The sequence below is a fragment of the Semicossyphus pulcher genome, unplaced genomic scaffold (assembly GCF_022749685.1).
Source record: "Semicossyphus pulcher isolate SPU_LCO1_2020_fin unplaced genomic scaffold, fSemPul1.0.p SCAF_24, whole genome shotgun sequence".
Taxonomy (NCBI): domain Eukaryota; kingdom Metazoa; phylum Chordata; class Actinopteri; order Labriformes; family Labridae; genus Semicossyphus; species Semicossyphus pulcher.
In genome coordinates, this window is record NW_027211698.1 from 7,188,861 (window position 1) to 7,477,218 (window position 288,358).

The 288,358-nt window shown below is 41.8% G+C and overlaps 6 protein-coding genes across 12 annotated transcripts; 5 read left to right on the forward strand and 1 right to left on the reverse strand.

Annotated features, from left to right (window-relative positions):
• Positions 1-1,553: 1,553 nt before the first annotated feature.
• On the forward strand, positions 1,554-8,917 carry LOC138603617 (cyclin-T2-like). The gene is made up of 7 exons (XM_069675487.1): positions 1,554-1,735; positions 2,288-2,369; positions 2,454-2,582; positions 4,359-4,419; positions 4,677-4,739; positions 4,834-5,209; positions 8,835-8,917. The coding sequence occupies exons 1-6, from the start codon at positions 1,578-1,580 to the stop codon at positions 5,067-5,069; spliced, it is 729 nt and encodes a 242-aa protein (XP_069531588.1). The 5' UTR covers positions 1,554-1,577; the 3' UTR covers positions 5,070-5,209; positions 8,835-8,917.
• Positions 7,874-12,712, forward strand: LOC138603792 (cyclin-T2-like). Its single transcript, XM_069675702.1, has 4 exons — positions 7,874-7,886; positions 8,744-8,998; positions 10,478-10,548; positions 10,658-12,712. The coding sequence occupies exons 1-4, from the start codon at positions 7,874-7,876 to the stop codon at positions 11,744-11,746; spliced, it is 1,428 nt and encodes a 475-aa protein (XP_069531803.1). The 3' UTR covers positions 11,747-12,712.
• Positions 12,713-31,887: 19,175 nt separating this feature from the next.
• zranb3 (zinc finger, RAN-binding domain containing 3) lies at positions 31,888-142,753 on the reverse strand. The gene is made up of 22 exons (XM_069675317.1): positions 142,653-142,753; positions 140,878-141,080; positions 127,592-127,610; positions 127,140-127,318; positions 119,694-119,925; positions 114,993-115,078; positions 112,691-112,862; positions 104,973-105,107; positions 99,980-100,099; positions 95,294-95,413; positions 92,934-93,113; positions 92,458-92,625; positions 89,691-90,150; positions 80,521-80,838; positions 72,486-72,643; positions 59,856-59,960; positions 56,633-56,775; positions 46,595-46,735; positions 41,436-41,579; positions 39,263-39,455; positions 33,112-33,243; positions 31,888-32,444 (listed from the first exon to the last, which is right to left on the reverse strand). Exons 2-22 carry the CDS (start codon positions 141,021-141,023, stop codon positions 32,346-32,348), a joined length of 3,450 nt encoding a protein of 1,149 aa, XP_069531418.1. The 5' UTR covers positions 141,024-141,080; positions 142,653-142,753; the 3' UTR covers positions 31,888-32,345.
• Positions 142,754-143,036: 283 nt separating this feature from the next.
• r3hdm1 (R3H domain containing 1) lies at positions 143,037-196,946 on the forward strand. Of its 7 annotated transcripts, none has more exons than XM_069675346.1 (27): positions 143,037-143,122; positions 150,629-150,788; positions 156,595-156,793; positions 160,777-160,794; positions 161,270-161,359; positions 165,297-165,420; positions 168,161-168,239; positions 169,300-169,359; positions 169,765-169,905; positions 171,563-171,671; positions 171,837-171,932; positions 173,269-173,294; positions 173,599-173,652; positions 175,351-175,583; positions 178,345-178,611; positions 179,076-179,230; positions 180,223-180,348; positions 181,079-181,447; positions 181,642-181,768; positions 185,199-185,356; positions 185,560-185,693; positions 189,029-189,132; positions 192,069-192,250; positions 192,855-193,011; positions 194,352-194,449; positions 194,659-194,743; positions 195,642-196,946. In XM_069675346.1, the coding sequence occupies exons 3-27, from the start codon at positions 156,635-156,637 to the stop codon at positions 195,911-195,913; spliced, it is 3,423 nt and encodes a 1,140-aa protein (XP_069531447.1). In that variant the 5' UTR covers positions 143,037-143,122; positions 150,629-150,788; positions 156,595-156,634; the 3' UTR covers positions 195,914-196,946. The 7 variants fall into 7 exon arrangements, with proteins under 7 accessions (XP_069531447.1, XP_069531452.1, XP_069531451.1 ...); XM_069675350.1 differs by lacking the exon at positions 143,037-143,122 and adding an exon at positions 145,952-146,604 and having other exon boundaries at positions 194,659-194,730; positions 195,642-195,731; XM_069675347.1 differs by lacking the exon at positions 143,037-143,122 and adding an exon at positions 145,961-146,604 and having other exon boundaries at positions 185,563-185,693.
• A 92-nt stretch (positions 196,947-197,038) lies between these two features.
• On the forward strand, positions 197,039-200,949 carry LOC138603523 (uncharacterized). The gene is made up of 3 exons (XM_069675352.1): positions 197,039-197,603; positions 199,247-199,341; positions 199,425-200,949. The coding sequence occupies exons 1-3, from the start codon at positions 197,405-197,407 to the stop codon at positions 200,724-200,726; spliced, it is 1,596 nt and encodes a 531-aa protein (XP_069531453.1). The 5' UTR covers positions 197,039-197,404; the 3' UTR covers positions 200,727-200,949.
• Positions 200,950-226,119: 25,170 nt separating this feature from the next.
• Positions 226,120-241,552, forward strand: rnd3a (Rho family GTPase 3a). Its single transcript, XM_069675269.1, has 5 exons — positions 226,120-226,394; positions 227,002-227,089; positions 236,421-236,530; positions 238,920-239,054; positions 239,247-241,552. Exons 1-5 carry the CDS (start codon positions 226,245-226,247, stop codon positions 239,493-239,495), a joined length of 732 nt encoding a protein of 243 aa, XP_069531370.1. The 5' UTR covers positions 226,120-226,244; the 3' UTR covers positions 239,496-241,552.
• The last annotated feature ends 46,806 nt before the right edge of the window (positions 241,553-288,358 follow it).

The window sequence follows — 288,358 nt, forward strand, 5'->3', positions numbered from 1 at the left end:
TACATAAGTCTTGACATGCATTGGGGGGGACATACTCACAACAGGTTCCAAATCGCGACGTCGTGCAATATCAACACCTGGACTCTAATTACTAATCCCGAGGGGCTTCACGAGACCTGCGCTCGCGCGCGCTGGGGTGGAACAAAGCTGCCGCCTCTGCTGCGCCGCGCGCTCTGAACTCCACGTCAACGATGAAAACATCTGTCCCATGGGAATCGAACGAGAGGGTGGATGTGTGGACAGACTGGGCCCGTTACTCACCTGTCACGTATGCTACGTATAAATACGCTGAATCAAATTAGAACAATCTGTCCTCTGGAGTAGCAAATGGAGGCTATATTTTCTCCTGTGTGGCCAAATATTTGATCATTCTAATGATTTGACACATTTTTATTCGAGAGAGAAAGTCACATTTATTCAAAATGTAAATACTTAACAGTGTGGGGTGTGGGAAATTATGTTTTGGTCGGAATAATTATCAAACTAGACTGAGAAAAGTTACTGTTTTGGGGTTGCTAAGATACTGAGCTACTTGATAAACAGACTTAAAGGTTATTCTGCTTTTCTACTTTAAATTCATCGCGACAGAATATGGGGTTTACAAATCATAAAATAACCATACACTTTGAGTTTGAGAAGCAATTTACACATGTAGGTGACATATACATTTACTACTATAGACCTTTAGGCCCACATCAACACCAAACACTGCAAACGCATTCAGTTTATTTTATATATTCTTATACAGTAGGCTTATTTGGGTAAACCTACACTATTATCTTTCTTTGTGAGAGCACTTGAAATAAATAAGCTCATTCGGCTTAACTTTTGTCAATGCTCTCTACCTCTATCTAGTGATGAAATGAGAGTAGTGCAGTCCAAATGATGTTTTATTATGTGGCGTCACATAGTAAATGTTTAATGTAGCAATTCACAATATTACCAAAGATTCTTGGCCTGTCTCTAATTTTCATTCTCCAGAGTTTAACAGTAATAATTTTGCGAAAAATGATCTATGTAATTACTACTAGGCCTAGTTGTTTTTTGTTTTCTCTCCCTTTATTTTCATATGTATCTTGTCTTTTTCTTATTTTTATGTCTTTCAAAATTTTTGTACAGTATATATATGTTAATTTTATTATTATTGCTATTGTTACTATTATCTTTTTTGTAATGTCATCTCTTAAAATACTAAGAAAAAAAATGCGAGGCGTCCAAACTACAGTTATGACCCCTAGCGGCAAATCCTGATATTTCAAGTCTATTTGCTAAAGCCAATTTTCTTTGATGAAAAAAAAAAAAAACAGTCTTGTTAGTGGCTAAATGGCCTTAATGCATCAAATTAACGGATACACCTAGATAAATTAATTGCTATGGGGGGAAATGTTATCCTACACAGCGTCAAAAGGGCATAGAATAAAATAGGGCTATTCGCACCACCGACCACTGGTGGCGCTGTTCAGAAAATGTAAGACCGGTTTTCAATCAGATTCGGCTTCTGATTTCGTCCTTCCGGTGCCCCCATAGCCCCACTCCCTCCCGATGCTAACACCGTCGGGCTTGGCTGTGGGAGCGTAATGGCGGTGCACCGGGGACCCTCTACGAAATGGCTCTTCTCCCGGGAGCGGCTCGAAAACACGCCGTCTCGACGCTGCGGAATAGAGGCTGACAGGGAGCTCTCGTACCGACAGCAGGCCGCAAACTTAATCCAAGATATAGGCCAGAGACTCAACGTGTATCCTTTCTGAAACGCAGAGGCTATTGGCCGACAGACTGATTAGCTCGAGTTAGCATTAGCTTGCAAAAGCCGGAATAGAATTGCTTGTTAAAAATTCATATTTTAAGCTTCAAAACGCACCTGAAAACTTAAATCATAGAGTGACGAGTCTTCTGTAACCACAGTGACCATTTATTTTGGCTAACGAGACGCTTGTATTAAGCTAGCTGGAAGTGTTGAGGCCTACTTGCTAGCTTAGCTATTGTTTTGTCTATTTAGGCTGCAGATTCTATTGTTAGCTTTGTGTCTAATGATATATCAGTGATAAACGATTACCCATACAGAGTGTGCTTGCTGTTTAAACATTTCACAATGCTACGTATGGAGTGCTTATCGCAGGAAAAGTTGACGCCACTGACTTGAATCTGCGTTTGGTTTAATCTTACAGGGTGCACGTTTTGCTAGCTTTCCACTCAACGCTAGCTCGATGCTAACGTGCCATGGTTTCTTGTAAAAATCAATTTATTGTGTCGTATGTCTTAATGTATTATGCCTTAACTGCCTTCCCAGCTCTCAACTTATTATTAACACGGCTATAGTATATATGCATAGGTTTTATATGATCCACTCCTTCACAAAATTCCACAGAAATGTAAGTACCACTGCAGTGTTGGCTGAAACCCTACTGATTGGTGTTATGGGACGTGGAAAACTGAGTTATTTTTTTCCTCTACAGATAATTTCACAGACTACGTTGTTCCTGGCAGCTAAAGTTGAGGAGCAGCCCAGGAAGCTGGAACATGTCATTAAAATAGCCCATGCCTGCGTTAACCCACAAGAGCCTGCTCTAGACACTAAGAGCAACGTAAGTAAACTATGACTAAATAGAGGGAGTTTGTTTCCATGAAATGACTGCTCCCATATCAACCTGGGCACACAGTCTTATTTTCTTCCTTGTGTGGACGTCTTGTTAAAATCCATGTGACTCTCCATGATGACAAAAGCTTCCTTATTTTTTTACCTATACTGAATAGTAATGTCTGTGTTGTATGAGACTGACTTTTCATTAACGTTGCTGCTCATTACTATTGTTTACTTCTTATTGCAACTAAGACTGACAGAGCTTTATTCCGTTAATGGTTAATTGTGTTATTATATATTTTCGAAGTGGAAATGCAGCCTTGCTTTTTTTGTCTTATGTTTTATTTTAAATTTGTATCAACAACTTCAGGAGTAATCAAACCAATAATGCAACAGTTCAATCATATTTTATTCTTAGTCAGAGGTCTGACTTACTTTTTAAACATTATGTGTTTAAGCTCAAGTCGCTTCACATCCAGAATGTTCTGTGACGACTCCACCCTGCCACCCAGTTGGTTACTCATCGCAATGAATCAATATCACATCTTTGGTGACTGGGTCAGCCCCGAAAACAAACTCTGTTATCAAAGACTGTTTTCAGAGAATTACATTTACACAAACAATTAACAACTTCTAAAGGGTTTTTTCAAGAGTTAACATTAAAAAGGTTAGCTTTATTTGGTAGTTGGAGCCACCATTTGTTTGTGAGCTTCATTAGCTTCTTCTACAAATTTAGGTTTCTATTAGATCATGGCAGAAAAGACCTTTTGTCAAATGTAAGTCCGGTATCAATTCTACATAGAAATGTAGAATCTGTAGGCAGGGATGTGTATTGTAGGGATGGCAAGTGTTCTGGTTTTCGTTTGTACTATGCATGTATTCCAAGTAGTATTGACCAATCACGTATCAGCATGCTGCAGCATATGCAGGAAAAACAGTCCGTGAGAGCAAAAGCAGGCGGAACGTAATGCTGCATAATGACATCCCGGCTCCCATCAGCGGCCATCTGAAAACAATTCAGCTTCTTATTAATCTTTATAAACAGACATCTGCATGCTAGATCTAAAATTCCCTTGATGCTGTGGCACGAAAGCCATTCAGCTTTTACATTTCCCGACTTCCTTGAACGCATCAGAAATAATCGATCCGCCCTCTGGTCAACAAACGAGCATTTTAAAAGTAGCTTTCTTCTCCTCTTGAGGAAAGACCATTTTACTTTTACGACTCTGCATCATGATGTGGACATTTCGGCAAAGGCACGACTGCGTTTAAAAAGTCAATCACAAGGGATTTAGGCGTTTTCTTTTTCTGTAAACAAAGGCGCACGTGGAAAAGGAAGTCTTGAAAGGAAGTCTTTTAATGCTAACCGCTAGCTACACGTGCATGTTCACTGCTGTCCCCAGAGGCTGTATCGTCGTCAGACTGTAGCCGATAAGATCTGAGATTGCTCCTCGGTTGACAGGACATGGCCACAAATCTGTGTCCAATGCTGGGCTCTAAAATGTTGTACTTAATTGACATTGCAATATAATTCTTGATAGTAGATAGCTGGGTTTGTTCTATTATGCACCGTATTCCCATACATAAGAAAAGAACACACAAAGACTTGATGTCGAGTTTGAAAGGCCCAGAAACAACGTACTCTAATGTTTCTTCTCTTCTGTTTTGTCCACCCTGTTCATGCTTTTATTTTGTAGGAATGCTGATAAGAAGCTGAATCATCAGTTTATAGTAGTTGGTTTGCAGATTTGAAATTGTTCATTGATTTCTCTCTTTTTAGGCATTCCAGCAGCAGGCGCAAGAGCTCGTAGCACTGGAAACGATAGTGCTGCAGACGCTGGGTGAGTCCCGTTAAAGCTTCCCTGCTGCAGACTTTGTGTGTGTGTTGATGCTTAACTGGCTTCTACAGTCAGAAATTTTAGTCGCAGCATTCGAGCACCACATGGGCATGTTGACATTGGAGTTTATATTCCTAAAACATAACAGCCTTCAAGGTTTTTCTTTCACTTCCTGTTTTAAGAAATGCAAACCGCAATATCGCGCTCTGCTTCTGCTTCTTCTGACAACGTGGCTGATCGCATGTGCGTCTGTCTTGCAGGTTTTGAAATAACAGTTGATCATCCACACACAGATGTTGTGAGGTGTTCCCAGCTAGTGCGAGGTAAAAACCTTTTGTGCACGTTTCCATAAACTGTTTGACAAATATTATGCATTAAAGTATGAACTCTAAAACCATCTTTCTCCTTCTTTCACAGCAAGCAAGGATTTGGCACAGACTTCCTATTTCATGGCTACCAACAGGTTATTATCCTGTTCCCATTATTGCACTGTAATGGCACACTATAGCTTCCTGTCCTGCAGGGCCCCCCTTCCTGTGTCCAACGCCCTGTTTGCGCCGGAGTCCTGGGAACCCCCAAAGTGGGGCAGTACCGCTCCGGCTGCTTTGTGCGGTGTATTGTACAAGGGCTCTGTGTTGGCACATAGGGGTTGAATGCACAATGTGGAGTGTAGTGGTGCTGTTTACCTCTCAAGGTTGTTTGGTACGGAGTGCATATGTCTAAAAAAAAAAACTCAAACGGTAGCCTGAATATAGATTGCCACTAAAGATTCTTAAACTTATAGAGTGCTTTGGTAAGTATAGTTTACAGTTCTTTTTTTATTTTTTTGCACATTTTTTTTTTTACCCCAAAAGAGCTAACAATCAAACGCCAAACTATACTGCAAACTGAATTCTTACTCTGTGTAGCTTTTATTTGAGGGCTTCTGTCTTTTAAAGAGGAAAAATGTGGCAGACATGTTTTTTTTTCTTCACTAAACTCCTAATTTTGACAATACTTTTGTTGTATTTCAGACGTATGAGGTGTTTATTTGATTTGTTTTGCAGAGACGCTAGTTTGATATGCAAGTCTGGGGGATTGACGATCCCAGCCGATCATGGTAGACCGGATTTTTCTTAGTGTTCATACACAAAGAATACAAGCAGTCTAGATTAAAGTGTCGTGAACATACAAACATAATTCATGATCATGAAAATGTTTAAAGATGCTGATAAGTATGAGAGATGCAGACAGGTGACAAACTAAAGTAAAAGGTGTCTTTGTAAGGTGTTGGGTGACGACGCTCTGCCGCAGCTTCAGCGCACCTTGGCTTTGATTTTAGAATTACACTGAAGTGAAGTAAGCTGCTCCCTCATTGGTGTTTAGATTATCGTCCTGTCCAACACGATGGCCCAGTAACACGGCGGCTGCAGACGCCATAACACGAATCCTATCATTTTCACACTCAAACCTTTCAGTGACCGAGATCATAATGACTCGTCTTACCAGATGACTTTTTCCGCGTCTCTGTAGAACAGGCACCAGTGACCTTTCACATGTGCGTTCATCTTTGTAATGAGGGGTTTATTCACTGCAAGCCTTCCATGATATCCCTCTCTGAGTAATTGTTGACAGACTGTTCTCGCTGACAGTTAGACCACGTCTTGACATTTTCAGTCACCTGAGGAAGAGTTGCTCTTCTGTTTTTGCACATGTCGCATTAAGGTAATTAATACCCCTTTCCCACCAAGCACGTTGACGTGTTTTTTTCAAGCTGGGGAAGACCCGATTGTCTCTTTTCCCATTGCCAGTGGAGTATACACCTGTCGGTCTCTTCTGCTGCGTCACCGTCTGACGTCATAAACGTGCCGGATGCAGGGTTAGTAAACAGTGAAGATGTTACGGTGGTTAGTTCTTTATTGTATCTCCTACTCGTTCAGTCTATTTATAAAACTCTGCAGCAACAAATGTGGAACGATGTTCGAGCGCTGCTCAGATGGAGGCGGGCGGAATTTGTAGCTGAGGTGACGGAGTCGCAGACGGAGCATAGCATCGCCTGAAAGGGAAAGGATATTAGCGTGTTGACACAGGTTTTTTGTTCCCATCAATGCCGATCGGAGCCGAGGCGATAATTACCCAGGTCTCCTGCAGACTCATTTGACCCGGGTCTGAACCTTTCCCATTAAGCAAAAAAGCCGGGAGTTAGCGGGTTTTTCGACCAGTGGGAAAGCGGCTGAAGTGTGTACAGATTCTGGCCTAATGATCGTAAGGTTGCCATGTTAGCTGACTGTCAACCACAGGTAACTGCACTGGAAAGCATACCCAGCTGTATCATATTATTAACCTCTATACGACCATAGTTTTCAAAAGTAACATCGTGCTGTATTGAAGGTGTTTTGAAACTAGTGATTGAGGCCATAAACTCATTAGAAAAATGTTTAGTGAGGAAATGTATCAACGGAGAAGTAGGGTCATTTCCTGGTAGCATTGCATACGATTTTGCATCCAGTAGAGTCGCTTGTTGACGATCAAGAATGCAGGTTTATGGCAACACTGCATTTTCCCTTTTTGTATTTCTTGTACAATCAAACCCTCTTAAATGTTTATATATAGAGCAGCATCCATACATAAAGCAATTCAAAGTGTAAAACAGAGCATTAAAGCTCCTGTGAGGAGTTTTTTGCTGGTTATGAAACGGACTGAAATATATTTTGGTTACTCTATATGACCTACAAAGGCAAACCAGACCATCTGCAACAAGACTGATTATTTCTATGTAGTTATTTTTAACCTGAAACCACCAGGTGTCACACGAGGCGATTAACTGCACGCTGCCTTTGTTTACATTTTCCAGGGCAAACATGTTAAGTGATGCGTATGACAGTTAAAGAAAGCAGGATGAGGTTGTTTTTTTTTTAAACCACCACTTAAGCATGTTCAGGACAAAATCAGCAAAGATATAAGAGGTACGGCTTTGTCCACAGGGGGCGCCAAAATCAACACAAACTGAAAGTCCCTCGCAGGAGCTTTAAGAAAGAAATGTGACACAAAAACAAAATATTAAGATTTAAGTTCAGGTCTGGTCAGAGCACTAGGGTCGCGTTCTAACACGTAAAGTATTAGAAACGCCTGTTAGAAGTGTTTAACCTTGTAAACATCTCCATGTGGTGTTCTTCATTTGCTACAAGACATATCAGGGATAACATGAGCAGTCATCTCGTCTGCTTTTAAACTGCAGTGTACCAAGGACAGGCTGAACAACACGTTTTTAGACTGGCAGGGTTTGTGATGTCACAAACCTTAGGAGCCAATCCTGTTAATGGACGGGGTGACACTGCATATCATAACGTACTTATGGCAACCGCTTTGGTGATATGCCTCCATGTAATTTTTGCAAACTCACGACTGCGTGTTAACGTTACTACTGCTAATTACTACATTTCAAGCTAGCTACGTTTCAACAAGTTGCTGCTAAACGATGGCAGAGACGGGTTTTGTTTTGGGCTGGGATTTTTAATGAGGGAGAAGGAGGAGATGCGTTGGGAGTAATTAAACGTATCATGACGAAAACAACTTATTTATTATTTCCAGCAGAGTATTTTTGTATGTTTTAAAACATGACTGCAGCTGGTCTTTAAGTTTTAACTTTAACACTTTATTTACCAGAGATCTTTTGATTTTGACACATTGATACAAAACCAGAAGCTACCGAGGCAGCTCGGCCACAAGGCATTACGGTGTTACATTTCATTTCACCATGTAGTCCATCTTTGCTACGGCGTTTACATCTGTTATGTTTTTCCTTTAAGTTGTCACCTGTCTGTATCATTTAGTTCAGATTGTCTAAAACTAGAGCAACCTTAATTTAGCTCACTTGTCTGAGCGAACACAGTACGACTTTTTTTTCCCCATGTCATGATCTGTTAAGTGTCGACACATAAGAGCCAGTTTGCAGTGTAGTTTGGGATTTAGAGTGCAGAGAAAATTAACCTCAGAGAACATAAAGCCTGATCAGTTGTTGGGCTGCCAACACCAGTGTTTCTCACTCTTACAGCTCCCATGTGTCAGTGAGTTCAAATGTGCTGCCGTCACTCAGAAAGCACTTCTACAAGTAACTTTTCTTTTTGTTCGAGGAGATGATTTCACAAATGATTCTTATCGCTCACTAGAAGATTGAGAAACACTGTTTATAATGTTTAAATAAGTTCCCCTTTTACGTCAGAATCACAATAATGCAGACTCTTATATGGAGAACAAACATATATAACAAACATAGATGTTCCAGCTGTGTGAGGTAAGGCGGTGTGTATGTGATGTGGAGATAATCGATGATTGATTGTTCACCCAGCTCGAACTTGTCGACCTACACGTTTATTAGTCGAGAAGCCCTTCAGCTCACGGTCGTTTCTTCCTCTTGTGTTTCTTGTCTTCTCCTGCAGTTTGCACCTCACCACCTTCTGCCTGCAGTATCGGCCCACCGTCGTCGCGTGCGTCTGCATCCATCTGGCCTGCAAGTGGTCCAACTGGGAGATCCCCGTCTCCACAGATGGCAAACACTGGTGGGAGTACGTGGACCGCACCGTGACGTTACAGCTGCTGGACGGTAAGAGCATCCTCCGCTGGCTTATGGAGCAGTAGACGAGGGCTGTTTTAACTTGTACAAATGTACGTTTTTAAATTGGTCTTGCTGCTGAGGAAGTAAAGGGCTGTAACAGGACTCGGCATGTGGCATCAAAGTGCTGTGATATTAAATGGATTACATGAGAGTTAACAGAACAGAGGGCTCTGCATGTGCCCGAGCTTCAGGCTGCAGGCCGCCTCGCTCCAGGCACGAGGGCGACCCGTGAGCTAACTTAAAAATGTAGAGCTTAAATAAACTGAGTTTCTCCAACTATGGTGAAACACTAACGGGTATTTGAAGCATGTTTTTAACACGCGTGTGCCGGGACACATACGCTGCAATGTTATTCAATGCTGCAATCTCCACCAGCCACGTATGCTGTGCGGGAGGCGGCCGTAATATGCCAGTGATTTCCTGCTGCTCCGTTTGTTTTGTGCGTCAGTGACGCGTAGAAAGCCACTGACTGCTATGTAAACACATGCCCACAACTTTTTAAGGATGTGATCTGTTCATTTTGGGTAATTTCAGTTTCCTATTAAAGTTATTGATCGGCTAAATGAGCAGGCAAGATTAATTTGAAAGAGCAATGAATATGTATATTCCCTCTACATCTGGGTATAGTAATACTATTAGTTAATTCTCATTTGACTTCTATCTACACAGACTTTATGCACGATTAAGGAATAAGTCGGTTGCAAAGTTGTCTTCTACTGTTTTTTGGTGTCACTGCCACCCAACATTTATGGCCATGGTTTCGCAACTACCATTGGCTAAATTTGAGACACATCTTCACAGCTGGTGTAGATTGCAGAACAGATGCTGCCGTGATGGTCACGTGTTGTGTACATTCGTCTAACCGCTGGCCAGCCCGCTGCCGGAGTATGTTTTGCTTCTTTAACTACAGTGCGACCCATGAGCGGTGGAAACGCGAGTTTATCAACCACTGCAAAGTATTTGTTGAAATGAAATCCGTAGTTACTGGCTTGTTGTAGCGGCCAAACTAGCATGACGCGAGACTGCGATGGCAATCACTGGTGTCGCATGGTCTTGGGGTTACCCTGACAACCCTAGTGACAGGTGAAATGGCGTCAGTGTAAACGGCAAGCAGGCAACCTCGCCCACCTTCTGCTTCCTCAATGCCGCAACGCCATGTAAAAACACACACTGGGGTGACTTTACAGCGGCAATTGTAAAAAGGGGCTTCTGTCCCTTCTGTTAATAAACAGATGAATCAATAATGGAAATAACAGCAGGTTGCAGGTCTCCAAAATGTGGTTGAAATAAGGCAAAGCTGCAACAGTAACAACTTACATCCTGATTTAACCTGTGGAGAACAAACAATTGTTTAGTTGGAGATGGTGGAGCAATTGATGCTGCTAGTTGCTTCATCACCTGTAGCCAGTATATTGCATTATAAGCCATGATCCTCATAAAGCCACATACCGTCTGTATGGTTTTCAGAGCTCACACACGAGTTCCTTCAGATCCTGGAGAAGACGCCCAGCAGGCTAAAGAGGATACGAAACTGGAGGGTATGTCGTAAATACTAAATATGCTATAACTATACGAGGGCAGGTACGGACATGTAGCATGACAGGACACACACATAGTCAGTGTCTAATGTTGTCTTCTGTGTTTTAGGCCATTCAAGCTGCTAAGAAGCCAAAGACAGACGGCCCATCAGTGGACAGTGCCTTTCAGGGGACGTCCCTCGACAGCCTTCCCGGTGTCACCAACTCCTTCTTCCCCTCCACCTCTGGATCCGACTCTTCAGACATGCCCTCCCTCAACTCCATCACAGCCTCCTACGCCTCCTACGAGCCGCTGAGCGACCCCTCAAAGTCCTGCGGCTACGAACAGTTCTCCGAGCCGCTCAGCCACTCAGACTTCACGCTGGTGAAACACGAACACAAAGCTGCGAGCGGGTCGAGCAGCAAAAACCAGCAGCAGCTCGCGACGAACGCAGCAGCAGCGGCAGCGGCAGCAGCAGCAGCAGCTTTTGCGCGGCCGCAGAAAGTCTTGACTTTGGAAAAGTACCGAGAGAAACACGCGGCGGAGCAAGCGCTGCAGAACGGCGTAAAGGATGAGCCGGGCACAGACATGTACGCGGCTCCTCCTGCGCTCTCGACGCACCACCACAAGAAACGCTCCCAGTCGCAAGCCGGTCAGTCGGGCGAAGGCAGGAGGGAAAAGTCTAAAAAGAATCGGCTGCCTCCTTCTTTTGCCGAGAACGGCTCTGCGACTAGCGAGGAGCTTAAGATGAGAATCAAAGTCTCATCGGAGCGTCACGGAGGCGCCGAGCAGGGCGGGACTCTCACCGGGAAGGAAAAGCACAAAGAGCACAGCGGCCACCGCCACTCGAAACACGCCCACTCGCACGCTTATTCGATTAGCGGGAACGGCAGAGGGACACTAGAGAGCGCCTCGATATCCCTGCGAGCTCCCGGCGTCCACAACGACGGGAGCTCGTCCGGCTCGTCCCGAAAGAGGCCCCACTCCGACGCCGGGAACCACAACCACAACCACCACCACTCGTCCAAGAGCGGCAGGAGCTCCAAAGGCGGCCTCGCCTCGGCCCACTACACGTCGGAGGGCGGCCCGAGGATGATGGAGCACCACGGCCACGACGGAACCAACGGCATGCTGACCTCCAACGGCCAACACACCGACTACAAAGACACTTTCGACATGCTGGACTCTTTACTAAGTGCCCAAGGAATGAACTTGTAACCCTCGGAGAGCGCGGCGTTATCTAGAATAAGGTATTACCATGTTTAATAGAATTTTAAAAAATGAATTTATTTGTCTTAAGTTATGAATTCTGCATCGCCCTCAGTCGTGTCCACACACTGATCACTGACGATCCTCGTGAAGCTGTCGGAAAAATGTACAATTATATGCATAGAGCTGTGTACAACTAGCTTGCAACAAAAACAAACCATGAAGTTTTAAAAGAATGTGGCTGGAAAAAGATTTTAAACGTTCTTTTAACTCCTGATTTTAACGTGCATGTTTTCAGTCACAAAAGGGAAGACATAGCTAGTGTTCGCAGCCGTCGTGACAGTTTACAGACAGTTTTTTTTTTTCTTTTTTTTTGTATGTTATTTCCACTAAAAATCTCAGGTCTTGAACTTTTTTGATATAAGAACGAATCTTCCTCTGTTTGGGTTTTATCACCCGTATCCGTGGAGACGTGTCGCCGACGAAGAGTGGCGGAACTCGTCTCCGTCGTAGGAAACATGGTCTGCTTATTTTTCAAAGAGTGCATCAAATAGTTGAAGAAAAAAAACAATACAAATGTGAGGCCGGCTCCATTTGCTGTCTATTTGCTGTCTATTCGGGACTTCCAAGGCCGCACCTGAACTCAACGTGCAGACTCGCTCAGAGCTACAAACGAAGTTTACGTTACATCTGCTGTGAAAGTGCATTTAAGATATATCGGCTAAAAATTGCAAAACGGCCTTGTGATTGTTTCCGTCAATCGCTATTCAGTATGATTAATGTTATTACTATCAGAAAATACAGATCTCTCAAAGTAAGATTGTGTATATAGGACTGTAGTTCAAACTTAAAACTGTTTGTTTATTGCATCAGTCCAGACCTTCCTCCATTCAGTGTATCATGAGATCTAAAGCAGACTGTATTGATGAACATATCCTCGATTTGTGTATTGGGAGCCCAAATAAAGGTGTAAAAGTGATTTTTTTTCAGTGTTTTCCGATTAAGCGTCTTCCATCACGAGACGCATCGATTTAGTTCTGATGAGGGGAGTCGATTGTTTCTGTCAAGTGATGTTCAACAGAACAAAGCAGAACTTTAAAGCGGTTTACCCACCCGAGGCTTTAAGTCTGGCCAACTCCAAAAGATCAGATTAACTTTGAAGATTGAGAAGAGAATATGTGTTTAAATTTGTGAAGCTGGAATCACAGATGTCTCACAAATATACTTAAAGCCTGCTCCAGAAGGGTTGAATGAATATCACAGTTGTTGCTCTCTTATTATGTCGTTGTTTTAGCTCTACAAAGTTTAAGGCCCACTTCCAACTGCACTGTTGACCTCTCTGAAGCCCTTTAACCGCTGGTCATAAAACCTGCTAACACCCGGCTTTTTTGCGTAGTGGGAAAGGTTCAGACTGGTGTCAAAGACTCTGCAGTAGACCCGGGTAATCATCGTCCCGGCGCCGATCGGCATTGATGTGAACACAAAACCCGAGTCGACACGATAATCTGCGCCCCCTTTCCGGCGCGATGCTATGCTCCGTCCCTAACTTCTGCGACTCCTTGTCACCTCGGCTACAAACTCCGTCCGTCTCCATCCAAGCAGCGCACAAACAAATTTGTTGCCACCCAGTTTGATAAATAGACTGAGTAATAGATACAATAAAGTCCTCACCACCTTCACTGTTTACTAACCCTGTCTCCGGCGCGTTTGTGACGTCAGACGGTGACGCAGCAGAAAAGAGACTGACAGGAGGATACTCCACTGGCAATAGGAAAAGAGACAATCGGCATCTATAAGTGGGTCTTACCAGGTCTGAACATCGTCAACATGGTCATTTCACTGGGAAAGGGGTTCGAGAAAACAGGTGTAAAATATGACATTTAAGGAAACTATACCTGCTAGCGGACACGTGTTTTGTTTAAAACTCTGGCACAAACTAGTAATTGGACGTTTTGTAAATTCTGTCAAATTTTTTCCTTAAAAAGGTCACAAATCAAGTTAAGGAGGGCTGTCACGGTAACCGCATGACCGCAATACTGCAGTTGTGTGACGCCAACCGCGGGGTGGAGGGTGGTCCGTCATCACAGCTGTTCTTTTTTTAATATCATAGACCCAGTAATGTTTCTAGTTACGCGTCCTCTGACGCATAAACATCTAAAGGGACCCAGTAAACTCACGATCCATGCATCAGGGAAGCTCCTCATCTTTGCCGTACAGAATATGAACAACAGACTCGTTTTAAAAATCACAGTAATCAGCAGCGCTCTGACAGCTAGGTTTCTTTTGCCGTTTCAACGCTGTCTCACGACATGCTGGTTTAGCCGCTACAACAACAACTAGCCCGTCACCATTGATTTCATATCAACAACTAAAGACACGAACCTAGTAGTGGTTTATAAACTTTGGTTTTCACTGGTTATGCTGTGTTCACTCAAGTCGTTGATGTTTTACCGTCTGGGCGATGTGCTGTAGTTAAATAAAACATACTGCGGCAGCGTGCTGGGGTGGCGGTTTACCAGCGAACCACAAGGTGGTGTAAGTTTTTCACTACGGTTAGAAAAAATCTGAACTGTGACGCCTAGTTTAAAGAAAAATGCAACAATTTTAATAGATTTATTGTTTTAAGTTACATTTTAAGCAAACATGTAATACTTCAAGTGTCTGGAATAAATGTCTGTTAAAGGAGAAGTTCGGTATTTTTAAACCTGGGCCACAGTAGATGGCCGTAGCCGTAGCCGCGATACACCCGCAATGGCTGCAACATAATCCCCTGGGGAAAATGCGCCCGCTCAAAGTACGTCCACTAAAAGTGCTTGTTTTTGCCCCTGACAGGCTTGGACTGTTACTCCAGGTGTCTGACAATATTACGGAAATGATCCCTACAAAGATCGTCCTTTTTTTTAAAGAGTGAGATCCTTTTTGTGCAACCAGAAACTGACATTAGTTAGTGACGCGTTTTCCATCAGCCAGCACTGGTCGGTCTGCCAGAGAGGGTAGGCGGAGCTAAGCGGCTGCTTTTCCGCTCCCTGTTCAGCCATAGTAGATTACTGTTTACTCGCAAAATAAAGAAAAGATGGATGACTAGAGATACAACTTCAAAAATAAGTGAAAAACAAATTCGCAATCAGATGAAGGCAAACAGTCTAAAAAGGAAAGCGAGCGTCAGCGAGGACAATCAATAACAAAGGGAGCCAAATGTAGACGTTATCTGGGACGTAAGCGCCTGCAGTTGCCTTTTATCGCCATAGGGTGTCGCCAAATAGAACAAAACTAAGAACTTGGAGATTATAACTTTAAAGCCTCGTTACTAGCACTGCCTATAGCTGCAAAATCTTCATGTCTTCATCACTTTCATCACTTTGACACGCCGTTCATCTCTTCTCTTGTAGTTTAATTGTATAATTTCATGTCAGTTTGTTTACAGAGGAAGACTTTGTCAATCAGTTAAAAGCTCTAAAGGTAAAAAACCTTTTCCATTACTTTTATGCATCCTTAAGTTATCTCAATGGTATGTCGGAATTTATCACCTATCAAAAGTCGTCTCCAAAAATGTGTACACGTCTTTTTCATCTTTAGTCTGACATCCATGCGAGGTCCCTTCTGACCGGTCCTGGAACCTTGTTGGTTGTTCAAAAACCTCGACAGGAAGTTGAAAAAAATAACTCCGTCCTTGGTGCAAAAAACTCTTAAGCCCCTAATTCTGGCCTGGAAAGCACATATAGCATTCGAATGTGAAAAAAAAAACTGCCAAATCATGCAGATGGTTTAATCCCAGCCTCATAACAGTGGATTTATTCCCAGCCCTCGCTGCATTTGAAGATAAAACAGTCGTTTGTCGAATGCTGCCAAAGAAAATTCTCATCAAAACGCAAGTCATGGCGGTCATTTCCTACACGCGGTAGATTGATTAATTGATTGTTAGAGGGTACTTTAAATGACCACCATATCAGCTATGCTTAAAACAGCCACATTGGAGCTGTAATGAGAGTAAGCATTGTTAAGTTTGGATTCTGTCTTAATTATTGCACCCTGGAAGAAGACTGTCACCTTCTCTTTTAGACGTTAAAATACCTTGAGGGCATTTCTTCTTTTGTTCTCCCCGCAGGAACAAGCAGGAGAGACTGCTTGACAGCGAAACCTGTCATTTGTTCCCATCAGCAAACCTCGAGGGCTGTTTCAAGCTTCAGGTTGGGATTCTTACACTCTCACGCATGCACGGTGGTGGGTGGAACATAAATCCAGCTCCCTGATAATTAACCAGCACCCTCCGAGCAGACGCAGCGATTTCCACCAAAGTATTACCTTCTAATTTTAGCGTGGAAGACAATGGGGAAATTCAGCGGGAAGGACGTCAGTGAAAACTCAACCATCTGGACATTCTCGCGTACTGGTGGGAGGGTGATGATTTATTTTCAGCAACCTCTCGAAGCCGAATAAGAGACGCCTACTGCTCGAAAATCCGCAGAGAGGAAGAGATATGAGAGGGGCTTTTGTGAGCAACAAATCCCCGAATTAAGAGCCATCTGAAAGGAAAACACCGTCCAAGCTCTAATTACAACTCAAAAGGCAGGAGCATATATAGCAGCGTGTAGGCTCCAGACACAAACGCCATTATTAACATGACTGTTCAGCAGCACAGGCTGCTAATTAAAACTTAATGGATGATTAAGTTAAGTCACTGATGCTTTTTCTGTCATCCATCTGCCAGATGAATGGATGCACAAAGATGACAGCATCATGTGTTTCCCCTTGTATAACAATTAAAGCATCGTCGGCGGCCATGTTTCAAAGAATTGCAGGTAATGATGTACAGCAAAGAATCCCTCTTCATGTCCTCACGTGTCTCCAATCCACTCTGCTTTACCTCCTCATTTCCTCTAGATGGCAGTATTACCTTTGGCCTCCAGCGCCGGCAGCAAACGCAAACATCCAGCATCATCTTCAGAGGAATGTTTTAAAAAAAAGCAAACAAGACGCAGTGTTGAATAACCTTGAAAAAAAGGATGCAGCTTTTTTCATGCCACGAATCCAAGGTGCCTCTCAGCGCACTTTGTGGTTCCTCGCTCGCCACCATCACACACGTGTCAGCGCACACAGCCACAAACTTTGGACCTGATCCATCTAATTAACAGATTCAGATAACTGTCGGACGACGGCGGCGGCGGCTCTGAGGCATTCCAGGAAATGTCACGGCACTTGGTAATTTCGGCACTGGAGCTGATCAAAAGGCCTTCGCAGAGCAGCATACGGTGCACTTACACCCGTATCAGTCTTAATGCAAATGATGCCCATGATATTGTGCAGGAAAGTGGCATAATTATAAGCCATTGAAAGTCCATTGTCATTCCTGTCTGAGAGGTCTCTCTTGAAAAATCAGGAGCTGATGGAAACCCCTCTAAGTACCTGAGATAGAGCCGGAGGGGGAAAATGGCTGGGCCTGCGCTGCCATTATGCCATGGTAGCGCAATTATACCCAATGATTGGCAGGAGCATAAATTAGCCTCTGTCTTCATGGTGAGGTTTACTTTTTCTTTCCAACCAGCGCTCAAGTATTCCTTTTTTTCACATGTGCTTTGGACAGCTGTTCTCTCTGAAAAACAAGACATTATTTCACACTTTTTTTTCTTGTAATTATTCCCTTTACTACCCCGGTTTATTTCTCCGCCCGATGCAAATGCATCCTCTCGCGGCTTGAACACCAGAGATTCATGTTTGCGGTGGGAACCGCAAAGCACCAGCTGTCCTTTAAAAAGAAACAGCTAAAAAAAAAAAACCCCACAGTTGATGTGAAATGTCTTCCTCCCTACTCGTCCCCAATCATCAATAATTCACCGGCTTCGACATTTGAACTAATTATGGTGCACCAATGGCCTATTTGAGCTGGGTCCTGTCAGATGAAAGCTGCGAGGTCCTTCCTGTCAGCGGTGGAGGCAGCAGAATGAAGGGACAGCAGTGTAGGCTGCAGCCATTAAAATGAATGGAAAGCACCTCTAACAATCATACACCTCTGACATACACACACAAACAGCTACTACTGCCTCACACACACACACACACACTATCTACTTCCTCACACACACTCACAGTTGTACCACACGGACACAAACGCACACAAATAAATAAAAAACAAACATGAATTGCTGCCTCATACACACCCACAGTCATACAAATACATACAGACATGCATAAACATGATGTGCTACAGTAGCTAACACACACAAACACACACACAGTGACGTGCCGCCACCTGTGTGGGTTGTTTGGCCTCCTCATCCAGACCTCTCTGGTTTTAATTAGCCTGCTGCTGAAGTGTTTTCCTTTTTATATTCTCTGAAGGGCGATGATAACGGCTACAGCCGAGATGGAGGCTCTCCGCTGGTTTGTTTCATTAGGGAGAGCATAATGACCCTGCAATCACAACACCAAGAAAATACCTACCCTAATAATTATTTCCCTCCTAATGGTTCAGTTTATACTCTCCTATGGCTTCTGTGACTGAACAATTGAAGGGATTTATAATTATAAAAGATCGTTACCGCTTATGACTGTCCACCAAAGCTAAAGCCAGGAAATGTTAGCATAGCTTAGCATAAAGACTCGAAGCATAGGGCAAACAACTAAAATGATTTATAGTTATAAAAGAAGATCATTACCACTCTTATCTCTGTACACCCAATAAAAAGCCGAAGCCAGGAAATGTTAGCCTAGCTTAGCATAAAGACTCGAAGCATAGGGCAAGCAACTGAAGGGGTTTATAATTATAAAAGATCGTTACCGCTCTTATTTCTGTACACCAAATATAAAGCTAAAGCCAGGAAATGTTAGCCTAGCTTAGCATAAAGACTCGAAGCATAGGGCAAGCAACTGAAGGGGTTTATAATTATAAAAGATCGTTACCGCTCTTATCTCTGTACACCAAATAAAAAGCCAAAGCCAGGAAATGTTAGCCTAGCTTAGCATAAAGACTTGAGCGATGGCCAATCAACTGAAGAGATTTATAATTACAGTATAAAAGAAGATTGTTACTACTGTTTGTCTGTAAACCAAATATAAAGCTATAGCCAGGAAATGTTAGCTTAGCTTAGCATAAAAAGTTGAAGCATGAGGCAAACAGCTGGCCTGGCTCTGTCCAAAGTTTGAAAAAAAACTTTGCCGACCAGCACCTCTTAAGCTTAAAAATTCTGATTTTATATCACGCCTGTAGAAAAAAGAGCTTAATCTCTCCCTCACTTGTACTCTTTACGTTAGGCTAAGCGCCTGCCATCTTGATTCATAACTAGCGTACAGACACCAAAGTGATATCTGTCTTTACATCGAACTTCAGCACAAGAAAGCAAATGCCTGCATTTTCGAAAATGTCACTTATCCTGAAAAAAACAAAATAGAGGAAAATTGTTCTTTTCACTGTTGTTGTCTTATATTTGACAGATTGCCAAACTTGATACAAACTGACAGCTTACACTCAAGACAATTTCTTGGGAAAGAGGAATTTGAATTAACCCACCGCATCACGAGAGACCCAAGTATCAGCTGAAATCCAGTGCAATATAAAGAAAGGTATGTAAAATACTCATCTCTTGTCTATACGTGCTGCCATTGTTGTTATTAGTTCTCCGACACACAGCTTGACAATGTTGTTAGCCTCACTTGGGGAGCAGAGTGGCTAATTGTTAGTCCCCTATTACTCACTCACTGGATCGATGAGCGGACAAAACATTTCTTGTCATGATGCCAGACTGCTCCATCAACTCCCAGCCAACTTTTCTTTGGTACAAACAAACTTAAGGAAAAAACTAAATAGATGCGTGGACATGCTGCCAGTGACTGGTTTTAAGCAAGTTTTGCAATTAAGCTAGCTAACTTTACTGTCCTGGTTGAGTGGCATGGTTTTATCATCCAGCACTAGGAAGCTAAAAAAAATACAAAAAACTTTCATCAAGTGACTGTTAGCTACATGTTAGCAACAAAGCTATCAGTAACTAGCTAGCAAAAATTGTGGAACATTTGCTAGCTAAGTGGCCCATTATTTCCTTAAGAGGTTGTTGGAGACTAAATCTAAACAAATTGGTGAATGAATATTTGACTTACATTTCCTAGGTAGGCTACGTACACAGCTACAAATAAATGCTAATGTTTCTTGAGTTTAAAGAGTTAGCTTCCTCAACCAAAGAGCTGTTCAGTAGCAACTAATCACTGACAAGAGGCAAACATCAGCTCAAAGCACAATGACGTTTTTAGTAACCTCATGGAAATATACAAATGATTGAATTTAATTGGTTGTTAAGCGTGTTCTGGAAGAACCTCCATGAGACTAAAGGGTTGTTTTTACCCAGAATACATCACAAATGAAGAGGTAGACTTAATTTAACTAAAAGAGCTTTGGTGTCTATTGGAAATCTGTTTATATGTTCGATCAAAGCCTTAATCAGCTGTCTGTTTTCTTGACCTTCCTGACCTTCTGCTAAATTAATTAGCTTATTTGATTATGCTTTTCTGGAGGCATTGACAGTGAAAATAGCTCGCTACCAAGCTGGTAGAAGTTCTATGACATATTGTACTCGACATGACAGCAGAAGCTATTTGGTTCATCGGGTTTCCGTGGGAGATACAGCAGGGTGTCATCGGCGTAGCAGCGAAACAAAACGTTATGGATTATGCGTCCGAGTGGGAGTATGAGGAGGAGGATGAGTTGGTTATTGAGAAAGCTGAATTGGAAAGGTAGGAGTTGAGGCTTTCCAAAGCTGGATTTGGGTCGACAGAGCATAGAAATCTGGTTTTCTGTGTTCGCAGCGGCAGGGTGAAGCAATGGGGGTGCTGCCAAGGGTTTATTGATATTTTAAGGTGAAGCAGCACAGATGAAAATAGTGACTCTTGTTTCAGTTTGAGGTATGATAATGGTATCTTGCTTTTATAACTACTGCAGTTTCATAAAATATTACACAATAATATAAAACGCTGATACCTGCTGAGCCAGACGAGCCCAGCAGGTATGAAAAGCAGCAAGCAGCATTATACTAAAAAGGGTTGGATTTGTGCCCGTATTAAACACTTTATTGTCCGTCCACCTATGGTGCCTTAATGTGATGTCGAGTATTACAGCACTGACATTAAGATAATGACGTCAACAGATTGATTCGTTGCTGAAACATCTGTAAGCTTCTATTAATATGTCTTCAAAGTAAAAGGTGCGAGTGTGTGAGGCAGTGATTCATGCTTTTGTGTGGGCGTAACAAAGCTAATCCTCTGTGTGTGAAGATGCACCTGCTGCTGGGTAATTCCTCCGGTGTGTGTTTGCGCCCTCTTATTATCTCCGTTTTTCGTTCTTTGTATCGGCGTCTCATTAATCTGACAAAAACTCAATCTCTCATTCCGGCAAACGTTACAGTACATCTTACACAAGATGCTGCATCTTTATTTATTTGCTCTATTTGTCTGATTATATTCGATTGCTGTGTTTACTGGTTGTATCATCTTATTACGCTCTGTCTGCCTCTTTTTCTCTGTAGCTTAAGCACGCAAAGTGATTAAAAATTCATCTGAACTTAGTTTATCTATTAAGAAGACACAGCCATGATGCTGAATGGTATGTGGGGAAATGTATCGCAGTCAAAAATGAATGGGTCAAATAACAGACAGCGCTGTGCGATTATTCGAAACCTAAAGTCCAACATTCAGACTAATCTTAACTGGTAAACTGCCAAGAACATGTTCACATGTTTGCCCCTTATCTACATTTGCATAGTTCATCCGTCTTACCCACTGCCTGTATAAAAAGATGGACGACATGACAGCTCACTTAAAGTGAAGTCAAAACATGTTGCGCGCCCCCTCCTGACTGGCTGCAGCATAGGTCATAAAGCCCGCCTCCTCCATGTTAACAGATGGGACATGAGTCAAAGTATAAAATCAAAATACAAGCCAAATAAATTTTTCTCACACATGGTGTCTGTCATTATAGTTAGTTCTTATCATGCTGATTTATATCCAAGTGTTTTTTCTGACAAGTTTAGTTTTAATTAGTTATTTGATGCCGTAAAAAGGATGATTGACAGCTCTGTTGACAAATGCGGCTCCTGCAGCCGATCTGTTCCCAATTAGCAGAGTAGAGGACGAACGGCGAACTAAAATATCACTTCAGTCATTGAAATTTCTATATCTGTGAACGTCTGCTTCAGACCAGGTACATTTCAATGATAATATTTTTAAATGCCAATTCTTGCTTCCTGCAGTATCTGCCCATGGCATTTACCAAATGGTTAAAGGATAGTTTGGGTTTAGAAGTGGGGTTGAATCAATTGTGAGTGTACTATGTACAGATGATGGTTAGTATGGCCCCTGTCAGGAGGAGCTGGCCGAAGTACTGAAACAGAAGCTAAGCTATGTAGCTCTGCAGACAGGGTCCCGAGAAACGGATATTTTAGCCACTAAAAAGAGTCCTTAAAAAGAAAAAAAAAATAGTTTCAGTGTACACTATATTTTCTAATATTTTCATTGCTTCCCTTTGACATCAGACAGCCCTTTCCTTCTGCACTGTTTTTAACGGTACAACCGATCTGTATTCCTACGCATGCCGTATGTCAGCCGTTTAGGTCAAAAAGTTCCGTGTCCAGAACAACTGAAATCAAACTTCACTTTTCTAAAGATATCACAGTCAGCTTGTGTCTTTCCAGGCTGCTCAAACACAGTGTCCTGCTTACCGTATAGATTACATCGAGTTCTGTTGAGTGATATTGCCTTCCATCACCTTTAAAGCACATGAATCAAGATGTTGTATCTTGTTTGTGTAATTCGCACAGAAAGTGGGGTGTAAAATACACAGTTATCCCCTTTTGCCCACTGGATGATTTGTGAACATGCTAATAACACCAACAGCTACACAACAATGGAATAATTAAAGACATCTGGAGAGTGAGATCCCATAAAAGTTAATTAAATAGCCTGTTAGCTTCAGGTAGGTACCGGTGTTTAAGCTCTTTAAGCTAGTCCTGCAGATTGTCTTTTACTAACAATATATTACTCCACAATTAAGGAACGATACTGTATGTCAAATTTCTAAGGAGCACAGTAAATATTTTACGTAATGTTAACCCTATCTGGCGATATGTTTTGGCTAGGTGCGATGACCTCATCTCGCAGCACAAAGGTGTTAGCACGACTCTCGTGTATCCTGTATCAGCACTGGTTCCTACACGGCCTTTTTACTTCTGGAATCAATAATTGGACACAAAATATTGATCTGGAAATTATTTCATGAATTTAAAAATGATTTCCGTTTAAAAATAGTACTCACAGTGAGAGCTGCGTCCATAGCAACCATTAGCTCTGTAGCCCAAAAATCAGCTAAGCTAGCTGTTTTACTCACTTTACTTACTTTTACAGCATCAAAGTTACCTGACTTGTTTCGGCGAGTGATATGATTACAATTAGTCCTCTATTAGAGCCACATCCCTAACAATGGTCTGTTATCGAGAAATAACAAACCTCGGAATGCTGTAATCGACCAATCAGAATCGAGTATTTAACACAGCCGTGTAATATTATCTCATAACATCCAACATGCAGCTGCTGTCAGACACTGAGCTTGTAAGCACTGGTACCTGTTCATAAATATATCTGCTATGAATCTAGGACATTATGTGTCAAACGTATGAGGTGTCCAATAGTGCAGACTTATATAAACACTGGCACAGCATCCACTCCATTTTTACACTCTCAGGATGAACACGGAGGGCTCTGCCTCGTCCAACTCGCTGAAGAAGCCCTCGCTTCTCCAGGTATATCCGAACACCTCGCTCCTTTCATCCCGGCTGGCAAACATGCACGCTCTCACATAATTAAACAAGATTTATATCATAACATAGAATAATTCTGAGTGGGCTGATGGTGACTGTTGCTATAGCCAACTTTCCCCCCCGTTTTTTTTGCACCAGCCCACTCGCACTGTAATTGAGAAACTGGCATAACTGAATATACAGGAGGAAAAAAAGTGGTGTGGGTGTGAAGATGTCCACGTTTGAGTGGCCAAATGCAACCCACTCAAAGAGCCAATTGTGAGAGTACTTATCAATAAATTAGAATGGACGTTTGTGACACAGGTATGATTGCCTCAGTGTGAAGTCAGATTCACATTTATGATGAAAGATGGATGTCAGATTGGTCGCATTTCACTCGGCTACATTTTTTCATATGCTTGTATTTTTAGCGTTGGTGTGTAGGAACAACTAGAGAATCATTTTCAGACTTTAATGAGAATAATCTAGTCACAATACATTTAAAATATCAAAAGAGAAAGAGGAGGCTGCAGGCTGTCGCCTCACAGCTAGAAGGTTCCTAGTTCCAACCCTGGTCCGGCTGAACAGGGCCTTTCTGGGTTCCCTCCGGGTACTCCGGCGTCCTCCCACAGTCCGAAGACATGCTCGTTAGGTTCATTGGTGACTCGTAGTGTGAGCATGAATGGTTGTCTGTATCTATAGCCCTTTTAAGATCAAATAAGATAAGATAAACCTTTATTCGTCCCACAACGGGGAGATTTACACTGACTACACACTTTTTACACTGCCAGTTCAAGCCGGGATTATGCCCGAGTAGATGCAAATCTGTGGCGAGATTCCATACAGAGTCAATGCAATGATGCGAGGAGATGCGAATTTGCGCGAGTTGAAAAAATGTAAGTTCCTCTGCGAATTTGCGTCACATGGTGTAGCGAACATCGAGATTCTCCTGACGTCGTTGGTAACCATGGAGATAAGCCCCGCTTCCTCTCCTCAATTCCGGAAGAGAAGGGCGAATATTCGCCTGTTATCTAAATCCGGATTTTGATCCGGCGGTCAAACTCAAATATTCGCTTTGCGTTCGGTGCCTCTGTTACGTTTCGTCTTCTATGTAGAACGCACAGAGGCGGAATGGTGGGGCGAAGTCGTTCCGCCTCTGACCTGGCATCGGAGGTAGTAACAGAGGCGAAACGGCGTCTGTGTAGACAGCGGCGCCGGCAGGGCGGAACTGCGCCGTGTGTGTGTATTTGAAGCATGCGTTTTTTTATTCACCTCGCGCATGTTTTGCTCCCGCACCGCTGGAACGCTCTGTAAAAACACACACTGGGGCGGCTTTACGCCTGCGTTGCTTGGTCCAATGTAGAATGACACAGGTGGCACGAGGACGGCGCTTCGTTACGGCTCTGAGGCGGAACTGGCGACCAGTCCAGGGTGTACCCCGCCTCTTCCTCAGGCCCCCTTGTGACCCTGAACAGGTTAAGCGGCATAGATAATGTATGAAAAGAAAGAGGCGAACAACCCTTTCTGTGTGACACCCATATAGACATACCTCTTTGCTAATGATACTGAACGAGGGAGGAAAGGCCTCACTGTGACCTTAATGGCAGCCTAAAATAGACTTGGCTGCTAGTGTGAATTTAACTTTGCAGAATGTGAATAATTGTGTTTGCAGCTCATAAAAAAAAAGGTGTTCCCTTCCTTCCTCATTTGATTGCTCTAATTAGGTAACAATAACCCTCCGCCAACGCTGAACAACTCTCCAACTTACATCCAAAGAAATTTCTACCAACACTTCAGACTCAAGTTAAACTTGTTACTGGCCTTTGTAAAGTTATCCCAAACTTTTGGAATCAAGTGTGTTTTATAATTTCGGCGACGCGGTGATAATCATGTAGTGGCAGGAATCCCAGATCTGGATCGCCAACAAAGGCGAATCAATTGTTGCTGAGTCCAAAGCCAATCTGTCCACAAATATCCACTGAAGGTTGTTCATACGCGTTGGAGAGGATGAAAACATGACCTCTCAGCGCGGCTGTAACGGATCATTTAGTAATCAGGTGAGATATACTATTAAAGCAGCAAACTTGTAGCTCTTTCGTCGACGTATTCGCAACAAGGAGGTGAGCTGGAGTGCATGAGGTTGAGGTTCGCTTCTGGCATCCGTAAAGCACCTTTAATTTGAAAGGGAAAGAGATCAGAAGCGAGGAGTGCGCTATCAGGAGGATTTTTTAAGAGTTTGACACGCCAGGAATTCACAAAATGTTTGACTGGGAACTAAAAAAAGACTGCTTTAGCTGGTGAAATCCAAACATGCTTTGCCAGTTGGAAACAAGGGACCGCAGAGAGGACACGTTGAAAAGTCCCTCGCACATCTTATTTGCCGTGTAGGAGTGCGAGCAAATATCCCAACCTAAAGGAAAGTTTTCAGCTGTGAGGACATTTTGGCGCGGAGCTTCTCAAGTCATCCGCCGCCGCTCGGTCGCTCATTCCGCGCGTTCAAGGCATTATGGGATGCTGTTTCCGACGGAGCAGAGGGCTGATGGAAGACAGTCGCAATCGCCCTCTTCTCATTAGACTCCGGGCTGTGTGTGCTCATTAGGCCGGCAGCAGCGCAGTGGGGATCTATTCTCCTGAGGTGACCAAAGGTGCTTACACAGACCTTCCAAGTCTCAGTAATGATGCCCCAGACCTGTCACTCTTGTCACACGACTGACATGACCTTTTTCTGGCTCATGCGCGTCACCAAAAAAAAAAATCTATTTCGGCCCCAAATTTGAGAATCAGCCCAGTTTTGCATTAAACTTTCAAACATGTTGATCCACTTTTCACAAGACTTTTTTTCATGTGAATTTACCACCGATTTAAGCGATTGTGGCCCAGGTTTTTAATACACGCACAAAAGCCCCGACCTTGCTATTAAGACCTATGAAATGCAGTCATGCTGAGCCGGCGACGGAGCGGCTGAATAGATGTCTGGAAGCAATCTGCGAGAGATGGCTGATCAATGGCCGCAGAATGAAATGGGAGATGAAAAGATGTCTTTTAAGGCTCATGAAAAGGGGAACTTGTCGGAGGGCGGTTTGTTCGGCTTTTCCATTTTTAACCTCAATCATCTGAACACAGCGCACATGAAAGAAGGAGGGAACGGTAATGCTGCAGCCTACTGCGGCTTTCTTCCTCTGATGTCAAGTGTCGCCTGGACTCTGCTGTGAATGTATGAAACATGTTAATACACGGACTGTATGTTTAGTTAATGCGGCACAATGTGTTGAATGTGCACGGGTAATTATGCTGACAGAAACTGTAATGCTAATAAAATATAGATGCGATTACATCAGTGCTAAATTGCATTAGATGCCTTGTAAAGCGACGTGGTCAGATCCAGTCCTCGCAGGGCCCTCTCCAAACAAAGCCTGATTGTAATGGGCCGCATGAAGCGGCAATTTAGCCCCACACGAGCTCCAACATACAAATGAGAGCGAGCTACAGTGAAGACATACATTAATCCTAGCCAGATTGGGGACTGTATGAATTATGCTAAGAACCTTATCTGTTATTTCCCCTGATCTCCTGCTGGGTGAATTGATTGCGTTTTTTGCGTCTTAATCCGCAGCATGCCATGCGTCTTGGGAGACAACCGGGGAGCCATCTTGAATAAATAGAATTTGGACTTGACAAAAGCCGTCTCCAGCTGAGCAATGAGAAAGCATCCTTTTACCCGGCGCGCATCCCCTACCACGCCGAGCGACATTAGGAAATAGCCACGGTTTGTGGGGGAATTGCCGTATTGATTTTCTGTTGCTCGCTTCAGTTGCACTTGGAATATCATTTGCGTGTATGACACTCATAAGGATGGATCAGCTCATTTTGGAAAACTCCTTCTGTGCGTCGGTCCTCAAGAAACACCTCAGCGCAACCAGAGACGTGTTTTAATGAGATTAATTTGATCGCTTATGAGTGATGGTCCTCCACCAATTACCTGGGCCATAATACCGTTTTCCTCCACCCAGGGCGTCGCGCTCTGTCAGGCGGTGCCAGACGTTTGCGAGCACATGCTGCAGCAAGGAATGATTAATCATCTCATCACCATCCTAAGAGATAAAATGACGATAAAGACAAAAGCCTCTCATCGGCTGTGACGGTTTCAAGCCAAGAACTGCTTCCTAAACAGACGACGGGTGCTGCTTTTTAGAATACAAGCTTTTTGGATGTTGTAACACAACGCCGCGGAGGTCTGACTGGAGGTCCATTCCTTTTCTATAATGAGGTTCTGCAGTTCACATTCCACCCAGTGACGGAATATCAGAGGTGCTTTGGCAAGACGGAGACTGTGCCGTTCCTGTTTTTCACTCCTGAAGGAGAGCAGCGGGGTACGGCCTCCCTCGTGTCTATTTCCTTTTCCTTGCTGAAGGGCAGGGAGGGTCACAGACACAGAGGGATCACAGCGGAGAGTGTGGCAGCTAGGAATCAAACCACAGCAGGATTCAGCCACGGATTGGAGAGCCGGCGGCAGCACGCGGCGCGCTGTGCAGGCTTTTATTGGCCCTTTTCCATCACACCTGTCACACAAGATTGGGTTTGTAGAAGCGCTTCCTTCAGCTGAAAAGGCCAAAGTAGATTATGGGGGCAGGCGAGGTTGAAATGGAATAACCGGTGGAATGGCGCCAAATATAACGCCTTGCTGTCTGAATGCAAATCATCATTGAATTATGAATGATTTGTATAGTTTACTGTCAAGTTTTGCCTGGTTGGAACAGCGCTTTTCAAACAAGCGACATATTTTGCCACCAGATCCTACAGGGACACACTCAAAACGACACCAACACTTAGCATTATCCTCCTCATGCATAATGCAATGTCTGTAATTAGTGAAATTCCTATGGAATTAAGTTACAGTGATATTAATCTATTTCTCAATTTGCTGTGGACCCCCATGAGCGCTGTGAAGGGCCCCTGGAGGTCCTCTGACCCACATTGCGAAACACTGATGCAGAGGTAATGTTTGCTCTCAGAATGGTCCCGTCTACCTTTGGATGTTTGGAATAAGACCAGCGATGTGTTCAACTGTCTCTGGTCTGAACCCAGAAATTGTCTAAATATAAACATGAATAAAAACAGTATGTTCCTCAAAAAGGTGGACTCTGTAGTTTTAGCAAATGCTACTTAAACAGGAGGAAATCAAGCGTTTGTTTGGGACTATTTTCAGCTGTGGATGAATACACATTAGCTGCTCAGATGTTCCTCTTACAGATATATATTTGTAAAACTCATCCTGAACTTAGACTATTCATCCAAGTGGGATTTGGATTGACTAGCTATCCCTGCGCATCAGTTACAACTGTTCTTGACCGTTAGCTTGTGTGTTGCAGCGGCTAGCAGAGTGATATCATCTGTCAGTAGCATATTTGGATCTCATTTTTAGTTTTAAAACCGTTTAAAAATCTAATTTAATTTCACTCTTCTCCTTGTTCTGATAAAATCTCTCCACTGTCTTTCTCCCCACACAACTTGTGACTCTTGTCACAGCCAATAGCGTCAGTTGCTTACTTTTCTGTAGCCTTGCTAGCTTGACTAAGTTCAATGAAAGAGAACTTTAACAGTTAATAACCACAGAACACAACTGTCCTTAGGAAATTGATTAACATACATTCATTAACTTGCCACATTGTTCATGCTTTCACCTCTTTTTAGTTTTGCTAAATTAGGATTTGAACAATGCAGATATTTGTAGCTAGCGCCTTTCGAAACAGCAGGAGCAAGCTAATTCTTGTAGCGAGCCAACCTCCATCCAAAATGTGACATTAATGGAGTTGAGTCATGTTTTATATGTATAGCGTTCTTACCACAGAACATTTCCTTACCTTCCATAATGTGCGAATCTGTCAATTAAATTCTAACAGCAAACAGCCGGTGAAAACATGCTAGCAGATTAGCTCGCGAATGGTAGTGCTAGCTTTTCATTGCATTACAGGTCATAGAGGTCCAGTTGAGAGTCTCCCCAGTGTCTCTCAGTTTTTAACAAGCTCCATTTGAGTGACTTTATTACTTTCCCACATTTCAGGTTACATTACGGAGGCTAAAAATAAATTATTTTTGTTTCTTTGTATTTGGGGCGACTGTGGCTCAGTGGTAGATTGAAAGGGGTTCGGTCCTCGGTGTCCTTGGGCAAGACACTGAACCCAAATTGCTCCCAGTGGCATAGCCATTGGGTATGAATGCATGAATCCTGATTGGAAATTGGCACTTAGGTCATTGCCATCAGTGTGTGAATGAGTGCAAATGGGTGAATGTGACATGTAATGTGACAGGGCTCTGAGTGGTTGGACTAGAAAAGCGCTATGCAAGAACAGTACCGGATTGTGTAATTAGAGCCACATCCCTAGCATATAACAATATAGCATATAACCCTATATCCCTTCATAACAACGGTCTGTTATTGAGAAATAACAGCACATCTGGATGCAATGTGAACTGCAGAACCTCATTATAGAAAAGGAATGAACCTCCGTGGTGTTGTGTTACAACATCCAAAAAGCTTGTATTCCAAAAAGCAGCACCCAGCGTCTAATTGAACTCCAAAGGTCTGTTATTGAGAAATAACAGACCTTTGAATGCCGGCATTAACCAATCAGATTCAAGTACTAAACACAGCCACGTAATAAAAATGAATTACGATGTAAACTGTTGTGTGCTGTTCAGTTGACAGAAATTGAGCTCTATGAAATAGAGCAGTGGTTCCCAACCTGGGGTCCGGGCCAAAGATTGCTGGGGGTGCGCCAGGCTTTGTCTGCACTGAGATTGTCAGGATTAGATTTGCACATGTTCATAAAATCATTAAAAAAGCACTTAGTTGATAAAACATAGAATATTACAGAACTTATCCTTAAAATTCTTTAAGATTTTGTATTATCAAGTATCAAGAATGAATTCTATTTGCTTGGATTTTCTTCAGACGGGCCAGTTTTCTGTTCCTTGTCTGTTGTCTTTTCTTTGTCACTGTAGTGTGATTTTCTAACTATATGTCATTATTTCCGCCAGATATTTGCCCGGCTAATTTTGGCCGTGTGACGTTCAGCGAGTGCTGTGTTGCTATGTAACCTGTTGATACGTCTCCGCAGCAGTGGCACCGGAAAAGGCGTTGATTGAAGTTGATGCGGGGAAAAGAAAGTGAGTTGGGTTTTTGCCCTGATGCTGAGTTTAAAGAAGGTGCGGAGGGAGTGAGGTGGGGGGTGTCAGAGAGCAAACATGCAAGCCTCGGCGGCCGTCCGTCTGTGTTTGAGTCCATCTTTATTACTGTCATCACCTGTGGAGGTAATGTTTTTCCTCTGGGCTGATAGGTTGTCCAGCGCAAACAGTGTCACGCGGCTGCTGCGCTGCTCTTTACCCAGAAGCCCCTCTGGGAAGAACATGAGACGTCTTCATCGGGGCGCTGCCTCATTATGGCTCCATCTGACAAACACACACAACTTCCTCTCTCGTCCAATATACACTCCCCCTCTGCCAAACACTTATTTGTGTAACGCACAGAAACACACTCGCTCACACTTTTGCTAGTTTTCTTCCTGCCTCACTTTCTCTCACACGCACGCACATACACCTTTTGGGTGTAATAAAACAGCAGATCAGAGTCATTGGCTGCTGACAGGGACTGACACTGAATCCTGCTGTTGTTGGAAGGCTGCCTGGGAGATGTTCATTACTCACAAAGCTTGTCGGTTTGGACAGGAGAGGAACAACGGTCTTATTAAGTGGAGACCTGGAGCAGCCGTAGGGGAAATACACACACACCCACGCTCGCACCCACATGGGCTCCGAGAAAGTTTCAACTGTGGCTTTAACATCGCGCGCTGATAGGCTGAGAGTAGTTGGGGCTGCCAGAGAAATGTTAAACTTTGCAGCGCCGGGGCGAAATTTGCTGAGCTCGGAGTTTGACACGGCTGACAGACAAATCGTGACATGACGACATCTGCGGAGCCGAGAACGGGTGGCGAAATTCTGCTGTGGAGGAATGTGACGGCCTCGTTTTCACAGGAGCCTGCTGCTATTGATTGGAGTTTCTGATGTCTGTCTGGCTCATTGTATAACTCTCACAAGAACAGATTCAATATTCCCGACATTGCTGAACCTGAAGCCTTGTTTCCATAGTAACTCTGCTCTCCGGCGCTCTAAACATAGCCCTCCTGACTGACTTTAGCCCTGTTCAGATCATCAAGCACAGCTGAAGAGGAGGTATGTGCGTGGACGTGGACAATAATGTTCCTGACTCCAGGCGATGAAACGATTTGCTAGCTTGTCAGAACAACCAACGTCTTGGTGTATTTACAGTCCGGCTGTGTTTAAAGCAGCAGAGGAAAAGAAGACAACGTGAAACAAGATGAAAATAGGTTTTTATTTCACCTGGGAGCGTTCATCCATCTTCCAAAGAGGAAGGCGCAACTTGTTGAGGGCGCCAATGAGGACACTTGGTTGTGTTTCCTGGCGTGGAGTTTTAATCACAAAGGCCCTAATTCATCTCTCACCTGCTACTTTTCACCAACTTTGCAAAATCTTGAAATAGCAGCATCTCTCCAAACAACCTGCTCCAATTCAGCCTCGAGCGAAAGGGGGGCGTCATAAATCAAAACTACCGCACTTGTGACGTTTCGGGGACGCGGCTGAATTAGCATTTGATGCAGTCGCCGCAACAGCTGATGTCACCGCAAGGTTAGGTGGAGGAAGTAAGGAAATCCGGCCTTTCTAATACCTGAGTGTGAATCATGATGCGTCCTCCACGCTGTAAGAAATCGAGCTAACAATTTGATTCAGGAAATTCTACAACCCTCACTAAGCCCTCAATTTCATTTCCTGACGAAGAACCTGCTGATGTCTGACGCAACCTTGGAGGCTGCGGCGCTCTTCCTCATCTGGCTCCGCTCTTTGGCTTGCTGCGCCGTCCTCTGAGGAGAAAAATAGAAACATGATGTAAGAGTTAAATCCGCAGCCTGCGCGGAAGAGAAAAGTGAGATCAATATATTGAGCATCTCTAGATTAAAGTGTCTGAGAGGTGGCATAAACAGCGAGAGGATCCCCTTATCGGAACGCGCAGTTCCTCACATCATGTCAGCGTATGAAGCGTTTCCATCCAAACTGACACCCACTCTGACAAAAACGCTGCCTGCCGTGAAAGTTAAGCACATTTAAGGTTACAATGAGAGCTGTATTTTATTTTGAAACCTCTGCTCTCAAATCAGCCTCGAGAATTGTCTTTGATTATGAAATATTGACTTGAAAATCTCAAGACCGATATATAGCTTTTTGCAACAAATGCTATATATCAATATGTCACACACCACACACAATGTGATGTTATTACAGGCAATATATGGCTCTGTGAGGGATGGTATGACTTTTGATCAATGTGTTTGACCATGTATCACATTACTGCCACCCCATGTGATCCTCAACATGAGTGATGAGGTTTCCTTTTTATGTGGGGATAAAGGAGAGGTCCATCCACTGTGCGCCTTAAATGTTAGACAAATTGCTTTTGCCCCTTAAGCCCTTTGGCTCTAAAGCCGCTGTCGCGGTTGTTACGGGTGCAGCGATGCGGAGGGCGCAACGTACGGCTTTGTGGCAGACGGTGCACAGCGTCTGCAGGTTGTCCAGAGAGCACTGTCCTCCTCCGCCGTAGACCGGCCGGATGTGGTCGACCTGCCAGAAATCGCCTTCGACCGGAGCGCGGATCATCTCGTTCAGCTGGAAACACACAGAATGAAAAAGTGCATCACAGTGACAATCTCTCACTGCTCTTAAAACAAGCTGTTATTGCGCTTCCCACCCAAACCATCCATCTGTGCTAAAGCTAATTATTCTTAACTTATTTGATGTCTCTCTCCTAATACTAAACAGGTTTATCAACAGAAACATTCACATATACAACATATTAAAAAAAATCCCTGAGCAGCAGGGGCACTTCTGCGATGCGCTTCACAATAAAAGAAAATAAAAACAAATAACTCCCATAAGTGCACATGACAGCGAGGCACATAACTGGCAAAAATCTATAAACAGGAAATAATGAAAGAAAAACAAAGAAAACCTCTGATGAAGGTTTCAAATCCTGAGATTCATGTAAGCACCTGTGATATAAACAATAATCGCACCAGTCAATGACGGTGAACTTTGACTTTCTATTATCCGTCACCATTAGAAGCCTCAGGTGCAGCCATTTAAACCGCTAAAATGTTGGTGGCCTACATAATAGGCAGCTTTAGGGGAACTTACAAAGACAGAGAAATTAGGTTAAATAAACCACGGGGAATAACGCTCCTAAAAGTGTTTTCATAGACACTTCTTCTTGATGTCGTAGTTTGTGTTTACTTTGCTCGCTTACATTCTTAAAACCTTGGTGGATACTTTGGTCTCTAGTGATTGGTTAGGGAAAAATTGAATCTCCCTCCCCGTTTGAAATGGTTGAGAGTGGAGGAAGTCTGACTGAAGTTTGTGGCGTTTAAGTAAGGGATAATGCTTTTATTTTTTTCCCTTCTGTAAACAAACCAACCTCAAATTTACCAGACTTCTTTCTGTGGATTGATATGATAACAGTTAGTCCTCATAGAGTCGCATCCCTAGCAGCAGTCTGTTCTTCATAACAACGGTCTGTTATTGAGAAATAACAGACCTCGGAATACTGTAATAACCAATCAGAATCAAGTATTTAACACAGCAGTGTAATAATAATAAATAATATAATAAAAGAAGTAAAAACACATATAATAGTTATATTTATTCAAATATGATACTTTTTATATTTTCTATACATGAAATATAATATTTATACAAAACATGATTACAACTGTGTAATATTGTCTGTTATTGTCGGTTTATACACCTGTTACACATGCTTAAGAGGACAGAGCTTTGACAAAATACTTTTATCATATCTGCTTGTGACTATATTATTGTTTGTTACTACACGGCTGTGTTAAATACTTGATTCTGATTGGTTGACTATGGCATTCCGAGGTCTGCTATTTCTCGATAGCAGACCATTGCTATGAAGAACAGACCGTTGCTAGGGATTCAGCTTTAATCACACAATCCGGAGGACTAACTGTAATTATTTGAATCCGCCGAAAGTCTGGTAAATTTGACGTTGGTGTGTTTACAGAGGGAAAAAAGAAAAGAGACATAACAGCGGAGAGAAAGCAATAAAGGCTAAATGATGCAAAAACTGTAGGCTATGACAGGGAGAGCTACAAAACTGAAGGAGCATCAATACCGTTGCCTTCCTGCGAAAATCATGCATCTCACAAATTTAACTTTTACTACAAAATGCTCCGAGACAACATATTTTTCAGATTACTTTATTTTAAATGACTAAGAGGATTTTTTTCAACACCAGGACAACTTAACCTCTCAGTTTATTTGAGAAGTGTGGAGATGCAGGGTTTTCACTGGACAGCGATGAAAGCCAGATGACACTATTGTGGATTGTCTCTTAGCTGAGCAGCTGCAGTACAAAGGATAACACTTTAGATCACACCTCTTTGTTCTTTCAGTAATCCTCTCAGACCACAAAGCATTGTTTTGTATCAGTTATTTGGTCAAATAATATTTTTAAGTTCAGATTGTTAGGGGCATGAAAACTTCCAGCAAATCAAAGAGCACTCATGTTTGAGGCAAGACAAAGTGTGGGTAGCAGCTACTTACTGTTAACCAGATAACTAAGTGTATATTATAGCATTGTCATATTATTAGTGCCATTTTTATTAAAGTTACAATAGAAATTGCCTATTATGTATAACAAGTAGGGGTGGGACAAAATATTGATACAGCAATATATCGTCGTCCTGACTCGTGCAATAAAGTTATCGATAGGCTGGCGCCAAATATACGGTTCTCTAAGCGGATTTCCCTGCGATTTTGACTCACCGCGTCACTACTTCATGACTCTTCACAGTGGAGCTTATGGCATGCATGAGGGCAACGTGGACAAAAATTAACTAGCCAAAGGAGAAGTTAATCAAATCTCGACATGTATCATTTCTGACTCACACTTGCGATATATCAATTATCACAGAATCGTTGTATCGTGATAGTAGCATTACCGTGGGCCACGTATTGCACCGCATATCATGTATCATAGCGCGTGTTGTGTTGCGTATTGTATCGTGTATTGCACTGCATATCTTATCGCATATTACATCACGCATCGTATCACGCATCATATCGCATATTGCACTGCATATCACATCATGTATCACATTGTGTATCGCATCACGTATCGTATCATGTATCATATTGTGTAATGTATCGCATATCGTATTGCATAATGTATCGTGTAATGTATCGTATAATCTATCGCATAATCTATCGCATATCGTATCACATAATGTATCGCATATCGTATCGCATATCGTATAGCATAATGTATTGCATAATGTATTGCATATCGTATCTCATATCGTATCGCATAATGTATCGCAAAGTGTATCGCATATCGTATCGCATATCGTATTGCATATCGTATCGCATAACGTATCGCATAATGTATCGCATAATGTATCTCAAAGTGTATCGCATATCGTATCGCATATCGTATTGCATATCGTATCGCATAATGTATCGCATAATGTATCGCATATCGTATCGCATAACATATCATATCTTGAGTTACCCTGCGATTCCCACTCTTAATAACAAGTAGTTAAAAAAAATGAAGGTAATAAATGAACAATATTTTTTAAAAAAGGAGACAAAAAAATTTTTTTTGCAGGTTGGCTTGATAAAGGACAAAAATAGTGGTTGATATACTTTTCTGACACTGACTCATAAATGAGCTAACTGTTTCAGCACTAATGTGGTCATGTGGTCCTAAATACTGAGGATGTAAAGAAATCTACAGCTACCATTTCTAGTTCATTAAGTCACTCCAAACGAGTCACACAGGCGAAAATGTGGATAAAACAGAAGGAGATGAGTTGGATTCTGAAGCTTTGAGATGCGCCTGACACATGTCTAACACGTCTGGTATTTCAAATAGAGCTAATGAGCTACTAATTGGACCTTTCTAGGCACTGGAATTAGCCTAAACAAGACTCTCTCTGGTGAAGCAGAGAGGAAACACCGGGACTGAAATGACCTGGAAACTTATACAGTATGCGGTTTGCTGGTGTGCTTCAGACAAAATGTTTTAGTTTATTCTGAAAAGGGAAAAAAAAGGGAAAGACAAAAATAGAAAAAGAAAGGAATACAGACAAAAAGAGAGCAAGCATATGAACAGCGAAAGATGATTGAATGAATTAGAGAGAAAGAAAAGCCTGATGGGAAGAGTTCAGGGCTGAAAATCCATTTTGCTGCTTTGAGAGCTCCTCTGTCGACATTAAGGCGAGCGAGCTGGAATTGATCCCAACAGATTTAAAGAACAGGCCTTCTCACAGGGCCAGAGTTCACGTCTCTCACACACACACACACACTCATACACACACACTCGCACTCTCCAGTCAATTTAACCCGCTTTTGTGCCAAAACCATGCACCTAGCTACACCGGACCCACACCGCTACACACTGACGCACTGCAAAATTCTGCTCACAGGCACAGAAACATCCCCACTCACACCAAAATACCAAAACACACATGCCAAAATTCTGTTCTACACATGCTAGCACACCAAAAGACCCCAAGGTACACACACCAGGAAACACACACACACACACACACACACATACCAGAACCCCCAGTATGAACCAAAGAATGAGCCTATAATCTCGAGGCTCCTCCACTGCTGCGGCGTCTTATCATGTGGCTGAGTTTGTTTCCTCTAAAGCTCGGTGCATCGATCGGCGCTGATGCTGCTGCCGGCGGCGCTGGTAAGGGGGGGGTGATGTGTGTGTGTGTGTGTATGTGTGTGTGTAAGGAGGGGCTGGCTTTGCAGGATAACAGCCAACCAAATCAAACAGGCTTACTGGTCGAGGCCTGGCACTGGGAAAAAAAATCAATGGGCCCAGCAATCCATTTACTGGGAGCTGGCCCCCTGGAGTGCAGATCAACCTGTGTGTGTGTGTGTGTGTGTGTGTGTAGGCGGGTGGGAAGGAGCGTACAGGGGGCCTTTATATTTGCACTTACACAAACACACAGACAAAAAACGCTTTCCCTGTCAGTTATTTAGCTCACTTCAGGAGACTGATGTTATGATGATGTTTGTATTGTTGTTTTTTCAATACTGTAGGTCTATTTAAGTCGCTAACCTACTTAAGTTGCCAGCAGCTTAATTACCTGGCCCTCAAAGCATCAAGTTCCATCAGCCTCAGCAGTGGGATACTTTGTTCAGTGCTATTTATAAATGTTAGCATGCTATCATGCTAAACCAATATTGTGAACATGGTAATTAATAAATCAAGAAAAATTGGTATGTACATTTTTTTGAACATGTTAGCATGCCCTGTGTTATTTAAATCAAAATAGCAGTTGACTTAGTACAACGGAGTATTCAATTTTTACGATAATAAAGTTGTAATTTTATGATAAAGTTGTAATATTATGATAATAAAATCGTAATATTACGGGCATGAAGTTGTCATTTTGTGATAATAAAATTGTAATATTACGGGCATGAAGTTGTCATTTTGTGATAATAAAATTGTAATATTACAAGAATTATGAGAATAAAGTTGTAATTTTACGATAATGAAATTGATATATTACAAGAATAAAGTTGTGATTTTACAAGAATAAAGTTGTAATATTACGATAATAAAGTAATAATATTACGAGAATAAAATTGTAATTTTACGAGAATAAAATTGTAATATTACAAGAATAAAGTCGCGATTTTACGAGAATAAAGTTGTAATATTACGATAATAAAGTAATAATATTACGAGAATAAAGTTGTAATTTTACGATAATAAAATTGTAATATTACAAGAATAAAGTCGCGATTTTACTAGAATAAAGTTGTAATATTAGGATAAAGTTGAAATATTACAAGAATAACGTAATTTTGCAATAATAAAGTTGCAATATTAGAATAAAAAAGTAATAATATTACAAGAATAAAGTTGTAATTTTACAATAATAAAGTCATAATATTACAAGAAATAAAGTTGTAATTTTAAATAATAAAGTCGTAATATTACGACAATAACATTTTAATATAATGAGAATACAGTTGTAATTTTACGATAATATTACGTTATTGTAAAATTCCGTTATTCTTGTACAACTTTATTATAGTAATATTACGACTTTCTTGTGATGATAGTCGTAATATTACAACTTTATTCTCTTAATACTGGGACTTTCTTCTGATAATGTCAGATTTTTTTTTTCTTTAAGATGGCCCTAACAGATTATCGTGACTTCGCTGGTTACTGCTGAAGAAAAATTAATTATTCAAATACACCAATATATCGCCGGTAAACATTTCAGTTTGTCAAATGCTGGCCACATTCCCCGAAAACATTCCCATTCATCTCATCTGTATTTGTTTGAAGTGCAAAACAGGAAATGTTAGCATGCTAACACTCAAAACATTACTTCTGCTAAATATCAGCATGCTAGTATTGTCACTGTGACCATGTTAGCATACTAGCGGTAGCAGTTAGCTTGAAGCACCACTGTGAGTACAATTAGCCTGTTGACCTGACTTGTTGAATTAAGTCTTATTGTTTATTTATCGATATATTTGTTTATTTTTTTATTTGTTTATCTCCATCAGACTTTTATTAAACCATCTGTTTAATCCAAAACAGTGGCCCTCTTCTGCTAACCTGCTTGATGGACAGCTGGGCCAGCCAAGTGCTCTCCAGCATCTCCTTGCGCTGGGAAGGCTGGGCGTCACGGACCTTCAGGAACAGGTCGTGGGCGAGGAGGCCGCAGTGCTGACAGGTGCCCTTCTCCACCTCGAGCACCCGCGAACGCATGTAGGTCTGGCTGGATCGCAACTGGAACTCCTCTTGACACCTATGGGTGGGGAAACCTATGTAAGTCATTTACATTTACTATTTTCATAACCAGCAGAAAGTCGTCTTCTTTTCTGTGTAGTTATGATTCTGCTGAATGAAGCTCAGACATAATTTGCGGGAGCTTTTATTGTGTTACATTTTGGTAACATCCAGGCGCAGAGGAGAAGTACCTCACCTTGACTGAGTGACCTGAATTTGGCACTTGAAAACCACTTGAGGGAAATGAATTTCTGCTTCAAGTGGGCGGAAATAGCAAAGGAATGCACAGATATGACACATTTTTTTCCAGTTAAAAGAATTAATTGATGGTCTTATTCAGAGTGACCATGTGGGTGAGAAGAAAAGGGTGCAGAATCTTTCTCAGGGACTGAATCAGCAGCATTTTTCCTCTTTCTGTCGACATATAATTCACATTGGTGTTAAACTGCAGTAACTATGAATCGATCTTGAAAAATATGTCGGGAAACGATGAGGAGAAGAGCCATTATTCGAGAGAGTTGAAATCTTTTTGGGAGCAGTAACACATTTTGCTCGCAACAAGGTGAAGTCAACATCATACTGTCTCGTTTTTCAGTTTGTTTTGCACTAAAACTCTTAAAGCTCTGAGTATTATTGCAGTTTTTGGGGTGCCAGATGGGAGGGCTTTGGCACAGAACACAATCAGGACTGGAAAGTTTAAGCAATCGCAGCAGACAAACTATTTGAAAGTTATTTGAATATGCTTTTCTTTGATTGTCATCTTATCAAAGGCTGTCTGGGTTGTCCATTTGCAATAAAGTCCACCCGTCTGGTGCTCTGAGCAGGGAACAAGATTTACATGCATCTTACATGCATGTGCGATTTGACAGTCTGCTCCACAATTCAGTTTTGTTTAAATGTTTATGACCTTGAAACCTGACTAAGATAATTCTGCCACAGCCCAGACTGTGTGTGTCACCTGTCTGCAAACATGTAAACATGTAAACATGCATGTGATGCTGCTGCTGTCACAGATCATGTTAGCGGGATGATCGAGACAGGCTTTTAGTTATGCATGGCGGCTTTTCAGTGTGTGTATTCCCTCATTATCAGCGGCACCTTGTCCCTAGCTGGTTAATGCTGTGGATATATATAAGGGCTGGTAACAGAGCTGAGTGTTTACTTTAAGCAGCTACGTCAGCAGCGCATACTCGAGCTGTGTCTCAATCCAGGGGCTGCAGCCTTTGAAGGAGGCGGTCTACGGAGGATGCGCCATTCATAGCCTACAAGCCGAACTGAAATGAGACGGCCTGGTCTACGGATGACTTCCTGTTTGCATCACCAGCTGTTCCCGCCCTTACCCTTGCGTCACCAAACGCCGCTCCAGTCGCCCAGCAACAGGTAGCTAGCGGGCTAACCAGCTAGCATAATCACGTAACTTAACCTATTATTTTAAAGATAATTTGTTTCAAGGGCCCTTTTGTTTTTTAAACAAATGTAATGCTAACTTTTCGATTGAGCTGAAACCGAAAACTTTTACATTTAAAACTTCATTCTTCGGCCGCCATCTCGTTTAAATTGGCGCACAATGAATCTCGGGATACGTTGGGGTGCGAAGGATGCGCACGATGGCCCGGGAAAAGGAGGACGCATTTGTCGGCCGCATCTGAAGGAACCTTCGAATTAGGAGAGCCTTCGACACGACGGCTGTGACCCAATCTGCCTTCAAATACGGCCTTGGAAGGCTGCAGCCCCTGGATTGGGACACAGCTACGGTGTGGGGATGTGTGTGCCAACAGGAAGTAGGATACGGTGAGCTTAAAAGTTATTGTCACCAAGCATGTCGCTCCCCACTCTTTCTACTTTTTCATACGGGTGCCAGAGTCACTGAACCAAGAGTGATAAAAGTAGAAGGGGGTTTTGTTTTGTTAGAGGGAAATAGAGTTAAATGTCCCAAATGCTAGCCCTAAACTATATGCATGTAGCTTCTTAATTGCATGTTTTAAGTGTCATTATATACCTGTGGCTGCAGAACCGAGTGTCCCAGGCTCCACCGGTGGTAGAGCAGGCCTGCTGGCAGGACAGACACAGAGGGACGCCCTCGCTGTCCACTGCCTGCAGGAAGCCGGGCTCCTCCGCTGGCTTTCCTGAATCCTTGTCCTGCCTGCGGAGGCACAGACGGAGAAAGAAATCAATTAAATTGGCTATTGTCTCTTTTTGTTACACATATTTTCAGATGGTATTTCAGAGCAAAAAGACGGCATTGTTAAAGAACAACAGTATATCATTGTTTGCATTCAGAACCTTAATACTATTGACAGATATTCTTAAAGTAAAAGATGTGTTTGCGTGTGAGGTGGTACGGTGGAGATACAGTTTAAGTTGAAGCACTACAAGCAGTCTAAGTGTCAGCTGAAGTTGAAGCACTTAAAGTGTGTGAAGGGTCCATTGAATTACATACAATTATATAAAATGATAGAATATGTTTAAAGGGGCACTTTACATTTTACAAGGAGTGCTACAGAGCTTATGTGAACAGTTATATAATGTGTTCTGTGGCTCGGAGAGAACATTTAAAATCTGAGAGAATAACCCTGATGATGTCATCATGAGGAGAGTTTTTTTTACCTCCAACATTTGACAAAAGAACTGTTATATACCAGAGGAACGGAGCTCGAAAGATGAGGGAATTTAAAAAGCAGGAGAAGTCTTGTGAAAGATGTCATTGGGTTGCATTATGGGAAATGTAGGGTATGATGTTTTTGAAGCTTGACTCATAATATATAAAATAAGTAAGGGATAATGTACAGTGAGCAGGTTGTTATTGTGGAATGGAACAATATGGAAAAATATTTATTATTTGGAAATTATTTTATTGAAAATGATTATATTTCCATTTAAAAATAGTCTAGTTACAGTCACAGTGAGAGCTGCGTCCATAGCAACGGTTAGCTCTGTAGCATTCTTGAAATTAGCTTAGCTAGCTGTCTGCTGTTTTGTCTCTTTTCTTTTTTTCCCTCTGACTTCTTTCGGCGGATTGATATCATTACACTTAGTCCTTCAGATTGTGTAATTAGAGCCGAATCCCTAGCAACGGTCTGTTCTTCATAGCAACGGTCTGTTATCGAGAAATGCGTGCGTAACAGAAACAGAAGTCTCGCTCAAGGAGAAGTCTCGTTCTGAAATCCCGCGGAGAGAATTTCTTTACGTAGAGGACTGCCTGCAAGAATATCTTTCAAAAGCCGTGGCTGAATATTTACCTGATTTCGACGATGAAGATGAGGCATTGAATTCAATGGCCGTCCCTATTTATTTGAGCCAGAGTATACGGACGAAGAGCTCATGGAAATTGAAGAGAGATTCAGCAGGTTTAAATATACCAAACTTCTCCTTTAAAATAAACTTATGAACCTGGGACATTTCAAAATAAAAGCCTGTTTCTTGTTCTAAATTTGTGGTAGCAAAATCCAGTGTGCATGCTCATATTTTACCATTAAGTATATCGCAATGCACAGATAGCCAAAGTGCCTTATGATATGTAAATATGATGAAATGTGAAGCAGATCTAAGGTTGGTCTCTGTATGAACTTTAATGTAAAGCCACAAAATGATGATGAATGCAGCATTCAGAACATTTTCTATGTCAGACGATGAGGCACAAAATGCTGCAAAAGCTGTAAATAAATGTATTAAATCTGTTAGTCTTTAATTCTCTTTTGATTCAGGCAGCTCGGCGGCGGCAGATTTTCCGCCCTTTGTGCACTAAACTTCAAAGAGAAGTTACCTTGACCAGTGTGACACCCGTCTGTAAGCCAACAGCCACATTCAGCGTAGGAATCAGTTCTTTTAGCATCAGCAGAGGAGCACAACATAATTCAGAGTACATTCACTCAATGAAAATATATCTGCTTGCTTTGTGTGCTGCAGATGTAGAGTGGATGGACATATGGCTGGTGTGTGTGTGAAATGTGTACATACTATGTGTATACATGACTGTGATGTATCTACAGATCATTTCAAGTATGTGTACGTGCAAGCCTGTCGTTTTGGCAGAGGACTGTCAGTTTTGGTCTGTTGCCATGTCGTCCCAGCAGGGTGCTAGAGCCACGATGGAGGGGACAGATGGACTAAATTTTCTTTCCCCATGGTTTACAATTCAGAGAGACAGAGAGAGGAACAAAGAGCCAAAGAGATAGAACACTACAGAGAAAGATTTAATCATTGAAATGGAGAAGAGAAAAAAAAAACTCTAAAAAAAGGAACCTTGCTGCTTCAAAGTTGAGAAGATACCAAAAATTGGAAGTACCAAGGGACAAATGCTGTGCCAGCAACATCTAGTGGATGAAAGAGACACAGAAATAGACTTTTTAGACGTGTGCCCAAACTGAATGCGGTGAAAACACGGTACTTTTGGAAAAAATGTAACCTAGAAATACATGTTTTCTAGGAACTCTGAATGTTGAGTGCTTTAGCAAGAGATGCTAACAAGAAATCTGGTATTAACTTATTAAACAATGTATCTTTTATAGCATGATTATACTTTATATTTAGCCTAGAAGTCAATTAATTTGATATATGCATAAAGCAAATCAGCATGTTGGCAGCTAAACATCCCAGCATGAGGGAAGTCTCCAAAAAGTCATACTTCAAACCCCAGAAATCGCACAACATGTCTTCAGCAAACGGCACACAGCCTGCTAGTGTTTACCGCCGAGCTGATCTCTGCTGCTTTATACCAAAGGAAACCAAAGGCACAAGACAGGAGAGAGATCTGACGCTGCTGGGTCCAGCTGTCAGTCCGTGGAGCGGTTGTTCACTGTTAATCAGGAAGATGATTCGGTTTTACGCAGTGGCTTTATATGGAAAGTGAGGCAACCAAAAACCTGACAATTTTATTGGAAGAATAGGGGAAATCGAGCGAGTCCCGGATTCTACATTAATAATATTGAATCAAACATGATTTATGCCACATAGCAGCATTGCTGTTTGCCTCACTCAGGAGCTCAAATTCCTCAACACTTTACCAATTTAAGTGTCTGTAGCACTTTGTATCAATTTACTCATTTTGATCACAATTTCTTGCAGACTTACACACATTTATTTTGGAAAACTTTGGACCATAGACTGTATATATAAAGCTATGTATGTGCTATGAGAGTTAGAAGAGAGGATGGAGTGAGGGAGGGTCAAGAGGTTGGTATTGCTGAGCTTTCAAAGTTATACAGTCTATCAACAAGGCCAGTTAATTAGGTGGCGAATAAGCTAGTTAATGACAGAATTTTCCACAGTATGAGCTTGTATTTGTGTTGTTAGCTGATCAGAGTTATTATTTGACAAAAAAAAAAAAAAACCTGATGTACAATGGACTGCAAAACTTAAACACAGCAAGGAAATTAACACTTCAAAACTGGACAATAGTTTCTGAAGTAAAAATGCTGCTTTTCAATGATGAACCGAAAATGATCACCTTGCTACATGATTTGTTTTATGTTGTAAATTGCTTACTGTTAGCACGTCAGCTAAAGCAATGTTGGTTTTATGTTAGCTATATTCCTTTGCTAAACTACAAGCAAGCTTTTTTAAAATAATTCATCCTGCTACATTATCAAGCAGTTTTTCATGTAGTTAGTATGTTAGCAAGAAAGCAAACTTAGCTTTATGTTAGCTACAGTCCTTGGCTAACTAAAAGCTACCTATTTTTAAAAAAAAAGCCTTTCGCTTGTTTCTTTATCAAGCTGTTTTCATGTAGTTGGTATGTTAGCAAGAGACCAATGTTAGCTTTAGGTTAGCTATAGTATTTGCTAAATTACAAGCTAGCTTTATAAAAAAGACTATTTTGTTACATTATTAAGCTATTTTTCATGTATCTAGCATGTTAGCAAGAGAGCATGTTAGGTCATTTTAGCTATAGTCTTTTGCTAAACAACAAGCTAGCTTTTTAAAAAATCCTGTTACATTATGCTGTTTTTCATGCAGTTAGTATGTAAGCAAGAAAACAATGTCAGCTGTATGTTAGCTATATTCCTTTGCTAAACTACAAGCTAGCTTTAAAAAAAAACCCACTTAAGCTTGTTACATTATCAAGCTGCATTTAATGTAGCTAGTATGTTAGCAAGAGAGCATGCTAGCTTTATATCAGCTATAGTCCTTGGCTAAACCACAAGCTAGCTTTTTTTTAAAAATACTTTAGCTTGTTACTTTATCAAGCTGCATTTCATGTCGCTCGTATGTTAGCAAGAGAGCATGTTAGCTTTATAGTAGCTATAGGCTAGTCCTTGGCTAAACTACAAGCTACCTTTTTTTTAAAGAATTTAGCTTGTTACTTTATCAAGCTGTTTTTCATGTAGCAAGCATGTTTGCAAGTGAGCATGTTAGCTTTATGTTAGCTATAGCCCTTTGCTAAACTACAAGCTACCTGTTAAACAAAACTTTAGCCTGTTACTTTCTCAAGCTGTTTACCATGCAGTTAGTGTCAGCAAGAGAGCAATGTGAGCATTTGCTAAATAATTCTATGTTAAACTCTCAGAGATATTTTGGTAATTCCCCAGGATATAAAAAGCTGTTTGGCATACGAAAGCACAAATCCTGGTTGGCACCTTCAAGACACTATATCGACTACCACAGGCATTTTGTAACACCAGTTGCTGTGTAAAAAAAAAAAGAGTGAAAAAGAGTGTGTGCTTGCCGCAGGTTTCCATAGTGATATTCCCTCCTGGGGTGAGCTGGCCGTTGCATCTCACCCAGTAGATTGTATTATGGTCTATATTTACTGTACTAACACACTCAGCGGGCCTTTGTGCCTCTCCCACAAGGCAAATACAGATCTCCATGGAGACAGCTAAGGGATGAGGAATGAAAATACACCGAATCCCAAAGAGGGAGCCGCGTGATGACACGAATTATCTTCATGTACAGACCATGAAACACCGACTTCAGAAGCCACAAACATGTCTGGACATAATCCTTAAACTACCAGTCGCACCTATATGTTGGTGATGATTTTGCACTGTTATTAATATAGCTACATCTAGAGCTGGTATAGAAATGTGAGAGTGTATACATATTATTTGTGTAAATCTTTAAGCCTTGCAGGTATTATATCAGCTTTTCTAAGACCTGAGGGCAGCTTGACCTCGCCTGCCCCGAACATCCACCCACGTGTCTGTCCCTGTAACCTACCTCTCTGAAGCAGCTGGTGCTAGAGAAGCAGCAGACCTCCTTTTCGTGAAGAAGTTCTCCTTGGTGACCAATCTGACGCTTCCCCCCTCCTGCTGGGCTTTGCTCAGGGAGGCCTGGGCCACCTCGTCTTTACTGAGGTACCTGCGAAAATGGGATAAACGCGGCTGTTATATAACCAGAGAGCTCCATGAAGAGATCTCTTCACATGTAGAGCACGGGGGAGTAGGTGCAAGAAGATAAATTCTCTCTGGACAACATTAGCAGCGGGTAACATGGGAAATTTGATGTTGCTCGAGCAGAACTGTAATCTTAGTCATCTGGTCGAGACTGCGGTTATCCTGGGACTCACCCACAGAAATGTAACACACACCATCACCCACAGAACTGGAAAAGCGCTATAAAACGCCTCAGTGGAATGCCATTTATATATTTCTTTATCAAACTGTACTATAATCAAAAAATTATGGCTCTCGTCGCTTGTTTTCAATTCTACCCGTGTACTTATATTCTGTTTGTCCTCCTCCCCTGTCGAATCCTCTTACTGTTGCTGCTGCAGCAATCTAATTTCCCCACAGGGATCGTCAATCATCTAATCTAATCCATCTACCCCGCCATCGCTTTTTATGGCCCTTGTAATACAGATGCTAAGGTGTGCAAGTCGAATATTGCGCGAAACACTTCATGTCAATCCGGTCAGGATTAAAATGACCCCCGGCATGTCAAGAGTGGACCGGAGAGGAGGAGTTTGGGAGGGGGAAAAAAACTTGTTTGTTCTGGGTGGAAGAAAATTGCTGTGGTCTTGAGGGAAAAGTGACCAATCACGGAATTTTCCCAGGTTACATCAAGACTTTCCACAGAGAGATGATACAACACTATAATGGTCCCCATAGAGCAATTATCCTTTTTTTTCTCCTCTAAAGCCGGTCAAAGGTCAAACTTGACTAAACACGAGCACTGCTGCTGGTAGATTCTCATGATGTCCTATTTTGTGACCTGTTTGCATCACATGTTACGCCATTAAAGGTGCAGCACTTATCTCATTCTTATTGGATGATGGATATTCTTTTAATGATATAAAATCTTCTTCATGAGCCTTAGAAAACACTTCTGTTGAATGAACCTGTAAGAAATGAATTACATTTAAGCAGAGGTGGGAATGACCTACAAGGCGCTGTACTTAAGAAGTGTTCTCTGGTTTCTATACCTTCCTTTAATTATTGTTTTTCTGACACTCTTTTCACTTTTGCCGCCTACATCTTTACAAAAATGTTTACTTTCTACTCCTTACATGTGTTACTTTAGTTTGAATGCTTTTGAGGGGATTGTTTTTAAAGTTGCACCATTGCCTTTCAAGCGTAACTTTCAATCCTAAATGGATGAGGCAATAAAAAAAAGTGCATATCATATATGACAGATGTAACAACCTGAAAAGAAATGAGAGAGGAATAAGAGGCTTCTAGGAAATGTGTGGCTCAGTGGTAGAGTTGGAAGGTTGGTGGTTCGATCACCAGCTCCCTCAGTCTAAGTGTCCTTAGGCAAGACACTGACCTATATACATTGTGGTTCCGCCACAGCAGCGTAACAATGCTCTGCCGTCATGCCACCTCTGCCATTTCACATGAGAGACTGTAAGTAGCGACCACTTTGCGTACTTCCTGTTGTTGTAGCCCAGGTGTCTACTTCGGGAGAAAGACTAGTTTGCCGTAGTCAAACTCGCTAATTAGCTCGCTTCTCCTGTTTGTTATAGACGTGTCATCCGTTGTAAGAGTTACAAAGATACAAATCGTTGCTTAGCGACATTAGATTTTTATCGCTACGGCAACCCCTTGGAATGTTCCACGGGCTCTGTAGCCGTCGCTGCTTAAAGTCCCTACTGGATTTAGCAACACCGCCATAAAGACGCCTAAGTGTCTGTTTGCGTTCCGGTGTTGTGGCAGCAAAACAAGTCAAACAATTGCCCATCGAGGGATTAATAAAGTTGTTTTGAATTTGAATTTGAAGAAGCGCGAGGTGAAAACAAACAGCGCGTGCTTCACCTATACACACCTGTGTTACTACCTCCGACTTCACTCCACCATTCCGCCTTTTTATACATAGAAGACGAACCGTAACAGAGGCGTAACAACCCGCCTTTAACTGGCAGTGTAAAAGGGCCCTGATGACAGCTGGGCACTTTACGTGGCAGCCTCTGCCATCAGTGCATGAATGAGTGAATGTGACATGAAGTGTAAAACCACTTTGAGTTTATTTACCATTTCAATTTGATGTCCATGATCGACAAGGAAGTGAAGCAACATTCAGGGTAGCAAATAAGTTAATCAGTATCTGTCTTTTGTTTTCAGAGGTTAGAATTATTCATGTATAATAGTCCCCTAAATATAACCTTTATATATGACCTTCTTTTTTACACAGGTATCTCTTCTTCGACTTAAGCAAAGAATGTGTGTTCATGACAATCAATGAAACAAATCTGCAATCTGCTGCTGGGTACAGTAAGTATCAGTGAATTCCTTCGGGAGCAGAAAATAAGGTTTCAAATGAGTAAAAAGCAGAATGGCTGCTTTAAATAACGAGTGTGAGTTAAGAGAAGACGGACGGAGAGACGGGAGGCAGCCATTGGGGGGGGGCACGGCTGCTTCACAGACAATCAACTCAGGTGACGAAGCCGTTTACAAATTGTTATGTAGATCGATAATTAATGTTGCATTTTACAAACATTCGGTCTGACAGCTTTGTCAATTCTTGAACTTAGTTTGATAAAACTTTATTGCTGGCAGACAAACAGTGGCGCTGCCAAGTTTGAAATAAAATCAATAGCTGGAGCGGCTCCTGGACGTAGAAGGAAAAAACATTTAATGCTATTTAACGACACGGTTAAAGAGGGCTGTTTTACATTTTCCTGAAAGGTTGTTGATGGCACTTGTACAATGCACAGAAATTAAATAGCTGAAATGTTCACATATATTCTATACATTAAGTCCGTCCATACAAAAATCAATTTGAATATGAATTGGTGATTTAATTAAATAATGCATTTCCATCTTTTCCCCTTATACATAAGGATATAGTAGCCTCCATAAAGCACCCTGCTATTTAAAGAGGAAGGTGTTGCCACTGTTAAACTATGCATTTAGTCTCTCTTCTTCGCCCTGCAGGCTATACAGGGACATTCTTATTCATTTCCACCACCTCCATCTGGACAGAATACTTTCTTCGCGAGGGAGAGGGAACGAAGGTAGAGGAGAGGAGGGAAAAAAAAAATAAAGGAAAGATGGATGACAGGAGGCAGAAAGTGGAGGAGGAAGACACATCAAAGAGGAGAAGTTTGTGTGGAGGCTGAGGGGAGATGAGGAAGAAGGTAAGTCTCCATCAAACACATGAGCTTCCTTTGCTTCAAACGGTCCCAGCGCAGAGGCAGGATGAAACAAGATACCTTACACTAAACTGGAGTCCAACTGCGCTTCTGGGAGAGTGTGGATGTGAGTGTTTGCATGTTTTTATGCAGCTAGATATATGGACAGTAATTCTCCACACTACTGCAGTTCCTTACCTATGCAGACATTTTATTGCATTACAAGTTTTGTCCATGAGTGGCACCATCGAGCAATGTTTGCGCAAGTGGGTCTCTTTATTGTTAAGAGTGTTAGGCGATTCAACTAACAGTTGGTGGCTGCATGCTGCTGTGAACGCCAGGTTTCAGATGGTTTTTTCTACATGCCTCAGCAGGCTTTGGATGGCAGGCCAATCAGAAGTGGGCTTGTAAGGGCGGGGTTTCTTAAAGGGACGGAGCTGACTGAGTCGTTTCAGGCAGAGGCTGTATGAGGGCCTGCACAGAGCACCAGTGTGAGAAAAATGATGAGTTCTTTTAACTGTGAATTATGCTAAGCTACTCCACAGATATCACAGCGACATGAAGCTTGAAATTAGCATTATACCCCCCATTTAAGAATTCCCACAATGCCTTGTGTTTTAAAACAGTGATTGGAAACACAAGAATACTCCACAGAGAACCTTTAAAAGAAAAGTTTGAGTTATTCCAGAAAATTTCGACACCTTCCATGTCTGTGTTGCCAAATAATAAGCTAAAGCTAGCAGCCCCCTAGCAGCAGAGGGAAACAGCTAGCCTGGTTCGGTCCAAAGTAAAAAAAAATCTACCTCCAAGTGCCTTTATCTTGTTTCATATGTTGATATTTAATCTCTTTCAGAGACGGGGCGCTGGTTTAGCTCAACTGGCAGAGCAGGCACCCCATGTACAGAGACTACAGTCCTCAACACACTGACTCCCGTTCTGTGATCAATTGGTGCATATCCCACTCGAGCAGAAAATGCAAAAGCCAAAAAAACAACGACATTGACACAACTACCTTGTCTTTGAATCAAAGTGAGAAGCCAGAGCTAGCAGCTGGCTAACTGACCTTGACATAAGAAGATGAGCTCTGGGAAAAGCTAGCCTTGCTCTAAAGCTGACAAAATCCACCTAACAGCCCCTTTAAAACTTACCATTTAACATGTAGTTACTTATTTATTTAATCTGCATAAAAACCAAAGTGTGAAAACAACAATAACTTTGGAAAATTTGCCAAGTAAGAATCTAAAGCTAAAAGTCAGCTAACTTAGCTCAGTCTTGGAGCTTTGTGAAAAGGCTAGCCTAGCTGAAGCCAAATGTAACAAAATCTACCTTTACGTTTAAAGCTCACAATTTAACCACTTGTATCATCATATCTTTCGGGTCAGAGTTAAACAAAAATATTGGCAACACTGCCATGTCCTTGTGCCAAGTATAATCTTAAACTAGCACACGGCTATATTAGCTTAAATCAGTTGGGATCCTTGGGAAGCAGCTAGGCTTCGTCCAAACGTAACACAATCCACCTACCAACTTAAAACTCATTATTTAATATGTTATATCTTATATAGATATAGATAACATTCTACATGTTTTAAAGCTGAAGTAAATGAACATATTACACAGGTTTTAAAGGTTGCAGCAGCTCTCACAAAGCACAGCAGTTAAATGTTTTTCTTGAGTTATGTGGACATGGTTTTCTGCTGCTAGCCATTTGATTCACAGCTGTAGGAGTGCTGTCTCAGGTCTGTGTTGGCAGCGGGTTGCTGACAGCGTACCTGCAGAGCCGCAGACAGCAGCCCGGGCACTGCCCAGACCGGCCTGCGGTTCAGCTCCGGGGCCAGACCCTGCTCAGCTGTGTGAGATGCAGCTAACGAGCTTATGCTCCAGTCTGGCCCAGGTGTAGCTGCTTTGATTGATTGCTGCTATTCTTCACCGTCCTCGGTGAGACGTGGCTGGTACAAACACAGTCCAGTCAATGTTTGGAGAACGAAATTCCCAGCTGGTTTATTAGATATACACTGCAACGGTCCAATAAGAACAGAGGATGGAACTTTGAGCTAACACTTTATATCAAGGTACACATATTTGCCATTTAATCGTTGCTTATTAGCATGCAAATTGATAGCATCATCATAAAGCATTCAATAATGTATTCTTCTGCAAGACTATATTGTATAACTACTTGGTTATTTACTAAGTGTTCTCCATCTTAATAACCTCCTAATTACTGCTTATTGAAAGGGTCCATGGTGATGGAGAATAATGCATTAATTACTGCTTCAAAATAAGTAAGAGCTAATTTAGAAGCAAATAGTTATTGAATATGTGTATCTTTATACAAAGTGTTATCCAAATTATAATGGTGTATGTTTAACCATTCATCTCATAGTTGTTAGACTTACATTGACATAATCTGTGTAATCTGAGGACTATAAATATGCTGAACGTGAAGCTTAAATCCTTAAGATTTTAGTTCAGGTTGTTTTTGGTGACACTTCTTGACATGCACAGAAAGGCAGACTCCATTAACAACTAAAACTGGAAATTATATAATCCAAATGCATGGCAAAGAAAGTGCTGACCATTAATAGGGCCAAAAATCTGCTCTGATACAATGAATTGTTACTTTAAAGGACACTCTGCTGATTTTGTACATTAAGTGCAGAGTACTTGTTCTACAACGGAGTATTAGGGCCACATTATAGAAAAAAATATGAGATTATGAGAGTAAAGTCACAATAATACTAGAAAAAAGATGTAAGAGAAGTCGTAATATTAAGACAATAAAGTCGTATTATTAGGAGAACAAAGTTGAAATAATACGAGAATTAAGTCGTAAGAGAAATAAGTCGTAATATTAAGACAATAAAGTCGTAGTATAACGAGAATAAAGTGGTAATAATACGAGAAATAAAGTCGTAAGAGAAATAAGTCGTAATATTGTGAAAATAAAGTCGTAAGATAATAAAGTCAATATTTGATGAGAATAAAGTCGTAACTTTAAGCTATTGTTAGCGTAGCTGTTAGTGGTAACATGGAAGCATAGCATACACGTACCTCGCAAGAACATGCGAGATCTCCTCTATAGTAATGCGCAAGCACATTACACAGATTTATATGAAATCCTTTGATATAGGTTACACAAATATGAAATACTGACTCCTTCGGCACATCAGCACCACATTGTTATAATTACCAGGACTCTGAAAAGTGATTTTATTTGAAAATGGCTCGTGATTTTGGTCATTTCAGGAAAAATTACGATTTTTTTCTGGTAACATTACGACTTCCTTTTCGTAAAATTCCGACTTTAGTCTCGTAACATTACAACGTTACTCTCGTAATTTTGTTTTTTTTAATGTGGCTCTAATGCTCCGTCGTATTGTTCAGATTGTGATTACATAATACTGTACATTATATTGTATAATATGGCTGAGGTGGAGCTTTTGTCCAGTCTTGAAAAAATAACCGTGTCTTTTTTTAGTTTCAGCTTGAGACTTTATAAGAAAGAGCCTTTGCTACAAACTGGAGGTGTGGAGTTAAAAAAGGTGTAGGTGTTTATCAAGTAGGGAGTGCCTATAATGAAAGAAGCTATCAAGTTGCATAATGGAAAGTGTAGGATCCAGTTTGTATTTGTGGTGTGACTCATTCCAGGGGCTAAAAGTCAGGAAACTTTGGCGTCTGCTGCTTCGATTTAGACTTTTCTGTTTCTTAAAACTCCCTAAACTTTTTGCAAGTGCAATTCTAAAACGCTGCAGTAATCTTTAGTGTGCAATGTCGATAACAGAAAAAACAAACACTAAGGGAAAATGTTTCTCATTCATTTTCCATCTTTTTTAAAGCTGTTCTACTGTATAATATGTGTGAATTTTTTTTTTAATGACTAGGGCGAAATATCTTTAGTCAATTACATTAAAATAATATTATATGTAGATAAAAAGTATGCAGAAAAGTCCACTGCATTCTCATTCTATTACAATGCTGTATTATAGAAGCAATACACTATTTATAGCCAGTGTTTTCACTAATTAAAGCAATGAGGCGTACTTATGCGGGATGCAAACCGGATTAAAATCCTCTTGACTCCTCTAAAATCACTCTAAATCACCAGGAGTGACTTATGACGGAAATATCCACTGTGTTGGAAACCCTAGGCAAAGTGCATTAAGTTTGAAGTAGTTGAAAACTGAGCGTCTCGGCGCCGGGAAGGTGAGCCGTGATCGCCCCGCTGAGCCCGAGCTGGAGCTTGATTGGTTCTGATTAGTGAATAAATCAAACAGGTATCAAATCAAGCCGGGCCAATTGCCTCCTACTCACACCTTGATTAGGTTCATGCACCCAAACACGTTCCCCGGTTGAGAAACACACTCTCTCTCTCACTTAGACACACACTCACACGAGGCTACCCTGTAATTGGCAAACTCTCCCTGCCTCTACACACGCCAGCTGTAATTAGTGTGCCAGCAACAATGCTTGTTTGTCAAAAAACACACATGTACGCGTACACAGCACACATCCCATCTTCTCTTATGCCTCAGCTGACACCCTTTGATACACCCACACACACATGCACACAAACACTATTCAGCCTTCCATGATGCCTGGGGCAGTTAGTATTTACAAATCTGCTTGTTTCCCTGTGAAATCTCCCACACTGCTTCTCGGTTTCTGACATAATGTGGGGGAACTTATTCATCTCGCTATTTCCACCATTTTGAAATGTACACTAACTGGCTCAACAGGGGCGCTAGGTCAAAGTAGCTGCTCAGTTCAGAGGGAAAGACATGTTTGCTATCGTTACGGGTTCAAAATGTATTTATGAAAGTGGGATTTATTCCCTGACATTTTCAGTATTGTTTGAAAAAGATGGGTCCTCGATTTAAGACAGTGGTAGCCAAAAGCAGTTCTCCCTTTTAGCTAGCTAACCCAAGCCCCAGCCTGCTAGCTTACATACTTGTTTGTGATATCAAACAGTAACTAGAAGAAAATACTATTAAGATAAAGTCTGTCTTTTATGTTTGGCCAAAGTAATTTTATCTTGTGTGACATAGCTGTTGTTACTGGATGTTAAAATTCCCACATTTTGACACAGACAAGCTAACATTAGCCAAAACTCTAATAGCATTCAGGACCAGCTTCCACACGGAATGCTGGGTAATGAATGTGCTAGATGTTTCCTTTTTACACAACAAGTAACTCAAAAAATGTATGCGGGTAATTGCACTGTTAGCCTTGCTTGTTAGCCTTGAAAAAAACACTGGGTTACAACTGTCGTAGCAAGCTAGTTAGCTGGACATGCTAACGACCGCAGCTTACGCAAACACACTGTTTAAGCATTGTCGTGATCTCCCGCTACTATCACAATACTTGGGTGCCGAGGTTGTGACGTAAGTATTGCAACTCTTCAAGCACTGCAATTTGGTATCAGACATTTCTGTTCGCTTTTTAACTAATCCTACACTTTGTAAAAAGTCTTATTTCCAAAGACAATGAGCACATGTCAGTCTGCCTGATCTACACTTAAGGGGGTATTCAATTAGAATTCAAAGAGGTCCTGTAAGAGAAACATTCCTTTAATCCTGATGTGTAACTTAGAGTAGCTTACTAGTCAAATAACAAAAGTAAAATGACATTTCATGTAAATCTAGTATCAGAAATATTAAACCGGAGGGATGGCTTTGTATTGTTGTTCTGAAACATCTTTTAATCATTCTATTTTTTATTCTGTTTCTGCTGTCTATGTTTCTCGCATTGACTGGTAAATGGTAAACAGACTGCACTTATATAGTAGGAGTGGGAAGTGACACGATAGGCGATTCGTGACCCAAGATATATTCAACGATTCTGCGATAATTGATATACCGCAAGACAATCATATAATGATACATCACGATATCTGATTAACTTCTTCTGCGGCCAATTAATTTCCGTTAACGTTGCCCTCATTCATGTCACAAGTGCCACTGCGAGGAGTCATGAAGTAGGACAGGTAAATCTGTTTAGAGCGGCATATATTTGTAAGTTAAAATACCGATATTTGGCGAGTCAGGACGCCGATATATTCACGCTTTTCTAGTCTTCAGAACACTCAAAGCGCTTCATGCCACATTCACCTTTTCACACTCACATTCACACACCAAAGACTCTGCCTTTCGGGAGCAATTACGGTCTCAGTGTCCTGCCCAAGGATATGTAGTTTGTAGCAGTCAGGGATCGAACCACCAACCTTCCAATTGAGAGACGACCACTGAGCCACAGCCGCCCCCAGAATGTGAAATTACTTACCACATCTTACTTATCTAGTTGTGTTTGTTGGAATTCACAGACTCGATTGGCTGAGAGGCATCATGGGAGACGTTTCACAATGCATGAAATGATCCGTGAGTTTCCTGAGATGCTAAAACATTTTAAATAGTTTATAGTCAATTGATTTTTTTCCTTCCCTTACGGTTTAATCCCTCGCTTTTAGTCTTTCTGGTTTTAGAAAGGCTGAAAAAAACACCTCTAACTGACGAGAATCGATCTTACTACAGTACCGCTCTTAAATGTGAGGAAGCTTAATATGCCTGCCCTGATGTTCCGGAGATGGGTTTAGGGAATGGTCAATGACTTCCAGCATAATTATTCACTAAGCTTTTGAAAGTCAAAGCGTTTTTTTCTTTGAGACATATTTCCAGCCAGAATCTGACCTCTTGGTGCTGGAGTGCGGGCGCTGGGCGGCGGCCAGCTGCTGCAGGCCGCGCGAGGGGCTGTGGAAGAGGAGGCCGCTGCGTCGGAGCAGTTTCTGCTTCATGGCCGCCAGGCTGCTCCACTCCTGAACGAACCTCAGGACCTGCAGGAGGAGGGGGGGGGACGGGACATGACACCTCACTTCATATTCAATTTCAAACTGAAATCCGAAACCGCTGGAGCCTTCATCTTCAGCACAAATTGATAGTTTGGATATTGGAGCCTCTTTAAGAGCAGAAACATTTTTTAGTTTTTCAATTTTGAGAATACACTTAAGCTGAAAACAAACAATCCAAACCTGCAAAGTGCACAAACACACAGATACACACGAGGAGACAGTTTTCCAGAGAGCTGAATAAAACCCATCAAACCAAGAGAGAGCTTTCTACGCTTTCAGCCAAGTCAAGGATTCAAAGAAAATCCACTGGCAAAATAACAAATAGCACACCAAAAACCAAGGCCTAATGGGCAATTTACCCACAACATTATACTGGAGGTGTGTTTTTTTTTTCTATAGATGAGACTTACTCTCACCAAAAGATTATTTGTGCGCAGGAAAAAAAGCAGCAGCATTACTCAGGGAGAGTTTTTACACCCGGGCTGGATTCTGCTGATGTTGAAGGAGTTCAACAGTTCAAGTTGCATCGTGCTTCTTCTGAAAGAAATATTACTCACAACTCATTAAAAGTAAATGTTAAACAGGAAGTTGCGACATAAATAAAGAAGCGACACAATGCGACAGGATGAAAAGACATGAATTAGCCTTGATCCGAGGATGCTAATGACCTGACGGGATCGTCTAATTGATTCCATTTAGGGTTGACTGATCTGCAGTAGCATTTTAAGCTGCGTAAGTGTGTAAGTTTGTTTTACACTGATGCTTTTACAAGAATAAATAAAGCTCCTAATGAATAAATAAAGTTCTTTGAATTTGAATTCAAACTGGTTTCTTAACTAAGCGACCCTTACTGGGTGCGACCAGATTTTTGTTACTTGATTTCAGGTTTGGACTTGGTTGAAGTTTCACCTCTAATCCAAACATCTATTAGCATGCTAATGACCTACAGAGGTTTATACACACTCTAATATTTAGTTGGACCGCCTTTAGCTTTGATTACAGCACGCATTCGCCGCTGCATCGTTTTGATAAGCTTATGCAATGTCACATTTATTTCCGTCCAGAGTTGCATTAACTTTTCGCCAAGATCTTCGTACTGATGATGGGAGAGTCGGCCACATCCCAAAGATGCTCAGTGGGGTTAAGGCCAATTCATGATGTCTCGTGCTCCCTGAACCACTCTTTCACAGGTAACGTTGCTGAACCTCGACCTGACCAACTGAAGCAACCCCAGATCATAACACTGCCCCTCATGATGTCATGATGGGTGCGTCACTTCATCCGCCTCTCTTCTTACCCTGATGCGCCTATCACTCTGGAACAGGGTCTATCTGGACTCATCAGACCACATGACCATTGCTCCAGAGTCCAATCTTCATGCTTCCTAGCAAATTAAAGCCTTATCTTCCAGGAGTGGTTTTCTTAAGGCTACTTAAGGTTAGTGGAAATGCTCTTACTTTCACTATTGAACTGTTCTTCTGTTGATTTTTTACATTTCAGAAGTCTGGGTGGCCAATCAGAAGAAAGTCTGCTTTTAGGGGCGGGGTTTCTTAAAGGGACAGAGCTGGCTCTATGAGGGCCTGCACAGAGCACCAGGGTGAGAAAAATAAGGAATTCTTTTTACTGTAAATGATGCTAAGCTACTCCACAGGTATCACGGAGTTAAATATGAAGCTTGAAATTAGCCCTTACCTCTTTAAGTATTGTACTTAAATCATAGCTTTCTACTGTACATTGTTAAGTGTATATGGATGGATTAGTTTTTGTCACTGCCTTGGGATACGCCCACTTTTTAGTCTCAAGTGTTGACAATAGTTGTGTGAGCCCGAGAATATTTTTAGACTTTACTTGGCAGAAGCATTTTCAAGTTTGGGAAGAAAAATGTCCTATATGTGTACCCATAGACGCCATAAAGATTCATTATTGTGCAAAAATACATCAGCAAGGATGCCATCCTGCATCACCTACTATCTATTAATCCGCCGCTAAAAATAGTCCCCAACAGATGCACTATTTAAACCTATTTTAAAAGCATCCTGTAAAAACTACAGCCTTATTTTAATCACATATAGAGTTATAATAAAAGTTGGCTTGTGCAGCCTCTGTTTGGTTGTTCTGAGTGAAGCTGAGTCTACACACCTGCCTCCCCCTCTGAGCCCTGTTGCAGCCCACATTAAACCGCTTGCTTAGTATCGATTTTGATGGACAATTGCGGTGTAACAGGGCGTAAATGATGGGTCAGAGGACGGATGCAACTCACGCCTGCGTTTTACAAACCGACATAAACAACGGGGCAGGTGGGGCGTCTGTCAGCGGCTCGGCTGCTGCCACGGCAGATTGCAGGATTTAATATTAGCTGGTTGGCGTGTGGGGTCGTTTCAGGCGATGATCCGTCTCCTTTAATGACCCTCATAAAACGGTGCGTTCTCTTTTGCTGGTCTCCTCGGCTGCCCAAACTCCCGAACCGCCGCCTCGCTTATTTCCTCTCTGTATCTCCGCCCCCCTCCCTCTTTCCCCCCCTCAGGCCCTGCAGTGGAGGAAGTGGGCGTCCAAATCCACGCTCCCCCTATCTGCTGCTCCTCCTCGTGATCAGCGGTGTCATTACTTTCACATGGCAATAACACGCAGACACACACGTCTTATATCAGTTTATATAGCCTCATCTTTACTGGGTCATTGGAATTGAGGAGATAGACCTTATGTCATATCAAACTAAATGATCTTAATCTAAAATTAAACTCATATTTAAAGCAGCCTGTGGGCTAACTTAATGAAAAATCTTAAACTCCACTCTTGAATTTACGTGGAAGCCATCTTGGAAATTATGTAAAGCCATATGGTTGAATTTACTCGTCTTTAAATCACTCAAAAGAAGGAACATTTTACAAGCTAAAAGTAAACTCCAGTGGAATTCCCCTTTAAGGCGTTTTCACAGTAATGACTCATTAAGTAGGTACGTCTCCCCGGTGTAAACACACATCCGCATGCACACCCACATATTCGCAAATATAAAAGGCGCAAGCAGGAGACGCACACACACACACAGCCTGGCGGGAAGGGCAGACCTGTGTTCGATTTTCCCGGCGCCGGCTGAAGGCCTCGGGCAGGTCGTCCCAGTTGGTTAGTTTGATGTCCAGAGGGACGAAGCTCAAGTTCAGCGGAGTATCGTCCTAACAGATGAGGAGACGGAGAGAGGAAGGAGACAGCTTTAAGCAAAAAGAGCGGTTACTGCTGTTACTACAGCTTCTTATAACACCGTCACTCTTACAAGGTATCATACTTACATTAATGTCACATATGTTTGTCCTTGCTGATAAGGGTTTATTGTGTAGCAGCTGTCCATATCACCCAATATTATAAGCTTTATTTTGAAAATCTGATGGACGTTTCAGCATATTAACATATAATACTGTATAAGTTTAATAAGTAAGGGATAATGTATCAAGAGCCTTTTTTACTCAGTACAGCGCAGTAACAAAGCTCCGTCCTCACGCCACCTTTGTCCTTCTACATTGGACCAAGCAACCCCAGTGTGGGTTTTTAAATAGCGTTCCACTGTTGCGGAAGCAAATCGTGCGTGAGGTGTAAACAAACAGCGCCTGCTTCAAACACACACACTGTGCTGTTCTGTTCCTGCCGGCTCTGCAGTTTACACAGACGCACTTCACATTATCCTGCTTATTACACAACTATTTACTTAAGAAATAAATAATTTGACACAAAATATTAATAATACACTCACAGTTAGAGCTGCATCTCTCTGCTGTTTTTTATTCTTGTGTGTGCATTTCTTCCCTCTGACGACTGATGTCAAATTTGCCGGACTTCTTTCAGCGGATTGATATGATTACAGTTACTCCTCTAGATACTATAATTAAAGCCGCATCCCTAGCAACAGTCTGTTCTTCATAGCAACGGTGGGTTATCGAGAAATAGCAGACCTCAGAATCAGAATCAAGCTAGGTAGTTGCAAGCAGATATAACATCTGTAACAGCTGTTTAAACAGACAATGACAGACAATATTACACAAATGTAATCACATATTTTATATGAATATTATATATAATGTATATAAAGTATCATATTTGATAAAATATAATAATAATATTTAGTTTAACTTTTGACTTTATTATATAAGACAGCTGAAGAGAGACAGGAACTGTGGGGAGGAGAGAAAGGGGGGATGACAGGCACCAAACGATCGGAAGACAGGGAGTCAAACCTGCGTTCGAGGACTGTAGCCTCGGGGTGCGTGCTCTACCAACTGAGCCAAACCAGCACCCCAGATTAAATATAATTAAATATAATATAATATAATAATTAAATATAAGAAATTATAAATATAAGAAATAAATAAGAAATCTAGTAAGACCCTTTTCTTTGTCAAACTATCTTCAACAAGCTCAACATGCCTCTTTAAATTTGAACTCATTTAAATATCATCTTTAAACCCGCTTGTCATTTGTGTATAATATATATTATTTCTGTTAAATCATAATGAGGATTTGTTCATGTAAATAATCTTGTATTACTAGTTATGATCGCAACTATGATACAAATCATTCCTTAACTTGTTCATACTCCAGTAATAAAGGCTTAATAGAGGAGCTATTAAGGTATTATTAACAAATACACCTGAACACGTCCCAGATTATGAACAAGTTATATCTTTTTGCATCTAGAGATATCTAGGCAGGTAGTTAGAGCCTGGTCTTTCTCTGACAATACTTCCTCCATCCTTTTAAAGTTTGTGTGAGTGGAATTTAATTTGAATCCAATTTGTGGGGCTTATTTTAGGGAGAAGTGACATTTACAAAATTAACCAGAAACATCTCTTTCACAGTTTCACCACTGCTCTAGATAATCCGCAGAGCGTGCCGTCAGCAGTTTTTGTAGGGACTACTTTTTTCACCAGAGAGTAGTTCTTAGATATCACACAACCTGGGAAAATAACACTAAAACTATTAGTATGTATCTTCTTGCTTGTCATTATTTAACCATAACAGCAATATCATTTTATTGCTTGTTCTGGGAGTTCACATGAGTAACAGATTAGAACATTAGGAGTGTAAATTGCACCAAGTAATTAAAGTATGTCAGTCAATTAACAGAATCTGCAAAGTTTGGTTTAGTTGGCAGGTTTACTAAACAGGGTCAAGGGACAGAGACAATATCTGACTGAAGTCACTCTCACTCACAAGGCAGAGGCAGATCCATAAACACACCCAGTGGCTCTTTGAAGCAGTAAACGGAGCTCTGGTGCACAGTGGCAGCTCGACACTACACTCAGTCCCTTCATGGTTCTTCGGAGGCTCCTGACTGGCTCCTCGTGTTTTTCCTGCCCAAACAGTTGGTGCGATGTGGGATTCGCTGCTGAGTCACCGGTGTAACCAAAGCAAACAAATACAACCACGCTCGTTTGCTTGCTCGGTTTACTTCCAAGTGAATGACGATGCTGCAGAGTTATTGTTTCACTTGCCTGACGAGAATAAATGTCAGGGCAATATTGTAGTTATATAACTTAGACAGGAGGGGTGCATTGAAAACAAGCCTCACTGATGCTATCAAATAAATGCTACCTTTATGTGTCAGAGAGGGTGGGCGTCGCTCTGTTTTCTCATTTGATGCAACAGAAGAATTTCTGTTTAGGCTTATATTACTTTCTCAGATAGCAGGAGTTAATGTAATGTTAGTGTGAACTAACAGGATGGAGTCAAACAGGCGGAGATAGCTGTGATGTTTGGGTGTTTTTGGGGTGATATCTTATATCAAATTGCTTCATGTTACAGTGTCATATGTGCCCAGCAGAATTGTTTCCTTAAAACAGATACTATGAGAAACTATGAAGGACAGTTAGGTTAAACATTGTTTGAAATGTCTCAAATAATTTGGATGGTTTGCCCAAGCGGCAGCCTCCGGTGTTGACAAATAAAGCCAAAAACTGCAGTTCCTCAAGGGGCCACTTGAGGCTGGAAGAAATAACATTACAGCAGATGAGAAAATGTCCATTTTTACAGCAGAAATAAACATGTTTACAGCCTGGTACAAAAAACGCTTTTGTTATAAATAGCTAATTTTACAGTTCAAGATAACTGTAGGGGGAGTGAATTTTTTTACTTCGACATGTTTGTCTCATTGGAGACTTTTTTTTAGCTTTTTGGTGAGTTAACTTCTAGTATTATGGTATTGATATATTGTTTGCACTAAGTAGCAGGTATACTGTGCTCGCCAAACCTCGCAGTGATGAGACGAGCAGCGAGTCCCCTACGTCTTTAGTTGGATAAATAAACAACTGCAGTCAGTCACCACCACAACAAGAGTCTTAAAAAATTACGAGCTAATGAATTAGCCACAGACTGTTAGCTCCTCTCAAGCATAACCTTCTCTTCCAAATATGGTCACTTCTGGCTTCAGAAAACCAACCAACCTCGAGGCATCATTTACACAGTTGAGAAACCTATAGGTGACATCACGGTGGCTACATCCGTTATTTATACAGTTTTTGCACAAATATTCAAGCTACTAAATTTACACTTTTTTTTAAAGGTTGAAAACTGGTTCATGACCCAACACATGCAAAAGAAACGCCATTGCTTATTTAGTGCTTTTAAGCGCATGTTAGCAAACTTTACTGCTGAACATTATACAAGCTAAACTTCATTGGTTAGCATTTTCAATTTGAGCTTGTTAGCACACTGACTAGCTAGCATGCCTGTATCCATCAATCCATCCATCTAATATCTAAACCATTTGGTGCGAGACGGGGTACACACCCCCAACCTAACGAGCATGTCTTTGGGAACCGGGATTGGAACCAGGAACGTGCTAGCTGTGAGGCAACAGTGCTAACCACCGCACCACCGTGTTAGCTTTCCAACTTCTATATTTCCAACTAAGCCAGCCAACTTTAACACATTTTTTTTGGAACATCTTTAACACAGTGTGACGGACCTGGTTGTTGCTGTTCTTTTTCTGTTACAGAGGCTCGGGCCCGTCCCTTGTGGTCTGCTGTGTCTTGGTGTTCTGTTTGCATAACCTGGCTTCCTGGTTGCTTGAAGAGTCCGCCCACCTGGGATTGCTGACTGGCTGCACCTGGGTGGAGGTGCATGAAAGCGCCTCTGTCTCTCTCTCTCTCCCTCTCTTGACAGCGAAGCTCCTGCCATCCTTTTGATTTGCGGGTTTGAATTAAAACTCTTCTTCGACGCGAGCTCACCGTGCGGACCTACCTTACTTGTTACTGCCTAAACATAACAGATTGCTCATGCATACGAGGATGTGAAAGGTAGATAACAAGGCACTGTCACTATTCCTACATGTGGATTGGAATCCTCTGAGTTTACATGTGAATCTTACAGACAGAACATATGCTGCTATTGCTAATGTATGCTAATATATGCTAATGTAGTAATGTGTTTATAGTAGAATTCTAATACAATACTACAATCAATCTCTTGGTCGTACATGACGGATGACACCGGGATGCTCGTCCCTTATGGAACATGTGAGACAATAGAAGCTGCAGCTATAATTAGCAGCCGGTTTTACAGCAATTAGTTTCACTTTGTATTAAACTACAGGTATTTGCAGCCCAGCAATTAGATTCTTTAATGACTAACTTCCAGGACTTGAATCTAATTACACTCTTCTTCTGTAATCTGGCGATTTTTTTCTCTTTTTTTTATTGGTAGCAATGTTTTTTTTGTGGTAACCAAGGAGCTTGTTAATGATCTCTATTGTTTCCTCCCTTTATTCTAATATATGTACACCACTTGTGACAGTGCGCGTGCATTAGTAGCAGAAATAATGAGGGATGTAGAAGAGTAGGAAAAGGCTGCATACCGGAAGAATGCAGCTCGCTGTGATTATGGGTAATCATGCCGCCGCAGCTTGGAGGTAACTGCATAATCACAGTAAAAAATATCCACAATAAAGAACATTTTCCAGTTATTACTGCTTCATTAGCGCTAACTACTGCCAATCTGAAGCCTTGGGAAGCCACTTTCCCTTATTGTTAGCTTCACTCACACGACAGCGAATGTGTCAGGAACATTTTATCAGAAAGAGAATTTAGGTAGGAGCCAGAGCAACTTGCGAATGGTGGACGGAGAGGACAGACAGGAGACAGATCAGGTTTAAAGGTTAATACCTGCTGGCAGCTGGAACACGGATTGGGAGATACAAATCAACATTAGGAAGTGTTACCTGTGCTGCACACTCGCTGCGCAGAGGCCCATGGATTATAGTAGAATGAATATGATGAGTAAGGGGAATGGTGGAGTTAGTTGTGCATGAGCAGGGATACAGACTCGCTGGATGCGCGTAATAAGAAACCCAGGAATGACAAATATATTAATTCAAATGGGCATCATTCCAAAATGCGACCTAAACTCCTCGTCGAATGCTGGAACAAAGAAAAATCGGCTTACAGTTTCACGCCTGCGCCAATTAGTTAAGTTGCTGCTAAAAGTATATACCCATTCATTTCCCACAGAACCAGCTGTGGTTAAGACAGAGGAGGGATATACTCCGATCAGCTATAACATTATGACCACCTGTAGGTCCCCCTTTGCCACCAAAACAGCCCTGACTCGTCGAGACTCCACTAGACCTCTGAAGGTGTGCTGAGGTATCTGGCGCCAAGACGTTAGCAGCAGATCCTTTAAGTCCTGTGAGTTGCGAGGTGGGGCCTCCATGGATCAGACTAGTTTGTCCAGCACATCCCACAGATGCTCCATTGGATTGAGATCTGGGGAATCTGGAGGCCAAGTCAACACCTTCAACTCGTCGTGATCCGCAACCCATTTCCGAACCATGTTTGCAGTGTGGCAGGGCGCGTTAATCTGCTGAAAGAGGCCACAGCATATAACAATCTGCAACAATGTTTCGGTAGGTTTCAAAGTAGCATCCACATGAACGGCAGGACCCAAGGTTTCCCTTCCTTGGATCACTTTTGGCAGGTACTGACCGCTGCAGACCGGGAACACCCCACAAGAGCTGCAGGTTTGGAGATGCTCTGACCCAGTCGTCCAGCCATCACTTGTCATAGTCGCTCACACCTGTACGCTTGTGGCATTTTTCCTGCTTCCTACTTCGAGGACAAAATGTTCACTTGCTGCCTAACATATCCCACCCACTGATAGGAGCCGTTGTAACGGGATAATCAATGTTATTCACTTAAAAGCAAACCAATGTCTGTCTAAATTATACCAAAGATTCCGCAACACAATCATTTACTAGAGTCAAATAATACAACAGAACGTCTATGTCTGACTCTGCTTCTTTACAGATGAGTAAAGTGAGGCTCCAGTAATTGATATCAGATTTAATTGTTCTCTAAGATGGATAAAAATAAAACAGATTCCTTCCCGGCTTTGCTGAGAGAACCAGACTGATGTAAGAGTAGTGTTCTTAACCTTTGACCTCAAAAATGTAATCCATTAAGTCATTCTTGAGTCAAAGTAAAAGTTCTGCCAAATCTGAAGATCGTGCCCCGAGGTGCTCCTGACGTTGATGCTCAGAAAATTTGGCTGAGAATTGTTTTTTTTTTGGACCCTTTTAGCAAAAAGTCATAATATTTTATCCTCTTATACTTTTGTGTGCAATTGAAAAATGTATTCTATCTGGATGCTCAAGCTAGCTCACTGAAAATATAGTTCAAGAGAGAAATAATGCAGCTGTTAGCATAAAAAACGCTAACAACGCTAAAGAAAGCTAACCCTAGAAATAATAGTGAGTTTGTCAGCGAATCACCTACAGGCTGCAGAGTGTATCAACTTCCTGATTTCTGGCAAGAAAGCGAGTTTTTAACGCAGAACACCCCCTTGCGGTTCGGCGGTTTACTGTCCAAATTAAATTTTATTTTATTTTTAGAATTTGTGCAGAAATATGAAGGCAAAAAATTCATTCTGCACACATATTTTCTAATTTTACTTTAACAATTAAAGTACAAGCGTGACAATGTGATGTTCAAAGCCATCCGTTTGTTCCTCTATCATGTGTCAAAGGCTCTCCAAACACTCGTCAAACTGATCACCTCAGCTTTGATCAATGAGCATGAGAAAACAGCAATAAACACACAGCACGAGTGTCAGCTGTCGTACTTAAAACAGGTCACTCTCCCTCCTTCATTGAGATGTTTAAAGGTGTAATAAGTAGGATTTTCCTAGAAAAATAAAATATAGACTTTTACAAATATAATATAATATAGATCATCACTTAAGGGCCTCTATGCATGTGTGTTGGTGAGTGTGTGTGCAGACCCTTGTGAGACCCTTCCCTCTGCATCTCTTCTGTTGTTTTGCTTTGCACGGGATGTTTTCAGGAGGAGCGCTGTTGTGGTTCCCTGAGCCAATCACAGCGTACAGGTGAGTGTGGGAGTAGTTCAAATTAGCAACTGGGCCGGTTCAGACCGGAGAACGTGGGGAAAGAGCGATGCAGAGTTGGCCTTCTTTCTGTTGGACAGGTAGGTGCCTCAAACCAGGTAGGACAAGCTAACCGGCGGTGAGCATGCTAGCGCAATGGTAACCAGCTGTTACGTGGGCGTGTTTTTGTTGTTGTTGCGCCTCCCACTGGTATGGTTTTAACTCTCGACTTTCCTCGCTTCCTTTTGTAGACTGACTTAATCTGAGCGTCCAATTTGTTCCTTTTTCTTTGGCTTTTCTCTTCTTGTTGAAGTTGTATCTGTCGTCATCGATCTTTTCTTTGTTTGTTCAGCCATAGTAGATTACTGTTTACTCGCAATGCTTACAGAAACAGGAAGTGCAGCCGCTTAGCTCCGCCTATCCTCTCTGGCAGACCAACCACTGCTGGGTGATGGAAAACGCGTCATGAACTGTGCGCCGCTTGTGATTTTTTTCTGCAAATGTCGCCACAGACACACAGTTTGTAATAATACTATATACTGCAAATGCAAAGGCTTTCATCAGCGGGCCATAGGCTCAATCAGCATTGTGTTACCTCATTCGGTGATCGATAGTGACCTTTAAACCTAGAATATCTCAGGCGTTTATCATATATGACAACATACTATTAGCTAAAAAACACACATGGTTGTCATAGCGATAGATTTCAATTTAAGTTTACCACAACATTCATAATGCATGTCCTGTTCTGTTAAACGCCACCTCTCTTCTCCTCCTGCTGCGTACATTAAACCAGCCACCCGTGCAGAGCAGGAGCAGCCTTTAATAAAACAGCTGTTTGACGAACACAAAAACAGACATAAAATTCCTAATACTCTCAATATTTCTCATTCAAACCCCGGTGACAAATCTTCCCCTGATTGTGCACCGAGCGGCCCCCTTGTGTGAATTCCACGCCTGCTCCGGGATTATCCCGATGTGACAGCGTTCAAGCCAAATTCCTACAGTTTATCATTTAAACGACAGCGGGGGACATTTATCTCCACGGCTTATCGCCTCAGCCGCGCGTACACGACACTTGTCTATTGCCATCAGGGTAATATTCCATTGGTGATTCAGTTCAGCGCTTCGGACCTCTCTATGTAAAACCCCCTTGTCTCTTATCTACGTTAGCGGGGAAAGGAATCTGATCCCTCATGAATGAAACAAAAGGGCGTTAAGTGTCACAATCCGATCAATACGGAGGTCTGCTGGCAAGTGGCCCTCAGGAGGAGCGCTATGAATGCACGGGAGTGTAATCAGAGTCAGACTTGGGCTCAGCTACACTTTATCTTAGTTTGCTCAGATGGAGGAGGAACGAGAAAGTTCGCTGACGGAACAATTTGCTTGATTATCTGAATGAAGTTTTAACAGAAAAGCGTCCTGCTGTGTGTTTAAGATGCGACATGATTGGTTGTTTGTTTTTATGTCTTGGTCAGAGAGTGCAGCTTGTTAGGGGCTGTCTACATTTGTATGACTGATCTAACACTGCTGCAGCGCTCCATCTCTGCAACTTTGAGCAATCCAAACTATTTATTTTACACTGTTGGACTGACATATGTCAATTTATTTCCCCCCACTAAATTAACACAGATTAATCTGAGGATAGCTGATAGCTAGCTTGGGCTTCATCTGATTGTATCAAATAATAATCCATTCATTTAGGACAATACGGGGGCAGCTGTGGCTTAAAGGTAGAGTGGGTCGTCCCCCAATTGGAAGGGCGGTGGTTCAATCCCCGGCTCCCCCTGTCTACCTGCCAAAATATCCTTGGGCTGCTGACATGTGAAGCGCTTTGAAAGCTTTACTTATAAAAGTTGGGGGACAACTCTTTTTGCTGGAAACATCATGTGGTTGGGTAAATCTTTGCTAACACTTGATTCCTTCATTTCCCATAATGCAATCCGTCTTCAATAAGTACCTCCCTGCAAATCAATCGGCCAACTACTTTTATATCCAGGTTGTGTACTGGCTTTTTAGAAAATATTTATAGTCTGCTTTACGAGCCAAGACAGCTGTAATGAAATCACTATAGCCGCTTTATCACTGGTCAAAAAACCCGCTAACACACGTTTTTTTTGCTTAGTGGGAAAGGTTACAATTACCCGGCATTCAGACCCGGGTCAAACGACTCTGCAGTAGACCCGGGTAATTATCGCCTCGGCTCCGATCGGCATTGATGGGAACACTAAACCTGTGTCGACACGCTAATCTCTGCCCCCTTTCTGGCGCGATGCTATGACGCTCACAGCCCTCCTCCGTCTAAGCAGCCCTCGAACATCGTTCCAAATGTGTCAGCGCCGAGTTTGATAAATAGACTGAATGAGCAATAGATAAAACAAAGACCTAACCACTGTAACATCTTCACTGGCCTCCATGCTGGTTATTTGTGCGTACTAATTGTTTACTAACCCTGTTTCTGGCACGTTTGTGACGTCGGTCGGTGACGCAGCAGATACAAGACCGAAAGGAGAATACTTCACTGGCAATGGGAAAAGAGAAAATTTGAATTTATTAGCGGGTCTTCCCGGGTCTGGACAAATTCACACACTAATATTGTGCCATGCATTTATGTCCAATGGCTATGCTTTCAGGAGCAATTTGGGGTTCTGTTTCCGAACACCAAACTGCCAACCTTACGTTTGGGGGCGACCCACTCTACCCCTGAGCCACGAAGCTCCAGATCCACAACATACATCTCACGACATGTCAACTGAATTTCATATGTACAATCGGAGGACTGCCTCTTTAAATTTACAGAGAAAAATGAGACATTTGAGCATCAAATATATTGAATGAAATCCTTAGACGACTGCTTCCTGAGTGCTGATAAAAACAGGAGGATTGTGGGTAAAAGAGGCTTGAGGATGGGCTGATTCCTTGTTAAATCATATCTGTAATCCTTTGGTAATTCCTAAACCTTTAATATATATTGAACAAAAGAATATGAATGGATTGAAAGAGATTGTCTTTACCCTTTTATAAAACAGCCTCGATCAATATTAGAGATAATAGAGAGAAAACGTGAAATGTCTGAAACACGCTCTTGTTTATGTGCTGAGGATCTATCTAACGATTTATACTGAGATGCACCTGTAATGACATATTACAGAAGGTTTTTCACGTCTAAGTTAATCACAGTTGGTTTGCCTCGGCATGAAACTCGTAACTGAAGTAATTTGTGGCTCTTTCAATCACCATTAGCTCAGAAAACGTTTCACTCGTAAACTTTGACTTTCTTAATGTCGTCTATAACTGCTTCCTCACATCTGTACTGTTTGCTAATCGGCAATACGTGAAAGAAGCGCAGGTCTCTTACTTTTATGCATGTATTGTTATTTGCAGCTCCATCTTAATAAAGACACCTTGATCTCAATTAGACTTTCGGCTGAAGAAAAGGAATTAATTATGTTTTGTTCACTGTTCAGGCGCATGTGACAGGAACAAGCTGGTAAGGAACAAAACATCAAGTGGATATTACAACTCTACATGCCCTTTCAGTTTAAGCTAGTCTTATTGCCTGGAGACCTGAAGTAAAAAAAATGACATCAGACACTTCAGACTTTCATTAAGAAAGTACGAAGAGCTACTTTTTCCTGACAGTTAAAGCTGTACGGTGTCGGTTTGTACTTTAGTACCTTCAAACTGAACTGAAACAAAATACACAAACCTGTGACACAACATCAGCCATTGTACAAGTGAAAACAGGTGAAAACAAACAAAATATATTTTTAGTTGTGTTAATGTACAGGATATTTTAAAAAGTCTTTGGGGCACTTTCTTTTCTACTTTTGCTAGTAGCCAGTCATGCTAGTTTTGCTAGTAGCCAGTCATGCTAGTTTTGCTAGTAGCCAGTCATGCCAGTTTTACGAATAGACAGGCATGCTAGTGTTTTGCTCATAACCAGTCATGCTAGTTTTACTACTATCCAGTCATGCCAGTTTTACTAGTAGCCAGTCATGCTAGTTTTACTTATAGCCATTCGGACTTGTGCTAACAAAAAGCGTGTAGATTTTGGCATTGTCAATGCTGTCATGCTAGTTTTAGTTTTGCACTTGTTATCTCCTTGTGAAGCAATGTTTACTAAGGAGTAGGGAAGGGTATAAATACTATCCAATGATTTTTGAGCACCAAACGTATAAAAAAAAAAAAAGAAAAGAAAAGCAAGAAAAGTAGCCAGTCATGGTAGTTTTGCTCATAGCCAGTCATGCTAGTTTTGCTAGTAGCCAGTCATGCTACTTTTACTATTAGCCAGTCATGATAGTTTTGCTAATAGTAAGTCATGCTAGTTTCGCTAGTTGTCAGTCATGCTAGATTTGCTAATAGCCAGTCATGCTCGTTTTGTTTATAGCCAGTCATGCTCGTTTTGCTTATAGCCAGTCATGCTCGTTTTGCTAGTTGTCAGTCATGCTCGTTTTGCTAGTTGTCAGTCATGCTAGTTTTGCTCGTAGCCAGTCATGCTAGTTTTGCTCGTAGTCAGTCATGCTCGTTTTGGTTTTGAACTGGTTGTCTCAATGTGATGGAATAATGTTTACTTAAGGAAAAGGGGAAAAAGTAAAAATGTGTTTTTTCTTTTGTAATATATGTTATATATATTATGCTACATATGATGTATATCAGGCCATTAATGACAGGGGCACACAGAACGATGAATATGTTCAATGTAAAGGGGTTTTAAAATCCCTAAACTGTGTGCACTAGAAGGTTCCAGAAGGGACCCGTGTTTAATGGTGTGTTCTGACCATACGCAAATTGAATTTGTCGTGTATGGCAAGATGTAAATTTGTGCCGATGGATACGAATGACAGACAGCGCGAATTACATGATGTGAACAAGCGAAATTCACATCATTCGCGTGTGAAACTTTTTTTTCCTCAAGGGACAAATTCTCCCGATGCTGCGTTACAAAAGCCATTCAGAGTGCAGATTTCCCTGACTTCCTGGAATGCATCAGAAATGATTGTTCAAATTTGAGCAGGATTGTACGTCCACAGTAACAGATGGACTTGATATAAAAGCAATGTTAATCATCTGGAATTATTATCGGTTGCTGTGGTAAAAGTTAAACTTAAACTGGTTTTACCACAGTAACCGATCTGTTATTATAGACTTTAACACACAATTAAAAGTCACACACTTAAAGGTATAACAAAATTCCATCCAATCACCATCCATTGATAATCCTAAGAAAAGGGAAACCTGAAAAATTCATTAGTTAAACATCCCTCCTGTTATGAGCTGAGTGTCAGCACGATCCAAAATGCACAATCAAGCGCTCACACAGAGTGCAATACCTTGGAGTACAGATATATTCGGTCTGTGTACTGGCTGGCGCAGAACTGCAGGCTCGGGTAGATGGGATGGGCGGCGCTGGCTTCTTCTCCATCATTGCCCTCATCATCATCGTCATTTGCATCCGCAGCAGCAGACACACAAACCGCGGCTCCGCCGTCTGCAGGGAGAGAGGAAGAGGCCGGCTAATATCTCACTGAGTTTGTATTATTGACTCGTTATTAGCTTTCACAGCTTTATTGGTGCCTCTGTTTGCTCCTCTGGTGATGCAATGACTAGCAGAGACATTAAACTCCAGCAGCTTTTGAGCCTCATTATACAGAGCACGATATGAGAAGGAATTATACTTGTAGCAGATCATTCAAATGGCATATTAATAAAGAGCGCATGATTGAAAAAACAACCTTATATATAAGATTATTGCTTTCATAGCTTTGGTTATATAATCTGAAATGAGAACATAAGAAATATCTTTGACATTTTCATGTAAATATGACTATAATATGATATAACAAGCAACCTACATGCTCCAAACACAGTCCTGTTATATGTTTCTATACACCAATCCATGGAATTACTGGAAGTTGAAAAGCTGGCATTACTGCAGTGGCGTCTCCCTACAACATCTGCACGTTATAATGCAAGCTGTCCAATGCCATTAATGGCCCTCTCTGAGTGACCTGTAGATGGCCTTTTGTTGTTCATCGCCATGTGATTAAAGAGCGGTAAGATGCTGTGTCACATTCTAATACATATAATGTTACAATGTTGGATGTTCAGACTAAACGTGGGTGAAGTTTCAAATCTGTAGGTAAAAGTATGTTGGAGTAATCCCCAGGTTTCTCAGCTCAGTCTGCAGGCTGCTACGAATGCCAGGTTTCAGACTTTAACATCACAAAGTGCAGCATCAGAGAGCTGGCCAATCAGAGAGCTGGCCAATCAGAAGAAAGTGGGCTTGTAGGGGCGGGGTTTCTTAAAGGGACGGAGCTGACTGAGTCGTTTCAGGCAGAGGCTGTGCGAGGGCCTGCACAGAGCACCAGTGTGAGAAAAATGTGAGTTTTTTTAAGTGTAAATTATGCTAAGCTACTCCACAGGTATCACAGAGTGAAATATGAAGCTTGAAACTAGCATAATACCCCCTCTTTAAGTCTTGCTGAGAGTTAGATGAGCAGATTGATACCATGCTTGTGTATGTAGGCTAAATATGAAACTACAACCAGGAAGTTATAAGCTTAGCTTAGCATAAAGACTTAGCTTAGCATAAAAACTGGAAGCAGGGGAAAAGTTTGACTTATGAAATACTAGAAACGTTTTTATGGGGAGTTACATGTTAACTATTTTTGGTAACCTCAGAGTTAGCTGTGTTAGCTGTTACCAATACCCCCCCTTTAATGAAATGATCATGTATATAACGTTCATTTACTGGCTAGCTAGCATAATCAAGTAATAGCTGCATGTAATCATAACAGAGCAGTTGCATTAGCAAATAGAAAATACGTGATTAATGAATATGCACAAAAAATGTATTTGGTAATGTAACTAGTCTGTGATGATTAAATGCAGCTTTTAGTTGATTAAGCTAACGAGCTAGTAGAATAACTTAACATTACACAGCAGATGGTTTTTCTCCATTATGTAATCAGGCTGTTGTTGTAACAAATGTTTAATATGTAAAATCTAGTTTAGTAGTTCATATAGAGTAACCAGAATAAATTTCAGTCTGTTTCATAACCAACAAAAAAACTCCTCACAGGAGCTTTAATTGAAGAATGATACTTCATTTTAAATCGTCATATAATGTATATGTCATATTCTAAACAAACCTTGGAGCTGAAGGATTGATCCAGCACTAAGACGTTGGGTTACATATTTCAGACTTGAAGCAAAACTGAACTCTTGAAATTTGGCTGCTTGACATTTTAAATGTGTCAAAAAAATCAGCAACATGCCTCGCTAAAATTAATATTCACCAATGTTCAAAAAATATTGGAGGTGTACAAGATAACATGTTCACATTGATATACATGATTTTTCATTTATGGAGTTCAACAAGATTGATACTAATCTCAGGTTGTGCGTTACAGAGAGAAATCAGACCTAAGGTTAGCCTAGCTTAGCATAAGGCTGGGAACATCGCACCATCATCCACAAGTCTTGCGAAATAGGTGGTGCTAGAGGCTTGGCGATGTAGCCATTACTCGCAGGGCTAATTTTCAAACTGCCTATGTCTAAAGATAGCCATGTATAAATTTAGAATTAAGTCCTCCTGTAAGAAAATTCTCCTGCCCCTTAAGCTTAATAGACCATTTAATATCCGACTGGCGGCACCTAAAAGAATGCCTGATCCTAGAGTTGAAATCAAGCTACTTTTCAGTCGGCTTTCTAGGTCGCTACAAGTTAGCAGGCTAATTAGCGCCACCGCTAACAGGGCAAAAACTTGATGACTTTGTCTGTTCCATCAACTGCTGTTACATAACCGTCTGCAAACAACTCTTCTTTGGAGTTTTACTCTGACAGCGAGACAGAGAAAATAGATTGTGTTTCACAGCTAATAAGCTATGATAGCTTTTTCTGTTTTGGTTCTTTCATTCAAGACAGCTCGCTTTTTGTGTAGCAAGTTCACCAAAGTTCAAGCCATCAATTGATGTGATTTTATACAGAATGTTGTTTTAGATGCTAATGTGACAGAGCTATTAAATGTATCATAATATCCTCATAACACACTGTGTTTATTTATGTCATTATTTCAGGCTAAGGGGCGAATCACATCTAAATCATATCTTAATAACAAAAGCTTCATACTCACAGAAATGAAAACACTGGATTGATATTAGTCTCATCTAAATCTTTGATATAATGATATTTCCCGTAAGGCTGAACTATTCGTGATGTGTAATATTGCGCAGCTCCATCACTTCAAAGGAATCTTCCAATTTATTTTTCACAATTTTCACTTAAGAATTTGCTGAACAACAGGATGAAAATCAGCAAGAGAGAGGGGAAGAGAGGGAGAGATAAAATGACAGTCACCGATGGAGAGACACAGAGGAAAAGAAGAGATAGAGCAGGTCATTAAAGTCAGCTATGTAGCTCGCTCATCCTGCCAGCATCCAGCAAGAAAAGGTCAGGCGGTGGAAATGAGACCGCCGCTGCTCAACCACGCTTCATTTAGACAATGACCTATAACACTCTGATAATACTTGCCTTAAATCACTTCGCGTGGCCAGTTGTCTGCCTTGTCTTCGTGTGTGTGCTCAAGAGAATGTATGTGTGTGCGTGTGTTTCCATTTTGGCTTGTTAATGGGAAAAAAAACTGACACAGGCTGATGTCTGTGACAAGAGTGTTTCCATCTAACAAGTGCGGCCGCGACCCTGCACCAGGTGTCTGCCGGTTGTCGGACAGAATCGGCTTTTGTACTGAAACGGCGAGAGGGTTGAGTGACGGAAGAACATGCTGGAACAAAGTCAGACCTCCCATCATGCTTTGAATGTGGGCCAGAATCAAACAATGCTTTGGTTGTCAAATCAGCTCAGTGAGAGTATCGTGACATGATAGAAAGTCATTTTAAAGTCAGTTGATATTAGATAGGCATTAAAGGTCCTGCAAACAATATTGTGCAAGGGTTCTACATAAACTTAAATTTAATGTTATAATTAATATTATAATTATCTTCATATTATCTTCATCGTAGGTTATATATGTAAAATACTAATCTGTAAAGTAAGCGTCACATTAAAGCTGCCCTATGGACTTTTTTTTTGTAAACAAACAAAAAGCTTTGTTTACAAACAGTGATTCCTACAAGAAGCATAGACTGTATAAAAAGATGGCCGACCTGACAGCTCCCTAAAAGTGAAGCCAAACCCTCTCTATCGCCCCCTGCTGACTGGCTGCAGTATAGGTCATAAAGCCCGCCTCCTCCATGTTAACAGATGGGACATGAGTCAAACTCTAAAATCAAAATACACGCTAAATAAATGTTTCTCAAACATGGTTTCTGTCATTATAGTTAGCTCTTATCATGCTGATTTATGTCCAAGTGTATTTTTCTGACAAGTTTATTTTTAATTAGATGCTGTAAGGATGATTGACAGCTCTGTTGACTAATACGGCTCCTGCAGCCGATCTGTTCCGGATTAGCAAAGGAGGAACGGCGCGAGGAAGTTTCCATATCTGTGAACGTCTGCTTCACACCAACACAAAGCAGTTGTTCTGCTTCGTGCGGGATCCTTGTAAGTAAAATGTGTTTTGCATAGCAGAAGGGGCGGGACGTCGTTACCGCGGCTCCTCCCGCCGATCTCCACTGCGCAGTCTCCGGTTCCAAAAAATGCCATCAGCGCAAGATGACAGCGCCCGTCTCAGGGCTTCACTGAGATTTCTACAGCCTTAATTTAATCAGCACAACGACAGAATAATGTCTTAATTATTTCAGCCTTTATTTATGAACTAACGGCTTCAACAACAACCACCACTCATTGGTCTAATATTTGTGATGCGATCTGATATAAAATGTTTCAAGGTGACATCATCCTGATTAGTCAATTCCTCTCTTTGACCTACCCTGTACAACGTCTGTATCTTTCATTTTTATGTCTGCTGTCCCCATAGGTGCAATTTCCCCGGCTCTGGTACACACTCATCCCAGCTTCAGCTGGAATGGGCCACTTGTGTCTGAAAATACAGAGACAACCAGACAGAAGCATTTTGCAGCACTGCAAAGCGTGCACCAAAACATTTTTAGGACACTAGCATTTCACGAAAATCCCATCTATCTGTCCTTCTCCCTCTGTAATGAAACCTAGCAGCTCTGCAATGTGCACCCTATATTTGTTGTAAGCAGTTTTTTCCCCCCTTCTTCTGTTTGCAGTTGCGGAACGCGCCAGCTGCATTAAGTGGGCCATTTATACGATGGGGGCAATTCATCTTACAAAGCCGTCTTATTAGACTGTCACTTACACAGTATGAACAGTGCCTTCAAAACACCCCAAGGGATTTATCTGTTATTTTGCTGCGAGAGAAAGAAAACAACGCCTAATTGGACTGAGTCATCTCATCTTCTGCAGGATCGAAACAAAAGATATAGATGTAAAAAAAATTCCAACTGTGTACGCTAAGTATGAGGAGGTTTGGCGCGGCTGATGCAGATGCCACGTTTGAACTAACATCCAAAAGAATGTGTTTCCATGTTTAAATGTTTGGGCCATGCAGATAGACGGAGCAACAGACAGTAAGGAGAGAGAGAAAGAGAGCGAGAGGAGGAGTGATTGCCTGTCTGTGCTGTGAGGAAAGTAATCTCAGAGCAATCAAGAAGTGTGGGCGTCCGACAGCTCTGCGGTTTGCCTTCTAAAACCACGGGCAGGTAGAGGAAAATCATTAGGCATCGCTCCTGACCCCATAGGTCACTTTTATTGGACAACCGCGGTGTTTCATACTAAACCCACGCTGACGGAGACAGACAGCAACGGCATGTAACTAACAAACGGACTAACAGCCAAGGGGACAGACGGGAAGATAGATGGACAGACAGGCAGGCAGGCTGGGGGACACAAACATACAGCCCAGACAGAAAGACAGACAAGAAAGATCAACAGCTATACAAACAGACAAGCTAATACAGATAGAGAGACAAATAGACGACATATAGGCAGACAGATAGATAAATAGACAACAAGCAGAAAAGATAAATAGACAAAAGAAAGATAGACGGATAGACAAACAAACAACCATGTAGCTGCAAAGATAGCTAGCAAAACTTGATAATAAAAAGGTAGAGAAAGATAGATACATTGACAACAGATAAATAGCCTACAAATACATAGCAAGGCAGGTAGACCATAAGCTAGCATGCTGGCTATATGGGCATAAAAATAGATAACAGAAAGATAAGGAGATATGTAGAAAGACAGGCAGGCAATCAGCTAGCTAACAAGCTATATGGACAGAACATACAAGGTAGACAAGATAGATGGCTAGTTAGTTACACAGACAACAAGTAGCTGCATTTTAAGCTACATAGCTAGCTAGCTAATTTTAACTTATATACAGTAGCTCGCTAAAAATAAGACAACAAATAGAAAGATGACTTTAAAATCAGCTAGCTAGCTGCACAGTAAGAAAAATAATAAACAGAAAGTTAGAGAGATAGGAAGTCAGACAGGTAGAAAATCGTGCCTAGCTTGCTTGATAAACAGATAAAAACTGACAAAAGAAAGATAGACAGATGGGCAACTAAAAAGACAACAGAAAAATAGACGACAAATAGATGGTGAAATAGCCAGACAATCAGCTAGCTAGCTATATAAACAGAAAAAATAGACATAAGTGGACAAAGATAGGCAGATAGCTAGAAAAATAGACAACAAATAGAGATAACTAGATAGTCAGACAATCAGCTAGCAAGCTAGCTATATCGACAACAGATGGTAAGTGGTAAATGGACTGTACTTATATGGCGCTTTTCTAGTCTTGCGACCACTCAAAGCTGCTTTTACACGTCACATTTGCCCATTCACACACACACTCCAAACTGATGGAAGAGGCCTAAGTGCCAATCTCCAATCAGATCTATGCACATTCATACCCGATGGCTATGCCAAGCAATTTGGGGTTCAGCGTCTTGCTCAAAGACACTTCGACATGTGATTGTAGCAGTCAGGGATCAAACCCCCAACCTCCCAATTGAGAGACGACCGACTCTACCAGACATATAGATGCCCTGATAGATATATAGAGTCATAGATTAGATAGCAGATAGACAAATAGTTAGATATTTTTAAGTTCTCTTCAGGGAGAAGCACATGTCCACAGTGGAGGTGGGAGGCCCAGTTGGCATCCAGCAGCGTCTCCTCAGTGCTGCCATTTCTGATCGACACTGAAGCTTTTATCTCTCCCCAAGAGTCAGTCTAAATAGGGGGTTTATTTTAAAAAGAAAGCTTGCCTTTCGCTCACTTTGAGTATTTTTACAGTTGAGAGTAGGGGGGGGGGGGACACAAAGTGCAGAAGGCCCTGCAGGGGAGGCAGGAGTGGGATTGAATTGTACGCCGTTGGGGGGCACAGGTAGCAACAGTGATGGGAAATTAACCACTTGAAAATCTCTGGCCACTAATAGATGTCAAAGCGCGCGTGTGTGTGGGGGCGGCTCGGAAAGAAAAAGGATTCTGCCAAGTTGTTGCACACTGATCTTCGGATGTTAAAGGGTAATAGGGGTTGATAGCTTGCCTGTTAAAACCTAAATGGCTTGTGTTCCTTCCTATGTTAAGTACTAGAACAAAGAAGCCTTAAAAACAGCCCTGAATTGCTGCCAGCTCAGTTTCATCCCTCAATAACTCTGCCCCCAAATGTCTGCTCAATTTCAGAGGCAACACCCAGGTCACGGGCTTTTCTTAGACTCTGCTAGTCTGGCAATTTTTATAGAGCTCTTCATATTGCACACGGTGTAATTAGTTCTTTGTAATTAGCGCAATTTATTGCTTTGCATATCCCTTTGAGACACAAGTACTTTAACACAGAGGTCTTAATTTGCAATATTACACACTGTGTAATTGGGAAGTTGTTTTTTCACACCCCTTAGAGACTTGCAGACATGTACACATATAACCAGAGAGGACAGGTTGTGTTTCAAGGATGAGTTGGTGTCGTGAGGGAGCTTGTGCGTTTTATGTAATTAGACCTCAGACCACTTTATTAAAAAATATCCAATCAGAAGCTCATCAGCGTCCTCCTGGACAGCGATTGAACCCTCAAATTTTTGTGTATTTTATCGCGCTAAGCAGATCTCGTTTCAACAAGCTTCACTCGGGGGATTAGCGAGGTTTTACTCAATATCTCCTGTAGCTTTCTGCACGCCGAAATAGGCAATATCCCCAACTAGACGCTAATAATAGTAAGAATAATAACGCCCAGCCACATATGGAATGAGATATAGTCCCTTATTGGTTTGAAGTGATGATATTAAATAGCATTATATGGGCAGGTGACAATGTGGCAGCAGCCAATTTCCCTAGATATGAAAAGGAGAAGATTGCAGGTGGGATTACCCTGTGTGTGGTCAGGGGGGAGGCAGCCGCCAGCGCCGGCGCCATTGTCGCCTCGCTCTCCCGCTGATTGTTTGCCTTTCAGCTGCCGCTTGTCCTCCTCCTCTGCTTCCCCTAGTTTCTGTTTGTCTTTCCGAGGCTCATCCTCCTCCCTCTCCTCCTCCCTCTCCTCCTCCTCCTCCTCCTCGCTCTGTTTGTCTTTGCACGACTTCGGAGGCTGGGCTTTTCCCCGGCTGAGCTCTGGCTCGCCGTCGGAGCCGGAGAGGACGACGCATGCCCGGTCCGGCTCGGATGAGGGGGGTCGCTGAGGCCTGGGTGGCTCTGGGCCAGAGTAGAGAGAGAGAGAGAGGGAGGGAGGGAGAGAAAGAGGAAGATTAGTTTATTGGCCGACTTGCACAGTGTAATCAGACTTTGAAGAGTTTCATTCCCTGGCGAGATATCCATCATCTGAAGAGTGTGACAGAGTGACAAAATGACTCCTGACATGAAAGTAAAACTCAATATGGCTCATTAGAGATGTTATTAGCTATCATAAGTCCTTTGCTGACAATTTTAGAAGATGTGACAGAAGCAGGGATGTATCGGAACATATAAACAACCCTTTTTAGTAAGGATGCACGATACTGGATATCCTATATGCCGATATTTTCCAACCCTTTTTGCTGATTTTGACATATTAGGCACACTTTTTTTCCATCTAATTGCAGAGAACATCAAGTCTCCCCTGTAGCGGAATTAACATCATGCCTACTCTTATTGTAGCGGCCATAAAGCAGACATCTTGCACTCTTCTTCACACTTGCCGGAAGAGGCGTTGTACAAAAGGTCACGTTTCTGAGCGCACCTGAATGCAGCATCCCTCCCGAAACGTGGCAGTGAGGGAGACATGCCCGGACTTGTTTACTGCACCTACTACGGAGACATCAGTGATCGCAGACGGACTCTTTTTATCGTGTGTGCGTCCATGAACATGTAAGCTAGTTTTGCACTGATGTTTTATGTTACGCTCTGTTAGCGTCGGCTTTGGCTGTGAGTTTATTTTCGGCGTGTTTGATGTTGTTAAGTCCGGTTAAATTACGAGAATGTGAGCTAACGGTTAGCTAGTTTAGAGTTGTGAAACTACTATTCATTGGCTCGAGTTTCTGTGACTTATTGGTATACTGTAGATAACTTTGCGCAGGCAATGCGTGCACGCACTTGTGCTGAGTTAATGTCGTAGCATTACGTCAAGCTTTTTTAGGGAATCATCAAGCATTTAGGCAGCATTAAAGGGTTGTTTTATTGGCAGAAAATATCAGCAGATGCCGATGCGTCATTTTCAAGCCACAATCTGCAGATACCGATAACATGCCGATATTGTGCATCCCTACATTTTAGGAAGATTTACATATTCATAAGGAGCATTTACAGTGAACATCAAACATTTTCTAATGTATGCTCCTTTAAAATTATTACCTAATCTATTCCTGGTAGCTGGCTGGATACATTTGAGTCTTTCAATCCTTGCTCAACAGCACGTCGGCACTGAAGCACAAAGCTGCAGATACAACACCTGCACCCCTTCACCAGCTCTAGGATCAAACAGCCAATATAATTTGCCGGGGGAATGAATAATGTTCGTGTCACATTGTTTTCCTAATTGCCCGCCTGCATCATGTGCAATCAAACCTAAACAAAATAATTGTCAGCAATTGCTGCATCTGTGCCGCGCGCCAGCCGGGTGCAGTGAGCGGTGTTCGAACAGCTGATAACGGCGGAGTACCAATCGCAAGTCAGCTATCAGGCATGTTTCTGCAGCTTCACTCTTTAGCCATGCATGTGATTTTTTTTAACTCATATCTAATGCAGGAATTTTGTGAAGGTCAAGCAGGAATCTAAGCTGGAAAAATGTTAATGGATGCAGGGATTATGCGACAGCCAGATTCCACATTATGTTTAATTAAGTTGTGTTCTCAGGCACTGCTAATCATGAATTTAAGGTGTGAGCACTTGTGTTTGTTTAGCTAGTAGACACATGTAAATGTCACTTTCAGTCAGAACAGAACTTCTTCAAGAGAAGTGCACAACAATTTCCCTTCCCTACTTTCCGAGTTAAATTTAAATCATATCCTTTCACATTATTTGCTGAACTTGAGGTGTGAAATCTAACAAGACAGTAAGTTGTGAGACTGGGGGACGCAGAGGGCTAATTAGTGATCCCGCCTCTCTGTGGCTTGTTTCTTCAAAAGGCCAGCCTCTATACGGCTCCCTTAAATGTCATCTGAGTCTCCGGGCTTGTGGCCCCGCCGCTGCCCCCCTTCGCTAACAAGCCGAGCGAGACCGCGGAGAGACGGCTCAATTTGTGTTAAGCTGTCCCCACCGAGGAAGATGTTAACGGGGAAATCCTACAGGGCCGTGCCTCGACTTTACCAGTCAACTTTGTTTTCCCCCCAATCAGGGCGCCATTATGTCTGTAGTGGCTTGATAAGTTCCAAAATTGAGTCTTGAATCCAGACATTCAAAAAGCATGTGCGTGAGCCAACGGCATGAGCTTATGAGGATTCGCATGAAAAATAACAAAACAGCTTTCACTGCAGTCTGCAGGGAACAAACAGCTATAGCATGCGAACATAAGCACTGCGTTCTCGAATACTGTCTGATATCAATCAGTTAAAGTCTCAGCTACACTTTGTTGTTAAATGCTTAAAATCTATTAAAAAAATGAAGAAGAATCAAGGACAAGAATAGAGTGCTAGCTGAGAGGCTTACAGAGCCAGGATATAAACAAATTGCCCTCTTCCTGTATACATCTTTCACAGTAGGTGCTGAGAGACAAATTGCTGGTCTACCACTGAAAGAGCAGAAGAAGTGAACCGTGCCCACGCTCTTGGCCTTAAAAAGCTGCCAACACGGGAGCTCAACACCACTGATTCCAGCCGAAAAGGGTTGAAAGGAAGACGTCTGGTTGTTTACTGGAGCTAAATCAACTTCAGGAAACTGTTCAGACTAACCCTCCAGAGATGCCGAACCCTGTCTTATAAAGGTTATAATTCATGACAGTTTGATTAAAAACAGCTCTCAGTAACCCTTAATAGAGCTGTGATTCAATTTTTGTCCAATTAATAAAAGCTGCTGTTGTTGAAATAATTTTCTATGAGATTTGACGGCTAACAGCTCGACAGATGAAGCGTACAGCTACCCATATTAGACTGAACATAATAAAACAACTTCCAACCAAAATAAAAATAGTTGGTTTTAATGATTTCTATTCGCTAAACTTTAGCAACTGACGCTAGCATGGCTGTCAAGCTAATTTCTTTCAAAATGTTGTGTCCATGGGGCGACAGCCATATTTAATAGTTTGGAGGTTGTTGCTGTGTCATTATAAGCTATGTAAGAAGCTAGCACGCACCGCAAACTAGCTGACAGCCAGAACCTAGCATAACTTTAAAGGCTAAATCATTAGCTAAGAACAGAGGAACCAAGATGATTTGTTCTGTTGGTAAAAGTTAATCTGAGTAATGTCTAGCTCCTCTGTGTTTTGTGAGAATGCTAATTTTCGGTTGGACATTTAGCTTTTGCTTCAGTCTGTAATAACAGTAATCCTTGAGATATTTAAGGTTTTGTTGTGTTTTTGTAGTCAAAAGTGTGAGGAATGGATAAAGCTGTTTGTTTATCTGAGGAAGCACACTAGCGTATTGCCGACAGCCATAACTGTTAAGGCTAAATCATTAGCTAACAACAGTAGAACCACGATGCTATATCAGAGTTAACGTTAGCAGCCCTGTCCTGCTCTTTATTTGGTACTGGAAAGTTTTAGGTCCAGCAACTCCAGCAAGATAGTGTAGGTTAAGCCCTCAACTTCAAAGCTTTTGTTTCTTGGTAAAGGTTAATTAGAGTAATGTCTTGCTCCTCTATGTTTTGTAAGAATGCTAATTTTAGGTAGGACATTTAGCTTTAGCCTCGGTCTGCAATAACAGTACTTGAGATACTCAGAGTTTGTAAGGTTTTGTTGTGTTTTTGTAGTCAAAAGTGTGAGGAATGGATAAAGCTGTTAGTTTATCTGAGTAAGAAGCTATAACGACCAGCAAACTAGCGTATTGCCTACAGCCAGAACCTAGCATAACTTTTAAGGCTAAATCATTAGCTAACAATAGTAGAACCAATATGCTAAAGCAGAGTTAACGTTAGCGGCTCTGTCATGCTCTTTATTTGGTATTGGAAAGTTTGCACTATAGCAACTCCAGCAAGATTGTGTTATTTTGGTAAAATATTGAGTTAAGTCTTATGTTTTGTAAGAATGCTAAGTTATGCTAGGACATATAGCAGTAGGACAGTCTTTTATCATATAATTGCTGTACATATTTCAGACTCTTTAAAGACTGACTCTTTTAACAAAAGAACAATGTCAGACTTCCAACATAACAACATCAGCTTGAGAATGACCCTTAAAATAACTCACACTACTTCTACATTAGCTAACGCTAGGTAGTTACAGCTAAATGAATCTGCAAGCAACCAATGTCATTTCAGCTGACAAAATCGATGGCTGTCATTTAGAAATGAGAAGCTGCTTTTATTTACTTCTGTGTGAAATTGAAGTCCCATTGTTACAAACGTTTTTTTAAAATGTTGAGTGGGAACCCAACCATTGTTATTTCCCACACTTCATGCGCAGTTCAAGGATTGAAAGCTATAAAAACGTAGCAACAATAGCTAGAGGAAAAGGGGTTTAGCAAAGGGCAGATTTATCAATTTGACATTTGGTAGCTAGCTTTTAACCTGCTATTTCTGTTTCCACCTCCAGATTCCATCAAGTTTTCCATTAAATAATAAAAAAACCTTTACTTTCCTTCACATTGTGTTCATTTCATTCCGGTACATTCTGGTGCAAATGCATCACGGTACAACAGACTAATATCCCCCTGCATGCTGACTGTTCTTCCTCTACAGCTGCTGTCTTGCCATGCTGCTTAAATCCACAGACGGTAAACGCCAAATGCTTATGAAACTTCTTCTGTTCCTTTACTTTAAATATGAAGTCCTGATGTCTTAGCATAGAGTATTGGTATTTCCAGATTCTCTGCAACATGCTTTAATTCCTCTGATAAAACTCGTGATAGAGTGTCACATCTTTTTTTATGGTTATTGTGAGAATTTCTTGCTCTTGAAGGGATAGCATCTCTCATCTCACACTATAAGGTCTCACCTGATTATTTTTCTTGCATTTCAACAAGCCAAGGATTGCAGTGCCAAGTTGAGAGATATCTCCATAAATACAGTTGTTATTTTCCAGCACAGTCTGTCATTTACAAATTTAGCAGGTTGTTAAATTCCCCATCTAGCGAGCTGACACAGCCTGCTGCTGTGAATGCAGAGTGGCGCTTGTGACAAAGAAGAGAGTGTGATTGCTGAATAGTTATCAAGCATCTGCTGCAGCATGAAATGGGGGGTGAATTTTGTTGAAAAACGTGTGTGTGGGTGAGTGTGTGGGTGTGTGTTTTTGTGCTGCTCAAAAGCTGAGGTACTGTGTGTGTGTTTTAAGTGCACCCTCATCACTTCCAATGGACTGAGCTGCAAACAAACCTTCGGCACAGCCAGTATGTTTAATATCACAGTGCTGTGTCTTTATGTTGTAAACCGTGTAAACATAGGGAATCTAAGAAATAATTATTTGTTTACCATTTCCTGATTGATAAGCAACTAAAGAGACAATTCATTGTAAAAACCCAGAGGGATATCTGGTTATTTCAAGTTACAACAACATAAAATGTACTACAACATCAGACAACAGCTAATGTTAGCATTTAGCTACTTCCTAGCTAGCTTGGAAGTGGCTAACATTACCTTTTGATTGGGTTGTATGGTACAATAGAAGGCATATAATTCCCTAACTAATGTTAGCAGAGAGTGTTTGCATGCTAACATTAGCTTTTGTCTGATTGTAGCTAATGTGTTTTCAAATATGTTGTTTTTACAGTTAAGTCTTTTTATGCCCTTTATGTTACTTCAAAAGGTGATGCTAGCATTATGCTACTTCTTAGCTAACTTTCCTGTTACACTTTCAAAGGTGACATTCAGCCACTTCCTAGCTAACAGTAACACTAGCTATGAAGTATTTGAATGTTATTAGCTGTTTTCTGACAGTAGTTAATGGGTTAGCTATTATGGTTTTTTTAACTGGAAATCTGTCTCTCTTTCCCTAGGGATTTTAACTATTTGTTCTTATTTAGTGGTTGATACATTTTGAAGCTGTAAAAAAGTCATGATTAGTCAGATGTCCTACTTTTATACAACTCACAACCTAGAATACAGCAGTGCGACATTAGCATGTCAGAGTGCAATGTCAGAGAAAAATGGCTGCCGTGTGAATATGGCCAATTCGGCAACAGTAGGAATTGATAGCTTTTTGTATTACCTGTCAGCTTACCTGAAGAAACATAGTTATTCTGTATGAATGCCTGTTTTTGTCTATCTATCTGTTAAGCTAGCTAGCTAGCTACCTAGATGATTAGCATAATTGTGGTTTTATTCTATACAGACCCTAATATTTAGGAAGTACAATTCATTTTAGGCCATGCTAACTAGGTAAATAAAGCTCAATAAATTATTATATATGAACATTTCCAAAATAATCTTTTTCTAACAATAAATACATTTCATTAAATATTTTGAATTGCTCATTCTTTTTTCTTTTCGCACTTCCCTCAGGACAAGTTTGATTTGCAAAAGCCTGTAATTAGTCATACAACAGGAGAATGGTTCACAGTGTTTTCCTCAAGCTTGCCAAGCTGTCAGCGAAATGGCGAGAGGTCATTTTGTCATCAGTCATCTTCTTTGCATTCTGACAAGTCGAATCTATTAATAGTACAGTTGATAATTAATGAGTATTTACTTTCTGAACTCAAAACCTTTACAGATTGGCTTTAACCGTAGGGACATAGAAAGTAGGGAGTTATAAAACATAATGTCATTAAAGTTTTGCAGTTTGGAAAATATTGGGGTATTTAAAGAGGGGGCATTATGCTGTTTCACATTTTAAGACACAATTTTACAATGTAAGATGTCAAGACTAAACATGGGTGAAGTTTCAAATCTGTAGGGAAAAGTATGTTGGAGTAATCCACAGGCTTCTCAGCTCAGTCTGCATGCTGCTGTGAACGCCAGGTTTCACACAGTTTTTTCTACACGCTGCGCTTTGTGACGTCACAAAGTGCAGCCTCAGCAGGCTTCGGAGAGCTGGCCAATCAGAAGGAAGTGGGCTTGTAGGGGCGGGGTTTCTTAAAGGGACAGAGCTTAGCTTCAGGCTGTGTGAGTGCCTGCACAGAGCACCAGTGTAAGAAAAATGTTTTTTTAACTGTAAATTATGCTAAGCTATCCCACAGGTATCACAGAGTGAAATATGAAGCTTGAAATTAGCATAATACCCCCCCTTTAAGTCTTGCTGAGAGTTAGATGAGCAGATTGATACCATGCTTGTGTCTGTTGGCAAAATATGAAACTTCAACCAGGAAATTATTAGCTTAGCTTAGCATAAAGACTTAGCTTAGCATAAAAACTGGAAGCAGGGGAAAAGTTTGACTTATAAAATATTAGTAATGTGTTTATGGGGAGTTACATGTCACCTATTTTAGGTGACCAGCAACCATGCTAACATTTGCATACATTAGCATTTTTTTCCACATTTATTTGTGCACAGATCAAACAAAACAATAAGAATTTTACAGTAATTGGTGGGTTAGTTTTAAAACTGCAGAGTTAGCCGTGCTAGCTGTTACCAATTGCTTCCAGTCTTTATGCTAAGCTAAGCTATGCTAATGCAGCTCCAGCTCCATCTTCAGTGTATATAAATGAGAGTGGTATTCCTCTAACTTCTCTTTCTGACTGTAACAAAGTGCAAACAAAATTCCTTTTCTTGTTAGATGCTTTTTAACAAATGTCTGTTCTTTCGTTTTAACATGAAACATTTAGCCTTTATTTGTCGGACAGTGGGGGTAAAGGTCTATTTACGCTCTTGGCTGGTTGGCAACAAAGGGGCCAGAGGTTATGTTCACCTGAGGATTCTTCTTTATGAGTTATCTTGATGCGTTACTGTTCTGACAGGAGTGAATTGTTGTTATTTAATAAGCCTTTTCTGAAGTTTTGACCTCAAAAACTTCTCCTTTTAAACTTTAAAGAAGCAGTTGCTTTGTGGAGATGTAATGACGTGATTTCATTATGTGTGTGACAAGAAGTCTGTATTTATAGAGCAAACAAAGAGTCTCAAACAAAGGATTTCATTGTAATAAGAAATAACAATGAAATGCTTTCTTTATACTGTATCTTAGTCTGACATGACTTTTTGTTCAGTGATTCATCTTTGCCACCTGTTTGTGTCCTACTTTTAGTTGATTTGCAGTGGGAGGATGTGCCAAAATTGATAAGATGTGATACAAGTGTGAAGATATATAGGTCTGTCTGATTTTAACTCGAGTGCAGCCATGAAATCCTGCATTAAAAGACGCACTAAAATAAATACTGCCTTAATATCGCTGCTAAAACTGCATCAAATTTCAGGATATTTTTGTAAAGTCATCTGTGAGCCAATCTGGTGCATCTCAGACATTTAAAGAGCATGGACCTGCAGCCTGCCAGGTCATGACGACTTCCCTCCCCTCTCTTTTTGCGAGATACAATCATAGGCTGTCAGAGATATCAGCTAGAGCCGGCTCAACTTTTTCCACAACTTTGTGCGAGACGTTTGCAGCAATAGTAGGCGCCTGTTTCGCTCTCCCTCTCTCTCTCAGCTTGACAGGTGAGAATTATACTGTGTCCTTGTCATCTGCGGGGAGAGAGAAATAGAGAGAGAGAGAGCGAGACAGACAATATTCTTCCGAGCTATTTCCGACTCTGGCAAGCCTGCCTCCATCTTTCGCTATCACGCATCTCCATCTGGTGAAATCTGTAATGCTGTTCAAAAGTATTATGTCAACAGACTGCTCCGATTGATATTGACGGGAAGGAAAATAAAGCAATGAATGGATTTCAGCTTCAGGTGCTTCATTTCAAGCAACAGATGATGGAATTATTGTCTTTTTCTTAATGGAATCCAGTTTGTCTTCAGTGAAATAGAGTTTGAAAAAGTCATGGTAGACACACGCACAGCACAGGTGGATAGATCATATGATATGTTTTAGCTTGTGTCTTAATCCTACCTGTCTTGACACCAGGAGAAGAGCGCGGAAACTCGCACATCTCGCAATACGGCAACAGGCTGCTGTTGGAGTACGTGCAGGCCCCACAGTTCCACGTCCCAGTGGGGAGGTCCGGCTCCAACAGCTTCCGTGGCGCCATAATGGAGACCCCGCTTGGGCTGCTGGATCCGATCCCCCCTGCCATCGACCTCCTCTTCCCCCTAAATCGGGACCTGGGGCTCGGGCTCGGCTGTGGCGTCCGGAGCCTTTTCACCTGCGGGGAGAAGTCCTGGTCGGGCGTCTCTGGGGTTTGGGTGAAGCTTTTCTTCTCCTCTCTTTTTTCAGAGTTTGCCCCACTTCCTGTCGTCTCCGAGGAGACGGCGGGAGATGTTTCTTCATCTTCTGTTCTCTTCCTCTTCTTCTCCTTGCTGGCGCTCGGGGAGAAGAAGGCGCGAATGTCGTGCTGCTTCTCCTTTTCAAACTAAGACAAAGATGCAAGCTGGAGTTAGTTTTTGCCACAACAAAATACAGCTTGAGTTAAAGATTTCAATCGATCTGTAGAGTAAAGAGCGTCCACAACACAACAAACCCCCCCTTTTGTTACATGTCATCATAATCAGAACTTTTAATAGATTGCTAAACGACTTTAATCTGCTTATCTTGCTCCTCATGAGGTCTTTGTCCCCACACACCTGCACCTCTGCTGTACCTGCACACAGCGGCCTGTCCTGCCCCGCCTCTTTCCGTCTCTTTCTCCCTATGTGTCTGCTCTGTTGACATTCATCATGAGCTGTACATTTTAAAAAGTCGACAAAACTCGCAGCATGTTTTTATTCCGGCTTAAAATGATGTTTGACCAGAGGGTAAAGAGTTCTGAAATATTCTACGCAAGTAGAAGCGCTGTTCACTGAAATTGGACCCAGGTAAAAGTAAAAAGTACCTCACTTAAAAAGTTCTCAAAGTAAAAGTTTATTAGTTTCCCACCCTGTTGATTTTTATAATAAACCAATGTTGCCATGGTTACCTTACACATGCATCCTATGCAAATGCAATAAAATTATTTATATATTATTTAAATATTTTCTATATTAACATGTTTTGGTGTCAAAATGACGAGAGACGCAGCTTTTGTCAAAGAGAAAGATCCGTTGTTTAACCAGAGACAGCAGCTCTCTTCATAGCCACCAGACTCCACTGACAAAAACAGTCATTTTACCTCGCAGAACACGGGAGTGGCTGATGGTCTGCCGCTGATAGTCTGGTGGCTTGAAGAGAGCGATCTAGCGGCTGTTTCTGGTTAAACAAAAAACTTCCTTCAGTCTGTGTCAAAGGTGGTGTTTCCTCCAAACTCTGAACCGTTCCATTCATGGTTTATTCGCGTTAAGCGTCGGGCCCGGGTGGTTGCAGCAGCTCTCCTTCTTCGCTTTGCACTCTCACTTTAATGCGATGCTTGACGCTTTGATCTGATTGGCCTGTTTTTGATGCGATGCATTTGATTGGCGTCTGGTCCAAATTAGTTTTTCTTTCTACCTCGCAATATCCACAGATAAATATTTTTATTGGTATTTTATTTTTATCTATTCCTATTTCTACTATCCTATTTGTACTTGCCTTCTTGCTACTTGTCTTTGTGGATCAATAAAGTACTATCTTATCTTATCTTATTTTATTTTACTAAGTAACAGATGGATGTATAAATGTAGGGAATTACTTTACTTCATTTAAAAAATAGGCGACTTAAAGGGCCAGTTCGGCCGATTTTCAACCTCAGTCCTGTCATGCTATTATGTGGAGCTAATGCCATTATGGTAGGAAAAAATGCCTTTGGAGGGCAGTATCCGCTTCTCCAATGGATCCTGGAAAACCTCCGCCAGGCTACGTAAAACGTGTCATGTGGCGGAGGCCAGGGAGCTCGCTAAACTACACTTTCTCAATCTAGGACGCCGGCCTCTGATGTCATGCCTCGTTCAAAATTGGCAGGAGCCATTGCCTGCAGCGAAAACGGTAGTATTTCACTCCAGCGTCTCTCGCTGGGCCGTTCCTTTCAGAGGGAGGGCCGCAATGCATGCTGGGTGTTGTACGACTGTAGAATGGGCGAAACCAGGAGCTGTTTGTACAACTTTCTCCACAGCTATGGCGCCAATTTCAAATCTATCTATCGATTACAGAGAACACCAGCTTTGACTGACAGCGGCTTTTTCAAGGGGCGGACTGCTCCTTTAAGTAAAAGTAAAATTACTGACTTGATTTACTTTATTATTCAGTTACTGTTTTTATAAAATTAGTTAAAGATGAAGAGTCTTCTGCATACTGATGCTTGACTTTAGAATCATATAAGTGCTTTAGAAAGTCTCACAAACATCAGGCACATTCATTATTCTCATAATTTAATGAGCTCTTATGCTCCGTCTTGTTTACTGAATACAACTCCATCCATTAAACGAAACATTAAAAGCTCAGACAAGAAAATCTCCAACATACATATATTTCCGAGTTATTAAAATTGTAATATTTTTAAGTGTAGTCTACACAATTATTCTCCATCTGGCTCCTTCCACTTTGAAGGTCTCTATTAAACTCCACTTAAAGGACATCAGTAGAGCGAGAGGGTGCTTTGTTATGAGTGTTCTTTTCTCTTTAAGTGCAGGCAAAAAAATTGGAACTTTCTGCTTTTTGGACGCAAAACGTCTTCAGATATTGAACATGCATATTTAGTCATGGCTTATGTGAGAGATATGCAACATATTTATGTCGATTTTTTGCTGTTTTATGGGTTATAGTATCTTACGTGAGTGAAGAACATCTCCTCTTTGACGTGTCCCGAGCTTCCCTCCAGCGCCCTCTCACTCGGCGTCCACGCGTCGGCGAAGTTGAGGAACTCCCACTTGTCCTTGTCGCCCTCGTCGGCCTTCAGGTACTCCTTCCTGCCGTTCAGGGTGCTGCCGGTGACCGTTTCCTGAAACACAAAGGACATCCACTTCGACACGGCAGTTTTGGCCTTTTATTTCGTGTGTTTTTATATCTGCAATAAGAAGCATCATAAACAGAAGAGAGAATATAATTGGACTACTCCGCTTTTAATTACAAATCCTGACATCTGTGGATATTAAAGTAAATCCCTGAAGCCTGTTATCACATGCAAATGTTTTCCACTGATGCATCTAACTTTAATCATGCATGCACGCAAAGAAAAAGTGTTGATGTCTTGAGCTATGTCTTAGTAGATTATATACTGTAAGTGTGCACGTATTTTCCCCACACTACCTTCCTGTTTAGCATGGACCACATGACGGTGTCAAAGGTCCCCTTGGCGATGAGGTAGTGCACGTTGACCGACGACGTCTGCCCGATGCGGTGGGCTCGATCTTCAGCCTGCTTGATGTGCCCGGGGTTCCAGTACAGCTCGGCAAACACCACGTGGCTCGCGGCGGTCAAGGTCAAACCCTGGAGAGGACACACACACACACACACACACATATATAATATAACCCACTCCAATGCACATGTAATGAAATTAAACTCTTTTTTAATAATGGAATATTAGCAGCTAATTGCGACATGAGAGCTTCAAGCACCCACTTCCTCTGATTGGAACGAATAACATTTCTGCACACGCTCAGAATAATCTGTGTCAATGAGTTCAGTAAGTTCTAAAGTGTAAAACACATTTTCACCATTTATTTCCACTAACAATTATGTTAATTATGACTCACTTCATACAACAGCAGTCGTGATTATTACAAATATGCACCAAATGACTCTATTTAGGCCAATTAATTGTTGCCTTACAGTCGCACAGGCTTGGGTAACTTCTGCAGCCGATGTGGGTTCAGGACCGCGACTGTATGGCTTTATTTCACTTAGAAAGGATTTGCAACTCATTTGAATATTTTTTGTTGTTGTTTAGATAAATCATTTTTCTATGATCGTAGCGGAAAATGTGTGCCCAAGTGTCTTTTACGGAAGCCCTAAGCGGACATACATCCATACAATCTTTTTATTTCCGTTTGTGTTCTTAAGATCTCGACTTATTTATCTTGTTACTTTAGATTATTTATTTCTATCATTTGTATTTTTGACTGCACTTTCAAATCTGTAGTTTAATGTGGTTTAATGATACTGGCTGCTTTATTTTTTTATTACATTGTATATGTAAAGGCCCAACTAATAACCTTTATTTATCTATTTATAGAGCACTTTTCAAAATCGAAGTTACAAAGTGCTTTACAGAGGCAGCAAAGTAAAACAGACAGGTCATAAAATCAAAGGCAGATATTAAAATAACAATTTATCAAACAAATATATAAAATTCATTTAAAAGAACTCTAATGAAAATGAATTATTAAAATTAAATTAAAATTCAAGTAAAATCCAGAAAGGCTCGCCGTCTTAAGAAGGGACTTAAAAGAGATCGCAGACTAAGGGACAAGAGTTGAAAATTAGCAAACGCTATAAATTCTCTGTGCAGCACATCAGCTTCGTGCTATGTACTAGAACTATGTTAAATTGAATCGTCCCTATTTACATAAAATAAAGTCAATTCAATAAATTCAATAGCAACGCTGGTTTTACCGTAATAATAAGATCATTTCAGGTGTTTTCTCGAGATCTCGACTTATTTTTCTCGTCTATCAGGATAACAGAGCTGGTTTTCCAATTACAACGATTAAGCTATCTCATTATCTCGAGATAACAAGGCTGGTTTTACTGTGATAGCAAGACTTGTTTTCTCAAGGTTGTCATGAGTCCTTATTGTTTAATTTTGTATTTAATATACTGTGTCCTTGTCTTGTTTAGTTATGTAATTCATTTGTGTTTCATTGTCTAGAGATTTTCTGCTTGAGTTCTCCTATCACAGTCCTGGTTTTTAGTGTTTCCTGTTTTATTTTGTAGCTCTTGCCCTATGTATGTTCTGTCTTGTTTTACTTCCTGCCTTTGTGTGTTTTTCCGCCTGTTTGATTATGTGCCCTGCCCTGATTGTTTTCACCTGCTCCCTTGATTGTCTCACCTGTGCCCAATTAGTTTCACCTCCCCAGTGTATTTAGTCTTTGCCTTCCCTTGTCCCTGTGCTAGTCTGCATCTGGGCCCTCACCTTTTTGTTTAAAACCCTAAACCCGTGACAAAGGTCACGACTTAATTAACTCAGGAGCAAAGCTGGTTTTCCCATTATAATGGATTAATTCATCTAAGCATCTCAAGGTAACGAAGCTTGTTTTCTCGTGGTGATTCTGGCGATCTACTAAACCGAACAGTAGGCGGGTCACTGTGATAGGCCGGACCACAAGATGCCACGCTGCCATTGGCCACACTCAGGAGGTAAGTTAAGCCTATTTCTGTTTGTTCTGTGCTTTTGCAACTCTGGGGATACGAGTTATGATCATCTGACACCTCAAAATAACGAGGTAAATCATTCAAAATCTCGAGAAAACAACCGGAAATTACTCATACTCGAGCACATAAAATGTATGGGTGCATGTCCGCTTAGGGCTTCCGTAGACTTTAACAGAAAAGCAGATTTTGTTTACAGTTGTTTCAACAGCTCGGAAATTAGTTAGTTTTTATAGAGTTTATATAATCGCTTAAATAAAAAATGATGTCAGGTAAGTGTCCGTGTGCGTGAGTACCTGCCCGGCAGCCTGGATGCTGAGGATGGCCACCCGTGTCTCTGGGTCACTCTGGAACTTGTGCACCAACTGGATGCGCTCGGAGGACGGGACACTGCCGTCGATTCGGATATAACCAGCCTGAAACAACAGAATAATCACAATTGAGAGAAAAATATCTTTCTCAAATGGGTGTACAGCAACTCAAAATCAGAGCGCATCGCCTGCCAGACGCACAGCTGGTTAAACACCTGCAGCACAGACATCTCTGCTGGTTTCTAGAATGATGAGGATGAGGATGGAAAAGTCACTTTTTGTGCTTCAAAGCTGCATTAAAATATATTTTATAATATAAAATGAACCAGATCAGTATGTGAAATGGATTGTCAAGAACTAAACTGCTTTGTGAAACAGATTAATTTAGACATCTATCTGAAGTGTGGCTGCCCTTTTTACACAGCCAGTTCAAGGCGGGATTATTACGCCTCTGTTACGTTACAGCTCCTATGTCAGTGGTTCTCAACTGGTGGGTCGGGACCCAAAAGTGGGTCGCGGAGCTGTTTTTAGTGGGTCGCGGATGTGCGCTTGAAAAAGAAAAAACATTTGTGGTGAAAAGTCTATGCTGCGCTTTTATTTTGAAGGACATAGCTTTAACGTACGTGCAGTAGTAGTGTAGTTTAGTTATACTCCATGTATCCACTGATTGGGTAATCCCAGCTACAGTTACATTATTGAAACTTGATGAGCCCAACAGTGGTTACATTTATGTTTCAGTTTTTGTCATATATAAGTACAGGGAATATTTGAGAGCAAAAATGTGAGTGAATAAATCTAAGCAAGGATGAGTTTTACTGAATTTATCTTTTCACTAAGAAAAATCATAGAAAAATTCTACACTCGTCCAACGTTTAAGGCCAAACACGCCGAGTCTTTTGTGTCCCGAAAAGATGTGTCCTATTATTTCTCATGAGTTCACTAGCCTAGAAATCTAGTGCGGCCGCCATCTGAGGTGCACCTGCATAACTGGAGGAGATAATGTAAGTGCGGTTGTTTGCAAATTCCACTGATTTCACGAAAGGGTTTTTCGCGACGGACGGCATTGTCTGTCTCTTAAAAGCAGGGAGCATTTCATTAACCTGAATTTTACACTGTTCAAGTTTCAATGATGGGAAATGAGAGGAAGTGATAACACAATATTTTTTTATCAGTTTCTAACACGGAACAAAGACAGCAGCGCCCGCAGGTTCATTAAACCTGAACGTGACATTCACTGAGCTGCTAATGCACTGCAGCCACTGCACTCTTTTGATTCGGGTCCTTTTGGTCCTGTGGAGCTGCTCAGCGGCCCTCAGTAGGAGAGTGTGTGCGTACTGTGCAGCTCCCACGTGTGAATGTAACTGTAACGGCATGAATATGAAGCAGAACCTCGCTGGGAGAGACCACAGAGGTCTGTTTGACTTTTTCTGGAAACATAAAAGGTCAAAAAACAGAGAATTAAGTATTAAAAACATCTGAAAAAGAAAAACACTCAAGTTTAGAAGATTAAAACTTTGAAACAAACGCTCCAACCAGGTGAGAAACGGAAAAGCGTGGAGCCTTAAAGCAGCGATAATGTCATGTGATTTGATTGCAGTCACGTCTCCTCATCACCGCCTGCCGTTCCTTTTTTTAGCCCGTCTCTGTTAATTGGTGAGTGCGAACACACCAGAGAGTGAGCGTCTCACCGAGGAATGTGTTATCACGCGTCGTACCGCTGCATTGCATTTCGGCAGACACCTCCTCGACCCCTGCGACACACACAAACACGCACTTGAACTCTTTTCGCAGGTTGCCGGCGCTCGGCTGCACGAGATATCGGTTGCTTGTGATGACTTGTGAAATACGCCTTGGGAGATTTGTTGAGGAAGAAAAGTTTACTTTGGGAGGAAGAAAGTAGACTTTTCTTCAAGGAGGGAAAAAATGTACACTCTTAGATAATGAATAATAGATATGAAATAATAAAAAGCCTCTATTGTGCTTAATATTAAAAAATTGATCATCTAAATATTGCACCTGAATTAGACACAATATAAGTGTAGGAAGCAACTAACATCGGCTGAATAGCCCCCACTGAAGCACAAACTTGTGAGCTCAGAGCTCAGCACTCTTTCTAAGTACATCACAGATATGACAAGGATTTGACTTATAAACACAGCGGGACTATGGATGAAGGAATAAAACTCAGGTTTGGGGCCAATTACCTCTCCTTAGCCTGGAAGGAGAAGTGAAATATGAATACATTCTGCACATTTTGTGCTTCCAGGTTGCCATTAACGGGCAATTCAGGTCTCTGCAGCTGGAGAAAAACCTTCAAATCTTTTGTGCTAAAATGAAATATCAAACCATATTAAAACAGCTCTCCCTCTTGTTTCAGAGTGATTGATAGTGCAAGAATAACACAAAATCTAATACTTTTTAAACTCCCTCTCAGAGGTGAGGTCGTGTTGTAACAGCTCAGTGCACAAGAAGCAGATGTTCTGACAAAAGGTCTGAAATTGTGTACAGAGATGGAAAGATAATTAATGGTTAGGTGACACAATGTTCAAGTTACAGCTGCAGTTTGTTCACTTACCCTTTCAGTTTAATAAAACAATGCACATAACGTATATAAGAAGATATGTACCTATCCTTTTTGTACTTACAGAATTTATAATAAAACTATTTCTAGTTCTATTTAAATCCCAATGATTTAGAATAATGGAAAGACGGAGAGATAAATTGGTAGCTAGCTTGTAAGCTAAATAAGCAGAAAGACAGCCACATAGCTTGATAGCTAGATAGATGGAAAGCGCTAGATAGCTAAACAGATAGCTTGATATCTAAACATGTAGTAAATAGTTAGCTACGCGGATATTACATAGAGAGCTATAGGCTATAGCTGGATATCCAACTAAAGTTCTAGCTAGATAGCTAGATAGATAGCTTTATAGTTAAACATGTAGTTAGTTAGCTAGACCGATATTTGATAGAGAGCGACATAGCTAGATATCCAATTAAACTGCTAGCTACATAGCTAGACAGATAGCTTGACAGCTAAACACAGTAAATACTTGGCTAAACATACGTTAGAGAGAAAGAGAGATAGATAGCTAGACATTCAACTAAAGTGCTAGCTATAGCTAGACAGATAGCTTGATAGCTTAACATAGTAAAACGTATGGTAAATAGTTAGCTAGACTGATATTTGATAGAGATACAGAGCTACATAGCTAGATATCTAACTAAAGCGGTAGCTTGATAGCTAATTAACTAAAAAATTAGCAGGAATGCCAGCCAGAAAGAAACTAACCAACCAACCTGTGAATTAGAAGTTCCCCTAACTTTTAAGAACCTCCCGATTCTCTAAGTAGGTTTTATTTAGATATACTGTATGTCATTAAACAGGGAACAGCAGGGCTATGTCATGTCTATGGTTTGTTTGGTAGGTAAGTAACGTGAGCAGTTATTGCTGCTGAAGTTTACCTATGCATTGCTGGGGATGTATTTTTTTATTTTTTTTATTTAACCTTTATCTAACCAGGAGAAATCTCATTGAGATTAAGATCCTCTTTTTCAAGGGAGTCCTGGCCAAGATAGGCCACAGCAAATACAAAACACAGATAGAAAATTACAAAGTTAAGACACAAACAAAGAGATTAAAAAAGATGTGTTGCTAGACTGAAACAGAGTCTAGTTTCCTCCACTGTGCACACTGTCCCTATGAAAGGAGACATCTTACTTTACGCTTAGCTCCTACAGCGGAAAAGGGCTAATTGTATTCATTGTACATACAGCACATAAAATAAGAGACATTTACTGATATTATCACCATACATATCCATCAATCTATAAGAGAGTGTCCTATTAATAAGCATGGTATTGCTTTTAGAGCATCTAATGCATAGGGATGCAACTTAGGAAGACGTTCCTTAGCATCCTGTATCCGTATCTAGATCAGAGTAGCATGAAAAATCAGCTGGGGGGGTGGAAGGCATCATATGTTGAGAGTCATTTGTGTGAGGCCGATGACTTTCAAGGTAGTTTGGAACAACATGTTCTTCCTTCAGACATGATGGAAAAACAAAAGGAACAGCAGCAGAGTTTTCCATAAACTCCCAGACATTAAAACATTTTCAGCCGACTACTCTCTTACTGTTTTATGTTACTACAGCGTCACTTCTGGATCTTGGTTGTTTTTATCTTTTAACCAGGTTAAGGATTATAGAAACAGATCACGGATAAAGGCTGAGCTAAAGTTAGCATAAGCATGGCTTCCAGTCCAGCCAGGGCGTTCCACAACACCTGCTTTATTGTGTGTTTTTACTGGTTCTTATTGGCAGGTCAGGTTGTTTTCTAGAGGAGGAGACCTCTGTGGATAGTTTGTCTGAAGTCAGATCCTCTTAAAGAACAAAGAACTTATTTAATCAGCGTATTTTTCCAGTTTAAATTACCACAAGTTTTTATCTTTAAAAGAAAACAGCCTTAAAAGTCCCCAATTGGCGACTATTATCACCCAGCTTTAATCAGACTCTGTCTTTCTTAAACTTAAATTTAAGCCAGCACTGTTTTGAATTTTTAATAATTCCCAAAGACGTCGCGCCACTGCTGCTGCTTTTCCAATTGGTGATGCCTACTACGACTTCGACACGTTTAAGAGGCTCCAGTAGCCGGTGGATCGCCCGAGGTTACCTTGGCCTCGATGGCGGCCTCGGTGCAAGCCTGCAGCATGGTGAGGTGGTGGGCGAACACCAGGAACTTCAGCTGCTCTGCCTCCAGCATCATCTTAATGTAGTCCTTCACAGCTCCTGCCTGCGCACACACACACACACACACACAAATACAAAAATAGACACAGATGAAAGGGAGCTACTGAATCCATCACTTCACTGCTCGGCCACACACAGAGGAATCGGCTAGATCAGTGAAGAAGTCAATTAATCACCGCGGCATCCTTTCCGTGTGATCGATTCTCTATTGAATGCCGGGAATCCAGACTTTAAAGGGGAGAGCACACCGAGCGACTGGGGCGCATTTGTCAGCTCGGAGATAGTGAGAGCAAATCAATAAGTCACAAGTTGGAGGGAATATGATTGGTGTTCGTGGTTGGATTTCGGTGACAACGAAATTCACCTTCTGATACACAAACAAACAGGTGAACCTTTAGACGGCGGGTCATAAAATAAGATTTATTTAAGTTTTCTGATGATTTAATTTTAAAATATTCTACACTGTCAGTGTCAGTCTGTTTGACTGGGCATTTTTCAGGCGTTGCAGTCGCCCCCTTAAGGGGAATTTTAGGCAGGTTACCTGTCAGAGTGACAGCTAGAGTCCAGAAGTACTGCAGGAAGTAGAAGCAAAGCTCTCAATTATATGATTTGCGTGGTTTATTCTTATGTAACCCTGTTTTTTTATTTACTTCCAGCTCTTTTTTACCTTATTTATTTATTTATTTATTTATGAAGTCAAACGGTAACAATACTTGAAAGACATCAGAGGCGAAATTTACTTGTTTCTGCTGAAGCGATGGGCCCTGATTGACAGCGTGACGCTAACAATCTAAAAAGAAAGCAGTGAGAGTGCGAGTGAGTTAACCGTACCCTGCAGGTATCCCTATCTATCATTCCGCCGCGCTGCTGCTGCCCCGGCGATCACACTGTGAAGGCTGTGGCCGCTTCCCCGCTACCTTCAGCAAAGACCGGGAGTGGATGTGCTGTACGAGCGTGTCATCGAGCACCCGGGCTCGGCTCATTTCAGAGCCGCAGGCCAAAAAAGCAGCCAAGAATAGCACCAACTAGTGAGAAATACTGAGGTTTGATTTGAGTCAAACAGAGCCCTTACTAGACGGTTTGGAGACAGGCCGCTCTCCGTGGTGTGAATCTCAACCTTATAATCTCCACACCTCCTGCAACATGACAACCTCCGCAGCCATCACACCTGCTCTGGCGGGAGAACCTCTGCTTTGCCTTGCTGATAATTAGCCGATGCGCCTGATAATGAATCTCTCCGCCAGGCCTGCCGACCCTGTTCTGATCTGGGGGGTCCTCATTACTGACGGCTTGGCTTCGCCGGCTTCCTTCCGCTGAGTTTAATTAGTGCACAAACTTCTCGGCTGTCTGAAGCGGCCCGTTAGCTCGCTTTAAAGTCCAGCATCAGAGCTGTCCTCTCTGGGTAATTGGGAGCAGATGCTTGGCGGGTAAAGCAATAAAAATACCCCAAAGGCGTTTGGCAGCTCCGTCGCCAGGCGGACTGGCAGGCACGCAGGGGCCGTGATGCTCGCCGGAGTGACATAGATGTGTGAATCTATCACGCCATTTCCACCCCTCCTGATGATCCAAAAAAAGACGAAAGAACGCGCTTTTTTTTGTAAAGTAGAGAAAGTGTGTCTGACTCTAAAAGCCAATAGGAGAGGAAATGAGAGCGGGGCGGCGGTATCGGCTTTGAGGTTGGTGAGGGGGCGTGGGGGCTTTGTAATAAAAGGAGGTCCAGTGTTAGGCTAAACTGAGCAGAAATCCAATCAGCAAACAACGCCGAGTGCAGAAAAGATCCGAGCTCGGAGGCAGGCTGAATGAGGAGCGCGTCGATGATTGCATTCGGTGGTTATCTCCGGTCTTCGTTAACCTCAGGCTGCGCTCCTCATGGCTGAGGGCGTCGGGCTAATTGAGAGGAATTCAGCCCTCCAACATGGCCGATGATTGGAGAGGGATGCTTTATTTGTGGGAATGTTTACTCAACCACAACTGTAAGATTAGCTGTATCCATTTCCATAGCATCAAGATAAGTGAGGCTGGGAAGTGATCAGAGGTTGAAACAATATTACAGTCGTACAAATGTTCCCTCTGAGAAACAGGAAGTGTAAAAAGCCTGCTGGATTCACGCCACAAGTCGCTCTGACCCCAACCCCTCCTCGCACAACATGCACCCAGCCACCTTCCCATATTGCTTATTTCTCTCTCATTAAAAAGAACCGTCACTTCAAACTGAGAGCCTGCTGAGTTTCCATAGCAACAACATCACAGAGATGCTATTTTAGTGCGGTGTGTAACTTTGAGATAAGGTGTAATCATGCCAGGCTGGACGCAGCTAAATAATACCTCCGTTATAACTCTCTACTTTGTCTAAGTGCTTTCACTGGCGACCATTAGGCTCTGTTACCATGGCGATGCTTTCCCATGAGATCTCGCTGAGTGGTCGGCCAAGCGCTCTGAAAATGATGCTGTACCGTCAATTCACCCTTTTTCTGAAACACGGAAATGATTAAAAATTACATTCTTAAGCCAATTTTTAAGCTATTTAAACTGATCAGGACATTACATGTAATTTGATTATTGAACTGTCAGCAGCTGTAGAGTGTAAAAAACATGGAGGCTTAAAAACAGATGGAGCTTTACCTAATATTTTCTGGACAGCTTCATCTGAAATATTAAATCTAAACCTTTTTTTTCTTTCTATAAAAGCTGACAAAATCACTTCCTGTGCTCCTTTTTTTAAAACCATAATGGCAAATTAGGTGTGGATGTGAAAGATTGTATGTCTCTATCTATCAGTCCAGGGAGTACCCTGCCTCTCTCCCTATGATAGCTGGGATAGGCTCCAGCCCCACCGCGACCCTGAACAGGAACAGCGGTATAGATAATGTGTCGACACATGCACACTAAACTTGTATAAAAAAAATGTAAAAGAAAAATGTTTCTAGTTTTGAAAGTATCTATCCAGGAAAATGTCAAACGCACTCCCCCCAAACGCATGAACGTGCACTGCCTCACTAAAGGCCTGTGTCCACTAACGGCTTTTTTTGCGCTGGCAGCGTCCACAACCTCAATTTCTGAGCCCTTCTGATCGGCGCTTACTGTTGCTAGGTTACGAAACATGTCTGGCGGCACTTCCGCTTCCCTAAGTAGTAATTCTTACATCTGTTCTAAATTACTCTGTACGCTTCATATTTGCTTTTATTTACAAAGAAATAAATAGCAGCAGCAGCAGCAGCAGCACTACACAATTGTACCCTCGACAAAATGAAAGATGAAAGTTAGGTTTTCCTCCGCCATTGTTGTTGACAAAGTTGATAATAGAAGTCCCGCATCTTCTTGATTTTTAGAAATTAGGTGCCGTTAGTGGACACAGGCCCTTATGGTGCAGGACAAGTTCGCATCTTTATCGCTAACCGTATCAAGTTTTCTTTCCTAGCCACTTTTGTGCAAGTAACTTGCTAGCGTTAGCTTGAGGAAGAAAAACTTCTTCCCTAGCTTTAAGTTGTGCTTCCCTCTACTTCCAGTCTACATATTTAGCTAAGCTAGTCAACTGCTAGCAGTAGCTCTTATACCCCTTTCCCCCACGAAATTAGCGCGTTGCCGTAGGTTTTTCAGACGTGGGAAGACCTGCCATCTCTTCCCAACCCTTTTCCCATTGCCAGTGGAGTATACTCCTGTCGGCCTCTTTTTTGCCGCATCACCGTCTGACGTCACAAACGCGCCTAAACAGAGTTAGTAAACAGTGAAGATGTTACGCTGGTTAGGTCTGTATTGTATCTATTCCTCATTCAGTCTGTTTCTCAAACTCGGAGGCGACAAATTTGGAACAATGTTCGGGCGCTGCTTGAACGGAGAATTTGTAGTTAAAATGACGAGTCGCAGAAGTTACCGACGGAGGATAGCATCGTGCCGAAAAGGGGGTGGAGATTAGCGTGTCGACCCGGGTTTTGTGCTCCCATCAATGCCGATCGGAATTACCCATGTTTACTGCAGAGTCATTTGACCCGCTTCTGAATGCGGATTGTAGCCTTTCCCACTAAGCAAAAAAGCTGAGTGTTAGCGGGTGTTAGTGGGTTTTTTGACCAGTGGGAAAGGGGCTTTAGAGTGGTATTGATCTAATCATCAAACTTTTAGCTGGAAGGCAAATGAGAGTATTTCCCAAATGTTCAAATCCCTCTTTAATTAAATCTCGTCTTATAACTGCTCAACAGCCCAACTAGCAGTGGAACGGATGTTGTTTACAGACACAAAAGACACAAGTTTCTCCCATTAAATTGAAAGTGCACAGTGGTTAAACAAAATCAAGGCTGCTTTTTCTGAGCCGCTGAGAAGTTAACATTTTCCCTGCTTCTGTGGCAAAAGAATAAACCGGAGAGCAGGGCCAGCAGTGAAAGCATCTTATGTTCGATGTTTTCTACAGCATAGAGGTCTGAGTGCACGATGTAAAAATGTTCTCGGAGGAAATATCAATCTCAGCTTCTAAGTATTGAACAAATATAAAAGTATAGCTGGTGTCCATGAAAGTCTGTGAAAAGGCCAGAACTCTGATTTTCACGCCGTGTTTGAAACACTCACACCTACTGTTTCCTTCTCCCTCGAACAGGAGGAAGTGGTGCATTTGTCGGGGACTACTTTCAGCTGCGTATAAATGCACATTTGGTGTTCTTGTGCGTATTTACGGCAGCAGGGCGGTGTTTGCGTGATTGAGTCAAAACAAACGACGGAGTGTGTGTTCATGCTAATGAAGGAACATGATACCCAGTGCAACAGTGTGGCTCGTTTATGTGTTTTTGGAGAACACTGGAGGCACGGAGGAATTTGGCTTTGGATACACACACAGTACATGTTAGGAGGAATTATATCAGAGGAGTATCCGTTGAATGTTTCCTTTATAAAAACACAAGAAACTCTAGCACCACCTGGTCTCCCATTACCTTGGCGATCGCTGTTTGCTTGTACATCTGCGTGACCAGGCCCATGACCCGAGTGAAGGGGTCCTCCGCGGTGGCGCCCCCCGACCCGAGTCCCTTCATCAGTCTCTCCCACTCGGCGAAGCTCGCGGAGGCCTCCTGCAAGCAAGGAGAGCGGAAAGACAGTGAGCGTGCGTCCTTTACTTCTCTCTTGTTCTCGGCTGTTTTTGAGATATAAAGGGCAAAACAATTAATGGTGCTGCTGGGTGTCCTACTTTCCCTGGAAGAGAAAGAAAGAAAAAGGAGAGAGAAAGATGGAGAATTCCCAAGGAAGCCTCCCCCACCGACTGGGCTGCTGTGTTAGGTGGGTCATGAGCATCTCCCAATTATAGCCGCCTTGTGACAAGCCGGGGTCGAAGATGGAGAAGCAGCCGGGCTGGTACAATAAATCAAAGGCGCCTCGCGTGCTCTCAAGGTGATTGGCGAGGAGTATTTAAGGCGGGAGAGGGGAGCGGAGAGGATCGCAGTGGGAGCGGCTGCCGGTGAGGAGCAGCATATGCTTCCCCCTTGCTCATAAACAAGACGTGCAGAGCGGCGCTGCATTTATTGTCGACATGTAGGTTAGCCCTGTTTATCATGAAAACTGGACTCATAAGAAACAGCAGGCTTTCCTCCCACTTTATTGTACTATATGCAACAAAGGCAGCATGCTGTGCAGAGCAATAAGTCGAGTGTACCTACGATTTAAAGCGCTCTTGACTTTTAAAACACTGTCAAACTTTTAACCACTTTTTCATTACAGGTTATTTTAAGCGTTTCGTTAACAACTTTTAATTCAATCTGTCTGAATCCAGGCAACACAAAATGTGTAAAAATCCGACGAGGAACGAACACTTTCTTAAAGCGCTGCATATCAAACGATGCAAAACTGTGAACCATATGGCGAGCTGAAGGAAGAGGTGCGCCGTGCGCGATTAAGCACACGCGTACACATAATGATGAGCGTGCAAGGAAGGGGGGTCGGACGGGAGGAGAGGGGAGGGGGAAAAAAAAGTGAGAACTGGAGAGAAGCCTTATTAATGCAGACGCACAGGTTTCTACAGCTGCATGTCTGTGCTGTACGTTCCTGGCTGGTACAATGAAAAGACTCCGGTGGAACATGAAAGCTTTGCACCGTTTAGTGAAATCATTAGCATTTCAGTGGATTCAAACATCGTCAAAGTCAAGGACAGTTGAATGAATAAATAGTATCACATTGCAGACGCTCAAAGCTGCGTTTGCTTTATGTTTCCCCTCAGATGTTGCGCAAACACTGTTTTGACGTCTCTCAATGTTTATTTCTAATTAGACATTTTTACATTCAGGCTTTTTCTTCGTATACAGAAAAAAAAATCTGAGTGGCTAAACACTCCACCCTTGATGGTATTCACTAGACTAACACCGACAAAAGGCCACAGCTGAAAACGTAAAGGGCACGAGGGGCATAAAAAGTGTCTGGCTGTGGAAGATAAAAGCCGTCATTAGGGAGTAAATGAGATAGGAGGAATGAGGGTGAACTGGTGAGTGGTCCTCGTGTGCCGCGTGTATCACTAAAATACGCTTCAAAAGATTGTTTAGAGGAAAATAAAGCTCACCCAGTCTTTTATGTTTTATATTGTTCAAATTTTTAAAGCACAATGCCCGTCCCTTTTGGTTGACTGGCCGCTTCACACCTCCTTTTTTTTCCCCCAGCTCTTAAAACCAGTCCATTTAGCTGTGAGCTGTCTATTCTCCTCAGTGGACGAATACCTAAGTGTAAAACACTCGCGCATTCATCTCACGAACAAATAAATAAAAGAGAAAAAAGCCGCAGCCAGCTGTGCTTTTTGTTTCCACCGAAGATAAATGACCTGCGAGCTCATTTTGCGCATCAAAGCTGCTGTTTCAGCTAAGCTAAGATAAGAGAGCAACGCGAGAGCGGCTACAGAACATGACATGAACTTTTCCAACACTTCACGAGCGTATGTACGGTGGCCTAATTGGCATCGCTATGTAGAAACACTGACCATATTTAGCCCCTAATTACAGCGTCCCTTAACATTTAGGAAGATTGTGCTAAAAATCCTGCATCATCACTTTTCCGAGCAACTTCCTTATTGTTGTGTCATTCCTCGCTGCATAATTAGCCCTGAAAAAATCCTCCAGTGTTTCTCATTCCTGCTGATATGATACAAAATATAACAAAGGCCTTTTAGTGGATGCGTCTAAGTGTGCATTGTTGTTGATGCTGGTTGCTCCCAGTAGGAAACTAACCCCTCGTAGCCTTGACATGGGTGACCCAACGAGGAGAGAACACACTGACTAGCGTGCGGGCTAGGTCAAAGCCGCATTAGCATGCACATAAGCATTCACACACAGCCAGTGTGGCGTGGGAGGCAGAAACAGCAACCATAACTTTAGGGATGCTAAAAGAGATGCAAACACCTACACACAAAACATGACATTTACTCTACAAATACCCTGGTATCCTCTCTACAACGGTGGAGAGGAAACACACACACACACAGACCACAGTGTATCGCTGCTAAAGCTAATGATGAATTCCTTAATCTTAGAGCAACAACAGACAGTTTTCACATTGTTGGTTACAAAAAAAGCAACATTTATCAAGTATGAAAAGATGAGCAGTCAAAAGATAGTCAGTCAGTTTTTTGGTTTCTTCTGGCATCACACCGAGAGCCATGTTTCTGCACACACAGATTATTTTCATTGCTGGTTTATCTCTTGATTGTTTATTCAATAAAGTGCCAGAAAATAATAAAAGAAATGTCCATCAGAATGTTCCAGAGCCCAAGGTGACGACTACAAATCGACCCTTTGCTTAACCCCACACAAATAGCTTTGGCAACCGTGACCAGACACAGCAGGTCAAGTTAAGCTTTATACTTCTCCACTTGGTGAAGCGACAGAAATATCTTCTTGAGATTTTAAAATGCAGATATTTTTTCCTTAGCCTTTCCAAAACCAAAAGCACAAGAGCCAAAGTGTGCAGATATGATAAAACAGTGTGTTTACTAGCTGTAATGTAAGCAACAATCGTTAGCGAGTCTGGCTAACTAGCCTACAAGTTCCAGTTAACAGACATTACTTATAAAGCCCCAAAGCACACAACTAACTAGAGTAAACTACGCGTATTTGCAAGGTTACAATGTTAATTCATAATAGCGTCGTTCATGACTCACAAATTCATCAAGTTATTATTTTTCCATTATGAGAAAGTCTGTCCTGAATGCTGTTGTGATTTTAGCTAACGTTAGAAGCTCTGTCTGGTTGAGATTGGGGAAGCTACTCAAGCTAATGTTCAAGATATCCAAGATAGCGGTATGTTTGACAAACATATAATTCATGAAAGCTTTTTTTTAGCGTTAAATGTGAACAAGTATAAGTTAAGTAACGTTCCAGAGCCAAAGGTGACAACTACAAAACCAAAAACACAAGAGCAAAAATGTGCAGAAATGATAAAACAGTGTGTTTACCAGCTGTAATTTAAGCTGCAATTGTTAGCAAGACTAGGCTAACTAGCTTAAAAGTTACAGTTAACAAACATTACTTCTAAAACCAAAAAGCAGGTCATTAACTGGAGTAAACTACACTCATTTGTGAGGTTACAATGTTAAATCGTAATAGTATCATTCATGACTCGCACATTCACTGTTTTTCCACTGTGTGAAATGCAGTAATTTTAGCTAACGTTAGAAGCTCTGTCTGGTTGAGAATGGGGAAGTTTTAACTCAAGCTAATGTTCAAGATACCCAAGATAGCGGTATCTTTGGGAAAAATATTATTCATGGAAGCTGTTTTTGTAGCATGAAATTTAAACAAGTATAAGTTAAGCAGCCAAAAAACATTTTGTCATAACAAAAACACTTTTTCTTATCCATGAAGTCATATCTCTAGGGACATTAGCCTTAGTCTTTAAGCTTTCCATATCATACATGTAGCCATTAAGGACATATGTGAGACCTTTATACAGGATTCTGTTTTTGAAACTAGCCAGCAGAAAACAAAAATCAGCCAGTTAGCTCCATTAGTTCTTATCAAGCTAATAAGGCTAATGTTAGCTTAATTAGCAAGCTAGCTAATGTTTGAGAGGATGCTTTTCTGAACCGTTGCCTGAAATTAAGGGCCCATTTTATATTAGTGTAATACAGTACTTATATACGACTGTATATTAGATGGTAAATCTGCCAAGTAATCATAGGTAACTGCATTATGCATCAGCGAGGAAGAAAAAATTGACAGACAACAGTAACCGACAGGGGAGAGAGTCATTAAAGGGTCAATAACAACACCTAAATATGTTCGGTTTGCCTTTAATATAAAACTTAGAAAATGATGTGAATCCTTGCTTTTAACAGGCGTAACATTTCACTGTGATTGTATCCGATATGATTGCATGTGACAAATAAAACGTGATAGACTTGATTAGTAGAGCCGTAAAAAAGAATGGGCCTCATGCAGGAACACTTTCTAATTCTTTTCCTTAATCATCTCTCACTTTTTTATGTGAGCTTTGCTGGTTCAAGTATTCCAAGTTGGATTCACCAAACTCTTTTAACTGCCCAAACCTGTCTATATGAAACCATCTGTTCTGCTCTGTTTGTGGGCAAGTTTCATTCAAAAAACAATAAATGTTTGCACCCGGGAGGAAAAAAAGAGGAATTGGACTTCACCACAGAGCTTGAAGTCTGCTGTCAGAAGTCAACAGATGAAAACATAACAAGTTTAGCAGTGTCAGAAGTCGAAACAATTAAAAAATATTAGTTCATCAGCGAGCGATGTGTCATCAGAGCAGCACACTGTCAAAGAAATAAAGGGGGAATTCTTTGACATGAAATAACCCCTAAAATAGTCTCTCAAAAGTGAAGCGGTCTGTGACTGAGATGGGAGGCAGTCAAGGGGAGTTGGTAGTAATGGAAATACACTTAAGAATATTATACAGTATATTACACTATAAGCTGTTAGAATGGATCCGTTATGTTCCCAAAGTCCCGGAGGTAGCTGTTAGAGTGAACATATTTTCCAAGTTAACAGAAGGATAGAAGCTGCTGTGCTAAAATATAAAATGAAATGTACAGAAAGAATCTCTCAGGAGATCATTTAATTTAAAAAGCATGATGACGGGGAGACGGAACAAAAGGAGTTTTTCATTTCATGCTGCTTTACATTTCTACTGTACCACAGTTCTGAGTGAATTATAGTGTGCTGTACTACATTTATTTGGTAGTTTACTTTATAGATTTAATCATTAATGAAGTGATAACAACCTGCTCACTATACATTATTAGGGGCGGCACATGTTGAAGCGTCCTTGGGCATGACACTGAACCCCAAATTGCTCCCCAAGGCATAACCATCGGTGTATGATGGGCATAGATCTGATTGGAGATTGGCACTCAGTATGTCAGTGTGAGTGTGAATGGGTGAATGTGACATGTAGTGCAAAAGCAATTAGAGTGGTCAGAAGACGAGAAAAGCGCTATTTAAGTACAGATTATCCCGCTTATTACACTGCTATTAACTTACAAAATGATTGTATTCATTTAAAAATGATTATATTTCTGTTTTCCATTTAATTATAGTCTCACAGTGAGAGCTGCGTCCATAGTAAATTGTTAACTCTAGCCTTCATACAGTGAGCTAAACTAGCTGTTTTTACTCACATTAAAGATGTAATCTCGAAGTTCTCAGTTTTGCTCTATTTGGCGCCACCTAATGGCGATAAAAAGGGATTGCATACGTCCAATTTAACCAGATGCCTACGGTTGGCTCCGGTTGTTAAGTTTGTAACTCTTGATTTTCCTCGCTGACGGTCGCTTTCCTTTTTAGACTGTTTGCTTCATCTGAACGTCGAATTTGTTTCTTTTTCTTTCGATTTTCACTTATTGTTGAAGTTGTATCTTTTCTTTGTTTGTTCAGTCATAGTAGATTACTGTTTACTCGCAACACTTGCAGACCCTCTCTGGCAGACCAACCACTGCTGGCTGATGGAAAACGCGTCACTAACTGGGCGCCACTTGTGATTTTTTCCGTGAATGTCGCCACAGACACCCAATCCATCATAATACTATATACTGCAAATGCAAAGGCTTTCATCAGTCACCATTGTGTTACCTCATTTGGCAATAGATAGTGACTTAACAGCTCCTGTGAAGAACTTTCGGTTTGTGTTGATTTTGGCGCCCCCTGTGGACTAAGTGCTACCTCCTACCTCTTTGCTGATTTTGCCCTGTACATGCTCAAGTGGTGGTTTTTAACAAAAAATCTCATCTTGCTTTCTGTAGTCATGTGTATCACTCACTTTTTTGCCCTGGAAAATGTAAACAAAGGCAGCATGCAGTTAATCGCTTTATGTGACACCTACCCCCCACCAGCTGTTTCAGGCATTAAAAATAACTACATAGAAATAATCAATCTTGTAGCTGATGGTCTGGTTTGCTTTAGTAGGTCATAGAGAGTCATCAGAAAGAAATACTGTTTCATAACCTTGGAGATTATATCTTTAAATGGAAACATTTCCTCTGATGGTGACATAAGACAAGGTGAACGGGTCTTTAAACACCGCCGTATCACGTACTGTGTTCTGTTTAATGTTTACTTCATGTGCCGTCTCTCTGTCGTAGCCTTCAGTTCCTGCATCTTTGAGCCTTTCTTGCTTTCTCTCACTTTTTTTATTCTTTCACATTTTTCCCAAATGTAAACGGACCGACGTCAAATTTACCGGACTTCTTTCGGCGGACTGATATGATTACAGTCAGTCCTCCGGATTGTGTGATTAGAGCTAAATCCCTAGCAACGGTATGTTCTTCTTAGCAACGGTCGGTTATCGAGAAATGCTGTGATTAACCAATCAGAATCAAGTATTTAACACAGCCGTGTAATAATGCATCATAATTAAAATCCACTTATACAATATACATAATCCATAATGTTTATTTTGTAAATATATTTTGATGCAAATACTTTTGAATGCAGGACTTTTACTCGTAACTGTTTCTACACTGTTGTTTCGCTATTTTTGCCCAAGTAAAAGATTGGCGTTCTTTTTTCAGTCACTGCAGAGTGAAGATTAAATCCATTCAGATTGAGACATTATGATTCATATAAAGTGAAGCAAGTGTTTTCCCTGCTGTTATAAAAGGATGACTATCTGTACATGACTTGTTACATAAGAGAAGTCTGGACAAAGAAATGAATAAGAGTTTTTCAAACGGTTAAAGGCTTCTTTTAATCAACCGAGTGAGTACAGGGAGTTCTTGCATTAGGGCTAATATATGTGGCATCTTTGCTTGATAAATGACGAACAATGACTCATCAATTCTCAGATTTAGTTGGGGAAAAAAGTGAGACGCAAAAATGTTAAATCATGATGAGGAGGAGAAGGTCTGTATTTTAATTATTCACTCCCTGTGAGGTGAGAAATACACTTACCTGGAGATAACAAAATCTAATTTTGCTTAACAGCATGAATCTGTCGAATCTCCATTAATCCAGATACATGACTGGATAGTCAGACGTTATACTTTCAATTTGTGCGATGCAATTGTTTAGCATTTTTAGCAGTTTTAATTCAGTTTCCTTGCCTTAATATCTTTGTGTGTTGCCCTGTTTGAAGGACAAAGTAAGACATTTGAGAACGTCACCCTAGGCTTTAGGAAATTACAATGTGCATTTTCATGTTGTAATCACGTCCAGTCATGTACCTTTGCAGCCTCCTTGGGCAGGTCGAAAGGGATACGTTGGCGGATTTTGGGCGGCAGCTGACTCAGCACCTCGGCTTTCAGACGACGGATCATGATCTGACTCAGCCGCTGGTGCAGCTCCTCCAGGTTGGACGCCCCGCGACAGTCCCACTGCCTGCGAGGCCCGAAGTACCTGCGAGAGAGGGAATGAGAGCTGAAGCTTTGGCTGCTGATGCGTTTTTTACACACATTCCTAACTGAGAGAAACTTCCTTAGAAAACATACTTATTTACAGAAGTGCCCTGGAGGAATAGTTAAACACATTTAAACAACTCTCCTGGGAGCTGCCCGGCACTACAACAGCCTTCCATCGTTTACCGCTGAGCAGCTCTGCTGGAGCAGTCGTGGGATCCGTTTTTGCTTAAGGGCACTTTGCAGAGCAGGAAACTATTTTGTCTAATGGCCACAGCAGCAGGTTTATCCCAAAACTCGCCGGCAACTTTCACAATTCATCAGCCAAATGGATTTTCAGAATAGAACTGGCCCTCCACACAAAGGCTGGTTATCTGCCATGTTGGCGGGAAGTGTGGACAAACTTAATAAGCCACTGCCAAAATTCGCTGTTTCACACTTCGGAGTTTAAATTTGCTGTTGCTGAGGAAGAGACACACTGGTTTCCTCCTTCTTAAATAATGTTTCCGTCTGGTTTGGGGATTTGAACCAGCAACTTTCCCACTGTGAAGTTGCTTTCCTGTCTCCAAGGCTGCTGCAATTTCCCCACAAAACTCCACTTCTATAAAGAGAACACAATAGGAACATGACAATTCCTTGCGTCCCTCTGCGTGTGTGATCTTTTGTGTGAAGGCGTCGATGTGTGTGGGGCTCGGAATGGCATTCCCCAGCCACACCAAGTGCTATTATATACAAAGTGTTATCAGTGATGGCGCCAGGCCCATCACATACCGGGCTGCTGACTTTGATGGACATCCAAAACAATGCATTTGATGTGTTTGTTCACACATGTAACTGATCGTCACTGGCTTCTGGCAGCCAGTTGGCATTTAACGCTTGGCTTCAGTTGTGGTCTGGCTCTGACAACAAACCCTCAACTGAGCGGCATCGCCACTCCAGACTCAGGTACAGCCCACCTTATTCCAGCAGACACTTGAATAAAGTTAATATTAAATAGTAGATAAGAGCTATTGAAACTCTGCTTTTCCCCTTGAGCTATGAATTAAGAGTATATGAATAATAACACACCAAGTTGAACCAATACACCAAAAAGACTGATTTTGTAGCTAAGGAAATAAGCTATGAATGTTGTGGTACAGTTTCCATAAAAGGGCTAGTATGTTGCACTTTGATCCCACATTTTACGTGTTTCCTTTAAAACAGGAAGCTACAGGCAGGGACTTAATTGGGATACTGACTGGCATTTACAGTAGTCAATAGCACTAAATTTAAAGGGGGGGTATTATGCTAATTTCAAGCTTCTTCATGTTTCACTCTGTTATACCTGTGGAGTAGCTTAGCATAATTTACAGTCAAAAAAACTAATTTTTTTCACAATGGTGCTCTGTTCAGGCCCTCATATAGCTTTGTGACATCACAAAGTGCGGCATCTGAAACCTGGCGTTCAGAGCAGCCTGAGCTGAGAAGCCTGGGGATTACAGATTTGATACTTCAGCCACGCTTCGTTTGGACATCCAACATTGTAAAATTGTATATGTGTCTTGAAATGTGAAACACCATAATACCCCCTCTTTAAGGACATTCAAACATAAACACAGTGACGACCCATTGCTGCTAGCTAGCTAGCTAGTCCTATGCAAGCATCTCATTGGAAAATTAAAAGAATAATCAAAACATATCTAAAGTATCATTAAGTGTAGCTACAAAATGACTTTGTTTGTTGGGGAAAATAGTGGCATATAGATGATAATCAGCGCAAGACATACTGTATGTGAGAAAAAGAAATTAAAGGAACATTAAACATGTAGCTGGAGTTCGGTGACCTTTAGCTTAGCATGGCAATGAAGCATTGGAACTAGTAGCCTGCCTCTGTCCAAAGATAAAAATATGTTCTTACCAGCAACTGTAAAGTCGTAAAAAGAGCCAGAGACGGCCTAGCTTGTCCCCACTGCTTCCAATATTTAAGCTAGGCTACGCTAACAGTGTCCTGTCTCAAGCTACAGAACTAGTTATGCTCAAGGCTAACTCTCAAAATGTCCAAAGTAATGTTACAGAAAAATATTAATTACAGAACTGCATGACAAAAGTAAACAAAACATAATTCATATGTGTGTGTCTGTTGAAGACTGACCTGTAATGGGCATTACAGTGTTTCTTGGCGTAGTCGGTCCAGGTTCCAAACATCTTGGGGTAGAGGGCGTCGATCTGCATGAAAAGCTGTGAAACACACAGATGGGAAAGCACCTTAACTGCGAGTCTCTTCTAAACAACACTTGTGTGTATTTGTGAGCGTGTATGTGTGTATAAGGAAAGAGCGACTCGAGACAAGCCACAGATAATGTGTCTGATAATATCTGCGTCTCATTCTTTAATTAATCTCCTTTTCGATGTAATAATTTTCTCATGCGTTCTTTTCTAAAGACTATTAAGCTCCTTAAGTTTTACTATTTGTCTTGTTACCAAGTAAATAATGATAAAATGCAAACCTTCACCGATAAGGTAAAATAATGAACTATAAAACCTTGCACTGAAGCAGCAGTTTACAATGCTTCATTATGTTAGCTAGCTCTTATCAAGCTACAAGTTCTAACTTTATATAAAACTTAAATACAATAATCATATTCTGAAATAAGAAAATGAACCCTAACTCAACTCTAGACACTCAAGTTTTGCTGGACCAGCCTCATTTCGACTAGTAAAACCAGTTGCTGATAGCTAATAGCTAGCTGCTATCATGCTACAAATTCTAACTTTATGTAAAACTTAGAAATAACATAATCATATTCTTATGAATGAGAAGTTGGATTAGAAAAATTTAAAAAAACTAAGCTAATTCGATTGTTGACACTCAAGGTTTGCTGGTACAGCCTCATTTTAACTAGTACAACCAGTTGCTAAAAGCGGCAAATATTAGCTAACTTTATAAGAACATTGCGTAACTGACATTTGTTTGCCAACTTCATGAACATTCTCTACTTGCGCTTAGTTTACAAAACGTTTCACAAATACATATTTCAAGTATTTTATCAAGGTTAATAAACACGGTAATCTAGCTAGCATTTGTGACATTAGCCACTGCCCAGCAAAGTCACATTGTCCACTCGCATTAAAGCTTTATGCTAACAGTTTGACTTGCACACTATTTAATAAAGGTAACTGATGTAGCTAAAGTTTAATTGTGGAGCAATTTCATATTACAAACCCGTTGCTCATCATTTTCTTTGTAAATAGGGACAGTTAATAAACCTTTTTCTCTGTTTTAGCTAAGCTATGCTAACCAGCTGCTGGCAGTGGCTTGACAGTTAGCACAAATCTTGGCAAGAAAGTTAATATGTATACTGTATTTCCCAAATGCTGAAATACACTTTAGAAAAGATGATTCATTTATTGTTAATTTTTTCTATTTCAACATGACAGGCTTGGTAGGGCAAGAGATTTCTTTTGAAGTTTTTAAGAGAACTTCTTGCCTTTTAGTTTTTCAAAGCTGTTTGCAATAACTCAAAGTAGCAGGTGCTTTTTTTGGCATTAAACACAGACCTTACCTGTGCTCACGATTAGTCTGCTGTCACGCAGTGCATCTTGTGAGCAATTTATTCAAGGTCTTGTTGTCCTTCGCCTAGTTTACCAGTCCTGTGTTGCGCATCTGCGTGGAAATTTGTGTCAGAGCCAATTAACCAGGTCAAACCGCTGTGCAGTCAGACTAGGCGTAGAAAATGAAACTGATTTGAAAATTAAATGGAATAGGAATAAAGAAAATTGACCTACAGCTGCTGTGGACATGAAAATTACCAGTCAAATAGTTGTATCAGGATACCGATTCATTACAAGACGCTGCTTTCTGGCTTAAGAGGATGTATGGGATTTTAAAAGGAGCCTTTTCATACAGTAAGCAGGTAAAGACTGTGTATCTATCACAGGTTGCAAAAAAGCTCCCAGAATGTGTGTGTGTGTGTGCAAATGTCAACGCGCCTGTCTCTACACACAACATCCCTGTCAATTTGCAGAATTTGCAGCAATTTCTGAAGTAATGACAGGTAATCATCAGCAAGGCGATCTGAATAAGCAGCCGCGGTGAGAGCGCTATTCTAAATTCAGCGCTTGTTCAACAGGAGCTTTGCATTTTCCCCCTCACACTGTTGATATAATAGGTGGGTGGAATGAGGGCACATCATGAACGGTGCAGCATGCCCTGAGCTGTGTGCTAACTCGATGTCAGAGCCACAGTGAGTAATGATGGCAGTGAGGAGACTGGCACAGAGGCAGGGACAGGGCTTATCAGGTTTATGCTGCGGATGATAAAATGTTATATTCAGTTTCAGAATCTAGCAGCAGTGAGAGGGAGAGAGATGATATCTAAAAACTAACCTCACCACTGCAGGCAGGCAGTGGTGAAGACAGGATGGCGTGTATCACGCACACATACACGCAAGTGTGTGTGCGTATATCACACACACGTTCTCGATGACACACCTTCTGGAGATTTCTTACAAGTACCAACTTCGCTCTATTTTGGAATTAATTAGCTGCCTGAGTTTCATCAGTTAATTATCATGATCGGGTCTAGGCAATAATTAAGTTTTCCTCACAGCAATGAGGCGCTGAGACAACAGTGATATCTGAGTCCTGCCTCACATAGATACTTTAAGCTAGTCACATGATACCTATGATGTCATTACAGGATTCAACTTCTTAAAGTTTGAAAATGTCCCCGTTTTGGGATCAATAAAGGTTTATCTTATCACTGTTTTATTACATGGGATTACTCGATCCTGATTGGTCAATAACAGCATTCTAGCAGTCTAATGCTATTAATAACAGACTGTTGCTAAGGGTGCAGTTCAAATTCAATCTGGCAAAATAAGAAAAGATCAAATGGCCAATTGTGTTATATAAAGTAATACAATCATTTAAAAAAATTATTATTTATAACAGTGTTATAAGAGTGATAATGTACAGCGAGCAGGTCGTTATATTTATATAACGTACAGCGAGCAGGTCGTTATATTTATATAACGACCTGCTCGCTGTTCATTATCCTGAACTTAACCTCTAACAACTGACACAACATGGGAATTTATGAGCAAATTACATAAATGTATAAAACGCAGGCTTTTAATCACCCTATTCATAATTCTTTTTAGAATAAGTGTGTCAATATTTGATATTTTTAAATTTGTCAACAAATCCCACAAAAGGCAAAATAAACAATGAATTTCAATGTCTCAAAGCCTGATATCTCATCCGCCAGATATTCCACTGTGCCATAGAGCCCCATTGTTGTCAATTCATTACCAACAGGCACACTGAAGTTTATTTTGACTTAATCCCACATACACCATCCTCCTGCTGTACTGTCAATACTAACAAGAGCACCAAATGTCTAATCCATAGCTGAAAAAAATCCCCAGTTAAAGTGCTCCCGTTTTTTATTTTCAGTACAAAGTAATAGATTATTGTTTTTTTAATTAGATTTGTAGACAGTGAGGAAATATAGAGTGAGGCATTCACATCTGATCACATTTTAACAATAAGCAATGAGAAATGAACAAGTATGTGCGATTGCAGCGCAGTTTTGTCGGTTTGATTCTCACTCGTGTGATGTGGGCGTGGCTCCGTCGGAAAAAGGTGACGTCATTTACTTCCATGAGCCAATCAGGATGGAGCAACATGCGTCACGCATACGCAGTAAGAAACACACCATTTTTTGAATGTTAAACTTCCAGTCAGGAAGTATCCAAGGACGTTTTCAGTGTTTCCAAACTTTAACATGGATTGAAGCTTCTTTTTCATGTAATATGAATATTTAAAAAGCAAAAATGTCAGATTTGAATCCAAGTTTTTGGGAGCTGTTTTCTTGTTTCTGTCCTTCCAATGATTTTATGCATTTATATTTGTATAAAACTTTGTAACACAGTTAAGAAACATTCTGCATAATATTAATGCTGTATTATTTTTAATATGCAAAACTACACTGCAGGATATGAATAATTACAGGACCTTGTGTGTGTTGTAGAAACTCCTCACAAACAGGATGTTATGCAGAGTGTGTGTGGATCTATAATTAACTACGTTCCAAAATTTTACCTGCAAACAACTGACTGATTATACAAAATTATTAACTGATTATCGAAAATATTTTGGCATGGATAAAGCCAAAAGCAGGAGGGCTGTAAATGCCTTTGCACAACACTGTATCAGAGCCCAATCATTAGGCTACAGCTGCATACAGTACTTCTTATTGATACAGTATTGTGTCTTCACGTTGAGACTGTGAAAAGATTTTCTATTCACCACTTCATCTTCCGTGGCTGCAGTGATGGAATGTGGCTGCAATCTGCTGCTTCAATATATCGTATATAAAAATGATATAATAAATCATTATGGAGAAGGGAATGACTCTGCCGCTCTCCAAACACTGTTGTCCTGCGAACAGCCCTTCTTATTGTCTCTAAATTCAATAGTCCCCCTCCTCTCGTGTGCTTCTTTTTATTACTTGTCTCATTTATTGCAGTGCACTGTCTCTTCATATCGGGCTTTGTAAATGAAGTTTTTTGCAACAAAGGTTATTGAAATAAGCCGACGGTATCCTCGAGGATAAGTGATGCCGCAGAGAGTTAATTGGCTTTTTGAATGTTGGATCGGAGTATGACCTGCTCCGGAGCAAGTTACCATGGCGATCTACCTGCACATTAGATTGAAACACCTTTGTGGGAAAAGTTAGAGCACAGAAATCCTTCTGAAGCACGCTCTTCTTGGATTTGTCTGAATTATTTCTTCTTATTTAATAAAAAAATGTAAGTAAAGATTGAAGGAAGAAAACTCCTGTTATTACCTCTTCAGGCCGACCCAGGGCAGGGGTACCGGTGAGCAGGATGGCCCTCTCGGCGCTCTGAATGAGAGGCACCAGAATCTTAGTCCGCGCCGCATTCCTGGATTTAAGGTAATGTGACTCGTCCACCACGACCACAGCGAACCGCTGCCTGCTCAGAGCCTCCACCAGGAGGCGCGCATCTGTGGTGAGCAGGCCGTAACCCAGTACTGTCACCTTGCTGCTGCTGATGCCCCTGCAGGGAGAAGGACACACACGCACAAGGACGTGAGGAAACACAGTTAATAGATCATGCATATGTTTCATTTGCAATTAAAAGTAAAAGGCCTACCACATTAAAAAAACAATATATTACTATTTATATTTATATTGTTTTTTAAATTAATTGCTTATTGGATAAAATGTCAGCCATGGGTGAAGTCAGTAACTTCCCCAAACAGCTGGGCAGCTTTTAGTACGGAGACAAATAAAGGTCAAAAAGATGTTAACAAACAATTTCAGTTGTATTTCACGTTTTGTGTGCATGTGAAAAAAAATTGCGTGCGAGTTTGTGAATGAAAATTTGTCCTCAAACATTCAAGTTATAATATAGTAGGGATAGACCGATTATCGGCGCCGATATGCGGCATTTTGACGCATATCGGCATCGGCCTTTTTTTTTTTTTTTTAATCCGACGGCCGATAAGAGATCAATTTAAAACTGGGTTATTTTGGCTCTGATGCATATGCTTAAAGGCATTTAAACAAAGTTAAGTGTTGGAGTTTGTATTATTCAAAATTTTGACGCCAATATTTCACTTTTACTGCAAATGAATATCGGCTTCAAATATCGGCCTCCTTGACTACTAATAGTTGGTATCGGCCCTGAAAAAAACATATCAGTCCATCTCTATAATATAGTGTTTTAAATTTAGAGATTATACAAAGTCTGAGTTACGGACACACAAACTTCCTAACCCGCATGTGTGAACCTGAAGTTACAAGAATTTCTTTATGCCTCAGCTAACCAGCCAATCAGCTCGACACATTGTCCACTGACCATCCAATCAGAGGAAGCTAAACTGCCCCAATCAAGGCGCAACTGATTTTGCAAGCTCAAAATCATTTTTGACCTTTATTTGACTCCATATTTTAGCAACAGGAGGAAAAAACGATCATGTGGTGGCAGCCTTTTTTTAGCATCTTTTAACATGTCTCCCAGTTCAACAGTTTGGCTCATTGGTGAAGTTTTGGACAACAATGGAGCTAACCTGATATATCAGGCTTTAAATGGACAGACAATACTTGTTTACAGCATCTATAATTGTTGAAATTAGGGTTGTAAAATGATCAATACTTCTACTACTACAATTTTTACATTTGATATACCAAAAGTAGTTATTAAGGTGATCCAGCGAGCTAGAGAGTGAAAGAGAAGAGAACTTTGAAAACAAATAAATCAGAGAAATAAAACATAATTTCCTGTTTGTTTTGAGGTGGTCAAGATATACAGCACAAATAACACTCCAACGCCTGTGCACAACCCTGTAGGAAGGTGTTGGAGTCTGTTTGCATGCAGACAAAGCCACACTTTAAAAGATATTATATAGATTTTTCTGGACAGCTGTACAATCTCTGTGGACATCACAGAGAAGCCATGACACGATCTTTAATTTCATTCAAATCAGGGGCCCAGATTGATATGAGATTACACAATATCATCGGCCAATTTAATACAATCAATTATGTTTATATCAACTCACAAAAAACCTTTTTTCCGTTCATTATAAAATGCCACATTTCTCATGTTTAGGTGCAAAACTAAAGTTATCATGAGGGTCAATGCCGTGTTTCTTTATCAGGTGCGAGGCCAGGTTTTGCTGTGTGTCCTGAGTACTAGTAACGGTATTGTTTTCATCTGTTATTTGCCTTGTTCGTTGACCCATCTTTTTTTTTTTTTATCCAAAATATTTTCACATTGCTAATTGATTCCCGAGAGAGGAGGAAATATTACAGTCTGACCTATATATCCATCGGCCAATACTATCTGGCTTTTTCATGGCTGCTTTTCATTGTCTACTTGGACGGATACTGTGGCAGAGACTTAACATGGAAATTTCAAAATAAAAGCGTGTATTGATAAAGGCGATATGTGTATGAAGCTACGAGGTATACAGATATCTGTTTGTGGACATAGATTTTGCTATGCTTAATATATCTAGCCTATGTGTATGTATGTATGTACTGACTTATCCATTCTTATGTACAACTATGTATATATGGGCAGATGTCTGATGGCATAAGAGCATTTTATAGTATATATGTATGGACGTGAATAGGCTAGATTTACACTGTTTCTATTTTTTTTGTTTGTTTGTTTTTTTCCTAGGATATAAACAATTGTAATACACATACTCAACCATCTCTTCCACTGTGAATTTTTTTTAAATTTTTTTTATTTTTTGTAATCGATCGAATTTTATGTTGTAAATGTTTTTGTCTCCTGAGCATGAAACCAATCCAAAATACATTAATTAAATAAAATATAAAAAAAAAATAAAAAAAAAAATTTTTTTTTTTTTCAATTGTCATATTCTTTTTTCACTTTTTATCTATGGTGTTGAATTGTCAATCACTGAAACAATAATCATGAATAATGAAAAGAACATATATATATCACACCCATATCCATTTTTTTTCTCTCCCTCTTTTCTTTTTTTAATTGATCGATGTTGTTGTAAACACATTTTTTTGTCCCCTGAGCATGAAACCAATAAAAAAATAAAAAATAAATTTTTTTAAATGATATGGGTGTTTTTTTCACTTTTTATCTATGGTGCTGAAGTTCAATATATCATGAGTAATGACAAATAAATATATATATCACACCCATATCCGTCAAACTGCAGGTGTAGTACTTACCTTTAACACTTAAACACTGACAAATGTGTGTCAGCAGCTAGAACTAAAAGCAAACCAAACATCTGTTCAAATGTGCCACTGTTTATTGACTTTGCAACTGAGCCCTCGAGGTAAAGTAAACCAGACTATTTAAAAAGGGTGTGTGGATTTGATAAATGTTTAAGCACACAAAGGAAGACACACACACACTCTCTCACACACACAAGGACACTGCCAGGCACAGAATAAGGCTGCAGGTTTTTTTTATACATCTCCTCTTCTCTAGCTCTTAAAAAATCCATTTCGGGGGCTGTATTGCAATTTCTATATTTTCTGAGTTACGCACAGTCCTAACACAAACACACAGATACACAGACAGAGATAAACAAACAAACACAGCGGCGACATTCAGCCGCATGAAACTCAATAAGAATCTCTGAGAAAATCAAAAACATTTCCAGCATCTGGCAGCTTCTAATTCTTCGCCTCCACCACACACACACACACACACACACACACACACACACACACACACACTCCAGGCTGAAATAAACCTAAGGTGCCGTTCATGCTCTACAAAAGAAGTGAGTCAAAATGCTGAGAGGAGTTGCTGCATAATTTTTTCCTGCCTCCCCGTTCAGTCATTAACACATCCAGTTCAAGGACACGTTTCCCCCCTGAAGGCTTTCACAACCTCTTTGCGCCTCATCTGAGATGTGAGGTGGAGAGGTTTTATTCCCCTCCAAGTCACAGAAAGTTTGTTTCATTCAAAAATAAAACTACGAGAACTCGGGGAAAGTTGAGATGATTATAAAAGTAGCTGTATTAAAGGCGTATAAGTCCGCAGTGCAAACCTGAATCAATACAAACAGCAGTGAAAATGAGGCACATTTGTCTGCGACAGCGTTTTTCCCCACTCCCTGCACTGAAAAAATTCTCTCTTGTTCAATATTGCAGACGCTGCTTTGACATGATTTGTCTGTCAGCGCTGTCAAACGTCGGCCCGCGCCGGCTCCCGACACAGAGGGACAGTTTGAGATGGAATTGTCAGCCGCAACCTCTCTGCCTATCACACAGCCTCGCTTTCACACTCCGGAGGAAGTGTGTGCACGTTTTTATTCCATCTCTTTAGGTACATTATTACCAATTGGCTGGAGAGATGGGGCAGTAACAAGGGATACTCGACTCTGCCTCGGTGCAACTTCCCCTTTAAGTTCACATAATGGCTGCAACCTCTCACTTACATAATCCGTCATACGATCAGCATAATCCGCAGGATTAAGTCCTTTTAAGTGATATCCTGAACATATCTGAGCTCTAAACAGACCTTGTATCCACTTCCACACAGACTATGGGTCTGAGTCGGGGTGGGAGAAAATATTGATATCGTCGTCCTGACTCGTGCAGTACAATTATTAATAGGCTGCGGCCAGATATTGATATTTTAATGTCCAAATATATGGCGCAGAGAAAACCGTGAATGGAAATTAATTGGCCAAAGAAGAAGTTAGCGTGATGTATCATTATATGATTGTCTTGCAATATTTCAGTTATCGCAGAATCGCTGTATCGCGATATTATCACGGACCATGTATCGCGTATTGTATCGTAAGTTACACTGCGATCTGAGTGTGCAATAATTATTCCTATCTATTGGATACATGAGAATTTAGTATTGAGTAAGTGATAAATGTAATGATAAGAATACATTTTATTTGACGCCGCCTTTCAAGTCACCCAAGGTCACCTTACAGAGAATAAAAGCATAAAATAAAACATCAAACATTACATCAACCTAAAACAAGTGCACAGTCTCAGAGTGAATATGCCAGTTTGAACTAGGGATGCATGATATTAGATTTTTTGCCGATATCCGATATCCGATATGCCGATATTTTACAACTCATTTAGCCGATTACCGATACCGATACCGATACCGATATTTTTTTCCCGCACACCTAATTGCAGAGATCATCAACTCTCTTCTGTATTGGAATTAGCGTACAGTATAATGGTGATACTCTTATCACATTTGTTACAACGGTCGGGGTGACGGGTCTTGAGATGGTTAATCAAGTTTGTAGTGTTGAAAGACTTTGCCTTGGCTCCTCCTCGCATCACTGAAGCTGAGCAGTCATTGCAAATAGCAGTTTTGCACTTTGAAAAACTTCCACACCACGGACATTTTGGCTTCTAACTCTCTCATGCTGCAGGTAGACACACGTGACGTCATCACGCTGCTGACATTGCGCCGAGGTCGGGCATTTAATCAAGAATGAAGCAGCCCATTATTTTATCGGTTAATTATATCGGCGGATATCGGCGTGTTGGCCTATATCGGCCGATACCGATAATGTGCCGATAATATCGTGCATCCCTAGTTTTGAGTTTGGATTTGAATGTTGTGATGGAATCCGACTGTCTTATGTGTGGGGGGAGGGAGTTCCATAGTCTGGGTGCCGAGCAGCTGAAGGCTCGGGCACCCATGGTGCTGAGGCGTGATGTGGGGATGGTTAATAGTCCAGCAGAGGCTGAGCGGAGGGTGCGGGAGGGGCTGTAAGTACGTATGTATAACAGATTAAAATGTAAGTCACTTTTAATGCAAAAAATCAGTTCCAGCATTCTAAATGTGAATATTTGCTTCTCTTTCTTAGTCATCAAAGATAATAAATTGTGTATCTTTGGTTTTACGACTGTTGGGCATTTGGAAAATGCTTTGTATATTTCGCATCCATCCATCTATTATCTATACCACTTATCCTGTTCAGGGTCGCAGGGCAGCTGCAGCCTATCCCACCTGTTACTGGGCAAGAGGCTGGGTACACCCTGGACTGATCGCCAGTGAGTCACAGAGACAGACAAACGTTCCTGTTCACGCTCACAACTACAGGAAATGAACCTAACGAGCAGGTCTTTGGACAGTGAGAGGATGCTGGAATACCCAAAGGGAACTCTTGCACACAGAAAGGCCTGCCAAGTCCTCACCGGGATTCAAACCAGGAACCTTCCAGCTGTGAGGCCAAGGCGCGAACCACTGCACCACTGCGCATTCTAGAAACTAAAAATGCATTCTAAAACACTTTTCCCCTTGAATTTGGAAATGGACCTTCACTGAAGTGTGTGTAACTATATTAATATTAACTTGCTGACTGTGTTACCTTTAAACTCAAAAGTAGTAATTTGAATGATCGAAAAAGTTTTTAATTGAAGAACAAAACGGAGCATATTTCCTTCAAGCTTTGACGATTTGTCCTTCATACTGCAGATTTAATGAACAGTTTTACAGACCTGAGGCTGCAGCAGTCTGCCAATGTTAGCCTTTCATTTAACGGATATTGGCTGTAATCATTCACATCTGATGTGAATTGAAATAAGAAAGTTAGCTGAATATATATTTGCTTCCATTTTATTCAGGTAGTTTGTTTTGATTTGGATTCTTCAATTACAATTTTGGGCCACTAGAGGGCAGTGCAACACGGTGTCAACACAACACTTGCATATTATCGACTTGTAACAGTTCATGATGCATGTTAGCAAACATAGTTTCCTATTTACACGCCCACTACACAAAACATTAGCAGGACTCGCATTAATCTATGCTTCTGTTTATCAATATTAACTATTTGTTTCTGTTTTGGTCTCCACCATAGACGACATGACGGCTCCCTAAAAGTAAAGCCAAAATATTCAGAGCGCCCCCTGCTGACTGGCTGCAGTATAGGTCACAAAGCCCGCCTCCTCCATGTTATCAGATGGCACATGCGCTGTTGACAAATACGGCTCCTGCAGCCGATCAGTTCCGGATTAGCAGAGCAGAGGAAGAGCCTGCTTCAGACCAACACAAAGAAGCTGTTGTGCAGTTTTTTTCGGGAAGTAAAGTGTGTGTTTTGGTTAGGGGAAGTGTCTACGGCGGCTCCACTCGACGATCTCTACTGCGCAGCTCTGGCTCCAAATGATGTCATCAGCGCAAAAATGGCACCGCCTGCCTCGGGGGTCTTTTGGCTTCACTTTTTTACAATGAGAGCAGGCGGAGATGCGTCGTCCATCTTTTATATACAGTCCTTGGTCTCCACCAACGCCAGAGGGATATATTTAGCTTTCAAGCTAGTTGCTACTAGCTAGCTGCTAACCTAGCCTTTAAAAGTTGGGCAGGTAGTGGACAGTTGACTAATCAAAGTGTTTTGATGGAGAAAGGAGGCTGTAAAACCATCTCTTTGTATTCATACAGGGCCGAAAGGAGCTGGAGAAGACCAAAACTGAGCTAAAAGGGGAGTTTATATCGGACTTACATTCGTAATTTTCCGAGAGGCAACACTTCATTGCTAACATTGATCCATATCTACTGAATATGTACGTATGTAATGGTTTGCTAACAGGTTTTTCATGTGTATTTATGTCAGTATTGTGTTTAGAACTTTTTTCCTCTAGGATCAAACGGGCAAAAGTAAGTTAATGTAGATTTAAGAAAGTCAGCAAAGTCAAAGCATAGATTTATTCTAATAAAATAAGACGTTTGTCGCCTGGCTGAGGGTGAATTGAGTAGGAGGGGGGTACGGTGGGATGACCTACATGGTGTCGCTCTTGTTCTCCACCAGGTTGATGTCTCCAGGCTCCAGCTCGGGGATCCACCTCTCCAGCTCCTCGATCCAGGGATATTTCAGCGACGACGGCACCACCACCAGGAGGGGCCACTCCTGTCTGAAGGCGTACGCCACCGCGATGGCCTGCACCGTCTTCCCCAGACCCATCTGGACCGAGCAAATCAACACACGGCGAAGGAGGGGAAGAAAAACAAGTCAATCGTGCACAGAGTCTGCGGTAAATTGCATATGACGGCCGGGCTGATGTGAGGCCCAAGAGTAATAAGGTCTCAGAATGATTCTTGTGTCAAAAGCGATTAGACACGTGGGAGACCTGCACAGGGCTGACAAATTAATTTGGAAGGCATGCTGCGAAGTCGCAGGTTCATTTTTTTGGGGCGGGGGAAATAGATTTCCTGAGCCAGCGTTGTGTGTGCTTACCTCATCAGCAATCATACATCTGTAAAACAAAAGAAGAGAGAAAACTTTATCAGATGAGTTTCCAGACTTGGAAATTGTTTTGTAGGGCAGAGCAGCAGGCAATAAAACCCGGTTGCTATAAAAAGACAGAATTTATAGTTAACATATAAAGACAACAGCCCCTGCAGCATAAGGGTTTTGTCAAGGGCAGAACAGCAGCGTTTATTACAGAGGTATTTGTTCAGTTTTCTTTGTCCAGACATTCCCTGTTTGTCCAAGAGTTCATCCAAGAAAACCTCCTGTCACAACCCGACTTCTCAAAAGCTTCCCGGCCACAGAAAATAGACACACAAAGTCATCTAAGGCCCGGCTGCTCTTGGACATATCACAGATGTGTCAGTTGGAATTTATGTCTGCACTTGAAGAGTTCTGAGGTTGCTCTTCAATATTCATGATGTTCATGTTGGTGAATATTTCTGGTTTGGTTCGAGTGAGAGAGAGTGCTGACTGTGTGTTACAGAAAAGACTTCAATTTTGATGTACAATTGTCCTTTGGTTGTAACGCTGTCTGTTTCAGCATCCTAAAGAGATAATAAGTTGTCATAAACATGATGTGTTTACTTGAGGATAGCTGACAGGTATGCACTATTGAGGTTAAACCTTAAACGTATAATACGTAGGATTTTCCTAGACTTTTACAAATATCAATCATCACTTACGGGAATCTATACATGTGTGTAGCTGAGTGTGTGTGCAGACCCTTGTGAGACCCTTCCCTCTGCATCTATTCTGCTGTTTTGCTTTGCACGGGACGTTTTCAGGAGGGGCGCTGTCGTGGTTCCCTGAGCCAATCACAGCGTACAGGTGGGTGTGGGAGTGGTTCAAATTAGCAACTGGGCCCCATTCAGAGCAGCGAACATGGCGAAAGAGCGACGCAGAGTTGGCCTTCTTTCTGTTGGACAGGTAGGTGCCTCAAACCGGGTAGGACAAGCTAACCGGCAGTTATCATGCTAGCACAAAGCTAACCGCTGGTTAGCATGCTAGCGCAACAGTTTGAATGTGTTATTGACAAAATGCTTATTATACCTTTAAATGACATATTCATTTAGGTTTTTTCACAAGTTAGCGCTGTATTAAATGTTGATGGAGCAGTGCCAGATCTTAAGAAAGGAGTTGAGCATCTTTAATTTTATTGGCCTCACTTTGGTACGTACTCAAGTGTTCCATCAAAAACCAAGTATCACTTACTTATGGAGTAGGATGATAGGTTATAAAAATTTAATTCCTGCATTTAATCTGTTTCTGTCGTATTAAGGTGTACAGTGTAAATATTATTTTTTGGTTTAGTTGCACTGATGTAGTTTTCAGTTAAGTCAGTCCCTCCAGGAAGTTGTGTGCTCGTCTCTCTTTCATGAGCTACCTTGTCTTCTTGTGATTATTTATCCAGTCGAGGCAGACGGCTGTTCAACATGAGTCTGGTTCTGCTCCGAGGTTCCTGCCTGTTAAAAGGACGTATTTTCTTGGTGGATTAATGTCGGGTCTCTCTGTAAATAACAAAGAGTACGGTCCAGACCTGCTTTGACTGATTGATTGATTGATTGATTGATCTATGTTGAAAACTGTTAGCTGTCCACTTAGCCACTTCCTGGTGCCTTTAACTTTCCGTTACAAATGTGAGTCAGTGTTGATCTCAAAGAGTGTTTGTACACATGCTTTGTAAGTAGTGGTCACAATGGTAATCACATATGGACATTACACGGACACAAGGGAAATACTTCTGTTGGACTGAGACTCCTTGATAATGATTGTGATAGTGATAATCCTTACCTGGTGCCTCTCTTTCTTCCTGGGACTAAACAAAGCCGACTACTGATAGCATTTGAAGCCCTGATGACCTGTCTGTTCTGTTTCATTGTACATCTGCGCTCCACTAGAACAAAAATTATAAAAATAAATATAAAAAGTAATAAATAATAAATTAAGTATAAAAAAAAGACAAAATCTTATCAGTAGTTTTATACAAGCGTAGCACCTGAAATAACAAGTAGAACAGCTTTAATGTGATAAATAATGTGTAAGGTTAGTGCTGTGTGTAAAAAATTCTCATTTGAATGACCCAATATCGATTAATAAATCCCGAGATCGATATCTAAAAATATGTATAAAAACGTGTCTGATCACTCACGTTTCTGAGCGCTCCTGAATGCAGCACGTCTCACCCGAAACACGGACATGCCCGGACTCGTTTACTGCACCTACTACGGAGACATCAGTGATCGCGGATGGACTCTTTTTATCGTGTGTGCGTCCATGAATATGTAAGTTAATATGCGCTGATGTTTATGTTACTCTCTGTTAGCGTCGGCTTTGGCCGCGAGTACAGTATGCCTTTACTATTCCATGGCAATTTCTTTTAGTTTAGTTTTTACACATTGTATTTGGCAAATTGACCGAACATGAGCGGCTTGCTCAGACAATAGATGGCTTTATTGGAGTGTTTGTAGTCATGTGTTACACACAGAAAAAGCCAGCAAAATCCTCGAGGGACTGTTACAATTTTTGTTACATGTTTACGTCTGGAACCATGTTGCAAATAAGTGTTATCAGTATGATTTGGGTCTTTTTTTGAGTCTTCAAAAAACACTTCATGGGCACTAATGAGTTTTCACTGAATGACAGGAAAGCACTGTACAGATAAATCTCAATTTTAACCCCACATGGCCTTCACTTTCTAGAACAATCTGTGTGACAATCAATCCAAATCCCTGTTGTCAAAAGATCTGTTATAAAATGCTTGTTTTAATATTAAAGTAGTTTTTTACAAGCTGGCTACTGTAGTAGACTAAATCATATTCATCACCATCAAACACACTAAAACGGCCTTGTCTCGCTTGAATAACACCAATTGGGGTTTTGTGCTTATGTACAGTGCGTGGCCATGTTTAGGCTGATGTGTATTGTACTGACGATTTAACTACTAGCGCAACTAAATCCATCTTTCCTCAAGCTGTTAATTCTTTAAAGAGCAGCCTTCAACTGAACCTCACGCTTGGTTAAAAGTAGCAGCACACCTCGCATGGCTGTCTCTGATACGATACGTTTTAGCAGCCACATAACAGCCAACTAGTTCCACCTTTACATCGTACATTATAAAAGGAACAATGAAAGTGCGACACACGCCTCAGCTGAAGCCGTCCCCATGGAGAAAGTACAGAAAGATCAACTACTGCTTCTCTCTGCCCACTGGGTTTGGGCCTATTGTCATGACCTTGCTTATTCATAAAAGCTTCCAACATCATGTCAGAGCAAACAGTGCAACGGAGCAGCTCTGAATACCTCCGACACACTCTCTCATTATTCTTTCTCCTCCTCCCTCTCCTCCCTCACCTCCTCTTCCTCCCCCCATCTCCGCCCCATTTCTCTCTTTCAGCTGAGGAACATGATTAATGTGCACCTTGCCACTGGTGGTTTTTCTAATTGCCAGCACACCGGCCCAGTCAGCGCAATGCGCACACACACACACATACGCACACATGCCAGTATATGTGTGAAAAAATGAGCACAAAAGAAAAGATATGCAAAAACGCAAAAATACACGATAGATATACAAAGCGCACACGCAAACACATTAGGTGCGCATCCGCGCACGCACACACATATGTGCTTGCGCATACACCACCCACACACACACCTACGCTCAAACACGGGGGGGGGAGTGTGGCTGGGGCAGGTGCTTGCCATTTCTCAACACATTAATCATCCTCCTTTAAATAACCTGAGTGTCGTCTTGACGCTTTGAGACTGCGAGGATGCTGCAGTGCTGTTGCCTGACAACGGCACGGTCCCCGTCGCAGCGTCGTTCTAATGTTATCTCTGAAACCCACAAGCCCCAAAGTGTCAGGAAATGGGCTCCGCTACCTCCCAGGCTGGCTGCGATGATTTGATGGCTTTGACCTCTGCACGGTGATGTGTTGTGTGGCCCGGTGCCTAACCCCAATCTTCCAGTGCTATAAAGGTTTTCTTCTGAGGTGTGAGCTGTGGTCAGTGTAAAAACCGCTCGGAGAATGGACACGGCACTAAATGATGACTGGAAGAGGGCATCCGTAGGATCTCGCACACAGTTATGGGTTCAGAGGGCAGTTTGGTTTTAACTATGAATGAACTTAAAATCATAACAAAGTGGCCTTTAGCGCAGTTTCAGGCTTAACTGATGGAGGAGGATGTTAAAGGTAAAGTTAAACTCCAGCTATATGGGGCAATACACAGTTAGGCTCAAGTTTTTTCCCCTGATTTTTCCAAAGACCCAGATCTGTCAGAGAGCCCTTTCAATTCTATTTTTCCGTGCTGCTTGGATTAGAAAACAAACAGAAAAAACACGGTAAGCTATTTGTGTTTGACGAAGGTAACATTTTTACTAGTTTCATCACAAAAACTAAAAAATAATGTTTATTCCTGGTGTGCTAAAATGTAGTGTAACAAGTAAAGGAGCACAGAATTGTAATAAAGTCAGCAAACATTAGCCAACATTACCTTGGTTGCTACTCTTCTGGTCTGACAAATGGCCACCAAGCTAATGTTTAGCTATTCTTAGCAGACTTGAGAAAAGTAACAAATTCAGCAAATAATTAGTATCTGTGATACTCACAAATATGTTTCTTAACTATGCAAAGATTAGCTAACATTAGCTTGATCACTACATGTCTGGTCTGACAAGTGGCCCCCAAGCTAATGTTTAGCTAATCTTAGCAGGCTTGATAAAAAGTAAAATAGTGAGCAAACTAATTCAGTAATATCAGTGATACACAGAAATATATTTTTGAACTATGCTAACATTAGTTAACATTAGGCAACATTAGCTTGTTCGCTACTTGTCTGCTCTGACTTTTAGCCACCAAGCTAATGTTTGGCTTATCTTAGCAGACTTGAGAAAAGTAATAAAGTCAGCAAACTAACTAATAAAATGGATACACAGATATATGTTTCTTAACTATGCTAACATTACCTAACATTAGGCAACATTAGCTTGTTCGCTACTTGTCTGGTCTGACTTTTTGCCACCAAGCTAATGTTTAGCTTATCTTAGTGACCTTGAGAAAAGTAGCAGAGTCAGCAAATTAATTCCTATCAGTGATACGCAGAAATATGTTTCTTAACTATGCTAAAATTAGCTTACAATAGTCAGCTTGGTGGCTAATTGTCTGGTCTGACATTTAGCTACCAAGCTAATGTTTAGCTAATCTTAGCAGACTTGAGAAAAGTAATAAAGTCAGCAAACTAAGTAATATCAGGGATACATAGAAATATGTTGCCCCAAACTATGCTATCATTAGCTAACAATAGCCAACATTAGCTTGGTCGCTACTTGTCTGGTCTGACATTTAGCTACCAAGCTAATGTTTAGCTAATTTTAGCAGAAAAGTAATAAAGTCAGCAAACTAAGTAATATCAGGGATACACATATGTTTCTTAACTATGCTAAGATTAGCTTAGCCATATTTGCTTAGCTATTTGTCAGACTAGACCAAGTTGGGCTGTAGCATATACTGTAATACATGTAACAGTCATATACACCCCTGAGTGTTTTGAATTGAATTGATGATGCATTTTAATATGAATAACTATTATGAATATATAAGTTGTTTTGTCTTGTTTGAAGTGTTACAAGATATTCCATATGTAAAGGATTTCACTCACATTTTCTACTCATAAAGGCCAGTTTAAAATGCTCTTAAATATGAATAAGTTTCACTATAGGATGTACAATTAGCTTCGTATTAAACAGGATATACAATCAGATGTATGAATGTATGCTATGCTGGGCTCTAATGATGCATTCACTTTCTTTAAATGATAAACCAAGTGAACATATTTCTTTAAAGTTGGATCTCTCGTTAAAAATGTTTCCCACCAGCGATTCTTCTCTCTTAAACCCAGACGGACCCAGCAGGATACAGAGTTTATTTGTAATGTGTAGCCAGCCTCAGTTTCTATAAAAACCTTTTCTTCACAGGCTGGATGGATACTATCTAAATCATGGAAAGTCAGCTATTAAGGTTATGGCTTACTAATAGTGAGTTAAATAACATTTTTTATGCATTATAATGGAACAAACTCCTGCTGTTCTCATAACACAGAAATACAATATTCTCTTACATTAAACCCTAAAACAAATGTTATGCTTAATGAGAAGAAAATGGAATTTTGAGCACCTTACTCTGATGAATAATCATAATATAGGTATCTATATATCTGCCTGAACACAGACAACCCTTATACTGTTTATACTGTTAAACTCTACTGCCATCAAACATCAATTGTCCATCAAATTTGTCCTTCAACCGATCGCTGTCAAATTCTACTACTATTTAAATGCTAAGAGTGGCAGAGCCGCCGCTGAACGCAAGCCTTTATACTGATGTTTGTACTGAAGCTCCTTTTGTTGGCATTAAAGAGCCACTCTGATGAGTTTACACATGAAGATACGATCAGTTTACTATTCACGAGGAGTACAAATCCGTCTTTGTACACAATTTCATACCTTCCTTTGGGGCTCTGAAAGGAGCTTTCAAAAATATGAAAGAACAACCCCTAATGATGTCATCAGATTTAGCTTGGTGACTACAAATTTATAACAGAAAGTCTGTGTTTTAATTGGGTGCATTGAATGCGAGAGAAATGTATTCCCTCCAGCTCTTCTGTAGACAAGGAACAAACATGGAGTGGCGGTACTAACACTGCTGAGTGTGAAAATGGGAATGCTGGAGGGACGGGACAGGGATGTGTACTTTTGAGGAGGTTTTATGTATGCTACACACCAGCACTTAGCAGCTAACATACAGCAACTACAAACTGAGTGCCATTTTTATTGATATGTTATATGTTATATATGTTATAGGTTGGGTGATGTCCAGAGTGAAACATAAAGATCGCAATGCATGATGATGTCATGAAGCGACATTATATTACATTATTACACAGCTGTGTTTAATACTTGATTCTGATTGGTTCATTACGGCATTCCAAGGTCTGTTATTTCTCGATAACAGACCTTTGTTATGAATAGACTATTGCTAGGGCTGCGGCTCTCATTGTGAGCGTAACAGACTACTTTTACACGGAAAATAACAAGATACTCATTTTAAATTAATAAAATAATTTCTAAATTGAATATATTGTGTCAAGTTATTGATTGTGTAAGTACAAAGCTGTGTAATAAGCTGGACAATGTAAAGTGAGCAGGTTGTTATTGTGGAATGGAAGCCCCGACAGTCTAAGACCCCTCCGCATTCTTCACTATACATTATCCCTTACTTGTACCCCTTTCCCACCAAAATTAGCACGTTGACGCAGGTTTTTCAGACTTGGGAAGACCCGCTGATAAATGCAGATTGTCTCTTTTCCTATTGCCAGTGGAATATTCTCCTTTCGCTATCTTTTCTGCTGCATAACCGTCTGATGTCACAAACGCGTGGGAGACAGGGTTCTGTGCCAGAAACCTGTCGCCGTATTCCTTCTTCCCCTCGGAGCAGAAGAAGCTCTCTCACCTCGCTGTCTTGTCAGTGTTGCTGCATCTGGCACAAAACAAAGAACGAATTTGCTGTTGTATGTTGCATTTACGCGACAGCGGGCCGGAACTTGAATGTGCGTCATAGCGTCGCGCCGGTAAGGGGGCGGAGATTAGCGTGTCGACCCGGGTTTAGAGTCATTTGACCGGGGTCTGAATGCCGATGGTAACTAAGCAAAAAAGCCAGGTGTTAGCGGGTTATTGGACCAGTGGGAAAGGGGCTTTATACAAAGGTAGAGGGCTCTGAGGTCAATGAGTGTTAGGCATGGTCAATTGGCCCATCACTGTAGGATCTAATGTTAAACCATACTAAAGATTTCTCTGCCTCTGCTACTTCAATTTAAACATATTTTGTCCATCTCTGCGAAAGCACTAAACAGCTGGAGAAGTAGGAAACAAAGTGCGCATGGATCGACTTTCAAGGGTAATACTGCTGAACAGCACATATGGTTATATGGAGCCACTTTGTGTACAGTCTCTATATGGTCAAAACGTATGAGTGAGTATATATTAGGTGTAAATATGTCAACTTGTATGTGTACAGAGAACATCTTTTAAAATGGACTTCTTTCAGTAATTTCACAGAGCGAGACAACACGGTCTACTTATTGATCTCCTCTCGCATCAGCAGAGCAGCCCTTATTCAATAAAAGCACAGGCAGTCACTTACAATAATATTAAGGACAAATCAGAGCACGGCAGGCAGACGGCGCATCACATGGCTGGCTTCAGGCACTGTCAACGCCTTAATGGAAGTGACCAAGAAGTCTTAATGGATGTACTTTTACTCCAAATTGATGTTTTTTTTTCACTATGTGTGTACGCCTGCTCAGAGTTCTGCATTTTCCATATGTACCCTGGTACATTTTTATCTCAAAGAAGCTGAATATGTTCAGATATTAGCACTGAAAAGGCACACTCATGCCCAACTTTCAAAACAATACAATCAACCACATCTCATGGATTTTTATTGTCGTACTATTCCACAACGTTCCCACATTATCTCTCATCTAACTCCATAAAACTCACTCACCCTCCTACACAGGCCGATACAGCCGGATACATAAGGATTTGAATTGCAACAACATTTGATGTTTTGGTTCGGCGCTCTTGATGCTCTGGATGTACAAAGACACAATGACTGTGAGATTTAAAGGGAAAATCCGCCCACGGATCCTCCCACACCGTTAGATATCCGACATCTATCTGTTATGTTCAGTGCATTTCAGGACTTATTTTATAATGAAGGGCTGCCATTTGTTTTTTTGCCTGTCAGCTTGCCTCGTCTGGTTCCACTCCAGGTAGTGATATCATACATTTCAAAGAATTATACATATGCAGCTGCATTGCATTGTGGTCTGTTCAGGCTATTGTAGGTAGAAATAATGTTATTTTTGCCTCTTCTACAAGAAGTCTCTGCTGAGTATCAGAGAATAAAAGAGACTGGCGCTTTAATGCGAGTCTTTTCAAGGATATTGACCGAACAAATAAAGAACAGCAGGGTGTCCCAAAACATGGGAGGACCTGGATTACTGTCAATAAAGTCATCATTTTTAGCTTGCAATCATCTTTGCCGTCTGTGTGCGGATGCACGTCCATGTGGTTATGTGGATCGAACAGTACATAGGGCTCAAAATGTAACCAAACATAGCACATTACATAAGCCCTTTGTCTCTATATAACTCGCATTATCACTTTTATAGCATGCAGTCTGGAGGAGATGGTCCAAATATGGCTTCATATTTAGATGCGATTGGATGGCACTACCATTTTAGCAATGTGTTAGCATGTCCGGATAACTAGCTTGTTACCGTTTAGTAACCAGGCTTCATCATTAGCCAACGCATCCGCTCTTTTACAGCGTTCTCGTCTATAAGGAGTCAACTGGAACATTAGCTTTATAAGCTAGCTAGCTAGCTGTAGCTGACCAAATCTGGCAGTAACATTTGCAATTTCCAGATAAAACGGAGCCAGTTGGAACGTTAGCTTAATGAGCAAGCTAGCTGTAGCTTATAAAACTAGACAGCAACATTTGTAATTCTAGTTTAAAATGGAGTCAACTGGAACATTAGCTTCATGAGCTAGCTAGCTGTAGCTGATCAAATCTGGCGGCAGCATTGGTAATTTTCATATAAAACAGAGCTAGCTGGAAGATACCTTAATTAGCAAGCTAGCTGTCGCTTATAAACCTGGCAGTAACATTTGTAATTCTAGTTTAAAATGGAGTCAACTGGAAAATTAGCTTCATGACCTAGCTAGATGTAACTAACCGAAACCAGGCATCAACAATTGTAATTCTAGTTTAAAACGGATTGAACTGGAACATTAGCTTCATGAGCTAGCTAGCTGGAGCTGATCAAATATGGCGGCAGCAATGGTAATTTTCGTATAAAACAGAGTTAGCTGGAAAGTTACCTTAATCAGCTAGCTGTCACTTATAAACCTGGCAGTGACGTTTGTAATTCTAGTTTAAAATGGAGTCAACTGGAAAATTACCTTCATGAGCTAGCTAGATGTAACTGACCAAATCTGGTGGCAACATTTGTAATTCTAGTTTAAAATGGAGTCAACTGGAACATTAGCTTCATGAGCTAGCTAGCTGTAGATGACCAAATCTGGTGGCAACATTTGTAATTTTCGTATAAAACAGATTTAGCTGGAAAGTTACCTTAATTAGCAAGCTAGCTGTAGCTTATAAAACCTGGCAGTAACATTTGTACTTCTAGTTTAAAATGGAATCAACTGGACCATAAGCTTCATGAGCTAGCAAGCTGTAGGTTAGGGATGCACCGATACCTTGCCATCAGTGTGTGAGTGTGAAAGGGTAAACGTGATATGTCGTGTAAAAGTGGTCAGAAGACTAGAAAATTGCTGCATAAGTACAGTCCATTTACCATTTACACCAATCATGTACGAGCAACACTCATGCTTGTGTGGCACTGGCAGACAAATTGCGGCTATTTTGTATATATGATGTGATTTTTAAGTTAATAACTATGCAAAGCATCAAACATCCTCTCAGTGCTTGTTCTATTTTAAGGCGCCTTCCACCTATAATGTCTTGTTTTAATGCCTCTCCTGCTCGTCTCCAGAGAGAATCACTGCCCGCGCTGCTCTTACTGTCACACTGATGCCAATTGACTGAGGTAACTGTCCACACGGTGCAGCGAGAGCCAATTGACTCCTGACCCGCTGGTGTAACAAAGCAGTGCCTCCCTGTGTTCTGAATCAATATGGCCGCTCCGCATCACAACAGCGGCACTCAGATTGGCTCCCCCTGTGCTGACCTTCCAGAGAACAGGAGCAAACATCGACTGGTCTGGACGGAGGAAATGGACAAGTCCGGGCCTGTTCCTGCAGCTAATGCTCGACACGGCCACACACTTATGAACCTCAGGGCAACTAAGAAACTACCAATGGACTGGTAATTATTTTTAAGCATACATCCTGATCTCTATCTGACCTTCTGCATTAAGTGTATATTCACATCCAGTGTTGCCTTTTTACTTGCTTCTTGAGCCATCATAACATAATGTAGATTGGTTGCAAATCCATTTTAAAGCTCCATTAGGCAAATGAACTATGTAATCATGTCACCCTATTACACTTAATCACACTGATGAAGCAATAGAGAGAAAAAATGTGGTGTTTCTACAGTTTTCTCCGTCTCTCCATTCCTTTGATATCGAATGTAGACACAAGTTAAACTTCTTTATCATTAGCAAGTTAAAGATCAAAACATGTTAGTGACAAACACAACTTCCAAAGTTCTTTAAAATCATTTAGTACAGCATCACAGATAAATAAATGTATCTGCATTTTACATGCACAATAATGTTGCCTTGTTGGACTGGATATTTAAAGCTACACGTTGGGTTTTTTTTGTTTACAAACAAAATTTGTTACATTACATTTTTCAAAAAAACACCCTGTGAGCAACTTTAAAGTCGAGCTGAAACGGCATTTCGAGAGTATGACTCTGCAGTAGACCTGGGTAATTATCGCCTCGGTTCCGATCGGCAATGATGGGAACACAGAACCCGGGTCAACACGCTAATCTCCCCCTCTTCCTGGTGCGATGCTATGCTCCGTCGGTAACTTCTGCAACACCTCAGCTACAAATTCCGCCCGAACATCGTTCCAAATTTGTCAGCGCCAAGTCTGATAAATAGACTGAATGAGTACAGTTTCTGGCGCGTTTGTGACGTCAGACAGTGATGCAGCAGAAAAGAGACAGAAAGGAGTATACTCCACTGGCAATGGGAAAAGAGACAATTGGCATTTATTATTAGTCTTCCCGGGTCTAGAAACCCTGTGTCAACGCGCTAATTTTGGTGGGAAAGGGGTATAAAAGTAGACTACTGCTGGTTGGACGGCTAATGCCAGGTAGCTAACAGAAGCTACACTCAGCAGTGGTTACTTAAGTAAAGCTATCTGTCAGTCTGGAGCCATTTCTCAACAAAAGTCGTGTGAATTCTTTGCTCATGTTATAGTTGTGTTTTTGCACAGCAGTCAGTGGTACAAATCAAACAGAGACACTCGTCTAACGTTACAAAGTCTGATCATTTAAAAAAATCAAAGTCTTGTCTTCCTCTCTCCCCACCAATAATAAACCTGTTTCACCGAGCGCCCCTACAAGCCTGGAGCACTTCCGTTGTGTTTGCATGTGTTTACTGGGTTTGCATCGTTTCTGTATTTGCGTTTTTTATGTTAATGCTTTTGTTTTGGCTTTTTGCAGCTCGTTTTTTTTAATTCGCAGTGCATTTTTACAGTTGCATTTGTTTTACACTTTTGCGTGTGTTTTGGAATTTGCATCATTTCTGCAGTTGCATCCTGCTTCTGCTGATGGAAGCTGTTGCAGCGTGATTGCCCTTGTCAGCCACCGTAGTGTTTGTTGCTAGACGTCTTCTCCTTACTTGCCTTTGTTGAGGCATTGCCAACCATTATGTACTGGATTATAAATCATTGTCATCCTACTTTATGCATAAATGTGTGTCCTTTTATGTAAAACGGGAGATTACTATTAAAAACTGCTCCATATTGGTACTTTGGTCGGAAATGTCAGCGGGTGTCTCTCCTTTGAACAATAAAATAACACATTCCTTTTTTTACAAGCAATATGTTGAACTCATGTGCATAGCCCGTAGTGGCTAACGAAGGCTAACGTTAGCTAATAGCAACAGCTATTGTTGTATAAGTGACAGTTTGTCAGTTAGCAGTCTTAGCTTCTTGTGCTACTAAGAAACTACACTTCAGCAAACCATCATGCTATTATAGTGTCTCCTGTTCAGAAAAAGCAACATACTGCTCCTTTACATTTTCTCCACCTGCATTTGGCGGTGAACAAAGTGTGAAGCTACCATGTGAAGCTACACTTGTATTGTTCCATGAAATGCCAGCGCAATTGATTTGAGCTGAAAGCATCTTCATAGCAATTAATCAATAATACACACTGCAAAGGGGAGAGGAGGAAACACAGGATGGCATAAACACAGAGCGGGGCTGCAGTTTTCTCAGATGGAGCAGTTTAAAAAATGAAAAAAAACTGGCCTACTTATTTGTAGATCTACATTCATTTAACAATTTTCTTTTTCTTGTCATGTTATGACTGATTGATCTGCAAGTACAAGCTGACCTCGTCCTTTAAACACCTCTAAACATACAAAAATGAAAAAGTAGACTATTTGACTTATTGAAAAAATAAAAGCTGCAGTGTAACTGGCTGTGAGGCAGAACTGCTTACCGTCCATTCTTAGACAAAGCAAACTCCACTCCCTCCCTTTGGAAAGGCATCAGGCGCTGCAGGAGCTTGTGAGGAAGGCCTGACAGTTGCTGTGACCATCTTGTATCACAGCGAGAGGTCTGTAGGCCATTATCATCCATTTCCATTAGTAAGTCCTCATCAGTTTCTCGGCCTTTGCTCAGTCAGCTAGCTCGGATTTTTAGCTGAAAGAAAATAAAACCGTTAAAACAAGATGTACACAAGAATGTTTCCTTACTTTGGCTTATTTTAGGTTGAAATTGTGCATCTGCGTTACAGCATCTGCTAGGCATCACAGAGCAGTTTTATTACATTAGTTTGTGATTTAAACAAGTTTTATAATAACAGTGAAAAGCTTTGACCGTACACCATTATAAGAAGCTGCATAAGGCAGTATAGTAGATAAAGAAAGGCAGAATTTTAAGGTAAAAGATGCCTGTCTTAGCCACCTTCAGTAGAAGAAACATTTGTATACTGCTGCTCCTGGCATGGTTCTGTTAAATCCAGGCAGTGGTTTCTGACTCAGAGTTATAACAGTGATTTGTCAACTGCTAATGCTAAAAGACTAACATTTTTATGTATGTCTAAAATAGAGTAGTTGGTGGGTATTATGCTTAAAGCTACTGTGAGGAACTTTCACTTTGTGTTGATTTTGGCGCCCTTGTGGACAAAGCCATACGTCTTATCTCTTTGCTAATTTTGTCCTGCACATGTTAAAGTGGTGTTTTTTTAACAAAAATTCTTATCCTGCTTTCTTTAACAGTCATAAGTATCACTCACTTTAAATCTTTGCCCTGGAAAATACACAAAAGGAGCGTGCAGTTATCCGCTTCATCTGACACCTACCCCCTGCCAGCGGTTTCAGGCATTAAAAATAAAAATAATCAATCTTGTCGCTGATGGTCTAGTTTGCTTTTGTGAGTCATATAGAGTAATAAGAATTCATTTCAGTCTGTTTCATTACCAGCAAAAAATTCCTCACATGAGCTTTAAGTTTTGGTTAATACGCTTTCTTTAATGTTGAAGTAGTCTATCCTCATTTTCACTATAATTAAACCTGTATTACACGTGTAATGCATTATTTTCAACGCAACAATGGTGTGCTCTTCGAGCAGTAATCTGTGAAAACCCAAATTTTCCTTTTGCGTCAAGTTAAAATATTAATATCTGACATACAGTGCCATGCAGTTATATGTTAGCTACAAAAACCATCCGGTCCTTTGTGGATTAGCGAGCTGTGACTTTATCAGTAAGTATTTCTATAAAAGCCTACAGAACAAGTTGGTGGATTATGTTCCGAAAATTAAAAAAAATATGCTCTGGACAAATTCAGAGTAAGTAATACCACCCACAGAAGAAAACGAGGGATGTAGCGCATCTTTAGCTGGAGCTAGCAACATAAACCGGAAGTAGAAAGATTGCCTACAGAAATAAAAGCACAGCCCTTGCACTAGATAATTAGCTGTATTATTTTGAACATTGACACCGGATACAGTTTGCTGTCATTTACTCTGGTACCCAACTACTTGGATTCAGTGGTATAAACACTAGCAAGTTAATCTAAATATGCCCATCTTTTGATGCTGTGTGTGTTTACATGTAGTGTTGCACAGTGTTCTCCAAGCATAGCCTATCTAGTCACAACAGCGTCGCTAATCGTGACTCTGTAGAAGCATTCGGTTACAAACAGTGGTTTTGCAAAGTAAATTACGAACGCAAAAACAGTGGTAGTGTTTATGTATGTGTGGTTTTCCTACCCTGTTAAGACGGTGGAATGACGCACAGCCAGCAATGGTGTATGAAACTGCAGACTGAACTGAAACACTGAAAAGTTTCGCGGCAAACTCAAGGTTCACTCGATTTGTGTCACTGGGCATCCACAGCACGTAGGTGTAACTGAATATTCAAAGCAACTTCCTGTCACTCTGTGATCTTATTTAGACACAATCTAAGTAGAAATATAAAGAGGTTGCATCAGTGAGAAAGGACATGTGAGACAAATGCCAAAGTTGTCAGAAAAACTGCTTGCATGTGCGCTGCCATAACGCAGAAAATCCAGCAACGGCAAGACGTGACATATTTTCAACACCCTACGTGTCTAACGTGAGGAGCTGACGCACTCTCCCAGCCTGCTGAACTGCGCTGCTTCTCCTTCACTCTGCCACAAACACTAGCTACTTCACCCTCGGTAGAGACCACGGCTGTTCACCGATTGTAAACCAGAGCGGTAAGGCAACATTAGATATCTGCAGTATATCATGTCCAACAGTTACCGGTGTGCGAAAATAATTCCAACCGGATAGTTGTAATCATGTAACACGAGCTAGTTAGCAGAAAACATCTCTAGTGCTAATGCGTGACAGATCAGAGCGCCGGTGTTTGGCCGTTTTTCAACCGTTAGCAAGCCATAGAGCCAGGTAATAATCGTTAGCTTAGCCCCGACACCATCCAAAGCCAAATGTTGCTCATAAACGCTTAGCTCTTCGGCAGAAGTATACACCTCGCTAGCAAACACAGAGTCCAAATTGTAAGCGGCCATACTTACATTCGGCATTCGTCTGAAAAACAAAGCGGATGTAATTTTAAAATAAAGCATAATTTAATAACTTTTAGGCCTGGTTTGACTGTTTGTCTCAGCGTAATATGCGGCAATGAACCGTGTGTACTAAGGTTAGCCGTTTCCATAAACTGAGCTTTAATTGAATTGTTGCGCTGATTATTTTTGAGTGTCTTATCAGCCGAATTTTTGTGCCATGTATTAATTATCAGAGTGTAATGTCAAATTGTGTCCGGGGTTTGCCGATAGCAAGGAAACAACAAAATTGCCAAATCTGTAATGGAGTCAGGTGCTGCGGGCTCGCTGTGGAATAGCGAACGAAACCTATCGAGGACTGGCATTTAAGTTGCATTGCTCTGCATAATTAATCAAAACAAATACATTTTCTTTAAATTGATTCATCACATCCTCCCTTAGTGCTATAATATCCCTACGAATCACGGGCTTTTGTCTTTGTGGTAGATAACATGATTGGCAATGAGACATTTCTCGGTCGATGGGTGCATAGAGGAGTCACGCTAATTAATCAAGCTCAAATATTAATAGATGACATTTCACGTTGCGCAGTTACCTGAAGAGCACCAGAGAAGAAAGCAGGGGATTTAACCAAAGAGGGGAAATGGGGTAATGTTGTAGTAAGTGACAAATAAATCCATAACTCAGAAATTTCACCTTTTAAGGTTGTCATACAAATTAATTGGAAATATGACGTTAAATTAATGAAGGATGCATAGCAGCTCTTGACAGAGACTTGCACTTTTCTTATGTTAAGTGTGGACTAAAGGAGACTTTATAATAACATTACATGCTGTGTAAAAGTGGACAGTAAAACTTAAGCTGGATTTATGCTACAAAAAGACCATAAATCATACATATAATCAATGTTATCAATGACCCATAGCCACTAACATTCCGATGCATTAACCCAGGCGATTACCGCCTCATAGACTCGGAAGAGAAGGACAGAAATAGCAATGAGAGCTCACAAGTTGCCACCACTGAGGCTGAGCATCATGATGGCATCGTTTTCATTAAGGTACCAGCGGAGCCTGGTGGGTGGAGAGCTGACGCTGGATCAGCCACCCCCCACCCCCCACTCCGGCTGCTGTTTTAGAGAGTGGAGATGATGTGTTCATCTTTGCAGGGCTGGAAACTGCTTTCAAATACATGTCCTGTTGGAGGTGTGTATACTCAAGGTAATTGTGACCATAATAAGTCCTTGTCTGTTTAGAAGTCCTCAATCAGGTTGTATCAGTGCTAGAGTGTTATGGTGGCTGCAGATAAATGTCCACATCTCAGGTGTAGAGCAGGAAGTGTTCGGAAACGTGCGCCAAATGCCCTCTTGTGATTGTCTAAGCGCTGCAGCACAGCCCCTCTAAGGCTTAAAATAAATGCTAGTAATTGTTTGCTCCAACTGTTTCACCTGCAGCCGCTCGGGCCGCTGTCCCCGCTGCTCTGTTGACCATTAATTACGCCGGTTATGGCGTATTTGCAGCTGATGACATTATCCGATATTGAGGTTGAGGATGCTGTGTAATCGCTTCCACCAAAGATGTGGCTCCAATGACTAAATAATTCATCGCCTTCCAGGGGGGGAAAAAAAACCTCTCTTTCCTATAATATTTGGCCTGCGCCATTAAATAATTCATCCGCCTCTCCGTAAATTGTTTGTTCAATCGGTGACCTTTTCGTGGGATTAAGGAAGCACAATAATAAATTCTTCAGAGACCTGGCATAACGAATGGTACAATTATGAGGCACGATCGGATCGGTTGTCGCAGCCCGGTGTTGGTTGCTAAGTGACAGCAGGAACTTTTCCGCCCACTGTGTTTGCTGTTGAAGTCTGAGTGACTGAGAGGACAAAAACAATCACATTATGGCAGTCTAGACTTGGGCTGCGTATAGGACCTGTTTGTGACTTCTTGCGTCTTTGACAGCCTGTCAGTCACTTAGTGATGAACGTGCTTCAGATTATTCTCACAGCTCAATTATCACTTCTGTCTTCGTTCCGCGCGGCGACGAGACAGAACGCTTGATCTTTAATGAAACAAACAAGCCATGTGAGTGCTGATGGAGGCTGTGATCCCTCATTGTTTTCCATTTAATCCTCTAAAATCACACAAGGCAAATTTAGATGAAAAAGAAGAGGTGAGGGGTGCGGTTTGATCGTGCACAAGCAGCTGCTCCTCACGCAGTGTATTGTTTTCTAGTTGATCCACCACTAAGCTTATCTCAGCTTCGCCTCAAGCAAAATGTTTTATTGCAGTATTCACTTTTCTCTCTCAGTAATGGGTGGTGTTTTACGTGGTGGCTCTCTCTGAGTCAGTGGGATTAGCTGTAGCCTTGTCTTGTTGTGTGAAAAGCAGGGTGCCAGCTTTAATGGGAAGGTAGCCCAGTGAACAGCTCGGCCTCGCAGCGGCCAGCGCCTCCCCATCGTCTCTCCACCTGGTCTTTGAGCACCTAGCTGGCCGCAGACATGTCGCTCCTGTCCCCTATCCTCTCCTCGTCCTCCCCGTTTGGCTTAGCTCCTTCCCTTCCTTTCTTTTCGCCTCCTCTGCGCTCCTTTCTTCGCCTTTTTCCTCTCCTGCCTCCCACCCTCCCGTTTTCTCATCTTCCTCACGGTCTTCTTTCCATCTATCCCATGTCCCTGGCTGCCCTTTCCTCCTCCTCCTCCTCTTCCCCCGCCTCCATCCTAAAGCAGAGTAGCTAATGAAGAGCCCCATTTAGCCGGTGACTTTGGTTCAGTCGGCGCTCTGTAGCGCCGGCCGGCCTCGGCTGCCGTGACTGGCTGTTGAGGCTCTGACATCACACGGGGGCCAGCTGTTGATTTGGCGCTGTCTCCAAGGCTGGCTGGCTTGATGGGTTGTGGCAGGTAGACTTGTGCTCGCACAGCACTCTCCCTCCCTCCGTCCCTCTCTCTCTCTCTCTCTCTCTTTGTGACACCCACTCTCCCTCGCCCTATCTCTTTACACTCCCCTCTCCCCGTCTTACACTCACACTCAGTCGAGCGGGCGAACAGGAGGCAGCAGGCAGCTGCCGAGGAGCGAGCTGGGAGGCGACTCCAGCCTCCTCTCCAGCAGATTGTGCCTCCTGTACAATGGAAACTAAGCGGTCGAGTAGCAGAAGGGATGGAGGGCAGAGCTGCCGGGCAGGTAGGTCCTGCAGCCTCGAGCCGCTTCAGCATGAACCTCACATGCTTTTCTGATTTCCTCTCAGGTCTCTTGTAGTTTATCTGTTCTACTTTTCAACATTTGTCTCTGTCACAAGCCTCAGAAATGCTCTTTATTGCTTCATGTTGTAGTCGAGAAAATCTCCTCCGCATCAGCTCTTCTGTTCCTTTCCTCATCGCATGGCAGCAAGTCAGAGAACAAGTGTGCCGTCTCTTCCTTTGGCTTGTTAAACTGAGCGCAACACGAGCTTTGGTGTGCTGACAGCGCCGTGATACTCGCTGAGCCGAGCCAGGGCTTTTTTTTTTTTTTTTTTCCTCCGAAAAATCTCCTCTGTAGTTTGCCAGTGCTGCTTCTGCTTTTCATTACGGGGATAATTAACCGAGATCAGCCAATAAGAGGCTTCGCTCTGCATTGTTCTCCAGCCAAGCTCATCCTCTGCCTGCCTGTTTGCCCCCCTTGTTTGTTCTGCAGGTGTGTGCAAATGGACTTTTAATGACTCTGGCGGACTTTTTGAGCGATTCTCCTCTCATAAGGCTTCATAGATTAAAACTGCTCGACTTGCATGTTAGTTTCTCGTGTTTATTGTTCCTCCTCTAATTACCTAGATTGATATTCCCTGGTAGCTCTCCTGTGGGATGGGTAATGGATTACCTACATGCTCTGCTGTGGATTTAATTTATTAATGTTGGCTGGCTGCGCCTCGGCTGCGCCGCGCTCGCACCGCCTTACGCGACCTGGAGGCAGAGCGAGCAGCGCAATTAGAGCCTGTTTATGTTTTTGCTGCTAATTCAGTCTGAGCCATTTACAGACAGTTCCTTAAACCGACGTCGCCCTGAAATCGAGGCGTATGAAAGCGATATCATTTCATAAGCTTTTCACTAATCGCTTTCTGGTCCAATTATATCGCTCCCCTGTCAGTGCTTTCGTTGCTTTGGCAATTAGCAGAAATGGCTAGAAAACGGGAGATTAGTTACTCAGTTTAGCAAAACACTGAAATCAATTTTATTGCAGCAGCATGAGAGCGAAGCAGCATTTGCAGCCTAATTAGCTGTTTATTTGATGTCTGATTTTATTAGCCAGGGTGCATGTCCTGCATCTGCTGAAGCTCATTCACTCCAAATAGGTCTTTTTTTTTTGCGCGTTTATGTTGGAAGTCCGGATTAATTGCACGGCGCCGAAATGTTTGGCAGCGCTCGTGGTGTTTTGTGGCTAAATGTGCAATTTTAGGAAATAATCCAAACACAACTGGTGATTTTTCCACGAGCAGGTGACAAACGCTCTCAGACATGGCATCACCTTTTGTGTTTGTGGCTTTTGTTTAGCATTCTCCATCTCTGCAGACAATATCCCAGCTGTTTGGCATCGATCCTGCCGTTGTCCTTTTTATGTGACACTCATCAGCAGCAATAAAGCATGCATGATTTCTCCACGCTCAGAAAAATGCAGCTCCTTTTTTTTGGAGACGCTTAGAAATCACAGGGGGGGGGTTTCTTTGTGAAAACACACAAGCTCGCGAAGGTGATGGCTCGTTCTCTCCTCCTCCCCGCATTTGACTCACCTCCTCGTCCTCCGCCGAGAATAGAGCCGGTGGACGCAGGAGCAGATAGAGGGAGGGATTGAGGGTGCTTCACCTGCAGTTGAGCTGGTTACAGCCCAAGACAAGAGCTCTGATCCACGCAGGGCCAAGCAGAACGGAGCGGAGGTGTGGGAGGGAAAGGTCAGGCTTTTGCAAGAGAGAGAGAGAGAGACAGGTGTGTGTGTGTGAAGAGGAACGAGAACACTGGAGTGTGCTCGCTCGCCCGTCCCTGTGTGTGCGTGCCATCACCAGTAGGCTCTTATGCGCCTTCACAGAGATTGAAATTTTCTCATTAGCTTGCCGTCCAACGTAATTGTCCGTGAGAGCAGTCCGTCAAGAGCCTGGTGTATGATTAACCGGGCTCAGCTGACGGGCACCCTCATGACCTCACTGTGGGGTTTTCAGGAATTAATTTGCATCAGAAATCAGCGTTTGCATGTTTTTGTACTAATCAAATTAAACTGAAATTTATCAGACTTTTTTTATTAGATGTTAACGAGTAATTGAGCGCATCTACATTTGAATTTGATTGCGTGCAGACAGGCAGGTTTGATGTGCGCGCGATATGCAGTCGGACACGGCAATAAAGATGGTGTGAACGGGCGCCGTGACACCGAACGATGCCCGAGGGTGCCTCTTTTAAGGTGGCTGCGCTCTGCGGCGGCTGTAATACCAATGAACCACTCCCTGTCAGCTCCGGCACAATGCTGAAGGAGGCGCAGGCAGGCGGAGCGTCTCTTCAAGTTCACCGTGGGGTGTCTTGTGCGTGTGAGCGTGTTGTCGATGTAAAGGTATGTTTGAGGCGGAGATGTCTGCCTGTCTCTCTTTTTTCTGAGCATCAGCCATTAGAATTCATAGAGCGCTATACTGCACACACACACGCACAGGCTCAGTGTGAGCCCGCTCAGCAGCTCTAGTCATAAAACCTGGAGCGCCCCGTGGCCAGACTCAGCCGCACCGCTGTCAGACCAACTTTTACACTCTGCGTGTGTGCACGTGTAAAAACTGCAGGAGCAGCACGGATGCACATTTTTGCAGACATCTCCAATTGGCACCACTTTCCTGCAACTCCGAGCTCGAGCTACAGCTGCAAGATGATACTCCTGTCGCGGCAGAATAACCGTGTAAAAACGTGCCGCTTCGAAAGAGATAAGAGGCCGACAGGAGAGCAAGGGGGGGTCAATGTAAACGCATCTCTCAACAAGAGGAAGAAGATATAAGCGAGTAGAGGGGAATTTGTCTTTGGATGACCAGCATGCTGTGATAGATTACCTGGCTGCACTCGGTGTGCACTCTCCAGATGTGAGTTTAAACAACAGTGATGAATGGATTCCGCCTTGGGGCTTCACACTGGTTCGTTTGGCAAAGTCGAGAGAAATGTTGCAAGGGACAATTCGGTCGCTAATTTGCTAAGTTGTCAATTAGATTCCAAGCTTTTCAGCACATAATTTTAAGTAGAGTTTTATGGCGACCGTCCCACGACACGTCATCCCCACCCACCATCATCATCGCCTTCGTCTGTGGCTCCAGCCGGAGGTGTTATGAGAAGAAAGATTACGAAGCGAGCAGGGATTCTACTTGACCTTTTTGGCTGGCACAGGAGGTCTCGCGAAGACCATGTTGGGAGCAGCAGCCAGGCCTTGGCACCGTTGGGCGCCTGCCAAAGTTAGCATGGCACCTCAGCTGCTCACTCTAACGGAGATTAAGGGAGGAAGGAGGGGGTTGTGGGGAGACAGAGAGAAGCCAAAGAAAGGGTTGCTTTTATGTTCTGTGCAGGAATGTACAGCGTCAAGTAATTGATTAATTGATTTGTCATCATGCCCAGTGTGATGTTTTCATGATCTAGAGGAGGCTCATTAAGGCAGCAGTTCAGGTAAAGTACACGGGAAAATGCCTATTTAGTGAGCCAGCTGGAAATCGCATTCAGACTTTTTCCACAAATACTGTGTCAATATTTTGCAGCCCTGTTGTTGTTGGCGTTTTCAGATGTCTGCCCTGCCCAGGCAGTGTCACCCTGTAGTTCAGCAAGAAAGGAATTTGCTGGCAAATAGAGATTGTACGCTCGACGATCTGAAATTTATTTGCCACCAAATGGCAGAGGATTTTCAGCTGAGAAATGCTATCTCCCCCCGCTGCTCTCTGAATTCCTAATGCTCGGTTTTTACGAGGTTGGCAGGGGTGCATTCTACTGTTGCCTCCGCCGCACTCCCATCTCCGTGCTCATCCATTATTTATGGCGCATAGGCACGCACAGGCCCACAAATACACACAACACTTTTTACTTTTTGCCCCGACACACAAATGTTCCAGAGTTGCTGATTCCGACTTCTGTCAAGTCCGCGGTGACCCCGATGTCAGTGCTGCTCCCGACCTCTGACCTCTCTCACCCTGTCCACCACAGCGCTAACCCCGTGCCTCTCTCGGTTGCAGGTCAGCAGGGGTCATGAGGGTGTCGGAGGCCCCGGTTGCCGTTCAGAGCAGCTGAAGCAGACATGGCCAAAGAGGTTTCGAATGGCAGCGGTAGGCTCGGCCTCATCGACTTCACCAGCCACATCCTCCTTCGCCACAACCACCACTGGCTACGCAACAAGTACGTCTCCCCTTCATTTCTATTTGACTAGAATAGTCAGGGAATATGATGAAGAATTCTTTGGGGATGTTAAAAAGTTGTAATCCGAAATTAGATAAAAATTTGGCAGAATTTCCAGAAAATTGCGCAGTACAAGATGACGCAACAAAATGATGTCATCAAAAGAGCACCAGTCAAACCCCAAACAACGTGAAACTATATAATACATTTATTTTTAATGCATTAAGACGCTGCTGCAGTTTTTTTAATTCTTCAGGTAAGTAGAAATCAATTTTATTGGTGGTTTTTTGGTTTTCCAGCTCAGCCAAGTAAAACTTTTTTGTGCTAATTGACATCTTTTCAAGTCTTTTTATGAGCCAACTGAAAGCGCTATGGTGGATGGAGACACGAAATCAACAGTTATTGAATTCCACTATTATGGTAAAAATGATCCCCTGCTGTGACAGATCATTTCATACCTAATTTAGATCATATTTATAACTTGTGGTTCATTAAGATGCAAGAAGTATAATGCAACTTATGATTCATTTAGTGGTGCCAACATCTGCATACGAAACTTTTTGTTGGTAGATGATAAATGATAATAGCCAGACTTACAAATGAGGCACTTCACCAGAATACAGCACGAATGCTGATGTACTTTATCACTCTACTCAGACACTCAGTCATTGTTATAGATGGTGCTTTTTTATTTTTTAGTGATACTCTAAGGGAAACAAAACTGTTCAGGCACATTAAAGCTACCACCAACCAACTTATGACATACTCGGAGTAAGACATACAATCTTTACATACCAGAGTAGTCCTGTAAAAATATTTAGAAAAATCAAATATCTGATGTAAATTTCATTCAATGTCAATTCAGTATTTTTATCATAACATTATTTTCCTTAAAACTTACATATAATGACACATTTACACAAGGGGTGGGAATTGCAGGAAAACGCATGATACCATATACTCGATATGATACGCGATACGAGGCCCACCATAACAATATCACAATATGCAATATGTGGCCCATGATAATGATAATATCACGATACATGGCCAACGATAACAGTAATATCACGATACGCGATACGTGGCCCATGATAACAATAATATCATGATACTCGATACGTGGCCCATGATAACAATAATATCACGATACGCGATACGTGGCCCATGATAACGATATCACGATACATGGCCCACGATAACAATAATATCACGATACACGATACGTGGCCCATGATAACAATAATATCACGATACGCGATACATGGCCCACGATAACAATAATATCACGATACACGATACGTGGCCCATCATAACAGTAATATCACGATACACGATACGTGGCCCATTATAACAGTAATATCATGATACGCGATACGTAGCCCACGATACTGATAATATCACAATACGTGACCCATAATGATAATATCATGATACACGATGCGTGGCCACAATACTGATAATATCATGATACACGATACGTGGCCCACAATACTTATAATATCACGATACGTGACCCATTACAACGATAATATCATAATACACGATACGTGGCCCACGATACTGATATCATGATACGTGACCCGTGACCCACAATAACGTTTATATCACGATACAGGGATTCTGCGATAATTGATATATTGCAAGACAATCATATGATATATCACAGTATCTGATTAACTGACAATTAATTTCCGTTCAAGTTACCCTCATTCATTTCATATATGCCACCTTGAGGAGAAATTAAGTAGTGACGCGGTGAGTCAAAATCACAGGGAAATTTGTTATGACATATTTGTAAATTAGTGTATCTATATTTAGTTCCAGCCTAACGATAATTGTATTGCACAAGTCAGGACGACGGTATATTGCCGTATCAATGTTTTGTCCCAACCCTAATTTACAAACATTTACACACATTCGATTGATTGAACGAACGCTGGTTTAGCTCAGTTCTTACTGTGTCATTCCTCACTTTACTCTCCTCTCTACCAATATTTCCCGTCTAATTTCAGCTCTCCTATCATGAAAGGCAAAAAAGGCCCAAAAAATAATCTGTCAAAATAAACATTATGCAATTTCCTTTAATTCTGATGTGATGCGAGTGCTATAACCTAATCTTTTCCCGAAAGAGTTGTGGTTGTGACTCAAGTAAAAAGTTCCCCTGCTGCTACATTATTGCAGCATCTACTGATGAAAGCAAATAGCTGTCATTACACTGAGTGAATATCCATAATATGACTCCACAGTATTCAGGAAGCCATATATATAAGAAAAACATATTGATGTCCATTTTTCAGCCTCACTCATAAGAGACCAATTTGCTACTCCCTAACTTCCCCGACGTTTCCTTAATGCAACACTGAGGATCTAATGATGATCCACATTACTTATGCAGTCAAAACATCAGGGATTCTAAACAGGCACACTGTGCAATTACCTCAGCCATGAGAGACGACTCGGGGAAATTTGAATGCATCAAAGTCTGCAGCCAAATTTAGTCCAACACTTCAGTCCCACGATAAAATGTGTTTGGAAGAATGAATGATTCGGTGAGGGACAAAATAGCTATCCATCACAAGCCCGGCTCTTGAAAATATCTGTCCAATATTGCAAATCTTCAACGGAGCGACTCAAGAGACTTCACTCATCAAAATGTCAGCAACAGACACTAAATATTCAGAGGCGTGCACGGCACTCTGGAGTATTAAGCTGTTTTCCTTCAGAATGTAAAAATAATGTAAAGCAGCAGCCAGCGTTGCTTTTGTCAAACCTCTGACAGGTCATTGAAATTCAACATCTGACTCTCCAGTGCCCTGCTAAATTCAAGCTAACCTCTTAGCCTGGCGCCGCATTGGGTTAGCGCTACATTTGCCTGGCAGAATAGCAGACGGACCTCACTAGAAGTCAATTACCGTGACATAGAGGAATTGGATGCCACCTTTTTTTTTTTTTTTCTTTTAAAGAGAGCCTCTCCTGCTCGCTGTCTCAGCTCTTCTGGGACGGAGATAAACAATCACGTCTCAGCCAGCCGGCGATCAGATAGGGAAAATGGCTCTGATCACTGCCGGGCAAATAGGTTGAAACCCCCGCTGATTGGTGCAGGCGGGAACACACACGCGGCCAGTCACGTACACACTCGAGAACAGAGTAAGTGCCGTCATGTGTGGATCCAGTTTTGATGTGCAAAGTGAATTTGATGCGCCCGTTTCTAATTAACCTATTAATCATAGCTCTCATGTACCAGATGTCTGCCCTCCCTTCTCGTGCGTACGCGTGGATCTGTGTGTGTGTGTGTTACACTGCATGGGGGCTGGCTGCATAATTAGGGCAGATCAGCAGGATGAACTCACACTTCAACACAGGGAGGTCATGGAATAACACTGATAATTCCCACAACAGACAATAGGTGCAAAGCAACTGACGATCCAGGGATTGGAATAACGAGGATTTCTTTTATTTTGAAAATCTGTACTTTTTGGTCTGCTGATTTAAGCTGACGTCACCTCAAAAAGCCTCCATGTTTTATTTATATTTATTACAGAAATATAAAGTATGAGTCTCACACACACACGTCGATAAAGAAATGTCAACGTTGATGTTGCAGACGCTGCAAACCGAAGCTGTTTGGTCTCACAGGAGCAAACTGTCCTCCTGCTGCGTCTTGTCCAGTCATGTCCATTGTCTCCAGAACAGCTGCAGAGCAAGGAGACAGCACAGACAGAAAGAAGTGACTGATGACCGCAGATTCCCCCCTCTCTTCCACCTGCTACTTTATAAACCTTTCTCACCGTGTACATTGACTTTACGCCTTAAAACACAGATGTTACTATGAAATTAACACCGCTATACCAACTCTAAATGACAACATTAGTCGGGCTGTTTCGTGGGAAGTTAGTATTTTTCCACATTTGGAAAATCACTGTTGTTACTGCAGAATTGTAGCTTTCTCCTTCAGAATAAAACCCACAAGAAAAAGCGCGACACAGTAAACAGTCATTACAAAACAACATGATCGTCACCGGGGATGAAGAGCAGGTGCCTTGCTTTGGGCCTTATTTAATGATCCAGTGTGAACAAGTAAGTTGTTTTATTTATTATTATATGGATAAACAGCTTTTTTCTTGACAAGTTTATTTACTATTTTTACTGAACTTATATGAACTGTAATGCTACAGTAAAATTCATTATATATACTATACAATATAGTTTTTATTTTTGATCATTTAGCATTTACTAATTTATTAATACTGATACTTATTGATACTAACTCATTAAACTGTTTGTCTTGTACAGTCTAGAATAGAAGGACATGACTGGAGGCGTCCATAAGCATTGGACACACCCCACATCGTCAGAAGTCCACTCTTCACTGTTTAGTGTTGGAAAGCTGCTTTTACCTTGACCTCAAACATTTTGAGATGTTTAATTCTTCATATAGAAACTTAAAGAGGGGGTATTATGCCGTTTCACATTTTAAGGCATATGTATAATGTTACAATGTTGGATGTCCAGACTAAACGTGGGTGAAGTTTCAAATCTGTCGGGAAAAGTATGTTGGAGTAATTCCCCCAGACTTCTCAGCTCAATCTGCAGGCTGCTGTGAATGCCAGGTTTCACACTGTTTTTTTCTACACGCTGCACTTTGTGATGTCATAAAGTGCAGCCTCAACAGGCCTTTCTTCTGGTCCAATCAGAAGAAAGTGGGCTTGTAGGTGCGGGGTTTCTTAAAGGGACAGAGCTGACTGAGTAGTTTCAGTTTTTTTAAGTGTAAATTATGCTAAGCTACTCCACAGGTATCACGGAATAAATTATGAAACTTGAAATTAGCATAATACCCTCCTTTAATTAGTACAGAAATAACACTTGTTTTCCAAGTAATATACTCAAACTACTCAAACTATCATTATGTTTCTACAAATAAACTCATTTATATGAATGTTTTGACAGCTACCATATTTAACAGTATGGAATAGCTTATATGCGAGTGTTTAAGGTATTTTGGATTTCGTAATAAATGGTGTTAAAAGTAACTTTGAATTACAGCTTGACCGGCACAGGATTTGGGGCTGGTATATTAATATAATTTTTTTCATTATTATTTGTTGTACCCATCATGCAAAAATATTTTGCAGTGGTCTGGTTCTGCTATTTCTAGGTTCGTCTTTGAGTAAAATAAAGTTTTGTCTTATTGTATACAACAGTTCTCCCTTCTTCCAAGTACAATATTCTCATTTAGGTATTTTATTTGCAGAAAATGACAACTGGTTTAGATAATAAAAAGATGCAAAACAGATGTTTTTCAGACCTTGAATAATGCAAAGAAAACAAGTTCATATTAAAACAACAGAATACAAATTTTAACTAGAACCTTGAAAAACCTTTCACGTGTCTTCATGCTCTCCACCAGTCCTTCACATTGCTTTTGGGTGACGCTTTGTTCGATGGCTTGTGACCATCCATCTTCCTCTTGATCACAGTCAGGAGGTTTCCAATGGGGTTCTGGATTGGGCTGGCCATGACATGAAGAGAGAGATGCTGGGTTTTCATTTGGTTTCTGTGCATCTGTATTGGCATTTTCACCAATATGTTTGTATAAGCTAATTCCAGTCAAATAAAAGTCTTTTTTGTCATGAAACTATATTTTGTCAGCCCATATGTCATTTTGAAGCGCTTTGAGACCTGAATAAAGGCCATTTTCATAACTTCAACCTGTCTAGCCTCTCATTCAAACAAGCACCCAATGAATCTGTCTTGTAATCTTTCTAAGAAAAAAATCCCTCATAGCAACAATCCTCTCTTTCAGGTTCTCTGTATTTGCCAGAATCTCCCAGTAAGACTTTGCAATGAGAATGTCCGACACGGTCGACACTGAAACGATGAAGGTGTCCGAGGCTGCCGACACGGTGTCCCCTCCAAAAGACAACGCCACCAAGTCTGAGGTCGCTGAGCAGAGCCAAGGCGCCAGAGATGAACACGGCAGCAACAATAAGAGGGACGTACAGGTAAGGAACTCCCGACATCTGCCTCCTTTTTCCTCAACCCTACTCGTGGAAGTCTAATCAGGCAGGTTGTAGGTGTCAGGAGCCTGACCGAAGCTGAGGACACCTGACACCCGACCAAACATCTCTTTCACTCAAATCTCCATGAAAATTCAGTTACAGTCAACGTCAAACACAAACTGCCCCGGGGATCTGCTGTCACCTGCAGCATTCAGGATGATTTAAACCCAGCTGCTTCAGCAGGCAAAATTATTCCTGATCGGAATAATCTGCACGCTGAAATAATAATGTGGGGTTTCACTCTGCCTTGGCTCCGGGGTCAGTCAGTCACCTCGTTATTGAGAAACTTGCACGTTTGGAAAGCGTCATTTGGTTGTGGAAGCTAGTGAATCGCATGTATCCTCCATGGGAGACATTAAAGCAGTGGATCTTCAGGGGATTCAGGGCAGATGAGATCACTTTCAAATAAACTGCTAATTAATTAGGTCTCTGTGTCATTGCTACAAATGTGCTTTGGGACTGCAGAAAATTTGCACTTGTTAATTTGCCGTTTAAAGTAAACCTGGTGCTCTTTGTTCGTGCTCACAGAGGAATGGGCTCTAAAAAAGTGAAAACGGCAAATTGGTGTGAAATCTCGTCGAGTGTGGTCAAGAAAACAAAATCCAGGGAAGGAAAAGGATTGTCTCTTTGGCTGCGGCCTAAAAATAGGATTCAGGCCAATCTGGCCGTGCGGTTGGAGGCAGGCAGAGCGAGGGAGTCAGGCAGGCAGATAATCTGGAGCTCAAATCCTGGCTTATCTAGCAACTTCCTGTGTCTCTGTTACCCCGAGGAACAGAATGACACCGGCATGGGGGAGAGAGTGGGAGGGAGAGGGAGGGAGAGATGGGTTAAAGAGGTTGTAAGAGGGAGGGATCAAGGAGAGGAGGAAGGTAAGAGAACATGAGGGACATGGCATTGAGGATAAAAGGATAGAACACAGGAAAAAACAGATGAACATAGAAGATAAGGAATAATTTTCCCTTTGTAAATGCTTCTGCTCAATGAAAGACATTTTTTTTTTACCTTCCAGCTAAAAAAATTAAATAAATCTGGTTAAAAAAAGTAACCTTGACCACATTTAGGATGGAAAAATCTAGCAAAATTAATTTAAACGATTGTTTGGTTGTAGTAATTGTGGTTTTATAGAGGCTTGTATTTTATTTTGCTAGGTGTAGTGACCCTTGGCATCACATGGACAAGAATCCTGGAGCTATAGCTGCTTCCCCCTGATTCAAGTTTATGCTAAGCTAAGCTAATCGTAATCTTTGCCAGAAAGCTAATAAGGGTATTCCTCATAATGACAAACTATTCTTTTATGAAGCAGACTTAAAAGAATTTTGGGAAATAAGTGAAAATTTAACATCTCATTTTATCGTAATTACCACTTGTGGCCACAGTGGCCGCTGTTTCGCAAAATTACATTAACGAGAAAGATGAATTCCAAAAGACACAAAAAGCATAATGACACTAGTTACTAGGGGTGGGACAAAATATCGGTACATTATACAGTAATATCGGTACGGCTATATATCGTCGTCCTGGCTCGTGCAATAAAATTATTGTTAGGATGGCGCCAAATATCGGTACTTTAATTTACAAATATATGCCGTTCTTAACGGATTTTCCTGCCATTTTGATGACATTACATTATACATGAATCCACTTTAACTTTTTATGGGCGTTTTGTATATTTCAGTTAGTCAGATATCGCGATATTATCGTTATCGTTGGGCCACGTATCACGTATTGTATTACGACATTTACACCAAGCTCTTAATGATATCATATTAATGAGAAAACGTGAATTCCAAAAGACACTAAAAGCATAATGACACTGGATACGAGGGGTCGGAAGAAATACCGATACATTATACAATAATATTGGTACGGCAACATATCGTCGTCCTGGCTCGTGCAATAAAATTATCGTTAGACTAGCGCTAAATATCGGTACTTTAATTTACAAACATACGCCGCTCTGAACAGATCTTCCTGCCATTTTGACTCACATTACATTATACATTAATCCTACACTTTACCTTTTTAGGGGTGTTTTATATTCAGTTGATCAGATATCGCAATATTATCGTTATCGTAGCTGCGTATTGTATCGTATCATGACTTACCCTGCGATTCCCACCCCTACTGGATACTGTATGAAGTCACACCAGCTCTTAATGATAGGATATGTGTAAGAATAGATTAGAAGCAAGTAAATGAAAGTATGTTATTTTGAGTTTGCCTCGCAAACTGCTTTACCCCAGTTCTTACCAACTTAAACAAAAGTCTCACCTTAAATCGACTTTGCATGTTTCCCTGCCTCCTCTATCGTCTCTCTGCGACCTCTACAAATGTAGGCTACTTGCCTCTCATTCTACACTTTTCCCCCAAATCTACCCCTCGGTACAATCATCCCATGGTCACAGGATATTCCTAGATATGCTGACGGCACCGAAGCCACTGACCTTTCTGCTCGTAATTTTCAGCAGCAGACGAGGTGAAGCTAATTCTGTCGTTCTGTGCGAGAGCGTCGGTTAAATGCCTAGAATGTTCAGTTTGGGAGAGATGGAGGTGGCGGAGAACTGGGATGAGAAACATGGGAGGGGGGCGGCGGTAGGTGTAACAAGGGGAAGCAGGAAAGCATTCCAACAGAGGACAGAGAGAGGGGGGGGGGTTGGGGTTGGACTGGGTGACTTTGCCACCATCTGCCTCCAGCTCTCCAGCTCCGTCCTCTGCGGCGGGACAGGTGGCTGGTGGCCGCCCTACTTCTGCTGACTTCAGCCCTTTCCCTCTCCCCCCTTTTCCCATTCCTTTATCTCCTGCCGGCATTGTTCATTCCCCACCGGCCCCACGCCGCTCAATTAGCTGGTGTAGCGGTGCGCTCATAGTCCCAGCACTCTACCCCCCCTCCCTCTCCCCTTCCTCTTGTCCTCCATCCACATCCATATTACCTGATATAGCAAGGGGGGCGCGGCAGGTCACAGGCATCGGAGATGGGCGAACAGCGGTCCATTTCAATTTTTTATAGGTGTTATTTGGCCTAGAGCTCAATGAGGGAGGGGAGGGGTTGTCCTTTTGATTTTTAGAGGACAGGTGGGAAGGACAGAGCCGTGTGTGTGCGTGTGTGGGCACATGTGTGTGTCGATGCATGTTGGGATTAGGAAGCAGAGGTCTGGGCTCTGTTACAATTCCGACTGAAATGGCTCCTGCCAGGTCTCACCCCCCCTCCCTCCCCTCCTCCGCTCCTCTATGCGTGCTACTGAGAGACCGTCTGTTTATATGTACACACACACACACACACACACACACACACAGCCAGTAGCGCGTGAAGCGCAGAGGCACCGAGCTGTCTCACACACTGTTGGGCATCCGGTCTCTCTCTGCTTTCTGCATCTCACCTCCAGCGCCTGGGTCTGATTCACATGACAGCTAAATGGAGCCGGGAGCGACGCATAAAACTGACCCGAATCGCTCGCAGCCAAATGTCTGGTTTTTGTTTTCTGCAGCGCGCGTGTGCGTTGGATTGCGTGCGTGTGTTAGAAGGGGCGCTACATGCGACCACTTTAGTAGCATATGCTCTGCAAAAATTAATTCATGCTCCCAGGAAATTGGTACATGTTGGACTTGATATTTCATGCTGCACGGGGGATTCATCATTTTCCTTTTGCAGATAAATGCCACAAAATTTCTGCTCTGTTTCCGTTTGGAACAGCCCTAATAACACGAGCGTTACAGGAGGTTATTTGTCTTTTTTTCGCTGAATTGTTTTGCAGAGCTAGTTGCGCACGCATGCACAAAATGTAGGCCAGTCATATTTAATTCAAACTTCTCCACTTTTTTTTTTCGAGTAACGTTCCTCCTCTTCCCCTCCAAACTTTTGTGGTTTGATTTTGATTTCTTCCTGTGCACTTTTCCCCCCCCTGCTCCCCTCCCCTACCTGCGGACAGCCCGTGAAGTACTCTAAGGTACGGTAACGCTCAACATGCATGCTGTGCAAGGATGCTCGAACATGTGTAATGTGCACTTGGATTGCTTGGATCAAGTTGGACGTTGTACCTGTGTTTGCTGTCAAGCGAGTTGTACACATTGCTCCAGACATGCCATGATTTAAATGATAGCAGATTGATAATGGGATTATAGGTGTGCTTGCTGCATTGCTGTTGATGTTCTATGAAGAAAAACGTTAAAAAAATGCTCACGTCATATTTAGTTTAACATCGTTCTGATCAAGTTTTGTAAGTTCCGTCATTCGGGAAAAGATTTGTCTGCTTAAATCTGAAATACAGGAAGTTGAAACTGTTTGCTTGCAAAAAAAAAACCCCCATCGTGCTCGCTGGATGTTTCTGTTCTACTTGGGCTCGTCACTGTGATGACACTGATGCAGTTTAAAGTGTGTGCATGGTTTTAACTGTGCCCACCTACCTGCATCCCCCTCCGTAGTCCAACACCAGGCTAAAGCTGGTGCGGAGCCTGGCAGTGTGTGAAGAGTCCTTTCCTTGCCCTATTCCTGAGCCTTCAGCAGCACCTCAGGTAACCATCTCGCTGAGTGTTTTTTTTGAGATGTGACAGTTTTACTGTATTCATGGTGAAACATTGTGATGGTAAGAATAGCAGGGAAGGCTTGGCTAGATGTTTAGTGTGGAGAGAGAACATGCATTAAGGAGGAAATTCCTTCATCAAAAATGCACACATTACTTTCTACCAACCCATTAAGGTTTAACTATTATAGAACATTAGTTAATATTAATGCAGAGATGCTGTGCAACACAGCAGGGGTGCTAGCGCTTCTGATTTGACTCGACTTGACTTTTGTGGGTCGCTATTAAGTTGTAATGTTAAGCATTTCAACTACTACCGTATTATTTGGAATATAAGCCCCACCGGAATATAAGAGGGGATATTCCAGAGGGAAAAAGGGTTTTCTATAGCTATTTATTAATAAAACGTATAAAATTTATTTTAACTCAATTTCAATTTATTTTCATTTGAATCACAAGTTTGCAATTCTGCTACGAGTGCTGTAGTTGAGCTCAGCCTACGATAATGTTGTTGTAAGGATGCACCGGCGATCATGACGGCACATGTCCGTGACGAAGCTTTAGCTACATTATAGCACCATCACCCGGGTAACGAAACAATAAAATACCTCTTTCTGCATTTTATACTGATATATTGCGCACACTGAAAAATATATAAAAAGTGTGTCTTCTACACTGAGTTTTACGGTAACTTTTTCTACGGTAAAATGTATTTCCTGGACAAAAAATAACATCTGCTTTTTCCTCACTGAAAAAATAAGGGATTCACAAATAAGCAAATATTGTTCATTTCAAAGGTTTACTGAGGACAAGAGAAGTCTCCTACTTCACTTGAAAGTCCATTCCCTTTACACATAAAGTTGAAATAGCCTCTTGGTTACAAAGCGATTTAAATACTGATGTGCCTTAAACCTGTATTCTGTTTAACGGCCAGCAGGGGGGTGCCCATTTATTCCACTATTTTTCATGGATTTTATTTACTACCTTTCTTTTAACTTGATTTATTACCTCAGTAGACATTTTCCTAATGAGTTGATGGTCTCAATTAGGGATGGGTCATGAATTCGAACATTTGAATAGTCATTAATTCATAAAAAGTTCAAGCGACTTTTATCTCATCTTAAAGAGGGGGTATTATGTTGTTTCACATTTTGAGACATACATATAATTTTACTATGTTTAGTGTAAATATTAAACGTGGGTGAAATTTCAAATCTGTAGGTAAAAGTATGTTGGAGTAATCCCCAGGCTTCTCAGCTCAGTTTGCAGGCTGCTGTGAACGCCAGGTTTCACACAGTTTTTTCTAAATGCTCGGCAAATCAGAAGCAAGCGGGCTTGTAGGGGTGGGGTTTCTTAAAGGGACAGAGCTGACCAAGTCGTTTCAGACAGAGGTTGTAGTGTGAGAAAAAAAAAATTTTTTAACTGTAAATTAAGCTAAGCTACTCCGCAGGTATCACAGAGTGAAATACGAAGCTTGAAATTAGCATGATACTGCCCCTTTAAAAATGTATTTTTTCCATTGATTTCAGAGCATAATGCTTATTTTAAAAAATACACTTCCATTTAGAGTAAAAGAGACATTAACGCAGGGTGTTGCTATCGGTGATTGACAAACTACCAAGATGGCGTCAGCAAAACCAATGGGTGACATCATGGCGGCCATGCCTTTTTCTTTAATACAGTCAATGGTATATGTTGCAGAAGGGTTTTCATATCTTGGTTGTGATGACTAAAATCCTTTAAGTGACCGACCTGTTTTTGTTTCTGGTTTTTCCGTCTAACTGCGGCTTTATTCGAGTCATATGTGAATTTCTGGAAAGTTTGATGTCATCACATTTTTAGGAACAAAAATCGCAGCATGAAAATTTGATACCTGCACATCCCAAGTCCCCGAGCAACCACGCTCTGCTCGTTAAAGCAGACTTCACCTCAGTCATCCCATCACGCTCAGTATGACGCTGCAGCCCACATGCATAGAGCCGAAGTGCTGACCGGGGATCAGTTCTCCATTTCAGCTCATTACAATCGAGCAGGTAGACCTCTGATGCTCGATTAGCGGCCTCCGTCTGACAGCTATGATTAAATACCTGGCCTTGGCCGCCTGATGAAAACATCACGTCATCAGAACAGAAAGCGCCGAGCTCCAACAGCGAGCCTGACGTCTGTTTGCTAAATCCACTCTTCTTTTTTTTTTGGATCGTATCTCCAGGCAAAGCTCCCCCCTCTTCCTCTGATCAAACTTTCCCCATTACATGCCGCTCTGCACAGCTCCTGGCGCGCTTTCACGCACACATCCAGACACACAGGTGTGTTTGTTCAAGGTGTTTCAGCCAGTCAGCACCGAGCGCCATAACCAGAGGGCGGTGTTATTCCCCGAACAGTCTCGCATCGTCTGCACTCACACGACGTCCTGTATTACTGCCATCAATCATGTCGGGGAAATTACAATTTCCACACGTCAGCTACAGAGAGCTGCGGAGCGCTCTAATTGAATACTCCTGATATTTCCCCCGCTACTGTTATTGGGGCGCGGAGTCGAGACTCCTTCTGCGGCAAACTAACCTAGAGGGGAGAGGTAAAGCAATAAAGGATCACATAAGTGGAGTACACGTTTAGCGCGGAAGAATCCCATTCACACCACATCTCCCATGATGCTCTATTTTCTTATCTTCAATGTAAGGCTTAACAAAGGCCCGCGTGGATCTATAGGCCGTCCAAGCCGTCCTCACATCCTGACAAACTACATCTGCCTCGCATTGTACGCCCGGCTGTCAATTCCAATCAATGGCCGATAGTCGAGCGCCTGAATACACGCTGTACTTTTTTGTTTCAGACTGACAGCACGTTCATTACATATTCAGACGACCATCATTTTCCCGCTGTTTTTCCTTTATCTCCGAGTAAATGGATGTCAGGAAACAAATGAGGCAGCCCGCAACAGCTGCACATCAACCGGGCGGCTTCCATGTGATGCCGAGGGTGGCATTAAGCAGCAAACATCACCGTTTCATGCCAGGGAAGGGAGAGAAAAAAATGTTTCGCTTTGACACACAGTCGCTGTCACTTTTTTTTTTCTCCCCTCTCTCCCAGTCTCGCTCCGGCAATTAGTCAGTCACGTTTCTCATTAGCATATTACATTTTCACATATATTCCGAGCGCATTGAAACGAAGGAGAGCGCAGCGTCTCATTATCTTGCTCCGCAGCTGTTACAGGCGGGGATCAAACTCGTGACCTTTTTTGGTCATGAGCTGCTCTGCCACCTCTAGGTCACCTCCTTCTCTCACTCATTCATTTCTCTCTCGCGCACACACACACACACACACACACACACACACACGCCCAGACTGTCTGATGTTCCAGAGTTGTGTTTTTAATCCACTTACGGCGCAGCGGCGGCCCCTGTCCTCTCTTCAGCTTCCTTGTCAGCCTTTTGTAGAATCGCCGGAAAAGCGAGTCAGATCCTGTCGAGTTTGTGTGTGCGTGCGTGTGTGTGCGTCAATTGTACTTCATTCCATTGAATTTTAAAGGAAAACAATTCTGTGTTCACCTGGTTTGATACAGACAAGCTAATCCCTCACATTAATTGCCGTTGCGATTTGGAATTCATGGACGCAGGCGCATCATTGCCGGTCTCGGTGATAAACCAGGAGAGTTTATTAAGAGCCGTGCAGTGGCCTCTTTCGCCCGTGCTTTTCTCTAATTAACCCACAACCTCGGGCAAGATCATGGAGAATTAGAATGCCTCATATTTAATGCCTCCTTTGTACAATCATGTCTGTTCATCGATCAGAACACACCAAGGTCACATTTAAGATTCGAAGCTCTTAAAAAGCGCCGACGTTATCGCACTCGTGTGTGGCAACAAGCTACTTTTAAGCCATCAGTACAATCATTTTTTTTCCCCTGTGTTCTTTTCCTCCCCGAACAGGATGGATTTCCTCACAAGCCCTTTGAGAAAGAAGATCGAGCGGCGCAGGACCAAGCTGAGAAAGAGGAGAGCTGCAATAAGGCGGAGAAACCGGAGAAGACGCAGAGGAAGATGCTGTCGAGAGGTGAGATTTTAGGTTTTCTATCATATTTTTTGACAAATGCAGGTCCTTGCAACATCTGTGACGCCCCTGCGTGACTATATTGTAAGCACCATACTGGTCCGAATATACATCAGGGCATACATCTGGAGCAGTGGGATCGTCTTATAATCGGGGTTGAGACTTTTAAAGGCCAGTATGCGTTCACAACGTAGATGGTAGGTGTGTAATATCACGATACATGGCCCACAATCACGATAATATCACGATACAGCAATAATTGATATATTGCAAGACAATCATGTAATGATACATCACGATATCTGACTAACTGAAGAATACAAAACGCCCCGAAAAAGGTGAAAATATTGATATTTGGCACCAGCGATACGATAATTATATCGCGCCAGTTGGGACGACGATATATTGCGATATCGATATTTTGTCCCACCCCTAGTAGACGGCGCCACTTATCTGTAAAGCGAATGTACTCCAGTGTTCATTTTGTTAACGAAAATTATGACAAAAATGTTCGACAATTACTTTTTTTCCATCACAAAAACGAGACGTTGACGAGCTAAGAAACAATTGTTGATAATAAAAACTCTGACGACACGAAACGAGACATTTACTAAAAACAACACATTGCCAGGGGGATGGACGATGGAGCGACGCCGTGATCGTCCAGAACAAATGGCTTTAATGTAGGCGAAGTTAACCAACAACCTAGGTGGAGTAATGATGTCAGTTTTAAGTCCAAAAATGGTGAGGAAAAACAGATCAGGGGTCGGCCGTTGCCCCGCATAGCCCTGCGGCTAGCCGCGGAGCTCCGTGCCCCGTCCTCCTGCGCTCTCACGGTGTGTACCCTTTAAGAGCGAACTGACGCGGCTGAAAATTGGCCACCATTCATTGTGTATTGCAGGGATACCTAGCGGACCAACTGCATGCGCCCAATTTGTCTACACACCAGCATCACCAATTGAAATGTCTTTTCAATCAAACCAACACCTCACAGGATTTATTTACTAAATACTACATCACCTATTTCTTTAAATGAATGATTGCGACATAACGAGGAAGAAAAGCTGTTAAAAAAAAAAAAGTGGAGTGTGTCACTAGGTATCCCAGCATGCATTGAGCAGTGAATCAGCCACTTGCAATACTGAATGGGGGCCAATTTTTTAGTCGCGTCAGTTCGCTTTCAGTGGGTACGCACAATCAGCGGGCTTAGCTCGACCCTCTGCACATTGGTTAAGCTACTGGGAGTCCCCCAGGACCGGACTTGCCCTCTCCAGCCCGGAAAAACGCCGAACCGCCGCGACTTCAGAATGCTAACAGTCTTACCTAACAGATGGTAACCGTGGTGCTTAAAGCGGCTAAGAGATTGACAGGAGAGAAAGTGAGTGAGTGTGTTACTGAAACACTCTAATGGTTAATGATTTATTTAAATTTTGAAAGGCAATTTATGTAATTTAAATGTGACGATTACATCTAAAAGATATTGAAAACTTGATTTTATTTAAAAGGTAAAATAAAATTTTCTTTATAAAAAATTTTCAAAAAGATTTTTTGGGGAAAAAATTGGGGTGGTCTTATATTCGGTCCTATACGGTATTTAACTTTACGTTTGGTTACGTTAAAGGAAAAGGAACCAGATCTTTCCATCAGTCACAGGTGCTGAAATCTTTCCATTAACGACTCTTTACATCCCGAACACCTGCCGCCTCATTTATAAACATTGCTCATCCTAAAAAAGGAGCCTGAAAGATGCACGACTTCTTCCTGCTAAAATTGGAATTTATATATAGAAGTCTTTGCTACATGTACAATTATCCCCACCATCGATTATAGACATGCATGTGTGTTTATAATATCACTTTGTGGCCGTTATAATGGCGCTGAAGGAAAGGTATTGAACTGAAGCCAAATACTTTAATGATACTTATCACACAATCCATGTCACTCAGCTAAATTACAGCCCCCTAATAATTATATCCTTTACCATGTCACCGAGAACATCCAGTCCTAAACATTTTTTCTGCCCTCCAGTTTGTCCGAAAGCACTTCTCCGTTTTAAATGATATCTCATTATGTGCCGATAATTGGCGTGATTCAGTTAATTGCGACAAGCTCAAGGTGTTAAGCAATTATACAGATTCCCACAGGCGCATAAAGGTGTCTGCTTCCCTCTGTGGAGCAACACCACTGATGAGGCAGCCTCCAATTATAGAAACCAGACACCCACGAAAGGGGGGAGGGGGCAAGCTCCGGTGTCCCCTGACTCCCACTGATGGGTCGCATCCTTTTGTTGGTGCTCAGGAACATGTTTTTCCGGCGTCAACTTCGTTATCCGAACACTCCTTCATTTCTTAAGTGGCTCAGCTGGCAGCGCTCACTGCTGCTGAGACGCGCTGCCAGACTTTTTCTTTTCATATTGGTCACACCAATAACAAGCGGCAAACCGAACGCTTCCAAAGCAATGTCACCCTCGGTAAAGTTTCTTTCAGCTTCATGTCTGACTTTTTCTGTTATGCTTGACAAATAGTTGAATGACAAGCTGATTAATTGGCATTTAAATACTCTTAAGAGGAGTTTATCGTTCGAGTTAAAAGGGTGGAACATTCAATTTCCCTGTTAATATAGTGATATAAAAAAAGGTAAAAATCTTTAAGCTCAAAGATGTCTTCATTTGTGAGCAGGTTGGATTGCATGTTTATAAATCTGTGGTGCCTCAGCTTCAAACACCTTTCTCTCTCTTTGTTAGATTCCAGTCAAGACTACACAGATTCAACTGGGATAGATCTCCACGAGTTCCTTGTCAACACACTAAAGGGCAATCCCAGGTATACTAACATACACACGCACATTTAACTACACTGTGGACCCTCGGGAGTTCATCGTTTGAGCCTAAAGGCCTGGTCACACCAGCATACATAATGTAACATAACGTTACAGCTCAGATGTTAATCTCAACTTTAATCGCCATTCGCCAAATGTACGCACACGTTGTTAAAATGCGAAGTTTACTGCAGAGTTGCAGTGAAAACAGACAAGACTGTGTGTTGTGTTTGACTCGTATTTGTAATGGTTAGAGGTGTCATGCGGGCGTGAATGATACTACCGCACAGTAAGACTGTGTTGGGAAGTTAGTTTAAAGTTCGACAGACGTGAAATCAGTCGAATATCCAGCCTTAAACACGCTTCACCGCGTTGCTATACTTAGCTTGAGTACGGCAATTACACAATGTGTGATATTTTTAACGACAGGTGTGCCTTTAACACAGAAACAGGACATACTGTGTTGTTATTATAACACTAGCCTACAGAGGGGTTTGTATTGAGTTTATAATGTTCACTGAAGGTGGGACCCACTGATACTGATATTAAAAAGGCTGTTGTAGTCCGATTTTTTGACATTAAGCTGCATCGAGAAACGTTTTGTGTAAAAGTTATTATAAATATACTTTTTTTTCCCCTACAAAGTCGAAATATGATCCGATCCGTGACTCAAAAACCGGGATACAATCTAAACCGTGAGTGTAGTGATCCGTCACACCCCTAGTTTAAACTGTTAAACTATGAAGCAGGATCACTTGAATCACTTGAATAAACTTACTGACTCATTAGCTTGCTAGCTAATTAGCTGCATGGCAAAAAATATGTTTATTTCCTAAACAACCAAGAAGATGTCTTATAGGTAATACAGTTTGAAGTTCCCTTATGGTTGGGGTGTTAGCCATTAGCTTGCTAGCTAACGTGCTACTAAAGTTCTACTTTCTGGTGTGAAAGGTCTAATTAGTTCTATCTGAACGTTTCCAATAACCTGTGATGTTAAAGATAATTAATAATGAATAAAATGTTGTGTTTTAGATGTTAAAACAATATTAATTTGTCATTTCTCAGGGATCGAATCATGCTGCTGAAGTTGGAACAGGACATCTTGGACTTCATCGGCAATAATGAGTAAGAAACATTCACACCTGTTTAAGCAAGTTTTACACAATTCAAACGGAGAGGGAGAAATTAGTGAACTCAGCTGAAACCTCCTTAGAGTTAAAATATTCGCCAAGGATTTACTTTGAGTTAAACGGAGCCTTCTAGAACACGAGCACAGCCGGATCTGTACATCCTTCAGATGGCTGTGATTGATGTCAAACAATTAAGACGTTCAGCTGTTCATCATGCCAGCTGTTTAACTGCTGAACGATCCACAGCCATGTTTGGATGTTTTGTTTTTTAAATAAATGAACCTACTCTTTTTGTCTTTGGAAAGCATTAGATATTCAGTTTTAATCACTCAGAGCAGATATATCCTTACATGTTTAAACAACAGCAGAGCGTTCACCACATCTCTACGTCTCTATCTAGAAGCCAAGAGAGAAAGTTCCCACCCATGACGTCCTACCACAGGATGCTGTTACACCGAGTGGCAGCCTACTTTGGCATGGACCACAATGTGGACCCCAGTGGAAAGTCAGTGGTGATCAACAAAACCACCAACACTAGAATGTGAGCCTCTTTGTTTCTCTTCTGATGTTTTCTGATCTTCTTACAAACATTGTCAGCTCTCTGCTTTCTAGATCTCAGTTTTAAAGTATCTAATTTAAACAGGTGAATTTTGGATGTTAAAGAGGGCATATTATGCTGTTTCAAAATTTAAGATATATATAATTTTACAATGTTGGATGTCCAGACTAAATGTGGGTGAAGTTACAAATCTGTAGGTAAAAGTATGTTGGAGTAATCCCCAGGCTTCTCAGCTCAGTCTGCAGGCTGCTGTGAACGCCAGGTTTCACACAGTTTTTTCTACACGCTGCATTTTGTGATGTCATAAAGGCTTGTAGGGGCGGGGTTTCTTAAAGGGACGGAGCTGAGTGAGTCGTTTCAGGCAGAGGCTGTATAAGGGCCTGCAGAGCACCGGTGTTAAAAAAAATGATGACTTTTTTTAACTGCAAATTATGCTAAGCTACGCCACAGGTACTACAGAGTGAAATATGAAGCTTGAAATTAGCCGAATACCCCCCTTTAACTTCAGCTCGCAGCCCCTGCAGCAGCGCCAAAGAGCTCCCAAAAACATAGATTTTTGTCATGAAACTGCTTGATTAAGTGTTTTTATTGGTTTAAAACATACAGAGCCGTAGTTTAAAAGAGGAAGAAACCTCTTTGGAAAACACAAGGCTCCAAAAACTGAGCTAAAAGAGTGAGCGACAGCTCAGCTCACAGCCCCTGAAGCAGCGCCAAAGCGCTTCCGAAAAACATTGATTTTTGTCTTAATTAATGCTTGTTTAAGGTTTTTTTTGCCATAAATAGCTTTATGTTTGTTTGTTTGTTTTTTATCTATTTATTTTTTGCCCCTTTTATGCCTTTATTACTAGGATAGTGAATAGTGTTGGAAACAGGGGAAGTTAGAATTGGGGATGACACACGGCAAGGGGCCGATGTAAGGAGTTGAACCTGGGGCCGCTACATTGAGGACTGTAGCTGTACATGGGCTGACAATTTAACCGCTGAGCTAAACTGGCACCCGGCTCAGCATGTTTTGAAGAGGAAGAGACCTCTTTGGAAAATTTTGTTCCTGTAAAAAGAATTCTTGAATGACAAACACTAAGGGCCTAAAAACTGAGCTGAAAGAGTTAGCGACAGCCCCGCTAAACACCCCCTATAGCATCCAATACACCAAATGGCTTTGGAGAAACACAGATTTTAACATAAAACAGATTTATTCAGGGTTTTTAGCGGTTTTAATCACCAGTTCTGTTTATTTGCTACAGTCGGAGACTTAAGCGGATAATTCGGCTTGAAGTACAAACCTCAGAAAATTAACACCTAACCAAAAACTTGGCTAATGCCGTTAGCAGCAGCTCAGCTCCTTCCTGATTTCTAACATGTAACTGCCTTATTAAGTGTTTTACCACTTTGATACATAACATACATGCATAAATACAAATGTGTGATAGACTAATTAAAGTTTAACTAATGATCTCCTGATACTACACTTTGATTTTGATAGTTAATTGGTGGTGAATTTTCTGCAGCCATAAGCTGTTGCAATCAATCGACAGATAAGTCTCCTTCCTGCCCTGCTTGTTGGTTAACATATGTTGCTGTCAGCATCTGCCTGAAATTAAGCTGCCGCTAAAACTCCTGTGAATTCCCCCACCGACAGACCCGATCAGAAATTCTCCGAGCACATCAAGGATGACAGGGCGGACGATTTTCAGAAACGCTACATTCTCAAACGTGACAACTCCAGCTTTGATCGCGAAGACAGCACGGTAGGTGTTTTTTTTTTTCTTCTCTTCTTCACCAAGCTGTCACTTTCATTCCTGACATGTTGGTAAGAGTGGGACAATCTGGCGTCCCTGACATTGCTGCTAAAGAACCGCGCGCGTGTGTGTGTGTGTGTGTCTATCTGTGTGTGTGTGGTGTGTCCTTGCCAGATTCGAATGCGTTTGAAAGCTGACAAGAGGAGCAAATCGATGGAGGAGAGGGAGGAGGAGTACCAGCGAGCCAGAGAAAGGATATTTGCACATGATGTGAGAGCTGTTTGTGTGGGCGGGGTGGGGGGTGGGGGCCGTGTTGCACAAATCTTTGTGTCGTTTCTATTCATGTGCAAATTCAGTGGATTTCTTGCTTCCAATTACCACTGCTGGATTTATGAATTTTTAGACAGAGTTGCTTGGATTAAGACCCACATTCTTAATGTTAGAGAACTGCAAGCAGGTATAGAAAGACTAAATACCTGTCAATGTGGAAGAGAAAGAAAGAAAGGAAGGAAGAAAGGAAATCAGGAAATACAATAAACAAAAAGAGGGGGGGTTACCTTCTCTTTTCGGGGGAGGAGGGGTTAATACAGTTACATATATTTATGCACATATACATTCTGTACATATTTACAGTGAAAGAAAAAAAAGGAAGAGAAATAAGTCAATAAAATAAACAAAAAAAAAGAGAAAAGGCGATATGGTCAATGTGGAAAAAAAGAATTTTTAACATTTTTATTGTTTTTATTTTTTTAATAAAGATACATATATTTACATCCATATACATTCTGTGCATATCCACAGTGAAAGAGAAAAAAAAAAGAATCTAAATAAGTAAATACATTTTTTATTTTATTTTTTCAACCTTTTTATTTGGGGTTTTTAATATAGATACATATATTTATGCCCATATACATTCTGTACATATTTACAGTGAAAGAAAAAGAAAAGAAAAAAAAGGAAAAGAAATAAGTCAATAAAATAAACAAAAAAAAAAGAGAAAAGGCGATATGGTCAATGTGGAAAAAAATATTCTTTAACCTTTTTATTGTTTTTATTTTTTAATAAAGTTACATGTATTTATGTCCACATACAATCTGTACATGTCTACAGGGAAAGATAAAAAAAAAGAATATAAATAAGTAAATAATTTATTTATTTATTTATTTTTTTCAACCTTTTTATTTGGGGTTTTTAATATAGATACATATATTTATGCCCATATACAATCTGTACATATCTACAATAAAAGAAGAAAAATAAAGAATATAAATAAGCAAATAAAATACACAAAAAAGAGGGGGGGAAGGGGGGGGTCGTCAATGTGATCAATTTTTTATTTATTTTTTTTTGTGGGTTTTAATACAAATACATATATTTATGCCCATATACATTCTGTACATATCTACGGTGAAATTAGTGAATAAAATAAACAAAAAAAGAAAAAAGAGGGGGAAAAAGGGATGTCGTTAATGTGAAATGTTAATATTTCCTGATAATGGTTTAATGCTCTTAGAGTTTTAAATACACAGAGCCATGAAGCGTAGAAGTGTTCGAGATAAAAACTAAGAACAAACATAACTGAATGTTTTTTTAATTTCCCCCACAGGGAGATCACTTCATACTAGACAGAAGGTAAGCCATTCAATTCCTCTTATCACATGACCAGCGACTTGTGCTAATGTGCTAATGTTGTTCCAGAAAGCTGTTTCCTATATAGATGATGAATTGTCTGTTAATTGGCCAAAGTAGGACCCATTTCATGCTTTTAAAGTGGAACTAAAGCTCTTCAGATAGCTTCTCCTTTAAATGATGTTCAATCACTTTTATAGTTTCTCCTGTCGGAGCAGCAATTAGAGCTCGCTCTGTCATGTTTTAAAATGGTGGATATCTCATTTTCGCCTGTTCCGTAACACCTCTCCCCCTCCCCTCCCCTCAGTGCTCAGGATGAAGACGCATGCATGAGCACCCAACAGAGGCGGCAAATGTTCAGGTAGGTCCAACCCCCCCCCTCCTCCCTCCCTCTCGCCGTCACACATCATTCAGCTCTTTCAGAGGCCGAACCGCAGGCAGAGAGAACCCTTTGAATCGCCGTCTGCCTTAATCGGCTCGCTCAGGAGCGGGAGTGCTGATCTGAGGATTTGTTTTCGCTGCTCAGGAAAGCTTGTGTTTAATAGGATTTTCTGCCCAGGCTTCCTCGTGTGGGACGGCCTATTCGGACCGAAGCTTGCCAATTAAACCGTGAAGCCTTTCTTTATTTTAAATGTCGTCTTTTATTGATCAAGTATGTAAGAATACATGAAGATAGTGTTTGGTCTTGCAGGATGACTTCAGGCCAGGTTTAAGATGTCAGAATTTAAGTAATCTAAAGGCTGTGAAATATGCAAATGCAACCTCATTTTTGAAAGGCTTCTGCTTTTGTTTAGTGTATTTCTGCACATGTAACCACTCATTTGCAACAACATTATACATGGAAATGTAACCTGTTTTCTTTAGACTATAGCTGAGGGTCAGTATACAGAAACTTTATCGGGAACTGTTTCGATAATTTGTTAAAGTTTGCAACATTTTAAAGCAAAATTAGATGAAAAAAAGGATTCCGCTTTTGAAATGCCACTTTTACTGTTTATTAGTAATATTAAAAATGCCTTTTAAAAGGTCAACATAGGCTTCTTACACTTTGCAAAATAAACAAATGAAATAATTAGGTTACAGTAGAGCGGATACTCAGCGCTCCGAGCGAGCTGTGCTGCGACAGGTATATTTACTTAAACATAAACATACCTATACCGTTCTGTTAGGCTGGGGGTGAGAATCTCTCTTTCTCTCTCGGCACAGGCTGGGATTTGAATTCTCCGCCATCTTTACCACTCGCCACACGGTTGTCGTAGTAACTATTTTCTCGCTGACGGTTGCTTCCCTTTTTGACCTTTATCTGAGCGTCCAATTTGTTTCTTTTTCTTTGGATTTTCACTTATGTTTGAAGTTGTCTTTGTTTGTTCAGCCATAGTAGATTACTGTTTACTCACAACACTTTCAGAGACCGGAAAAGCAGCCGCTTAGCTCCGCCTACCCTCTCTGGCAGACAAACCACTGCTGGCTGATGGAAAACACGTCACTAACTGGGCGCCGCTTGCGATTCTTTCCGCAAATGTCGCCACAGACACCCAGTCTGTAATAATACTTTGTACTCCAAATGCAAAGGCTTAGTGTTGTCGCAAAACATGCAGATACTGTGGTGGAATATTGATGAGTTCAAAGATAAATACAAAGAGATGTATAACTTAAAGCTACTGTGAGGAACTTTTGGTTTGTGTCAATTTTAGCGCCCCCTGTGTACAAAGCAGTACTTCTTATCTCTTTGCTAAGTGGTGGTTTGTAACAAAATATCTCATCCTGCTTTCTTTAACAGTCATATGTATAGCTCACTTTAAATTCTTGCCCTGTAAATGTAAACAAAGGCAGCGCTGCGTCTGACACCTACCCCCCGCCAGCAGTTTCAGGCATTAAAAATAACTATATAGAAATAATCAATCTTGTCGCTGATGGTCTGGTTTGCTTTTGTAGCTCATATAGAGTCATCAGAATTAATTTCAGTCTGTTTCATAACAGCATAAAAACTCCTCACAGCAGCTTTAATTTTACCATATAATCATATAATGTAATAAACAACTATTCTTCCCTTGTCCAGGTTAAGGGCAGGCCGGTCAGGCGCCAGCCGGCAGAGCAGCTCCGAGACGGAAACCCTGCCACGGCATGGCGAGCCTCGGCCTTGGAGCAGCACCGACAGCTCGGACAGCTCCAACCGACTCGCCCCGCGGCCCCCCATCACCAAGGCCAGCAGCTTCAGCGGCATCTCCCCGGGCCTCGTCCGCGGAGACAGCACGGCCAGCAGCAAGAGCACCGGGAGGCTCTCCAAAACGGGTAAGAGAGGAAAAATACACTCTACAGCAACGTTTGCTCATTTGACTCAGTTTGTTTTATATGAAACAAAATGACAAAACACTTCAGCGAGGCCGCCTGAAATACAAAAACACTGCCTCTACTTGCACTTGAAAAGCGTGCGGGTCAGCAGTCTGTCATTGACACTTTTTTAATTAACTGTTTTTCCCGTCAAGTTTCATAAGATTCAGCTCTCGCTGTGATTGATGGCTCTTTGTCTTAGGCGAGGATGATATTATTGTACAGGTAGAATTTCTTTCACTTTGAACTGAGCAGGTAATTTATTCACACAGACGAGGGAGTGGAAACTCTCTGTCACAGCACGAAGAGGAAGAATTCACTAATTAGATGGTACAGCGGGTAAAAGGGAACAAAAATAGACATTTTGCATATTGAGCTTCAAGCGGAATTCTCCGGCGCTCACATACCTGAGGTCTTATCCAGACAAGTGTTTGTCTCCCGCCGCGATCGGGAAGGTCTGCGGGCCGCCCTGCAGCCGGACAGCTGTCAGAACTGATCACAACACAGCAACAAAGTGATGGACGAGGCTCTTTAAACGCAGCAGCAGTATAAAACCCAGCTCTGTCTGCTCCCACACTGCAGGTGCTTACGCCACATTATGATCCATTTGTAACTTGACTGGCTGAGATTAGATAAAATGTGTTCTTCACCGCGGGTTTGTCTTCTTTATCTCGCTGAAAGCAGGGTAGAAATCCTTGGTTAGCCTCCGCTCTCCGTTTTGTTCCCCGCCACTGTTTCCATCTGGCGTTTTTTCTATTTTCGCCAATCTCCTGCTCTTTTTTTTTTTCTCACACAGAGAGAGACGTAGCGGCGGCGGCAGGCTCCTTGCCTGGGCAGTTTTTGAAGTTGTTTACGAGGCGGCCGGCCGCCCTCACTTTGTGTTTTGGGAGTATAAGTCGAGGAGACATCTCGCCTGTGCTGCTGAGTCCTCCTGCGCTCGCCCTTCTCCAAGGCCTTAAAATAACCTTTCCTTGTAAAAGGCTGCACGCCAGCTCTACCTGAGAACAGGAGCTTATATGTGGTGGAGGCAAAATCCCTCTCCATCACCCGAAGTTAGATGTATTGTTTTGGCCTTTATGAAATCATTTGGACACAATGTCTCAGTTTATGATCAAAGACATGAACTTTCACTACATTTTTGAGGTACTAGTACTTTATACTATAAACTGCCTTTTAAAGCGATCATTATACTCCACTACATAAATCTGAAAGCTGTAGTTACTGAATGAAGATTATACAAACAAACCATGTGGTTAGTTATTAAATATAATACATTGTTCTACATGAGCTACACAACAGACGTCTGTATTAGCAGAGTCAGAATTTGCTTATGAATGACCCCTAAATTATCCAAATATATAATGAATAAACACTTGATTGACAGTTAAATTTTAAGGTTAATTATGCTGTACAAAATTACTTTTACTTTAAGTAATCTAAATATCTATATCTAATCTAATATCTAAAAAGTGGGCTGCATGCTATTTACCGCTGCAACCAATATACCTCTATAAAATGCAAATGATGGCACTATAAGCTAGCTAAAGCGGCGTCATGCTCGCCGGTGTAGCCGCCATCCTCACAACAATCAACGCTACCGTAGGCTGAGCTCAACTACCGCACCGGTAGCTAGCAGGGTTGCAAACTCAACATGGCGAAAACAGATGTTAGGCTTTCATTTGTGTGGTTTGAAATGAAAATACATTGAAATAGTGTTGAAATAATAAGTTAAAGAAAAAACAGACTGCGTCTTATATTCCAGACTTTACGGTAGATATGATCCATTTTTCTACATGAGCTCAACACAACAAATTTTACCCCGAAATTATTTAAAGAGGGGCTGACATAAATAATTTTACAATGTTGGATGTTCTTACTAAACGTGGGTGAAGTTTCAAATCTGTAGGTAAAAGTACGTTGGAGTAATCCCCAGGCTTCTCAGCTCTGTTTTTTCTACGCGCTGCACTTTGTGACGTCACAAAGTGCATCCTCGGCAATCAGAAGAAAGTGGGCTTGTAGGGGCGGGGTTTCTTAAAGGGACAGAGCTGACTGAGTCGTTTCCGACAGAGGCCGTATGAGGGCCTGCACAGAGCAGCAGTGTGAGTGAGTTTTTTAAACTGTAAATTATGCTAAGCTACTCCACAGGCATCACAGAGTGAAATATGAAGCTTGAAATTAGCATAATACCCCCCCTTTAAATATATCGGCTATTATAATCAATAAACACTTTATTAACAGTTAAACTCTCTGGGTAATTTTGCTGTAAAGTACCTTTACCTTTAGTAAATGTTGCTTCTAATACTGTACTTATAAGTTAATGAGTATTTTATTTATTGTGATAGTGCTGCATTTACTTTGTAGAGGATTAATTTAATGGAAATATCTCCTGTTGAGCTACATTATGGTTTAATTGCTTTATCATGTAAACTCCCAAAGCCCACATTCCCTACATAAAACCAATGACGTTCTTGCAAACGCACCATCTTGTGCGATATTCCATAATAAGACAAGCTCATAACATAACACATCTATCACAGAAGGAGCGGCGACACCTGTTTCTCCTGTGAACACTTTCCTCAAGAGACCAGAATGCAATGCAGCCACAAGGGAGGTTTATTGCTAGCAGGAGGCACGATTGCTTCATTATCACCATCAACTCTTTCAACGCACATTAATATCCAACAGGGAAGTAGATCATAAAATGTTTTTTTGTACTCCTCAGGTTCAGAATCGTGCAGTAGCGTCGGCTCTTCGTCCAGTTCGCTGTCCCGTCCCCAGCTGCCCCTCCCACCTTCAGTCTCCTCCTGGTCCAACATCCCCAACACGCCCTTAATCCACCCGCCGACAGACACCAGAGGGCCCGGACACCCTGAGATGATCAAGAGTGTCCCTTCACAGCCATCTGCTGCAGACGCGACAAACTACTATGTGTTGCCGCTGGAAGCCTCAGGGATACCACCTGGCAGCGTTCTGGTCAACCCACACACAGGTAGAAAAGACAGAGTTTCTATTAAAGATTCTTTTTTTCAAAGGTTGTTGACCCAATCTCAATCTACCACATTAAATCTAAGTAATTATTCTCCCAAAATAAGTCTTCCTGTCTTGTAATTTTCTGGTTTTACCAATGTTTATTCATGATTTGAGGACAGAATTACAAACTGGATTGGGGATGAACTCAGTTTGTCCGTCAAATTAGCAGTCAGACCAAAGCCTGCTGATCAAAATGCATTGAACAGATGGGACGAATCTGTAAATATTCATCATCAGCCGAACTCACAGTTGTGCTCTTTTGGGCTGCAAACTGAACTTCAAATGCTGCCAAGGTTGTTAATTCCTGTTCCTCTCATGGACCATGTTTGGGTGCGTCAAAGTGTTTCCTGTTGTGTGATGCTGAATTATAAGTCCGTGTTCCTCCGTCAATGTTTTTTCTCTCTTATGAATTTAATTTGACAGGAAAGCCTTTCATCCACCCTGATGGCAGCGCTGTAGTTTATAACCCAGCCAGCATCAACCATGCAGCTGGCAGGAACCCCCAGCAGGGGAAAAGCCAACAGCAGCCAATCCCTGCCCAGACCCAGCAACAGCAAACCAATCACCTCCACTCCCAGGTCAGTGGGCGGGACTACCTTCGCTGCATGACTCTTTTTGTCATTATTCAAACTGAATTAATGTACAGTATTATTTCTAACTTTCTCTAACCTCACTAACTTACAGTGTAGAAATGGGAGGAGCTTCATTGAGCCATTTAATAAACCCCTCCCACAAACGGCAACTGTCCACTCCTTGACAACCATAACTCAGAAAGACAGACCTGTGACTAAGCTAATAACTCTGACTTTGTTTAATTTCCAAAGAGTACAGAATGAACACCGTTTATCTGCTGTTATGTGAGTTACCATCATTAGCATGTACGCTAACTAGCTAACGACCTTATGCTTTAAGTTCGAGGTGTAGAACCATTAATTTGGGAGATAGCAGGTTACATAAAAAAACACTGATGTGAAATATAGTGTACTATCTCCCCATTGGTTGTGAGCTACCATCATTAGCATGTACAGCTAACTAGCTAACAACCATAAGTGTTAAGCTGGAGGTTTAGAGCCATTCATTTTGACATTACAGGTTACATGGAAAAGCTTCTACAGCTTCTTTTTTGGAAGCTAGTGCTACATGAGACTGTTAGCAAGAACATGTAGCTTTAGCCGCAGTTGTTAGCATGATATCTTATTTTTAGCCTTAGTGTGCTTATTTATGACCTTTCGATGCTTCTCATTTTAAAAATGAATAAGCTTTAAATGTTACATAGACGGGCAGAGCTAGCATTTTTACCAATCTTTTGAAGCTAATGTTAGCTTGTTAGCTAGCTAGCTACTCAAAATCAACAATAACCAGCTACCGCTTCTGAAATTAATTAACATAGACTTTGAAATTGTTAAATCGTTCAGTGTTTATGTAAACTGCAAGAGTGACAGTCGTACCAGCTTTTAAATGGGCGGGGTTTAGCACACGCTCAATTGAGGCTCCCGCCATTTTACTAGCATCCGCCGTCCAGTCTCATCTCCTTTCCCTCTCTCCATTTCTTCTTCCTTTCCCTCCTCAGCCGATCTGTCCTCCCCTCCAGCTGTCCTCTGAGCCTGTCCACAACCCAACGGTTTCGTATCCTCTTCCTCCTCCTCTTCCTCCTTCTCAGTTCCTGCCCGTCTGTCCTAACCAACAGTACACTGTGGTACAGAACTTTGTTTCTTTCCGTTGTACTATTCCCCCCCTCTGCTTCATCTCCCATCAGACCTGGTGTCATTAAGAGTTTTTTAGCTGAGCTGTAGTTGTAAGTTTGGTATCCATTCAGTGTAGCGCTTGTATAAAATTGTAGGTTAGGCCCAAGAACCTTCTTTTAAATGCTATCCAAAATCAAACAAAGCTTTTAAACAGACCTTTTTATACCCCCATTATTTTTCTGGACTGAAAGGTGTATCCAAATCCAGCCGGAGCCATTCCCCTCATATATAGATCATGCATTCACTTAACCTCATTTTTGACCTGGATTTAGTGAAATACATGCCTCCGCGACTAATTATGCCTGTGGAAAGTTCCATTAATATTTAATTCATCACCAGATGTTGGCGCTGAATAATCCATGACTAAAAACACTACTTTTCCAACAACATGTCAGGAGTGACCTGAACTGGCGTGCGCTGGTGGTGCAGATAAATAGATCACTTTCCGCTCGGCCGGTCTCTGCAGGCCCGGGTCCGATTTAAACCCCCCTGCATTTGCTAAAACCTTCAAGTGAAAGTCAATTAAATGAATATCTTTGATTTGTGCTTAGCTTAGAAATAAGGTCCCTTGTGGTTGAAGTGTATTGAGCGGATTTATTGACGCAAATGCAGCATGACCCAGGTTCTGATTGTCATTGCCCTTGTGCTGTACACCTGTAACCCTTTTTTTCCCCTCTTCAGTCTGACGCCCTAAACGCCCAGTTCAGTCACATGACTCTGGCGCAGCAGCCACACGGCGACAGCGGCGCTTCAGCTCCAGACGCACGCCACTTTCCGACTGCCTACCACCACCACCACCCCTCCCATATGATGCTACAGGGCGCTCCTCCGCCGCAGCAGCAGCAGCAGCTTGCTAGCTACATGGTGGCAGGGCCATCAGGAGGACACCCAGGGGTGCTTCACGGTCAGCAGGTCCCGCTCCAGCCCCCTGGGCCTGGCCACGGCCACGCTTATCCCAGCTCCACCCCGGGTCCTGCTGCTTTTCCCGGGTCCGCGCTGAACCAGCAGCTACTGCAGCAGCACGCATACATCCAGCAGCCTGTCCAGCAGGTAGACGCTTTGAAAATCAAGCTAGCTGTTAGTAGCTCTTTAAAAAGGTGGTAGGCTTCAGTCATGAGTCACTCCTGCAGTGGAAACCAGCTGTATGACTAATCCTTTATTTCTCCTGTTGCTGGGAAGTACATTCAAATGGGACTGCGGATGTGTTATACAGTCCTTGAATCCGTGTTGTGCATCTCTTCCAGATGTCCGCGTGTTACTGCTCTTCAGCCCACCACCCACACTGCTCCAGCCAGCAGCAGCACTACAGGCACCCCGTCAACCCGCTGTCCTATAACTGCCCTCAGAGCCAAAACCTGCCCCAGCAACAAGGTACGACCATACTTCATTTACATTTTTTCAGAGATTCTGTCCAAGGTTTGGTGTTAAAATCTGGGAATAATTAGACTTAATGAGACTAAATGACCTGCTGTGATGGACAAACACAGCCACACCAGACCCTGTTTAAAAAACCGTCTCTTTTCAAATGAAGTTTTCTTATATGACAAACTCATCTGGATACTCAACCCAGCAGGTTACCCCTCATTCCTCCAGATTTCTGTGATAAACCAAAGCGACCTTTCCAAGTGCGTCTTTGAAACCGCTCCAAGACAAATCAAAGGATGTTTTTATAAATGAGGTCTGCAGCCTCTCATGTGAAGCAACTGATTCTTCCTTGAAATTTCACTTCACGTTACGAGGAGCAAAGCTCAGCCTTGATATTATACCAAAAGACGTTTTTAACTTCCCACTTTCAGCCCTTAGAAAATATTTTATCGCTGTTGTTTTTGTCTGTTTCCACACAAGGGAGCGTCGCCAGCCGCAGTCCGACGGCTCCACTGAAGGACAAACATTTCTCCCTCGCTTTCCTCTGTTTGTTTGTTTTCGCGAGTTCAGATGTCTCCCCGGGAGTCATCCACTTGATTATTCTGTTTCTGCTTTTTTTTCCTTCCCCATCACCACAGGAGTTGAGATTGTTAGCTCCTGCATGGTCTTTCTCACACACGCACACACACACTCTTGCTTAACTGGATGTAACGTTGGTACAATTGCGACTCGTACGCACGCACACACAGTGGTACACACACGTCGGTAAGTGGCTGCGGCACTATTCTGTCATCTGTAGGCTGCAAATGTGGCTTCCCTGCTGGGGATCTGGGGAATAGACAGCGGACAAATGAAGCTGACCTACAAAGGCAAAGGACAGCAATTATTTCTCAGGGAAAGTGAAAAAAAGCTCATTTCCCTGCTGTTTTTGCTTTAATTAAAAAAAATATATAAGCCCAACTAAAGGTGAAGATGTAGCCAACATAATAAATACATTGTAGCTGGAAATCCTGTGATGGCTCAGCCAGCGTCCACAGAGAAACCTGTGCATGTTTCACCTCCCTTGCATCAGACGGTCACCTCCACCACGGAGCTTTGGCTTCATGGTCCTTGAGGGAGAGCAGCTTGTATGGTGCTGTTTGTGACGGATTTGTATTCCTTCTTGTGAATGCTAGAGTTTATTAAGAGGTTCTTTGGCATTCATGGAAAGAGAGTGAGACACTTTTAATGGAGGTGACAAAATAAAAGCACATTAATTCCTATATGGAATTCAAATGATCACACAATTTGCTTTTTAATTATTTATCCAAATATGCTAAATATTCTCTTATTCAGCTTCCCGGATGGAATGACTTTCTGCCTTTTTAATAGGGCTGTCATGGTAACCGCATGACTGCAATACCGGACCTAGTAACCGTCATCACCGCTGTATATTTTTTTAATATCATAGACCCACTAGACTCACTATCCATGCGTCCCAAAGAAGCACTTCGTCTTTCCCATACGGAACGATACAAAATAAATGACAAACTCGTTGTAAAAATCACAGTAATCAGCAAAAGCAACCTGGCTGTCAGAGCGCTGCTGTTTCAACCCTCTGCGCATCTAATCGGCGCAGACGAGCTCACGTGCAGTCTCGCGACATGCTAGTTTAGCCGCTACAACAACAACAACTAGCCAGTCACCACGGATTTCATTTCAACAATTGACGGTACGCACTCGCGTTTCCACCGCTCACGCTGTTTTCACTCATGACGATGAGGTTTTACTGTGTCGGGGACGCGCTGTAGTTAAATAAACAGAACGTACGGCAGCGGGCTGGGGTGGCGGTTAACCTCCGAACCGCGAGGGGGCGTTAGTTTCGCCGCGGTCAGAAACGATCACTACCGTGACGGCCCTTGTGTGCTGAATTGTTTTTTGGCTTATAAAATAATTAATCTGAAAATGACACCCCAGGAGGCTATAAAATCCCCTTTTCACTATTTTCTGACAGTTATAGACAAAGTGATTAAATGAGAAATTAATTAGGCAGATTAGTTGATGATGAAAGTCGTCAGTTGGAACCTTAATGGAGTTGTAAACTAAACATTATTGCCAGAAGAGGAAGAAGTATGGCAAGTCATAACAAAAAGGCACTTTTACTACATTACATGAAACAAATACTTAAACATTGGACAGTGGACATAAACCCTGCAGTGTCTATCATGAGTCAGATGTTTAGTGGTTTTGGACTTAAGGTTTTATTTTGAAGGTTATTTTTTTAAGCAACACTGAGCCTGAGAGGCGGGATGCGGGGCCGGGACGCTGTCTGAGAGGCCTCTACGAATCTCACAGTGAACCGGTCTCTTTTTCAGCCCCTCACTCCTCAACTGCAGAACACACTGTAATCCCACCGCGGCTCAGGAAGCGGCACGGAATTAGTATCGGCCTCTCCTCGACGGATGGCTGTAATCCTTAACCTGCGCAAAAAATGTCACCCTACAAAAACAGGCTGGTGAACGATGCTTGCATGACACGGGGAAAGCCGGTCATTATCTTCCTCAGAGGTAATTTATTAAGTAAACAAAGTCACAATCGTCCGAATAAATTAGGTGCCTTTGATATTATAGTCATTTCATGCTTGGTTTGTACATGAAGGTGGGAGACGAAGGTGTATAAAAATAGTCTGTTCCTCACAGCACTTTCATTGTCTAGCTGTACTTTCCTCCCAGGGCGGCGGACTGTAAAGACACCTTCACAAAAGGACGTCCTCTCCTTTGTCACCGGGATTACCGCGTGTGTGTGTCACGAGGGACAGTATTTTCAAATGTCTCTTTTTGTCACCTTGACATTTAAGTGCCTGATTCTCTCACCCCGCCTCCGGCAAGGTATAAGCGCCGCCATTTGAGGCCATTCGGAAAACAGACAGATCCGTGTGACTTTGTTTCATCTTCTTCGGGTGCTTTAAATGAGTTTTTAACAAGTAGTGTAAAAAGCAGATCCTATTTTCTTGCTCGGCCGTTGAATTTAATCACCCGTTGAAGCAGGAGTTTTTTGGTGAGGATTTTTGTGCAGGCAGACGAGTGGATCGGCCACTCGGGTTGCAGGTCCAGGCCACCGCAGGCGAAATCAAATTTATTGACTTTCTCATTTATTCCGAGTGCCTCAAACCTGCTTAGCTGTAACAGCTCAACTCGCCGAGCTGAACCGAGTCGCGACTCTCCCAATCTTTCAATCTGCCGCTCGCTCTGTTGTTCTCCTTCTAACGACGAGCAAATTTCCCTTTCAAATCAATAAAATCTTCCACTCCTTCCTTGATAACCCAGCTTTTATTTGTGTCTGTTGCGTGTAGGAATCATGAATATTAATCGCAGTGTTTTAATATTATCAGCGTGTTCGCATCAGGAGACTCTTTTCATTCGGTCACAGCGTTGTGCCTTTTCTCATTTTGCCTCAGTGCACCAAGCCGTGATGCCAAACCCAGCGTCCAACTACCAAACCGTATTGGGCGTGCAGCCAACAGCCAACCTCGCTCTCACTGGCAACCAGCAAAGCAATATGGGCAACCAGATGCAAGGCATGATGGTCCAGTACCCTCCAATGCAGTCTTATCAGGTATTGAGATGATGAGTGTCAAATGGATAAATAATGAAAATAGCATTTAGTTGAAATTTAGATGAAAGCTTTCAAAATAAAAGCATGCATATAAGACCTGTGTTTGTTTGCATAAACATGTGCTGGAATGATCCAATAAAGCCAGCTTTTCATTTTCAATTCCCATTTTAACCTGCTGTTTTCCCGACCATTTCCCTCCGCAGCAGGTTTCCGTGCCACAGCAGACGTACCAGCAGCCAGTGTTTGTGTCCTGTCAGCCAGGACAGGGGGCAGTGGCTGTCGCTGGCATGCAGCCCTGCTACAGCCTGCTGCCGCCTAACCAGCACACCACCATGAGGTACGGTCTCATCACTGATGATTTAGACAACACCTTGTGGGTTAATCACTAATCATTTATGAAAGATAAATGACATCTTGTATTGATTTAAACAGGAAGTCTCAATGATGTCAGTGTCTCTTTTCAAGGGACTGTTGTACAACAATAACCATGCAGTATAAACATGGACAAACTTACATCAATACATATACAAAGGTTTCACCTTTAGGAGAACAATGAAATGTGTTAAATCTTCAAAAATATATATATATTTTTTTTAATCTCTACATATGGATTCTATATAAAAAATTTGTGACTTTTTCAGACCAGTGAAATATATTATATCCCATGTATGCCGCATAGAGTAATTGCAGTTCACGGCTCCTCTGCCAGCAGCTCCGAGTTGCTCTGCGCAGGCAGTCGGGGCGGGCGGGGCTGGCCTGGGGCAGCCTCCCAGCCACTAAGCGTTATGCAGATGATTACGTGATGACCTCACCAATATTTAAATTAGTGTAGTGTAGTCTACTTTTGGAGCTAGTGCTAGCTACTTTCATTGGAAAACACCTGGCAACACTGATTCTGGTTTCCATTTGTAGTTACGTTTATAGTCTGAGTACTATTGACCAATCACGTATCAGCAGGCTGCGGCGTAACTTTCAGTTCAGCTAACAATCCGTTCTAGATCAAAAATTCAACTTGAGACAAATTCCCTTGACGCTGCGCCACGAAAGCCGTTCAGTGTTCAGATTTCCTGACTTCCTCGAATGCATCAGAAATTAAAAGTAGTTTTCTTCTCCTCTTGAGGACAGACCTGGCGAAGCTTGCACTTTTACTAATTTGCATCATGATGTTGTAATTTCGGCGAAGGTAAGACCCGTTTTCGGGTTCATACCGCAGCCTTAGTTGAAACAATGCAGCTGAGACTGCTTTTTTTTAAAGATGTGACCAGAGAGCAGATGATAGAAGGCTGCGTATCTTTAATATCACCATCATTAAGCAGAGACGTGGCTGTAGACTCAATACTGAGCTTTGCATTTGCAGAGAAGCGACATTGTTTCTACACAGAAATCCAGCCAGATTCCCCAATATGTGTAATAATTAAACCAACGCTGATGTATGTGAGTAATTAGCTGATATTTATGTTTTGTATAAACATGATACAGTTTGCATTGATCCTTTTATTAGTATAAATTCTAAAGGTCAAAAGGAGTTGTTAATAAGAGTTAATCATATTTTCGTGTTCAGTTTTTTCCTCCAAAAATGAGCTCAACTCATTCTCCCACTGATTATGAAATTACTCTGATTTATGTTCTTCATTTCATATCGACAGCCGAAGCCGCTTTAATCGGGTTTAGATAAAATATCCTTTGTCCCAGAAACCGATTTGCAGCCAGTCGATGCCGTTTCTCACTCCTGAAGGTGCTTCTTATTTATAGAGCAACCGGCCTGATGAGTGAATCCCCACATCGCCTCCGAGCTGAGGTCATCGTTGTTCACTGTGAGGGGGAAAAATGACGTTATTAGCACGATGCTTCTGGTGAACCTGGTCCGGGTACGGCTGATGAATGTCGACTCTGACGCTGTAGTCATTTTGTGGAGCAGCGTAGAGCTCTCTCTCATTATGAGCTGATTGATAGAACTAGTTCACAGAAAGCAAAACATGTAATTAGTTTCTACCTCCATGGACCCAATCAATCTGGATACTGGTGTGAGGAGCACCACTGGGACTGTTGTGCACGCTCGTAAACACAACCACCGGCAGACACGAACGCAGCCATGTACGCAGTCATCACCTGCAGAGGAACAAAGACACACACACTTTATGAGGAGAGGTCACTCTCTCATTGTCCCAGCTGTAAAATGAGGCTGCTTTAGTAGGCCAGTCAGCGTGGAAGTGATTTATGCGGCAAGTGTTCGGGCGGCTCAGGCTTCTCCCACGAGGGCCGACTGTCCACCTGCAGCCTGCTTTTCCACCAGCTGTACGCGAGTCCCCGCAGGCAGGTAGCTTACAGAGCAGCGCGCAGCTCCTCCGCAGATGGATTTAAAGTTTAAATTTCAAATTTAATACCCCAACTGCAGCGCTAAGATCTCTGAGCTCCTGGAGATTTACACCTGTGCAGGTTTAGGAGTGATTATTAAGACCTACTTAGATGTGAGCTTCATATTGGACTTGTTTTTCCTGTTCCAAGTTGGGTTTAAAGGTTCATTTTAAGAATATTAGAAGGGTTTTTTGTTATGATGGCTGCAACAATCTCTCATTTATATTGAGGATTAATTTGGGGAGTCAATTTACAGTCTCCTGAAGCCAAGTTCTTGTCATTAAATGTCCGAGTTTTGTACGAGTCCGAAAAAGTCTTATCCTCCCTACTGTTTACCAGTGATATCTTTTATACTTTGGCCTTTGTGATCATGTAAGAGGCAGAAATTACATTCTTTGTGGTAGGGATGCCCGATATTATCGGCACGTTATCGGTATATTACCGATATTTTCCGCCGATAAAACAACTCTAAATGGGGCGCTGGTTTAGCTCAGTTTGTAGAGCAGGCGCCCCATGTATAGAGGCTGTAGTCCTCGACACACTGATCGCAGGCTCAACTCCTGGTCTGCCAATCCATTTGGTACATGTCATCCCCCCGCTCTCTACTCCCCACATTTCCTGTCTTTCCTCAGCTGTCCTATACAATAAAGGCAAAAAGCAAAAAAAAAAATCTTTAAAAAAAACAACGCTAAATGCTCGATGATAACCTAAAAAAGCTTGACGTAATGCTACGACATTAACTCGGTCACAGAAAGTCACAGAAACTCGAGCCAATGAATAGAAGTTACAGAACTTTCACAAATCTTAACAAGCTAAAAGCTAGCTCACATTCTCGTCATTTTAGCGGAACACACCGGAAATACACTCACGGCCAAAGCCGACGCTAACAGGCCGTAGCATAAACATCAGTGCAAAACTAGCTTACATATTCATGGACGCACACACGATAAAAAGAGTCTGTCGGCGAACGCTGACGTCTCCGTTGTAGGTGCAATAAACAAGTCTGGGCATGTCTCCCTCACTGCCGTGTTTCAGGGGGGATGCTGCATTCAGGTGCGCTCAGAAACGTGAGTGATCAGACACGTGACTTTTTGTACAACGCCTCTGCCATCAAGCGTAAAGAAGGGTGCAAGATGTCTGCAGTATGGCAGTTTTTTGCCACTACAATAAGAGTAGGCAGGATATCAATTCCACTACAGGAATTAGATGGAAAAAAAACGTGCCTAATATATCGGTATCAAGTATTAGGTATTAGAAATGTCTTTAAAAGGCCTATATCCACGCTGATGATTCTTTACTCTGTGTATTCTTCTACAGTTCAACAGTGAGTTTCCTGCCCGCCCAGATGATGGAGCAGCTCCAGTTTCCTCAGACCTCGTCCCCTTGCGTCTCCCAGCAGCACCCGGGCCAGCAGTATGCAGGTACACTCACCCACTGAAGCTCAGTCCAAACACAAACAGTTCTGCAGCAGCATCAGGCGAGAGTATTTTCTTCCAGTCTCTGACATTAGCCGCCCAGGAGATTCCCCATCAGTGCCAGCGCTCCCACATTCTTTATTCCCCTCCCATCTCTCAGTGTCAATAACTGCAGAATGTATTCCTACACAGCTACCACCCGGCCTTCTTAATGAAATAATCTTCCCTGGGTTTACTCCGCCATTGTAAGCGCGTGATTAGATTTACACTGCGGATTTTCAAAATGAAAAAGGAGTGAGGCGCCGTGATGACGGCTCCCCGGAGTTTGGATAAGTGAAAGTGATTTGCACATGCACCTTTTTTCCTCGGGAGCTGCACGCAGATTAGCTAGCGGGTCCACCACTGCAGATGACAACGACTCAGTCAAAATGCTGTCTGGTGCAGTTAAGGACGATTAAAGTAAGAAATCACTGACGACGCCTCGGATGAAGTCGGCAGCTCTTGTGTTAGATGTGCTCCGGTGGTTTTATTAGAACAGATTATTACATTGTTTAGCGAGTCAACTGTGCTCCTGCGAAAAGACGATTCTCCGCTTAATTTATCATCATTACAAAGAAGATTTTATATAACAGGTATGACAGCAGCAAATACCTGCTCGCTGTTTACCACCATATGTCACCCGAACAGACATTGGTTGGTTACTGCGCTTCAATAGGCAGACGGAAAACAGAAGGGGAATGTTGCATCTGAATAAAAGGGATGTTCGTTTTGTTAAGTACATAAAATGTATATACATGAACATGTGTTTGCATATGAATGTCTTGTAGACAACATTTGATGTACTGTCTCTTAGTATTCTAGCGATACTTAAGACATGTTTATGTTACACATTGCCCTCTGCAAACACATACAACTTTACAAATCTAAAAAGCAATTACAAATAGTTGATTGTGGATTTTCGAGGCCGATACTGATATCGATATTAGAGATATTTAAAGTGGCAGTAAGCAAAATAAACATTTAAAGGGGAGGTATTATGCTAATTTTAAGCTTTATATTTCAATCTGTGATACCTGTGGAGTAGCTCTGTGCAGGCCCTCTGCCTGAAATGACTCAATCAGCTCTGTCTCTTTAAGAAACCCCGCCCCTACATGCCCGCTCTCTTCTGATTGGCCAGCTCTCCGAAGCTCAGTGTTTGGGGTGCGCCTCCTACCCCGTGGCCATGTAACAGAATTGTCAGCAAAGAATAAACTTTGAATGTCTGGTGCGTTTGTCCTTTGGCAGTGAAGGAAAGACATCTGTGTTTACTTTTTCAAAACACTTTCTCCAAGTCATTCTTCAACAACTTGACGAGCAGAGCCGGTGGAGGAGTGAAAAACATTCTGATGCAGACTGAGCTGCTGGGTGGACGTGTCCTTGAACTGTGCCAGGGGCAGGAAGTTCTGCTGTGTCTCGGGCGGATGCCCAAATATAGTTCCTCCACTTTGTGACATCACAAGGTGAAGCGCCTGAAAGCAAGCGTTCAAAGCAGACAGGGACTTTTTAGCAGGGGATTACTCCAACATACTTTTACCTACAGATTTGAAACTTCACCCACATTTAGTCTGGACATCCAACATTGTAACAATATATATATGTCTTATATTGTGAAACAACATAATGCCCCCTCTTTAAATATACCTCGTATCACTCAGCTAAGCTGCTCCTGCATTTTGCTAGGCTTGATCGGGAAAGCAAAGGTCGCCAACAGCTGCTGCAGGAGTATCCAGAATGAGATAGCTAGCTATGTAGTAGCTCGGTTCCAGGGCATTAGCTTGCGCGGCTAACTGACATCCACAGCAAAAAAGATTACTATAAATATGTTGTTTTAAAAATCACATAGAAGCCAGATGACTGTAATTGGCTGGTTATGTGTACGCTAACCCTGATTGGTTGTTTGATTCAGCCTGGAAGAGTTGAAAAACTGTCATTTCCTGTGACACGTTGGCTCACATATGCACTGATGTATCGGATATATCCGCAGTAGTTTAATATATGTTGCTCTAATAGATATAAAGGTGAATTTGGACACAAACCAATGACTCAAATTCTAATAAAATTTCCTTATAAATACATCGTCTCAGTAATAACCCATCTTTTATGTACTGCCTCCTTTGTGTTGGCCTTTCGGGGGAATCGCGGAATCTCTGTCCGGCAGCCCAGGTGGGGCAGTCTCCTTACTAATGACCTTTATTATTCATGTCTGATTATTACGGCGGAGCAACGGAGGGAGCCATCATTTCCAGCACATCAGTAATGAGGTCAGATGAAGGTCTCGCGACGGCCTTACCTACAGCGTCACCAGTAAACATTTTTAATTGGCTAGGCCGGGGCCAGAAATAATCTGCAGATTAAACCCAAATATTCGCCGTCCTTGCTACTGTTGTCGGCCAATAATTCATAAAATCAACAGCGGCGCCGGCTTTGCAAAGTTTGCCATATGATTACCACCTAATGTGACTTTTATGTAAACAGGAATTAATTAGATGGAAATGAGTGTATTTTTATAAGTTCGTTCAGTGGTCAGCGCTCTGATTGTTTGTTTTCTTTCTTAAGTCCCATCAGTCACGTTCATGCGTCACAAACTAATAAGATAATTGGATCTCCGGGATCATTGCGAAGGATTTAGCAGCAAATGGGAATGGACTGTTATTGCCACTACGGATGTGCCCTTATAATTAAGGCACTTAAGACCTAATTGCTTGGCAGCTAACGGTATGAGAGTCACATTTTACTGACGAGGTGTGTAGCTGAACAAAAGTGCTGGAAAAGTGTGTGTTTGCTGTGGCGCATAAATACTGATGAGTTTATGTGAAGAATTCAATAAAAAAAAAAAAGTGTTTTAACCTGTTTGCTTATTTTGAGTTGAATTAAATTGTATTTTTTAATTCGTGTGTGTGCAGGGTTGTTGCCCCCGGCGCCCGGCGGCGGCATGGTGATGCTGCAAATGACGGGGCCCGCCTGCCAGCAGCCCCGGGCCCCCTCCCCCTGCCAGCGGAAACAGCCCAGCCACAAACACCCGGGCCCTGAGCACCCGCGCGGCCGCAGGCCCGCCGAGCTCCCCCCACCTCCAGACAACACCCAGGTACAAACGCCGCCCGTGTGTAACAATTCCGCACAAAATAAGTTCTGCAAAGTGAAAGATTATAACCTTTTTAAAAACCTTACCGAGCCCGCTTTTGAAAATATTTAATTAGATGGGAGGCTCAGAGGTTCCGTCTTGACAACAACAATTCCCAACTTTCAAATTAAATTATACATTAGCTCAGGTAATGTTTGCCATATAAGACTGTACAGTATGTGTCAGAAAGTTAGGGTAGTCACACGAAAGCAATTTGAAAGCCAATTACGTTTGGTTGTCTGAGTCTGACAGTGACGTGAGAATCGCCCCCCTGAGCCTAACTCGGCCTCTCCATCGCTTCAGGCAGGTGAAACGTCGTAGTAAATAGGCTCCGCAAATGAAGTCAACACTGGCGTGAACTGGAAATGAGGAGAAAATAGTCCCTAGCATTAGGGTGTAATGGTACATTAGGGGGGCTAATGTGGATGAAATGGTACATTAAAGCAACTACTTGAACAACAGAATGACTTTGCGAAAGAGAGAAACGGCCGCAGTTGCTTTTTTTGAATGAAAGTGTTTGTGTTCCTTCCCTGAATCTCTCGCCGCACCGCCGGTGGGTTGTGTGTAGAGCAGCTTGCCCTCGTCTCCGGCACTCACTCCCTCGCCAGGCCAGCCGCCCAGCGTCAAGGGCCTCCCATCAGGCATCTCGTCCATCCCTGTCATGGCCCACCACCCGCACCACCACCACCCGCAGCTCCCTACAGCTTTCTGCCACAGTGGACAAGGTCAGACACACACAGGCCACCTGCTTTACTGTTTATTCACAGACATACATTAAAGAAAACACTGACATAGCAGGAGTTGTGTTTGTGAATCAAAACTGTGTGCAACGGTGCATTTAAAGCAATATGTTTTTACCTGACCAATAAAAAATTAATTTGAGCAAACAAAAATATATTTGTGCTTACTCAGATATCTACACAAGCACACGTTATAGATCTCTTTAAGTTGTATTCACCATCCGGCCTGAGCTCGCTAAAGCTATCACAGCGTAGCATTGTGTCACAGTTACAGCCAGCTGGACAATTGGATTAGGAAATTACTAATTGTCTGTTTTGTTTTCACTCTAATTGCTGCTAAGATTATCTGTTACGGGGGAGGGAGGGAGGCAGGCACACACAATACAGATGGTTGCATGTTTAGCTTTATGAACCGTCATGCGGTAAAATCATGTTTTCGAGTTATAATAATAATAATAGTAATAATACCTTTTATTTATAACACTTCTTAAACAACTCTAAATCAAAGTCTGAACTCTAATTAGCCTGAAACGTTGCCCTATTTGTGGCTAGGTAGCTAACATCTGCCCCACAAGCAGTCGCTAGCTAAGCTTGGCTAACTAAGTTGGCTAACTCTATCAGTTGTACCTTGAGAGAACATTTATTTAAACTGTACCCCTGCTATATTTTTTACCTCTGAAGTACAAATTCTCATTTAAAATGAAGTTGAGTCTACCATTCACATAGCTAGCTATTTAACTTATCCCTATAAGCTAACTTGTAGCATGCTAAACCAACATTTATCACATGCTGTCAAACAAATGTCATATCTTGGAGTTGAACAATTTTAATTTAGATGCACGAGTAAATTTTCTAAATTATTTATATTAAAGATTATAATGCCTTGGCTGTGTAGCTGGAACTATCAAAAAAAACTAGCTTAGTTAGCTGCTGCTACCATGGAAGAAGTTAGCTAGCTACCTGCCAAGTAAGCTAGGTTGCAAGCACATAAACTACGGATAAACTTAATTTTTATAAAAGGTTCATTATACAAACATATATTATATGTATATATATATAAGTATGTACCCAAACATTTATATACAACCTAAATGCTGCTGTGGATCCAAAACTCCTTCCTCTATCAGATAAGTAACAAATTAGCCGATTAAGACGGCATCGATTTGTGTTGCTCAAATGAAATATTATTGAAAAAAATTCATTTTCTAATGTCCTTTTGTTCTCTCGGGATTGAGGCACACACATAACTCACATAATGTCACAGTAGATGTGAAGTATTTTTTTTATACTGATCTAAAAAAAATCACAATTTCTGTTAACATTAGGTGAAGCGCACTACTCTCTCCTGGGCCAACCTCTGCAGTACAAACCCTCCATCAGACCTCCGCTGATCCACGCTGCACACATGGTGGCCAAACACCAGGTCGGACACGCACCTATTGTTGCACTTGATTTTAAATAATTCTATTCAAGTTATATTATGTATATAAAATCTGCAGAACCATCAAAAATAGGAGATGTTTCACCTGCTGCTGTGTTGCGGTGTAGGGTTTTTCACACCACATTTGAGCTCAAGCAAACATGCCCCGACTTCCAAAGAAATAACCGTACTGTTTTCTTCTTTCTCCTCAGGGTCCACTGGGGGTTTGGCGTAGCGGTCATGGGAGGAAGGCCAGCAGAAAACCTCTGTCTTCAGATCTCAGTGTAGGTCAAGCAGGTAAAAGGAAGTCCAGAGGGAGGCTTGAGTTTAGTGAACCTTGAGTTAACAGCAGTCTCAGCCGAGGTTCTGACAGAAAATAGTCCCTTTACAGGAAGAAGCACCAAAACTAAACAGTATAGTATGAGGTGATTTCCATGTAGCTTTGTGTGGAAATCCAGGCTGGCACTTTTTCAAGCTTTAGATGTCAATCAGAAAACTCGTGTTCAGATCCATCACATGATAAGCTCAGCTGCTGTGTAGCCTATTTAGCAGATTAGCTGAAATAACATCAGGTTATTTTTTATATTGTGTCAGAATTTGCTTGCCACGCTCCGTCGCTGTGGAGAAAGCGCCTGTTTGTGATTGTAAGCAGAATAAATCACAGACAGGGCAGAATTCACACCTGGCAGTGGAACCTGCAGCCCCGGCGGTATTGTGCCGAAAGAAATGTGCTGATTATTTCAAATGCGGCGGCGCATTTTTGCACTCGCCGAGATATTCTTTTTTTTTTTTTCCTGCATTATTCAGGTGCTCTTGTCAACAATCCCTCCAGTACAATCAACAAGGAGGGGTGTGCAGACCGATGTGTTGTGCATTAAGTGTCAGGGAAAAGTTCAACAATACATCGCTGCCTCTAAAATGTCACGCTTTCTGGGACGTAAGAAAAGCAGCTTTTTTCACAGACAGTTGTGCCTCTTTTTTAAAATATAACTCCAAATTTGAAAGACATTATTCTCTAATTTTGCTCGAGCGCACTGCGACAGGTTTGACCGCCCTTCCGCCTTAAGCTTTAAAGCTGACAGCAGCAGTTTATTGAAGCCTCCCGATGGCGCAGGTCTGATTTTTCTCTTCACCCGTGACAGTTGTTTTATTTACTGGCTCGGCTGCTCACTGTGCTGTCTGTGTGTGTCTGCAGTGAGCAGCCAGATCCTGGAAGTGACAGACCCTCCGCAGGGGATCAGCTGTACAGACTCCCACCCCCTCCTGGCAGAGCTGTGCAAAGGGGGCGAATTGATCCAGCGGCTGTCGGACCATCAGCCCGGGCCGTGCAACACAACCAGAGACGCTCCCAGCGGACACCTGGCCTCACCATACTCCATCTTTGCCATTCTTCCCTCCAGATACAGCAGCCCCCAGGCCAACTTTAAACTCCGAACTAGTACCAGACACAAAGGGGGGGCTGTGTGACTCGGACAAGGCCGGCTCATAGCTGCTATGATCTCGGTGCACCAAAGGAGCGCCACACGAACGCACATCCAACCACCTGCCTCTGCTGCCTCAGTCTGGACTGTCTCGGTTCAAGTCCCAGACTCTGTCCAAATCAAAAATCAAGTGTTTGAAGAATGAATGTTCACTTTTATTTCCTTTTTTAGTTAATTTTATCGTTTTTTTCTGGCCAACAGGTCTGTGCAGGGTGGGAAATCACACACCAGTTTGTTTCTTTGTGACATACGTGTGGCTGCAGAGCTCAACTCGAGGCCCCCTCTATTCTAAAAGTTTGCTGTTTAAAACTGAAAGTGTTTTGAGAGCTTTGGGATTCATTTGCCAGCTGTTAGTGACTCACTGTGGCTCTTTTTTTAATAGCAAAGTGTATGAATGTGACGGCACCACATCAAGCAAAACCTACATAATCTTCTAGTTCAAGAACAATTGAATGTCAGACAACTAAAATCGGGACTCTGTTTCACATTCAGACTGAACGTTCATATCTGAGCAGGTGTTTTATTTCATCTAACAATCATCAAGACTTCCATCATGTGTTTCACAGCTTGATCCCAGTCATGAAAACGAGCATCCATCACCCGGTAGTTCCACAAGACTTCTCGTTTATCATGGTCCCGGCTGCACTTGTACAATGTGAGCCCATACAATAATAAACACTGAATAATAGATATACTACCTGAATTATTTAAAGTCACTTTTATACACAGTGAATGTTGGATTTGCACTGAAGTGATGAAGGAGATGGAGATTTGATTGGAATCATACCCGGCCTGGATTTTCTTTTATTAACCCCGTCGTACCTGTTTGTTGCACTCAGCCAGGCCACTTTCTTTTATATTTAATTAAAATGTTTATATGCACAAGAAAAATGCAATCGAGTTTGTCACTCTACTTGGCTTCTTTTTTTAATTTGTGTGAGTCATGAGAGGTGTTCAATGTCTGGTGTGGCTTTTATTTTATTTTTTTGAGTTCAACTCTAATAAATGTTTGCACCACACGTGTTGATATAACTTTCTCCAACGCTCAAAGCCCGAGCAATAAACTAGTCGGCACACTGACGGTATTGAAATGTTTCCTTAGAGCGAGATGAAAAAAAAATAGCAACACATGAGGCAACTCTTTGGAAAATGTTGCCATGAAGTTTGTATATCTGCCTTTGGGGCATTGCGGAGATATTTGTTTAGCTGAGAAGCCTGCATAAATTAGCCGTTTGGAATAAACACTCTTGTTAGGGAGTTAAATGTAGAGAAAGGGAGACGCCTAGTGGACAAATGCTGTTACTACAGCGTTTACTCAAGCTACGTTTCCAGGCAAAAGTGAAACTACAAACAAAACGGCAGCACGGTGTTCGGACTTGCGTTTCATGTAAATGCTGCGCGTGTAGCGTAGTCGAAAAACGCGCGCGCCGTTAGTTTTGAGTTAGCATGTTTGTGAGGCTTTATCTTGTTAGCCGTAATGGACACCGACGCCCGGGAGAAAAGCAGGACGGTGGTTGTGTCCGGTGTGCCCAACGTGTTGCCCATGAGCAGGATGATTGACAAGCTCACTATTCATTTCCAGAGGCGCAGGAGAAGTGACGGAGGAGACGTCGAGGTGGTGAGGTACCCCACGAACATGGACGGAGTCGCGTTCGTCGCGTTTGACAAAGCTGAAGGTAAAATAAGAGGAAGCTAGTAGCTAAACACAAGCTACACTCTGAGCAAAGTGTGTGTGTATATGTGTGCGTGTCTTACAAGGTGGCCCACCTTTGAGGAGCACAAGTTGAAGTGAATAAGTTAACAACAAACAGGCTAATAGCTGTTTGTTCTTAACGTGCCGAACCCCATTCAAAATCTGACCATTTTAAGGTTGACTTCCGTATCCAGTAGCAACAGTTTGTGCCTCTCATTCATTACATTCTATTCTACGCAGCTAAGCGTAAATAATGAGTACCGGGCCTTCTTTGAAAACTACAAGTTAACAACACTGTTATTATACCCAGTCTTCTTACTATCTGGTTCAAAGAAATATTCTGTCTGTTCAAAATAAAGAGCTCTCTCCTAATCCAAATCCTAAACGACTCTTGTTCCCAACAGAAAAGGGTGCTAAGTATTATACTTTTCACTTTAAAATGTAGCCCACTTTGGACCCGTTCAGTACCCATGTTCGCTGTCTGAAAGGTTTGCCCATCTATAGCCCATGTAAATTCTGCTGGGTTGCCCCCAACACCCAACGCCCACTCTGAGCCCATGCCCAGCTGATAACCACCTAACCCAGGTAAGGCCTGTGAGGGCCCCACTTGCATGTGTTTGCTGGGACCTGTCAGCCTACTCAATTTGCACAGTGTAAAAAAAAATTAATAATATACAAATCTGTTTTATTGCTAACGGGTGGGAAGCGCAGGATAACTCACGATACGTGGCCGACGCTAACGATTCTGCGATATTTGATACATTGCGATACAAACATATAATGATACATGTCGATATAACTGATTAACTTCTTCGGCTGCTTCATTTACGCTCACGTTACCCTCATTCATGTTATAAGCGCCACCATGAGGAGTCATGAAATAGTGACGTGATGAGTCAAAATTGCAGGGAAATCTGTTTAGTGCGCCACATATCCGTAATTAAAATATTGATATTTGGCGGCAGCCTATCGATAATTGTATTTCACAAGTCAGGACGACGATAAATATAGCCGTATCGATATTATGCCCCTCCCCTTATGTGTATTAATGAGTCTTACCAAAATGTTCTACTTTCGTACAAAGTTAGCTACATGTTTTTGCTAATGTTTAACATGGTAGCCATGACATGCACTTTGCAGGAAATACAATCATACATTGAGAAAGGGTAAAAACAGAAGGCGTATTCTCCCTCCCAGATGGTCTGAAGAGTTTTACTGCCCATACATAAAAAAAAATGTGAAAGCAGCCTCTTGGGTTTTTTAAAGAAAGCTGTGTCGTTTTTCTTGAAGATTTTTAAAAGTGCTGTGAATGCATGTAATATATGAGGTGCACAAACCTTACATACATAAAAACCTTAACTGCACACATGTACTGCAGTCATTATCATGTGCTGTAATTGGCTCCTGTGGGAATAAATTGTGGCTTTCATGATGGTTATATAGAGAGGTGAAATATAAATCAAACATTAATTTACATGAAATGCTGCCTGGATGTATGTATGAATACCAGCTGATTTGTCATGAGTAGTGTACAGCTCGGTGCACTTCCTGTGACAAGAAAATAACAAGCATCATTATAGTGTTGATGTGTGAGATCATGGCAGAACAGTGCAGTACTCTTGGCAGATGCAGAGAGGGTGGTGCGAAAGGAGGAGCAGATCATGACGGATGAAGAGTTTCCTGCCGACTACGTTCTCACTGTGTTTCCCTTTACCACAGATGTGAGTATGGGTCATCCACATTATATGCAAGTTGTTTACCCGTATATACGAGCTGCTGATTTGTCTGTGTTCTTGTGCTGCAGGTGTGTCTTTACGTCCCCAGGGCTTCGGTTGATCTCTCCGTATTCGGCAGCGATCAAGCGCCCCTGATCCACAGTCTGCGCTCAGCTCACAGGTCGCTCCGTTTCCGCCCTTTGCTCCAGCAGAGGAAAGCTACAATCGAAGGGCCTTTTACCGCCGTCCGGGCCCTGAGAGAGGACCTCATCCGCAGGGCCAGCCGGTTTAAACCCACCGACTCAGCCCAAACTGCTGCCGTCAAAATAAGAGAAAGTCCTCTTAATCCGAGGGTAATATCTCATCGAGAGTTTGCCGGCTCTGTAAGCCGCAGCGGTTCTAAAGCTAAGCTTGAGCCAGCAAACAGCTTATCACCCCGAAAGCAGACCACAGGTGAGGCAAGTGGAGTCCTGCTCTCAAATGCAGAAACTCAAAATGCCTCCTTGAGGCAGAAAGGTTTGGCTGTTTGCAACTCAGACAGGGATAAATTAGACGAGCGCAGTTCTCAGAACAAGATCCAAATGCAGACAGAATCCACAACTGAGCGGGCAAAAGCCAAACCGAGACGAGTGTTCGAGGAGGAGATCAATGCAGGGATTAGATCGTCCTTATCGGGCCGGGACCTGCGCCCCACAGAGGAAGTATCAGCAAAAGAAAAGCCACGAGATGATGATATTTTACAGAGAATCACCCGAGCAGACAGGATCTCAGCGAGCAAGGAGCGAAAAGAGAATCATTTGAGCTCTCACAGCACTGACTATCTGAGGGAATCACATCACAGGAGCTCATCCGTTACTGCTCAGCACTCCCAGACTAAATGTAAGCATGTTTCGAACTCATCCAGAAGCGCCGAGGATACAGACGAGCGTCCGAAAGAAACGTGCGTCTGGGTGGACTCGCACGCATTCAGGTACATTAAGAAGTTTGACAGGGAGACGTTAGACGCATGTGTGAGAGGTCTTGATGCAGCCATTGAGTGTAATGAAGGATCCGACCTCATCAGGGTGATCTTGACTGAGAGGCAAACCTCCAAGGCGACCTCGAGGATCCAGCAGGCATTGGAAGACCTTCAGACTCTAGTGGAGTCTTGGGCGACGACCTTAAGGGTTCACGAGATCCACTTCGATGGGGAGGAGCAGCCTGAGAAAGAGGAAGTGATTCAGATCTGCGATGATGTGAACTTCCTGTTCGATGACGTCATTTACATGTGGGAAGGTTCTTGTGTTAAAGTCGTCGGCCCTTCAGCGTCAAGTCACCTCTTCTGTAAAAGAGCTAAGAGTAGAATCTCTGAACTCAAGTACAAACCAAGGCAGAAGTTTAATCGGAGTTGAAAAGTGTAATGTTATCAGTGGCCACAGGGGGGCGCAGTTGTTCTACATGTTTCCTTTGTGTATCACAGCATTGTTTCTGTATGTTACTGGTACAAAGTGTTTAGCTAGATTTCAGGGGCTGTTTAGATCAATATGTCACACCCTCACCGTTAGATCTTTTAATGATGACAATAAGTTATAATGTTTTTATAACATCTGCTTCTGTTACGTAGAAAACGAAGTTTAGTGTTATTAAATGAAAAAAGAAAATAGTTTTTCACCCTCTTTTATGGTGTAGTCTCCTTTCTGTCGCATATTCTGCATGGTTAAATCCTTGTTCCTTCAAGCAGCAGCTCTTAATAATCATTCTCATATCTTCAGTACAAACATCAAATTCCAAAACAAAAATTACAGATGACAACATGTCCCACGTAATCACATCTACTTCACTTAATTATTATATCATTACCTGCGTTAAAGGTTGAGGCCCAATCCTGACCACCACCCTTAAGCCGAAGCACTGAACCCTCACTGACTTCAATGACGTCAGGCGCGCAGTGCGTGAGTCCGTGAGGGTGTGAGAACTGCAATTTGGACACACTAGCTGTGTCCAAATTTAGGGGCGTATTTAAAGGCTGATTGCGTCACAGCGGTGCGTAGAACGCTGTCCCGATTCGAAGGCTCCTTCAGATGGGGCCGCCAAATGCGTCCTCATTTTCCCAGGTCGTGAAGGATCCGGACAGCGGACCCTTACACGGCTGAAGAATAAAAACAAAATACACGTTTGAAAAAAACGAAAGGGCTTTTGAAACATGACGTTAGTTAAGCTAGCTGGTGAGCCTGCTAGCTACCTGTTGCTAGGCATCAGGTAGCATCAGGCGTCATAGATCGCCTCCTTCAAAGGCTGCAGCCCCTGGATTGGGATGCTGCTACTATCGTGGCCTCACATGTTGCCTGGAAACAGGATGCACCATTAAATAACTAGGATATGTGTCCTGCGTCAGAAAGGCTTTACAGATTTGCAGTTCCTGTCGCCTCCGTTTTTTTTGTTCAAACTTTATTATATACTACTTCAATATGCTAGCATTTGTTTACATTTAGTGGAGGACTGAGCACTCACGTTTATATACGGCACCAAGTTGGCTATATACTCTGGGTAACTACCAAAGGAAAGTCTGCAGATACGCTCACTTATGGAAACTCTGCAATTTGGCATTGAAAGTCCGTATCACAGCCCTCACAGACTTCTTGATTGGACAGCACCAAGCTCTCACACAGGGAACGGGCCTCAAGTCTCTTTCCATCTGGCAGACTGACAAAAAGATCTTAGATACAGAAGTAAATTTAAAGATTGTAAAAATGTGAATATTCAATCGAGGCTTTCCAGACTCCCTCCAGACATGTTATAAGACAAGAAATAATGACTTTAATACAGTACTTGTCTGAGGCCTTTATGATGGAGTATATCCTGTGCATGGCTGTGATCATAAATCTTGGACAGTAGGGGGCAGTATGACACTTCTCTCATATGGTTTAAAAATAGAGACACTGCCGCTGCCATAGCCCTGCTCACCCAGGCTATTATGGAGGCTGGGTTTGGCAAGCAGGGTGCAGATTGGCAGGCAAATGATGTCAGTTGGATGTCCCATTATACACCCTCTCCCCTACACACACGCACACACACAAACTCAGAGCATGCACTTTCTCCGAGGGAAAGACTGATGTGTGATGTGTGAAGATGCTCAGTAGAAATCGTGTTGTGTGCAGAGCTTTTTTCTGTCTGCGATTATTCAAATGAGCTCCCTCCACAGCCTCGATAATTGATTCATTATGTAAAAATAAGCCACACTACCATAATGAACACACACAAACATAGACAATCACTCATCTCCCAGACACACACACACACACACACTCCGGGTTGTTACCATAGGAACATACTGGAAGAGGTTTCCGAGCTGCAGCGCCGGGCATCGTCAGGGAAAGCTTTCGCATACAATGAAAACATCCTGGAGGACGGAGGAATTACAGAAGAAGAACCCTCCATCAAAGACGAGAGCTCTGCCTCTTAACACACTGACCCCTCTGCTGAACCCATGATAGCTCGTCTTAATAAGTACCCATTATTTGGGTGGGGGCTGGGGTTATTGTAGTAGAACAGAAAGGAGGGTCAACAAGCAGAAAGCATGAATTATTTTTCAGAAATGGCCCCGATACTGGTCCTCCATCACATCCCCTTTCATTTTTTCCTCCTCATTATGCACATAGTATAATTAGGTAATTGTGTTTTTGAATATATTAGGCGTGTATGACTTTCATGATGGAGGTCAAAAGCAGCAGCAGGCCAGAAAAAGGAGGCCCGAGTGTCTTTCTCAAGGACGTTTTATCTAGGAAATACAACCTGTGATTGGGCCATGGATGGATTACTGAGCAGACCTACAGGGGAAAGGCACAGGCTCTCTTAAATGTGGTCATTTGTTTGTTTTTTTGGCATGTCAATCAAGATCAAAATGGCAAACAACCAAAAAGAGATGTTAAGTGACTATTTGGAGATGCAAAACGAAAAGGCCACAAGAGAGAAAACAACTATTAAAAACTAAAAATGACTGCAAAGAGATTAAAAACAATCACACAGAGATGCAAAATGACTACCAAAGAACCAAAATGGCTACAAAGACACAAACAACTACGAAGAGATTCAACATGACTTCAAGGGTATGCAAAACAACAACAAACACAATCAAAAGAACAGAAAGATGCAAAGCGATAAGAAAAACACCCAAAATGACCAAAAAGCCAAGCCAAATTACTTCAAAGAGACGCAAAACACCCACAAGATGATACAAAACGTCAACAAGGGGAGGCTAATTGACCGTGAAGTACTGTTAAATTGCTACAAAGACACAAAACTACAAAAGCAGAGACACAGAGCAACCGCGAGAAGATATAAAACAACCACCAAGAGACACAAAACGACTGCAAGGAGATGCTCAACTACTACATAGAGATGTGAAGTGACCAAAAAGACTCAAAACAACGACACAGAAACCCCAAAAAACTGCAAGGAGATTCACAACAAACACATAAGAGAGAAAAAAACAAAACAAAACAACAACCAGACACAAAACAACTACAGGGAGATGCTAAACTACCACAAAGAGACGCAAAACAACTACAAACACATAGAAAACAGCCAGAAATAGAAACAAAACAACTACAGAGGGATGCAAAATTATTACAAGGACATGCAAAATTACTACAAAGAGATTTAAAATTTTCACAGACACAAAACAACTACAAAGAGAGCAAAAAAAACTGCACGGAGATGAAAAACTACCACAAAGAGAGGCAAAAAAAAACACAGACACAAAGTGACCACAAAGAAATACAAAATGACCTCAAAGGGACAAAAATAACCACAAAGTGACACAAAACAACCACAAAAAAACGTAAGAGACTCAAAACGACTACAAGGAGATACTAAACTACCACAAAGATGGGTAAAATGACAACAAAGAGACAGAACAACTACACAGATACCCACAAAACTACAAGGATATGCAAAACTACTACAAAGAGATGCCAAAAAACATAGACACAAAGAGATATAAAACTCAAAACAACTACAAAGATACAAATAAAAAAAGGTTAATTGACCACAAAGGAAAACAAAACTACAAAATCCAGACTGACCACAAACAAATTAAAATCTGTCTGTGTCGAGGGACCATTGTGTCAAAATTGGCCCCATTGGACGGTGCCTACTTGAGTGTGTTGACTTGTTTGGTCATGTTCAGGCGCACACGTCTCAGAGGTCAGAGGTCAGACAGACAGGCAGCAAACCTCTGCACATTTTTTCACAGTGAGGAATGGGACTGCCGGTGATGAATAGTCTTCTCCAGGCGATGTGTGCGCGCGTGTTGCAGTCACAAATTGCATCTTAATGATTCTCTTTACAGATCATCACCCTGCCCGGGAGGGGGAGAGTGGGGAGGGATATGAGCTGCACCCCCCCCTGCTGCTATGCCTAAGTGTTGTATGGGTGTTAGGGGGTTTGATAGAAGAGCCTTGGTGAAGTAACAGGGGGGCAACAGACCGGGAAAAGGTTTGTGGCTGTTAGCCGTGGAAGAAGATGGATTATGTTTAATTGGTCTCACAATATACATGACCCATAATGTAAACAGGTCGAGCCCCTTGAATTTAACACGTGTGTAACGTTTGTACAAGAACTCATCTATTACAAAAATAAATAAATAATGTATTAATTTGTTAACTCTTTCGGTACAGGTACGCATATTTGTGCCAGGCTAGTTTCCAGTCGATATACTGAGCTAAGCTAATCTGCTGGTGGCTGTAGTTTCATATTTAGCAAAGGTGTTAGCAAACAGTTGCCTATTAACACGTCCATTAACAAATATATTTATCTTTAGTCAGGTTTCTTGTCACCTGATTGATGTAATTCCAATATTCCCTTTGCTCTAGCCGTGTTTTTTTCGTTGCTAAATAGCTAGTATTTTAGCTAGCTAGCATCTTTGCTGTTTTGTGCTTTCCAGGTAGCATTCAGTGGAAGCTTCTTTACAACAACAACTTCCTGCTTAGGCTAAAAACAAACAGCAGAGTTGATGAGACCGCTCCCCTTACTTGACGACGTCTGATCTGTTGGTAATATGAAATATGGATTAGGACAGCTTTATAGATATACGTATAAGCCTCTATTATATTTTATTTTCCGGCATCTCTTATTCTAACCCTGTATGTAATTGGTAACTGAGCAGATAAGGAGCAATTAAGGATTAATGCAAATTGCCCAAAGACACTCCTTCAGCTGTTGTGAAAGAAGGATAGTACATAAATTAGCTTCCAAAGCTAAATTGCCATACAGTCATGGAGTCTTTCCTCCTCTCTCTGGTGCCTTTATTCTTGTGGACGCTGTCATTCCCCATCTCCACACCAGTTACCCTCGGCGATTGTCCCACTTTTGCTAGTCACCACCCTGTCTTCACACCCCTCTCTCATCATCCCCCAGGGAATACATGTTTATCCTGCATTATGCAACTTACAGTGCACACTTAGTCCAAGTTACACTGAAGTTGACTTGCGCTTTAACTTCCTGAACTGTTGTATACTACACTCTATACCTTCTGCTTCACGTCCCTTTTTCTCACATTACAACGCGCCATCTGTACAGCCTCGCTTACGAGCCAATCCAGGAAGTGTCAGTGTAATTATCAGTCTCTCCTCTGATCATTTCAAAAAGCTCGCGGGGTGTAAAGAAGAAATGCGATTGCCTGTTAAACCTCGACACCGCAGGCCGCAACATTCGACACACGGCTGCCACATGTGGCCCCCCGTGAATGTAGAACTTTTGCACTCGGGTATTTAAAGACAGAGGGCGGCGGAAAGTAAGGCTGGCAGTATACGATCTCAGGCAGGCTGGAAAATTTGGTATTGTACTAATAGACAGGTGTCATTCAAACTGTTTAAGGTTGTTGAACGTCTAATGACATGTTTAAAATCTTTGTCATAGTTTTATCGTATTTTCTTTTTTATATACTGTATATCATTTTTAAAAAGTTTTTGCTTTATATAAATTTCAGATTGTTTAATTATATTTTTTTGTTGTTTGGCAACCTTACCTTGCCAGCAGTGAACCATGTTGTCGGTGCTGACCCTGAACTGGCGGAAGCTATTGTAGCTTAATAGCTTTCTTGCGCTATCCTCTTTTATTTAACTTCCCCTGAGAGTATAATGACTCCATAAAAGACACATGGTTTTGCTCACACAAGTGGAGAGTGTTGGGCAAGTCCTGACAACTGTTTTCAATAACCTCCTTTAGAAGTACGTTTAAATTCGTATTCATTTAAAAGCAAAATACGCAACATAACAAGTCTTTCGCTACTCCATGACAACAAGCAGATGGCCTTAAAATTTAGATGGATTTGCTAATCATTTAGCAGCTAGCTTACCATTTGTGACAGGAGAAATCTCAACCTCAGCTTGACCATTAACACACTCCACAAAACTATGTGCTTAAAGTCGAGGAGAAATGAAAATTGTGCATCTATTTGACAATATAGGCCAAAAACAAATACAGAAAATCCATTTCTTCGTATTCTTATATCAAAATCCGATAATTTTTTCTTCCGGTAAAACTAAATTTCACGCGTGCTTACCAAGTTAGCACCAAACAATTTCAACCAATCAATCTGCAACATTTAGCCGCAGAGCACCAAGAACGCTCGGTCAGTTAGCTAGCTCCTGCGCTGTGGAGAACGTCTGTCTACGCCCACTTCTCAACGATCAAATCAAATCCCTCTAATGATATGTCCCGCCTGCACGTCCTGTTTCACTCGGAAATACGTCACGATACGGAAGCTAGATACTCTCGAAATGCCGTTTCAGCTCGACTTTAACGAAGGCAACTCCCTTTTGCTAACGTTAGCAAAGCAGCTAAGAAAACACGTGAATAAGACACATTTGGAGTTACATTACCTACCATACCATACCTACCTTTTTTTGGTAAAGGCTAACTACCCCATTTAACAACCAGGAATCAGTAGTACGAATACTCCTTTTGATTAGACTATGTGAACATGTTGTCATGGTTGCGACTGATCTGAAATGCTAGCTAACTGTCGAGTTTGTAATCTTGGTGAGATTTTTCCCTACCAGTATTTATTGAATTTAAAAATGTACAATAGCTATTAGCTTGTAAAGTAATTGTAAAGTAATTAGCTTGGAAAGCTACTTTGAATATCTAAGGCTAGCCCCGGCTGGCTAGCTTGTTGGCTGTTAGCTCAACAGCTACAGCAGCTAGTTCACAACTAGCCCTTCAAGTATTCAGTTGCAGGAGCTGGCTGTCCTGCTTCTGTTATTTTTTTTAGACTTTTTAAAGACGGTAGGACATGTTGAAGTTGGTTAGCAAGGTTAAGAGGAGTTAAAATTAATGTTGTGTCTCTTTTTCTGTCGTCTAATGATGTAGGTATTAGCAAGGGATGGTAGCTGGTCTACAACAATGTTTTAAGAGCTTTGTAGCAAAAGTGGTAGATTTTCTTCTCTTTATGGCTGAGGCGGTTCATTTTTTGCTGTGATCGTCTGCAGCTGGTCCAAAAAAAAAAAGCGGTATGATTGGTGGTGCTGCCTTGTGGGAGAGCTTCTCAATTTCAGCCCTCGTTCGCTCAGCTCCATTAGCTGACAAAAGACCAGGGGCCGGAGACAGACAGACATTTCTCAGGTGGCATGGAATGGCAGCAGATGATTTGTGGGTCTCTGGATTATTTGAGGCACTCTGTCTTATTTTAAACTGTATATGGATGTATCCAGAGGGGAGAAATACTCTAGTAATAGGTCTCATAATTTAGATTTGTGCGAAAGCACCCTGTACGATTTAACGGCATGGACGTTTCCAAAATTGGAGCGGCCTCAGTTGCGCTATTTCATATTCTGTCTGCTGTTACACACGCTGCACTGACCACGAGAGGACCCCAGGTTGATACAGTGAAAAGAGAGAAATCCAGTTCCCCTTTGACAATAGAGAGATTTACATAATTATACTGGGAGCAGATTACATAAAATGAATCCCTGTGTAATTCATTCCTCGGGCTTGCTGATATTTTCGGTTTTGTCTGGACTAAACGGCGAAACGAGAAGGGACAGATGGAGAAGAGAGAGGCGACGGCGTGTAAGAAAAGGTTGTGAATACATCAGTGGCCTACGGAGCCAACAGGACGTGGCAGCATGGGTGTGTTTGCACATGCAGGTGTGTGTGTGTGTGATGGGTGCATTTGTATGCTGTCTGCATCTGAAATCAGTCGCGTGGTGAGGATTGATAGCTCCGTCTTCATGTCACATGTTAATGCTTAGACAAAGAGATACACCCAGAGTATGGTGGTTGTTTGGGCGATCACACCAGGTCATTAGGTCACAGCTTATTTACATTTACTTGTACCAGAGTATTTCAACACTGTATTATTGCTACTTTCACTTAAGCAAAACCTCTGAATGCTTCTTCCTCCACCGCTGCAAATGTGCGTCTTCCTCACATCAACAAGTCCGCAGAAGGACTTGCAGTCTATCTGCAAAAAAAGCAGCATCTTTTCATTAATTCAAAAAGCACTTAGACACAATGTTTCCTCATCTCCTCACCATAAAAACTCCTGAGAGGCTGGCTGCTTACATGCTACCTAACCGCGGAGAGAGAGAGAGAGGGAGCACGCTGATTTGATTATCCCGACTCGAGTCTTTAAAGTCTCCTGGAAATGTCAGCAGAATCATCAAAGCCACCGTCCCCTTCATAAAGCCTTGATCAAAGGCATTCTCAGCATACTGCGCCCGCTATATTGTTAGCTCACGGGTAAAACGTCTACATCTGCACAACATTATTGGTTTTATGGGAGTTATATAAGTGGAGACAGACCCAAAACAGGGAAAGACAAGTGACATTTCCCCCTCGTAGCTACGCCCTCAGCCCACCAACTCTTAGCTGCAACTGTGTCGCATGAGCTCTGCGTGAAATCACCCTTGTTTGACAAGGAATTCCTCTTTGTGTGCTCAGGCTGCCTCCCCCATATATTACACGGATGCTCTTTTCTCTGTGCATTAGCACCTCTGCAAGATAAGGTGCATTCCTGGCCCGCCCTGGGTTAGACAGAGACGGTAATCTTCATGCTTATTCTCATCCATGAAAGGAGATAACAAGGCGCAGGCCATTCATGCAAAATTTTGGGGCAGGGTGCAATATTGGTGCAATATTGGTGTGTATGTATCGTAAATGTTTGTTACCACCAATGACTGTATATAAAGATGTACGACGCGTCTCCTTTGCTGTCAAAATTGAAGCAAAAATCCCCCCCGTGACGGCCGCTGCCATCGTGCGATGGTGATGTCATTTGGAGGCAGAGTTGCGCAGTAGACATCGGCAGGTGTAGCCGCAGTAGCCACTTCCGCTAACCAAAACACACCCTTAACTAATGGGGTAAAAAACTGCAAAGATCCCGCATGTTGGCGTATTTAACAGCAGAACAGCTTCTTGCTGTTGGTCTGAAGCAGACGTCTCCTCTCGCCGTTCCTCCTCTACTCTGCTAATCCAGCTGTCAATCATCCTTTTTACAGCATCAAATTAAAAATAAACTCAGAAAAATGAACACTCGGACATAAATCAGCATGATAAGAACTAACTATAATGACAGAAAGCATGTTTGAGAAACATTTATTTGACGTGTATTTTGATTTTATTCTTTGACTCATGTCCTATCTGTTAACAAGGAGGAGGTGGGCTTTATGACCTATACTGCAGCCAGTCAGCAGGGGGCGCCCGAAATGTTTTGGTTTCAATTTTAGGGAGCTGTCATGTCGTCCATCTTTTTATACAGTCTATGGTTGCCATGTAAAACTTGTTCTTACGAATGCTAAATACATTTAGATAATGAATGGTTATCTTATCTAACCTTATCTAAACTCTTTAATCTCTATTTACAGATAGAGAATCTGTAGGGACCAATGTATTGACCAATCTTGTATCAGCAGGCTTTGATTGGATGCAGGTAAAACAGTTTGTGAGGAGAGCAAAAGGGACGGACCGAAGTTGCGAAGTAGCAGACTGTAAACAATGCAGCTCAGGAAAAAGGAAGTTTTGTCCGGAAGTCCATTATTGCATTCTCCTAAAGTTGGCCATCGCTCCCAGCGGCTTTGTCGTTGTCAGACGTCAGCCCATTGCTTTCAAGATTGGCTCATGTACAGTATAAAGAAAGGGGGGTCTACACATCAAAACATTGCTCTACAGCACTACTAGTGGCCAAAAACTGAACATGGCACCTTTAACTTTATGCTTAATGAAATGTCATGATTGTCATTGTGTGCTGCTTTCTTTGTACTCTTATTAACTAATGGAAGACCATCTATTTTACGTACTGTATATAATCAGGTTATACGATTTTTCTTCCTCCTGCTCAGACAGAACGCGTTTTTAGCAGCTGGGGGCTTTTTTGTCCTTGAGAGCAACACTTTTTGCACGCTGCTTTTACGTTGCAGAGCACCTCGCGTTTTTGAGGAAACGCTCCGAGTGCCTCGAGTTGAAAACACTTCAGCTCAAAGCAGAAAAGTGCCCGAAGTCATGGGCATTTTTTTTTAAATTGTCCAATCAGATGAAAAGAGAGGCCGGCTCTCTGTCAGGTTACAATATAACGGTTAGGTTAATGACAGCTAATGATTCAGTGGTTGCCTTAGCAACAGTAGACCGTAGGCTTGCAAAACGCGATCTGTCTGATCAGGCCCGTATTTGTTCACTTCCTGACTTTAAGTTTGGCAAATAACACTAAAATAATGAGCGAAAAGTTAGACAAGATGATCCTAAATGTCCTTAATGGATGAAACAGAAAGGCAAAGTGAGTGAGACAGACACTCTGCTGTCGTAATGGCTGATTTAAAATAACCCTTAAGCGTGCTGGGAATTGATTTCCTCTTTCCATGTAGCCTAAACGTTGCTGTCAGCAGCTGTGAGCAGGTGCTGAAATCATTTCATTTAAAGCTGGCAGACAATCAGGAACTCTCAATTTAATTAAATATTTAAATCACATATAACATCATACAGTCTCACACATGTAGAAGCTGCCATCCTCTTCTAGACATGTTTGAATATTGAACGCACCATTTCTTCTTATAAACAATGTATTCTTTGTCACACACGCACCATAAGACAAATGTGTGTGCGCAAGTGTGATTTACGACCCAAACAGTGTCTCATATTAATCTCCCCTGACACATAATCTCATTATAACAATTACCATCCAATACAAAGCAGTGCACTGTAGTGTTTTCATGTGCAACCTTGATTTAACGACTTGAATTATACACACCTCCAGCCCACTTTCTTACCCTCCACACACCCGCTCAGCTCGCAGCAGGGGGCTCAGACCTCGGGCCAGTTCGGTAGATCAAAGACATGTTGGTATGATCCTCCCCTGCCTCCCTTCCTCCCAAGCAACACCGTCCCAGTGGTTTAAAGCAACCCCAAAACACACCTCTGGCTTTAACTCTTCCTTCCCCGAAAGACCCATTTATAAGAAGGTGGGTGTGCCTCATTTGTCTCTACTTTTGTTCGCTAGTAAATACCGTCTCATATTTATGTGCAGGATTCCTGTATTCCACACTCACAGATGCTGATACAATCCCACCTCCCTCCTTCCATCCCCCTCTCCCTCCTGAGCTCCCTCCATCACTTTGGGCGGCGTTACGCCTTGGCTCAGCTCGCTGCATCCTCGCCACGTCTGGTGCTGATTTCCAGGCCACAGTGCCGAGGCTTGCCAGTAGGTGGGGGGTTGCAGGCGGCATGAACATCCCCACGGTGCTGACAAAGAGAAGACGACTGAGCTATTAGACGCTCTCATCTGACTGTGTGGCACGCCGCAGCGAGGGATCCTGATGACAGTTCGGCTCAGATTTATGCTTCATTACGGTTTCTCAACATGCAGCAGCACTGAAGTAATTATATCACGTTTTAGATCATTTAATTCAAGACGATATGCATTTGAGTTTTGATGTTTAACTGTCAAAATCAATATCCAGCTATGCCCGGAACCCGGGTGTCGTGATTGACGACTAGCTAACCTTCAAGGTTTACGTGGACCCAATTGCTCGGTTGTGTCGATTTGCCCTGTACAACATGAGGAAGGTCAGACCCCAACTGTCAGAGCATGCAACACAACTGCTGCTACAGGCTCTCGTAATATCACACATTGACTACTGCGACTCCTGACTTGCAGGCCTTCCTGCATGCGCATTCAAACCTCTGCAGACGATCCCGAACGCAGCAGCACGACTGGTCTTCAACCGACCCAAAAGAGTCGCCGCTCGGCTCCAATTCAAAAACAGAAACAAAAACGGCTCCTGCCTACCTGAACGCCCTCATCCAGGTCTACACTCCCTCTTCGCCACTACGCCCCTGCCAATGAAAGGAGCCTGGTAGTCCCAGCTCTTTCATGAAGCAAGTCCCAGCTCTTTCATGAAGCACCTCTGCACTTAATGATGCTACTGATGATGATGATATTGAGGATTGTAGTGGCACTTACTGACTTTGTTCCCTCCTGGCTTAATCGCTGCTTGTGTTGCATTAACTCTCAGATGTACGTCGATTTGGACAAAAGCGTCTGCTAATTGACATTGCAACTTTGTAACATAAGAGATGTATCCTTCGGAGCTAAGAGACTTGAATCACATGGTTCAAGTTATTAAAAAAATTATGAATCAATCAAAATAATTGTCCAACAAGAACAAAATATAGTGACAGCAAAAATAATAAAATTCTCAATAAAAACATAAGGCCTGTTTTAAGTTGATAAAGGAAAAGTTCAGCTATTCAACAAAATGTAAAAGACAGAGCAAAACATTGGCATTGACATAGTACCTAAAATCAACATCAATACATTTAATGTCTGTCTGTGCAAAGAAGTAAGGTGGCTCGCCAGGCAATTAACAAGACACAGTATACTTTAACACATCATTGCCCTGCAGAGGCTCCCACATCTCCCAGCAGCCTTGTCTGGCACTTCCATATAGGTCTGTTGGGGAGTTAGCACATATATGGGCCAGAGTGATGGCCTGCTTGCTATTTTTGTTCAGAACATCTCATTTCTCAGGTTATTTAAGTGAAGATGTAGAGGCCTTATTTACAGAGTTAGAAGGCTGATTTGTTTTGCTCAATGTGAAACTAACTTCTGTTTACACCCAACAAATCAAATATGTCAAAAAAAAGAGTCCAACACATTATCCACTGTAAAAATACAACTTGACATTTTGTAACAAATAGTTTTAGCACAAATTTAACACTTGAGGCTAACACTTTATACCTGCTTCTAGCTTAGCTTAGCATAAGTCTTTATGCTAAGCTACGCTAACGGTCTTTTTGCTCTAGATTTATATTTAATAATATATTGGAGAGTTGTATCAATCCTCTCATCTAACTCTTAGACAGAAAACAAAACATATTTAAACATTTCTCAAAATGTCAAATTTCACTTTAAGGATGCTAACATTTAGTATAAGCCTTTTAAAGTGACATATCAAAGTATGTCATTTAAAACAGCAGCCAGTCAACTGTGGTGGCCATTCAGTGTCTGCTGCTGACTAATGACTGTGACAGCAGCATTGGTAGTAAACATGTTAGACAGCTGCCTCCAGTGTTGGAAGGATGATTTCTATCCTGTTTTTGCTCAGTGTGAAAGTAACTTCTGTTTGCACCCAACAAACCAAATATGTCAAAAAACAAGAGTCCAACACATTATTCACTGTAACAATACAACTTGACATTTTGTAACAAATAGTTTTAGCACAAATGTAACAAAAAAATACATTTGAGGCCAACAGTTTATACCTGCTGTTAGCTTAGCTTAGCATAAGTCTTTATGCTAAGCTACGCTAACAGTCTTTTTGCTTTAAATTTGCATCTACCAATAGATTGGAGAGTTGTATCAATCCTCTCATCTAACTCTCAAACAGAAAACCAAAAATATTATTAAAATAATAACATTTCCCAAAGTGTTAAATGCTACTTTAAGGATGCTAACACTTAGCATACACTGTTTTAAATGACATATCAAAGTATGTCTACTTATGTTAATATAAACACTAAGTTAGGAAGCAGGGCAAAGGCAGACGGAGCCACAAAGTCACAGGTCAGACTTTACAATGGCTTAGTGATAACAGCCAACACTCCAAGTTCTCACTATAGCTGTGTCACAATCCAGGGGCTGCAGCCTTCAAAGGAGGCGGTCTATGGAGGATGGGCCACTCATAGCCTGCGTACCAAACTGAAATGAGACAGTCTGGTTTACAGAGGATTTCCTGTTAGCGTCACCAGCTGTTCCCACCCTTACCCTTGCATCACCAAATGTCGCTCCTGACGCCTAGCAACAGGTAGCTAGCAGGCTAACTAGCTAGCATAACTAATGTCACGTAACTAAACATATTATTTTAAAGACAATTTGTTTCAAGGGCCCTTTGGTTTTTTTTAAACATGTAACGTAAGCTATTCAACTGAGTGAAAAACTTTTACATTTAAAAGTGTATTCCTCGGTCACATAAGAGTCCGCCATCTTGCATGAATTGGCGCAAATTGAATCTCGGGAAATGTTGGGCCACGAAGGATGCACCTGATGGATTCTTCGCGGCCCAGAAAAAAGAGGACGCATCTGAAAGAGCCTTTGAAATGTGACAGGGTAAAATAGGTAAAATAGGGTAGAGAGATATAGCTGTTCGCATTGACTTTACAAGTTGTATCTCCATTATAAAACACTGGATGCATGATACCCCTGGTCAATCATTTAGAAATGCAGTCAGCTGTCTGCCTTTAACAGCTGAGGACCCCTGATATAGCAGCCATTGGGAACATTATGTCACCTGAAAGCCGTGAGAACACGTCAAATCTCTAGTATCATATCTACATTAACATCAGTCACTGGTAATTAATATTTCATCGCTTTTCATCGAACTGACATTTATGACAGCAGTGATTTGACTATCTTTCTTTTACCTTTTGTGTATTCGAGATCTGAGGGCAAATCAGTCCTGACATTAAAGTCCTCGGCACACATACGGAGCTTCTCATTTGTCATTACCGCGATAAAGAGCTGGATGACACCGGAGGCAGTTTCTTGGCCGTCACCCTCATCTTCACCTCACACATCACACTCAGAAACACACACGGCGTCAGATGTGGAGCGCCCTGTGATGTGATTTGACTCATCAGGGTGACTGTGGTGGGTCTGCGCACGGTTGTTATAAAAAAAGAAACCACATCCTAGCACAGCAGCCGCACATTTCCGAGGATCATGAGGATTTACAGCAGGCGCTGGTTTGGAACACAGGCTACGTGACTGCAAGATAGAGTCAGGACTGCATTTAACTGGTCAGTGTTAATTTCGTCCCAGAAAAACATTCATTAAAAACCCTTTTCAAAAGACAAGTTTCACACAAAAACAAAGAGTAACCTGTGAAAAAAATGATAACAACAAAACAACACATGAAAGGGTGTGCTGTTGTACTGAATATCAGCACGGCTGTGATACGGTCATAGATAATCACAGCCGTGCTGATATTTAATATAACAGCACAACCTGGAGTGTGATATTGCTTTTATACATCAGTTCTAAAGAGCAACAAGATGTTTTTTATTTTTTTATTTAATCGTTCGTCACAAGTTTCACAATTTGACTGCTGGATATTTGCCAAGCAACACAAATATTTTCCTGCACTATTGCTACTTTTTTTCATTTGGACGTTTTATGCAAACCAGCTTCTTTGTACAGTATATTGTACAGGTAACTGTGTGTTTTGTTTTTTTCCCCAGTGAAATAAGTTTATTTGGTAGCCTGTGTGATTCCGAGGGACACGGTTGATCATTGTAGACGAAGGTAATTTGCTTTAACAGTATTCCTAACACCTGAAGCCAAGTGATACATATAGTAAAAAGTCCAAGTGCCAATATACTCTATATCAGCACTCATGGAATGCCTCTTGTCCAATCAGATTACTTGGTTGGAACTAACTGTTTCAGTAATGGTCACCACTGCCAGTCATTTTAGCTGTGATAGTGTCATTGATAATCACAGCTGTGCTGATATTCAATATAACACCACAACCTCAAGTGTGATATTGCTTTTATACAACGGTGCTAAAGAGCAACAAGAGATTATAGTTGTTTGTTTATTCAATCATAGCTCAGCCAACAGTTTCACAACTTGACTGGAACTGGACATTTGCCAAGCAACACAAATATTTTCCTGCTCTATTGCTACTTTTTTTCTACATTTGAACGTTTCAGCAGACCAGCTTCTTTGTGTATTGTACATATAACTATGTTTTCCTTATTTACCAGTGAAATAGGAGTCAAGAGTTGACAGCTTATTTGGTAGCCCATGTGATTCAGCGATACACGCTTGATCAGTGTAGACGAAGGTCACTGGTTGTAATGTTAATTAACAGTAGTCACCTGAAGCGGAGTGATACATAAAGTCCCAATGCCGTTATACTCTATATCAGCACTCATGGAATGCCTCTTGTCCAATCAGATTACTTGGTTGGAACTAACTGTTTGTATTAATTTCAGTAATGGTCACCGCTGCCAGTCATTTTTAGCTAACTTTACGGCTTCCTGGAAGGAATGAAGTAAAAGTTAATTAACAAAGTGCATTCACAGTCACTCAAAAAACACAGTTGAAATGTGTTTCACGTCGGATTTTGATCACAAGTATAATTAAAAAAACAATACAGAAGGTTTTAATAGACTTTTCACTGTCATTTAATTATTAGATGCCTGAATATCCTTTGTTTCTGCCATGTTACTGACAGATATGATTATTGTCCCATCATGTGGTGTATCTTAGGGAGACGCTAATGAAGACATAATTTCATGCGCCATTAACCTCCAAACATGCACAGAGGGGCAAACACACACACAAACACTCAGACGCTCAAACTTCCCTGAAGAATCAGGTCAACCCTGGAATGATTCATCTTTCAATCTATTAAACACACACAGACCGAACACATTCACTGTGCCTCATTACATCAGTGTGTGTATCCATGCCTGAACAGACCTAATGACTGACGGGAGACACTCGACAGGCTTACTGTACTCTGTCTAACGCATCATTGGCTTTCTCCTCTGTCTGTCTGAGCACGTCCGTGTGTGTGTGTGTGCGTTCCCGTCAGAGTGTATGTTCTGTGCCCTCGCTGCCCTACAGTACAGTCAGTGGAGGATATTAAGCTAATGGTTTATGAGAGGAAAATGTCATGTGTTAGTAAGCCAAGAGGGGAGGAAGGAGAGCTGACGCTTATTAGGATTCATTAGGGGGTTCCAGTCAGTTACCACTCCTTCATGCACTACAACCCCCAGAAATTCAGATTGAGTCTTTGTCATTCTGTACATGTTTTTTAACTTATAGTGACAGAATACCAGTTTAATGATTCTGGCTCTGGTGCTTTGTTTTAGATGTTATAATATTGAGAGATAGCAGGTTACTCATTCAATACTTGGTAAATCTGTGTGCTCCAAAGAAAAGTTTCGAAAGATGTTTATCGGCAACAGAGATTAAAGGCTCTTCAGTTATTTCAACACAGAATTACCGGTACACCAGCTACGACAAGGCGTGTACTTTTGAAAATGAATCATCAGCATGTGAGGTTTTGATGTTGCTTTCACCTGAGGTATGCCCTCTGATACTGAAAATTGAAGGACTTATAAATTAACTAATAGGATGGGAGTTTTGGAAGTCGTCCCAGTTGTATTCAGTGATGTTCTCTATGTTCCAATCCATTACAATCCGACTGATGAATAGCAGACATGCCACTATGTTGTAATCAGGTAACTGTGAAAGTATTATGTCACAGAAACTACACTGATATCGCAATACAGAGTTAATATAGGAGAAATGTGGAAAGTTCAGTGATGTCATTTGAAAAACAATGACTAAAGACTAAAGATAAGTTGGATACAGTTGCCTAGCACCAATGCATAACAGGGCCGCCGAGCTTTTTCTTCACATGTTTAAAGTGTGCAGGTTTCCATGGAGCTACACTTTGTGTCTAAACAGTTAGGACAGTCTTTTCTTTAGCCTTTTATAACCAAAAAAACTAGCAAAAGTCTCAGGAATGAGTTAAACACTGTATTATGCAAATGTTAGCATGTTTGGCTAACTAGCTTACTATTTGCGGTAACCTGACCCACTCTAATTAAAAAGACTGAGAGTCAACTTATCACTAGCTAATAAAAACACTTTTATTTATCTATTTATATTATCATAATTATTTCTATTAATTATGTTTAAGGTTTACAGTTAGGTTTAAAAACGCCCTGTTGACCGCTAGCGCATTCACTGCGCGGCAGCAGATCCTGGATGCTACGGTATCGCTAGCAGCTTTGTCCTGCTCTTATTTTTTGTTAAAACCTTTCAATAAAACACATTTTTGGGGTAAATTAAGAAAAATAAATCTTAAATTTAACCTCTGTCTTGTGTTTAAGCTTAACATCCAAACATGATTATTTTAGAACATTATCAAAGCGGTGTGCCTATTTCTCCAAGGTTCTATGCTAACAGGGTTCCATATTCTCCAGCACAATATCCTCCGCAACACATTAAGGAGACCTTTTAAAGGTTTTTATGCTAAGCTAAGTTTTGTCCGTGCTAAATTGTTACATTTATATTTGGGACTATATGTTGAAATCAGCCCTACAGCTCAAATCCTGCTGATGTTATACTCCTTTTAAGCAAACCTCTCAAATGTTGGGGAAGATAGTTTTCTTGACGTTAAAATCTCCACAGTAGCTCAACAGATTCGTCATAATGTCTTTGCACTTGAACTGCCAACATAACTAATCTGGAGACATGACATAGGTTTGACCCCATTAACATTTGGTGACCAGATGTACTGGTTTGTCGGGGAACGTCCCTATGAGTCATAGACAAGCTTCATAGGCTATGACGCTTGCAGCTCTTTCTGAAAGAACCTGTCAGTAAGCTAGTTCCTGCCAGTGAAAATATTGCATTCTTTATCGTCCGTGGTAAAAGTTAGCTCAAGGGGTGTGCCTAGCGTTGAAATAAATGTGCCCCATCCACATGAAAACAGTCTCATCTTCCTAACCATACTTATAATACTAGGATTAACATAGCACACTAGAATAAAAAAACAATGTTGTTCCTGTATTTCTTTTGTGTTAGATGCTGATATTAATTGCCAGGGACCTGTTAGCTTTAGCCTCAGTCTTTTGGCGTAATAGTGCATACCATTAAGACGTCTCATTTAGCCAACCAGAAAACATTTTGAAACAACCCTTGAAGCTAACGTTAGCTTAATTTGCTAGCTAGCTTAAGTCCACAAAACGGCAACGCTTAACGTGTTAGCCAGCAAAATTGTTTCTATGCTAGAATCGAAAACTTGTCAGCCATTGCAATAACTGTTATAAAGGGGATGGTGGCCGCCTCTGGTTACCGTAGTAGGGAGATGAGTCGTTTGAAATGACATCATGTTACTATGGTAATGTTGTGTCTTGTTAAGGGCGTAAATCGCAGTAAGTGCAGTGTTGGTGGATGATGTCACTTTAAAGCAAACAAGCATTTATTCTCCACCTGTATTGACTGTTTTAATTTGTGTATGAAGACATTAAGGCAAGCATTCACTCTCAAACACAAGCACACACTCACATATGTCAGTAAGGGTCACTCAGTAGCACAGCTGGTGTGAAATAACATCTTTCCTCGTTCTGAAACCGGAGTACTTTCAGACTGCGGCACCCTGCTGCTATCAGCCAAAGATCAAGGCTGAGAGCTGGAGAGTTGGGCGAAATACAGTTGGGGGTCAAACAATTTACTGACATAATGTGTTGAGCAAAATGTGTTTTATTTCACAAAAGATCTTTCCCTAACAGTGGAAGACTTTAAGCCTTTAGCACAAGACATATACCAGGCTTGAGCCAGTAAACAGTGCAGTTAAAGGATGATTAAAAGATCACGTTAAAGCTCCTGTGAGGAGTTTTTTGCCATTTATGAAAAAGACCAGAAATTGATTTAGATGCCTTTATATGACCTAGCGACAAGATTGCAATTTCTATATAGTTATTTTTAATGCCTGAAGCTGCTGGCAGGGGGGTAGGTGTCACACAAAGCGATTAACTGCATGCTCCCTTTGTTTACATTATCCAAGGCAAAAAACAGTTGTGAGTGATACATATGACTGTTAAAGAAAGCAGGATAAGATACACAAAATCAGCAAAGCGATAGGAAGTATGGCTTTGTCCACAGGGGGCGCTAAAAACAATACAATCTGAAAGTTCCTCACAGTAGCTTTAATGTTGTGTTCGTTTTGACTAAATAATAATCACTTTGACATTTAATATAAATATTATTTTCCGTCATAATTTGAATTGATATTACGGATCTCCTTTTTGTGAGTATGAGGCACTGACAGCAAAAATATACAACAATTCATCCCATGGTGTTTGAATAAAGAACAAAAGAGATCGCTTCTTCTCCCTGAACTGTTTTGAAACTGCCCTTAATTTCCCAGTCACGGTGACTAACCGTCGAGGAAATCCCTCTCAAACTGAAAATAGAGAATGTGTGCTCTGTTTGCCCCGACAGTAAATGTCAGTGCTCCGCTGATTGAATGCACGTCGACAGAGATAACTGTGGGGTAGCATGCTGTCAGTGCAGAGGAAGAGCGACCCAGTGACCTAGACTCGTCACACACCTCCAGCACTGCGAGCCCACTGGCTAAAACATAACCACTTCAGACCTGGGTTAAATTCTTGTATTTATTACTCATCCTTAATCATATTGTGACCTGTTTGGAGAATGAGAAACAGATTTTTTTAATCATAAATTTGAAACAATTATCTGTGATTGCTTCACGTTTCGGGAAATCATTGCAGTAATGCAGAAAATCTCTCTCATTCAGTGCTCCAAGAAGCTTTCACACACAGGAAGAGTTATGTGCACTGGTGCGTGACCCAGACCTAACTGTGCTGGATATCACAGAAAGCGATGGATGCTTGCCTAACAAAACACACACAGATGGGAGTTTATTACTGGAAACTACAGTATTGCTGCTCTAAGGAATTTTCAATATGAATAATTCAAATTATTTATAGTGCTTACGATATCTGTTGCTGATCTAATATCAGCAGCCCTTGTTCTTCTCCTACATTTTCCGTGCCAACACTTTAAACACTGAACTGCTTTAAAAATCCTGCAAGGTAGATGTGTGCTGACCTAGTTGTGTAATAAAGCATTATGGGAAGGTCATCCAGTATGTATCCCATTCAGTACTAATGCTCCAATTTTTGTTATAAATAGTGTATAATTGAAAATGTATGTCATTTGTGATCCATTTTTTTGTAATGATAAATTGGAGTTATAGACATTGTCTAGGGCTAAAATTCTATGTCTCCATTGATTTCCATCATATTCGTACAGTGTTTATTAAGCATTTTTGGATGGTCATCAAGTTTTTTATCATACAGTATTTATCCTTTTTTTTCCTTCTTTCTTTTTTGTTTTAGCTAATTACTGTGTATTATTGTAATACAGGTGTAAAACAGGTCTCAAATTCTGAATGCCTCTATTGACTTCCATCATATTCATACAGTCTTGATAGAGCATTTTGGAAGGTCATCCCACTTTTATCTCATACACCTCTTGTCTTTCTTTTTTTGGTTATTACAGTGTTCTATTGTAATTCAGTCCTGGGCTTAAATTCTATATGCCCCCATTGACTTCCATCTTATTCATATTTTCACTTATAACAGTGAATAATTGAAAATGTATGTTATTTGTGATCCATTACTTTGTTTTGATAAATTGGAGTTCAAACATTGAAAATAATTCAGTCCAGGGCTCAAATTCTATATGCCTCCCTTGACTTCCATTATATTTATACAGTCTTGATAAAGCATGTTAGAAGGTCATCCAGCTGTTGTCTCATACACTACTTATCTTTCTATTTTTGCTAATTACAGTGTTTTATTGTAATTCAGTCCATGGCTTAAATTCTATATGCCCCATTGACTTCCATCTTATTCATATTTTCAATTATAGCAGTGTACAATTGAAAATGTATGTTATTTGTGATCCATTATTTTGTTATGATGAATTTGAGTTCAAACATTCAAAATAATTCACTCCAGGGCTTAAATTCTAAATGCCTCCATTGACTTTCATCATATCCGTACAGTCTTGATAAAGTATTCTGGAAGGTCATCCAGCTTTTATCTCATACACTACTTGTGTTTTTTGTTGTTGTTGTTGTTGTTGTTGCTTATGTCAGTGTATTATTGTAATTACTCTAGGCCTCTAATTCTACATGCCTCCATTGACTTCCATTATATTAATCTAGTTGTGATAGAGCATTTTGGAAGGTCATCCAGCTTTTATCTCATACACTACTTATCTTTCTATTTTTGCTAATGACAGTGTATTATTGTAATTCAGTCCAGGGCTCGTATTCTATATGCCCCCATTGACTTCCATCTTGTTCGTATTTTCAATTATAACAGTGTATAACTGAAAATGTATGTTATTTTTGAAACATTATTTTGTTATGATAAATTGGAGTTCAAACATTCAAAATAATTTAGTCCAGGGCTCAATTTCAATACGCCTCCCTTGACTTCCATCATTGTAATACAGTGTTAAACAAACGTTTTTGGATGGTCACCCAGTTTTTTCCTCTTTGCTCACTACAGTTTATTATTGTAATTTGTCTAGGGCTCCAATTCTTCAAGCCTCCATTGACTTCCATCATATTTATAAAGTTGTAATAAAGCATTTTGGGAAGCCCATCCAGCTCTTATCTTATACATAACTTATTTGATTTTTGCTAATTACAGTGTTTTATTGGGATTCAGTCTAGGGCTAAAACTCTATATGCTTCCATTGACCTCCATCATATTCGAACAGTTGTAACATACATTCACCTAGCAAAAAGAAATACCTCACTTTCCAAGGGCGTCTCTGCATTATTTTATTGTATGTGACAGGCAGTGAGTAAAGGAATTCCCCAAGGACCGATACAGTATTTGAGCTTATTGACTTTTCAGTCAAGGATACCTCAAGATCACCTCAGAAACACAGCTGATGCTCTGCTACATGATTTGTAAACCCATAGTAGTGGTATTTCCAGAGTATGAGTCCTTGTGGCGCTTAAAAGGAGTATATGTGCCTTGATTTCCCCCAAAGGAATGATACAAAGGAACACAATAAATAAAGGTTGTGGGAAAATTAGTTTCAATCAGGGTGTAAAAATGCCCTGATGGAAATTTACAAGACATACAGGATGTTGACAGCGCCATGTGACCAGGAACAGGTGGTACCCTCATTTCTATTCTTGGAACCATGTACAGTATTTAGGCACACACTTGTCTACCATTTCTGTTAACACACAGACCCAGTTTATTCTCTACTTTGCTGCACATTAACAAACATATAACAACTCATAAATGCATTACAGATGGATACATCTTGTATGAAATGTGTGATTTTTTGCATGACGTCAGTCTGCGCTGTCTCACTTCGGCCCAAATGTGTGGCTGCAGTGAGATTGGCAATGCTGCAGGCCACAGCATAGTGCAGCACACATACACGCACACGCGGGCAGTCAGCCTGAATAAAAACAGGAGAAGGGCACAAGGGCGCCGAGTGTAAACACCTCAGTTAATGTGATTTTGCTCAGCGTCTCTTCTGCTATTGGCCTTATGATCTCAGCAGGCTGGATTTATGTAGACATAAAGGAATAACAGATCACAGGAAGGATAACAGATTAGCAGGGGAGCATAAAATCACATAAATACAGTAAATAAGAAGCAAAAAATGCTGTTTTTGCAACCCATGCAGGTGAAATCTCCATAATCTTTAGACAGAATTTGAATGAGGTCAAATGCATATGGCACAGAGATGGCAGCCAAATAGCAGAGCTACAGTGTAGTGTGTAAAATCCCCCCGTCCCTTTTCTCCTGGCACTGTTGTGTCCTGGAGGCAGAGCTCCCACACAACAGACGGGACTCCCATCACACAGCCTGCAGGGTGGAGCTGTCTCACTGTAAAAAAAAAAAAAAAAACAACGCCGCCAGCAACACCAAGAGTCCAATCACTCTGTTGCAAAGGAGGGAACCGGTGCAGAACGCTGCTGTTTTCCCATTTTTGTAAGAAATTAGCGGAGATGCCGTGTTGGGGAAGTAGCCTGAAGGCTGGGAGATGGGGCCTTGAGACCAGGAGGGGGCCTCACACTCGGAACAAGATAGAAAAATGTGAATGTGGTGCATTATGGGGCCCGTAGGGAAATCTAGTTTTCATTTTTATCCTCTTTTCTGTGTCTTCTCAAAAGGATCTGGATGAAAGCTAATGTGTTTTTTTTCTGGCTGTGTTTGCCACAATAAGTGCGTGTATTATTCACAGATAATGAGGGAATCCTCAGCGGAAAGATGCTTACTGGATACAAGCAGCACCAGGTGCTGGGTTCACTGGCTTTATTAGTGTTCTATTTTGCAGACAGAAAACATGTGACTCAATCAATACCTGTTCGCAGTCTTCCGCAAATATGCAGCCTGCGAGCTTATTTTCTAAGAGTCTTTCTCCAGCACTTAAAAATCAGATTTTACTCTGTGTCAGTTACAGGAGCCTTGGCAGGTCCTTTAATGTGCTTTTGCTCAGCAGAATCAGTTTTAAAGCTCATTTTTTTAAACTACCACAATTAGCAAAATGTTTCAAAGGGATGATAATGACTTTTGTAATCAGCAAGCCCCTGCAAACATGCCTGACATGAGTAATTAAAAATACATCTCATCTCCATTCTTTAAATTTACTTATTTTCATGTACTTTTTGCTCTATGTTTGCTGTGTTGATGTCTATGTTTGGGATTTATGTATGCACAGTATGTTATTATAAGTAAATCAACCTAGTGTTGGGGTAATGCATTCATTGCTAGAGGATATGCTTTTACAAAATAACATTTAAAAAGCTAAAACAAGCTTTAGCTCTCGGATAAGGAGTAGTTTTGATGTTGAATACTAGCCTAGCCACACATATATTAATTTACATAACAGTATACCAGGAGCTTTTTTTTACTTAAAAAAATGTGTCATTTAAAATACTTAAGACGCCAAGTTAATACATAGTATTATGCTATCTTTAATACGTTTTTATGTTGTTGCCTATAATGGAAAAAATAAACGACATTTTTATTGTTACCAATACTTCATTTGCAAAACAGTTCTATTTAAGCCTACCCTTAACTAATCTTTTCCCTATAGTAATGCTAAATGTTTATTAGCCGTAACGTTTTTCTCTAACAAAACAAGCTAGTAGCATTTTGAGTTGTTTTCCTGTCTTTTCTGGAACGTCTTGGTTTTGGGTCATTTTGCCCTGAAGCAGCAGAGCAATGCCCCAGATTTGAATCTTCCACATATTTCATAAATACAAGAAAACAGATGGACATGAAATGGTAATGGCAGCCCTGCCTGCATGTAGGCAACACTGACATTTACTGGCATTTGTTTGGCACAGAGTGGTTTGTGGGTCTTGCTTTCTAATATTATTATTTCCCTATTTATTATTTGTTGGTTTTATACTGTTTTGTTTTTGTTTCGCGATTTCACCACCACTTCAAAGTGATAAAAACATGAAAGTGAGCATTTATTTTACATTTTAGTTCTTCTTCTACTCCTTTAATTTTAGTTTTGGTGTATTAAATATAAACGTTGTGGTCAATGTAGTCCTGCCGGGGGCGCCATCATGGAGGCAGGCCCAGCAGGCTGCGGTGTGGAGGCTCGCGGGAGGGACAAGCCGCGTCCAGTCAGCTGCCATTGGCTCCTGCGACGTTATAAATACAGGCAAATGGCATTTACCGGCTCAGAGCAGGCGGAGACACCGGGGGAAGCAGGCAAGCAGGCACTTTGGGAAGCACCGCTACCGCATCTGTCCCTTTACATGTCGACGGTTCTTCACACTTACATGACTGGACTGTATTTTTTTCACTCTTAATCCCGACTGAAATCAATGAAGGAGAGACGCTCGTGTCAGAAATTATCTCTGAAATCCGGCATGGATCCCAGTCAGAGTGTGAAGTGTAAGATAGTGGTGGTGGGAGACAGCCAGTGCGGGAAGACTGCCCTGCTTCACGTGTTCGCCAAGGACTGTTTCCCTGAGGTGAGACCCCGCAAACACTACATGAGCATGATGTTAATTAACCCGGTGCTATTACAATACAGTGCTTTGCAATCCAAACGTCGTGCTCTGATAGAGATGGATGTGACAGATGGGTTGATACTCCCAAGTATAATGAAGGACATGCACTGTCTATTACCTATATCATGTTAATATAGGTTGCAGCTGTAATGCTGTGCACAAATAGTTGTTGCTGTATGACTTGTTATAAACTTAATTTTAGTATTTTTCATAAAAGTTTAAAGACTTAAAGCTGCTGTGAGGAACTTTTGGTTGGTGTTGATGTTGGCGCCCCCTGTGGACAAAGCCGTACCTCTTGTCTCTTTGCTGATTTTGTAACAAAAAAAATTATACTGCTTTATTTAACACTCGTATGTATCACTAACTTAAAATTTCTGTACTGGAAAATGTAAACAAAGGCAGCTTCATCTGACGCCTACCCCCCACCAGCGGTTTCAGGCTTAAAAATAACAATATAGAAATATCAACCTTTTTAAGCCTGTATCGTAAACAGCAAAAAAACTCCTCACAGTAGCTTTAAAAACACTTAATACCTCTCTTAATTGTGTCATGTTCATGTTCCCTGCAGAGTTACGTCCCCACGGTGTTTGAAAACTACACAGCCAGTTTTGAAATCGACACGCAGAGGATCGAGCTCAGTTTGTGGGACACTTCAGGTAAATATGCCCTTTTGGTCCGCGTCATCTTTGGGTGTTACTGCAAATAAGTTCTGGCGAAATGTCCGGACATGTCCGCGCACGCGGGTCACATGAAACCCTCTGTGACCCCTCGGGACGTGCGAGCTGCTCTCATTGCTGATAAGAGATCATCAGATAGAAGGGAATGTGTGGTCAAATATTCATTAGTAACATTGTATTTCACTTAAAATATTTAAATCACGAGATATTAAGAGGCCCAGGGTTTCATTTTTTAATAATGAAAATTAATCTGTGACCCATTTTAATCACAAAAGCTGGGTTAATCCGTTCTCATAGAGTTCCTACAAGCCTTACACGTTTCCCCTCAGATTAGCTCACCTTTTACCTACATAGAAACGCTTGCTGTTATAGTTCAGTGTTAACAGAAAAGCATCAAAGTGCTGGATTTGATTTGGAATTCTTCCCAGCTGAGCAAAGCTGAAGCAGAAACAGGAAGGGGAAGAAAACGAGGGCGAATATTCGCACATCTGGAGAACACACTCTTCCTATTGCGTGCGTTTTTTAGGGGAAGTTTTGTTGTGCAACTCTAAAGTTTTTTATCGCTTGTTGGTTGGATGATGTGTCCAGGGTCCAAACCAGCTGCTGCGTTCCCTACGTGTGTGTGTGTGTGTGTGCGTGGTTGGTAAACAAACCCAACTTTCCCATCCATCAATGCCCGAGCAGTGAATAGCACAGCAGTCAGGCGTGAGTGAGGCGTATGCTGTGTGTGCGAGCATGTGGTGTGTGTGTGATGGGCGGGGACAAGCCGACAGCCAGCTGTTGCGGGTCTCTGGTCTGGAATTCCAGAGAGATGTTTGAGAAACTTTCCCGAACGTGAGGATCGGCCTGAAACGTTTCATCAACACTAAAGAATCAATTCTGCAAATGAACACAACATCTGGACCTCCGACGAGCAGCAAAAGCAACGTTTTTATACTTAAGAGGAAGTGAAAATAGAAGCATCAGCAGATTATCCTCATTCCCAGGCTGAGTAACACTACAAGCAAGAAAAACAAGGAGCTCAGATTTCAGATTTTCCAGCCCTGCAGTGTGTGTGTTTTGTCGAAGTGGAAAGGCGAAGAAATGAAAGCCAGCCAGAGTGAGAATTTTGTTTTATTGCGCTGTGTTGGCCGGCCGCCTGGAGCCATATTTCTTTTTGTCTCTGCTTCATAAAACAGCAGGAGGGGGGGGCGGCGTTCCTATTAGATCAGTGGGTCTGAGATGCAGCCAGACCCCCCCTCCCCTCCCCTCTTTTAAATCCTCACCCCCACCCAACACACACACACACACACCCCCGCTGACTGATTGATACAGCTTTCGGCTTGACTGGTCCTTTTGTAGAAGCACCCATCGGCTATAGCCAATCCAATCGATCTCTTATCTCCTGAGGTGTGTGTGTGTGTGTGACCCCAGCATGCACTCTGTCTTTAACTCTGCATCCTGCTCTTTGTCAAACACTCCTTCCCTCGCAAACACACACCTACACACACCGTGGTGGTCTTTGTTCTGCAGCGATGATTGGCCTAATGAGCAGCCTGGTGTGTGTGTGTGTGTGTTTAAAAGGGAGGGTGATGGGTGTAATTCAGGTCATTAAGGTAAATGCCTGCCTCGTCTATTGCTTTCCATTTGTCTCCCACCCTGCCTGTCTGTGCTAGCTCTGCTTCCCGGGACTCGGGGTGGGGCCCGTCGGGGCCGAGGCGCAGCCTTTGATGCTTCCTACTCCTTTCTCTGGGAGAGGAAGTGGTTTACGTTGTGTGTCTGTCTGCCTCCCTGCCTGTCTGTCTAAAATAACTGCAAAGGTGTTTGCAAGAGAGTCAAAGAGGAGAATAGGAAGCCAGCGAGGGTAAACAGAACAACCCCTGTGGCTCAGCACCTGTGTGCCTGAGGCAGCTTCTCATTTCCTGAGTTGAGTAAAAAGTAAGAAGGGAATCTTCGGCCAGACTGCGACTTTCCATTTAGACAATTTAGCTTCGTAACAACAATTTTGTTTTAAAATGCCAGAAAAAAACACCATTCACTCTTTCCCAGAACCCATAGTGATGTCACTGAATTGCTTTTCAAACAGTCATCAAAAGAGATCTAATTACGGTAAAGTCTGGAATATAAGTCACTACGGAGTTTAAGACGCAGTCTGTTTTGGGGGGAATTCCAGAGGGAAAAAGGATTATGCTATTTACTGTGTTATTTCAACACTATTTCAATTTATTTTCATTTAAAACACATTCAAAACACACACAAATGACAGCCTACCATCTGTTTTCACCATGTCGAGTTCGCAATCTTGCTAGCTACCGTTGCGACGAAAAGTTAGCAACAATCGAGTTAGTTTTCCTCGCTTTAAACAGCATTGCTGCATAATGTAAATAAGAGACGTAGCAGCTGGGACCCGGAAACAGTTTAATTCGGAAGTGTGACGTCACCACTTAACAACTGACAACTTTAGCTAGATTATAGCGCCATCGTCTGGGTAAAATACCGTTACACAATAACATACCTCTCTCTGCATTTTATACTGGTATATCGGTCAACCGGTTATATAGGATGCAGCTCACTTTTTAGATTAAAAAAAAAGTATTTAAAGTGCCTCTTATACACCGAATGTTACGGTAACAGTCATGTAAAACAGCATTAGCATTTTTTTTTACATTTTTTTTTACGGAATTTTTACGATATTGTTATTAAGTAGGGGTGGGAATCGCAGGGTAACTCACGATGCGATACGTGGCCGACAATAACGAAAATATCATGATACAGCGATTCTGCGATAACTGATATATTGCAAGACAATCACAAAATCATACATCACGATATCTGTTTAACTTCTTCTTCGGGCAATTCATTTTTTACCCTCTTCATGTCAAAAGCGCCAACGCTAGGAGCCGTTAGCCACGGCTAATCGATAATGTGTTACTAAACAGTTGCTAAACTACATATCCAGTGGATACAGAGCAACATTAGCATTAGTTTAAGTTTCTTGCCACATGATAAATATTCCTTTTTATATTAGGTAAGTTATTTACAAACCCCTGAGAGAGAAAAAAGTGGCTGTTTAGCTGCTAAATGTTCCACCTTGTTCACAAGCTAGCTGCTAGCTACTGTGTCTGCTCTTTGGAGCTGTTTTGTAGGTTTATAATGGCATTTACTCTTAAAACTGAAGCCTGCTGCATCTGGTTTAGTGCTGCCGACTCTACAAATTAAATGTTTACACACTTAAAGACAAGAGAGTTGGATAAATAAGTTTTGAAGGAAGATGCATAGAGACAGAGTTTGGTTAAACATGACCCAGTATAGTTTTACACCATGTTGCATGCGCTACTCCCCATGTAATGCTGGACACCTCAACTATAGGACATTTCCATGCACTTTGTAAGCTCCTCTGCCGCTCACACCCACTGTGCCCCCTCTTTCCCTCAGTCGGCAGCCATTGTTGCGTTGGATCACATTTCTGGGCTCAGCGAATTGGAGCCGCATGTCTGGCATTCCTCAGACTAAAGGTTTCTACTTCCTCCTCCACAAAGACCCCCATTGTACCCAGCGGGCCCAGATCCTTGACGGAGTGAAAGAGAAGTGGCGTGGTTCACTAAAGCCTTACCTCTTTTCCAAAGGGGAAATTGAATCACGCTGGTATTTGCAGACATGTGAGGCAGCCTTGAGCGGGAGGGTGTTGATACAGTGCATGAACATTAGGACGGTGGAATCCTGTGAGAGATTAATGGACTTCCTGTCTGCTAATGTCATGGAAGGACTTTCTGTGTGATGTTGCACCTGACATTACCCGTGTCCGGTGTTCTGCTCTCCGTGTCCTCTCTTTCACCTGCTCAAATATGCTGCCTCTTTTAATGCACGACTTTATTTCTTTTTTTGTATCAGCTGCAATGTGGTGTCATACTGCATTTTTTTGGGGTCTTGGAGTCATTAACAGCACGGGAGAATCAAACCACTAAAGATCTGGCAATACCGTTCCCACAGTGGGAGCTATTCAGGGCAGGCTTAGCTGGAAATCAAGTCTAGATTCTCGCATGACCTCGTGAATCCAGCTGCTTCGCAATGTGATGTGATTGGGGCAGATATGAAGGAAAGACTGAAGTAGTAAGTACAGAGAACATCGTTGAAAAGGAATCTCAGTTGGCACAACCGTAGAATTCTCAGGTCACTTCAGGCCTGTGTAACGTGACGCCCACCTGGACCACATGTCTGAAACAAGTCGTGGGAGACTCATAAGACGGACAATTGATTAATGTCATTCAGGCTTACATAAAATGATACTGTCCATTTTGGAAATGTTTTGTCAATTAGGAAAGCTACCACGAGTTTTACCTTCAAGGCCGACATTGTTTGCAGGTTGCATAAGGTTGCTTTTATCTTAAAGGGAATTTGTGCCACATTTAAAGTGGACGTCACTGTTGTCTTTGATGGTAAATGTAGTTAACTGAAGTCACAAATACCTCATTGCGTGCTATATTGACCAATCAAGTTGAGTCAACCTGTCGCTGAGCTGTTGCTAATGCTCACGCAGGACCTACATGTACCAGAAATTAGCTTAATCCTGTTCACAGTTGGGAAAATGATACTGTTCAATTCAGGGTTGTTAGCCAGAGCACGCCCCTTCAAACATGCTGTTAGCATGCTAATCATTTTGATCATTTATAAGCTGTGAATTTGGTAGCCAAACTACAACTTAAACTTTTGCATGTTAACATGTAGCAATCTTCTGTCGTTGCTATCTTCTAGATTAAGCTGTTGCGCTGACGCTTGCTAGCAGTTAGTTAGCTTGGATGCGAGTCTTTCTGTCTGTTTTTGCTATCTACTAGATTAAGCTCTTGGTCTAGGTGTTAACGCTTGCTAGCAGTTGAGTTTAAATGGCCGTTTATGCTAGCAGATAATTAGATTTGAAACATGGCATTCTGTCTATTTTTCCTATCTACTAGATTAAGCTGTTGGTCTATGTGCTAACGCTAGCCTATTGCTAGCTTGGATACGAGCTGATGCTTGCTAGTAGTTGAAATTTTAATGGACTGCTTATGCTAGCAGATAGTTAGCTTGAATGTGAGTCTTTCTGTCTATTTTTGCTATCTACTAGATTAAGCTGTTGGTCTATGCGCTAACGCTTGCTAGCAGTTGGAGTTTGACCAACCGCTTATGCTAGCAGATAGTTAGCTTGGATACGAGTCTTTCTGTCTGTCTTTGCTATCTGATAGCTTACGCCGTATGTCAGCCCACGACTGCTATCATATAACTGTATAGAGGTGGGTAATGCTGGTAAGCTTGTATATTAACCTGACTTAATTGGTTTTCTACATACACAGGGCCTACGTGTACCAGGATGCATTGCGTGTGAGAACACCCTCTGCCTCACTCCTATGCATTTCTTTGGCCGTGTATTTTGTGTCCAATTTAAATCGCTGAATATCCGCCAACAGCTGCAGAAGTTTTATACACTGGGGTGGATAGAGATACAGACGTCTTGGTAACCACAGCAACTAAAGCAGATATACTGTTTAAGGTTACTTCAGTGTAAATTGTTCTCTCAGCAGCCAGACGCATTGAACACAAACGGAGACGTTATATTATTTAAGCTCGATGGTGTGGGATGGCTGGACGTGCCTGTCGCTGTTTGTTGTTTCCACAGGTGTTCCCGAGGGTTTAACGCCTCTCCACACACTCACATATGCGCTCACCGCCCCCTCTGCTCTGCTCCCCTCAGCTATGTTAGCAATGCAGTAAATCAGCAGGCCTGCAGACCTGTTGCCATACCTCCAGACTGTCGGGCGCAGCTGGCTTACCTCAGGACTGTGAGTGTTTGTGTGAGGCGAAGTAAATTTTCATGTCAGCAAACCATTTGGTCGAAGGTTTGCTGGGATATCTTGGAATACTTACTGAGGTATTCCAGATGGGGAAATTTCCGATTTGTCTTATTTTTTTCTATGGAAGTCAGGGAACATCTGGATATTTGAATAATGAGTCACATGACATGAATAGAGCAGAACTCATTTCCAGTTCGTTTCATGTATTTATTGCATTAAGTGGTGTTTTTAATCCCAGCTGTTGTGGAAATCAGCCTGGAAAAGAACATTAGCAAATCAGGAAGGAAGAACGTTTTTTACATCTTGGAAGAATTTCTACTCGGTCATGGAAAATCATTAGATTTTTCCCTGGGACCACAGTGGAAGTATGGTATTCTTTCCCATTACACCGTATCCTCTCGTGTCCTTGTGCAGAACAGTGTTCATTTGCTGTGACACAAGGGAGGATGTGTTTTAAGAGGGCTGGAGAATTGTGTGTCAGTGTGTGTTTAAAGGACAAAGAGGGTGGACAGGGTGTGTGTCTTCCTTCCAGATTTAGAGATCCTGTGGGGGAACAATGACAGGAGCTAATTAGATGACAGTCACCAGGTCTTTGTGTGTGTGTGTGTGTTTGTGTGTTAGCTGCGGGATTGCCTCTTATCTTTCCGCCTGCCAAGAAGATGACCTCGAAGCGGAGTTTAGTCTCAGATGCAGGCCTAACGCAGTTACGACTCCACTTTAAACGCCAGACAAGAAAGGCAACGTCTCCTATTAAAAGCCTCCTGAAAAACATTTACAGACTCGCACACGCTCTTAAACACGCACAGATGCAAATTTTGATGCTCTGTGGAAGTTACGGCTCTTCTCTTTTCCTGTTTACGCCGCGCAGCTTGAAATAGTTTGCAGCATTCGCGGCTAAAAATACTTAAATCTCCAGGTGAATTCACAGGAATACGTGCAGACGCTCGAGAGACGTTTTGAAAACAAGACCTCACACGCGGCGCCCAGAAATTCACACATGCGTGTCCTCTCGCTGAGTTGGTAACAACAATCAATTCATTGTAAAATGTCAACCGACTCAACAGCTTACCCTTTCTGGGTCTTACTTTCCCAGTGATTTGCTTCAAGGCTAGAAAAAATAAGAAAAACCTTCAAACAATACAATGTGGTCGTGATAGATTGTGAGACAGCCGTGAAAAATGGGAAATAAATTCTTGCAGGGGATCCCACATTCCTCCTCGCCTCGCACTTCCTGTCCTGTGCCTGTGATAGCTGCTCAGTGTCAGTGTGGCCTTTTTGTTTAGGCGGTGTCACCTATCAGCTAAAAGATCCTCTGGGACTGAGTGGAAAAGCAGGAAGTTGTTGGGGAAATAATAAGCTTGTTCCCTTCTGGAACCCACGATGTTTAGGTAGAGACATCAAAATGATTAATTCTGTGTTGTTCCTGGCATCCAGACTTCACAGCAAAATGCACTGACAGAGAAATTAGCTTAATCCTGGATGTCCTTTGTGAATCTGCAACTTTAGGAGAATTATACTGTCAATTCAGGGTTATTAGCCAGAGCAAATGAGCCACCCTTTAAATATAATATGTCTTTCCTTCACCCAAATGTCCCTTATAAAATCAAGGGCAGAAACCGTGTTGTTAGCATGCTAATCATTTTGATAAATAGCTGTTAATTTAACTGTAATTCTTGCATGTTAGCATGTAGCAAACATTGATTTCTGTATTATTTTCTTGAAATGTCAGCAAGAACTTTATTACCTTGCTGTCAATAAAATGTCCTAAAGAGAGTAATTAGCCTGTTGGTCAATTAACAAGCTAATGTTCCTCCTGTATGCTGAATGCTTGCTAGCAGTCTAATACTGACCAACAGCTGATGCTAGCAGATAGTTAGCTTGAATATGTGGCTTTCTGTCTGTTTTGTTATCTACTAGATTAAGCTGTTTGTCTTTGCGCCGACCCTTGCTAGCAGTTGAGTTTGACCGACCGCTTATGCTAGCAGATAGTTAGCTTATATATGAGGCTTTCTGTCTGTTTTGCTATCTACTAGATTAAGCTGTTGGTCTATGCGCCGACCCTTGCTAGCACTTGAGTTTGAGTGCCTGCTAATGCTACCAGGTAGTTAGCTTGTATATGAGGCTTTCTGTCTGTCTTTGCTGTCTGCCAGCTCAAACTGTAGCGCACAGAGATAATGTTGATAAGCTTATATTGACCTGTCCTAATTGGTTTTCTACATACGGATCAATTGTCAAGTTTTCTAAAGGCAAAATATTGATTAAAGTATCTGTCAGTGGCGCAACACAAAGGGGTTAGCTTATGTCAAATATTGATTCTCATTTCGTTTGAAAGGGATTTTTCGTCACATATTACATGCGAGTCCAATCATGGTAAATGTAGTGAACGACATTGTGATGACATGCAACCCTGAGACACAGAACTACAGGCCTTTTTTTTACATAAACTCAGAGTGATAGAAAGTTGAAAATTGGCCAAATATCCCTTTTGATATGAATCTGTTGCACACAATGGGTGTACAGTTTTCACAGTATTGTTTGTTGTCCCTGTTGGACAGAGCAGTGACCCCTAGATAAGTCCAAATCAGCCCATTTGACCTTCTCCCAGAGAATCCTGGCTCAAACACTGGGAAACTACGATTATGGACACAGATACGCTTCAGATTTCTACATTTATTGTGCACACATCAGCCGGTGTCATGCTTTGTTGTGCGAGCCCCGGGCCTGGAGGGCAGAGTGTTTGAACAGTGTCGTCTCCAATACAGACTGTTTAAATTAGGAAAACTAGATCCCTGAGTGTGTGTGTGTGTGTGTGTGTGTGTGTGACATTCACATTCCTGGCTTTTCTCCGCCGCAGTGTTTAGAAAAGGACCTCCCAGGGGAACCTTCAGTTACTAAAAACAAAATTCTCCAGATTTTTTGGCAGCCGGTTGTGTGTGGTCAGCTCTTGTAATGTGATCTTGACTCACCTTGACATGACGCCACCCGCCCCTCCCCCACCTCCTCTCCGGAGATGTTTCAGTCTGGCGGAGAGATGGGCGTCTCCCTCGCACATGGTTTCAATTTTGCGGAGGGAGTCATTTCCCCCTCGCTCTGAAGTTCTCCGAAGGATTTCTTCAGCAACTTGTTATAGTCAGCACATTTTTTTTGTACTGATTCTGCATTATTTGTTTCTCTCGCCTGGTTGCCATGGATTATGGCGGAGCTGCAATCATGCCTTATGAGAATAACTGTCAGGAACGCTTTAGAGCTTTAGGCGATGATTTGGCTGTTAGCACTTCCAAGAAAGAATGTTTGAGGTTTTCTGTAGATTTGGTCGCTTACCCATGTTTCAATGAAGGGACTTTCCTCCAGTGAAGCTATATAAAGATGTCATAAGATTTTCAGGCCTCCCAGTAGAAAAGTTCCTTTTATCTTGAATTGGATCCTTAATCTAATACAAGAGTTTACTCAGAGTTTACTGAATGTTTTGGAACGCTGTTTCAGTTTCTTGTTCCCTTTTGTTTCAGGATCTCCGTACTACGACAATGTGAGGCCCCTCTCCTACCCCGACTCTGACGCCGTCCTCATCTGTTTCGACATCAGCCGCCCTGAAACACTCGACAGCGTACTGAAAAAGGTTTGTTGCTCCTTCATGAAGCGATCATTAACACGTTGCCTTTGATAAGCTAAGCCGAATTCTCTAGCCTCTAAACTGCACGTTCTTTCACTTCAAACTCCTGCTTCTGTTTGGCCAACTTACAAAGGCCATGTTGAGTTCAGTGGATCAAAAGTCTACAGTCGATATTCTTTGTAGTCTCGCTCATGTCAGATCTTGTGACGTGTATTATAAAGCTGGAGTGTGACTGGAAGGTCGCTGGGTTAAATCCCCCAGAACGGCTGGAGGAAGGAAGTCAAGCTCTCTAGACTCACATGGAGCGGCTGCTGGTTGATGTCTGATGACTGTGGTTGTACGGGCTGACTCCCACATGTTTGAATTTGTACTGATCATAAAGCGAGACATACAGCATCGGTCATCTGACTGGTGGAAGGCTTTGATGTTACTAAATCTGTAAAACCATTGTTTTCTGCTTGTAAAACGCACCTGGGGTATGCTCTTGTTTTGTAACTTCCTGTTTTCATTGTGGTTATTTTAGGTGTCCATAAAAGTTACAATTTTTGCCCTAAATAAATATGGAGTAAACTGGTCTAACAATGAACCCTACAGTCTGAAAATAACCCAAGAGTATGAAGACGTAATCTCAGTACACATGGATTGGTTGGACGTTTTCACACCTTTAATTTTGCTCTGGTCCACATTAGTTCCCTCTTGTTTGGGTATTTTTAACCACAGAAGACGATGGGGAATCTAAATTACCCCAAAAAAAGGACACAAATATGTTCAACAAGGCAACCTACGATCTCATTAGTCCAAGTCAGACCTTGATTAATCTCTGACCAGCTTCTAGTAACTTCTAGTTCTTCTTGCCAGGGGAGTTCGTGACTACGTCTTCCATCGAGTTTTGTTTGGTTATTTCGGTCAACCATCAGAGAAGAGTTGTTTGATCTGTATCAGCCTCCCGTACTGTTTAAAATGTGGTATTAGGTGTCTGCAAGTCAATATGAACCATCCAAAAAAATCAACTAATTTCAGCTAAATTTTCGTGTGACGACAACAAACAGTGTTGTGCTAACAGGATGTGTAATGTTAGTCAAAGCTAGCAAAATGTCAGCACTAGTTAGGGGTGGGTCAAAATATCGTTCCAGCAATATATCGTCGTCTTGACTCGTGCAATACAATTATCGATAGGCTGGTGACTAATATCGACATCCTAATTTACTAATAAATGGCGCTATTAACATTTTTCCCTGCGATTTCGACTCATCGCGTCACTACTTCATGATTCCTCATGGTGGCGCTTATGACATGAACGATAACGTGAACTGAATTAATTGGCTGCAGAAGAAGTTAATCAGACATCGTGATGAATCGTTATATGATTGTCTTGCAATATATTAATTATCGCAGAATCGCGATATTATCGTTATCGTTGGCCACATATCGCATATCGTATCGTAATAGAGTTAGTCTGCGATTCCCACCCCTAGAACTATTGGAGCGGTATTTAGTATTGACCAACTCTAGGTATCGGCATCTCTATTAGAACATCCTTAGATCTGTGTTAAGATCTCCCCCCAAAAAATCGTACCAATGTGGAAAACAAAGAAGGGTCCATTTCAGCTGGACCAAAAAACACCCTAAATTAGATTTGGATAGCTCAGATCTGTGGTCCAGGTCCTGTCAAGAACTCTAACCCAATTGCACAGACCTCTTTTCGCCAATGCCAAAGTCTGTATGAACTGTATCAAAGAAGCTAGAGCTATTGGAATGTTGTTGTCATGGGTCCAGTTCTCCTAACGCCCCTATGAGCAGTAATTAGGAGTATCTTAAGCAGTTGTTCTAGTTGGGCTGCTTCAATGTGAAACTCTAAGCCAACACAGAGGCCACGTATCAAACAATGAACGTCTTGATTAGAATCCGTCTGGGCTTAAGGTCAAGTGTTGATAGACACGCTGTACGAAACAACTTCCTCTTTGGATTTTCGATGAACTTGATCCCCTGACCAGCCAGCCCGGAGGCACGTCAGCCGCAGATTAAATCCCCCTGGAGAAAGGCCATTGATCACAGAGCATTTATTGTTGTCAGGGCGGAAACATGGGGATTATTTGTAGTTCCTTTCCAGGGTTCAAAGCGTTGAGGGGCTACAGGAAGTGGCAGCTGTAACCTTTGTGCTTAAAGGGCGGGCGACGGGGGGTCGGCACTCATGGGATGTTGCGTCAGGTTGATGTGGCCACTGTGCATATTGTATTTGTTATTGTGGTTAAATCCTTATATTGAAGCTTAAGACTTTGACGTGTATGTGGTCTACTGCTCATATTCTACCTTTTGCAAGCAGCGGTGGTAGATAATTGTTGAAAGAGAAAATGTTGCGTTGTCTCTAAATGTCGCCTTCTGTCTTCCTCCACAGTGGAAAGGGGAGATCCAAGAGTTCTGTCCCAACACTAAGATGCTGTTAGTTGGATGCAAGTCCGACCTGCGCACCGACCTGAGCACACTGGTGGAGCTCTCCAACCACAGGCAAACACCAGTCTCTTATGATCAGGTAGGCCGTCGTGCAGCTGAAATCAGCCGTGAATAATCGCTCATTGTGCTCTACTTAAAGCATGTTTTAATGATCCTTAAGATCGTAAATCCTCTTCTCATTATTGACGTGAAAAAATGTGTTAACTTGCTAATTTGACCTGCCTGATCCCCTTTATCCGAGCGTGACCATATTTGACCTCTTCCTCCTCAGGGTTCCAGCATGGCCAAGCAGATCTCGGCGCCCTACATCGAGTGCTCGGCTCAGCAGTCGGAGAACAGCGTCAGAGACATTTTCCACGTGGCCACGCTGGCTTGCATCAACAAGAACAACAAAAACGTCAAGCGCAGCAAGACGACCCGCGGCAACAAAAGGATTTCACACATGCCCGGTAGGCCCGACCTGGCGGCGGTGGCTTCGGACCTCCGGAAGGACAAAGCCAAAAGTTGCTCGGTCATGTGACCGATCAGACTGAGGGGGATTAAACTGAGAATGAGGACAGAGCACGGCGCAAGCAGGAAGCTGTCGAGCAAAGCTCTTTCCTGCATGCTAAAGACCCCTTATTTGTCCGGAACGGGGGTTTATAAGCTTCAAATCATGTACATGTTACTGGAATACTCCACACCAATGAAAACTCAATGCATAGTAGCATCCCAACCCATGCGGCCCCCCGCACCACCAGACGAGGAAGCTATCCGTCAGTGCGCTACCTGCTCGAGGAAGTGACCTGCTTCCTCTGGGAGGACGAAGCGGATGCGGTCGAGGCTTTCCACACGAACAGGAAGTGAGCAGAAGGAGTGATGTCACCAGATGCACGTTGTAAAGAACATGTGATCTTTTGAATGCGAGCCAAAGGTGGAGATGGGGGTGCCCTGCTGCCTGGGAAAAAGAAAAAGAAGCAGGTTCTTTTGTTTGTGCTGGATCAAAGACTTTTTGCTCGGAGGGCTTAAACAAAAACGTGTAGTTTGGAAGTGATTCTCTCTCGCCCTTGCTCCTCTAACTGTTAGTCTGTGTGCAGAGATTAGAAGAGGATTTTTTTTTCAGTCCTGCACAAAGAAACCTGACGCTGTTTGTTCTGTCTCTGATATGTTGTCGGTATAATGTGAAGTCATTGGTGTGTAACTGCATCGTTGTTTTATTTTAGCTTCATCCTGATGAGTTTTCAGCCGATCGTACGAGCTGAACAGCTCCTGAGTTGTGAGATTATAACTGCACGTTTGTACCAGTCAGACAGCCATTCTGCGCCCGTTTGTTTCACCTCAACAGCTATGGATACATGATGACTCTCGATAGACAGATTATCCTAACTGCTCTCCACGCTGACAGGTTTATGGACGCCTGTAGCATACGAGGGAGCCATAAGCAAAGTGGCTGCAAGCTGTATTCAGCCTCAAGGATTTCAACAACAGTCCCTTGTGATACACAAATGCAGTTTAGCATTTCATTTTCACCACTTCGTGACACTGTTATGAACTGAAAAAAATAGAAATAAGTTGCGTAACACGTTTTAAAACCCCTAATGGACCCTTACTAGGCCAAAAAGCTTTAATTGACCGATTCAACAAGCATGAAGTTTACTAATAATGCGAAACGAGAACCCTAACAGGCTGAGACAGCTCGAGCCGTGACTCATCTCTTCACTGCACTTTAGGGAGGGGTGGAAGTAAAAACAATATTTTAAACTTTGTTTATTAGGCTCTTAAAACATCAGAGCTTTTGGTTTTCACATCCCTGAAGGGCTCCGACTCTGCTGTAGGGAGAAATTCTAATGAGGTCTGGTCACACCGTAATTTGAAGGGTGAGGAGCTGCAGGAGTAATTTCCATTTACGTCCATAATGGAGGAAGCTTTCCTAGCTTGTTAGTTTTGTTGCACTATCCACATTTACTTCATTGAACATTGAATTTTTCCACACAACAGTGTGTTGCATACAGTTTTGAGACCGGAGTCTTGTCAGAGGGAATGGAAGGGAGCTCTTGTGACTGACTAGCGTTAGCTGGCTGGCTAGCGTGTTAGCACTTAGCTCCCCAGCCGTAAACCTTGATTGCAAGACAGAACAAGGGGGGAAAAAATGCAGCACATTCTGGTGTGACCAGGCCTCAAGTCATGTTTAAATTTCAGTAAGCCATTTCAGTGTTCTGCCCTTTTTATGGGCACATTAAAAATAGGTCATAATGTAAACAACAAATGGGTGTCGATCTGAAAATAATGTTTTTCAACTTGTGGTTTTCTCGTCAACAGCAGTGCAATTAAAAAGCAGTTTGAATATCAAAGGTATTGATGCACTTTTAATGTAACTTTCTAAATTCCCACTCGGCTTGTTGAAATGCCACGCTGTCACATTCGGCGGCTCAGTGGCCCCGACTCTTCTCTTCATTTCCTAATCTGTTGTCTCATCTCCCGTGTACATTATCATGTTTTTTCTTGAATGTTGATGTCACCTTCAAATGTCTTTGCCAATGTTGTTGCCGCAATATTTATTGAATTATATATTTTCCCTTTAGAATAAATGCAAATGGAATCGAAGAGAAGTGTGTTTTCTGTTCATTGAAACATGTTAAGTAGTAAACCAGAGCCTCTTGATTGTGCACTTTAAACTATGCTGAATACTAGTTGAAAGAGATGCAGTAGCTTCAAGCATTCAAGGACAAACTGCTCCTGTGACGGTGACTAATTTTTACGTGTGTACAAACACAATGAAGCTTTTATTTTCAGTTTGGTTTTGGACCATACAAGCATGACCAAAAATGACTTAAGTAGGGGTGGAAATTGTAAATGCAAATATCAATATTTGTCGCTAGCGTATCAATAATTGTAGTGCACGAGTCTGGACGACTATATATTTCCATATTAATATTGTGTCCCACCCCTACTGTCGAAGGAGCAATTCCAAGCATCAACCTCCGGTGTTGAAAAATGAAGCCAATGCGTAAGTGCAAAAAAACTGCAGTTCCTCGAGTGGCCACTTGAGGCTGTCTCCAGAAAACGAGGAATAACATTACAGCAGGTGGGAAAATGCAGATTTTTACAGCAGAAATAAACATGTTTACAGCCTGGTACAAAAAACGCTTATGTTATAAATAGATAATTTTATTGTTCAAGATAACTGTACAGGGGGTGAATTTTTTTATAACACACCCGTTTTAATTATTTTAAGCCTTAAATCATAGGGGCCGGATCACTTGATTGACAGGTGGATCCTGCTGGCTGTCTGCTGGACGTCAACACAGACACAGACACTGAGCTTAACTTCACCTGTGTGTGTTGTTGGAGACTTTTGGGGATTTTTTCATTCAAACTTTGGACAAATAATCTCTATGTGGGATTTATGGAGTTTAAGGCCGTGCAAGAAGTCTGAGCTCCAGCTTTTCGGTGAGTTAATTGCTCGTGTTATTGTATTTAAATATTTGTAGCACTAAGTAGCAGGTATACTGTGCTCGCTTTAGCTGCTTGTTAGCCTGTGCAGTGTTTATCAAACATTTATTTAATCGTCGGCCAGTAAATAGGAGACAGGAGTTGTTGGCTTTTCCCCTGAGAGATTACAGCGGACCGTAGTGATGAAGAGACCGGTTATTTGACGTTTCCCGTTACGTGTCGGCTCGCCGCTCTCTCATCTCTATGGCTAATAACCGCTAGCTACGCTGAGGAGCATATAGCCTAGCTTCATAGCCGTAGCTGACTGATTCAAGCGGCCCGCCCATAGAGCTCGGCCATAGGCTTTAGCTCGGTCGCGCTCCGCCTCTTTGCCCGTCTCTGGTTATTATGATGCGTTCCCTTTACCTCGGAAGTCGGGACTCGGAACTGGGAAAGACGTCACACCCGAGTTGCGCTCTAGCTCCAGCCATTGTTAGCAATACCAGTTGATAACAACGCATTATGCGGTATTTTGCGCATGCAAACACCAAAACAACATGTCCACAGATAGAAATTGGACATGTGAGTACGACTGATTTAATTGAAACAAATAAGACAGAAGTGATAATGAACAGTTAATACTACAGCTTTCATTTACTGTTGATGCACGGAGATATTAGGTCGAGGTAGGTGAGGTTCCTCCGACTTTCGGGGGGCGTTCCAGTTGAAATTTCCGACTAGGAACTCGGAAATTCCAACTTCCGAGTACAAATGGAACGCACCATTAGCTGGCTCTGGCATTTCCAATATGGCGAATCCCAGCGCCGGCGCAATTCGGGCTTCAAAACGCTTGGGTCACTTAGATTACGTCCATTATTTATACAGTCTATGAGCAATTCGCCCCTGGCAAAAGCCAAAGCTGGTGTTCTCTGTAATCAATAGAAGCAATAATAATTGAAATTGGCGTCATAGCTGTGGAGAAAGTTGTACTAACAGCTCGTGGTTTTGCCCTTTTCTATATTCCTACAACTCACAGCATGCATTGCACCCCTCACTCTGAAAGGAACGGCCCAGCGAGAGACGCTGGAGTGAAATACTACCGATTCGCTGCAGGGAATGGCTCAGGGCAGTACAGAATCCAAAATACGATGACAGGTCAGTAAGGATCAAAGTATTAGGTCTGCAGTCTTCATTTCAAACCTGACGATTTTGAACGAGACATGACATCGGAGGTGGGCGTCCTATTGAGAAAGCATAGTTTAGCGAGCTCCCTGGCCTCCGCCAGATGGAGACGGAGGTTTTCCAGGGCCCATTGGAGAAGCGGATAGCGTCCTCCAAAGGCATAGAGTGAAATTGCATTTTTTTCCTACCATCATGGCATTAGCTCCCCATAATAGCATGATAGGACTGAGGTTGAAAATCGGCGAACTGGCCCTTTAAGTAACTGGATCATATTTTTTGGATGTTAGGTTCTCACCATGGTGCACAATTTCGTCTTAGCTAAAAGCAACTATTTCTGATTATTATTTCTAATAACCTGTTTCAACTTGTCATTCTGACACCCAAGTACACACACACACACACACAGGTTGTTTCAAAGGTAAACCAAAGATAACTCGTGTAAACACCGGATAAAGATGTAGGTCAAGTCAGGTTAAACCTGTGGACCTCAGCACCTGTGGTGTAAACAAATTAAATCCAGGCACATCTGTGTGCTTCTGTAAAGAGACATGCAATCAAGGCAATATTTCATAGGTGCTCTGAGATTAAATGTGGAGATATGTTTGTGTAAAGGCACCGTACTGTTTTAGAGACCAAATGGATGTATTATATTAACACGCATAAAGATGTATACAGCAGTTAAAGGCATTGAAAAGTACCACTTTTTTTTTTATAAAAAGACAGGTTCACTTTAAAAGAAGAGGGTGTCTTCATTTCAGTAACAGTGTTTGAATTTGTCTACGCCCTGTTACTGTCCTGAACTGTAACACTTAGACAAAGCCATGCAGCTGAAATGCTTGCCTTCTCTTCCAAAAGCCTTTTACATGAGCAGACATGTCTGGAGAAAAATCACAAACCACAAATGTAGTCGATACTTTCCAGTCGATTTATTCGGGCTTTGGTAGATCATGCAAAATTTACTCTTGCCTTCCTTCACTGTTTGGGGTTGTTCATTATTCTAAATGACCCAGTTAAATGGAGATGAGATGTGAGCTTGTGAAAAGAAGGTCTTTGTTTCTATGTAAATAATTGCTTTTAATCCTCTGCTGGGCCTTGTTCTATTTAGATAACTCATAATAGACTATGAGTAAGCTTGATTTGACTTTGATAAATGGAAGAAGCTTGTTTTTAACAGTTGTTCGTCGCTGTCTGAAGATTTATATGGAGCTTGGAGCATAGCAACAAGTCCTTAAGCCCAAACCTGGCTAACATGCTCAATTAGCTTTATTAGCTTAGGGTGAACTTTTCAACTTGAACTCCTGTTAAACTCATTTTCTGACTTGAATGCACCCATTGAAAACGGTGTCTTGTCATTTAAACATTCAAATGTTTATAATGTTGTAACACAAGTAGATTAAGATATACACAGATTTTAATGACTATTTTATGTCAAAAGTTTACTTTTGCTTTGAGAAAGACTTAGGGTTTTACGCCATTGTTAGAGGCCTATCTTAGAAGCCAAGTTTTGGGGTCATATGTACATAACAGTAAGGATCAAAGTACTAAAAATAAGTGTCAATCAATTAAGCAATTATTTCTGCGAGCCAATCATAGAAATAGTCTTAAGTTAGCTTTCTGGTAATGTACTTCCAGCTTTAGCGTCATTATTGACAGTTGCGGATGGCTGTGGTTCTCTATTTTCTGCTGAGGGAGTTTAGTGCATGCTGTTAATGATCTGTGTTTGTTTTTGGCTTTGTTTCCAAAAGAAATACAGCGCTAGCTAACGAGTTAACGCCTTGCACGTACGAGCTAACTGCGACTGTGAGAGGAATAGCAAAGCACTTACCATTCAGCAGAGATGTGGACTTGAGACTTGGTAACTTGGACTCGAGTCACTGTTATGATGACTTGCGAGTTGACTTGACAAGAAATAAATGACTTAAGACTCGACTTGGACTTGAGGCATGATGACTCGGATGACTTGCGTGTGTTCATAAGTTTGAATGTTCGCCGTTAAATATAAAATGATAGAATTCAATGTTGTCAAGTTTCTAACTATCAAGTATGTACGCAGTGCAAACTGGGAATTATGATCGGACGACTCAAAAAGCTCCCCAGTATGTGATTGTCATGATTGGTGGATGACTGGCTGTCAGTCAATCTCCTCGCTATGGCAACACGCAACATCAGAGCCCCCAAAGAGAAGCCTCATCAGTCGTACTCGTTACTACTCAATACGGTCTCAGAGCAGACCATCATCATGGCTGCGTCTGTGCCGAGATAATACAGATACAATTCATTGTCATACTTTAAGAACATGTTATATAAATTGGCCAATAATATCATTATTAGACGAGCTGCTAACACCTTGTCTTTTCTCTTTATAAAGACCAGATACTACAGGTAAGAGTGCTGGATCTTGGGCTGAAAAAAATGACTTGCTTTAACTAAGGACTCAACTTGACTTGACTTGACTTCAAAGATGACTTGGTCACAACACTGCCATTCAGTGACCAACTGAAATGAATAGTTAATTCTGACTGACATTTAAAACTGCACTGATAGTCGTATGCTCCATTGATGTATGCCGATCCAGGGAGATCAAAAAGAGATCTGTCACGGCCACAAAGTCTTGAGGAATGGTCTAAAAACTACAATGAGCCTTCTTTTAATCTAGGTTGTCTATTGGTAATAATTGTTTTTTTTCTCTGATTTCTGTGTATGATGAATGACACTCTCAACTTTTTTTTTCATATGCATTAACACAATGTCAAGCCACATTTATAGAGCCTTTAATGCACTTCCTCAGCCTTAAGGTAGCCTAACTGCTAAACTGCAGTTTGGTGTGCTCAACACATATGTCACTTAACTATACTGATGTCGCCTCTCTTTAAAAAAAATAGTCCCTGGTGTTCGAGGCTACCTGATCAAAGGTAAACAAATCAAATAACTGGTTTCAAAGAACTAAATTAGCTTGATTAGAATGAACAAGACCAATATTAGCTTGCTAATGTAGCGTCAGAAGAAGAATGGGGCTGAGCCATAACACATAACCCTAAGTTACATAAACAGCAGCACACTCAGAAAAGATACTGTGCTTACTGAACCTAATAGAAAAAAACAAATTGCTGTAGATGTTATGCTAAATTGGTTAAAGAAGTTTAACATTGACACAACCATGCTAACATTCACCTCCGCAGCTTAACAGTTTGACAACAGTGTTTCCTTTCACAAAAACAAGTTGGACTAGAGTCCTTGACTGTCTTGACATCTCAGTAAAAAGTAGGTACTGTAGCAGCTGAATGGAACAAAAAGCTCTCTGTGAGTCAGACTACATCGTCTCGCCTGCTTGAAAAGCGAGAGTATCACTGAAAGCAGACAATGTCTTACAGGCTGTGGTAAACTCCCTGGGGCTGCCAAGCATGCAAAATGCTTTTCCTCACACAAGCGCGCCTATATATCATGCGATGACTTCATCACATACGTACCGCCTGAGATGTATGGGGTTGTCAGGGGCAGGAAAACAGGGCTGTCAGGTGAAAAATAAATGTCAAAGATGAAAGACGCACAGCGGTTCTCCTTATGGCTGAATGGAGGAGACCTTTTTTTTTGTAGCATGCATTAATATGACATTTAAAGCCTCATTTGTAGGGTCTTAAGACTCATTTGTCATTTCTAGGTGGACTGACATACTGCAGCTACAAAATCCAGATACCCTTGAGTGAAGGAAATGTCCTAATAAGGGTTTGTTAATTCTAATTCTGTAGTATGTTTAAGCTAAGCACCAAGACTGGACACAGCTAGCTTAGCTTTGTTAAAAAACGCGCCCTAGAAGACTACTAGCTAACTTCTTAAGTAGCTAGCCTGTAAAAGAAAGGGTTAATAAATGAAACATAAACCCACTTGTAAAAAAAATTAAATGCATTTGACAGAATCAGGCTAACAGTTTACCCCTGTTTCTAGTCTTTGTGTTAAGCTAGGCTAACTGGCTGCTAGCTTAATTTGTGTACAGACATGGGAGTGGTGTCAATCTTCTCGTCTAACCTTCAGTAAGAAAACACAAAACATATTTCTTTCAGTGCTAACTCATGCAAAACAGTTCTTATAATAAATTAAATGCATTTGACAGAGTCAGGCTAACAATTTACCCCTGTTTCTCGTCTTTGTGTTAAGCTAGGCTAAGTGGCTGCTAGCTTAAGTCGTGTACAGACATGGGAGTGGTGTCAATGTTCTCGTCTAACCTTCAGTAAGAAAACACAAAACATATTTCTCTCAGTGCTAATTCACGCACAACAGTTCTTGTATTCGTTTTGTGAAAGAGCTTTTACATTTTTTCCTGGAAAGAGCTAGGGGACCAATTGTTAGCGAAACAACAGCTGTGTCTGATATCTGTGTCAGTCCTCCAGTATTAAAACAGCAAGGGCTCCTTTTTAGAGTCGGGTTTGCTTTTATAATCACCAGACACACAAGGGAGTAGTCTCTTGTGTAAGATGTAGATCATCTAACACTTTCTCCACCCAGCGTATAGCCTCATAAACCACAATGCAGTGCGTCTGACATGTTGAGCATCCGAGGGACGGACGCAACATTAGCTTTTCTCTCGACTGGAAGAACGGCTTTCATGCCATTATTGCTTCCATTTTTTCAGACATTTTGTGTTACTTCCTCGCATGTTTGAACGGTGACGTACAGGCAATTTCTCTGAGGCGTGTTGAAGTGCATTTTGGGAAATGTGGGACATAACTCGGCGACCACAAAATCAGTTAAAACAACAAGAAACTTCTATAAAACAAATATGGAGTCCTTTCCTGCAAATGCACAGTAACAGCAGCTACTCCACATGCTAACACATCAGCATGCAGCTGTTCTCTCATGTGTTTACACCTTGAAACATTTCACTGCTGATTCGTTGTGTTAACAGGGGACTGACCCTTGCAAAGAACTTGACATCTCTGAAGCCATTTAACCTTAATTTCCAGACTGTAATGGTATTAGCATGACCCAGATTCGGTAATAAGTAAGGAATCCTACTAAAGCAGACCGCCTGAGCTCAGCTCTGGTCTAATACACTCCCTATGGGTGGGCTGAGCTGTCAGAAAATCAGTCTTGAGCAAATCTGCAGTCCACCCTGTCCTGTACAGTATATATGTCCCACAACGCCTCGTTCTACCCAGCCATGTTGTAGAAGTATAGGAGGTGAAGTGACCTAATCCACTGATTACAGATGAACTGTGGGTGATTTCCGCTGTTCTCCCAAGGTAGGGTTCTTATGACTTGCAGCTGGTAGGATACACTGAGCAGTTTTTTAGCCATGCTAACTCTGTGAGGAACGACAACGTTGTAGTCCAGACCTAAATATGTCAACACTATTCAATGAATTGCCACAATATTTTGCCCAAGCATTCATGGTCCCTAGAAGATCAATCTTTTTGACTTTGGTGACCCTTTGACTTTACCTCTAGCACCGCCATGAGGTAGACATTTTTGGGTATTTGCAAAATGTCTATTACTAGCATGACTGCTATACATTTTTGCACATATGTTCATGGTGCACAGAGGATAATCCTTGACTTCCTTCTTGCGCAACCAGATTATCAAAGTAACCATATATCATGTGAAGTATTCCAACATCTATGAGAGAAATAATATCATACTCGCACAGATTTTCGTGGTTCCCAGAGGATGACTCGTACTGCAGGACTTCAATAACCCCTTAATGTAACTTCTTGCATCACCATGAGGTCATCATTTCTGGTTATATTGGTCATTGGTCATATTCAGTGGGTGTATTTAGTGATTCCGAAACATGCAATCTTGCACCATCATCAAGCCAAAATGTGGCCAATTCGCCGCCATATTTACATGGCGGCCATTTATCATCTGAGGTCAACGCTCTGGTTGGAAAAGCTTGAGTTCTGTTATAGTGTTGTGCTGCTGTTTTTCTTTTTGTAAGTCAAATAAACAAAAAATATCAGGCAAATCACCATCATTAATCTGCCTTCTGTTTGATCAGACAATGAAAAGACAATGCTGAGTAAAAAAGAAAGGAATTGTTCGACAACAGCTAACATTAGCATTTACACGCTTCCTAGCTAACATTCATTGTATTACAAGAGATTAATAGTGTTACACAACTCAATATCCACGCAATGAGCATCTTAGACACATTTATTTAAGACTGCAAGTAAAAGGCACTCAAATATATCCAACTCTTGTAACAGTCAATGTTAGCTAGGAAGTGGTGAATGCTAACATTAGCTGTTGTCTAACGTTAGCTTATGGGTTACTAAATATATTATTATATCTTGTAAAAATGGCTTAAAGAGGGGGTATTATGCTGTTTCATATTTTAAGACATATATATTATGTTACAATGTTGGATGTCCGGACTAAACGTGGGTGAAGTTTCAAATCTGTAGGTAAAAGTATGTTGGAGTAATGCCCCAGGCTTCGCAGCTCAGTCTGCGGGCTGCTGTGAACGCCAGGTTTCACACAGTTTTTTCTACATGTTGCAGCAGGCTTCGGAAAGCTGACCAATCACAAAGTGGGCTTGTAGGGGCGGGGTTTCTTAAAGGGACAGAGCTGACTTAGTCGTTTCAGGCAGAGGCTGTGTGAGGGCCTGCACAGAGCACCAGTGAATTATGCTAAGCTACTCCACATGTATCACAGAGTGAATTATGAAGCTTGAAATTAGCATAATACCCCCCCTTTAAAGTCCCTCTGGATTTACTCTTCCCATTGTCTTTTTAGTTGCTCTTCAGTGGTGCGACATTATAACAGAATTTGAGCGTCCAAATATGGGCGTGACGAGCGAGACAAATGGCCGCCGTGTTTATGCGGGGCATAGTTTGCTTTATGAACAACTTACTAGAAAGCTTAGAGATTCCCATGAGCTTCAGCTTTACTTTGTATATACTGCAAGTTAGAAAATGATAGCATGCTAACATGATAACCTTAGGTGGTTAACATGGTAAACATACCTGCTAAACATGAAACTGTTTTCACATGTTAGCATGCTAATTTTAGCAGTTAGCTCAAAGCCCTTTTGCTTTTGTATGCTCTCACATAGCACGGTTGTAGTAGTGTTAATTACAAAACACCGTCACACCCACTGTCTGAAACAGACATGACTCACACACACACTATATTTGCGGTGGCATTTACCAGAGAAATTAGCCAAGGAGCCCCTCCTATCCTGCATTTGTGAAAAGGTTGAGCTCCATTGTAGCCTTGGGGAGCTAAATCCCCAAAGACAGCAACTGTATGAAGAATAATAAAATATTGTACTGTGTGCTTTGAAATAGAGCTGGAAGGCGTTGCAATTGGAAATTTGTCTTAATTTCACACAAATAAGTGGAGAGCATAAAAAAGGTGGAGTTGTCATCTTTATTGCGTATCCACTGCGATCTATAAAACTGTTAACCGTCCTAAAACCATTTTCAACTCTCACTCTGGATTTTTCACATTAGTGCAGTTTTGATAAATAGCTTTAATATAAAGCTAAAGATCGTTTTCCCACTCTCCGGTGTATAACAGAATAAATATCTTAATACATCTGCAGTAACAGGCTTGAATAGAGAAGGACGCTATTCATCACCGTCCTTGTAGGAGCGAAGTTTTTTTTTATTAAGCTTAATTACGAAAAAAAATCTGGATGAACTGTGAATCCAGTGTCTGATATCGAACCCTGTAAAGTGAAGGCCAAGGTGGAAGCGAGCTGTTGTGTTTCTTGCTCAATAAAGCTCGCCGCAGAATATCCTCACACACTTTAATATCACTGAATGTAAACCCGCAGGCTTCCCCAAGTTGTTGCTGTGTGTGTGTGAGACCAGCCGCTAACCTCAACCCCCACACGTTTTCCCATATTTTTCTGGCAGGACCAGCTGGGACAAACACAGACCGGGAGCGTGTAGATCAATAGGTCTAAACTGGTGGTGCATTGTTTCCCCCCCAATCCTCCTGCCTCAGACAATCAGTCATGCACAGCTGTAAAATAGAGACGGGCTGAAAGCGAAACAATAGGCGTTTTTTTCGGGGGAAAAAAGCTCGTGCTGGACTCGGATGAAGGTCTTGAGAAAAGAGGATGAAGAGGAGAACGTGTTCCCTGCGGCTTTGGGGCCAGCAAACGGCTTGGGCTTAATGACAAGCCTTTAGTGCATTGTGAGTGAAGTGGTGCAACATGGGAAAAAAAATGTGGCTGACACAATAAGGCATCGAGTTGAACCTTGAAATGCAAGAGTGGTTGTTGTTCAAATTTGCTTTTATCATAATCAGATGTTATTTACTGCAATATCCTAAATGGAACCTTTAACAGATTTCAGCCTGGAACATTATGACCCAGCAAAAGGATGCCTCGTCTCCCTTCAGCATTCATGCAAACCTCCTCTCAGCTTTTGATGGAACAGAAAACTGTGTTCACATTGGCTCACTGCTGCCCTCCATGGGGGATTGTGTTTGGAGAAGACTGTGGGAACAACAAGAAAACTTTCTTCATGCTTCTCGTTGGAATATGTTTGCGGTGAATTATCGAGTGGATTCAAAATAACCAGTAAAGTTCATGACTCATGTTTTATTGGAACCACATTTTGCCAGTAAGCTAGCTTGCGCCAGATTTTCAGTGGAATTTTGGCTCAGGCAAAACAGTGACATTTAACTGTGTTGAAATAGTTGACTTTCCGTGCAACAGATTTTTATATTCCAAAGATCTTGGATTCTCTCATCCTTCCTCTCCTCTCTCCGGTCTGCTTTGCCATATGTCTGATCCTCCGTGTGGGCTACATCCAGACCACTGACCTCCTGCTTCTCTCCTCTCCTTGCCATCTGCTCCCCGGCTTGCCCTTTTTTGGTCAAGGGCCAAATGTTGACTGACTCAACACATGTCTGAGCATGTTATCAGGAGTGAGTCCCCATCGCCTGCTTAAGCTCTAGATTTATTTAGTTCATAGCAGTTATTTATGTCCACATAATGTATGCTACAGTGGGCAGAAGCCAACAATCTACTCGGGACCCAGGAGCATTTTGTGTCCTTTTAGCATGCAAAATAACCAATATGGCTTAAGTCCAGTTTCTCAATCTTGCCTGTGATCCTAGTTTTTGGTATCAAAATGTTCTCAGCAGTTGAGTGGTTATCATTTATCAAAATTTGATGCATTTAATGTTTCTAAGTTAAAAGTTAGACAAATAGAAAGCCATGTTTTACTTTTCTCACAATTCTATACATGCGATTCTTTGGTTTATGACCAACTAGCAAAACTAATGACGTATATACCAACCTCATATGTACTTTGTCTTCAGTGTTAAATAGCAAAATTAGCAAGCTAACACCCCAAACTAAGATTACACCAGCTTATCATTGCCTTGTTAGCATTCTCATTATGAACATAGGCTAGACCATTGTGCCTAAGCATACATTCAGCTGTACTTTGTGTTTGGGTTTAATTAGCATATAGCATCCGACACATGCGTCCTCCTTTTCCCTGGAAGGATCCATCGGGTGCACCCTTCGGAGCCAAATGTATCCCAAGATTCATTGCAAGAAGAGTCTTAAAAGTTTTTGGTTTCAACTCGATCGAAAAGCTAGTGATACAAATGTTTAGAAAACAAAAGTGACCTTGAAACAAATTATCGTTAAAATAATAGTTACGCGACGTTGGCTAGATAGCTAGTTAGCTAGCTACCTGTTGCTAGGCGACAGGAGTGGCATTTGGTGACGCAAGGGTAAGGGCGGGAACAGCTGGTGACGCAAACGGGACATCCACCGTCTCATTTCAGTTCTATGCAGGCTACAAAAGATGCATCCTTCGTAGACCGCGTCCTTCGAAGGATGCAGCCTCTGAATCGAGACACAGCTATTGTTAACATTTTCAAAGCTGTAGACACAACTCAAGGCAGATTTTAAAGGAAGTAGACTGCATGCTGAGTCAAACACAAGGGGCAATAATTCGCAAATTTGTCCTGCTCTTTGTGACCAACTACAGCAAAACATGTTAGCATCCAGGGGCTAATAGAGAGAAAGAAACCTTCCTAAATGTACTGAAGTTTCTGATGAGATCAAAGAGAGGCTAAATGGAACACAAACAAGAGTAGTTGCTAGCAAGCGCACAGCTAATATTTGTACAGCATTTACTGTCTGCGGTGAATAAAAAAGGCCGCATTAATCAACGCAGTCAAATATTCACTTTGCTTTGAATTATCATCCAATACTGCCATTCTAGTACGTGGTAATAGGGTGCTATCAAACTACTACTTCTACAGTTGGAGCTACAGTTAGTTAACTTGGACCTGACGTTAGCCTCAGACATGCTAGCTCTCTGCTAGCTATACGTATTCCACAGCAAGTAGAAATGTTTCAACGTTTTACCTCATCAAATACGTGATCTTGCAAAGCAATTTTCAGAGCAAACTTTCTCCTTTTAAAAGTGGTCGCCCTTTGAATGTGAACACGATTACTTTGGGTGCATAATAATTGGTTTCTCTTTCGTTAGCTAGACAAATTTGCACCTTGGGATTCAGACGGCATATCTATTTACACTGCACCTCTTCTCTTCTCCTCTTTGTAACCTGAGCGATCGCTGCTTCCTGTTCAGCAGTCACAGAGTATCTTCCACACACACATTCTCAGTGAAGCTTTAACACCAGTCTGTTTATTTATTTATTAGCTAATTTACAGTATCTCTATCAGCCGAGGACCCCCTAAAGATAAGAGAAAACAAGGCGTCATAAAACTCACAGTGTGTGTTTTTTTTGAAAGAGACAGAGAGGGCGACTCCCCCCTCCTGCTGAGTGTGTTTACCTCACCAATAACAAAAAAAGCACCCACGACTCCCACCTGCCCTGATTAGCATGAATCATCCGGATGGGTCCCTGGCATGCCCACCCATAACCACCCCAACCCACCCACACACACACACACACACATACATCTCCCCACCCTAACCCCCTACTGTCCTACTTATTCAACACTGAGCCAAAGACGCTTATCAGTTGTCAGCCACTCCTAGGGTGCTGCCGAACCCCCCCGCTGTGCGTTTGTTTTGCTGAGCTGTAACTCAATTTATTTGAGAATCTTATTTTTGCTCGTGCACTTTGTTTTCTTCTGACGAGCTGTGAGAGCTTTCAGATCCTATTTTGTCAGTATAAATGGAAGCAATGACAAGTGACGAGTTTTTTCTCCATTCAAAACGTGTACAGAAATAAAATCGCCAACTAAGACAACCTCGCTAGAACAATCCGGGTGTATAAATAACTCCAGATGAAGCTTAAAGTAAAGCTAAACAGCACCTTAACATTCTATTTATGCACTTTTCAAAGGTGGTTCACACTTAATGATCCTCTTATTCAAACTTGTCTCATCCAGTTGCTGCTTCTTCAGTCTCGGGCTATTAAATCACAATTACATCCCTGCTGCGGCTGTTTGTTAATGGGCTGTAATGTACTCAGATGCATTAGCTCAGCGGAGAGCCTCGCAAATTGTTTTTGGTATGAGGGAATGGAGACGGCTCCTACAATGAGGATTCAAAATGACTAAAAATTGCCATCATTCGCAGTCCGAGCCCCTCACCTCGCTGTCGTTGACTGGGGATAAAAATGCACCTCCATACCCTTAAACTGCGGGTGTGTGGCGTCTCGGCGGGAGGGAAGAGGGGTGGAGAATTCCTCCGGGATCCGTCATGTGCTGACGGAGCAAGCGGGTGGAGATGCAGCGTCATTAGCATAACTGTTTAGAAAGCTGATCAACCTCCTGCCAAGGTCACATATAAGACCAATCAGGTGTCAGACTGGTTTTGTTTAATTTCCATGGTAACAGGTTTTTTGTGAGCTCAGCGCTCAGCATTGTGCTAACAGGCAATTTCATGAACAGTAATTTGCTGCTCACATTGTTTACTGAATAATTTTAGATGCCCGAATTTAAGAACAAGACTAGGTCAAAGGTGAGGACAGTGGAAGAGCAGCAGAGGAGCAGTCCCGCCTACTCCCTGAACAATGTATCCAGAGCCATACAGACAGAGAGTCGCGTCAGTGGAGGTCCAATATGCTCCATGATCCGCCATTGCGATGTTGCAACTCTCTCTCTCTACGGCTCAGTTACTCAGTCAGTCAGTCAATAGATCTCTGACTTTGTTATCCCCTTACTTTTTGGAAGCTCAACCAGAAGTCAAAGTGTTCACACATCCTTTGAATTACTTCAACATTTACGAGATTGACACTCGCAAAATTTAGTGTGGATATTTGTTGTTGGCACATGCTGAGGTCCTCTGATACCACTGTAGCATCACTACAGTTTTGGTTTTAGATTAAACATCTTATTCAAGTGGGGCTGCTTTGGGGACAATTGGTGTATGGATCCTGTAGTCTGAAGATACAAACCCCAATTTGCTGTGTTAGTTTTTATGTGAATGTTTTTGTTAATAAGTAGCTGGGATACCCCCCAAAACAGACTCTTGTATTCCAGTGCGACTTACATTCAGGATTTTACGGTCACACATTTTAGAGTATGGTTTTTTACATTACATACATACATAATTTGCCTCGGAATAGATTTTAAATAGTGTGTTTGTGATTCATAATATGAGCAAGAGTACTGATTGGATGCAAAAAAAAACTCCAGTGCTGTCAAAATTGGCCAAAAATGACGTTCGATTATTCCTTAAAAAAACCCCACAAATGTTCGAACTATTCGAATATGTACTTTTGCACAATATGTCCACAAGAGGACACACCAACACAACGAGAGACAAACTTACTTGCAAAGATATATTGATTTAAACAGAAACGTACTTTTAAAAGATCCTACACCTTGCAAAATAAACAAATTAAGTAATTAGGTTCCGGTAAAACGGACATTCAGCGTTCCAAGCGAGCTGTGCTGTGACAGCTATATTTATACAATGTATCATAGTGACGTTGTGATGCATTCAAGGACGCTCCGTAACCAAGAGTGCGCGTGAGGACATACGAGAACTTGCGAGCTCGCAAACAGTGTTTTGTCACAACGAATATTAATTTTAATATCCGAATATCCGTTTTTTATTTCAATTCGATTATTTATTAGAATTTAGAATATTCGTAGACAGGCCTAGAGCAGACCATTCAACATAACCAACAGGATGAACTGTGATTATTTTGGTCACAGTTTTAATTTGTCCTACAATAAAAGTGGCATTTACGTTACCTTTAGCTGTACTTCTTTAGGAGTATTTCACATTTTTAAACAAAATAAAACCTTAAGAACTTAAAGAAAGTTATATTGAATTGAGTTAAATTGAAATAAAGATTAATATGAAATTATTATACCAGCTTAACCTCATCAGGTTAGCATTGCTTTTCTGCATCCTCACAGAGCTGCTAGCATGTCAGCAGACTCTAAGTCATTCCTTCCTGCTGGTAATCATCGAGTCGCCCCTCTGATTTGTGCTCATGTGGAGGTTCTGCCTCCTGGGTGCACTAAAAGCTCCATTATCATTCATCGTCTGAGACGCGGATCGTTTTTCTTCTCTCTGAGAGCTATATGATTTTAAATGCACACGGGATCAACATGTTAAAGCCATGGAGCGGAATTTATTGCAATCATTCCAACTAAGATACAAAAGAACTACAATCCCCAGAATACTTCAGACCACTTAGTTAACAATAAAAGCAATAAAATCTACCATCTTAGGGCAAAGGTAAGAGCAAATCATCAGTTGCATTCAAGATTTCCTCTGAAGCCGTAAAACAGTGTGACGGGTGAAAGCGTGCACCCAGTAGCGCTGTCCATACTCCCCCACTTTAAGCCAGCTAGATAGTATCTGTTCAGCCTGGAAAAAGGCTCGAAACTGTCAAGGTTACGAGCCCCAAAAACACACACAAACACACACTTCTGGAACCAAACTGTGTGTGGAGATTAGAGGTGAGTCCATAGGGTTGCGCCGACTTGGCTTATCAGCTGTGTGCAGGCTACCGACTCTCCACCTATCAGTCATCTCTGCGCAAAGCCAAAGATTGAGGATGGATCACAGATGGAAGAAGTCACAGCAGCACTATTATTAGAAACCTTATTAGAAACATTCACATGCATGCTAGCGGAGGACTGCCGGCAGCTTCCAGAGCTGAGAGGAAACTACAGTGAAGGTTTGCGTTATCTTCGCCAAAACAAGTTCAATGAATGTGATTACTCAAAGTATGGTGGAATAGGAAGACGGGCACTCCTTTGTGTGGGAGGAGAAACCTTTGGTGATGGAAAAGAGTTGCCATTGATGAAAGAAAGTCAAGGCCTTTCTTTTAACGTTCACACAAAGGAATGAAGTAACGTCTTTTTTAAAGCAGCATATCATCAGCGAAGAAACTGATTTTTTGAGACGTGTGCAGTCATTATAAGCAACATAGCTTGACTCCCATGGAATAATGATGGATTTTCTGGGTAATATATTAAAATGTAATATAATTAACGTATTAAATGTTTCAATAAATCCTTAACCGTTCGAAGTGAGGTCTATTTATAGAGCAGTCTTGAAACAGCTGGATGACTCTCTGGTAACGGGCAGACCTTCGTTCCGTTTTTCAGTAATACACTCTCCTGTCAATCTCTTGGAAACGGTCGCTTTGAGGACCACGGTACAATTTTCTCTGTTACCACATGTTAGGTAAGACTGTAAGCCGCGGTATGGCAGCCTGTTGCAGTGTTTTTTCGGGGCAGGGAAGGCAGGTCCGATCCTGGGAGGATAGGGCACGGAGCTCCACGGCTAGCGCTTACATGGTGCTACGGTGGCCCGTGATCTTTGTCAGACATTACACTCTGTCACAACAATTATCCAAAAATTTACATCCGCCTCAGTTGTTGGTTAACTGCACCTACTTTTGGACAATCACCGTGTCTCTCCATCTTTAATCCCCTTGGCACTGTGAGTGACGGCTGGCCTCAGTCATGAGGGGTACAGTGGCGCTGTATACGTTGTAAACGCATAATGGCCTAGACCCCGAATATAAGAAGACCCCACTTTTTCGGATGTATGTCAAGGGAAAAAAACCCTGCCTTACATTCGCACCAATACTGTATGTTGTTAATTTGTTATTGCATAAAGTAGACGACAGATGTCGAGGAAGGGTTTCAACGTACTCTTTAAATGGTACAAATGGGCACATTTGACACTCTTACGTTAATAAAGACACGCAAGTAGCACTCAAACATGTTGGGATTAGTGTACCCATGGTGTTCTTAATTTGAAAGTCAACTTCTTCCGTGCATTATGAGCGTAATAAAGCCTTTTAGTTCCATGAAAGTGTGTCTGAGTACCTCCTAACATAGGAATCCTGCACAGCTGCCAGTTTCCTCCCAAAGGTGCTTGACAGCCAAAAGCAATTAAACCTCAGCGAGGTTATGGATGACTCAACGTCCCTGTGAGGTGGGGGCCCAAAAAACTGAAACTCAATTAAACAAGGGGAACACTGTACCTCCGCTGTCCTTCTGCATATTTCCGGGCGATCTCTCGGGATTTCCCCGCCATCTGGAAAATTAAGAAATGACCCAACAAAAAAAACCTGGAGGCGTTTTCTCATCATCGAATCAGGTATCTTTAAAACACCTGAAAGAAAGTGTAGGTCGTTTCTTAAAAAGAACTAGATTTGCATGTTAGTATAATGTGATTTATATAGACACTGATGGAACATTGTCTCCACCCAGATTCAGCAACAAAGGAAACCTCCGAACATACTGTAAAACATTCCCTCCAGCCAACAGGCCGATCCAGCTGCAAAGTAATTCACCATCTTCACTCCCTCAGGCCTCGAAGAAGAAATTTGGCTGTTTAACACCAGATTGCTGACTTAATATTACATGATTTCTGGATACGAACGCTCCAGAAATTCAAATGGTTTCTTTTGGCAGTGTGAGATTGTCTAAACAGCACTGAGATTTTGGGAAAAATACATAAATCTCTTTGATTAATGTTGAATGAAGCCGGCAGGAAGTGAAATCTTTCCGTGCTGACGAAGCTCGACCAATGTTTCCTCGATTTTTCCTCTAGTGCGCTTTGGTGCAGCAGAAACTGTTTAACATGAGCATACCGAGTTATATTGTTGGATTTCTGGCAACCAAACTCATTACATTTCAAGCACTTATCTCCTGCTTCCATTTTCTGCTGCTGGGATGTGAAATTGCCTTGCGCTGCTTTAATGTCAGACATTCAAAGAGGTCCCTTAAGGGATGCCTTAATGGTCCCTTTAAATGATTTTTTGTGTGTGCGTGTGTTGTTACCTTGTGTTCCTGGGTTTGTAGTGTAGTCCACTGTATGACAAACATGACCATTGGATAAATAGTCGTCCTGTTTGGACGTGCAAAACCATACCTTGTATGTGTATCCATGGCTTCACCTATGTTCTTGGGCTCACCGCTAAAAGGACTAGCTTAAAGCTAATCTCTTGATGTTGTGTTTAATAAATAACAAAGCAGGGGTCATTTAAAAACGTTAGGATAATTTACTCATGTCTAAAGGAACTAAGATCCACAATTTTCATCCTGTGAAAATTATTTATTATTTATTTTTTGCCCAAATGCTACTAATGCAGCCCTCTAGCTAGCTAGCACTAGGTGTTGTAGCATGGGTCAAAAGTGTGTTCAGGGTCCTACTAACTTTAAGTGGTAAAACCAAAACAACACAAGTCAATGTGAAAGGAAAAGATTCAACAGTTTGTTTGACTGCTCAAGTGTTAGCATGTCCTGCTAGCTAGCTTAAGAGAAGAAGCTTAGCCGTACTTAGAAAGACATACCATAAGCTAACTTCATTTTTTGGTTAACAAACTGGCTATAAAGCCCTGTTCATAAGTTACACATCAACTTCATAGTAATCCCTTACAAGGTGACAGCCTGTATGCTGGCTACGTTAGCGGCTACATCCTCGTCTTATTTGGCTAATGCCTCCAGCAACCACTCGTAAAACTTGATTCCTGATAAAGCGTTAGGAAATATTTTATGCTAGCTTTGTTGGAGACATTTTTCCATCATTCAACTGTCTTTATCACGAGGTCTGCCACCCTTTATTCAATATGTTTTAAAGCTCACTTTGTGGGACCTGCCACTGCCCTATTTTTGGTGGCTAATTTAGCATGTGGTTAATGATGTAAAGCATATGACACAACTGTGATGCTGATTATAGTTTAACTTCCTTTTCCTTTTAGCTGGCAGAGCCTTGAGAAGAACTACACTCTATCTCTTTTAGCTAACTCTTGGAGTTAGTTTTAATAAGCTAGCTAGCTAAAGCTGTCAGCTACAGGGAAAATGAGAAACTGCTTTTGTCTACCCCGTCTAAAATGAAATACCCAGATAAATTCCGGTTCTTGCAATCTACCAAACCAAGGTTTAACAAAATAAATGTTCTCGGTTTCAATCTTAAATTATTTTTTCTACTCTCTCAACAAGCATGTGAAGAGCCTGAGTCAGGCATCTGCAGGCACCGAGCTGATCCTTGAACATTGTTTAACTGAATTGATTTACTGGTTTGTGTTTACCTGCTTCAAACAGAAGGATGCAAAGTCAAGGATTCTTTTTGTCAGCACAGTTTTTTGTAAACGATTAAGGAGTCACTCCTGTGTTATTTCTTCAATAGACATAATTTATTTGTGCGATGGGGGCGTAAGTAGAGTCGTAAGAGTTTTATGTGACTTAAAGTGGATTCAAAGGCTTTTATTTTGAAGTGGGTTGTGTTTTTCATCATGCAGCTTGGACTGATTCTGAAAAGGGCTGCTTGAACTAAAACAAGGCAAACAAACAATGTCTCCCTTCATTTTGCTTTTATTATCAACAATATTTTTTGCTTAAAGGTATAATAAGTAGGATTTTTCCTTGCATTTTGTCAACAACACATTCAAACTGGGCCCCTCCTCCTGGGCTCTTCATCACCAGAAGCTCACTCTCACTCTCTCATGCAAGAACATGCCCACCCCGCCGAGCTAACACCGACAGCATTGCCGTTACCTTTGCGCTAGCATGCTAACCGCCGGTTTCAGTTGCGTTAGCATGCTAACCGTTGGTTAGCTTTGTGCTAGCATGCTAACTGCTGGTTACCTTTTGTGCAAGCATGCTAACTGCCGGTTACCTACACGCTAGCATGCTAACCGACGGTTAACTTTGCGCGAGCATGCTAACTGAGGGTTACCTTTGCGCTAGCATGCAAACTGCCGGTTATCTTTGCGAAAGCATGCTAACCGACAGTTACCTTTGCACGAGCATGCTAACCGACAGTTACCTTTGCGCGAGCATGCTAACCGACGGTTAGCTTTGCACTAGCATGCTAACTGCCGGTTACTTTTGCGCGAGCATGCTAACCGCGGGTTAGCTTTGCACTTGCACGCCAACTGCCGGTTAGCTTGTCCTACCCGGTTTGAGGCACCTACCTGTCCAACAGAAAGAAGGCCAACTCTGCATCGCTCTTTCGCCATGTTCGCCGGTCTGAATGGGGCCCAGCTGCTAATTTGAACCACTCCCACACTCACCTGTACGCTGTGATTGGCTCAGGGAACCACAACAGCGCCCCTCCTGAAAACGTCCCGTGCAAAGCAAAACAACAGAATAGATGCAGAGGGAAGGGTCTGCACACACACTCACCAACACACAGGTATCGAGGCCCATAAGTGATGATTTATTTTATATTTGTAAAAGTCTATATTCTTTGCAGCACCTGGTTCAAGATGAGAGCGATGATGACAGTGATATTAAAAATGACTTAAACTGCATTTATAATCAAAAACTAATGAAACTAAAAACTTTTTCCAGGAAATTTTCCAAGGACAATTTTTCTTTTTGCTACTGCCAGAAATAACTGTATGCTGAGCACAAAAAAAAAACCATCCTCAGAGGAATCTCTCGCTCACACCCTCCAAACACCAAAAAGCAGAACCTCAGCGTTATTAATAATGGATCAAAGGAGTTCCATGTAACCCAGCAGTCATCCATGTTGGCTTTGCATTGATCCATGTAAAGCGTTTGGTACATGCGGAGGCACTGAAACATGACCTTGTGGATTGGATTAGAAAGAAAAAATGATCTCACATTCATCATTGATCTATGTGACCAGCGTGAAAACTGGCCTGCGTGTCATAAATGACATACGTGACATGTTCTTCAATGCGTTAAATTAAATACGTATGAAGGAGAAAAGCTGCAGGATTAGTTTTAATTTTTTTTATGAAGCGTACTCATGATAGAAGCAGCCCCCGCAACTTTATTGACTATTAAATATGTTGACAGTTTTATTGTTTTTAATTACAATGCAACCTTAGAACAAGTAGTGAAACTGGAAGCGTTTGATGAGTATGATAATGATAAAAATGATCCATGATCCTCTGACCTGCCAGCTAGTCGAAATCCCGGAAATCACCTCCGCCTTCTGTCCCCGACCAGGAGTTCTGCCTCAGCGTTCCCGGTCCCTGTCTGCCTCTTCCCCGGCTGCCATGTGTCCCCATGATACGACTCTGCTCTGTGAGTTTTCCTGTCTGCCTACTTGTGGATTACTGTGGCTCAGAGACTCTGAGACCGTGTCGCCACACTCTTCATTATGTGTGCCTTCAGTGAACTGTTACCTTCCGCCTGCTCCCTACTGGGAGTCGTCGGCCTTTATTGAGCGCTTACCTGGTTCTGGAGCTGCTGCTTCCCTGACCATGCCTCCTGCCTGCTCCCCCACAGTACTGTTGCACCGTGTATTTGAGCCTGCACCTCACTGCACTCACCTGTCTCCTGGTTCGGCTCACCCAGCCTGAGCCCCCTGGCCTAGTCCACAGACTCATGACGGCTCTAGCCTTATTACTGAACCGTATTATTTCTTGCCTGTTTGCCCCTGTCCCTGCTAGAGCTGAAATGAAAGGCTATTGCCAACGGCCCCTGCTTTCAGTGTGCTGCGTTTTGGTCAAAACACAAGCTGTTACAGTTACATGGCAAGTCCCCAACATGTGCACCACAGATATCAGATTAAATAGACTACTAAGATTAAATTGATCACATGTATTAAGATTAGTAACTAGTAGTAGTAGTACATACAATAATGAATATTAAATAAAAACGCCACTAAAGTGCCCTCATGGATTTCCCTGTCGTAGATTAAGAAAAGAGAAAGCCCTCTCAGGTGCCATTCCAATTGGTGAAACGTGATAAAGTGCCCTCTGGATGCCCCTCAAGTGAATAAATGATACATGCTGGCCTTCACACACTCCTACTGTGTGAGACAATGTGCCCTCAGGGTATGCCTCGATGGTTGAAAAGGCCCCTGTTTCCTTTTTATAAATATACTCTTTAAAAAAAAAGTTGAGTGGCAGCGTGATTCTACCTCATTTTCACTCCTGGTTGGAGCCACTTAAGTCCATTTTGGAGGTGTTTAGCATGTTAGCTTGTTAAAATGTTTGCATGCAGAATTTAAACATATCTTTAGAAAGATAAAAAAAAAGTACGTCTGTCTCCACCAGTGACTGTAAATAAAGATGGACGACACATCTCCATTTACTGTCACCGTACAAAATTGAAGCCTAAATACCCCAGAGGTGGGCGCTGACATTTTGCGCTGGTGACGAGAAAAAAGTCGTAATATTATGAGAATAAAGTCTTAAAAATACGAGAATAAAGACATTATATTACAAGAATAAATTCGTAGTTTTATTAGAATAAAGTTGTAATTGTTTGTATTGTTAGCCTAAATATTATAAATATCAGAAGAGCAGCCCGCCTTCACTAAAATGAGGAAGGTGTGAACTATAACATCACAGTGAACATCTTGTGAAGTTCTGCTTGTAAATGATCTGCTTGCACCAATGGCTTAACACAACTTGAGCCGGAGCTGTATTAAGGAACACACCCGGTAGCATGGAAGCATAGCATACATGTACCTCGCGAGTACATGCGAGATCTCCTGCCTAGTAATGCCCAAGCACACTAAACAGCTAAATATCAATACATTAGTATAGGTTTTTCACGAATATGAAATGTTGAATCTTTCGGAACATCAGCACCTCTTTGTCACAACTATCAGGACTCTGAAAAGTGATTTTATTTAAAAAATGACTCGTGATCTTAGTCATTTTAGCGCAGGCAGCTGGCTGCTCCTCTGATATTACCCTTCAAATAAGATACAGGCTAACCAGAGCCTAAAATTATGACTTTTTTCTCCTAAAATTACAACTTTATTCTCGTAATATTATGACATTATTCTCGAAATCTTAGAGATTTTTTCCCCCTCAGTGTGGCCCTAATACTCTGTGTGGAGCTGCGGTAACGATGTCCCGCCCCTTCTGCTGAGCAAAACACACATTTAATTTATTGTTTAGTCATGTTTCCTCTCGTCATTCCTCCTCTACTTCACTGGTGCCCCAAGGCACACAGCTAGTGCCCTTTTTATTTATTTTTTCCCCGTGCCCCTCAAACAGCCTGGGTACGCCACTGGAGAGTATTGTATAACAGTTCAGTGTTGTGTTGTAGAAAGATACTTAGGACACCCCGGTAAATACCACTTGGAAAAACTCCCGTACTCACAGAGGAATCAATACAGCCTCTTCCTCCTACCAAGCTCCTGTTTCAGATGCACTCTGACCACATCCTGCCTCGACTCATTTTATCTCTCGCTGAAGCATGTCATCAATAGTTGTTCACTGGGGAGAGAAAACAGAACATTTATCTAGTAACACAGATAATTGCTTCATCACACAAAAATCAGCATTTGCTGTAAAAGGTAAATAAGGTGACATTTCATGTCTAGTAGTCTAACATGAATTTAAAACGTGGTTAAACTTTGAGCTAATAACGGCAAGTCATTTATTACCAGCTCCAGTCCTGTTTTAAGACTTCAGCCAAAAACAAAACATGTCTCTGCCATCGTTTAGTGGCGACTTGTTGAAACTTAGCTAGCTTGAAATGTAGTAATTAGCAGTAGTAATGTTAACGTAGTAGTCAGTCGTGAGTTTGCAAAGATTACGATGACGGTTATAGCTGGCTAGCGCATCGGCAAAGTGGTTGCCATAGGTTACACATACTGATATGCATAGCGTCACCCCGTCCATGATCGGGATTGGCTACTTAGGTTTGTGACATCACAAACCCTGCCAATCTGAAAACGTGTTATTCAGCCTGTCCTTGGTACACTGCAGTTTAAAGCAGCCATGGAGATGACTGCTGATGTCGTCCCTGATATGTCTTGTAGCACATGAAGAACACCACATGGAGATGATTACAAGGTTAAGCACATTTCACTGGAAGGGGGAAGAAAGGTCCTTATTTTTTACTAGATCTAGAACTTCATGGAACTTGACGGCTGTGGACAGAACACAATAGGACATCTGACTTTTGTTTATATAAAAGTCATTTGGGGGAATTTTAGCTAACTTAATTTTATCTGGCATTAAAAAGCTAAACCTAAAATAAAAACATTCTCTACTTTTGGTTTAGTGCTAATCAGCAAGTTAGCATGCTAACTATAGCTATATGAAATTGCTGACCATGTTAAACATGCTAAAATGTGGCATGTGGATGTTGTCATTTTAATGGGCATGTTAGCATGCTGTTGGTATTTGGCACAAAACATGCTGAGCCTATCTACAGGCTTACAGAGGCACTAGTGTGGCTGTAGACTGTTACTTTGACATTAATTTTAAAAAACAATGCAAAGACAAGGCAAGCTAAAAACCGAAGAAAAAAACAAGAAGGAATAGTGTGAAAAATAACAGAAAGAACCTGAATTTCTGGTGAGTTTAGACAGAAGCTAGTTAGCTCACAGCTAACATTTGTGCGCTCTGTACAATAGCTAAGAATAAATCAAGTTTGTACTTATTTAGAACCACATTACCTGCTTAATGCAACATTGTTCTTCACATCGCTCTCACACATTCACAAATATAATTATATCTTTAAGGCCTGCTACAATAATTTTAAGATTTGTAGCGCGTAAGTGTTAGCATGACCTTGGTTTTAGTATCCGTTCTTTTTCTCATTACTTCGCAGTCCAACAGGACGAATCTCCTGCTCCTAACAGGATGTATATCTTTAAGACCCCATGTGTCAGATGGAGGAGTGTGTTTCTTTACACTCTGACCTTCTGTGTAATGGGACTTTGAAGCTGCGTGTGTGTGTCTGCTGGGTTAAGGAGCTCATCTCCTCTCAGTTCCTTACATGCTGGAGGTTTTTCGCAGGATGTAGCCCCCCCCTCCCACCACCACCACCACTGTTCCTCCCATCCTCCTCCTGCGCTCCTCTTTTCTCTCCCTCCGTCTTTCCTTCCTCTCAGCTGGGACTCACACTGGCTGAGTTAAAAGGGGAAACAGAGGAAGAGGGAGAAACGGAGAGGAGAGGGCCGGTCTCTCTAAACATCCTGGTAGCTTATTTCCCTTTATAATATATTTGTTGACAACTGCCTCACAAATCCCCTGATATGAATTCTCCCAAACAGATTACATTAAATACCTTTTGATTTGCTCAAACAGCCACTTCTCTGTCTCACTGGCATTGACGAAATATGTTTGCTCTTGAATATTCTACTTCTTGAAGTTGTTGATGTTTCATACCTGCCAAAATGTTACAATTTCATTTAGCAGATGCTTTTGTTCAAAGCGACATACATCTGAGAGTTAATACAACACAAGCAGCGATAAAGACAGGAGGGAACGAAGTCAGCATCAGTATCATAAAGTGCAGAGGTGTTCACAAAGAGCTGGGTCTTTAGCTTCTTCTTAAAGGTCAAAGGGACTCTGCGGATCAAGTTTGGTAGCTCGTTCCACCACCGGGGGACGACTGAGGAGAAGAGTCTAGCTCGCGACTTACGGCCCTGTTGTGATGGGAGTACCAGGCGCCTTTCATTGGCGGGACGGAATATAGACCTGGATGAAGGCGTTCAGGTAGGCAGGAGCCGTTTTTGTTGCTGTTTTGTAAGCGAGCAACAGGGTTTGAATTTGATGCGAGCGGCGACTGGGAGCCAGTGGAGTGACGTGTGCCGTTTTGGGTTGATTGAAGACCAGTCGCGCTGCTGCGTCCTGGATCGTCTGCAGAGGTTTGAATGTGCATGCAGGAAGGAGTTGCAGTAATCAATGTGTGATATCATGAGAGCCTGTAGCAGCAGGTGTATTGCATGCTCTGAAAGGTAGGGTCTGATCTTCATGAATCGACATGACCATCAGTTGTGACACGCAGGTTCCCCGCAGACTTAGTGGGTATGAGACATTTTTTGCTGTAACTTGAATGCAATATTTTTAATGTTTACTTTTTACACACATTTAAAAAATGTAATTTCATGGATTATTGTAATTTGAATATGCCGTCATAAATTTGTAGATATTTCTATCGCAGGCTTTTCTTGGTCATGACCTTTGACCTGTGGCCTTTCTAGGGACACTATTTAAATGTCTCCCAATTTCATTAACCTAAAGCCTCTCATTCAAATCACCTGCCCCATAAATTTTAGAAATTTCTGAAATTGCACCTAACATTTGCACCTTTGGCACTTTAAGAATGCTATCATGTCATCTGTAGTTACCAGTCATGCAAAGCGTTTATTGCTGTACTTCGGATGCTACAAAATACACAATGTTCAAGGTGTAGAGAAATGGAATTCTTAACAGGATAATCCACTTCCAAGCTGATTGTGTTGGTTGCGTTTTTAGCGTCAAACAGTAACAAACTTATGCGCAACAGCGAGCACAAGAATACACTGTCACAAGCAATATGCTAGCTTAAATCAAACAACAACAAACTACAGCTTTTGATTAAAGATGTGTCTTTTGGCACATTTGCTTATCCCTAAAATAGATTGATGGATTGTTGAATGTAAATTAATGTTGAAGTGTGTGCAGTTAGTGAGTGATTGATGGACTCTATCTGTATGTTCACGCTGGGATTCGGTCAAAATTTAGACTTGGTGTATTCTTTTGGAGCCCTTACGGATAAACGTCAGTAAAAATACAGATCAAAGAATATTGATAAGCTGATACGAACACCCCGAGATAAAAAGCTCCACACATGAAGCTGCAGGGGCGTACTGTTTCATTTCTTACATTTGATTTATGACCCATGTTGCTTCTGTGGTCTTTGAAAAAAGCTCTGCCTGATGTGTTTTTCTTCTTGCAATATATCAAGCCTTTTGTGTGTCTTGACATTTTGACCATTCCAAGTGTACAGCACTATAAAATTTAGATTGGATATTGATTCAGTCGCCTTATTCTTCAAATCATTGCATATATGTAGAGTGTTGGGCATGCCTCATAAGAAATGTCTTTCACAAGTTTTACATTCCTTTAACTGAGCACTGTTCTGTCTTAGATGCCTTTAAACATCGTCTCAACAGCGTCATTTACAAGTAGTCAGCCTACAGTTTATGTATTAACTGACAGGACTCCCTAAAAACAGTATTTCACTAGGATGGGACATGCGCCTGCGAGCTCCATGACCTTTAGCCGTCTCGGCGCTAACTGTTAGCAAGCTAACTTTACTGTAACAGGTTTCCTTTGAAATAAGCCTCACGTTCATATTTTTTTAAGCCTGTTACAGTTGCCGCTGGAAAGGTGTCAGATAAATCAACTAAAAGCACGCTGTCGAAAAGTGTAACATTTTGCACGGCAATGATTTACAGTGAGTGATACATTGCGGAAGTCGTCAGAAGACACGACTTACGCAAGTACAGGACAAGAGATAAGAGGTACTGCTTGGTCCAAATGACGGATAGATGGACAACGCTCCCATTCTACAAAATTGATGCCAAAATAGCCCCTGTGATAGGCCATCGCAAGATGGCAGCGTCATACGGAGCCAGAGTCTGCGCAGTAGAGATCGGCGAGTGGAGCGGCCGTAGCCACTTCCGCTAACCAAAACACACACTTAACTTACCGAAAAAACAGCAACGATCCCGCATGCCGGCGTGTTTAACAGCAGAACAGCTTCTCTGTGTTGGTCTGAGGTTAACGTTCACAGGTATGGAAACCTCAATGACTGTAGTGATTGTTTTAGTTACGTCTCCTCTCGCTGTTCCTCCTATACTCTGCTCACACGGAACTGATCGGCTGCAGGAGCCGAATTTGTCAACAGAGCTGTCAATCATCATTTTGACAGCATTAAAAATAAACTTGTCAGAAAAATGAACACTTGGACGTAAATCAGCATGATAAGAACTAACTATAATGACAGAAACCATGTTTGAGAAACATTTATCGGGCGTGTATTTTGATTTTATAGTTTGACTCATGTCCCATCTGTTAACATGGAGGAGGCGGGCTGTATGACCTATACTGCAGCCAGTCAGCAGGGGGCGCCCAAAATGTTTCGGCTTCACTTTAAGGGAGCTGTCATGTCGTCCATCTTTTTATACAGTCTATGCTTGGTCCACATGGGTCGCCAAGATCTAAACAACCTAAAAGTTCTTGACAGTAGCTTTAAAACGTGTTTAAATGACAACTTCAGAGCCCACTCCAACTGCCTCTTCCCTAGCCTCAAGCTGACGAAAGATCAAAGCAACCCAAAACGACAAACAAGTTGACCCCAAATTTTTGAATTAAACACATTTCTTCACTCAATCTCAAAGCCGCATTGTATGGCTACAGTAAAGCTGTTCGGTCCAGTGCTTGTAACAGACAGAATAGCAAAGAATAGCATCTGCTACTTGAAAACTGTCACTACCTTTTCCAAAATTCACTGACAGAATAGCACCATGAATTAATGATGAATAATGAAAATTTAAAGTCAACAATGTCCTCTGTGTTCTGCTTCATTTAAAAATGGGAAGGCTTTCAGATTCGGAAAGAAGTTGCCGTGGCACACGACGACTTTTCAAGGGTGAACTTGAAACCGTTGCACAAAAAACTTCAAATACAGTGGGATTGATGTGATGCGTGCCAACGTGAAGAAAAAAGATCTGGCGTGCTGTCATTCCTCCATCCAAGCTTTTTTCACTTTATTGTCTTCACAGTCTCAGTCTGAACCCATGTGGGAGTGAGGCGCTAACATCAAGAGACTCCTGCATCTCTCCATAGATTAGTCTCTTTAATAGTGCCTCAGAAAAATGACTAATTAAAAAGCGCTGCAGGTGCGCCTGGCTTTCCTCCTGCTTCTGATGAAAACACAATTAGTCTTCAGTTGCGGAGAACGGACTGAAAAGCATTTAATTGCTTTTATGGATCCTTTGTATGACCATAGGAGATCATTAAACACCAACAACTGCATTCTAAATATTGCCCCTTAATAGACGGATTCAGTCTTTGCTTCTACACAATGCTGAATTACTTCCATAGAAGGAGGTTGTTGAGTTCAATATAAGGCTAAGGCAACATTTCATTGATAACTTTTCGGGTTGTTTTCCCTGTTAATACGACAGCCGACGCATTGCATAACATGTAAATTCTTCCCGCTACCTACAAACGCTGGGTTCGTAGGAAAGTTTATTGTCAGCCGGGCTGCTTTGATCTCATTCCAGGTTTGACACGCAAGTTATTATCTCCTGTGTGTTTTCCACAGGCTTCCTACACACTGTTAACGCAAGAGTCTCTCGCTCTCGCTCTCTCTTTGTGTATAGATGTGAGAGCCAGAGGATGGCAGTGGGTGTCTATCCAGAGGCTTAGCGAGCAAAGTCGCAGTCAGACGCTTCTTTCAAGTAACTCTCGGAAGAGAGGCGACTGCAAACTTGCTGACATGTTGGGAAAAGTGTGCGTAAGCAGAGTTGAATAGGCAAAAGGACAAGGGGAGTACAGTTTGAGGGAAAGAGTTTGGTGGTGGGTGTTCAAATAAGGCCGGCATCATTCGGAATCAAACTGAGGTTCAGTCCCAGGTGGGAAGTAAAGTTGTAGAATGAATGTGTAGCACACCACGCCTAGAAGCAGGAGAGTTAGCATCTAAACCCAATGAACGTTTGCTTTTTCAGATATTGACGTTCTTGTGTAACAATAGGGTTGTTCTTCTTCTCAGTTTACACACATGTAGTTTCATTTTTTTAAAAGTTCGGCCTTCATTGAAACATCGATGGAAATGTAGTTTATGGTAAACGTTACACAAATTAAGTGTAATAAAGCATTAGTTGGGGACTATTTTCAGCTGTGGATTAATCCATATTTGGTGCTCTACTTAGTACTCATAGCAGCAGGACGGTATATAATAGTTATGACTAAAATGTGCTGACTTTTTATTGACGAAAACAGGACTAAAATGTTTTGAGTTGTCGTCGACTAAAAGTAGACTAAAACTATAGAGGGTAAAAAGGACTAAAATGTGGCTGAAACTAAAAAGCATTTTTGTCCAATGACTGAGACTAAATCTAAAATAGCTGTCAAAATTAACGCTTGGTTATGATGTAACCTTAAATAGACGATCTCTACACTCCGTTTCATATTCCTTATGTACGGGAATGCTCGAGAGATAGTCTCAATTGTTGACTGTATAAAAAGATGGACGACATAACAGCTCCCTAAAAGTGAAGCTGAAACATTTCGGGCTGCAGTATAGGTCATAAAGCCCGCCTCCTCCATGTTAACAGATGGGACATGAGTCAAACTATAAAATCAAAATACACGCCACTTAAATGTTTCTCAAACATGGTTTCTATCATTATAATTAGTTCTTATCATGCTGATTTACGTCCACGTTTTCATTTTTCTGACAAGTGTAGTTTTAATTAGTTATTTGATGCTGTAAAAAGGATGATTGACAGCTCTGTTGACAAATCCGGCTCCTGCAGCCGATCTGTTCCTGATTAGCAGAGTGGAGGACGATCCGCGAGAGGAGACGTAACTAAAACAATCACAGTCATTCAAGTTCCCATATCTGTGAACGTCTGCTTCAGACCAACAGGAGAAGCTGTTCTGCTGTTAGATAGGCAGATGTGCGGGATCCTTGCTGTTTTTTCCGGTAATTTATGTGTATGTTTTGGGTAGCGGAAGTGGCTACAGCGGCTCCACCCGCTGATCTCTACTGTGCGACTCTGGCTCTAAATGACGACACCATCGCAAGATGGCAGCGCCTATCAAGGGGGTTATTTTGGCATCAATTTCATACAATGTCCTTATATATACAGTCTCAATGGTCTCAATATGATAGGGAATGCTTGGTTACGTTGTAACCTTGGTTCTCTCCAGCTTCCCCGTACAGATGGAATACGTAACGGAGAGTCTCAATACGATAGAGAACACTGCTTCCTGGTAGTGTTCAGTGTTAACAAAGCATCTCCAAAGGGGAATAGTTTAATTTAATGAGTTATAAAACATTTTATTTCCATTTCAAAAAGAAGTGGAAAAATGCACCGTCAGAAAAACTTGCGGTTTAAAGCCTTCAGTTTGAATCATAGAAGACAGAGAGAAGACTAATTTACTTTGCCGTTCACTTTTCCATCATCAACCAGTTCATATTACAGGATCGTGTTCAGATTTATCAGTCCATTAAAAGAAAACACATTTGTCTGATGTTTAATCAGGTGCATGGTGAGAAATCTAAATTCGAGAACGCTTCACATACACAATCACATCTCCTCACAGTGACCTGCTCTATTTCTCACAGCGCAGCCCAGATCCTCCAAGAACAAAAAATCCCTCTATGGGATGAAAATAGGGATAAAATTGGCCTTAAATTATGTCGCTTGTTTGACTCATTACCCATTTCCAGACCACAGATAACCCAAATATGCCATCGCTTCTCTTAGTGTCTCTTTGTGGGGACTTTCGCTCCACATACACTCTCCTGCCTGAGTGACAGCTCGATGCGTTGCTTGGTGCAGGATGCTGTCGACAATTTGTGTATTTGTGCGTGCTTTAACGCAGACTCAAATATTGGGCATTTTGCATCAAATGTATACTTTAAACAACTAATACAGGAAATACAATTTTGTTCTATAACTTGCAGATTTATTGTGTACGTCTAGAAATAGTCCTAAAGTGTGTTTGCAGCAGGAGCAGCTTGACTAATTTAAACCTGAAATCCTGAACACAACTGACTCACTAACGGCGTCACGGAGCAGAAATATGACAGCGAGTTGTGTGACTTCACTTGTACGAGTCTGAGACAATTTTTCCACGCTGGTGGAGACCCAGATATGTCATATCTGTGATGTGTTTTATGGAAGACTTATCTTTTCAAATTCTGAAGCTGCAGACTTTTACTCCAGTGGCTGAGCATTTTTTTTTTTTTTCCTCCGCCGCCATAGATTTGCTTGTCAGATTGTGTAAACATGACGTTCTTCTCTCCTCGCGCGCAGACACACAGTTACAAGTGCACATGTTGATACACACTTTGCCCTTAGGTTGTTGTCGACGATGTCATTGGAATGACCTGAAATGTCACTGCTCGTGTTTTCATGTGCTGCATATGAGAAAATAAAGTGCTTTTTTAATTAGTTTTTGTTTACTTGCTATTTTGTTTTTTTCAGGTGTGTTTTTCTGGGAGCATTTTGCTTGGATGTGGAAGGTGTTGGAGGTAAGAGGAACTACTTTTTTGTACAGCACGCAATATCACCTCGTACAATGTCGGGATGTCCTGATTAGAGATAGACCGTTATGTTTTTTTCAGGGCCGATACCGATATTAGTAGTCAAGGAGGCAGATAACCGATATTTGGAGCCGATATTCATTTGCAGTAAAAGTGAAAATATTGGCGTCAAAATTTTGAATAATACAAACTCCAACACTTAATTTTGTTTAAATGCCTTTAAGCATACGTTTATTAAACAAACAAACAAAAAGCGCAGGGAGTTCACAGGGTCAGCAGCATCTCTTATAAAGTTAACTGAAAATTTTAATAAATAAATCAATAACTTCCTGAAGTTTTATAAAGTAAATAAAACAAAGAAACAAATTTGCAAAGAAATGAACTTTTTCTCCTCTCCGCCGTGTGTGTGAGCACTCTGCATGCACAGCTTTCACTGCTGATTGGCTGTTACCCGTGCCATGGCTCTGCGTGTAACCAATCAGTGCTGTGGGTGGGACAATGCTGGAGACAGAGTAGTGACTGCAGACAGAGAGGCGCGGCTGCATCAGAGCCAAAATAATCCAGTTTTAAATTGATCTCTTATCGGCAGTCGGATTAAAAATAAAGGGGCCGATATGCGTCAAAATGCCGAATATCGGCCCCAATATTTAGCATTTGCAGATTGACAGTCTACTATGTTACTTTCATACGATATGTAAGAGTATAAATTATGATATCTGTGGAGAGATGTTAATACACCCTCTCTTTATCTTCAGCATGAGCAGCATACTCAAGTCCGGGATCTGTTTTCCACCTGCATCATTGTTAACCTGTAATTTACTCAACAAAATAGACAAACCTGACTAAGAGTGATTCATTGTCTGTACTCAGGGACTTATGTCTCATCATCCTCCCTTTAGCACCAGAGGAAACATTTACAGTAAATGCGGTGTTTTGTTATGGATGCATGCAGCTTAGCGCTCGTCCTGCCTCTGGAGAGATTACAAATTCTTATCTAAGAGGAGTTTACTGTGTAATACGCTTTTTTAAATAATAATTTTATTACTTTAAGGCTGGCAGATAGAAAGCATTACGGCTAGGCCGCTATGAACCAATTTTGTACATATTAGAAGCAAATGGTACCTTTTTTGGCCTGCAGCCATTTCATGTATATTTTGCACATACTCTAAAAAACCATTCATGCCATTGTAGTTTCTGAACCCATTAAACACTTACGGTGGACAAAAGTCCAATGCTGACATCAATGGGAAACTGAAGCAGAATTAATGGGATTATTTTGCTCACATGGTCGCAGTGAAAAGACGGGCAGGCAAATACACAGCAGCTATAAGTCACTGTGACCAAAGGACAGAATAAGGGGCAGCCCTGCCGTAAGGAAACACACAGATATTGTACCTCTGTCAGTACTGATAAAATGTCTTAACATTACATTTCATTTGGGTACTTACTTTGTTTCATATGTTTCCATTATGTTTAAAACATTTTTTTCAAGCTAACTGTGTGTGTTATTTGGTTGCCTGTCTTACGAGGAAACACCTGAAACACCAAATAATATATCAAATCTAAGGTTACATACATTCAGTACATTTCGTTAGCTTATGTTGCCACTATTTCAAAACAAGGAAATAACATGGCTAAATGCTAGCTAACGTTAATTGCTCCAATTTCCTTGTAATGAAATGACATGACTGAATGTTAGCTAACGTTACTTTCCATAATTACATTAAATTACATGTCCAAACATTACCAATCTTTACTTGCCCCAATTTCATTAGAATGCAAAGACATAACAAGACTAAACGTTAGCTAAAGATACTTCAACGTCATTAAACTCAAATTATATGACATGACTTACCCATAGCTAATGTTACTAGCTCCAAGTGCATTGGCATGGAATGACATGATTTAACATTAGCTAACAATACTTGTACCAACTTCATTAGAATCAAATTATATGACATGAAGAAACCTAATGTTTAGCTAATGTTACTAGCCCCTAATTCATTGGTATGAAATGACAAGGCTTAACGTTGGCGGACAATACTCGCTGCAATAATTTTAGACTGAGATGGCTTGACATGACTAGCATTAGCTTATGTTACTTGCTGCAATTTCATAAGAATGAAATGACATGACTAAACGTTAGCTAACATTACTTTCCCCAATTTCGTTAGCATGCTGACATAATGTGACTAAACGTTAGCTAACGTTATTTTCCCCAATTTGGTTAGCATGCAGACATAATGTGGCTAAACGTTAGCTATCGTTACTTTCCCCAATTTCGTTAGCATGCAGACATAATGTGGCTAAACGTTAGCTAATGTTTCTTTCCCCAATTTCGTTAGCATGCAGACATAATGTGACTAAACGTTAGCTATCGTTACTTTCCCCAATTTGGTTAGCATGCAGACATAATGTGACTAAACGTTAGCTATCGTTACTTTCCCCAATTTGGTTAGCATGCAGACATAATGTGACCGAACGTTAGCTAACGTTACTTTCCCCAATTTGGTTAGCATGCAGACATAATGTGACTAAACGTTAGCTAACGTTACTTTCCCCAATTTGGTTAGCATGCAGACATAATGTGACCGAACGTTAGCTAACGTTACTTGCCCCAATTTGGTTAGCATGCAGACATAATGTGACCGAACGTTAGCTAACGTTACTTGCCCCAATTTGGTTAGCATGCAGACATAATGTGACCGAACGTTAGCTAACGTTACTTGCCCCAATTTGGTTAGCATGCAGACATAATGTGACTGAACGTTAGCTAACATTACTTGCAGCAGCTTCATTAGAATTAAATGACATAACATGACTAACCCATAGCTAATGTTACTAGCCCTAATTTAATTTAAATGACATGACATGACTTAACGTTGGCTAACAAAACTTGAAATGACTATGAATGTGCCTAAAAGTAACATGAGTAAAATTCACCACATCACTTGGTCTGTGGACATGATTTCTGAGTCACGACAGATGGATTTTCATCACAATGGGGGTTGTTTAGCAATCAATCACACCCCTAGCAGCAGAGATACATACTGTGCATTCAAGTGAACACAAGTTCTTAGATGTCTGCAATCAGGTTTTAAACCTGTGTTTTCATGATAAGCACCCCAAATGATGCTTCAGGCTTTTTCTGGTTCTTTTTTTGTATGTTCTGTTTGGTGGTTTCAGGCGAAATGCTGACTTTTTCTGTTCCAGGCAGAGGAGGAGGTGGTTTATCAAAAGCAAGCCGCATATCTCTCCAGAGTATTCACAGTGGCGTGTTTTCTGGAAGACGGGCGAATCAGGATTAAGCCAGAGAATTGGTTTGCCCTGCTCTCTGTGTTGAACATGTGTGTGTGTGTGTATCAGGCATACATACCTTCAGGAGTCCTCAGAGACACACACAGAAGATGTTAGCAGTGTAACTGAGCCAGCAGATTGGCTGAGTCACAGACAGAGCAGGTGCTGTGTGGGAGTTAAGCATCTTACAGATTTACATGTTTTAGGGCTTTTCACCTGCAGTCTTTTTGGCATCTGGAGTTCTTTATGATGACTTAATATAGAGGGATAAGGTTTATAAGCCCCTCTGAAATTAAAATTACATTTAAAAAAAGAAAAAGTAATGTTACCACCAGCAGCCACCTACTCATACAAGACCTTCAAACAGCTTTCTTCTAAAATGTTATGACATTTTAGCTTCTCCAAAAAAACAGATTATTTTCTGCTGCTGTGTCAGGCCCACCGCTCGCTCCGCAGGCGGATTCAGTTAGGCTTGTGAACGTCCTGCCGAGCGGCAGACTCGCTCATGTAAAAGCAACCAGAACTCATTTTCAAAAAAAGGTGGGTTTCCGCAGAAAAAGGAGAGCAGCAGACAAAATGGATAGGAGAACCACAGGGGAAAATTCAGGGCCATGTTGCTGCTATCAGGGATGCGGCTCAAACTGCGGGTCAGTTGATCGAAGGATAAAAGACAACCACCTGCTGTTTGCTCACCAGAAGCTTTTTGAAACCATTTGGCGTTGTAGAAACAAATTTGTTCCATCACTAGAAATATGGGAAGAAAAAGAAGACATGGATTTTAGTTGATTAAGTCCTTTCCCTTTTTCAACATCCAGCATATGCTAAAAGGCTAAAAGTCTTCTAGGTATATGCAAGTGATTTAAGATGTCCATCATCTTTCATCAATCAACATTTGAGTCCGTATTTCACCAAGAGTACAAGCTAGTCAGGAAGCTACCACTAATAAAGTGGTTAGCATGCTAGCATGGTATCACCTGCTACTTATCAAAGACTCAATGTGTCTTGCTAACATAACTACTCCTGTGACGTCACACTCAGGGTGGTTGTTATCACCACTTCCCCATTAATGAGCGACTGAAATAACACGGGAAAGAGAAAGTCTGGGGAGACATCTAGCCATATTTCAAATGGAAACATATTTGATAACTCATTGGCTATCCTTAGAGAAGAGCTAACTCCTAGCTAATTATGTTAGCTAGAAAGTAAATTCCTGGCTACGTTAGCTAGCTAATTACGCCTTCCCTTTTGTACTGGTAAAACTACCAAATTGTAATTTTATCTTTTAGCAATTTATCTAATGATCTTACAAACTAGTGAGTGGCTAAATGCTTAAGTTAGCTGTTGGCAGACTATAGCTAATGGGTTATCAAACACAGCTAGATTTCCCACCAGATTTTTACTGGCCATTGTCTTGACAGTTGCTGATGAAATGATGAAAGTGAGTGGGCAAAAAACTCTGAATTCTTTGCCTGAGATCCTGGTACACAGCCGTACGACATTATGACAGCATTTGAGCTTACTACCTTTAGCATGGCGTTGGAGGAAAATGGCCGTGGTTCACTTTCTTGTGAACGAATTTCTGTTGATTTCTGTTAAACTACAATTAAGCTGTCTTTTGTGGTTGTAGTGTGATTGATACGTTTCTCCATTTAGAGACTGCAAACTAAAGGATACGCACGGACCAGATTCTCAGCAAAACTGAGCTTTACATTCAGTTCAACTTTGAAATGAGTTCCGACGTGATTTGGAATACATTAAACTTTTCTAAAGCAATACAGCTCTGAATGTAATTTGCTGCGGTGAAACTTCAAGAGGAAATTTAATCTCCTACTTCCAAACTTTATTGCCGCACATCTGCCGTGGTTCCAGTTAATCTATTCTCTTCACCGGGGAGGTAAGCATTGTGAAGCAAATTAGATTTGGAAATGGAATTTCATGCATTTATTTTTCAAACGAGCAACGTGTGAAATTGCAGAATCTGAAATGTGGAATCCCAAGTTGCCCACTTTCTCGTCCTGGTGATATTTACTGAGGGAGCAGCCAGAAGCTGAAGTGTTATGAAGGTTATCAAGCAAATATAATGTATTGATCCAAATGTGCCTTCAGTTTGTGTCTTCTCCGACTCCGTCCCGTCGACACGAAAACAAAGAACCACTTTATAAAAACCGTGTAACCTTCGTCTGCTTCTGTCTCTTCTCTCCTCCTTTCATTTGCTCAGTGTTTGGACTCACATTTCACAAATGGAAAAGTTTCAAGTCAAATATACTCAGTATATTATAGGCCCTGTTTGCCTGAGAGTTTAATGATTGGGAGACATCACACAGTATATTGTTTCTTGCCTTTATTCCACAAGGTTTTGTTTCATTTCCAAATTATATTACAAAAGCAATGAAAAAGCCGTAAGCAGGGTACACACTGCAAGATAACCAGGCTGTTTTTGGGCCCAATCCCCCCCTGTCAGATCAAAGCGAGCAGAGTCACAATTTTCGATGGTTCTAAAGATTATCTTGCCAGATTTAGTGTGAGGTTTGTTAAAAGTGATTTTGCTCGGAAGAACGTTGGAGCCGTGGGGCCAAGCAGCCAAGCACGTACTCTGTGGATTGTCATGCGGATTGAAACGCCAATTGGGAAGCAAGCTGACTGGAGAGGGAAGCACAACAGCAGCCATGGCGGCATCCATATTTTTGGCTAACCGCCGGCGTTAGCCCCACAAATGGGTCTGTATGTGACTGACTGACTGAGTTGTACTTTCAGAGCCGTAGAGAGTCGCAACATCGCAATGGCGGATCATGGAGCATATTGGACCTCCACTGACGCGACTCTCTGTCTACATGGCTCTGGATACTTTGTTCAGGGAGTAGGCGGGGCTGCTCCTCCTAGTTTTTGACCTACTCTTGTTTCCTTTCTCAGTAGTGCAAAACTATCAGCGCCAGTTCTTCCTGCCCATTGTCCACCATGTTGCTCCTCAATCGGGTTTGACCGCGAGAGATTTTGCGTGATTTCCTGTGTTGAGAATCTGGTCTCTAGGGGGGACAGCCGAGGACGCACTCTGTGGATTGTCACGTGGAATGAAACGCCAATTGGGAAGCAAGCTGACATGTTCACGCCGTCGCCACAACTTTTTTTCTTTATCTTTGATTTTTCAGTAAAAAGTAGTACAAAAAATCATCTGGACCTCCACTGACGCGACTCTCTATCTACATGGCTCTGGATGCTTTGTTCAGGGAGTAGGCGGGGCTGCTCCTCCTATTTTTTGACCTACTCTTGTTTCCTTTCTCAGTAGTACAAAACTGTCATCGCCAATTCTTCCTGCCCGTGGTCCGCCATATTTGTTTACTTTAAAGTCGCGTTTAATCGATTTCCAGTTTTAAGAGTGGGTACTCTGGTTATTGGTGAATGGAAGTTGTTAGTGTGTGGTGAGCTGTTCTGGTCATATCGTTGCTCTTCACACACTATGTGAAGAAAACTGTTCGTTCAATCTATCATTATTTGTCGTCATGTGTGGGGTCTCTTACGTGTGAGCCAAGTAATACGACCTATATTGTCTTTTGACACAGTACAAACAGATCATTTTGACATATTGTTACAGTGTTCATACGCACAAAACTTTTAGATAGCAAAATATGTCAGTCCAATTTTGTGTTCCAGCAACACAAGTGTGCATCCAAAACTTAATCTCCTCCGTGTGCTGCGATGCATACGAAAACCCCTTTGGTAAACACACCCAGAATCTTTAGTTTGTTAATAACTTCTGAGACAGGGTGGGAGGTATTATTTCGTGTCCACACCGAATACAAATTCAAGACACACTGTTGCGGATTTGATGCTTAATTCTCAAGAGACAGACAAAACTTAAGTAAATAAAGAAACCATTTATATCCATCCAAGACAGCTGCATCAAATGTTTCTTTCTTGTCTTCTGTTATTTATCTCATGGTTGAACATAAAAGATTTCAACAGTCCGACCTGATAGATTAAACTCTCAAAATGTCCCAGTTCATTTAAGAGTAAATCAGTTCATTTTACGCTTTTTATCTCCCCTCGTCTGTTTCTCTGCGTGCGCCGTACGGCGCGGTAAATTAATCTCTGCAGTTAGATCACTTTGCATCTGAATTTATTTAATCTCCTGATAAATGCAGACCCCATGCTGTGACGATGATAAAGATAAGTGCTGAAATTTAATCACCATCACGCACTGCAGTGCACATAAACAAGAGGCTTATCCTGCAACATCGCAGAGTTTAGTGTCTGATAGAGAAGATTTATTGTCCCAGATGTTTGATGTCTTATTCGTGTAAAGCGTAAAGTATCATAAGGAACAGAAATAAGATAACGCAAGCATATAAAATATACTGCAACCAAACTCCTCAGCAACAACATTAATCATTTTCAGAGTTGCTGACATGTTATATGGTCTCCACCAACTCCTGAAATACAGTGTTTGCACTGAGAGTGATTAGTAGAATTTTGGGAAATATTTTGAGTAAAGCCACAGACTAAATAATGGACGTAGCCACCGTGACGTCACCCATTGGTTTCTCAATCGGTAAATGAAGCCGAAATACGGCCGCCGCCATGTTGGTTTTCCAGAGCCAAGTAACCATATTTTGATGAGAGGGTGGTGATGGAGGGTTGGCAAATGCCAAGTTATCAAAGCTAAACTGCAGACAGACTGCAGGTGTTTATCTGACTAAAGAAGTAGCGGACTCGCCGCTCACTCGCCCGGTGAGATAGCAGCGGATGAATGACACGTACCGGGACACGTAAAATAGCCGATCTTCTCATCACTACGGTCCGCTGTAATCTCTTCGGGGAAAAGCCAACAACTCCTGTACTGGCCGACGATTAAATAAATGTTTGATAAACACTGGCTAACAAGCAAGTATGGTGAGCACACTATACCCACTAAAAATTGCTTCTTGCACTGAAAAATAGTTCCATAAATCACACTTCAACAGATTATTCGTCCAATTTTACATTGAAAAATCCCCAAACACGGTGAAGTTCGGTAACTTTTGTGTCTGTGTTGACGACTAGCAGACAGCCAGAAGTATCCACCTGTCACTCAAGTGACTACGCCCCTATGATTTAAGGCTTGATATAATTAAAATGGGTGAGTTATAAAAATGTACCCCCTGTACAGTTATCTTGAATATTAGCACATGTTTATTTCCCATCTACCACAATCTTATTCCTTGTTTTCTGGAGCCTCAAGTGGCCACTCGAGGAACTGCAGTTTTTTGCACTTTTGCATTATTCAACACCGTAGGTTGCCGCTTGGGTAAAACAGCACACATTTAGCTAACTTTAGACAACAGCTAATGTTAGCATTCAACAACTAAAATTACAGTTTGATAGTGTTACACAATACAATTCCAAAAAGGCTTAAATTCCGTCAAATGGTTGAATGCTAATGCTAGCTGACACTCATCGTACCTCATGAGTTAATACGATATCCCAGCAGATTTGACTAATTATTGTCTTTTCAACTACTGATAAATCGAGGAATGTTTATATAAAGTTCAACCTGGAACATTGAAGACGTAGTACCACAACATTTTAGCTTAGTGTTAGGTCAGAGAAAAATGGCCGCCGTGTGAATATTGATGATTTTTTTTTTTAAATATGCTTGTTTGCTTTTTAAGATTTAGAGAGTTAGATTAGATTGATATCACTCTCATGTCTGTATGGGTAAATACACTAAATATTAAGCTAGAGCCAACAGTTGGTTAGCTTAGCTTAGCATAAAAACAGGTAGCCTGGCTCTTTCTAAAGAAAAACTATGATAAATAACGATTACCTTAAGTGTTGGACTCCTTGTAAAAGCACAACTTGTTAATAAGTGAACTTTAGCAGTGCTAGTAGGCTCAATGTTTCCCCCTGATGCAAGTCTTTACACTAAGCTAAGCTAAGCTAATTGCATCCTAGCTCTAGCTTCATATTTAGCATACATGAGAGTGGCCATCCATGTTCTCATATAACGTTAGGAAACACATTAACCATGCAGTTAAACTAAAAGCAACCCAAGCCTGCCAGCATGTTTTCACCAGCCATCAGAAAAATGACCAGCCATCATCTTGTGACCCATAAAAACAATGACTGGGTGGCTGCAGAGGCACCAGATGTGGGCAGGTGTTGCCATGGCTGCTTTATTTTCCCCCCCGAGCAGGTGGTTAAAGGCAGAGCGGTTACAGGCCGCTGTGGGGAACAATGCTGCTGATGCGAGCGGACAGAGTGTCATTGCAGAGCACAGTGGTCTCTACAGCCGGCTGTCACATCGTGTGACACTCATCGGATGCTGCAGAGCACAGATGTCTTTCAGATATAACCAATATACGATAAAAAAATTATGTTACTTATTATCTGTATTATTATTTCACTGTTTCAGAGAATAAATGAAAGTGTTTATATATTCATTAGTTAGATATACCAGACGATTTGGAGTCGGCGTGTCTGTTTATGACATTTTGATTTGCAGCCCTCTCTCGTCGGTTACACTGGCTGACTCACCTGAATATTACTAAGTAAATTTACAAGAGCAGGCTAATGTTGATTATAATGTATTTTTATTGGAGCAGCTTGAATCCCAAAAGGTTTTCAACATTAGCTCTGTCGCCTCGCAGCTAGAAAGTTCCGGATTCCAAAGGCGTGCTCGTTAGGTTCATAGGTGACTCTACTTGTCCGCAGGTGTGAGTGTGAGCGTGAAAGGTTGTCTGCCTCTATGTGTCAGCCCTGTGATTGACAGGTGATATAATTGTCATATTGATTAATAACTATGAAAAATTAATAAGTAAATGAGAAATTCTAGCAATAGGCTAAATTAAGTAATTAGTTGTGACATTCGCGAATGATCCGATTCTTTTTAAAGGCTGTTTGGTGCGAACGACGGGAACCGAGTCGTAGGTGAGAGCCGTTCTTTTTATAGTTGTGCCCAAATTTCACTACCTGCTCTGCTATACCAGGCCACGTGCAGCGTGACTGTTGCCGACTGTGAGCAACATTATAACCCCCCACTATGAAAAAGGTCACGTTTCTGAGCGCACCTGAAAGCAGCATGACTCAGCGCATCCCCCCGAAACACAGCAATGAGGGGGACCTGCCTGGACTTGTTTACTGCACCTACAAGGGAGGCATCGGTCATCGCCAACGGATTCTTTTACCAATTTTGATGTTTTGTTTGTTGACATTTCTGTAGTCATACAGAGAATGGAGCCATAAGATCCGGCTCCCTTCAAAGAGCCGTAATTCCCAACACTAAACCTAATAAGAAATGTTAAAGTGGTAATCTTAAGATATCCGTTTCATTGTCTTTGGCGATAAACGGTAATTGCGGGAGCACACTTCCCAGATATCCAGACAGTGTTGCATGTGTGATGTCCACGGATGGCTCCGGTTGTAACTCTTTGTTACAACTCTTTAATTTGTTTCTTTTTCTTTGGATTTTCACTTATTTTTGAAGTTGTATCTGTAGTCATCCATCTTTTCTTTGTTTGTTCAGCCATAGTAGATTACTGTTTACTCTCTCTAACCCTAACCCAACACTTGCAGAGAGCGGAAAAGCAGCCGCTTAGCTCCGCCTACCCTCTCTGGCAGACCAACCACTGCTGGCTGAAAACGCGTCACTACCCGGCCGCCGCTTATAATTTTTTCTGTGAATGTCGCCACAGACACCCAGTCCATAATAACAGTATATACTGCATATGCAAAGGCTTTCATCAGTGGGCCATAGGCTCAATCACCATTGTGTTACCTCATTCGGCGATAGATAGTGACTCAACAGACATTTATTTAAATGAAAATCTTGAGTAGATTCTATAGGTTGCTTTTTACAGTGTATTCCCACCGACACTCTTTTCTTCCACTTTGCCGCCTTTGGAAAAACCTCTTGTTTCATTATCTTTTAATTATGTCCGGTTACAGTCGAAGAAAAATATAGATTATGGCGCCTGGAAGAGCTGCTTCTTGACACCGGTGTGGCTTTTAATCAATATGCGAGTGTGTTTACAATCTTTGAATGTCAAGAAATTGGTAAGGAATGATCAGCTTTGACACAATAATGATAAACGTACATTTTTACATGCAGCTGTCACTCAAACAGAATTCATAATAAGCTTTCAAATGACAACTTCCCTTATCCGGCAATTTCCGAGTCACTGGATGAGAAAATGGCGAATCCGTGTTCTGCATTGATTGCTTTCTGGTTTCCCACTGATTTAATGAAACAGGAGTTGTGTTTTCCTTTCTCTCAGCCTCCTTTTGTTTGCCGCCTCTTTGAGGGAAGTGTTGCAGGGAGCCACAGATTAAATGAACGGTGGCACGTTCCCCCAGGAAGCAGAAAATGATATCTCACTGAGCCAACGTTCTGCAGACTCTGTGAAACGTTGATAAAGCCGTTTTATTGCCTTTAAATGAGTTTGTTTCATCAGTTCAGAGGAAATTTGGAGCATGTAGCGCTTTAACGCACCGGAAAAAAACATTCTTATCTGTTTTTATAACATATTTGAAGTGATATTAGTTCATAATTACGTACACTTTTTGAATGGGCGCACAAGAAATAGCTTTAATCTACTCCATGTATGACTTCATCATCTTGTACAAGGGTGTCACAGAGGCCTCAGGGTGTCAGTGCAACACAAAGCAAGGCTTCTTGTTCAGAGTCACATCACTTTACTCCCGCAGTGACACACGAGCAGCCGACATATTAAATACGGCGCAAATCCGCCGTACTTCATTAGACAGAACAGAGATATGACAGTCGCCGCTCGTATCACCACAAGGTGTGTGTCGTGTGTGTGTGTGTGTTTTAATCAGAAGCTGCTCTCGTATCGCTGTCATCGCTCATCAGGGCATTATAGTTTAATGCCGCTGCAGCTTGGAGCTATTTGGATGTAATAATGTGAGGAGGATGTGGTAGTAATGAAGTTTGAACAGCTTTAATGTGGTCTGACTGAGAGTTTTAGAACAAACACGTAAAAGTGTAAAACGGAAACCTAGTATTAAAAGAAAATCCTAGAAATGAACTAATGTAAGTGTATTCTTCGTTAGGCTCCCAAAGAGGACTATTTAATTAAGTTCTAATTATAGGAAACATGGAGAGCGTTCAACTAACACACTTCCAATTAATTAATTCAAATTCATTGGTAGCGTAACCTCAATAGTCACAGCAGAGCAGGTCAGCTGAACATGCTAACCTAAAATGTGTGTCCTGAATCCGAACCACATACGAATAAGCTTTGGAGGAACTTGTTCACACTGGGAAAAAAGGTAAACAAAACAGAAAGGAAGAAAAAAACATGGAGATGATCACAGCTGAAAAAAATGTAACTCTGACATTAAGACTTAGCAAACTTTTTCTAGACTTAAAGGACAAGTTTAACATTTTCGGCAATGTCCAGTCTCAGTATTAAAGTCTTAATGCTAAGCTAAGCTAACTAGCAGGGCGGCTGTGGCTCAGTGGTAGAGTTGCTTGTCTCTCGATCGGACGGTGCTAAGCTAACTAGCAGGGCGGCTGTGGCTGAGTTGATCATCTCTTGATCGGAAGTTGCTAAGCTAACTAGCAGGGCGGCTGTGGCTCAGTGGTAGAGTTGCTCGTCTCTCGAACAGATGGTGCTAAGCTACCTAGCAGAGCGGCCGTGGTTCAGTGGTAGAGTTGCTCGTCTCTTGATCGGAAGGTGCTAAGCTAACTAGCAGGGTAGCTGTGGCTCAGTGGTAGAGTTGGTCATCTCTTGATCGGAAGTTGCTACGCTAACTAGCAGGACGGCTGTGGCTCAGTGGTAGAGTTGCTTGTCTCTCGATTGGAAGGTGCTAAGCTAACTAGCAGGGCAGCGGTGGCTCAGTGGTAGAGTTGCTCGTCTCTTGAGTTGCTAAGCTAAGTAGCGGGGCGGCTGTGGCTCAGTGGTAGAGTTGCTTGTCTCTCGATTGGAAGTTGCTAAGCTAACTAGTATGGCGGCTGTTGCTCAGTGGTAGAGTTGCTTGTCTCTCGATCGGACGGTGCTAAGCTAACTAGCAGGGCGGCTGTGGCTCAGTGGTAGAGTTGCTCGTCTCTTGATCGGACGGTGCTAAGCTAACTAGCAGGGCAGCTGTTGCTCAGTGGTAGAGTTGCTCATCTCTCGATCGGACGTTGCTTAGCTAACTAGCAGGGTGGCTGTGGCTCAGTGGTAGAGTTGCTTGTCTCTCGATCGGACGGTGCTAAGCTAACTAGCAGGGCGGCTGTGGCTCAGTGGTAGAGTTGCTCGTCTCTTGATCGGACGGTGCTAAGCTAACTAGCAGGGCAGCTGTGGCTCAGTGGTAGAGTTGCTCATCTCTTGATCGGACGGTGCTAAGCTAACTAGCAGGGCAGCTGTGGCTCATTGGTAGAGTCAGTTGTCTCTTGATCGGACGGTGCTAAGCTAACTAGCAGAACAGCTGTGGCTCAGTGGTAGAGTCAGTTGTCTCTCGTTTGAAAGGTGCTAAGCTAACTAGCAGGGCGGCTGTGGCTCAGTGGTAGAGTTGCTCGTCTCTTGATCGGACGGTGCTAAGCTAACTAGCGGGGCAGCTGTGGCTCAGTGGTAGAGTTGCTCGTCTCTCGATTGGACGGTGCTAAGCTAACTAGCAGGGCAGCTGTGGCTCATTGGTAGAGTCAGTTGTCTCTTGATCGGACGGTGCTAAGCTAACTAGCAGAACAGCTGTGGCTCAGTGGTAGAGTCAGTTGTCTCTCGTTTGAAAGGTGCTAAGCTAACTAGCAGGGCAGCTGTGGCTCAGTGGTAGAGTTGCTCATCTCTCGATCGGAAGGTGCTAAGCTTATTAGCAGTAGAGCTAACAGTGGGAGAGTTGTTCGATCGAAAGGTTGGGGGTTTGAGTGCTACAGTCCACATGCTGAAGTGTTCTTGGGCAACACACTGAACCCCAATTGTCCAGTTGCTGTGAATGTGCATAGATCCTGATTGGAGATTGGCATAGTAACCTTTCAATCAGAGGGTGAACGCGATATGTCGCGTAAAAGCGCTTTGAGTGACATCCACATGAGGCAGGTGCAGGTGTGAGGATTAAACCACATGTGCCCTGAATAACTTTGGATACAAGTGTTTTTTTGTCCTGCGTTCACCTTCGTTAATGAGTGTGATTCTATTCTTAAGCTCAGGTGT

What these genes read in the sequence shown, in the direction of transcription:
- LOC138603617 (XM_069675487.1), top strand. Translation starts at nt 1,578, where the DNA reads ATGGCGGTGCACCGGGGACCCTCTACGAAATGGCTCTTCTCCCGGGAG. An exon ending in GATAGTGCTGCAGACGCTGG is followed by an intron (nt 4,420 to 4,676) that starts GTGAGTCCCGTT and finishes TCTGTCTTGCAG; the next exon opens with GTTTTGAAATAACAGTTGAT. An exon ending in GTGTTCCCAGCTAGTGCGAG is followed by an intron (nt 4,740 to 4,833) that starts GTAAAAACCTTT and finishes CTTCTTTCACAG; the next exon opens with CAAGCAAGGATTTGGCACAG.
- LOC138603792 (XM_069675702.1), top strand. An exon ending in GACGTTACAGCTGCTGGACG is followed by an intron (nt 8,999 to 10,477) that starts GTAAGAGCATCC and finishes TATGGTTTTCAG; the next exon opens with AGCTCACACACGAGTTCCTT. An exon ending in AGAGGATACGAAACTGGAGG is followed by an intron (nt 10,549 to 10,657) that starts GTATGTCGTAAA and finishes TCTGTGTTTTAG; the next exon opens with GCCATTCAAGCTGCTAAGAA.
- zranb3 (XM_069675317.1), bottom strand. Translation starts at nt 141,023, where the DNA reads ATGGAAATGGATGATAATGGCCTACAGACCTCTCGCTGTGATACAAGA. An exon ending in GCATCCAGGCTGCCGGGCAG is followed by an intron (nt 93,114 to 95,293) that starts GTACTCACGCAC and finishes TGTCCTCTCCAG; the next exon opens with GGTTTGACCTTGACCGCCGC. An exon ending in AGGAGATGTTCTTCACTCAC is followed by an intron (nt 90,151 to 92,457) that starts GTAAGATACTAT and finishes TCTTTGTCTTAG; the next exon opens with TTTGAAAAGGAGAAGCAGCA.
- r3hdm1 (XM_069675346.1), top strand. Translation starts at nt 156,635, where the DNA reads ATGAGAATGTCCGACACGGTCGACACTGAAACGATGAAGGTGTCCGAG. An exon ending in CCAATCACCTCCACTCCCAG is followed by an intron (nt 179,231 to 180,222) that starts GTCAGTGGGCGG and finishes TTCCCTCCTCAG; the next exon opens with CCGATCTGTCCTCCCCTCCA. An exon ending in AAACCTGCCCCAGCAACAAG is followed by an intron (nt 181,769 to 185,198) that starts GTACGACCATAC and finishes ATTTTGCCTCAG; the next exon opens with TGCACCAAGCCGTGATGCCA.
- LOC138603523 (XM_069675352.1), top strand. Translation starts at nt 197,405, where the DNA reads ATGGACACCGACGCCCGGGAGAAAAGCAGGACGGTGGTTGTGTCCGGT. An exon ending in CGCGTTTGACAAAGCTGAAG is followed by an intron (nt 197,604 to 199,246) that starts GTAAAATAAGAG and finishes TACTCTTGGCAG; the next exon opens with ATGCAGAGAGGGTGGTGCGA. An exon ending in TGTTTCCCTTTACCACAGAT is followed by an intron (nt 199,342 to 199,424) that starts GTGAGTATGGGT and finishes CTTGTGCTGCAG; the next exon opens with GTGTGTCTTTACGTCCCCAG.
- rnd3a (XM_069675269.1), top strand. Translation starts at nt 226,245, where the DNA reads ATGAAGGAGAGACGCTCGTGTCAGAAATTATCTCTGAAATCCGGCATG. An exon ending in CAGTTTGTGGGACACTTCAG is followed by an intron (nt 227,090 to 236,420) that starts GTAAATATGCCC and finishes CTTTTGTTTCAG; the next exon opens with GATCTCCGTACTACGACAAT. An exon ending in CACCAGTCTCTTATGATCAG is followed by an intron (nt 239,055 to 239,246) that starts GTAGGCCGTCGT and finishes CTTCCTCCTCAG; the next exon opens with GGTTCCAGCATGGCCAAGCA.